The sequence below is a fragment of the Rana temporaria genome, chromosome 7, assembly GCF_905171775.1.
Source record: "Rana temporaria chromosome 7, aRanTem1.1, whole genome shotgun sequence".
Classification (NCBI taxonomy): Eukaryota; Metazoa; Chordata; class Amphibia; order Anura; family Ranidae; genus Rana; species Rana temporaria.
In genome coordinates, this window is record NC_053495.1 from 112,599,929 (window position 1) to 112,824,515 (window position 224,587).

Consider the following 224,587-nt stretch of genomic DNA (forward strand, 5'->3'; position numbering starts at 1 on the left):
AATTTGTTAATGAGTTTATTAATTGATTTAGAGAATGCTTTAGAGGTGGGGGAAACCTTGCTCCTGTCTAGGGCAGGGTGTGCAGCTAGGTTGAAATCTCCACCTAAAATGACATGGGGGGCTTGGAGTCTATCTAGTGTGTCGAAGAATTTGGAGAAGAAAGTTGTTTGTGCGTCGTTTGGAGCATAAACCGATGCAATTGTGATTGCTCTGTTGTTGATGGTGCCCTTGAGAATAATGAAACGGCTATCTGGATCCTTAAAAACGTGTTGAATGTCAGACAACCGAGTTTTTAATAAATATCGCTACACCTCTGGTTTTATTAGTGAAGGTTGTGTAGTAGTGTTGATTATATGACCTATTAAAGAAGGTGGGGTGTTTAGAAGTGGCAAAATGGGTTTCCTGAAGTAGGATAATGTCCGCTCCTAGTCTTTTGTAATGTTGGAATGCTTTTTTCCTTTTGTGGGGGGAGTTAAAACCTTGTGTGTTATGGGATACAATTCTAAGACCCATGGAAAATTATTACAGGAAATATCAACTGAAAACATATCTTCGTTGTATACAACCATGGGGGAAGGCCACAGTCCCAGCCGAGCCCAAAGATGGACTCCATCAGGAGTGCGGCCCATTGCCCCGAGTATATCGAAAACCACCTAGAACAATCAAGGACACTGATGAGCAAAGTACCATATAGAGAACTGAAGCAACAATAGCAATATAATGCAAGGAGATATATGTCTTGTAAATAGTAAATCATGTTGAACAAAAAATAGTTTTTGCAAGCCTCTAAAGGGCGTATCATAGATCTATTGAGAAACTTACAACATATGGGGACAGAAAAGGTTCTGTCACTAAAACAAATGCCAAAAAGGAACATAAGGAAGGACAAAAAGTCCTTATCCCAACAGCCAAAACGGGGGACACCCCATAGCGGGATGGGGTATCAGCCGGGTGTAGCTGTAGGGGTGGGGTCAATCTAGCGGTGGCGGATGCGTCGGGCATTTTGATATCTTGTGATTAGTGCCATATGATTAAACTATAAGTGTTATAAAGGGGGTGCCTAGTACATCATCTTATGTTAAAGAAAATGGAGTATAAGTTTCATAAAATATAGTTGCATTAGAACAAGGGAAACATACTAAGACTCAGCTCAAAAGTCACAATAAATTCTCAGGTAACCTTAGCAACGCTTCTGCCAATGAATATATACAACAACCAGACCTGAGGTGGAGATTATAAATTTCTGTCTCTATGTGGATTCAAACAGCTTAAACAAGCTGAATACAAATCTGAGGAACCATCAGAGGAGACAGTCGGTATGCTGGAAGATATATCTGATGAACTTCAATTGTCTCTTGTGAACAGCGCCATCTGGTGGGAAAAAAAAAACTTCAAAACAACAGGCAACTAAAAAAGAGGCAAAAAAACATGAATCGGCCTCCGTCCTTAGGCTCTAAATTGTTGGAAGGTACCATGACCATTGTAGTCCAAGGCGCCATTATTGCAGGGAGAGAAGAAAACTTCTCTGGGTCCCCAGGTCATATCTGAAAGAAGTAGTGGAGCATATTGTTGAGGGTTTGGGTGTGATAGGGAGGTGGAGTTGAGGGGCTAAGGCCATCAGATCCAATTATATGAACAGTTCTTTGCTCCCCATCATGTCGAGTACCTGTATAGGTGTCTATGTTCTTTCACCCTCATATGGAACCGTGTAGTCCAAACAAAATGGGTTTGAAAAGTTCCCAGGGGGATAGGTGCTGTGCTGGAAACAGCGTCTGAGAAATCAAAAAATCAAGGAATCAAAAATGACTCATGTGAGCGGCGCTATCAAAATGTAGATTTAGATGTTGAGTATTGCATCATACATGGTAGAGTTAGAAGCGTTGGTTCTGCAGGGAATGGATTAATCTTCTTTGATCCCTCGTACTGCGTCTGGAAGACGGGGTGGACCATATTGGGGAGGACCTGGGTGTAGTAGGAGGGCGTATTTGAGGTTCTTGAGCCAGAAGGCCCAATTTTATGAGCAGCTCTTTACCCTCAATCACATTGTATACTGTGTATGTGGATCCGTTATGTGGGATCGTCAATTTAAATGGAAATACCCATCTATACTTGATTCTGGCCGCCTGCAATACGTTTGTAACCTCCTTCATCCTGCGCCTCCTATCCAGGGTAGCAGGGGATATGTCTGGGTATATTTGAATCCTCTTACCCTCCATTGTAAGGTTAGGTGTATTCCTAGAGGCGCGCATAATGTCTTCTTTTACCAGAAAGTCTCTCATATGCATGATGATGTCTCTGGGGGGGTTGTCAGAAGGGGTTTTAGGACGGAGCGCCCTATGTATCCTGTCACATGAGAAGGCAGATGGGGGTCTATCTGGCAGGAGGCCATGGAAAAACCTTGTGACTGCAGGCATTAGGTCTATGACTGTTTCAGGGACTCCGCGCAGCCTAATGTTATGGCGGCGGTTTCTGTTGTCAAGGTCCTCGACCTGCGCCTGCATAAACGCAAAGTTGTCGGCCAGATTTTCAAAATCTTTTCTAAGGTCGTTGTGGGCTAGGTAAAGCTCATCATGCTTTGTCTCTAGTAAGTCTGTACGGTTTCCAATATTAGCTATCTCCTGCGACAGGGCTGCTGTTGAGCTATGAACCTCCTTTTCTATTTTATCAACCAGCTTGTTGAAAATGTTGGTCAGACTGTCATCCAGGTCTGCCTTGGATAGCGGGGTCTCGTACTCACTGTTCTGATGTGCAGATGGGTCCGGTGAGGGAGAGGAATCCCCGCAGGCTTGTGCCTGTATTCCCACGTGCTGTCCGGCACCATCTTGGGACACCTTGCTGTGTCTTTGCTCCATGTCAATGAGGAAGTTCGTTAGGCAGTGGCTAGAGCGCCGATTCCCCTTCTTCCTCGCTGATGGCATGCACCGAGTGTTCCCTCAGGGATATTGCGTGAAATCGCCGCTGAAAAAGCTGTTTAGCCCTGGGTAATCCGCCCGATGGGTCCGAGACCGACGGAGCTTGGCTCAGGCGAGTCTTCCCAGCATCGCGCCGCGCATGCGCCCTCAACATTTTTTATTATGTGAACCCATTTACAAAATGAAAAGCCTTCTGTGAATGGACAGTGGAAGGGAGGCACAGGCAGAGCTGCTGCTGTGTGAGAAGATAAATAAAAAGGTGGTACTCTTGCTCTGTCAGCTAGAACTTGGTAACTTAAATAGGCAATCTACTGCGGCAGTTCAGCTGATCCGTAGCAGATAAATGGGAAGTGTAAAAATGCTGTAAGATGACTAGTAAAAAATACCTAAGTGACTAAATATCTTCAATTTAAAGTGCAAATAACATTAATGTGCAAATGATCCACAAATAAAATGATGAAACGGAGGACTCACAAACATGATAAATAAATATAGAGTGAATTGAGCAAAAAAAAGGCAAATAGTCAAAACAGTGCAATATAATAAACAGTGCAAAATGATAAATGTCCAGCCTAGGTCAGCCTAGACTCAAAAAATAAAAAAATAAAAAGTGAAAATGCATATGTAGCAAGGTGTTACCATTGCATACATCTTAACAGACTGCAATTTGTGTTGAATAGACATTTGGCTCCCTTCAGGCCCCGTTTATGCTAGACTATTAAAGCTTGTTTGGTTTGGTTATTCATGGATAAGGCGTTATGGGCATTGTGGTATCAGAGACAAAGACCATACTGACGTGGGCAGAACTGAGACTACATTACACACAAGTCCGCTGTACTGCCAAAATGCAATGCGCCACGCACAGCCTGATGGGAGGACTTATTTAGGGCAAGCGCGGACTCTGCCCGCTCTCTCAGGATGCCACCTTCCAGCCAGCAGGAGGCCTGCGTTGAGGCCTGCTGTAAGTGCGACTAGGTCTGAGAAGCCTGGGCCTACCCTTGGAGAGGACGGATTGCCTAGACTGATCACATCGGAGTCACCTCTTCACCAGTATCCAGTGAGCGGCCGTGCGGAGGACCAGGGGCCCCACGCTACAGAAAGACTGATTGGAAGGTTCCAGACTGAGGAAAACCAGCAAAGCGAGGCCTCATGTGGTGAGCGGGCACTTGCCCATCAACATAGTTAACTGACTCGTAGGAGTGTGGCTTCCATAGAATTCATTTGTACTTGTTGGCGTCTGCAGCACCGCAAGTAGGGACACATGGCCTTCTGAGAGCGAAATGCCTTTTCAGGAAACTAGCACTCAGTTTACCTCTGCCCATTGAACATAAAGTGTTTTCTTTCTTCCACCCTGTTTATTGAAATACAAATATATAAGTGCACCAAGTGAGCTTGCCGAAGATTTACTGGCTCTTAAAGGAACAGCTAGCCGTTTCCTATTTCCGCAGGGGGTTACTACAGAACACGCATCAGTTGAACTGTCCACTAGGGGGAGCCATACAGTTGGGAGTCTGTGTCTGATATGACTGTTTACTTCACATTGTGCTTTTTGCTGTTTTTATGTGAGACCTGGTGGAGAGGTGCCCCAGTGCTGGCATTTTTGCATTGAGAGATTCCTCCACCATACTCTCATTCAGGTCAAGTTATTTGGATCTGATTACAGGGATATTCTGAGCCAGCTGTATTCCATTGATTCTCACAGGGAGTTGTATGTATTCAATGTTCTTTGCATAACCGTTATTTTATTCTTCTGCCAAGTAAACATTTTACCACTGGTTAAGCCATATCTCGTGTGGAACTCTGTCTGTAGCAGCTGTGTGGCAGGTGAACAACACCGAGGTTACAATATTTGATTACATTAATTTCTGTGGTATCATTGTGGACTCCTATAGCCATTCGGGGTCCACAATCACATTATTGTCCATTTGTGCCAAGGGGGATCAAGCCAAATTATGGGGGCGTTGAAAGGCAAAGTGCAGGCCCAAATCTAAACCAACAGCTTTGGGGGTAGTAGTGCTACACATAAGTGAATCTAAAGTTGATGAATAAGTGGTGATTCCCTTCACTAGGGAGGAACCGAACACCCCCCGGTTCGGTTCGCATCCGGAACATGTGAACGGACCGCAAGTTTGCGCGAACATTCGAACACCATTAAAGTCTATGGGACTCGAACGTGAGAAATCAAAAGTGCGAATTTTAAAGGCTAATGTGCAAGTTATTGTCCTAAAAAGGGTTTGGGGACCCGGGTCCTGCCCCAGGGGACATGTATGAATGCAAAAAAGTTTTAAAAACTGAAGTTTTTTCGGGAGCAGTGATTTTAATGATGCTTAAAGTGAAAAAATAAAAATGAAATATTCCTTTAAATATCATACCTGGGGGTGTCTATAGTATGCCTGTAAAGCACATGTTTCCTGTGTTTAGAACAGTCCCTGCACAAAATGAAATTTCTAAAGGAATAAAAGTCATTTAAAACTGCTTGTGGCTGTAATGTAATGTTGGGTCCCAGCAATATGGATGCAAATTATTGAGAAAAACAGCTCCCCAGCCCATTACCATGCCCTTTGGGTCTTGTATGGATATTAAGGGGAACCCTGCACCCAGATAAAAAAAGAAAAGACGTGGGGGCCCTAGGCCCTGTATACTTTGAAAAGCAGTATACAGGCGGTCCAAACAAGACAGGGACTGTAGGTTTGTTCTTAAGTTGAATCTGTTTGTAATTTGGAACAGGTACATTTTGTAAGTCTATTTTTAAGATTTTTGGATAACATAGGGAAGGGTTATCACCCCTGTAACATTTGTTTTGCTGTCTGTGCCCCTGTTCAGAAGATTTCACTTCACTTTCTGTCCCAATGACAATTGGATCTAGAAAATTTGGGGTTTTTAGGGAAACAAGGATTGGTGATAAAGCATCAGTGGAGACACTTTTTTTCCCATATTAACTCTTACATTAGAGAATTTCCCTTCCTAGGGGTAGATTTCCTCTCACTTCCTGTTGTCTCCCTCCATTTGCAAGTAGGAGTCGTTTGTAAGTCTGATGTTTGAAAGTAGGGGATCGCTTGTATATACTATACGGCCTGCCCTATATACTCTGCAAAAATGTGGGCCTTAGATGTTGGTGGTACCAGAATACTGTAAACCATTACAGTTACTCTTGGTGGGCGCTGGAACGGGCCCTGCTGTGAAATATTATATCAAGAATTGTAATTACATGTGCCTGTTGAACAGGGGTAGAAAAATTGGATCTTAGGCAGTGGTGGTGGTGCCACAACACTGCAATCCCTCACAGATATTCTAGTTGAGCGCAGGAACAAGCCCTGCTGCAAAATATTACAGCAAAAATTGTAATTACACACTCCTGTTAAACAGGGGCAGAAAAATTGGGCTTTAGGCACTGGTGGTGGTACCCAGAAGCAAAAATATTCTTAGAAGCTATCAACATGAACATTGAGGAGGAATAGGATAGTCACTCAGCATCAGCATAGGCAGTCTTCAAGGGATCTCACATTCATAAAAAAATTAATCAGTTACATCAGCATCAGGTGCTTGGTAGCTGGTGATCCAAGACTGATTGATTTTTATGAAGGTGAGCCGATCAACTGACTTGGTTACAAAGCCTCCAGCAGCACTGAATGATAGAACGCTGGATGCAGGATAGGCCAGTAGCTCAATTGCATACTGTGCGAGCTCTGGCCAATGATCCATCCTCAAGACCCAGTAAGCCAGTGGATTTTCGGTTGGAAAGGTCTCCAAGTCTGATCTTGCCCCTAGGTATTCCTGAACCATGTAAATCAGACGCTGGCAATGGTTGCTGGAATTAATCAGTCCTTGGGGCTGCGGACTAAAAAATTGTCTGAAAGCATTGGTTAGACGGCCACTTTTTCCACCGCTCCTTCTGTGACTGACCGAAGCCTCAGCAACACGTTGTTCAGGAGGACCAGGAAATTGTAACCTCCCAGGCTCTGGAAACGCATTGCACAAACCTTTCTGCAAGGCCTCCCGAAGATGTTTAATCCTCTGCTCCCTCTGCAAAGGCTGGATAAGTTCCGCAACCTTACCCTTGTAACGTTGTTTAAGAATGGTTGCCAGCCAGTAGTGATCCCTCTCTTTGATACCACGAATCTGAGGGTCCTTTCGCAGGCTTTGCATGATCAGGGAGGCCATGCAGTGTAGGTTTGCTGAGTCCTCTGGGTCACTAAAGGTGACATGATCCGCAGCCACCTCCTCCCAGCCACGTACAAGTACATGGGTTTCTGGGGACTGAAAACAATCCCTTGAAGACTGCTGCTGGTGCTGAGTGCTAGGCTCCACATCCATGCTGACACAATCCTCACCCTCCTCCTCCTTTGTGAGCCCCGGGCCCGCAGGAATACTGTCTGGATAAAGGGGGCCTTGAGAGGTAAGGAAGTCCTCCTCTTCCTTCCTCCCTCTGTTCTGCCTCAAGTGCCCTGTCCATTATTCCATGCAGCGTGTGCTCCAACAGGAAAACAAATGGGACAGTATCACTGATGCATGCACTGTCACTGCTCACCATCCTTGTGGCCTCCTCAAATGGTGACAAGACAGTGTATGCATCCTTGATCAGTAGCCACTGACGTGGCGAAAAAAGCCAAGCTCCCCTGACCCTGTCCTGGTGCCATACTCGCACAGGTACTCATCGATGGCCCTCTGCTGCGTGTGCAGCCGCTGCAGCATTGCCAACGTGGATTTCCACCTGGTGGGCATGTCACAGATGTGATCTGCTGCACACGTCTCAAAAAAGGCCCACACCAAAAAACTTTTGAAAAAACGCACAGAGTCAGCAGCACCCTGCACATGCGGAGCTCTTCAGTGTGATGCAGTCGGTTGGCTTCCCTTAAGCTGGCCCCTGGAGGGCATCCTGCCTCATTGGAGATGTGCCTCCTACTCCTCCTCTCTTCTATCAGGCACCCACACAGAGTCAGTGACCTCATCATCCCCTCCCTCCTCACCACTGGAGCAAACCTGGCAGTATGCTGCAGCTGGGGGAACATGACTGCCAGTTTCTTGTCCTTGGGCACCCCCTCTCTCTGGGCTCACGATACTGCCTTCATCCTCAACCTGGGTACCATCATCGGAGCCTCCAAAACGCTGCGCATCCTCCTGCAGAATGTACCCAACACTGTGGTCAAACAGTTCGGAGGACTCAGGGCATGATGGAGTGACTTATGACATTGAGCCGATGGAAGAGGCCACTTTGGCAGCTGCATTGGCAGACAAAGTACTTTGAGCCTTGGTGACAGAGGACGAGGAGGATGAGGACGGCTTGGTCATTCACTCTACCAACTCTTCTGCATGTTGTGGCTCAACACGGCCAGCTCCCGAAAAAAAAGGACAAGCGTGCCCCACGACCAGGGCCAGATTTCCCACAAGGCCACCAAGGCCAGGCCTCGGGGTGGCAGGGCGCCTCGGGGCGGCAGCAGCATGGAGTCCCCAGATGCCCGGAACATACAGTTAAGGGCGGTAAGTTGTTTTCTAGCAGGATTAAATGTAGTGTGGGGAAATTGGCTCGCTCGTTAACAAGTGATTGTGGCGATGTCACCCCCCATACCTCTCTCTGCTGGCTCTGTCTTCGGGACTCCGTCCTCCCCCCGGCCGCCGAGTCTGTCTCCTGTCCCTGCCGCCGATGTACACAGTGAGAGGGGAGAGCTGTGCTTTTCCCATCTCAGCTGTGACAGGAGTTCAAGCACAGTGCTAGGACTCCTGTTTTGGGGGTGACAGGGTCAATAAAGAGAACCTGTCACCTCCAATTGCTATCACACAGGGAATTGTTTTCTCCCATGTGTAAGTACGTGTCCACGACCAGCACTGTTGGCTGTAGACACAGAGCCTGCTTGCCCTCTTTTAGTGGCCTGTGAGCATCTGCTCTCCTTGGTGGCCTTCCAGACATACTGTACAATTAGATTAGCAAAACACCTCCTGAAGTTTGCTAGAAACAGTACATCAGGAATGGCCTACAGTCAGGTATAGGCTTGGCTGGATTAGAATGCAGTGGATATATTTGTAGGAGACTGTGTATATACATATTTTATGCACTGCAGATCACTGAGTCGCCTGCCTGAAAGTGTCTTTGAACACATACACCAGGAATGGCCTACAGTCAGGTATAGGCTTGGCTAGACTAGAATGCAGTGAAGATATATATATATATACAGTGTGTATGTGTGTGTGTGTGTGTGTGTGTGTGTGTGTGTGTGTGTGTGTATGTATGTGTGTATATATATATATATATATATATATATACATACACAAACACAAGCCTGTGTATATATATGTAGCACTACCCTCGAAGGAGCTGCTAAATATTTCGGGCGGCATGTTACCTCTATCTTCTCGCTGTCCAGGGTAACAAAAGAGAGTTCAATGTCCACACTTTACACTTCTTTTTCTAAGATTTATTTGCAGAACTTGGTAAAAAATGAAGAAATTGTTGGAGGGGTGGAAGTGTAAATGGGTAGATAGGTTCAGGTGCATAATCTCAATTAGGAAACACTCCTGCTTCCAGCAAACAGTTCTCTTCGCCACTTTAGCCAGAGTGGGTATTGCTCACCCGGATAGGTCCCTCTCACTGGCCTAGCAGCCGGAATGGTGCACAGAATAAAGTACAGTCTCTGCCACAGACCTTCCTTTGAGGAGAAACTTTTGGTCCAGAATCCCCTGACACAGGATTCAGCACCCAGATCTCTTTAGATTAACTTCTGTATAACTCAGCCCTGACAGGCGATCACCATCAAGCCTCTCAGTATATGGTGCATCCTTCGATGAAGTCTCCGGGCTTCTCCCAAGATACCAGCTTCAGGATAGGTCCTTCCCTGGCTTCCTTCATCAAGCGGCTTCTTCCCTCCAGGACAGACAGCACAGGATCACCTTGAAAGAGCAGACCCAGTCTGACTACTGGGCCTACTAAATTAAACCACAACCCCGGACCAACGAAGTCCCGGAGCCAGGATTCAGGAGCACACACCCCCGGGCCAAACGGGCCACGAGGCATATGGAACGTCAGACCGACGACCTCGGTACATGTTCATTAACCTATGTATCAGGTTAATGAAGGAAGGTTTTTTCTATTGCATCGGCTGTACCACCAGTTCCACCAGTTCAGGGACAAACTTTTTACCATTTTTCTCCCCCGATGCAGCCCGGTGACCAATAACCCATTATTTCCATTGTAGGGAAGGTATTCATACCGAGATAGGCCCAACCCGTTCCACACCACATACTATACTGTATTCCTTCCAATATTCCGACCTTTAAGAACTTGAGACCCCTGCCATAAATGCTCATCAGCGAAGCCTCACACGCGTGCAGCCCGCCACAGCCTCAAGGCCCGCTAAAGTCCCTCCTGGAGGCCCAGAAACCACATATCTATACCCACCGCTGACAAGTGCACTCCGTCACCCCTCAAATACAGCCCATTGTCTCCCTCCAACTCCCCATGGTAAACAACTAGCCCCTCATTGTGGAAAACAAACTTGGCCACCGCTTTATTGACCTTGATCCTGGCCTTGTTGATCTGATCCACGGACCGGGCTCCCCGCCAAGCTGCCCGACCAATTATATCTGACCAGTCTAGGACAGTGACTGGAAAGGCAGACCTCAAGTGGAGAAAATCCCACTTGATGTCACAAATAAGCTCTCTGAAAGCTCTAATACTGAGGTCATTACCACCCACATGCAGTAGCAGCACATCGGGAGGCCTGTCTATCCTGACGTACTGCTGAATTCACGGTTACACCCGGGACCACAGCATACCGGGGATACCAATCCACCAAACCACTGCCTCATTGCTGGGAAACCCTGACTGCCTACCTTTCCGTTCTAACCAGTGCCCTCTTGGCCCCCCAGTGAACATACAAGTGACCCAGAATCCATATCAAACACACCCGGTCTGAAAAAGCACAAGAAAACAAAGAAAAACCATATATACCCCCTCCACACATACAGACCCTGGCAGTTAACCCACCCACCCAGCAAGGCCACAACAACAAAAACATATAACACTAGACAAAAGCTGCTTCCCTTTTCTAACCTGAGAATAAACTCAGCTAAAGAGCCCCCCCCAACCTTAACCCCCCTGGCGGTATTCCCGAGTCTGACTCGGGGTTAGATTTCTGTGCTGCGATCAGTAACCCCGAGTCAGACTCGGGCGCGCCTCGCTGGATCCACAGACAGTGTTTACTTACCTTGTCCCTGGATCCAGCGATGCCACTGCGCTGTGTGAGCGAGCGGGACCCCGTTCGATTCACACAGCGTCCTCCTGTGCTGCCGATCTCCGTTCCCTGCGACGTTACGACGCACGGGAGCGGAGAACGGCGCCAAATTCAAAAACGTAAACAAACACATTACATACAGTATACTGTAATCTTATAGATTACAGTACTGTATGTAAAAAAATACACACCCTCCTTGTCCCTAGTGGTCTGCCCAGTGCCCTACATGTCATTTTATATAATAAAAACTGTTCTTTCTCCCTGCAAACTGTAGATTGTCCATAGCAACCAAAAGTGTCCCTTTATGTCAAAAATGGTTTTAGATCAGCTAGAAAACAGCGATAATAAATTATAATCACTTGCAGAATTGTGCGATAGCGATTTGTGGGGAAATTCGTCATGAAAAAAATAAATAATGACAGCAACAATTCTGCAACTGAGCAAATTTCAGTGATTTTGAGTTGATTACATTATTGAATATTTTTTATTTGAATTATATTATTATTTGTTATAATTATTTATTATATTATAATTTATAATTTTGTTTTTTAAAAAAAATTCATACCCGGGATCCCTACAATACTCTTGTTTGGTCAGATTTAAGTGAGTTATTCCTAAAAATTACAGGCCTACAGTATAAAACGCCAAATTTCCTTGCAAATAATGGTACCGCTTTCAGCACCTTTTTTCTGAATGAATCATACCGCCAGGGAGGTTAAAGAAGATGAGGACGTACATACAAGCAAAAGCGTTGAGAATCTCAACGACCAATCCACTGTAAGAGCTGGTCGCTTAAACCCAAACGCGCCGCCTCTGTGGCCACCCCAATCCTGAAAGGATGTGAGGGATATTCCCCTTGTGAAAAACCTCTTGTCACCAAACATTTCCAGAACACAGACACAAACTGGTACTGTGACAACCCTGACCCACTCTCGTAGATTAGGAAAGGCCCAGCAGGCCACACCAACAACCAAGCCCTTACCTTGACGAGGCGACAGACCTGCCACTCCATCATCAGGTCGGTATCAATGATGATCCCCAAGAACTTCAACTCCGTAGTGGGCCCCTCCGTTTTATCCTGTGCCAATGGCATGTTGTAATGTGGCCAACAAAATGAGAAAAGACCAATCCTCCTGGAGGGCCTAATACCAAAAAATCATCCAGATTTACAAAATGGATCCAAGGCCTGCAAGTCCCTGATGACCCATTCAAGAAAATAAGTGAACATCTCAAAATTGCAACAGGAAAAGGCGCAACCCATCGGCAGGCACTGGTCAACAAAGTATTTCCCTTACCAATGGCAACCCAACAGGCAGACACTGTCCTGGTGGACCAGTAACAGGCGAAAAAGATGATTCGACATCAATCTTGGTCATAAGAGCCCCCTGACCAAACTTTTGAACCCACCGCACTGCCTCATAAATCGATATGTATGAGACAGTACATAGGAAGGGATCGATTGCATCATTCACCGACCGCCCTTTCCAATGGGAAAGGTGGTGGATAAGGTGAAACTGGTTCGGTTCCCTCTTGGGGACCACCCCCCAGGGCCGTATTTAATATGGTTTGGGCCCTGGGCAAACATTTTTTTTGTGGCCCCCATCCAGCTTATTTTGGGCCTGGCTGGTTCACACGTATGTATTTTGGCGGCCCTCATTTATGCAGGCACAGCAGCCCATTGATTTGAATGGGCTGCCATGCCTTCGTTTCCTGCAGAAAAAAGGTGCATTCAGCATTTTAAAAATACAGTTGCCTTGAAATCCATTCTGCTTTTGCACCATGCTACTTACCTGCAGTTCTTGCACACACAAACGCACTGTGTTTTTAAAAGCGTGACCTAAATGTCTAAAAATGCAGCAAGTTTGACAGTGCGGGAACTGCAGATAAGTCACAGCAGACAGCAGAATGGACAGACAGTGCTGTATTCCAGTGCTTGATGGGCATAGGTGTGCCGTGTGCGCAGTCTATTACATGAGGCATGCGCTTTTCTTTGCAGGAAACGCAGGCATGGCGGCTCATTCAAATGAATGGGCTGCTGTGCCTGCGCAAATGTGGGCCGCCAAAACACATACATGTGAACCAGCCAGGCCCAAAATAAGCCCATCAAGCAGTTAAATACAGACAGTAATGCCATGTGCTCTGAGGCCTTACTCAGCCTGGACTGCAGGTCTGGTCTGTGATTTAAAGAGTTCCTCTATTTTAAGCATGGCATGGGGTCCCATGGTGCTAAAGCAGAATGGACAGACGGTGCTGTGACCCCATGCCATGCCATGTGTAAAATAGAGGAACTTTTTAAAACACTGACCAGACCTGCAGTGAATCATCAAATATTATAAAGACTTTGGGCACACTCTACAGAAAACTTCTATTTACAATATAGATTAGCAAACAGTGACATACCTTGAGGAGCAGGACATGAAGAAGTCAGCCTCGGGAAGAGCAAACTGGGGATGTTATAAAATCATATTCTAATTCACTTTTATATACAAGCAGCACCCAGTGGCAGGAAGGGAGAAGTGCACGTCTAAAGGGAAGCCAGGGGTGCAGTATTGTCACTGGCTGCGTGCCGCTGATTTTTAGCCTGATTTGTGGGCAGCACAGGGGCTTAACGGGCGACAGGGCCGCCATCAGGAATTATGGGGCCCCTTACACAGCTTCAGGCATGGGCCCCCTGGAGCAGAGAACCTGGGGGGGGTGCTGCCGCTTGAAATTGAGAACCGGGGGGACTGCCGCAAATTTAGAAGCGGGGGGCCCTTTGCAAAAAAAAGAAAAAGAAAAATATATATAAAAAAAGGGGTGTAGCCATCCGGGGCCCTGGGGATCTCTAGGCCCTTTATTAAAAAGAAAAAAAGAAATAAAAAATATATATAAAAAATTCTGGCTATGGGACAGGAAGTGTGAAATGACCAGCATTTTTCCACACTGGTTAAATGCAGGTCACTCATTTTCTATGTGCCCCATTTACACTGTAATGTTGGTGTGATGTGGAAATATGCAGAGTGTCTGCATTTTTGTGCACCACACTGGGTGGCACCCCATGTTGCTGCACAGCAGCACAACACACGAAAAAAATAAAAATAACAAGCAGTGTGAAAAGCTGAAATGCACATCACACTGCTCCCTCCCAGAACTTTACCCCCCCAAAAAATAGAAAATAAAATAAAGAATGTTCTTTAGCAAGGAACATACATTTCACAGTAATAACTCTGCAACCAAAATTAGTCTGTGCTGCAAAATGCCTCCAGCGTTGCTCCTGTTTCTTTTTTCCGGAGGGTGCCATTTTGCTAAAGCCCAGAGCCTCAGAGCAGCAGTAAATCTTTAGTCTGTCAGCAGATTGGCCTCTACATGTTCGGTGCAGTGCCAAACAAATAGAGAGCAACTGAGCATGTGCAGAGTAGGGTGAGACAGTGTATTATTGGATTTCAAACAGTTTAAAACACCATAACCTTGATGTAAGGCACAGGAAAAAATATACAACAAAAGTGTACCGCTGGATGATGGACAACATGCAACCATATAATCCAATTAGTAGTGAAAAAAGTTATAAAACACAGAATAAAAAGTTTGCAGCAGTAAACAGTGAATCAATAGAGTTCACAAATAAAAAACTCCTCAAGAGAAAAAAAGTCCAATAAATTCATGTAGACCTCCAATAATGTAGGACATGTGAAAAAGATCCAATGCGTGATGGGACCCGCCACCAAGAGAAAAAGTGAAAGCTTACCGACTAGCCAGTGACCGCCCTTCTCAGGGGGGTCAAAACAGGCTCAGCAGAATGATGGTCCTCACTGGAACTTTAAGGAATCGTCCCTACTCCAATCGTTCACAGATGTCACTAGAAGTGCTCGGGCTCTACACAATCTTCTTTCCTGATCACAGAGCTGATTGCATGTCAGATCTCCCTACTAAGAATTTCATGTATCTTTATCACCCATTTAGAGAACTTGCACTTTCTGTGAACCATTCACAAAATACAACGTATTCTGTGAATGGACAGGGGAGAGTGGACAGGACAGCTTGTGTGTAAATTGTAAATAGCAGGCATTGATTCAGGAGGTGGCATATAACTCCTGAAATATAACTATTTGTAAACTAACAAAAAGTCATACTATAGGCGCTCAATGAAAGTCTAAATTATAAATAACAGACTGATCTAGGAGGTGGCATACACTTCCTGAGAATTAAGGGCCAGATTCACGTAGTTGCGCGGCGGCGTAACGTATCTCATTTACATTACACCGCCGCAAGTTTTACGGGCAAGTGCTTGATTCACAAAGCACTTGCCTGTAAACTTGCGGCGGCGTAGCGTAAATCCGGCGCAAGCCCGCCTAATTCAAATGGGGCATGTATCATTTAAATTAGGCGCGTTCCCGCGCCGAACGTACTACGCATGCCTCGTTTTCAAATTTCCCGCCGCGCTTTGCGCGAGATGACGTTGCCCCGATGTAATTTTTTGAACGGCGACGTGCGTTACGTCCTTTCGTATTCCCGGACGACTTACGCCAAAAAAAAATTTGAAATTCGACGCGGGAACGACGGCCATACTTTAACATGGCCTGTCTATTTTTACACCACCTAAATAGCAGCCGTAACTTTGCGACGGGAAAAGCCGACTAGCGACGACGTAAGAGAATGCGACAAACGCGCGTACCTTCGTGGATCGCCGTAAACAGCTAATTTGCATACCCGACGCGGAAAACGACGCGAACTCCACCCAGCGGGGGCCAAAGAATTACAGCTACGATCCGAAGGCGTACGAAGCCGTACGCCTGTCGGATCGATACCAAAAGCCGACGTATCTTGGTTTGAGAATGGGAATGAATACAGAAATAACAATGAGACCAGTTTTAAAGGTTAATAAAATGTTTTATTAATTTATTAAATTTTAATATGGTGTAAGTGGCCGTAGCTCTATAATTGTTGGTATATTTTCTAGAATTACTTTACTACCAAGATACTACTTTACAGTACTTTTATAACATACCAATTACTACATTACTTTAGTCCAGCCATAAAAGCTCGAACTAACTATTACATACCTTACAAGAACATCCCCACACGCCGGGCCTTAACTAAAGGCCCGGCACCCCCACCCCGGCCACGGCCAACTCAACACATGACTGCAAATCCAAATTGAACAGATCCAGGGCCACATCCGACAAGTGAACGTTGTCAGGCGGATAAAAACCCGGAAGACCACCCTCCATATCCACATGCCGAAAGGAAAGACCTCCCACTGCCAGCATAAATTTCGCCACTGCCCTATTAACCTTTTTCTTAACCTTTTCCATGAACAGTAGTTCAGGAGATAACAACCATGAAAATCTAGTAATAATTTCGGAGAAAACAAGGACTGTATTAGGTAGGACCAAATGTAACTGGTACAAATCGTCCTTAATCCTGTTAATTAAATCCAAAGTCCTATAACGACCCAAATCGTTACCCCCTAAATGAAAAATGATCACCCTAGGATGAGGCCATGCCGAATACATTCGGTTCAAAGCAGGGCGCAAGTCGAACCAAGACATTCCACGCCTGCCGTACCAACAAACAAAAAACTGGTCCCTATCTAAACCTAAATTACTACCATATGAACTTACCGAAGCACGATGTTGAGCCCAAAATATGTATGAATGGCCCAAAATCCAAGCAGCTTGGCAAGAAGCAGCTGCAACATATTAGAAACAAATAGTTGCAACATATTAGAAAAAACACATATTAGGTCTAACATATGACTTAAAACAGTTGGAAATCCACCCACCCAGATCCTGGATCGCAGCATCGGACAGACTAAGCTTAAAAGCTTCAGTAGCCGCACGGATCCGGAAAGAGTGACTAGTAACACGCAAATGGCCGAGGTTCAACTTGACCAAACATTTATGCAGCACAGCTGAAAATTGAAACTGGGTAAGCGGAAGTCCATTAATATGTATAAACAAACTAGACCCAACAGCAGGACGAACTGAACAATAAGCAGCCATAAATTGACACGCACATATAGTATTATCGCCAACTGCTGAGATTACGACCAGCCTACCTTCCCCCAACTGATCCGTCTTACTACATCTCACCAAAATACGAACACTATCACCGCATAACTCAACATCCAAAAAGCAAAGACCAGCACCTGTACTAGCTGATCTAGGTAACAGTTCAGAAATTCTAAAAGCACCAAAAAAACACACACTGAAGGACGCCTTGAAAAGTCCAGCTTCATAAACAGAGGAACATACCACATCCGTTACCAAAATCAAGGCCCTCAACAGCTCTACAGTAACCGGAACACGCAGCTACAAACGTACTCTTTCGATACCCCTTCAGTACCTGTTTAACCGAAAAAAAAACTACTAAACGCAGGCAGACCACGCCACTTAACAAAAAAAGAAATACCAGCCAGAATTTTAACCACATGAGAATATGAATAGCCTGAACACATCAACTGATCCAGAAAGGCAAGGACCAAATTTTCATCATATTCCCCAGGAAGATGCCCGGTAGAGAACAAAAAATATCCCCAACTATTCCACGCGGCATTGTAATTCGCCCACGTGGAAGGGGCCAAGGAGTTACTAACCGCCTCCTGAACCTTCTTCAAACGATGGACCAAAGATGAGGCGGGCACTGAACACCTTGAAGATCCGCATCCGGCACCAAAGTTCTGAAACGCTCCTGTTGGGACCGGGACAACGCATCAGCAATATGGTTAATGTGACCCGGAACATACTTAGCCTTAACCCAAATATTCAAAAGAAGACATTTAAACACAATTTGACGTAACACAGCAATAACAGGGTGAGACTTAGAAGACAAACAATTTATGGCGAAAACCACACCCTTATTGTCGTAATGAAAAAGCAACCTGGAGTTCCTAAAATAATCGCCCCACAATTCCAACGCAACCAGAATAGGAAAGATTTCTAAAAACACAATATTAGCCGTCAAACCTCTCTCCACCCAATCAACCAGCCATTTAGAAGCTGACCAATGCCCATCTCAAAAGACACTGTAACCGAAAGACCCCGAAGCATCCGTAAAAAGGGAGAGCGCAGACACCTCGCAGAACGGGGCTTGCCAAAAACAGCAACCATTAAAAGACACCAGAAAACAATCCCAGACCTTCAAATCCTCTCTTAAATCCGACGAAATCCTTATATAATGCCGAGGGTCTTTCACTCCAGCCAAAGCCCTATACAAACGCTTGGAAAAAACCCTCCCAACAGCAATCACCCTAGTCGCGAAAGCCAACAGACCTAACAATTTTTGCAACGTACGCAATGTAACCTTAGGCCTACTCAAAACCAAAGAAACCAAAAACCTCATACGATCAATTTTTTCCGGAGGCAGGCGGAACTCCATCTTCTGAGTATCTATAGTGATACCTAGATACTCCAGCGACGTAGTAGACCAGAAAGATTTCTCCTCAGCCAGAGGCACACCAAATTTCCTACAAAGCACTCTGAATGACGCAAATAAAAACAAACATTCGGCCGAAGAAGCTCCTATAAAAAGAAAGTCGTCCAGATAGTGCGCCAACGTAACCGAACCCGAGACAAGGGAAACTGACCACTCCAAAAAGGAAGAAAAAAACCTCGAAATAACAACACGATACGAAACAACCCATCGGCAGACAACGATCAAAATAAAATCCACCATCAAAGCAAAACCCAAGAGAATTAAAAGCAGAGGGATGGATGGGCAGCAGCCGAAATGCCGCCTTAATATCTGCCTTGGACAAATAAGCCGAACCACCAACCGAACGGATCAAAAGGATAACGTCATCGAAGGTACTGTAAGACACTGAACAAACATCTGGGTCAATATCGTCATTCAACGACCCACCATCCGGAAACGACAGATGATGTATCAGCCGGAAACTTCTACCGTCCTTCTTAGGTATAATACCCAACAGGGAGACCCTAAAATTTTTAAAAGGGGGAGAAGAAAAAGGGCCCGACACTCTACCAGCCACAATTTCCTTGTCAACCTTACACCTAACAACATCTTTAAACCTGTTAACCGAGGGCAAATTACCAACCACCGTACACCCATCCCCAGAGAACGAGGGCAGTAAGAAACCTGACTGAAATCCCTCAATTAGCAGGACCGCAACCCTGACGCTGAGGCCACATGTGGAGGTACGGCAACATTTCTGCCAGCTTCACTGGAGTTACCGCCTTTACGAAAAATGTCCCTGGGGGGTGGTTGTACGTTCAACTGCATTTTATTAAAACACCTAGAAGCAGGGTGCCCGCCTGAACAATTAGCACATTCGTGCTTGAAACGGCACGTCTGAGGCCATTTTGCATTGTCCCTCATTAAAACTAAAGCAGAGACCTTTGCGAAAAGGCCCCGTTTGAACAGAAGGGGACAGCAGCAAATTGAGCCACAACCCAACATCTTTGGTACCCCATTGCAAAGTACTGTGTACTGCCAATTTTTGCCTAAACGATTCATCATAGTAAAACCATGATAAACCTGGGAAATTTTTGTACGCCTCTAAAATTATTTACACATGATGGAACATTTTTGAACAAATATCTGGATGTTTCTCACCCATGACACCAGCATATATACAAAATGCCTGGAGCCAATTATTAAAAGAGCGCGGCATAGACTTACGACGATCCTCAATTGTCTTGTCCGGCTCCCTCTTCATTGACCTGTCTTCAGCTGCCGGCAGGAGGGACAACAAGTCTACATAATCCCCTTTCCATATTTTAGACTTAATTGTTGATGACAAATGAAAGCCCAAAGGGGACATCTCACAAGCCATCGCTTCTCTCAAACAATATTCAGGCACATTAGCAGGCTCCTTTTCAGCCAAGCGCGGATTAATATGAACCGCAGCATCAGGAACAGTGTGCAGAACACTGACCCGTCCCCGCAGGCGCCATAGCAACCCCCGGCAATGAATTATATGCAATCAATCTTTGCAACTGTCCCAACATCAATGAAAACCTTGAAATTAAATCAGACAAAGTAGCAGCATTTTGCGACTCACCTCCCACGCTATGAATAGGAGTTGTCTCACTAGTTACCACGGGAATTAGACAGGTCGCAGGCGCAGAAACAGGTATCTGAGGAGCACTAGGACCTGCAGGAGAAAACTGGTCAGATACATTCGAGAAAACAGCAGCTGAATGCAAGCCACAAACATTACGACAAATAGCCTCACTCAGAGTCCCCTGGATTGGAGCCCTGGATCTTGAGGTAGCTGGCTGAGAAGGAGCCTTCTTATTCCTCTTGTTAGCAGCAGGCGGTGACGGAGAGTAGCAAGTAGTCTTCTGTGTTCTCTTACCCGGCCCTCTACCTCTCCTAACGTTGCTGTCATCAGCCGGGACCGACGCCTCCTCCGCCGCGTCATGCGCGTCATGTGACGCAGTAACACCTGCCCCCGGACAAGGCGGAGCACTTCGCCCAATACAGTCAATAGGGGGATGAATAACACCGGACACCGGAGGCGGGACTTGGGCAGGAAGGGACAGGGAGGAAGGTAGCACATTACAGCTCGCTTCCTGAATAGCTGAAGACGGCGAGGATAATGACAGGCAATGCTGAATCCATTAGTCCCCGCCAGGCGCCGCGGCCCGATCCATCAGCTGACGCAGTAGGAATTCCATCACAGCGAACGAGGGGACGTGTCTTTGATCTGTCACCGCCGCTCAACTGAAGAATTTCCTGGCGATCACTCTTATTTATAGCTTCACCATCACCAACTGTCAACATGCTCGTGCTTCGGTAAGTAACCAATCATATTTCTATAAAGATAATTTTTTTTTTTTATATACTAACATTACTAACTAAATTGTAATTCTGTCTCCTTCCCATATTGATGGGAAACTAATTGTTTCCCCTCTCCCATTCCAAATCAAGATACGACACGGAAAATTTGAAAGTACGCCGGAGTATCAGCAGATACTCCGGCGTACTTTTTCTGTGAATCTGGCCCTAAGTATCTGCAATCTAGCCATTTGATGGGTGTATGAGGAATTAGGACACCATTATGTTACCTGCCATGGATGCTGGTGGCCATCTTGGGAGAGCATGTGTTCTCCAGAAATTTGGATGGCAATCTTTGAGACAGAGGGTTTATATAACGCTTCTGCTGTGTTATTTTGGTGGGCCCGCAGTGTGGGAAGTTTCAGGTAGGAGCAAAGACCTGCTTGTGAGAGAGAGGAAGGCCTAGCATTAGGTTTTTGTTGTGTAGGGATAGTTTAACTGCTTCCGGACCGCCCACCAGACATTTACTGCGGCAGGGCGGCCGACTGCACAAAATAATGTATCTGTATGTTGTTTCCGCCTCAGGGTCTGGGGCGCACGCGTGCTGCTGGTGACCCGCTTCTGCTGTGATTGGACACACCGGGAGCGGGGCAGAGAAGGACACCATGGGGGGAGGGGTGATGATGTGAAGGGGGGCAAAAGAGGACACTGCTGTGAGGTTGCATGGGGGCAGAGAAGGACATTACTGTGGAGGTGGAGAGGAGGGCACTGCTGTGGGGAGTGGAGGAAGGCAGGGGAGGACACTACTGTAGGGAGGGGGTGGATGGGGGCAAAGAGGACACTGCTGTAGGGGGGGTGATGTGAAGGGGGGGCAAAGAAGGACACTGTTGTTCTGATACAAACAGGGTCAGAGGACACTACTATACAGGGGGGAGGGGGGGTTGCGGACACTGTGAGGTAGGGGATGTGAAGGGAGGTTGAGGACACTGCTGTGAATGAAGGCAGTTGTTATGTGAAGGGGGGTTTAGAAGACTACTGTGAAGGAATGGGGGGTTGATGTGAATGGGGGTTGAAAACAGTACTGTGAAGTGGGGACTGTGATGTAAAGGTGGGATTGCGATATGCAGGGGGGACTGGGACACTGATGTAAGAATGCAATTGAGATATGAGCACAGGGGGGCTGTGATGTGAAGGATCTGAGTCATCGCATAAACACTCAGTTTTGTTCTGGGAATGGGACAGAAAGTTCTCATTCCACTGCCGGAACACAGCACTGAATACTGTATGTGCAACGAGCCAGAACCGCAGGGGAACACGTGAGGTGCACGGTGGGCCGATGAGAGACAGCAATAATACAGTTCATCGGTTTACTCACGGTTAGCAGAAAGCCTCCCTGGTCCGGTCGCACAGTGAAAGGGAAGACAGCACGAAATCCTCCGGGGCACGCTCTGCGATAGGGAAACGCCAGCCAAGATGGTGGTTGAGGTGCCCATGATGACAGGGGTGTTTAGCGTGCTTGTGGCGGCTGGGTCCCTTGATGATATTTGTCGTGACGCCAGTACCGTTAATGGTGGTACAACCAGTTGTAGTAGCAATGTTGAAGAATGAGGTAGACAGTGGTAAGATACAACTCACACTTTTACTGTGGCTGGTTTTGGTTGCAGTACAAACATCCAGTTAGAATACAGTCTCTGGGTAAATAGAGGAATTTTGCTGATCCACTGCTAATAGGCTTTAGTAGTCCTGGACTAAGGCTGTGGTTTAGTATAATGCTTACTTGTTCCTGGTCTCTTTTGAATCCAGTGACATGGGTGAGGTTGCCGGTGGCTAAGAAATCCTTCACCTTTATACTCAAAGGTCTTTGCTGCCGCTTGATGGCTGTTACCCTTTGATTTGAGCAGTTCCAATTTGTCCCTTCTCTGGACTGACCTTCTCTCTCACCTTCACATTCTGCTTTCTCTCTGCACACTGCTTCCTGTACTGAACAACTGACCACAGATAAGCCTGAGCTGGGATAGATATCCCAGAGTGATGCTATCCCCATCTTGTGGTGGGAAGTATGAAGCACACTTGACCAGCCTATGAACAGGGATACCACAGGTATAGCAATGCAAAATGACATGCAATATAGCAATGACAAAGAAGTAATACTTTTGCAGTTCCCACATGTCCTGAGTGGGACGCTGCATATGTAGCTCAAGCAACATACAGCGCATATGGTGCTGAGAGCCACTGCGTCTTTTAGTTGAGTAAATAGTTCACTTTGACCAATTATACTTCTATAAAAGTAGATCAGCTTTAGGCCTCATGCATACTGGACATTTTTGCAGCTGCTCCTAGGAGAGTCAGGTGTTTTTTTTTTTTCCCCTTTCCTCTACGCTCCCTTGTATGTTAGCCTATGTATTTATGCACACATAGGCTTTACGCAGCATTTAGAGGCAGAAAACCCCCACTGCCAGTGCACCCAGGAGCAGCAGAGTTTTGCCAGAAACAAACTACGCTTGTAAACGGGTGTTATCGCATCTAAACACGTGTAAACGATAGGCTTGTTTAGAGCTTGAAAGTTAATTCACTTCAATGGCCAGAATAAGTGCCAAAGTGCTTGATGTCTGTAAACCTGCCTAAACGCACCTTAACACGTTACACACTTTTACAAGCGTTGGGCGTTTTTCTGCCAAAATGCTATTGCCAGGAGAAAAGGCTTTTAGGAGAGTTTGCAAAATGTCCTCTGTGCATGAGGCCTAAAAAGCAACAAATATACTGGTCCATTATAATTGTACATGGCAAGAAAAAAAAAGACTCTCTCTGCTTTTATTTGAATGAAGAAACTCCGGGAAGGCAGCCACTTCCTGAAAGCCATGCTCGGTGCTTTCTGTATGTGACTTTCACTTTCAGTTTGTTGCAGCGTCGTGCAATGTAAAATGCCTCGGGACATTTGTACAAAAACCTAGAGGGAAAGTTAGTCAGCATGGAGGTAAGTTTCTCTGCAATAGGCTTCCTTTTCATAACCAGGCTGCCAAAGATCATAGTTGTTAGTAAGGCTAAGACTAAGGCCCCGTACTCACGACCAAACATGTCTGCTGAAACTGGTCCGCAGACCAGTTTCAGCAGACATGTTTGGCCGTGTGTTGGCCCGAGCGGACCATTTTGGGACGGATCGGACAGGTTTCCAGCGGACAACTGTTTCCCGGACTTGTTTTAAAACAGTCCGCTGGAAACCTGTCCGCCCGGACATGTACGGTCGTCTGTACAGACCTACCGTACATGTCCTGCCGCCCGCATCCCTCGCATGCGTCGAATGACTTCGACGCATGCGTGGAAGCATATTTAAGGCGGCCCGCCCACGTCGCCGCGTCATTGTCGCGGCGACACCGCGTCATCGACGCGGCGACACCGCGGACACGCCCCGCGTAATGTTTACGCGCGGGCTTCTGTTCGATGGTGTGTATAGCCATCGAACAGAAGTCCCCGGGCAGTCCCCGGCCAGACATGTCCGATGGAAACGGTCTGCAGACCGTTTTCATCGGACATGTCCTGCCGTGAGTACAAGGCCTAAGAGGTACTGAGACAGTTTGTTTAAAAACGATTTATTTACTTAAGGTGATACTAAGCAGAGAAGCAATATTTGTCATAATTAATTTACATAAATTTCGTACCAGGCTTGGTATAGAATAGATTGTGGGCAAAACCCCCACATTGTTATTTTTTAAACTCTGTCCCAGCCATCCCCCTTACATTGACTTGTGAGCCAAGAATCCCTGGCTGACAGCTGAATGAGCCAGGCAGGGGTGAGTCACTGGTTGTTAGGATGTCAGTGGGCGCTAGCTCCATGGCAACCAGTATCCTTAAGCAGGAGCTGTCACATTTAGCAGCGGTAGTATTTAAATCATAAAAAATAAAAAATAAAGTCAGCGGCTACAAATACTGCTGAATTTTGGGAATGGACCTGTAGCCTTGTGGGACCTGTGACATGTTGCAGGTGTTTCATCTGATTAAGCGACCCATCAGAAAGTGTTGTTCCGTCGCCGCTATCTTGGTACACCCCGCACTCCTCCATAGTAAGGATACACTGAGAAGGGGGTAAGCAGACATCTTGTTACACCCACCAGAGTTTTGCATTTTACACTTTTTTTTAACAGTAAACTGAGTTTATATAGTGAAATACAGTACTTAGAACTCTGTGCAAACGTTTACATGTTGAATTTTAAACGCAGAAAACTTCTGTCAGATTGTCAAACCTGTAAGATCAGCATGATTGGCGCAGCTTTTAAAATTCAACATGTAAACAGTAAGACAGAGTTCTAAGTACTGTATTTCACTATATATACACTCAGTTTACTGTTAAAAAAACATGTAGAATGCAAAACTCCGGTGGGTGTAACAAGATGTCTGCTTACCCCCTTCTCAATGTATCCTTACTATGGAGGAGTGCGGGGTGTAGCAAGATGGCGGTGACAAAACGTCACTTCCGTTACACTTTCTGAAGGGGTCACCTAATCTGATGAAACACCGACAGGGTGTGACAGAACTTTGGTGGGGGGGGGGTGGGGGGGGGGGAGAACATAAAGGAGAACTTTGCTTTTTAGGCAAAGTTCTGCTATTAGACTCAGACTATGGAAAATTCTCATTACATATGAAATATTTAGACTTTAGCATTGCTTTAACCCCTTAAAGTGGAACTAAAGTCTGCAATGTTTACCTGATGCTGGTGTTTGGCAATCTTGATTGGCAGGTGCAGGATGCATGTTCAGACGCTGTGCCGGAATGTAAACTGAGCTGTACTTGGGCAGCTCAATGTACCGTACATTTTAAATGTAGCGGCATCCCCAACCTCCAAAGACCCAATGATGACCTCCAGAGTCAGGGAGAGCTGACATCCTTCCTTGTAGAGTGGGTTACTAGGCATGGTGGGTGTAATGCAAAATGGATGCGAACAAAAGATATTTATTGTCTCTTAACAAGAACTGGGGGAGAGGGGGTTAGGGCCAGGACACCCTTAGGCAGATGCAATGGTAATTAGCAGACTCTGAGACAAAATAGGCAGACAGCTATTTCAGGTTGAGGGCCTCCCATCCGGGTGCAGACATTGTATTTGTAGAACTGCTGTCTCCCATGGCAACTGAACTTGTAACAGTCAATAGAGGTCTTTACACGTTACAGTAACCCAGAATGGATCTTCTTTCACATCTCACATTATACCACTGTAGATCTTCACTCACTGAGCTCCCAGTCTCTCGCTAGACTTCCAGATCCCAGTCATCACTGGATCCCCTGAGCTCTTCCACAGCTAACCCACTGTATACTCCTTGAGTCACCCCCGCTAACTTGCTGGGTCCTTGGCTTGGTTCTTGCTGGAGCTTTCCCACTTCTTCACTGTCCCTAGCTGGAGAGAAGACTGCTCTGGTACTTCAAGCTTCCTCAATGTAGCCTCTGATAATAGGAGGGATGGTCCCTTAGTGGCGACTGCTTCCCATTTACCTCTGGCAATATCTGGTTCCCCATCCGGCTGAACCTCTGCAACTCGGTTAGACTCCAAGCCTGAAGTCCCAACCCTGCGCTGCTTCTCCTGCTCCTGGATAGGCCTCAGGTAGCCTAGCAGCCAGGTGTTCCCAGGATGGGACTCAGGCTTCAGGCCTAGCAACCTGGGACTTTACAACACACATCCATCCAGACAGATGTCCAGGTGGCACAGAACAGCAATCGCCTGACTCCACCCAAAAAATGAGGCTCTCCCAGCAGGCCAAGGGGCTAAATAAACCCCAGCCAATTGGCTGAGACAACCCATCTACTCATTCAGGTAGAGTTAGGCCGACTTATCAGTAGATAAGTCGACCTAACTCAGAATCTACGCCGACTTATGTTTAAGCGTATGCTCAGAGATACGCTTAAACATATCTAAGATAGGACGGCTTGCGCCGTCCTATTTTAGATTGCAATATTTTGGATGGCCGCTAGGTGGCGCTTCCATTGCGGTCGGCGTAGAATATGTAAATGAGTTGATACGCCGATTCACGAAGGTACGCCCGGCCGCCGCAGTCGATTTACGCCATTTCCGTAAGGCATTAGCAGGCCTAAAGTTATTCCATCTATTAGGTGGAATAACAATGTTAAAGTATGGCCGCCGTTCCCGCCGCAAGATTCGAATTTTTACGTCGTTTGCGTAAGTCGTCCGCGAATCGGGATTTCCGTTGTTTACGTCCACGTCGAAATCAATATGCCCGTGCGGCCGCAATGCACACTGGGAAATGTAGGCGCCCGGCGCATGCGCAGTTAAAAAAAAACATAAAAAACGTGAGGTCAAGCCTCATTACCATCAAACACGCCCCCCTCCAAGACATTTGAATTTGGCACGATTACGCCAGGCCACTTTAGGCTACGCCGCCGTATATTAGCAGGCAAGTACATTGAGAATCATGTACTTGCCTAGCTAACTTACGGCGGCGTAGCCTAAACAGGCTAAGCTACGCCGCCGCAAGTTTAGGCACTTCTCTCTGAATCTACCTAATAGTCTGACTTCGCTATGCCCTTGTCAATCCAATGTCACTGGCAACAGTGCCACCCAGTGACAGAAGAGAGAAGTGCAGCAAACCCAGATTTAGGCAAAAGTTACAGGATCTTGTCACCAGGATCCTGCGATGTTCCCCTGCTGTGTGTGAAGGCTGTGTCCTCCACCCGATGCTCTGTGTGCTGCGCTTTGTTCCCTACGAGTGTCGCAGCGGCAAATTCAAAAAGTAAACAAAACATAACACATACAGTACACTGTAATCTTACAGATTACATTACTGTATCAAATCATTTCACATCTTTTTCTTTTTCCCTAGTGCTTTGTCCAGTGCCCTGCATGCATATATATATTGTTCTTTCTGCCTGGAAACTTCAGATTGTCCATGGCAACCAAAAAGTGTCCCTTTAAGTTAAAAGTGGTTTTAGACCAGCTAGAAAACGGCGATAGTAAATTAAAACACTTGCAGAATTGAGCAATAGTGAAATGTGAGGAAATTCATTTTATTATTATTATTATTATTTTGTTTATAATTATTTATAGTTATTTATTATATTTCTGATTTTGATTTTTAAACTTTATCATACCCGGGATGTCTACTAGACTCTTGTTTGGACATATTTAAGTGTGATATTACTAAGAATTACAGGCCTACAATATAAAACGCCAAATTTCTTTAAGACACTAAAATCGGACATAATTATACCGCCAGGGAGGATAACCACTTGCTGAACGCTGCACGAACATTTACGTCCGGAGAAAGGCACGGACAGGCAAATGGATGCTGCTTTTTGGCGCTGAGCCCCACAATGCCCGCGGCGTGTGGGGGTTGTCATGGTTCCTGCATGCCCCGAGCTACACCTACATGGCAGCTGGATTCTCTCCCCTCCTGCTGTGATGTTTTCCTGTACACAGAGGAGGAGGAGGCACACCGCGCTGCATGAATGGCATCCTCTGTCAGGATAGAAGATCGGACAAGTTAAAATGCACGTAACCCTTGCACTGCTGACCCATCATTTTCAACTTCAACTGAAATTTAAAATTTGGCTTTCATGTTCTGTTCTTCAAGTTTGCCAGGTGGTAGAATTGTTGCTGTGCGAAGACTTACCCTTGCATGTCCCCAATCACCAGCAATAGATTTTATTTTATTTCTCATAGCAAGCATCCTGGCAGTGTTTCCAGAGCTGGAGAAGAGAGCTAGCTCTTGGGGTTTTTGAAAAAAGAATGTGCACTTCCCTCCAAATGTACAGTGCAGTGCTTAGTGCCTAGGGGCAATTGCCACATTTTGTCTCCACCTTTGGGAAGGTCTGTGGCAGAGACTTTAACCTAAAGTTCCGAGTGACACGCTGGCTGTTAGGCTGGTGAGAGAGGCCTATCCAGATGCACTATACCCACTCTGGCTAAAGTGGTGAAGAGATTTATCATTGGGAGCAGAACTGTTTCCACGCCAGTTAACCCTGAATCCTGAAGTTTAGAAGTTGGGAGTATGCCTATGCTTAGTGCTGGACCCCATACGTTACTGCCAGCTGATAGTTTCAGCATTAACCGCTTGAGGCCCGCGCTATAGCCAAATGACGGCTTCAGCGTGGACCTGAAAATCCAGGAGGACGTCATTTGACGTCTGCCCCTTTGCTCGTTCCCCGCGCGCGCTCCCGAGCGCGCAGCAGGGAAATTCTGTGCTGGCCGTGTCCCTTGGACACAGCCAATCGCAGTGAATGGCCAATCAGAGTGGCCGTTTGCTATGCGATCTGTGCGGCCAATGAGAGATGATCTCAAATGTAAACATATGAGATCAACTCTCATTGCCGCCTCTCCCTCCTCACACACAGACAGCGCGTGAGGAGGGAGAAGATCTGTGAGAAGATCTTTGAGTGTTACAGACCGTGTTACAGTGATACACAAGACTACAGTGCCCATACAGTGCCATCCCAGTGCCCATAGTGCTAACCTGTGCAGTGCCCACCTGTGCCACCTCATCAGTGCCACCTGTGCCGCCAATCAGTGCCCACCTGTGCCGTCAATCAGTGCCCACCTGTGCCGCCAATCAGTGCCCACCCAGTGCCATCCCAGTGCCCATACAGTGCCCATAGGGATCTGTGTCCACCTGTGCTAATCTGTGCAGTGCCCACCTGTGCCACCTCATCAGTGCCCACCTGTGCCGCCAATCAGTGCCCACCTGTGCCACCAATCAGTGTCCACCTGTGCCGCCAATCAGTGCCCATCTGTGCCACCTCATCAGTGCCACCTCAGTGCCCACCTGTGCCAATCAGTGCCCACCTGTGCCACCAATCAGTGTCCACCTGTGCCGCCAATCAGTGCCCACCTGTGCCGCCAATCAGTGCCCACCTAGTGCCATCCCAGTGCCCATAGGGATCTGTGTCCATCTGTGCTAATCTGCGCAGTGCCCACCTGTGCCACCTCATCAGTGCCCACCTGTGCCGCCAATCAGTGCCCACCTGTGCCGCCAATCAGTGCCCACCTGTGCCGCCAATCAATGCCCATCTGTGCCACCTCATCAGTGCCACCTCAGTGCCCACCTGTGCCAATCAGTGCCCACCTGTGCCGCCTCATCAGTGCACAGCTGTGCAATTAGTTAGATGTGCAATTTATGCTCCTAAAACCCCTGATGGCGCTCCCTGCATGTTGGGCCTCTATATGTGGCCAGGCAGTGAAAAAGTCTCACACATGGGGTATCGTTCTACTCAGGAGGAGTAGCAGAATGTATTTTGGGGTGTCATTTGTGGTATGCACATGCCATGTGAGAGAAATAAGCTATTACAATGACAATTTTGAGAACATTTTTAAATAAAAAATAAAAATCTTAATTTTGCAAAGTATTGTGGGGAAAAAATACAACTTCTAATAACTCACCATGCCTCTTAATAAATACCTTGGAATGTCTACTTTCCAAAAGGGGGTTATTTGGGGGGCATTTGTACTTTCCTGGCTTGTTAGGGTCTCAAGAAATGAGATAGGCCCTCAGTACATCAGATGTGATCAGATGTGATAATTTTTTATGATTATGATTTGCACTATAGCTTGAAGACTCTAAGACTTTCACACAGACCAAATAATTTCCAAAAATTGTAGGTTATTTTTACCAAAGACATGTAGCAGTATAAATTGTGGCCAAAATTTATGAAGAAAAATTTATAATTTGCTAAATGTTATCACAGAAACTAAGAAAAACATTTTTGTTGACCCCAAAAAATGACCCAAAAAAAATTTGAACATGCTTCAATTTTTTATGTCGTTTTTCAAAATGTTGTTTTTTGTGTCATAAAAAATTATCGTGTGTGGGCTAAAACAACGTTTTTAAACCCGCGCATGCTCCAAAGCAAGTTATGACGCGAGCTTGAATGGAACAGAGTGCTGTCGTACGTGTTGTACGTAACCGCGCTTTGCAAGAGCATTTTCAGAAAACGATGGTGTGTAGGCAACGTCGTTTTTTAAAATGAGAAAAAACGACCGTGTATGAGAGCGCTGAAAGCTGAAAATTGCTCTGGGCAGGAGGGGTGTTTAAGTGCCCAGTAAGCAAGTGGTTAAAGTCCACCAGATCTGCCAGAGCTGCTGAGTCCTGGTGCCATTTAAAAACTGCTCTGGAATGGATTTCCATATTATACTAAATTTAGACATGTGCAGAACCAGGGCTTTTTTTCAGCAGGAACGTGGGGGAACGCAGTTCCGGCACCTCCCAAACTGAATGTTTGTAATGGAAAGAGGTTCTGGGGTGTGCTGGAGAGTCTATTGATGCTGGCTGCTGGGGGATCTATTGTTGCTGGAGGGGATCTATTTTGTGAAGGAAGGGAGTCTATTGTTGCTGGGGAGTTCTTCTGTTGCTTGTGGGGGATCTACCATTGCTCGGGGGGGGGGGTCGGTCATTGCTAGGAGGGATGTACTGTTGAGGGAGGGTTTTTTGTTGCTGGCTGCTGGAGGGTCTATTGATGCTGGCTACTGGGGAATCTATTGTTGCTGGAGGGAACTATTTTTGAAGAGGGATCTATTGTTGCTGGGGGTGGGTCTTATGTTGCAGGAGTCAATCATTGTTGGGAGGGATCTGCTGGCTGCTGGAAGGTCTATTGATGATGGCTGTTGGGAGTCCATTGTTGCTGGGATGGATCTATTGTTGCTAGAGCTATTTTACTGCCTTTCTTGTTATCATTAACAAATTCGATACAAAATACTTAGCACCACAAAATGATACTTGTTTCTGTATTGGCATTGGGAGATTGGTGGAACCAAGGAACGGTGCTCGGAGGTGGGTAGGGGGTGGAGTCAAGGGTGACTTGGAAGGGAGGAGTTCCTGCACCTATTCTCCAAAAAAAAAGCCCTGTGCAGAACACTACTTGATATAGAAACTCTGAAGATTTTGGATTCTATTATTTCATATGCAGCATCTCTGCAGGAGAAATAAATTGGTATTCAGATGTAATAGTGCTGTATAACCTATTATGATTTAAAATATTTAATCCATAAATACAGTAAAAAACAAAACAAAAAAAAAAACACATGTTTATGATGTTTCTCATTTACAGATACAAACGGTACTGCTCAAAAGTTTTTTATTCTCCTGTGTATGGTCTTACATTGATATTCACGGTGAAGACCGAATTGATCCCTTTGATATGCTGCATTATGATGCTGCTTCACAGAAAATGAAAATGTCAAAGGTAATATAATGCAAACAGTAATGAAAATGTCATAACCTGTACACTTTCCAACCTAGGCCCTTTATAGCGATTCTCTTTTGCCAGTTGCTACTACAGATCAGCATAGCAAATGCGAAATGCAAATTGTTTTTTTTCTGCACATCATTAACCTGTAATTATTTAAAACACTTTCCCAGAACTTGACGCGATCCTATCAGGGGGTTAAAAAAAATGATAACAGCATTGTCCTGTGAAGAAAACAGTTTGATACATACTTGTCTAACAGCTTGTTTACTGAAACTTCACTTTGTAGCAGAGCTCCTAACACTGATCCTATCTCATACTGCCTGGTGTGTTGAAGAGATTGTCCACTGCTGGCCACTGTGGTTCCTTCCTACAATCCCTAATTCACTAATGTGTCCTGAAGTGACTACCCGGATAGCAAATCTTAAAATGACTTGCTAAGCTATTGCTAGACTTGCCAGGCTTCACAAGTTTGTTGCACAATTGCAGCAAGTCCGCAATTGCATGACTCCAGATCAACTTTCTTTGGAAACATGTCTGCTGCAAGTTCTTGTTCACTTATGTTGTGCAATAGTCATCCCACCACAGGGGTCACTGTGGCTGAATTTTCATGCTGTAGACTAGCAGAGCTCTTCCTGTAGTCTTACCACTTCAACTTTGCTCTTGCTAGAGACTTGACACGCAAATTTGCTACAAATTGGAAAAGTGTCGCCTAGAACTTGTGCTTCAAGCATAGGTGTGCGCAGCCTATGGCATTAGGGTGTGCACCCCAAAGCTCAAATACACGTGTGTTTGTATATATAGCAGTATGGCAATGGACAGTGTCAGTAGGGCAGAGATTGATGTCAGTAGTTTATTTGTATTATTTGTTTATTTTTTTTTTAAAAAAATCTTTATTATTTGTTATTTTTTTTACAATTATTAAGGAGCCCCATTGGGGGGCTTTGGTGAAATATCAGGGGGCTAAATAGACCCCTGATGACTCACTTCTGAGACAGAGAAAGAGTGGAGGACAGAGATTCCCCAGTCCCTTTCTCTGCAGCCAAGCAGCAGGGGGAATCTGTTCAGCACAGGGTGATTAGGGTGTGCCCAGGCACACCCTGTGCGCACACCTATGGCTTCAAGTGCTCTGCAAGTGTACAACTTGCCAGTGAAAATGTGCAGCAAGTTAACAGACTTACAATTCAACACTGCTACAAAATTGTGGCAAGTTATCCTTGCTATCTGGGTAGGGGTCAGTGGGAGAAACCACAGTGACTAATATACACCAGAGGTGTTGAGTAGGATGGGTTCTGGGAGCTCTGCTATAGTCAAGCATCTGCAAACAGGCCTCTGGACAGGAAAGTATAAAATTGTTTCATTTGCAAGACAAAGGGGGTTATTTACGAAAGGCAAATCCACTTTGCACTACAAGTGCACTTGAAAGTGCGCTTGGAGGTGCAGTCGCTGTAGCTTGCACATGATTGGATAATAAAATCAGCAGAGCTTCCCCTCATTTTAGATCTACCCCCAGATTTACAGCGACTGCACTTTCAGTGCAATTTCAAGTGCACTTTGCACTTGTAGTGCCAAGTGGATTTGCCATTCGTAAATAACCCCCAGAAGGCTGATGTTAACTTTGTAACCCCAGACATGGTCACTATAAGGAATGGAATTACAGAGCAGGTAAACTATGGGGCCCAAGGAAAACTCCAAGCCCACTTACCGACCAGCCCATGAACAACCAAATTAACCTGTCTAACAGTATGCGTTACAAACAGGGGTTTAGTCTGCACAAATACATGTGTAAGCTACAAGCCCAGCTAGGGTTGCCACCTTTTCTTCAAGCCAAACCCGAACACTTCAGAGTGTAACAGCAATTTCTTTTCATAGTATGGATAAACTATGCATAGATGTTGTTATTAAATAAAATCTCTACTCATATGAAGTTAATCACACAAGCAATCTGAGTCTGCAGAGTTCTCCCTTTACATCTGAGTCCGCAGGGTTCCCCCTTTACATCTGAGTCCGCAGGGTTCCCCCTTTACATCTGAGTCCGCAGGGCTCCCCCTTTACATCTGAGTCCACAGAGTTCTCCCTTTACATCTGAGACCGCAGAGTTCCCCCTTTACATCTGAGTCCGCAGAGTTCCCCCTTTACATCTGAGTCCGCAGAGTTCCCCCTTTACATCTGAGACCGCAGAGTTCCCCCTTTACATCTGAGTCCGCAGAGTTCCCCCTTTACATCTGAGTCCGCAGAGTTCCCCCTTTACATCTGAGTCCGCAGAGTTCCCCCTTTACATCTGAGTCCGCAGAGTTCCCCCTTTACATCTGAGTCCGCAGAGTTCCCCCTTTACATCTGAGTCCGCAGAGTTCCCCCTTTACATCTGAGTCCGCAGAGTTCCCCCTTTACATCTGAGTCCGCAGAGTTCCCCCTTTACATCTGAGTCCGCAGAGTTCCCCCTTTACATCTGAGTCCGCAGAGTTCCCCCTTTACATCTGAGTCCGCAGAGTTCCCCCTTTACATCTGAGCCTGCAGAGTTCCCCCTTTACATCTGAGTCCGCAGAGTTCTCCCTTTACATCTGAGACCGCAGAGTTCCCCCTTTACATCTGAGTCCGCAGAGTTCTCCCTTTGCATCTGAGTCCGCAGAGTTCCCCCTTTGCATCTGAGTCCGCAGAGTTCCCCCTTTGCATCTGAGTCCGCAGAGTTCCCCCTTTGCATCTGAGTCCGCAGAGTTCCCCCTTTGCATCTGAGGCCGCAGGGCTCCCCCTTTGCATCTGAGTCCGTAGAGTTCTCCCTTTACATCTGAGTCCGCAGGGTTCCCCCTTTACATCTGAGTCCGCAGGGTTCCCCCTTTACATCTGAGTCCGCAGAGTTCCCCCTTTACATCTGAGTCCGCAGGGCTCCCCCTTTACATCTGAGTCCGCAGGGCTCCCCCTTTACATCTGAGTCCGCAGGGTTCCCCCTTTACATCTGAGTCCACAGGGCTCCCCCTTTACATCTGAGTCCACAGAGTTCCCCCTTTAAATCTGAGTCCACAGAGTTCCCTTTTATTGTAAGGGGGGACTCTGATGTAAGGGAAAACTCTGGGGACTCTGATATAAGGGAAAACTCTGGGACTCTGATGTAAGGGAAAACTCTGGGACTCTGATGTAAGGGAAAACTCTGGGGACTCTGATGTAAGGGATGCTCAGGTGTATGGCGAGGTCTCTGGTGTAAAGGGGAGCTCTGATGTAATGAGTGCTCTGAGAACCCTGATTTACCTTAACATACTTATTTAGAGGCAGGAGAGAGAAGGGGGAGGGGGGAGACTTACTCCAGTCTGAATAATGTGTCCGGGTCTCAGACAGTCTGAAACCCGGACGCATGAGTCCAAACCCGAACTGTCCGGGTGAATCCCGAACAGGTGGCAACCCTAAGCCCAGCCAAGGCACCCTGGTCTCTGTAGTCCTATCACTAGCTTATGAGTGACTCCACAATGGAAGCACATGCATTCTGATGGATAGATGGAGGGCAGATGGACTGAAGATAGAACACCCCTTCTTAAAGGTACAGGGGCATGCTGAACACCCAGCACATAGCACAATGGCTGCAAAGGTGTCAGTGTGTTGCTTGACCAATATAACAGTAATACAAAATGTGTTTTTACAGCATGTGCTTCCATTGTGGAGTCACTCATAAGCTAGTGATAGGACTACAGATACCAGGGTGCTTTGGCAGGGCATGTAGCTTGGAATGTATTTGCAAATGTGTGCAGACTAAACCCCTGTTTTTAACGCATATTGTTAATTTGGTTGTCCGTGGGCTAGTCGGTAAGTGATATGTTGCCTTCCAATGCTACTTACTGCAATGCCTAGCTATAGGCGGGGGCAGTGGCTTGCTTTTTTGTAAAACTATGGGGCTCATTTTTAACAGAGGACAGATATTGCTACTATCTGCTTGATATCAGGAATACCTGCTCTTCACACACATCTAACTCATCAGTATCTATTTCACCAGTGAGATGTGCACTACAGCACACACAACACAACATCCATAACACAAATTAGATTTGTCCCCAGCAGACACACCTCACTGTCTAGCATCCTTGCTACTAGTGACATCTGTCCCAAAGCACACATAACTTATTTTCCAGTACCTATGTCCATACCTCCCAACTTTCTGAAACTGGAATGAGGGACACCTATTAGCAAAGTAAGTAGGCATAGGGGACACACCCTTCCACGCCCCCTTAAAGGATAGTTGTACAAAAAAAAATGATTGGTTAAACCCACAAGGGCTTTATAACCACTACAATTCCTTTATATTGACTTTTGGAATTTACAGATTTAGAAATTGGATGAAAGGTTTAGCACCGAGAAACACTTTTTGAAAGATAAATACTGCATTCTATATACAACTATGAAGATCAGACCAAAATGAGGGACAAATAAGGGGAAAAGAGGGACTTTTTCCAAATCAAGGACAGTCCCTCAAAATCAGGGACAGTTTGGAGCTATGTATGTCACCACTAACATATGCACTCCAGAACACACAACTCAATCCCCAGTTTCCATGTTATAATTGATATCCATACTCCAGCAAACATATCTCACTACCCAGTGCCCATTTTATTAGTGAGACCACCCCTGAGCACATATAGCTCAACTTCCCAGTGTCCATGTTACCACTAAGATCGACATTCCAGAACACATAGCTCATTCCCCAGTATCCATGTTACCACTAAGATCGACATTCCAGAACACATAGCTCATTCCCCAGTATCCATGTTACCCCTAAGATCTACATTCCAGAACACATAGCTCATTCCCTAGTATCCATGTCACCCATGTTACCCCTAAGATCTACATTCCAGAACACATCGCTCATTCCCCAGTATCCATGTCACCCATGTTACCCCTAAGATCTACATTCCAGAACACATCGCTCATTCCCCAGTATCCATGTCACCCATGTTACCCCTAAGATCTACATTCCAGAACACATAGCTCATTCCCCAGTATCCATGTCACCCATGTTACCCCTAAGATCTACATTCCAGAACACATAGCTCATTCCCCAGTATCCATGTCACCCATGTTACCCCTAAGATCTACATTCCAGAACACATAGCTCATTCCCCAGTATCCATGTCACCCATGTTACCCCTAAGATCTACATTCCAGAACACATAGCTCATTCCCCAGTATCCATGTCACCCATGTTACCCCTAAGATCTACATTCCAGAACACATAGCTCATTCCCCAGTATCCATGTCACCCATGTTACCCCTAAGATCTACATTCCAGAACACATAGCTCATTCCCCAGTATCCATGTCACCCATGTTACCCCTAAGATCTACATTCCAGAACACATAGCTCATTCCCCCAGTATCCATGTCACCCATGTTAGCCCTAAGATCTACACTCCAGAACACATCGCTCATTCCCCAGTATTCATGTTACCTCTCATCTCAAGCCTCATACACACGATCAGTCCATCCGATGAGAACGGTCTGAAGGACCGTTGTCATAGGTTAACCGATGAAGCTGACTGATGGTCCGTCGTGCCTACACACCATCAGTTAAAAAAACGATCGTGTCAGAACGCGGTGACGTAAAACACAACGACGTGCTTAAAAAAAACGAAGTTCAATGCTTCCAAGCATGCGTCGACTTGATTCTGAGCATGCGCGGGTTTTTAACCAATGCTTTTGCATACTAACGATCGGTTTTGACCTGTCCATCGGTAAAATTTTAAAGCAAGTTCCTATTTTTTTAACCGAAGGTTAAATAACCTATGGGGCCCACACATGATAGGTTTTGACCGATGAAAACAGTCCTTCAGACCGTTGTCCTCTGGCTATCCTATCGTGTGTACGAGGCCTAAGATCTACATTCCAGAGCACATAGCTTATTCCCCAGTATCCATGTCACCCATGTTACCCCTAAGATCTACACTCCAGAACACATAACTCATTGCCCAGTATCCATGTCACCCCTAAGATCTGCATTCCCAAACATAATGACACTTCCCATCTTCAAATGTAACTGTACTGTATACAGAAGTGTGACATCTAATCTCTGTGCTGGGGTGAGCGGAAAAAATTAAAAACTGAGGCGCTCGTCTCTGTACTAACTATGTGATGTTAATACAGTGAACTTTCCGCTGAGCTACTGTGTTCTGATAGGAGGACTGCCCCCCTCCCAGAACACACCAGTCAGGACTCGCAGCCATTGGCTGTGAGCGCTGAACAGAAGCTGATCGGCAGATTTTATGTGGCATGCCCTTTCTTCAGAAGTTCGGACGATATTCGGGTCTGTGTGTACCAGGCTTAATTTTCAAAACTTAGCTATACTTTATATAGGCTTCACTTTATATAGCTTCTGGAAAAAAGGACCCCAAAATATTGAATATTTAAAATTTTGCATACATTACCTGACACTAACCTTATTTTTTTTCTATAAAGCAAAGAGAGATAACTGCAGTATTAGAGCAATACTTAAAGAGCACTTTGGAGAATTTTGAAAAACCTGGTGAGGTAAGTTTGCACCATTGATATGTAGGAAATTTATATATTGTTATAGTTAAGTGTAAAAATCAGCAATCCAAACTGTAAGCAAACTTGCCCTGCCACGAACTTTGCCTTAGGGTAGCTTTTTTTCAACCAGGGTGCCTTGGCAAAATGCCTAGAAATTGGCCAAAAATTGTATACAAGCCAGCGGGGTGGATCAAGCCTGTAAAGCCACAGGTTTTCATTGTGCACAATTGCAACCTTCTAGCCGCCAGTGTCCTAACAACCAATTGCATCCTTGGTTAATAAGGATAATGTTGGGTACCTGCACAGCATCCTTGTTTGTTCCTCCCCTGCCCCTCTCCATCAGCACTGGGGTGACATTAGCTGAGTGGGGGAGAGAAACTGAGGGAGAAGAGAAACATTGGAATATTAACCAGTGCCAGTGTTTGCTTTTAGAAGAATAAATCACCTAGTCCTACACATGTGCATGTTGCTGCATTATGTAAAACTATTGGTTTAATAGAAAAAAATAAAACTATTTGTTTCGTTTTTTACATTTTAGAATGGGGTGCAGAATTTTAAAGGGTGCCTTGATTGAAAGAAGGTTGAGAAACGCTGCCCTTCACAAATATGGATACATACTTAATTATACAACTACACTTGCAATATAAAAAAGGGTGAGATAAGCGCTACACACTGTGGTGAAACTGATACCACCACAACTGCCTAACAATTTAGAAACTGCTATATCTCATGAAAAATCACATAACTTGAATGAATAACTAATAAAACAATCAATAACAGGTGCAACAATTAATAAAGTGCAAAACAGTGAGCTAACACAGGTGATCCAATAATAGCAAAGGAGTGTGCAAAGTCCTAAATGGGAGAAATGTCCTTCAATCGGGGAAACCGATAGTGGGCATCAATGGGTACTGACAAGTGATGGCTGTAAAGGATCACAGTACAAATGAAGAGATATCCAACACTAGTCTACCAAAACTCTCACCTTAATATAATGAAATACAGGCATGTAGCATGGGTGTAAGCGTGTCCGGGGATGGGTACTAGTGTTGAGCAGAATACGCCATATTCGATTTCGCGATATATCTCGAATATATAGTCGAATATTCGAGATATATTCGCTAAATTTGAATATTCGTGATATTTTATCGAAATGAAATGATTGCGAATTTTCGCTATTGCGAATGCGAAAATAATTGCGAATTTTCGATAACTGCGGTAGGAGCACTCTGATTGGCTCAGAATATTCTTGATATTTTTTCGAAATTTCGCAAAATGCGAATGCGATATTTACTGCGCAATTTCGACAAATGCTGTAGGAGCACTCTGATTGGCTCAGAATATTCGTGATATTTTACAATACAAAATAATTGCGAATATTCGGCAAATGCGGAAGGAGCACTCTGATTGGCTCAGAATATTCTTGATATTTTACAATACAAAATAATTGCGAATATTCGGCAAATGCGGAAGGAGCACTCTGATTGGCTCAGAATATTCTTGATATTTTACAATACAAAATAATTGCGAATATTCGGCAAATGCGGAAGGAGCACTCTGATTGGCTCAGAATATTCTTGATATTTTACAATAGAAAATAAAAAGTGTTTTGCATTGGTGGTGATTCTTTACTCTATCCATCTGTCACAGCCGTTTGTCAATCAAACACCTTGAAGATTGAACACGTTCATGCTGCATGCTTTGGACTTTTTTTCACTTCACATATCAAAGACATTTTTATGAAAGATTATTTTTCTTTGGGACTATATTTCTTTATATATTTGTTTCACTGTGTATTTCACAAGTTATTTGCGCTTGCTTATTTTATAATTTGCCCACATGTCTTGTCACTAGACATATTTTTTATTCTTGTAGAGCGACTCCATTTTCTGTCTTGTATTAATTTATGTTGTATAACATTTTTGAGTTGCTGCTGTATTCTCCCCTTTTTTTAAGGTATGCGCAATTTTTTCCTTCTTACAAAAAAAAATAATATCAAACATACAAATATTCATAACAGAAACATACACAAAGCCCCCCCCTTTTGCATCAGAGACAATCAGAGTTCTCCTACCACAGTTATCGAAAATTCGCAATCATTTTCGCATTCGCATTAGCGAAAATTCGCAATTTTTTTTTTTTCAATTCGGCAACATAAAAGGATCGCCTCAGCTTAGCTACTCGACCCAGGGTCTCTAATCATACCAGCAATGCTTTTAGACGTCGATAGGATGTGATCTGTTTTAAAAATAAAATTGAAAAAATGCGAATATTCGGAATTGCGAATATTCACCGCGAAATTCGAAATATATCGCGAATACTCGAATATGCCATATTCGAGCCGAATATTCGCAATACGAATATTCGTGAGCAACACTAATGGGTACCAGGATGCTTCCCAATGTGTCCTCTGTGATGAGCTCTTGCCGCTATGGCTAATTCTGATCCCAGAGTGTGTGGCAGATCTAAAAGCTCAATGCTCAGTAAGCATGTGGGAGAAAGAAAAAGGATGCTCCGATAGTGAAGTACTGCTAAAATAGTGGGGTGTTTATTAAATGATAAAAGTGGACTCGTACATGAAAGAGATATAACAATAGAAAAATAGGTTGTGGGACGCAGCGTGTCAGCGCTGTCTTACTGTTGTTCAGGTGGCTTCTGGCTAGCGGTGGTGTCACGTGATCCCGGATCCCTACGGCGTTGCGTCACGTACCTCGTGACTTCATCAGTCCCCTCTTATGTGGAAGGCTTTAAGTAGGCAGAGCTGACGAGCGGATCATCAACAGGTGGATCACTGTGGAGAGATGGGAGCTGCCAATTAGCTGACAGCTGAGCTGCCAGCACAGAGAAGAAAGGGCTCCCGGACACCCACAAGCGATGCATGATCTCCCAGGTGCGCCTGTCACTCAGCAACAGACAGAGCAGCCAGAGTGGCCGAATAGAGTACGTCTGCTTGGGCTGCTCTGTCTTCTGTCTGAGTGAAAGGCGCATGTGGCATTCCAAAGTATGAGGGCAGCCTGCAGTAATGTGAACAGGTAGTGGGAAGGGAGCCTATAATTGGGACGTCTGGCGGGAAGTTGAATTGCTCTTTGGAGCTGAGACTTCTTTATATGTGATTAGAAATATGAAGGTGAAGAAACAGCGTAGCCGCTGCCTGCAGCCTAAAGGAGTGCGGAGTGTGGCTGGACACCGCCCAGCTGAAGAAGAGGTCACATCAGGTCTGGTCACATTCTCAGCTTGTGTGTGTGTGCGCGCATGTCTGTGGGGGTTTAAGGACTCTATGTGCATCAGTGGTCCTATCTAGACCTGCTGTTATCTGATGGATTGTAGAGCAAAGCACACCTAGATAGTGTGAAGGTCTGAGCATCCTTATGGAGGTGACAAGTTTTCTCCAACACTTGGGAACCCCTCTGTACAGCTCTTCTGTGACAGACAATGGTTGTACAATGCAGTAATACAGGAAATGTTCCATTATGTACCATAAGCCCCACAACCATTTTGCTGTCATGGGCTTGATGGAAAAAGCTGCACCTCCACTTAACCCTTAGGCCCCTTTCACATGTGCGGACCGTATGTCCGCATTTTCTTCCATCCGTTGCGGATGAAAACGGGACATACATTGGTCCCCATGTGATTGCGGGTGTCAGCGGATGACCGTCCGCTGACACCCGTAATCACCCGCCTCCACAATGATCCGATTGTTCGGACGGAAGAAAATCCTATTTTTCTTCCGTCTGGCGGATCGGATCGGGTGATCACGGACATATGGTGCGTGTTCATCTGATCCCCCATAGGGGAGAGTGGAGGAAAGACAGGGCAGTCCCTGCACAGTGTGCGGGGACCGCCCTGTCAGCCGACGGCTCAGCAGGGATTTTACGGAGGATCCCCGCTAAGCAAAGCGGACACAGGGAGGCGGATCATTACTGATCCGCCCGTGTGAAAGGGCCCTTACAGTCTCATGTATGGAAATGCTGGGGCTGCAGCAGATATGTGAATGAAGGGTGACCTAGATATCATTACATTTCCACTGGCTTGTAGCAAATACTCAGGATCCATAACCCCAAATGTGCTGGCATGTGTCCCTCACAGACTTCTCAAGTCTCCCGAGAGTCACAGGAGTCTCCCGCATTTGACTGCAGGCTCCCAGACACTATTGCTTATGGGGGCACTGGTCAAGGTGGAGGGGCCAGGACCGCCGGTGGAGGACCCAAGAAGAAGAAGATTAGGGCTGCTCTGTGCAAAATCACTGCACAGAGTAGGTAAGTATAACATTTTTGTTCAAAAAAAATAAAGATAAAAAAATAAAGCCGAAACTTTAATACCACTTTAAAGAGTTCAAAATCAGTGGTCTGACTATCCAGTGTGCTTCCAGCACAGGGTATTTTAACTCTTGTTGCATCTCATAGTACATAAATTAAAGAAGGAGGGTGTGACCAAAAGTTGCCCTGTATGAAAGCCTGAGCTCTTGGCTCTTCACCAGCCCACAGCTCTGCGACCTTTTATGGGGATTTCTATGTCTTGTATATGGGTGGCGCCAGGAGAATCCGCCAGGAGAACCCGCTCCTCAGAAGCCTGAGGATCCTCCCAGCTCCTCTGTGACCTTTTGGGAGTATTTCTCGCCGCACCGCCAGGCTCCCAGTCTCCAGACATCCATGGAGCCCGGCTATGGGACAGGAAGTGAAGGGCAATCTTTCCAATGGGACACAAATGGCAAAGAAAAATCTGACAGGGGTTATAACCCTCCATAACCCTCCCTTATTCAATCCAAAGTGGAAAAAAATACGTAACCTCCATCATGGGTGTCCACTCATAATACACATCAATAATTCGGCCATATCTTCTTATTTTACTAGCCTACTGCTGATGAAGATGCCCAGTATCATGCTGAAATTACTGTTAGCAGCCAGACTCTGAGAGACTTCCTGAAATGTATTAATAAAGAGATTGATTGTGATCCAACCATATTGGAGAAGCATCTTCAAAATATTCACTTTAGACTCAAGACTGATGATGACAACAACTCTGAAGACACCTTCCCCATGTTTTTTGACAGATTTCTAGAGGTAGTGTACAATTTTTTTTATAACATAAATATATATGAAATACATGGCATGTCAAAATATGAATAGGTGTCAGTATGTTGTGCCTTGTTCTGTTTTGGTGCTAAGTATCGGGTTTAAGAACTTGAGTTAGCACCTCATAGGCGCTAATCAGATTAGCATGAACCTAATTGGTATGTAGGGAAGAATATCTTCAGTTCTAAGCGTAGGCATATCACCATCTGCTCTCAGTTATACTTTTCAGGATGATTGCATACCACAGCCTGCATTTTGCAGCTCATTCATAAAAAGCAGATCTAAACCCTATGGGCTCATTTACATGTGCTCTAGCCCTTGCCGCCCCTCTGAAAAGCGTTTGACGATCTTTTGTTTGACAATAAACAGTTCATATATGAAACATGATTCCTAGAGCTAACCCTAAGCACTAGGGGCCAGATTCTCGTAGATCCGCGTATCTTTGCGCGGGCGTAACATATCCGATTTACATTACGCCTCCGCAACTTAGAAGGGCAAGTGCTGTATTCTCAAAGCACTTGCTCCGTAAGTTGCGGCGGCGTAAGCCCGTCTAATTCAAATTTGGAACAGGGGGGCGTGTTTTATGTTAATAACTTGTGACCCAACGTGATTGACGTTTTTCACGAACGGCGCATACGCCGTCCGTGGAAATCTCCCAGTGTGCATTGCTCCTAATACGCCGCAAGGACATATTGGTTTTGACGTGAACGTAAATTACGTCCAGCCCCATTCACGGACGAATTACGCAAACGACATAAAAAATTCAAAATTTGACTCGGGAAAGACGGCCATACTTAACATTGGTACGCAAGCACTTACGCCACCATATAGCAGGGGTAACTTTACGCCGGGAAAAGCCTAACGTAAACGGCATATCTGTACTGCGCCGGCCGGGCGTACGTTCGTGAATTCGCGTATCTAGCTGATTTACATATTTCTAAGCGTAAATCAGCGTACACGCCCCTAGCGGCCATCGTAAATATGCAGTTACGATCCGACGGCGTAAGAGACTTACGCCAGTCGGATCTAAGGGAAGTCTATGCGTAACTGATTCTAAGAATCAGGCGCACAGATACGACCGGCCAGAGTCAGAGATACGACGGCATATCTGGAGATACGCCGTCGTATCTCTTTTGAGAATCTGGCCCTTTGTTAGCTAAAGAGACAGTGCTCTTGTTCCCTTTTGGCTTTTCATTAAAAAACGACTCTACTGCATGCGAAAAGCAGCTAAAAGTTCTGCTTCAGGGGTGCTCAACCTGTGGCCCTCCAGCTGTTGCAGAACTACAAGTCCCATTAGGCTGTCAGTCACAACCATGACTCCCAAATGGGACTTGTAGTTTTGCAACAGCTGGAGGGCCACAGGTTGAGCACCCCTGCTTACATGCTGGTTGTGAAAAATACTACCTACTACACAAAAAAGAAAAAAAATATAAACTTTTTGTTTGTAATCCTGACCACAATAAATTGCACTGTACATTAACTGTAACCTGACATGTACAGTTTGCAGATGAGTAGAGCATTTACGGTGCCTGACCGAGACTACACCTATTACTAGAAATATTCCAAGCTCAGAAATCTCCCTTCTTGGGAAATATAGCCCCAGCCTGTACACAGCGGGGTATATCTGTATCTGGAAAGCAGTGAATGTGACATTTTTATCTTCATGGCCCATGTGTTTTGGATTTACGGTGATTGATTTCCTGCACTGAATGTTTGGTGAATGACACATCCACTAATTTATAAATACGTCCCATTTTCAGTGAGAATTGTAATGTTTTTCTATCTGAATGATTTTTTTGATTATATGTTGTAGTTGGGAATAAGGGGCCAGATTCACAGCGGAGATACGACGGAGTATCTCAGATACTCCGTCGTATCTCTCAGAGTATCTATGCGACTGATTCATAGAATCAGTTATGCATAGATAGCCCTTAGATCCGACAGGTGTAATTGTTTTACACTGTCGGATCTTGGGATGCAGTACCGCGGCCGCCGCTGGGTGGAGTTCGCTTCGTATTCCAGCGTCGGGTATGCAAATTAGCAGTTACGGCGATCTATGATGGATTTTCGCGTTCGGTACGTCGTCGCTAGTATAGTTTCCCGTCGCAATTTTAGGCGTCGTTTGACCTGCCCTAACTTTAGACAGCACACGTATGTGCTGTTTAAAGTATGGCCGTCGTTCCCGCGTCAAAATAAAAAAAAAATGTTGTCTTGCGTAAAACGTCCGGGAATACGAAAGTACGCTACGCACGTCCCACGTCATCGCCGTTCGAAAAAATTACGTCACTTCGCGCAAAGCACGGCGGGAATTTCGAAACGGAGCATGCGCAATAGGTCCGGCGCGGGAGCGCGCCTAATTTAAATGGCACTCGCCCATTGGAATTACGCGGGCTTACGCCGGAGGCTGCCAGCATAGGTTTTCATCGCAAGTGCTTTGTGAATCAGGCACTTGCGATGAAAACTTGCGGCGGTGTAACGTATCTACGATACGTTACGCCGCCGCACTTCTACGTGAATCTGGCCCTTAGTACTCCTAAAACCTTCACAGTCTGAGCAGTCTACCAATGATGAGAGGTATTTGTAGTGTCATCGCCGGGTACTTTCCAGGTAGTGTCCCTTTTGTCTGGACAAATGGCGGAGCACCTTTTTTATAATGCATTTATTACTTTGCTCTAGGTTGCCATTTTCTTATTTACAATTGTCGGCTTCTTGGATCTAGTGAAGGATTTTACTACCGTAAGTACTTAACAAACCAAGACAAGTATTTATGTATGTAGGTATATACCTTTAAAATGTATATTTATCTTGGCATATCTTTTTTTTTTCATTCAAGTTTAAGTTTATTTTCAGAAAAAATAAATCAGTACAATGTAATGAACATCAATTAAAATTATTACATTGTGGCATACAGTCAAAAACAACAAGGTACATTTAGTTCATTTCCTGCCCTTCCATTCCACATTGAAACAAAGTACCATTAAAACGTAAAAGAAATTGTGAATAACAAAAAAGAATAAATATATTGAAGAAAACAAAATCCAACCCAATTGTCCTCCCCAACCTCCAGAGATACTATAATCCGTATAATCCAATCCAGACCCATGAAATTTAAAAAAATATAATAGATTGTTTGTTTAGATCTATAAGGAGGATAGATGCCTAGGGTAAACTCCACCCCCCGACACCCCTAATGGGATCACTCTGTGCCCTAAGAGGCAGAATAACCCCTATCATCCCCCCTCTCTTTTAATAGATAATAAGAATAACCCGATAACAAGAGGACAACTTCAAAACCATCCTCCATATAACATACCTGAGAGGGTTTAAGAAACCATTACAATTAGGTTCAATCAAACCATTTTAAAATAAAATGTAACATATGGGAAGAATAATAAAGAATATAAATTATTCTTGTCAAAATAAAGGAAAAGAACAATATATGTATGCAAAACTTGTTCCTTATTCATATAATAAAAAAAATAATAAGAGAGAAAGAGAAATAATAATAGAGAAAAAAAAAGACAGCATAATAAAAGAAAGAAAGATAGAGAAAGAGAAAGGAGTTGGAGAAGAGATAAAAGAAGGACAAAGAGCCTACCTGTCAAAAGTGCACATCAGTCCAAAGCGAAAGCTAATACTAAATCCGCAAGGTATATGAGATTCCCATAAATTTCAACCAAGGCTCCCATATTTCATTGAACTGGGTAAGTTTATCCATCATGGAGCCAATTCTTTTTTCTTGTTCCATTATCCATGTGACTTTTCTTTTCATACTTAGTATAGAAACCGATGGTTTCTTCCAGGCAGCTGCTATAGTAATTCTAGCACCTGTCAGGAAAAATAATATCAGTTTTCTGGTAACCTTTTGAACCTGAGGTATGAATCCATTCAGCAAAGCAATCGCCGGGGACTGATGTAAATTACAACCCGTGACCCGTCTAATAATATGGAATACCTTGTTCCAGTATCCACGTATCCTTGGACATTCCCACCATGTGTGTATCATAGAGCCCACCCCATGGCATCCTCTAAAGCACAGAGGTGAGGAGGAGGGATAAATAGATGCCAATTTTAGAGGAACAAGATACCACCTGGTAAATATTTTCACATTTGCCTCCATAAGAGGCACACTCATAAAGCCTTTAATAGATCTAATAAAGTTTCCACACCAATCTTTCAAGTCCCATTCATCATGAAGTTCCCTCTCCCAAGCTAGCATATGAGGTAATTTATTATTATTTGTCGCAAGTGATTTATATATAACCGAAATAAGTCCCCTTCTCTCCGAAGCTTGATCACATTTATGCTCATATGGAGATAGACGTCCAGATACAATTTTGTCTGTCCAAAGTTTCTGAGCATAATCGTATATTTGAGAAAATCTCAATTTCTCAGAGGAAGGAAGATTAAAATTATCCACAAAATATTGTTCAGAAAGGGGACCTAAATGTGAAAAAAAACGCCCAATACGGTACACCCCCTTGTCACGCCACCATTTAAATGATTCGATATCAACATTAGAGGTAAAGATCGGATCTTGAAAAATATCAGCCAAAGGTCGACCCTTCGAGATTATGGAAGGATTATTCCTAAGTGAATCCCAGAGAACTAAAGCCTGTGAAAGAGCCGGGGACAGAATAGAAGGTCTACGTTTGGGGATACACCACAATAAACTTTCTAACGAATACGCTGGGGATGCCTGTTCTTCTATATTAACCCATTCAGGACGATCCTTTTTGATGTATACGTCTGATAGTTGGGCCAATCTAGCAGCTTGGTAATACCACCACACATTTGGAACTCCCAGACCCCCCTGTTCAGGGAGATTAAAAAGACAACGTGAAGAAACACGCGGACCCTTTTTGTTCCAGATAAATTTGGTAATTTTACCCTGAAAGGACTTCAAATGATTTTTTTTTATCGGTATAGGTAGTGAGCGAAAAATATATAGAAGTCTGGGGAGAAGGGTCATCTTAACCGAATTAATCCTGCCTATCCAGCCTATGTTCTGAGTACCCCAGTCGCACAAATCCTTTTCAAGTTTCTTATACATAGGAGGGTAATTAGCTAAATATAAAGACTCGAAATTCGGAGTCAGATTAATACCCAAATATTTAATAGATGAATTGTTCCAGCTGAATTTATATTCATTTTTCAGTAAGGATACCATAGTTTCAGGCAGCGATACATTAAGGGCTCTAGATTTGGCCATATTGACTTTAAGCCCTGAAACTTATGAGAAATTGTCCAGCAAAGAGTAGATTGCAGGTAAAGAGGAGGTTGGTGAGGTTATGAATAGTAACAGGTCATCTGCAAATAACGCACATTTATGATCTTTTTGCGTACAGTTAACCCCCCTGATATTCGAGTTACTTCGAATAGCTATTGCCAAAGATTCTATCACGATCGCGAATATCAGGGGAGACAAGGGACATCCCTGCCTCGTACCTCTTTTTATTTTAATAGATTCTGAAAATATACCTTGTAATCGTATTTTAGCCTCAGGAGAAGAATAAAGTGCAGATAAAATGCCCATAATTCTGGAACCAAATCCCCATCTCCTCAGTACTGCAAACATATATGGCCAAGAAACTGAGTCAAAGGCCTTCTGAAGGTCTAATGAAAGAAGCATACCCTCTTGCTTATGTTCCCCAGTCCATCTAGATTGCATTATAGAAATTAGATCGACAGCCCTCCTTATCTGGTCTGGACCTTGCCTCCCGGGAATAAAACCGACTTGATCCTTATGAATATATTGACCTATGAAAGATGACAATCTATTGGCCATTATTTTAGTCAAAATTTTAAGGTCATTGTTTATAAGGGATATTGGTCTATAATTCTCAACTTGACTGTGGTCCTTGTCAGGTTTCGGGATTACCGAAATATATGCCATATTGAGTTGTTTACCTATAGGGTTACCATCCGTTAAGTAATTATAAAACTGTGCGAGATAGGGCGTCAGGACAACTGAAAATGTTTTGTAGTAAGGAGAAGAAAAACCATCCGGACCGGGAGCCTTATCCGTTTTCAAATTATTGATCACCATCTGAACTTCCTCGGCCAATATGGGAGCCTCCAATACCCCTCTATGTATCTCTGTCAATTTAGGAAGATCTAAGCCATCAAGAAACTTCTCCACTTTATCAGATGCATAGTCGCCATCAAAAGCGTAAAGTTTGGAATAAAAGTTTTGAAAGGCTGTCATTATCCGCCGAGGGTTCAGAGTAAATGAACCATTTGCTTGTCTAATTTTGGGTAGAATCCTTGATCTAAATCTAGGGGACAATTTATTCGCCAGCATCGGGCCTATCCTATCTTTTAACCGGTAAAATCTAGCACCAGTCCATTTCATAGCCTCATCTGCCCTTACTGTAAGCGCTAGATTCAATGCAGTTCTAGCTGAATCAAGTTTGGAAGTAGGAAATTCAGAAGGATCTAATTTATGTTTTCTACTCAAGTCCACATATGTCTCTTCAAGTTTTTCCACCTCTAACTTCCTCATTCTTTTTACTCTAGATGCAATCTGTATAATTTTGCCCCTAACAGTCACCTTATGAGCAGCCCATAAAGTTTCTGGGGACATTTCTTCTGTATCATTAAAATCAAAATATTCTTTTATAGCTTGTTCAATTTCTGCTACTAAAACAGGATCCTTTAAAATTGACTGTTTAAGTGTCCAATGAGACACTCTTTGGGTAGAATTCTCTTTTCTTAAAGATAACAGAACCATAGAATGGTCTGACCAAGAGACATCCACAATAGTAGATTTTATAGCTGAAGGGACGTGACGATTGGAAAGCAATATATGGTCTATTCGTGAATATGATTGGTGGGGATTAGAAAAGTGAGTGAAATCTTTAGTTTTACTATTCAATTCCCTCCATATATCAGTCAAACTAGATTGGTGAAGCATACGCGCCACCTGTGTACTAGCTTTAGTTGGTCTAATCATTTTAGCATTATGTTGTTTAGATTTATCTAATCCCGAATCAAAGGCTAAGTTGGAATCTCCACCCATAATGATGATACCCTCCATAAAAGGTTGGAGAACATCAAACATCTGATAAAAGAATCCCTTTTGTCCCCTATTAGGTGCATAATACGAGACAAAAGTATACAGATTTCCTTCCAGGGTTCCCTTTACCAAGACAAATCTACCCTCCGGGTCCGCGTATTCCTTAATCAAGTCAAAATTGCAGAATTTAGAAAATAAGACGGCTACCCCTTTAGTCTTATTTTCTGCTTTAGACAGGTAAAACACCGGAAAATGTGCATGCAAAAAAGAGGGGGCGTACCGTTTTGGGAAGTGTGTCTCTTGTAGGAAAACCACATCGACATGAAGGGACTTGTAGGCTTGTAGGGCCTTTCGCCTTTTAATTGGAGAATTCAACCCCTGAGTGTTGTGTGAAACAACACGAAGGGGTGTAGAAGGGTTATTTGAACCAGCCATGAGTCGTGATCAGTACCATAGACGGGTTGCATAACGATGGCTGTGTACACAATCCAGTAAAACCACTAATTGGCAGGTAGGCTGACATGGTAAATAAGGTAGGAGAGAAAGAAAAGGTATAAAAGTAGAAGATGAAGAAATAAAAACAAAAACATAAACAATATAGTAAACTGTAGGATAACAGAAGGTCAAACCATGACCCAGAATGAAGGGAGAGTATATCCTCCCTCCCCTCATTCAAACACATGACCTTAGAACAGCCCATATAAAGGGCTAGGTACCTACTCCCTAGGACGACCAAATGTCGACCCAAGAAGCAAGCTGAGGCCCAATGCCCCACCGCCGGCCGCCGACGACGGTTAAATAATCATAAATTAAATTCTTGTGTAAGAAGAAATCGACCCAAAAAGGCATAGTAAATATAACAAATATTAACATGAATTTTCCCAGATTGGCACAAATAAAAAATAAAAAAAACACACATTCCAACCCCTCCCTTAACCCTTCAAAATATATAATCATATGCTAAAAAAAAAAAAATGGAAAATTATATATTAATCAATAAATCTAAGTTTATATATATTTAAAAAAATATCAAAAAATCCATGTTCCCTGGGAAAATGCAGACAAAAAATGTTTTGGTGAAACCATTTCTACCAATCGTAAGAGGAAAAAAATAAAATAAAATTTGACGACCACACGAAGGAAAAAAAAAGAATGCAAAGAAATGTATCTCAACTTCAGGTAGCAAAGTCATTCTTAACCTTCCTGTGCTTGACTCTGTTCCAGGTAGAAGAATTCGGGCTAATAGGGGTTTGTCTTTTGGCCGAATTTTGCTGGGTAGGCGTAGTATCCATGTCCGGTTCGACAAAAATAATCTTCAGATCCAATAATAGTCTTTCACCCTCCTGAAAATTGTGAACTACATAATGTCTGCCATTATATGAAAATTTCAGTGCGAACGGAAAGGCCCATTTATACCTGATGTCCTTTTTCAAGAGGGCAGACAATAAAGGTTTCATCTCTCTTCTCCTCTGTATTGTGTACGGGGAAATATCAGAAAATATTTGGATGGTTGCGCCCTGGTATTGTAATTGCTCATGTTGTCGAGATTTTTTCATTATTTCTTCCTTGACAGAATAATAATGAGGTTTGACTACCACATCCCTCGGTAAGCCATCCTTTCTCAATGGTCCTAGGGACCTATGTGCACGGTCCAATTCCAATTTGTGAGTTGGAATAGACGGAATCAGAACTTTAATAATGTCCTGTATTGCCGCATGAACATCAACAACGGATTCAGGCAATCCCCTGACCCTGAAATTGTCCCTCCTTGATCTGTTCTCAAGATTTTCGATCCTAGCCTGAGCAGCTTCCAGCTGTTCTTGCAGAAATAACAAATGGTCAGCATTCTGATCAATTCTGGCAATATTGATATCCAGTTTGTGTTCAATAGTTTCAATCCTGTTTCCAAGACATTGAAAGTCAGCCCTAATGTCTCTAGTGATTCTCTCAGCATTCTGTGCCAGTCCCCTGTCCAGCATTTCAGATATTCTGTTAAACAAATCAGTGACATTGAAGGAAACATCACGAGCCTGTTCAGCATTAGTATGCACATTAACAGGGTTCTGTGAGGGAATCTCTGCAGGAATTATATGTCCAACATTACTAGGAATCACTCCTTCCTTCAGTGCAGTGGAATACAGAATAGGAGATGTGTCAGAACAAGATGCCTGAGGTAAAGATGCAGCCAGCAAAGGAGATAAAACTTGCCTGTCAGATGTGGAGGCCTCTGTTGTTTCCAGTGTGTGTATCTGAGGTACGGCGGCCATTTTGATGAGAGTCTTTTTCATAACAGATCCTTTATTAATATTCCTGCCTTTCCTGTGATATTTGCCTGTCATGGACCGGTTTTCTACTGAACTATCCACCCGCTGGTGTCAATCCAACTCCCTCAGCAGGTCTAATAGCCTGGTAATTACCGTATAATGGCCGTCTATGAGGAGAGTCACCGCTCCTATGGCCTGTCTCCTATCAGGCTCTTAAACTTGTATCCTGTCAGTATCAATTGAGATGTCTGGTACGGTTCGAATCACCAAAGATTCCACTATCCGCGGATGACGTTTTCACGGGTGTATAGGATCCAAATCTCCGGTTATCGTCGTCAAACGGCTAGCGGTGAGCAGAGCTCCGTTCCTAAGCTGCCATCTTAGGAGCTCCAGGGGGCGTGGCCCATCTTGGCATATCTTAACCACTTGCTTACTGGGCACTTACAATTTTCAGCTTTCAGCACTGACACATTTTGAATGACAATTGCGGTCATACAACACTATACCCAAATTATATTTTTAGCATTTTTTCCCACAAATAGAGATTTATTTTGGTGGTATTTGATCACCTCTGCGATTTTTCTATTTTGTTAAAAAAAAAAAGACAGAATTTAAAAATAAATATATATTTTTTCTATTTTGTTATAAAATTTTGCAAATTTTGGTAATTTTTCTCCTTCATTGATGTACGCTGATGAGGCTGTACTGATAGGCACTGATGGGCTGCACTGATAGGCACCGATGGGCTGCACTGATAGGGCGGCACTGGCGGGCACTGATAGGCAGCACTAAGAGGTGGCACTGATGGGCATTGATAGGTGGCACTAGTGGGCACTGATAGGTGGCACTGATAGCTGGCAGTAATGGGCACTGATGGGTGGCAGTAATGGGCACTGATTGGCACCACTGGTGGGCATTTATAGGTGGTACTTGTGGGAATTGATAGGTGGCACTCATGGGCATTGATAGGGGGCACTGTGGGCATTGCAGGTGGAAATCGCAGGGGGTACTAACTACCTCCTTCCTCCTCGGGACCGATGTCCCTTGCACATGAGCCAGTGATCGGAACTAACTTCATCTGAGCAGCAAAAAACAAAAATGCTACTTAACCACTTAAGCACCCCTTCACGCCGATATACGTTGGCAGAATGGCACGGCTGGGCACAATCACGTACCTGTACGTGTCTCCTTAAGCCCAGCCGTGGGGTCTCGGCGCACTCGTGACCTGGTCCGAAGCTCCGTGACCGCGGACCCGATCGCCGCCGGTGTCCCGCGATCGGTCACCGGAGCTGAAGAACGGGGAGAGGTGTGTGTGTAAACACACCTTCCCTGTTCTTCACTGTGGCAGTGTCATTGATCGTCTGTTCCCTGATATAGGGAAAGACGATCAATGACGTCACACGTCCAACCCTGCCCCCCTACAGTTAGAAACACATATAAGGTCACACTTAACCTCTGCAGTGCCCCCTAGTGGATAACTCCTAAACTGCAATTGTCATTTTCACAGTAAACTGTGCATTTTTATAGCACTTTTTGCTGTGAAAATTACAATGGTCCCAAAAATGGGTCAAAATTGTCCCATGTGTCCGCCATAATGTCGCAGTCACGGAAAAAAAAAAATTGCTAATCGCCGCCATTTGTAGTAAAAAAAAATATATTAATAAAAATGCAATAAAACTATCCCCTATTTTGTAAACGCTATAAATTTTGCGCAAACCAATCGATAAACGCTTATTGCGTTTTTTGTTTTTTTTTACCAAAAATATGTAGAAGAATACGTATCGGCCTAAACTGAGGGAGATTTATATATATATATATATATATATTTTGGGGGGATATTTATTATAGCAAAAAGTAAAAAATATAGAATTTTTTCAAAATTGTCGCTCTATTTTTGTTCATAGCGCAAAAAATAAAAACCACAGAGGTGATCAAATACCACCAAAAGAAAGCTCTATTTGTGGGAAAAAAAGGACACCAATTTTGTTTGGGAGCCACGTCGCACGACCATGCAATTGTCAGTTAAAGTGATGCAGTGCCGAATCCCAAAAAGGGGCAAGGTCCTTAACCTGCATAATGGTCCGGGTCTTAAGTGGTTAATTGATTTTTAATATTCAAAGCAAACTCACCCATCCATCAGTGTCTCCATGCTTTATTTTGTTGAGAAATCGCTTTGAAAAACACCCCTTAGCATTTCTGGCTGTGGCCATCTTGAGTAATGGCAGATGATTAATGTAACATTTCTTTTCTGGACTCCACCTGCCCTTAGCTCAGGCATGCAGACAGGAGAGGGTGTGCTTAGCTGAGAAATACCCTCCTCCCCTACTGAAGACTCCTGGAATGTATGACATCATTTGTCTGGGCATTGAAACCAGGAAATAACTGAAGAAATGAAAAAAAATGTTTAAAGCATAAAAATATGATATACTTTCCTATCCATTTACTAATGCTAGCAGCATTAAGAATAAAAATAGTCAATGTTGATTAAGAGAGTGCAGTTCTGATTTAAACTTGGTTACTGTACAATGAAAGAAGTGTTGATACTAGGGTGCCCACGTGTCCCGGATTGCCCGGGACAGTCCCGCAATTAGCAGGTCTGTCCTGGGTCCCAGGCACCTTCATTCCGGGACAATAGAGAGTCCCGGAATGGAATTGACAGAGTGAGCAAACCCTGCAGTAGCGCTGGCGCTCGCTCTGTCTCCAGCTCCACCTGAGACTCTGGTCACTTGTTGCTAGGGTAAGGTGACCAGATTTTTTAAATGAAATCCAGGGACATATTTTTTCTTTACTAGTAATGGCAACAATCAGCGACTCTCTGCCCATCGCCGCCCGCCTCACAGCCTGTCAAGTCTTACTCTTCGGACCCCGGCTACTACTGGGTGGGGAGCGGAGGAAGATCACTCTGCCAGGGAAGGCAAGGAGATAGGCAGGTGGCTGGCCGGGATTTGAGCCAAGGCAGAATAACATGTGGGCGGAGCTGAATGGGCATGCGCCCGAAACTATTTCCTCCGCTCAGCACATGATCATCAGAAAGGGGCACAGATAATGGAAAAAATACAACCCCCCTATGCTAGTAGGCACGGCGGAGCGGGGTGTGTAATTCAATTTTTTTTTATTTTAATTCTGCACTGACTTTCTTTGAAATTGCCCCTGCCCCCTATTAATCCCAATCTGGGGACAAAAACAGGGACAGACTTGGTCCGGGGACAGTGTCCTCAATCAGGGGACTGTCCCCTGAAACTGGGGATGTCTGGTCACCCTATGCTAGGGCCGCCTGGCATCTAACAACCAGTGACCTCATCACAGCCCGACTCTCCCCAGCATGCAAAGCGGAGGAGGAGTTTGTTAACTTTCCTCCTCCGCGCCTAACGCTCTCCAGACTCCGCCATGCTAACTCTGCAGGGGAAGCCCCACAGACAATAATCCAGCGGCTCAGACACACTGGATTACTGTCTGCCGAGGAGAGGATGTGACAACTCCAGTGGAGAGCAGGGGCGGGGCTGTGTCTCTGACAGGATGGACACGGCTGCCTGGGCTTTGCAGTGAGGACCAGGGCCTCATAGGCTTGCCCTTCCTCCTCTGTGACTGCTGTCCCTGGACTGGAAGTGGCAGGGAGTGCAGCGATGCAGTGCAGGAGGACACTGCAATCACTTCCTTGGCTAAGTTGGCTGGCAGCTCACACTGTGCCTGTGTAGAGGAGTCGGGAGTGACTGATGGAACAGCAGCAGTAGTCGAGTCAAGAGGGAGATCTCCTGTCACAGCTTCTTCTGCTCCCAGAACAGGGAATTGAATGCCTTGAGCCCTTCATCCAGATTACAATGCTGTATGAAGTTTCCCAGGTGAGTGTCTCTGCTATACACTGTACACATCTGATATACAAGGTCCAGAGGATTGCACATTTAAGCCATACAGTACACTTGTATTATATTGCTTTGTGAGTGTAGCCATGTGCCAAGTGTTGTTACTTGTTATCCATAGCAGCCAATCAAACTGTACCTTACATTGTCATCAGCTACATCTGATGGGCTTCTGTACTTGTGCATATAATCATTGCTTATTACTGTATATTCTGCATTGCTGTTTATTAAATGAGGCCTTTTGGTGTTTGTAACTTTGCCAGGTTATGTGACTGAATGCATTCTAAATGCCTACCATTCTTGTAATATGCTTGCTGCTTAGCAGAATGAGGGGAGCAGCTGTGTAAAGTAACCAGTCAGCTTCTAGCCTCAGCTTGTTTAGTTAAAGCGGATGTGCCACTAAAACAATATATTAAAAGCTAGCAGCTACAAATACTGCAGCTGCTGACTTTTAATATAAGGACACTTACCTGTCCTGGAGTCCAGCGGTGATCGCAGCAGAGGATGAGCCGATCGCTCGTCACCCTGCTGCTCCCCCCTCCATCCACGGTGAGGGAACCAGGAAGTGAAGCGCTGCGGCTTCACTGCCCGGTTCCCTACGGCGCATGCGCGAGTCGCGCTGCGCCCGCCGATTGGCTCACACGCTGTGTGCTGGGAGCCGAGTGTTCCCAGCACACAACGGGCGACAGACGGGATGTGACGGAATGCCCGTCTTTCGCCCGTAGCCGGAAGTGGGTGCAAATACCTGTCTTTAGACAGGTGTCTGCACCCCCCTCCCCCCTGAAAGGTGTCAAATGTGACACCGGAGGGGGGGAGGGTTCCGATCAGCGGGACTCCACTTTAGGGTGGAGGACCGCTTTAAGCTTTGGAACTGAAAGCTAGAAACTGATTGGTTGCCATGCACAGCTGCTCCAGTCTTAGTAAACTCCCTTTAATGTATGTAATCAGTGGCGGTGCGTCCATAAAGAGCGCACAGGCGCCACCCCCTCTCTCCTGCCATCCCTCTATCACCAATAGATAGATTCATGCATTGCATGAATCTATCTATTGTCACCACTGCCACCCCCTATTCAGGCGTCTGGCCCCTTTTCGGGCATCGGGAGCCAGAATTACAGTGGCAGGGTATTTTTTTGAAGCACCTGATTAGAGCCATAGGCTTTAATAGGCATAAAAAAAGTGACATGCGAGCGCCATTGATGGGCACAGTGGCTGGCAATTGATGGGCACAGTGGCTGACGTTTGATGGGCACAGTGGCTGCAGTTTGATGGGCACAGTGGCTGCAGTTTGATGGGCACAGTGGCTGCAGTTTGATGGGCACAGTGGCTGACGTTTGATGGGCACAGTGGCTGCAGTTTGATGGGCACAGTGGCTGCAGTTTGATGGGTACAGTGGCTGACGTTTGATGGGCACAGTGGCGGCAATTGATGCTTTTTTTTTTTGTTTTCTGAAGGGGGAAGTCTGTACTGAGGGAGGGGAGTCTATACTTGGTGGGGGGGGTCTTTACTGAGGGGGTATATACTTTAGTGGAGGGGGGTCCGTACTGAGGGAGGGGGGTCTATAGTTAGTAGAGGGGGGTCCGTACCGAGGGAGGGGGGTCCGTGCTGAGGGAAGGGGGTCTATAGTTAGTAGAGGGGGGTCCGTACTGAGGGAGGGGGGTCTATACTGAGGGAAGGGGGGTCTATAGTTAGTAGAGGGGGGTCCATACTGAGGGAGGGGGGTCTATACTGAGGGAAGGGGGTCTATAGTTAGTAGAGGGGGTCCGCACTGATGGAAAGGGGTCTATAGTTAGTAGAGGGGGGTCCGTACTGAGGGAAGGGGGTCTATAGTTTGTAGAAGGGGCCGCCATACTGAGGGAGTCTATTATTACAATGTAATAATAAAAATACATTCCAAGCATTGTATTGGGACGATATAAGTGCCAAAAACACCAATTCCAACCCGACAAATCGCTCGCCATCAAAATCCCGTCAACCCCGAAACTACATTCAACACCCCCCCCCCCCCCCATCCCTGACAAAATTGTCCCTGAATGGCAGTTTGGAAATGTGGTCACCCTAGTTGATACCCTTTATTTGACCAGAACAGTTAGTTCCTAAACACTTTGGGTGGCATTCAGAATACAGCCTTATGCCGCGTACAGATGATCGGAAATTCCGACAACAAAACCGTGCATTTTTTTGAGACGGATGTTGGCTCAAGCTTGTTTTGCATACACATGGTCGCACAAATGTTGTCAGAAATTCCAAACGCCAAGAACGCGGTCACGTACAAGACATACGATGGCACTATTAAAGGGAAGGTCAATACTAGTCGTGTTAGTAGAAGTTTGGTGAGAGACGATTCACGATTTTCAGGCTCGTGCTTTTCAATCCGTAACAGCGTGACGAATGTGCTATCTCCATTACGAACGCTAGTTTTACCAGACCGAGCGCTTTCGTCTCGTACTTGATTCAGATCATGCATGGAATTTTGTGTGTAGGAATTGTCCACACACGATCAGAATTTACGAGAACGGATTTTGTTGTCGGAAAATAAGATAGATAAGGTGGGGTGGGGTAGGATGGGATAGGATAGGGTGGGGTGAGATGGGGTGGGATGGGATGGGGTGATATAGGGTAGGGTGGGATGGGATAGGGTAGGGTGGGGAGGGATGGGGTAGGATGGGGTGGGATGGGATGTGGTGTGATGGGGTGAGATGGAGTGAGATAGGGTCAGTGAGTACAAGTACCAATACTTTACGGTGCGATTTTCATCAATACAAAATAAATAAGCGCAAATCACACTGCAAAGAATCATATGCGATTTGAACAGGAATTCAGGGTGATTTATGTCTAAATCACATGTGATTTCTCCCATTGCTCCTGTGTGTGTGTGCGCATATAGAAAGGGAAGAGCGCCATCTAGTGGGCAGTTTCTTAAAAATGTTAGAACGCACATTAAGACTAGGGTTGAGCGAACCCGAACTGTAAAGTTCGGGTTCAGTACAGACTTTTTTTTTTTTTGTACCCGGACCCGAACCCGAACAATTTGTTGTAAGTTCGGGTTCGGGTCCGGTGTTCGGCAATGTAATGGCAGGCTGCAGGGCAGCCAATCACCATTTGTTTTACTCCTGTGACCTAGAAGCCATCACAGCCATGCCTACTAATGGCATGGCTGTGATTGGCCAGTGAAGCATGTGACCCAGCATGTGACCCAGACCCTATATAAGCTAGAGGCACATAGCACAGCTTGTCACTATAGGGTAGGGAAAGGCTGCTGCTGATCTGAGGGAGAGAATTAGATAGGAGTCAGACTGTCCTGCTACAGAAATCATATTACACCAGCGCTGCATATGTTCCTGTGAGATACTCTGCATTAGATACTTTAGGGAAAGGTTCCTGATTGTTCTTATAGGAAGAGAAATATATAGGAGTCAGTCCTGCTTCACAAATCAAATTGCAGCAGCACTGCATATGTTCCTGTAAGATACTCTGCATATTGCAGCAGCACTGCAATTATGACTATTTGAGATCATCAATAGCAGCACACTCCTTTTTCACCCCAGCCATTCTCCTTCAAGGTATACAACCTCCTGTTCCACAAGACAGCATTATCCTCCCATGGGCAAATGCATAGTTATTTCCCGATCCACATTTATTTGCAGTACTTGCCATGCTCTTACCGACATTTTGCTGCCATTTGCAGCACTCTAGCCCTTTCCATTAGTTTTTTAGAGACATTTTAGTAGTCAAAAGTCCGGGTCCCCATTAACTTCAATGGGGTTTGGGTTCGGGGTCAAGTTCGGGTCAAGTTCGGGTCCCGAACCCGGACTTTTTTCCGAAGTTCTGTCGAACCCGAACATCCAGGTGTCCGCTCAACTCTAATTAAGACCCTTTCACACTGAAATCGTTTTCAGGCGCTTTAGCGCTAAAAACAGCGCCTGAAAATGGCCTTAAAACTGGCCATTCATTTGAACGGATGCTTTCACACTGGGGTGGTGCGCTTGAGGGGCGGTAGAAAAAGTCCTGGAAGCAGCATCTTTGAGGCGTGTTTGGAGCACTGTAAAAAGCGCTCCAAAAACGCCCCTGCCCTTAAAAGCAGTTTGAAAGCGCCGCAAAACAGGCATTTTTTTTTAACCATTTCAGCCTTGGGTGGTTTAACCCACTTCCTGACCAGGCCATTTTTTTGCGATACATCACTGCGTTACATTAACTGACAATTGCGAAGTCATGAAACGATGTACCCACATAAAATGTACCGTATTTATCGGCGTATACCGCGCACTTTTTTGCCCTGAAAATCAGGGCAAAATCATGGGTGCGCGGTATACGCCGATACCCGCTTTCCCGCGTCGAGTTTTGAATACTGCGCCGACATATACCGAGCGCAGTACACTCGGGTATAGTCGGGCAGTCTCGGCTCTTTCCGCGCTTACGTCCTGGACGTACAGGACGTCAGTGCGGGTAGCTCGAGCATTGCCGACAATACACGAGTGTACTGCGCTCTGTATATGTCGGCGCAGTATTCAAACTCGGCGCGGGAAACGAGCGGGGAGGACGCCGCAGAAGGACGCCGGACCCGCCGCTGAAGGACACCCGAAGCCGCAGAAGGACGCCGGACCCGACGAGGCCGTCGATGGACGCCGCGCAAGACACCAAAACTGTAAGTACAAAAATAACTTTTTTTCCACAGGATTGGGGGTCACTTTAGGGGTGCGCGGTATACGCAGGAACGCGTTATACCGCGATAAATACGGTATGTCCTTTTTTTTCCCACAAATAGAGCTTTTTTTGGGATGGTATTTGAGCACTTCTGCGGTTTATATATTTTTCGCTATAAACAAAAAAAAGAATTACATTTTGAAAAAAATATATTTTTTTTTTACTTTCTGCTTTTAAAACATACCCAATAAAAAAAAAAAAAAATTCTTCATAAATTTAGGCCAATATGTATTCTGCTATATCTTTTTGGTAAAAAAAAATATATATTGATTGGTTTGTGCAAAAGTTATAGCGTCTACAAAATAGGGGAAAGATTTATGGCATTTTTATTATTATTATTATTTTTTTAACTAGTAACGGTGGTGATCAGCGGTTTTTAGCGGGACTGCGACATTGCGGTGGACAGATCGGGGCACCTACGGCGATTTGCGCAGCCGAGCCAACCTGCCGCAGTATAACTGCAGCTGCTGGTCAGCAAGAGGTTAAGGTCACGTTGTCATGTGACCTTAAAAACGCGACCCGTTAGCGCCTGGAAAGCAACGCTAAAACACTGCTAAAGCACCACAAAAAAAAAAGTGCTTCGGTGTGAAAGGGGTCTAAAGGCTAAGCTTACTTTTTTTTTTTTACTAAAATGAAGCTCTGCACCAATATACCATCTAATGTACTTCTATTGCGTAAAAATACAAGTGTTCTTTGATTTTGAAAACAAGGCCTTTTTTTGTATTCCCGGTGTCCTGTACAATACTTGAACAAACCATGCTGTCCAGACAAGGTAGCAGTAAGGCCTCTTGTACACTGCTGCTCCTAGTTTAGGAGTTTTGGGCATTTTTTTTGCCAAAGCCCCTGGAATCAAAAAAAAAAAAAACGATGTATCCATTTACACATAGGCGTTTATCAGAGTTTAGAAGCAGCAGAGTTTAGGGGAAGTTAAACGTCCCTCTCCTGAACGCAGAAGAATCGCTTCCAGAAGAGGAACGTTTCGGCAAATGTTGCGATACCGCCTTTTTGCCACAATTAGCATTTTTCTGCTGCCGGGAGAGTTTTAGGGGTGGCCAAAGTAAATGTTGCCTAATCCCGCGTACACATGGTCGGAATTTCAGATGAAAAAAGTCAGACGGAATTTTTTCATCGGATATTCCGACTGTGTGCATGCCCCATCGGACTATTTCCGTTAGAAAGAGAACATGTTCTCTTTTTTTCCGATGGAAATTCTGATCGTCTGTATGGAATTCCGACCTAGAAAAAAACATGCATGCTTGCAAACAATTTGACGCATGCTCGGAAGCATTGAACTTCATTTTTCTAGGCTCATCGTTGTGTTGTACGTCACCGCAGCGGCGTTGCTATGGGTGTGCGGGCCCCCCCCCCCGGTGACACCTGCCAGAGGGGTGACACCAGGGGCCAGGACTAGGCGGGGGCAAGAGCAATGCTCCAGTCTCGGGCGCAGTGTGATAGCGAGGGGAGCGCCAGTGTGCTACTACAGTGTGTGTCAGCATTTGCCGACATCTCCTGCGGGGTGTCCCCGGGTCTCCAGTGCAGTGATGGCTGACACTTTAGCAGCTCCTATCTGTCCCAGCCGGCTGCATGTTAGCAGTGTCAGAGAACCGGGAGATCTCCTTCCCAGGTTCCTCCTCTGCTTTGGCATGTCTTCTGATGGGACAGGAGGAGGAGCCTGGGAAGGAGATCTCCCGGCGCTCTGACACTGCTAACATGCAGCCGGGATAGATAGGAGCTGCTAAAGTGTCAGCCATCGATCACTGAGGACCCGGTAACTGATAACCGGTAAGTCTGGGCTGGGGGCAGGGATTCAAGCCTGTCCGAAGCCTTGTTTTGAAGCAAGTGTAAACTAGCCATCAATGTGTGTTGAAGCTGGAGCAAGTGCAAATGACTCCATACCGTTTTTATACATTTATGTTAAACTTTTATCCCAAAAGGAAAAAGCACAATTTTCTGTAACTGCTTTTGAAGTGTTTTCTGGAGTTTGGCTTTAATTTGTTAGTTGTTTGTAAGTCCACCTTAATCTGCTAGTCTAAGGCTGGCCATACATTATGCAATTTTCTTGCCCTCAACCATGTATTGAGGATAAGAAAATCACGAAATTCCCCAATTAAACAGTCAGTGTTAATAGGGGAAACCTGCGTGCTACGCTATTGTTTTCCAAAAAGCATATGTTCATTATTACATTTCTTGGAAGCTGCTCTCCGATGGCAATGGGCCTATAAATAGAATAGAAATTTGTGGGAATTTTCTTACATGCAATGTAATTGTCATACCTCTTCATATCCATCCAGTGCATAGTAAATGACCCAACTTTTTACGGTTTGTTCACAAGTTAGCTTACTTTGGCATAGTAATTAATTTTCAACAGTAATTAACCTTTTGGCACTAATGTAATTACCACAGCCGAAACACTGCTAAAACTGTTATTTCTTGTGCAGACATGCTTCAGAGAAATGCAGAAATGCTTCAAGAAGATTTTCCACAGAGAACAAAACCTGCAAATACAGCAAATGCCCCCGAATGTAGAAGACCTGAATTTAAGTTTTGGTGTTCAGGAGGTACCTATTGCACACGTTAATGATGAAGGACCAGGACAAGAACCTAATCAAGAACAATCCAGTGTAAGTATTGTCATCTGGTCAAGTAAATACCTTAGGCCTCGTACACACGGACGGACTGTCCGCTGATGTCTGCCGGACCGTTTTCAGCGGACATGTCCGCTCGGAGATTTCTGTCTGATGGTTGTACACACCATCAGACAGAAATCCGCGCGGACACGATACGCGGTGACGTGGCCGCGCCGTCGCCACGGCGACATGCGCGGCCCTGGAAGGTCAATGCTTCCACGCATGCGTCGAATCACTTTGACGCATGCAAGGGCTTTCGGGCGAGTGGACATGTCCAGTGAGTCTGTACAGACGACCGAACATGTCCGACGGACAGGCTTCCAGCGGACATGTTTCTTAGCATGCTAAGAAACATTTGTCCGCTGGAAACCTGTCCGATCCGCCGGAAAATTGTCCGGTCGGACGTACAGACGACCGAACATGTCCGCTGAAACTGGTCTGCGGACCAGTTTCAGCGGACATGTTCGGTCGTGTGTACGGGGCCTTACACATATTTGTAAGGCAACAAGAATACTTTAACATAGTATTTTTATCAGTCTTTCTCACCTATTTTACAGCTAAGGAACCCTTAACGTTTTCAGGTCTCAGATGATCCTCGCTAATAATGATTACATTTGTTGTTAGTAGGAGAAGAGCTCTCTTAAAGAGGAAGTAAACATTGCATACTAGCCCATTATGTTCCACTTACCTGCAAAGGAAGCCCACGATGTCCTCGCTGGTGGCTGCATCCATCTTCAGCCCGGAGTCATGTGACATGTGCGTGGCCCTATAGAAACGGCACTATTGTGTCCTTTTCTAAGTGCGCATACGCCAATGACGTTGGCGCAAGTGTATATGGTGAAATGATAAAAAAATGCAATACGGTGCCAAAACTAACTAAAACGATAATCACAGCAAGTGCAGCTCCAAAAATGTGTAATTAACTAATAAACAGTGAAAGACGCGGGACACGCAAAATGCATAAAGATCTGACACAGCACGCCTATACACTGGAGCTGTGTGTTTGTAAGTTTCCAACAGCTTAGATGCATGCCGGGGCCACTTTGCTTCTAATGAAAAATCCATCCGCTGCCTCCTTTCAAAGACCCTCAAGAGCCATTAAAAGTACTCCATTCGAAATGTAGCATGAATCAAAGCCTAGCATAGGGCACATCGGAGTGTTTGGATGTAAAACAGATACCTATATTCCAAGTAAAAAGCGATCCAAGCAGGAGAACAGAGACATAGAGGGTATTCTAGTAGGCTACAGCGAGCAAAAAAAGGGTTTCAGAATCCTACACCCAAAGACAGACAAAGTGACAATAAGCCATAGTGTTTTATTTTTTTGATACAAGCCCATCACCAGAAACACAGATCCCTGAAAGATGTGAAGTGAATATGCCAAGCAAACCAGAAGAAAAGATCGACCAAAGCGAACCTGTGCAGAAGTCAAAACAAGAGGCTGAACTCCTAATGCCTAAATCAAGTTCCCCACCAGATCCTGCTGAACTGCCTGAAGTCAGAAGATCCACTTGGACTACAAAGGGGTTACAACCCTGCAAACTGACATCCACTGTCAAAACACACAGCATACTTGAACCAACATCCTGGCAAGACATGCCAAAATGTAAAGCCAATAAACAGAGAAAGGTAGCAAAAGAAGAATTAAAGTCATTTCAAGAAAATAAAATCTGGATACTCACAGATCTCCCTCCTAACCGCAAAACTATAGGAAGTAAGTGGACTTTCAAAGGAAAGTCAGACACAGAAGGGAATATCCACAAATGCAAACCAGAATAGTTGCCAAGGGTTACTCCCAGAAATTTGGTGAAGATTACCATGAAACATTCGCTCCCGTCGTAAAACACACCACCATCAGAGCACTTATTAGCATTGCAGCCAGGAAGGGCATTCAAGTCAAACACTTAGACTTAAAACTGCTTTCCCATATGCTTTCCTATATGGAGACATTAAGGAGACATTAAGGAAGACCTCTACATGGACGAACCACCAGGGTTTGAGGAAGGAGACAACCTTGGGTGTAAACTTCAGAAGAGCATCTACAGTCTTATAGAATCTGCAAGGATGTGGAATGAGAACGTGAACAAAGTACTTACCAGAGAGGGATTCTCAAGAAGTAAAGCAGACCCCTGTTTCTACTCCAGGAATCAAGAAGACAGATGGATATACATCCTTATCTATGTCAATGACATTCTATCCTGTTTGAACAAGAAGGGGCTTACAATCAGTTCACAAGCTGAAAGAAAATGTTAAAATCGAAGAGCTAGGGAACATTGGCTACTATGTGGGAATCCAAAGAGAGATGAAAATGGAAGTTATCTTCTCAACCAATCTTAGTAAATCTCCGAAATCTTGGAACAATTCCATATGCAAGATGCAAAGGAAGTGAAAACTCGTATGGAACCAGGCTATGAAACGAGCAATGAAGAACAAAACGTGCTACTCAACAATGACAGGTATCACAGAGCAAATCGGTAAGCTGCTATATGTTGCCACTGTGACAAGACCAGACATAGCCGCAGCAGTGGGCATACTATGAAGAAAAGTTGCAGCTCCCTGTCAGCGTGATTGGGACGCAGTAAAAAGAGTGATGCAGTACCTCAAAGGACCAATTCAAATTAAGTTACGGTTACCAGCAACATCCGATTCAAAACTGGTTGAATATGTGGATGCTAATTGGGCCGGTGACTGCACAGACTGCAAATCCACAAGTGGATTAATCTTCAAGTATGGGGAAGGAACCATAAGTTGGTCTAGTTGAAATCAAACAACTGGCACTATATCCTCAACTGAAACAGAGTACATTACAGCAGCACACTTGTGTCAAGAAGCAATATGGATTCCTCAACTTTTTGTGGACATTAGGATAGATATGTCAAAACCAATTCCCCTTTTTGAAGACAACCAGGGATGTACAGTATAAAGCTTATGCAATCAGAAAGGGTCAATCCTAGGACCAAACACATCCTTGTCAAGTATAGCCTACTGAGGTACAATCAAGAGCAAGGTGTTATTGACATTCAATACTGCCCATCAGAGATGACTGCCGATGCACTCACCAAGCCTTTATTGAAGGAACTTTATAGTTCTTTCCAGAAGAAGCTGAATATAATTTGACAAAGCGCATGCTGTTAAGAAGGGGTGTTGGAAGTACAACAGCGTGTAATGTAAAGTACTGTGAACTATATACTGAATGCATTATATCCATCTATCCAGCAGGTGGCACTGCAGGTTTATAGTGTGTATTCTATGGTAATGTAATAACAGGATGTACCGTCTATCCAAGTTCAGTGCACTTGTTTGTATTCAGTTCCTGTTTCTCATGCTGTAAGAAATTCATTGCTAATCCTCCATAAAAGCAAAGCTATTGCTGCAAACTAGAAGCTTCCACAGCATGATTTCAATACGCTGCACAACAATATTGACTATTCAAGAACTGATCTATTAACTTAAATTGTTATGGCACTCATTTTAATGATTTTTATTTGCCATTTCCTACAAAATGACACCTGCATAGAATTTACTGCATTGCAATATACTCCATGTTTGACAGTGCTGTTTGGTCCAGTTATATGCTCCTTCATATGGGTAAGTAATGTGTATTTCTTTTGACCTCCAGCTACAAATGGAGCAACTGGTGAGCAAAAGAAAGCAAGTATATTCTGGGGGCATATGGGGAATTAAAGTGGTTGTAAACCCACTACAAATAAAACCCTGCTAGACAAAGGCATAATGAGCTAGTATGCATAGCATGCGCAGGACCTGCCGGTAACCGCACGTCAGCTGAAGCAATGGCACGAACGAGCCGTTGCTTCTGTGTGCATGTACCGATGACGTCGGCACATCCTGATACTGGGGACATCTTCAAAACCAGCTACCCGGGTTTAAGAGATATCCAGGGTAGTTACAGGCAAGTCTTATTATAGGCTTACCTGTAGTAAAAAGTGTATTGTAAGGGTTTACAACCACTTTAAAAAAGACCAGTTAGGGCAAAGTGATATGTTTTATAATAGTCAAAACTATCCCCCCCCCCCCCCCCTGTTAATCACCTTCCCCTCACTCCCCTATCACTTTGTCCCTCCATCAGAGCTGGACAGTTAATGTTGTTGTCCTCCTTCTCCTCATTTGACAGTATTTGGGTGTCAAAACACTGCATCCTAGAAGGAGGTCATATGCTCCTCGCACCCAGAAGCACTGGTTATTTGATGAGAGCAACAAAGTGAAGGAAGAGCATGACAATGGTATTAACAGGTGTAGGGTTGTTCATACAAGAAAACCCTTTGTTTTGCCTTAAATGGGCACATTCTCTTTAAAGCAGACCTGAAGCTTTGACTTAAATGGTCAAATTTCAGGAATGCTTTAAATGCGGAGCCATCCAGAATTTGAGGAGCCAAGACAACACCTTCTGGCAGTGTGGAAGGATAGAGTACGAGCCATGAATTTAACATTGGAAACTCCATTTAAATACTCAGGGCTCTAGTGTGGTACATCAAAATGAGGCCATCCTGGAAAAACCCAAAGAGAAATTGATAGGACTGTGCCCTACATCTGCTGCAATTTAGAGAGACAGAAGCTTGAATTTCTTCCTAGTACATGATTTCTGATAAGGCACTATACTACCTTATTAGGTGAATGAAATCTCAGTGGGTGAGACCGCTTTTAATTTTTACTGATGAACAAGAATCAGCCACATTAATCGGCTTGCATTTTATGTACATGGATAAATCTAGTATGTACAGTAAAACCTTGGATTGCAAGCATAATTAGTTCCGGAAGCATGCTTGTAATCCAAATCACCTTTCCCATAAGAAATAATGGAAACTCAAATGATTAGTTCCACAACTATTTATTCATAAGTCCTTTAGTCTATAGTTCATATAAAAAAGATTATAGCAATGTGATAAGTTGTGTAACCATAAAATGTCCATCTACAAATGGCAGCCTCCCCAAGGGGATTAGAAGCAAGGACCTACAGAGTATAAAATTGAAGAGAGGCGCCTCTAAGTGTAGCAATATGGTTACATTTAATAAAGGTACAACATTTAGCAACTCACATGGTTGATGATTAAGAGGCAAATCTAAGTACGTAGGCATCTGGGGTAAAGCGGTCCACATAGACCGTCCTCACCACTAGCTCTCACTGCTGTCAATCTGCAATCGTGACCGGGAAGACTTCCCTGAAGTAAATCGATCTGAAAGCGAGGCTTGAACCGCTCGTTGAAGGGACGACATCAATGAATGGCGGTGAGGAGAATGGTCTATGTGGACAGCTTTACCCCGGATGCCTGCATACTTAGATGTGCCTGTTTTAATCATCAACCATGTGATTTTCTAAATGTTGTAACTTCATTAAATGTAACCATGTTGCTACACTTAGGCCCCTTTCACATTGGGACGTTTTTCATGCGGTACAGCGCTAAAAATAGCGCTGCTATACCGCAAGAAAAATCATGCCCTGTACTCTTCAATGTGAAAGCCTGAAGGCTTTCACATTGAAGCGATGCGCTAGCAGGAACGCTCCAAAAGTCCTGCTAGCCGCATCTTTACCGCGGTATAGGAGCGGTGTGTTCACCGCTCCTATACCGCGCCTTCCCATTGAAATCAATGGGAAAGCGCGATAATACCACCGCAACGCAGGCGGTATTAACCCTTTTTCAGCCGCTAGCGGGGGTTAAAACCTCACCGCTAGCGCCCGAATATCGCGGTAAACGCGATGGTATAGCCGCGCTACAAATAGCGCGGCTATACCATCACCGCGGCTGACGCTTCAGTGTGAAGCCAGCCTTAGAGTCGGTTCACACTGGGGAGACACGACTTCCAGCGCGACTTTCAGAGGCAACTCCAACACGACTTGTGCAGGGCGATCTGGGGCGATTTACAACACGACTTGAAGTCGTCTCCAGGACAGGAGACTTTCCAGTGGCCAATCAAACAACAATCAGCTCTAGGGGAGGGAGGGGGAGGGAGAGGTTTGCCTGAGAAATGTATGTTATCTTCCTGGAAAGTCGCTTCAGTTAAGACAGTGATCAGACTTGGAGGCGACTTCCACTGAAATCAATGGGTACAAATCACCTACAAGTCGGATTGAAGTAGTACAGGAACCTTTTCTGAAGTCGGAGCGACTTGAGTAGTGTGTATTAACACCGCTCCCATTCACTTACATTGTTTTTCTCTACAGCGCGAATTGGGACGACTTGAGGCGACCTCAAGTCGGATCCCAAGTCGTCCCAGTGTGAACCGACTCTTAGAGGTGCCTCTCTATTTTATACTCAGTTGTGACATAACGCTACTCTTATATCAACACATCGCTTGTATAGTGAAATCAAAATGTATTTAAAAATGTTGCTTGTCTTGCAAAACGCTCTCAAACCAAGTTACTCTCAAACCAAAGTTTTACTGTATTTGTTTTTTCATAACATTTTATCCCTGGCTACTATCCACCTACCGGTAATTGCAGTTTTTAAATGATGTTCGCAACACTCATAATATGGCGATAAAGCTTTCGTCCAAACTGTATTATTATTGAAAGTGCTTAAGGTTTATTTAAACTTTTAAGTCTTTAATTTCACTTTTTCCTTATTTCACAAATAGGGCCAGTCCCCTGAAAGACCCCAAAGAAGACCAAAATCCAATACTGATGGTTTTAAAAACTCAGAAAACGATAAACAGCAGCTACTGAAGCAACAAAAAGGACCCAAAGACTATATAAGTTCTACAAGTACTACAGCTGCCCCTAAGCTTATTGATAATGAGAATGAACAGGAAATGGAGGATCTATCAGATTCTTTTGGAGAAACATTTAACAACGTAGATTCTGGTATAGAGGGGATCTCAGGTTCTCTAAGTTTTGTAGTAATTGAAGAAGATTCCTGAAATAAACTGGTTATAAAAGCATTTATAATAATAATAAAAAAAAAAGTAAGCCCATCTGTCATGCAATGTTATAGAAATACTGACTGAGGGTGTGTTCTGAGTAGGGTTGCCACCTCATCCCTTTAAAAAGGAACACATCTGAATTACACAGGTTCTGTGGCTGATTAAGGTGGTAATTAAACTCACTTGGTGCCTTATCTGCATTAAATTAGCCTCAGAACCTGTGTAATTCAGATGTGTTCCTTTTTAAAGGGATGAGGTGGCAACTCTAGTTCTGAGTGCTCAGGAAATTTGTTTTTCTCCTTTGCCCCTTAAAATGGTTCACAAAGAAAGTATTGTAAGATATATTTATGATACAATTAACACCTCCATTGCATCCAGCCTTCAATCTCTTGCAGATCTAGAGATGTTGCTAGAGTCTTCAGCATGCAACACAAATTTGAATGTATGGGTATTCTCACTCAGTTCCTTTGCTCCAGGCTGCTACGCCACTAGTTCTGTTAAAGCTTGTAGGGGGCGAGGGGGACACAAAGACATTCAACACACCAAAGTGTCCTAGGCTGAAGACTCTAGCAGTTGTGCCTCTAGCTCTGCAATGTAACAACAATGTCTACATAACCCAGGACTCTGCATTCACTATATCTAGTCTTCCACAGTACACAGAACGTGGAAATGCAGTTTTTTTATTAACTATAAACTAAATACCTTTTCTCATCAGCAGTATATAGCAGTCTTGTGACTTCTATCAGTGTCTGGCCGAGCACTGGTTAAAACTTGTAAGAGGAGTTTTCATTGGGATGGGAGGAGGGGGAAGGGTAAAAAGTATTGATTTGCCAGGGGTCACCAAATCCTGGGCTGTTCCTGAAGACCACACTGCTCTCCCAGCCTTTCCTCGGACGCCCAGCTTGGCTGTTCCTGGAGCCCGCGGCTTCCCACTTAGCCTCTTTGCAGCCACCTATTCAGTTCATGGGATGGCTGGGGGGCAGAGACTAGAGGTCGGCTGACTGGTGAGGAATGTGAAGTGATTTCGGCATAGGTGTCACTGCTGCGAGACACCACAAAGTCAGAGACAAAGTGAAGATGGAGACACAGTGGGTAACACTACCTGTGATTATATCTGGTTTTATAATTGGCACCGCAATAATCCTCCATCCTCTCAAAACCCTCTATTTAACCTACTTGGGATGAGGTGCCATATGCTTAAGAGGACCTTCGATCACTAACCCCTCACCAATACCTGTGATTATAGTTGCCATTAAAAGTCCCTGCTACAGTTCCCAGATCAGCAGATGACCTTGATCAAGAGCACCTAAGTTAGCTGATCAGACCTCCTCCCAGCACTGCCACTCATCCCATTCCCCCCCACCAGCACTGCCACTCATCCCAACTCCCCGCCAGCACTGCCATTCATTCCAACTGCCCCCAGCACTGCCACTGATCCCAACTCCCCCCAACACTGCCACTCATTCCAACTCCCCCCAGTAATGCCACTTATCCCAACTACCTCCAGCAATCCCACTCATCCCAATTTTTTTTTTTTTTTTTTTTGGGGCTTTTTCCCCTCTGTCTTTACCTGGTAATCTGCCAAGTAACAAAACTCCTGTATTAGAGTACCTACACTCTGATTGAAGGAGCAACAGAGACAACAGCATTGTTAAAGCAGTATTAACCCCAAAAGAAAAACATTTATTATATTTAATTTACCAATTCAGGTGTGATATTTGTATTAGTTTCCTTTTTTAGGCTTTCTTTCTTCTTTTTGCCATTTCCATTTGGGTTTAAGTGGGGTGCAGAGTGGTGCGGCGGCAGTAATTCACACAGTCAGGTGCAATAATAAACTTGTATTGAAGCAATGCAACAACAGTTCACAACAATCCTGGTGGGAAGACTGCCCAAACAGGTGTATTCACGGTTATAACAATGTCAACTGAGCGGGTTCCAGCCAGAATAACAGCTCCTGTAGAGAGGGGCAAAATGTGGCCTGGCCCTTTTTTTGCCCAATTGGGAAGATGTCCAGAAGAGATTTGCGTTCCCGCCTCAGCCTGAATCTTTCCCTACCACTAGTACTGGCTCTAACAGAAGGGGTACCTTTCCCTGCTTTACCCACTCGCATAAAGCGCACCAAACCCAGGAGCCAGGGCCTTAAATAGGCTCGTCCTGACCCAAGATGGCTGCCAGAGTCACATGGGCAACAGCATCCAACCGGATCTTCCCCATGTGACCCAGGAAACCATAGAGGAACCAGGTTCCTCCTGACTTTCTCTCCAGCTGCAGAGCCGCGGTGGTTGAAAGTCATCTGCAGTGGAAAAAAAAACTGCACTCGCTAACACTCCCCCCCCCCTTTAACAGATGCTGTCTTCGGCATCACAACATGGTAACAATAACTTGCAGAGATAAAGAATCACAATGAACAGGCAGGCAATAAACAAACAACATAATCATAATATCTTGCAGGGCAGCGGCCCCTGGTTAGACCGCAGAGAGCACTGGCTTCCCTGATCCTCAGTAGGGACACTTGGAACAAGTTCCTTAACAAGTAGTGACTCTGGGCCTCAGATGACAAGGGGTCAGATGCGCTTCTGCCTTCACTTCACCTGAACCTGTGGTTAGATCCTTAGATGAGTCAGTAGAGTCTGTGGTACTAAACAGGGTAGGAATGGCCTCCAGTCTCTCGACTCTCGGTGTCAGGCTCTAGATCTTGGGAAGCCGGAGACTCGAGTACGGGGGGGGGGGATTGGCAGCGTCAAATATCTCCTTGTCATCGGTGGGCATCCAGGCCCAGTCAACACACAAGGTCTTAGCGTGTTTCCATGCAGTCTCTTTTTGACAGGTTCGGCCCCCTCAGAGACTAGCTCATAGACTGGGGTAGGTGGGAAAGGCTGCCCCACCTCCCAGGACGGGGTGTGCTCCCACTTGGGTTCCAGCTTGCTTCCGCTAGCGTGCTTGGTGTTCTTGATCAACACCCAATCCCCTGGTCGCAGTGGCAGCTCTTCCATAACATGTTCATTGAGGTAAATCAGTACAGTCTCAAAATGAAAACCCCCCCAAGACATCTCTCCATTAGGTGCTGAAAGGTTCTGGAGATGTTACTGAAGCTGAAGGACACGTGATTAAACGCAAACAGGCCCAGGGGTATAATAAATACAGAATTCACCCTGTCTTGTTCCCATATGGGAACTTGGCAGTAACCACTGGCCAGGTCCAAGGTGCAGACCGTTGACTAGGTCAGAGACCACTGGGCTTGGAGCAACCACCCCTTTAGCTTTTATGGGACTTGAAGTTGTCTGTCCTGCGGGTTGTCCCTTTCTCCGGGAGTCAGTCGTTTAACCCTTCACGCCGACCGAAAATATGCGGCCTCTGCTTTAAGGGGCTGTACCTGGGCAGCTGCATGCATCACCCTGTTACCGTTTTTTAGAGCAAGTGGTTGGCATTCTTGGGATAACAACCAATGAGGCTAGCAGCCGCTGGGCTGTTATCCCAAGGAGTGGAAGAAAACGTTCCCCCCTCCCGCCGCCTTCTGCGGCTCACCCATGCTCTCCCGTCCCACGTGACTCTGGCAACCATTTTGGGTCAGGCCCGAGCGACCAGCCGTCATGTCTGCCGGCTGGCCGGAGACACGAACAAAGCCGGAAATGGCTTTGATCGGGTCTCGTAACCCAGAAGTGATGCCATGACATCACTTCTGGTTTACTGAATACTTAAAGGCCCAAATTAAAAATAATGACAGTGTTCAAAACTGCCAAACTTGGCGTTTTGAATGCTTTTAAGTGCAAAGGAGGGATTTGGGGTCTTATAGACCCCAGATCTCTCCATAAAGAGGACCTGTCACTGTCTATTAATGTCACAAGGGATGTTTACATTCCCTGTGACAGCAATAAAAATGATCAGATTTTTTTTTTTTAAAGAAGACAGAAGTGAATGCATACACAAGTCGCTCCCGCAAATGTAAATGGTGTTTAAACCACACATGTGAGATATCGCTGCAATCGTTAGAGCGAGAGCAATAATTCTAGACAAAACCTCCTCTGTGCCTCTAAACTGCTAACCTGTAGACATTTTTAAAGTGTTGCCTATGGAGATTTTTAAGTACCGTAGTTAGGTATCTATGTACTCGGCGTAACATCATCTTTCACATTATACAAGAAAATTGGGCTAACTTTACTGTTGTTTTTTTATTCATGAAAGTGTCTTTTTACCAAACAAATTGCGTTTAAAAGATGACTTCAAAAATACTGTGTGACATAAAAAATTGCAACGATCGTCATTTTATTCTCTAGGTTCTCTGCTAAACAAATTTTTATATATATATATATATATATATATATATATTGTTTAACTCTTGTGGTAGATGCATTTTCGTGCAGTGAGTCGACACCAAACAGGCATATAACGTTAAGGGCCTGGTAGCTCACGTTTATTAAATGAGGAAAAATAAAACAAAAGTCCACACAGGAATCCCACGCAGGGGTTTAAACAATATTCAGAGACAACTGAAAATACCAGCCCACCTGGCTACTCTTTAACGGCACTGCTGCCACAGGTACTGGTCCCTCAAACCAGCAGCTCCTCCAGACCCACGGTCCTGGATGCACACTGCTCCAAAGCCCTTCAACGCACACAGCGTCTATCCCAACACAGAGACACCAGCTGGCACACACTCCACCTTCCTCTCCACTCTGCTCTCACCAGTCTCTCATTATATTGGTTGTGTGCACCTGGGCACACAACCTGCTGGCTATTCATAATACCTGGACACAGGGTTGGAGATCCCATCCCCCCCAAGTCTCTGCAGGATCTCCAAACTACACAGCCCCATTCGAACTTAGCTTTGAAACAGAGAAAACTGTTTTGGCAGCTTTCTCCAGGTTTTGCTATGCTGTGTAGTTCTGCAGTCCACTGACATGCAGACTCTGTGTCAGTTTTTGCCCCCTTTTTATAGTGACAGGGACTCGCACTATTACAATATATATATATAAAATGTTTGGGGGTCCTAAGTAATTTTCTAGCAAAAAATATGGATTTTAACTTGGAAGCAACAATTGGCTTAGGCATGAAGGAGTTAATGACGGCCTGAATGGGTTTTCAAAAATCAAGACTGTCCACAGTTCTTGGATAGTTGTCCATAACAGTCACACCACCAGCTATCTCGGGACCCCGGAGCAATGGGTTCTCGCCCTTATTGGGTTCAGGTGAGTTCTTCTTAGAGGCTATTACCGCCTGTTTCAAGGCTGAAGAAGGTACCACCCGTTTCAAATATCTTGGTTACTGCCACTGATGCGTCTGCTTGCTCTTGTTTCTGTGTAACCGCATCCATCACTGTATCGTGGAGGGAAGTAGTAGGTTGTGCCCTAACTTTCTCCTGCAGGGCCCTCAGCACTGGACCTGCCTTCCGATCAGTAATGAATTGGTCCCTCAGTATGTGGTCAGAATCTGCAACGTTAGCGCAGCCGCATACATTCTTTTTTCTAGGCGCCTCCGGAGGTTCGACATGGCCACCACATAGTGACCAAGGCTCTCATCCTTCTGCTGTTTGCCCAGGAAGAACCTTCACCACAGCTCTGGCAGAGGTAGCTTCTCCCCAAACTTGCCCTCCAAACGTGACACAATCTTTTCTAGAGGAGCCTGTTTCTCCTCCATCGACGCCATCACTGTGTAGCGGGCCTTGGTCATAAAAGCGTTAAAAGGCAAGCCCACCACCAGCCGGGCGGGACCTGGTACAGGCACGCGGCACTCTCCAGCCTCTCCTCCCACTCTGCAAGAGGAATATAAGAGCCATTGAACTTCTATTTTAGGGCTAAGGTGGATCATCCGCTGCAAAGGAAATACCCTGCTGCCTGCCACCAAGTGTAGGTGGGGTGCGGCGGCAATAAATTCACTCAGTCAGGTGCAATAAATTTGTATAGTAGTAATGCAGCAACGGTTCACAACAATCCCAGTGGATAGACTGCCCAACCATGTGCTCTCACAGTTACAGCAACAAGAACAGAGCGGGTCCCAGCCCAAATGAAAGTATCTGTAGAGAGGGGCAGAATGCAGCCTGGCCGTTTCGGGTCCAATGGGGAAAATATCTAGAAGAGGTGCGACTATACTTTCCCTCCTCGTCAGGAACCTTTCGCTACCGCTAGTACTGTACTAGTACCTAATAGACGGGAAACCTTTCCCTGCAATACCCACTCACATAAAGTGCACCAAACCTGGGAGCTAGGGCATTAGGGCTCTGCCTGACCCAAAATGGCTGCCAGAGTCACATGGGGCAACAGCATCCAATCGGATCACTTCCCCAATGACCCAGAAAACCATAGAGGAACCAAGTTCCTCCTGACTTCCTCTCCTGTCCAGAGCCGCTGCGGTTGAACCCCACCTGCAGTAAAAAAAATAAACTGGGCCTGCCTACATGGTATTCCAACTAGCAAGTCTGTTTTTCAAAAACATAAAGAAGAAGTAGGGCCAAAGCTTTTTTGCCACTACTTCTGCTATAGATCACAAAAGTGCAGTCCGTTCTGCGCTCCTGTGACCTGTTTTCAGCTGTCAGGAGGCTAAATTTCACTGTCAGTTGACATCACTCAGTTAGTCCAGGCGCTGGATCAATTCCGACCTTATAGTCAGGATCCAAGCAGAATCCTGGACTGGCCACTGACTCAGCCTCTTAGCGGTCTGCTGGGAGACTGAGCCAGCCGATTTCTCTTCTCCCCAGCCCAGCTCTCCGGTGAGAGCTGGAGGGGCAGAGCAGAAAGCTGGTGACTGACAGTTGACGCTCTCAGCTCAGAGAACTGGTGTTTGATCGCTCTGAGTGTAGAGGAGATGGGGACATATGTAGCATCAGATCAATGCTGAATACACTTATAACTGCTACATCTGTAGGAGAACTTTTTTTTTTTTTTTAAACAGACTTACTGGCCAGTTTTCCTGGTGAAAATAAAAGAAAGAAAGACTAAAAAAGAGAACTAATACAGCCATCACATCTAAGAATTGTGAGCTACAATATAATAAATGTGTTATATCGCTTTTACCACTTCAGCCCCGGAAGATTTGGCTCCTTAATGACCAGGCCATTTTTTGCGATACGGCACTGCGATGCTTTAACTGACAATTGTGCGGTCGTGCGACGCTGTACCCAAACAAAATTGATGTCCTTTTTCCCCCCACAAATAGAGCTTTCTTTTGGTGTTATTTGATCACCTCTGCTGTTTTTATTTTTTTGCGCTATAAACAAAAGAGTAATGGCAGCAATCTGCGATTTTTATCAGGTCTGCAATATTGCGAAGGACAGATCGGGCACTTTTGACAAATTTTTAGGACCATTGACAATTATACAGCCATGAAGTGCTATGAAAATGCACTGATTACTGTATAAATGTCACTGGCAGGGAAGAAGTTAACACTAGGAGGCGAGCAAGGGGTTAACTGTGTTCCCTAGGTGTGTTCTAACTGTAGGGGGATTGGAGTGACTAGGGGAAGAGAGAGATCGGTGTTCATACGTTGTATAAACACACAATCTATCTCCTCTCCCCTGAGAGAACCGGGGGACATCGGCTCCGTGTACATGCTGCGGGCGCACGCGTGCCCACTGCACATATACTGCGGCAGGGAGGACCGGTTGTGTGAAACAACGTATCTGTACGTTGTTCACGCTCCCTGGTCTGGGACACACGTGCGCCGCTGGCAACCCACTACCGCTGTGATTGGACACAGCAGAAGCCAATCAGTGGATCCCCACGATCATTCGGGGGAATTACAGAACGGCAGTCTGCCTATGTAAACAAGGCAGACCGTTATTCTGTCAGAGGAAGATAGAGATCTGTGATTCCAAAAAATCAGGAACACCGATCTCTCTGTTTGTCTAGTGTCAGCATCCCCCCTCCCCACATTTAGAAAACACACATAGGGAACATATTTAACCCTTAGATTGCCCCCGATGTTAACCCTTTCCCTGCCAGTGTCATTTATACAGTGTCAGTGCATTTTTTTAGCACTAGTCACTGTATTGGTGTCACTGGTCCCCAAAAAGTGTCACTTAGTGACCAATTTGTTTGCTGCAATGTCACAGTCCTCCTAAAAATCGCTGATCTCCGCCATTACTAGTAAAAATTTTAATAAAGTCCCTAAATCTTTTCCATAGTTTGTAGACATGATGCCTTTTGCACAAACCAATCAATGTACTCTAATTGTTTTTTTTTTTGCCAAAAATATGTAGTAGAATACAAATTGGCCTAAACTGATGAAGAAATTAGGATTTTTCATATATTTTTATTGGATATGTTTCATAGCAGAATGTAAAATGTATTTTATTTTTTTTCAAAATTGTTGCTTTTTTTTTGTTTATACCGCAAAATATAAGACTGCAGAGGTGATCAAATACCACCAAAAGAAAACTCTATTTGTGGGAGAAAGCAGGGAGATTTCTGCAGCATATTTGGCAAGTACAGAATCACAGTATATATAAAATAGGGCTGTGGAAATTAACTATTAATTCATCGATTAATCATTTTTTGATTGATCAAAATTATTTTGATTGGTACTCACCTCTCCGCCGGCTTCCGGGCCTTCAGGGAGTTCCGTCGGAGATCCGGTGACATCACGGACACCGGCAAGGCTTGCCGTGTCCATCTGAAGGGCTCCTTTGCTGTGCCTTCATATCTGCATGCCGGCGGGACCTTACTATCTGCCACACGCAAGGGCTGTTAGGCCCCATGCACACGAGACGCTGCTAAACTCGAGTTCAGAGGCATATGGGCATTTTTTTAAACTGCCCCTGAACACATTTAATGTTATCCTATGTGTCCATGCACACAATCACGTTTTTTGGCGTTTTAAAGCAGTTAGGTTTATGTCCGTTTTTTCAGACGCAAAATTTTGGGTTCAAAAGCGTTTTATTTTTGCGTTTTAAACTTTGGGAGGGTCTACAATGTCTTTGAGATAAGCGCTGACAGCCGCAAATGCGGTAAAACGCTGCTAATCGCGGCAAAACGCTGCGCAATTCGCGGCAAAAACTGGCGTTTTAAACGCCGGTTTTTGCATTTGAAAACGTGAGTTTAGAGGTGTTTGTAATTGCTTTTCGTGTGTATGGGGCCTTACACTTCCATCTATCAACCTGGGATTCTACAGCCATCCACTGGGAGTTGTGATAGTTCCCTTCAAGGGACATCTACATGCCAACGGACTGATGTTAACCTCTCCTCATCTGGATTCAGCAGTGGCATCGTTGTACACATTTTTATACCATTATCATACTTAGCTACATGTTTTTATGACTGCTTTTGCTACCGTTTGGTATTACTCGCACCATTTTTACAGTTTATGTAGCTACATTGATTTTATCTCCAATGCAATATTTATTTTGTTACCTACTTGAAGACTATAAAAGTTTTAATGCTATTCCCATCGAGCGCTGCCTTTGTGTATTTTTTGTATCCTGCTATCCATTTTTCCAGTGGTTGGTAGCTGCACTGGGAATCAGCCTGCAAGAAGGAGATCAGCTGAAAAATATGGAGGGTTGGGACTTTAAATGAGATGCGATTATAGCAGTATGCGATTAAGTATATATATGGAAAATATAAAAATTGTTTCCATAATGACTGCTATAATCGCATCTCATTTAAAGTCCCAACCCTCCATTTTTTACAGAAGGAGATCAGCTAAAAGTAGCTGGATCTGTATGTGCATTATAATTAATCGAAATTAGTCGATTAATCGATTAAAAAAAAAAACGATTAATCGAACACAAAAATTTTGATCAGTAACAGCCCTAATATAAAATAATATGCAAAGGGGTTGAAAGGAAGCTTTAGAATGGCAAAGATGTTTTTATTACAAATTATGTAAGCAGACTGCAGTTCCTCTTTAACCACTTCAGCCCCGGGAGATTTGGCTGCTCAATGACCAGGCCATTTTTTGCGATACGGCTTTGCGTCGCTTTATCTGACAATTGCGTGGTCGCGCGACGCTGTACCCAAACAAAATTGACATCCTTTTTTTCCCAGAAATAGGGCTTTCTTTTGGTGGTATTTGATCATCTCTGTGTTTTTTTTTTTTTTTTTGCGCTATAAATAGAAGAAAAGCAACCATTTTGAAAAAAACAAACACTATCTTTTACTTTTTGCTATAATAAATATCCCAATTGTTTTTCAAAAAAACTTTTTTTCCTCAGTTTAGGTCAATATATATTCCTCTACATATTTCTGGTAAAAAAATAAAATCGCAATAAGCATATATTGATTGGTTTGCGCAAAAGTTATAGTGTATACAAAATAAGGGAAAGATGTATGGCATTTTTATTATTTTTACTAGTAATGGCGGCGATCTGCAATTTTTATCAGGACTGCGATATTGCTGCGGACAGATCGGACACTTTTGACATGATTAGTGCTTTTAAAAATGCACTGATTACTGTATAAATTTTACTGGCAGGGAAAGAGTTAACACTAGGGGGAGATCAAGAGGTTAAATGTGTTCCCTAGGTGTGTTCTAACTGTAGGGGGGATGGGGGTGACTAGGGGAAGAGAGAGATCGGTGTTCATACATTGTATGAACACACGATCAATCTTCTCTCCCCTGAGAGAAGCGTCATCTGTGTGTTTACACACACAGATCACGATTCTCGCTCTGTCACAAGCGATCGCAGGTGCCTGTGGTCATCACGCCCAGTGTGAAAAAAGGAGTAAGGCACGTGATCTAACGCATGGATTAAAATGATACAGTTTATTCTTAAACAAAGTAGATAAATAAAAGGAATCTACTACGTATTCATAGAAACTAGGTTACAAAGTGTTCATTTAAAATTAATTGTGCCCATGCATGGGCAAATGCTCAATCAGGGCCGATCCTCCCTATAGGCTCACTATGCAAGCCGCTTAGGGCCCCGCAAAGCTGCGAAGGGCCCCCAAAGTACTAGAGGTCCCGCCTGGTGAGAAGTCATTTTCGCCCCCTCACCCCGCTTCTAAACTCGCTGGCTGAGTTATTTCCGACAGCAGAACACCCCCTCCCCCCGCTTCTCAACTTTCTTTAATGTGACATGTCACTGTCGTCAGCGCCCCCCCCCCCCCCCATTCTCATTTTTAATGTGCCATGTCATTTTGCTTAGGGCCCCAGGGAGGTCAGGATCGGCACTGTGCTCAATGGTAGCCTACCATTGAGCATTATGGGCACAATTTATTTTAAATGAACACTTTGTAACCTAGCTTCTATGAATAGTAATTTCCATTTATTTATTTATCTACTTTGTTTAACCACTTGTCTACCGCCTGCCGTCATATGAAGGCGGGATGAAGACCCTCTCGTTCTGGGAGGACGTCATATGACGTCCTCGCCTTCCCGAGCCACTAGAGGGCACGCAACTGCCGCATCACTGGGAACCCGATGCATGTGCCCGGCGGCCACGATGTCGGCCAGACACCCGCAATTGCCCAGTAACTGAGCAGGACCGTGGATCTGTGTGTGTAAACACAGAGATCCACATCCTGTCAGGGAGAGGAGGCCGATGGTGTGTCCCTTGTACATAGGGACACAGATCGGTCACCCCCCCCAGTCAGTCCCCTCCCCCCACAGTAAGAATCAATCCCCAGGGAACACATTAACCCCTTGATCACCCCCTAGTGTCAAGCCCTTCCCTGCCAGTCATATTTTTTACAGCAATCAATGCATTTTTATAGCATGGATTGCTGTATAATTGTGAACGGGCCCAAAAATGTGTCAAAAGTGTCCGATGTGTCCGCAATAGGGGTGTAACGGATCAGAAAACTCACGGATCGGATCGATCCTCGGATCAGGAGTCACGGATCGGATCATTTTTCGGATCAGCAAAAAAAAATACTAAACTTGTTACACCCAACAGAGTTTTAGATTCAGTTATTTTCAACACAAACGGAGCTTAAATACAGAATATGTAAATCTGACGGACTGTTTACATGTTACATTTTAAAATCTGCAGCAAACCTTACATGCGTGCTAATGTGACAGAACACCTCCGATTTTCACATTAAGTTAAATATTAATATCAGAGAAGTTCTGTCACATTAGCAAGCATGTAAGGTGCCATTAAACGCAGCTATTCACAAAAAAAACTATTTGTTTTTTTACCAAAAAACATTTATCAGAGTACATATTGGCCTAAATATATGAGCGACACAGTACCGTATCGCAAAAAAATGCTCTGGTCAGGAAGGGGGGGGGTAAATCTTCAGAGGCTGAAGTGGTTAAACAGGGACCTGGACAATGCCATACAGTGTGTGTGAAGCAAAGGAACGGTGTACTGTGACATGCTGTGTATACAGTGGGGGAAGTGTCTCAGTGTAGCACACACACAGACAGTAGCGATGTACAAGCACACACTGACAGGTTAAGCCCTCTCCACCCCTCCTAAGGACTCTCATGATCCCCTCACAGCCCGGTGTGATTGTTTCAGCACGGCATTCCAAGCAGGCAGGTTAGGGAGAGGAGAAAGTGAGTGAGAGGAAGTAACAAGCTGAACACACACTGCTGGCTTAGTTTCTCACCTCTCTATACAGTGCACTTGTTCCCGATCCCTCACCTAACATTATCTTATCTGCAGAGCAGAGGCTGGCCGTTCCCCCTTCCAGACACTTACAGATTACTGTGTAATCACGGGTGAGTCGGTGACATCCATCGCTTCTGTCGGAGCAGCCAGGGGAATTCAGTCCCATGCTGTGAAGGGTCACTGGCAAGCACACGCTCTCCACTGGGCTGGAGCAAGATGGCCGCCAGCTCCGGAGCTAGGCCGAAGCCGGGGACTTTCCTACGGCCGAGGCTCCGGAGCAATCCGCGGATCGTGTGGTGTGCCGATCCGAACGGGGTGGCCCGTTCGGATCACGGATCGGTGACGATCCGTTACACCCCTAGTCCGCAATATCGCAGTCACAATAAAAATCGCAGATCGCCGGCCATTACTAGTAAAAAATAAATAACTAATAAAAATGACATAAATCTATCCTCTATTTTTTAGCCGCTATAACTTTTGCTCAAACCAATCAATATACGCTTATTGCGATTTTTTTTTTTACCAAAAATATGTAGAAGAATACGCATCGGCCTAAACTGAGGAAAAAAAATTGTTTTTGTTTTTTTACAAAAATTGGATATTTATTATAGCAAAAAGTAAAAAATATTGTGATTTTTTTCAAACTTGTCCTTCTTTTCTTTATAGCGCAATAAATAAAAACCGCAGAGGTGATAAAATACCACCAAAAGAAAGTTCTATTTGTGGGGAAAAAAAATGATAAACATTTAATTTGGGTACAGCGGTGCATGACCACGCAATTGTGTTTCAAAATGTGACAGCGCTAAAAAATGGCCTGGGCAGGAAGAGGGTGAAAGTGCCCTGTAGGCAAGGGGTTAAGAATAAACTGTATAATTTTTATCCATGCGTTAGATCACGCGCCTTTCTCCTCTTCTCTCACTTGGCTCTCTTCGGACCATCCCTGGTCAGTTTAGGCAGCGGGATACGCATGGTTCTTCCACAACCTACCATTAGGGTGACCACGTGTCCCGGATTTCCCGGGACAGTGCCGCATTTTGCAGGTCTGTCCCGGGCACATTCACTCCAGGACAATACAGTGTCCCGGAATGAAACTGACACAGACAAACCCCCCCCCTGGCCAATCTGATGCCCCCAAAAAAGGCCGCCACATCACCGCTTTACTCACTGACAGTACTTATCCTGGCCGGGAAGGCCTGGAGGAGCACAATCCCCGCCCCCTGCTTGTGATTGGAGCAATCATAAATCCCGCCTCTTGTGCCCAATCACTGTGCTGTGATTTGTTACAGCACAAGCTGATTTTTGGAAAGGGAAGGTGTCCCTGAATGGTAGTTTGGAAATGTGGTCACCCTACCTACCATCCGAAATGACTTCCACTTTACATTAACCGGTTGCCGCCCGCCGCATGTACATGTACGTCCACAGAATGGCACGTACAGGCATATGGGCGTACATGTACGTCCCCGCCTTTCCGCGGGTCGGGGGTCCGATCGGGACCCCCCCCCGGTACATGCGGCGGTCGGAAACCCGCGGGGAGCGATCCGGGACGAGGGCGCGGCTATTTGTTTCTAGCCGCCCCCTCGCGATCGCTCCCCGGAGCTGAAGAACGGGGAGAGCCGTATGTAAACACAGCTTCCCCGTGCTTCACTGTGGCGGCTGCATCGATCGAGTCATCCCTTTTATAGGGAGACTCGATCGATGACGTCAGTCCTACAGCCACACCCCCCTATAGTTGTAAACACACACTAGGTGAACCCTAACTCCTTCAGCGCCCCCTGTGGTTAACTCCCAAACTGCAACTGTCATTTTCATAATAAACAATGCAATTTAAATGCATTTTTTGCTGTTAAAATGACAATGGTCCCAAAAATGTGTCAAAATTGTCCGAAGTGTCCGCCATAATGTCGCAGTCACAAAAAAAACGCTGATCGCCGCCATTAGTAGTAAAAAAAAAAAATTAATAAAAATGCAATAAAAATATCCCCTATTTTGTAAACGCTATAAATTTTGCGCAAACCAATCGATAAACGCTTATTGTGATTTTTTTTACCAAAAATAGGTAGAATACGTATCGGCCTAAACTGAGGGGAAAAAAAATGATATATGTTTTTGGGGGATATTTATTATAGCAAAAAGTAAAAAATATTGAATTTTTTCTAAATTGTCGCTCTATTTTTGTTTATAGCGCAAAAAATAAAAACCGCAGAGGTGATCTAATACCACCAAAAGAAAGCTCTATTTGTGGGGAAAAAAGGACGCCAATTTTGTTTGGGAGCCACGTCGCACGACCGCGCAATTGTCTGTTAAAGCGACGCAGTGCCGAATCGCAAAACCTGGCTTGGGCATTTAGCTGCCTAAAGGTCCGGGGCTTAACCTGATTTTTAAAATGAAATCCGGGGACATATTTTATTTTTTTACTAGTAATGGTGGCAATCAGCATCTCTCCCTGTTGCGGCCCACCTCACAGCCTGTCAAGTCTCACTCTCCGGCCCCCCGGCTACTACTGGGTGGGGTGCGGAGGAAGATCCCTCCGCCAGGGAAGGCAAGGGGATAGGCCGGGACTTGAGCCAAGGCAGAAGAACATGCGAGAGCTGAATGGACATGCACCCGAAATTAAAGAAATATTCCCTCCGCTCCGACCAGCACATGATCATCAGAAAGGGGCACAGATAGAAAAATACCCCCCCTTAAGCTAGTAGGAGTGGTGGAGTGGAGGTGTGCAATTCAGATGTTTTTTTCTTTTTTAATTCTGCACTGACTGTCTTTGAAATTGCTACAGCCCCTGTTCAAATCCAATCCGGGGACAAAACCGGGGACAGACTTGGTCTGGGGACAGTGTCCTCAATCCGGGGACTGTCCCCTGAAACTGGGGATGTCTGGTCACCCTACTTTACATCAATACCGCCTGCACAAGCGCAGGAAAAATTCTTTTTCTGGTCATCGCATTCCCCGGGCAATCGCACTGACTCCGTGTACACGCTGCGGGGGGGCGCGCACGCGCCCTTAGTGGCCAAGAGGCAAAGCGACGCAAGGTAACCTTGTTTCGCCCAGCCGTGCCATTCTGCCACAGTAAAACTGCGGCGGCTGTTTGGCAAGTGGTTAAGGGGGTAAATCCTTCAGGGGCTGAAGTGGTTAAACGATAGGGGTATACTTATGAACTATAAAGGAAGCGTGATGGATAATGTCTCTTGCTTAGCCCAGATGAACAACGATATTACGTCATTTCCAGTAATATCGGTAAAGCATGTTTACTGGGAATGGCCACAAAGATCAGCGTGACAACATTGTGCCATGCCTTAGCTTTGTTATATGCAATGTTTGTTTTTCTACTATGTAGCGTCGATCGCGGCACCGGAGGAACTGTCACTCTCAGTGTAGCTGCATATACTTTTGCTTTGCAGTCATGTGATCTATGAGGCGGCGGTCCCAGAATGAGGATTGGCTGTTGGTGGGTCAGGTGATGTGTGGAGAGGCGTGAGAGTCTTGGCTTCCCGGAAGAAGAGAATAGATGCCGAGAGAGGACTCGAGTGTAACTAGGCGGTTACCTTGGTGCAGGTACAGTCAGTGTTGTACAGTGTGGTTTATGATGTCACAGCAGATAAGGGTCACACGTTTGTGGTAGTAATATAAACTTTACACGGCTCCTATCACATGGCGAGTGGCCGGTCACCGGTGTGCTGAACATTCCCCAGTCTAATGCTCGGGTTGTACTGGCACTGCTATGGGAAAGTCCTGTCACAGCCGTTCTGCTGTCACAGCCGTTTTTACACACGTGTTAAAAAATAAAAAGTAGTGCCAATGGGTAATGTCACATAATATTAGTGCACCGGGTTATCGGGCACCATTTTTTCATTTTTTTTATGTCTTTTTGTAGTAAATGCAGTTAATATGTAACAGTTAATTTTATGTATTGTACAAATACAATATAGTACCCAATTTCATGGTAAAAAATGAAAGACAATTCTCACTAACTAGATACCCAGCATGTCACCAACTAGATACCCAGCATGTCACCAACTAGATACCCAGCATGTCACCAACTAGATACCCAGCATGTCACCAACTAGATACCCAGCATGTCACCCCTACAATGACTTCCACCCGTGAAATGGCAACAAACTTTGATCCTCTAAATTTTTCCATCGGTGACACTTTGAAAGCCTCTGTAGGTCATCACTGTAGAGGTAACTATTAATAACGGGCCCAGAATTACTGCGCTCGCTCTGGCGTGCACTGCGATATTTACCATACGCTATATTACTAAAAGTATTAGGGCACATGAACTTTAACCACATCAATACTGGGCACTTTCACCCCCTTCCTTCCCAGACCAATTTTCAGCTTTCAGCGCACTTTTCAATGACAATTGCGCGGTCATGCTACGCTGTACCCAAATGAATTTTTTATAATTTTGTTTGCACAAATAGAGCTTTCTTTTGGTGGTATTTATTTATGACTCCGTTTTTTATTTTTTGCAAAAAAAGAGCGGAAATTTGGGAAAAATATAAATATTTTCTTTCTATTTTAAAAGAAATCCAATAAAATGTAATTTTGTCATAAATTTAAGCCAGGGTGTATTCTGCTACATGTTTTTGGTAAAAAAAATCCTGTTGAGTGTATAATAATTGGTTTGTGTGATCACAGACAGATGTACGCAGATGATCATGTACAGATGTGCGCAGGTGATCACGGACATATGTGTGCAGATGATCATTGGGACATGTGATTTTACTGTTACATATGTGGGGGACAGGTGTTTTTTTACTATGTGGGGACATGTGTGTTTTACATTGTGGGGACACTAGGCTGGTGATCAGTGAGTAAAAAACAGCTCATGCTCACTAGCCGGGCTGCAGTGATCCCTCTCCTATCCTCACCGACAACTTCTGTGTGAGGAGAGCCTATTGCCTAGCAACCGGCTCTGTGTTTACATCACATGACGGCTGTGATTGGACACAGCCGTCATGTGATCAGGAAGGCCAATCGCAGTGCCCTCCTGCTGATCTGAGGTGCACCGTGTCCGGGTGACACAAGTGCACTCAGAAGGAGAGAGCGCCCAACCGGCCGTATATATATATATATATATATATATACCGTGGCCGGGTGGGAAGTAGTTAATGGCATCCCAGTCTTAGACCATAGGGTTCAATACTGAGTTGGCCCCGCCCTTTGCAGCTATAACAGCTTCAACTCTTCTGGGAAGGCCATCCACAAGGTTTAGGAGTGTGTCTATGGGAATGTTTGACCATTCTTCCAGAAGGGCATTTGTGAGATCAGCTACCGATGTGGACGAGAAGGCCTGGCTCGCAGACTGAAGAATAGGTATTAATATCTAGTATACTTGTATCTCAAGGGCGTTTCTGAATGAATAACATTCATAGTCAGGTTGACTTGAAAACAAAGTGTGAGGTTAATGTCACACAGGTGGCATCATAAATGCAATGAATAAATAGTAACAGTTTAGTTGAGTGTAGGTAGAAATATATAAAATAGAATAGATGGTGCTTATGAAAGCATGTGTGCTGCTTCCAAACTCCATATTGTCTTGTCCCAAGTGAAGAAGAAGCAGGAAATTCTGGTAAAATTCTTCTTGTCAGACTTTGTGTAAATATGTCAGTGTTATCTCTCCAAGTGGGTGAGAGTGAGTGCGTGTGTGTTCGTGTCAGTGCGTTGTGCAAGTGTGTTCACCCATCTGAAAGCATAGGCTTATCTATACATATGAACGTTCAGGCCGAAACAACTAATCGATTATGAAATTAATCGATTACAATTTTCATAATGGGGTTAAAAAAACTAAAATTAGCCCTTTATAGTACAAAAAAGCAAATCACTACTGTAAATATTACTTTCTTTATCGTACATCACGGGACACAGAGCGGCATTCATTACTATATGGGTTATATGGAGTACCTTCAGGTGTAGACACTGGCAATCTCAAACAGGAAATGCCCCTCCCTATATAACCCCCTCCCATAGGAGGAGTACCTCAGTTTTTCCGCCAGTGTCTTAGGTGTTAGTCATGGTTTAGCTTGCCTCCACATCCTTGGGATTAGGTGAGCTAACCGGTTCTGTCCAAAAAAGCCTCAGCGCTAAAGTGGTCAGTAACCGGACCCCAAACCCTTGGGGTATAGCCCATAATGCTTTTCTTTTTAGAGAGCTGGACCCTGGGCCCAGAACTTAGAAACCTTTGGGTGCCTAATGTTTCTGTTGCCAGAGTGCTATATGGGCCCAGGACAGTGGATCCTTCATAGGAACCCAGGGCCTGAAGGTCTAGACATCCCCACCGAGATGGGGGAAGATTGGGCCTCTTGCTTGGCAAAGTCCTGCGGCATGGAGCAGGTAAGTGAGGGGAAAACTTGCGGAACTTGGTTCTTAGCAGGTTTTTTCTGGGGGGTCACAGGGGACATGCCTAAAGTTATGCACTGCATCTGGCAAACTAGTCACATATCATAAAGATAGGATGGCTCTATATGTATTATTCCCCATAAGATGTGACCTCCCTTGTAGTGTTGGAAAAGCATTGAGTGGGGCCTGTGTGATATAAAAGTATATGTGTGTGTCAGAGAGCTGTGCTTACCTGCAAGCCTCCAGGCGATGCTCCATTCAGTCTTCCTCCTCACGGCCTGCAAAGCAGGCAAAACGCTGACCTCCTCATGGTTCCAGGCTGCAGGCTGCAGTTTGCTGGAGCAGAGAGGTCCCTTCCTCCCAACCCCACCCCCCCCTGTCGGGAGGGGCATTTCCTGTTTGAGATTGCTGGGGGGGAAGGGCGGGTCAGTGGCTAAGGAAGGGGCGGCCCTTCCTTGTTTGTTCCATATAGCTCATTCAATACTTTGGAACTGAGGAGGAAAGACCAGAACGGCAAGCACGGGGCGCCGAGGACACACAGTGGCCAGAAAGAATATTGCAGTCTTCAGAAAGACTGTTTTCAAGCCTAGGAATAGGCTGTTTCTTTTCCATCTCATAGTTTTTCTTGCAATACTACTCAGGGGGACAGAATGTTTTTTCTTTCCTAGATTTGAAAAAAAAAAAAAAAAAAAAGTGTCATCTAGGGGAGAGGAAGCATTTTTTTATCCCCCAAACAGGTGTTTGGGCATTTAACTATTTATAAGTCCCAGGTACCAATAAGTAGCAGGTGTACCTCGGTATTGTACCATGGCATCAAAAAACAAGGGTACAAGAGGTGGGGATTCCCCCAGAGAGTCTGAGGTCTCGGACAAAGCTATGCCGCTGCTTTCCCCACAGGGAGCCTTGGGGCCATCGGGATCTGGGGCTGGAGCTGACGCGGGTCAGTCCAACCCTAAGATGGTCACGGAGGAGGTATTACTCACCTCTTTAAAAGAGATGCAGAAAAGCATGGGTAAAATGATAGCCGCAGCTATGCGGGGCAGTAAGCGGAATAGATCTCCGTCGCCCGAGCGCGGACCCTCAGAAGAGGAGGTCCTTTCCTCAGGGGAATTGGACGACCTCTTGGACAAGGACCAAGTAGGTTCAGGGATCGAGGATCCGGATACAGAGGAGTCTGGGGCAGTCTCCCTGAGGGAGAGCTGGTGGATTCAAGGATTGTCGGACTTGGTCCATAGGGCATTCAACTTGCCAGTACCAGATCTCCAGGTATCGACGGTTTCAGCTTTGGGCTCACTGAGGGCGCCTCAAAGCAATGCTGTGTTTCCGATCCATCCTCTATTAGAGGGAGTTTTGTTCCAAGATTGGAACAAGCCAGATAAGATCTTCTTACCACCTAAGAAGTTCTCTGTCCTATATCCTATGGAAGAAAAATTTTCCAAAAGATGGGCTACTCCTGCAGTGGACGCAGCCATCTCATGTGTTAACAAATCGTTAACATGCCCTGTAGAAAACATACAGGTGTTCAAGGATCCAGTTGATAAGCGCTTGGAAGCACTACTTAAGAACTCCTTCACTACTGCAGGGGCAGTAGTACAGCCAGCTGTGGCTGCGATTGGGGTCGCTCAAGCATTATCGGATCAATTTAAGCAGATGCTTAAACTTATTCCTGCCCAGCAGGCAGAAGAATTTTCGGATGTCCCTAAGGCCATATGTTTTACGGTAGACGCAATCAAGGATTCTATCCAGCAAGCGTCACGTTTATCGTTATCCCTTATCCATATGAGAAGACTCTTATGGTTAAAAAGCTGGGAGGCTGAGCCCCCATGCAAGAAGCTCCTGGTAGGGTTCCCCTTCCATGGAGGACGACTCTTCGGAGAAGACCTAGATAAATACATTCAGACCATTTCAAACGGCAAGAGTACTCTCTTGCCAACTAAGAAGAAGGTTCAGGGGCCTGCGTTTAAACGACAGTATTCCCCTGGGCAGGGGCCCTCTAATGCCAAGCAGTATCGACGGCCTCCTGCAAAAGCAAACTTCGGCTTCAACAGCAAATCACAAGGACAGGCTGTTAGAGGCAAAAGGCAGTGGTTTCGCAAACCAGCAAAACCAGCCCCCAAGCCAACCTTATGAAGGGGCGCCCCCCACCCACGAAGGTGGGGGGAAGGCTGCGACTCTTTTCAGAGATTTGGGAAGCCAGCATTCCCGACGAGTGGGTACGGTCTTCCGTGGCCACAGGCTACAAATTAGATTTCCTAAGGTTTCCTCCTCCTCATTTCCAGAAGTCGAGGATTCCAAACGATCCGGAAAAGGGAGCCGCATTAAGATCGGCATTAGATCATCTACTTTCCCAGGAAGTAATAGTAGAGGTACCAGTCCTGGAACAGGGGCTGGGTTTCTACTCCAACCTATTCATCATCCCAAAATCCAATGGAGATGTCAGGCCAATTTTGGACCTAAAGATGGTAAATGCATATCTAAAGATCCGCTCATTTCGGATGGAATCCGTGCGGTCAGCAGCTGCCACACTCCAGAAGGACGACTTCATGGCGTCCATAGACATAAAGGATGCCTACCTTCATGTTCCAATTTATCAGCCACATCAAAGATATCTACGCTTCATGGTGGCTTCGCGTCACTTCCAATTCGTGGCGCTTCCCTTCGGGTTGGCTACGGCCCCCCGGGTGTTCACGAAGGTCCTAGCTCCGATCCTAGCCAAGCTAAGGATCCAAGGGGTCACGATCCTAGCATACCTGGACGACCTCCTAGTCATAGACCACTCGTCTCCCGGCTTGGAGCGAGCAGTGGCCCTCACGGTCCAATACCTCGAGAGGTTCGGCTGGGTCCTAAATCGAGAAAAGTCAGCTTTCCAGCCCACAAGGCAGTTGGAATATCTCGGCATGAGATTAGACACAGAACAACAAGGAGTGTTCCTACCTCTGAGGAAGGTAAAAGCCATCAAGGAATTAATCCTACTGGTTCTAAGCACTCGCATCCTACAGGCAGCCATCCTGTCAGCATGGAGCAGAAGGCCACAGGCCTTGGATATCCCGTTGCCGCTCTTATCAAGAGTCCGACAAAGTCTGTGTTGGTGGTTAGACCCTCAGAATCTACTGAAGGGGAAGTCTTTCAGCCCAGTGGCTTGGAAGATAGTGACCACAGATGCCAGCCTGACGGGCTGGGGAGCAATTTTGGATGGTTGCACTCGCCAAGGTACTTGGGCAAAGCCAGAGAAGCAGTTGCCCATCAACATCTTGGAGCTCAGAGCTGCTCGACTAGCCCTCAGGGCTTGGACGTCAAAATTGCAGGGGTTCCCGGTGAGAATTCAATCAGACAATGCCACGGCCGTGGCATACATAAATCACCAAGGGGGAACCAGGAGTCAAGCCGCTCAGAGAGAGGTGAGCTTGATTCTCCTATGGGCAGAGGCGCATGTGCCCTGCATATCGGCAATATTCATTCCAGGAGTGGACAACTTTCAGGCGGACTTCTTAAGCCGCCAGACTCTATGGCCGGGGGAATGGTCTCTGCATCCACAAGTCTTTCAAGCACTCTGCCAAAGATGGGGAGTGCCGGACGTGGATATCATGGCATCGAGACTCAACAAGAAACTAGACAGGTTCATATCCCGCTCAAGGGATCCGATGGCCTGCGGAACCGATGCGTTGGTTTGCCCTTGGCATCAGTTCAAACTTCTTTATGCGTTTCCCCCGCTCCAGTTACTACCCCGCCTGCTGCGCAGGATCCGGGTGGAACACATACCAGTCATCCTGGTAGCTCCAGCATGGCCCAGAAGGGCATGGTACTCACTCATCCTAAAGATGGTAGTGGGAGACCCTTGGACTCTTCCTCTACGGCCAGACCTGCTATCACAAGGTCCGATCCTCCACCCTGCCTTACGGCATCTAAATTTGACGGCCTGGAAGCTGAATCCCTGATTCTCAGGGGTAGAGGTCTGTCTCAGAAAGTAGTCTCTACCCTAATCAGAGCCAGGAAACCGGTCTCTAGGGTGATTTATTACAGGGTCTGGAAGGCCTATGTAGGCTGGTGTGAGTCCAAGCGATGGCTTTCTCGCAAATTTACCATCGATAGAGTATTAAGTTTTCTCCAGCTAGGAGTGGATAAAGGATTGGCATTAAGCACAATCAAAGGACAGATTTCTGCTCTGTCAGTGTGGTTTCAGCGGCCGCTGGCCACCCACTCGCTGGTTAAGACCTTCCTTCAAGGGGTCTTACGTATTAGACCTCCAGTTAAATCCCCGCTTTGTCCGTGGGATTTAAATCTTGTTCTGTCAAGTTTACAGAAACAACCGTTTGAGCCGTTGGCTGAAATTCCTTTGGTTCTACTGACAAGGAAGTTAGTATTTTTGGTTGCCATAGTTTCCGCAAGAAGAGTTTCGGAGCTAGCGGCCTTATCCTGTAAGGAACCATATCTTGTTTTTCATAAGGACAGGGTCGTTCTCCGCCCTCATCCTTCCTTCCTACCGAAGGTCATATCCAGTTTTCATTTGAACCAGGATTTGGTATTACCATCCTTCTTCCCTAAACCTACTTCCAGAAAGGAAGGGTTGCTGCATACCTTGGATATTGTCAGGGCCATGAAGGCCTATCTTAAAGCTACAAAGAAGATCCGGAAAACAGATGTGCTGTTCATTCTACCGGATGGGCCCAAGAAGGGGCAGGCAGCTGCAAAGTCCACCATTTCTAGGTGGATTAAGCAATTAATCACTCAGGCCTACGGCTTGAAAGGGTTGCCTCCTCCAGTATCATTAAAGGCTCATTCTACTAGAGCCATGGGCGCCTCCTGGGCAGCACACCACCAGATCTCTATGGCTCAAGTTTGCAAGGCGGCAACCTGGTCTTCTGTCCACACGTTTACAAAATTCTACAAGTTGGACGTAAGAAGGAATACTGATACTGCCTTCGGGCAGGCAGTGCTGCAGGCTGCAGTTTGAGACCCTCGGATTCCGGGGGCTCCTCTTTTTTGAGTTAAATTTAAAATTTAAAATTATTTTTCTCAACTAAGTTGGATTTATTATGATTTGAGTATATCTCTAAATTAAATCCTTTTGTCTTGGAGATGTTCTCCCTCCCCTCATTGTAAGCATTGCTTTGAGACATCCCATATAGTAATGAATGCCGCTCTGTGTCCCGTGATGTACGATAAAGAAAAAGAGATTTTTAATACAGCTTACCTGTAAAATCTTTTTCTTGGAGTACATCACGGGACACAGAGCTCCCACCCCTCTTTTTTGAGGACCATTTTGGGAGGCATACTGCTTGCTACAAAACTGAGGTACTCCTCCTATGGGAGGGGGTTATATAGGGAGGGGCATTTCCTGTTTGAGATTGCCAGTGTCTACACCTGAAGGTACTCCATATAACCCATATAGTAATGAATGCCGCTCTGTGTCCCGTGATGTACTCCAAGAAAAAGATTTTACAGGTAAGCTGTATTAAAAATCTCTTTTTCACTGTCCCACAGTAAAAAAATTAACCCCTTACAGTAGCGATTATTTGCTCTTTTTGTACTTTTATTTTTGTTTTTTTTGGTTTTTGGTGCTTTTTGCAGAAACGCACTACAGTTAATTTACATGTTTTCCTATGGGACACGTTCACATCCATGATTTTTTTCAGCTTCTGCGTATTTGGAAAGGGAAGGACTTTTTAACGCAAAATGGTGCTATTTTGTTTTTTTTGGTTCAATATACTTCAATGGAGAAGCTGCAGAAAAGCATGTAATGTGTTTTTGCCGCAATTTGTGTTTTGTAATCTGCCCAACAACAAATTGGCCCAAAGAAATGTAAAAATGCAAATATTTTTTTTTTTTAAAGGCTATTATCCGATTTAATCGAAACAATAATCGCCCAACTAATCGATTATGAAAATAATCGTTAGTTGCAGCACTAATGAACGTCATCACCAAACAGAAACTTAGACCCTTGTATGGCACACATTAATTTCTGCTAACTCAGCAATATGTTATACCAAACGAAAGTATTCGCTCAGAGAGTCATATGGAGTTTGATTGACAAGCCCACATGTAACGCTCTAAACTTAAAGTAATGTGCTGATAATGTCTTAACCAAACATCAACTATATGAACTTATATTACCAACTATAATTTCAATAAAGTAACTATATACTAATACATATTAATATGATTTAAGACTTCACTAAACTAACTTAACAAGATATAAACAAATCTATTATTTATCTCACTATGTAAATACTGGTCTATTCTTATCTAACTCATGACACTCTACACCAGGGGTCTCAAACTTAAATTGCCTGAAGGCCACATGACAAGTTTTCAAATCCCACGGGGGCCGCATGCAAACTTTCAAAACTTCAAAAACAAACTATACCAGCAATAATATACTATACTATGCCCAGCACTGGTGTCAGTAATTGCATTAATAACTCCATAATTACCCCCCCCCCCCACACTGCACAAATAGCCCCGCACTCCATAATTACACCCAAAATTCCATAATCCCCCCCCCCCCACACTGCACAAATCTTCCCCACACTGCACAATTGCCCCCCACACTCCATAAAATACTCCCTGCTCACTCACCTCTCCTGGCAGACAGGATCGTCTGCCTGAGTCCTCTCCTCCTGGCTTTCACAGAGGCCTTGTGACAGGGCACCCAGAGAACACACACAGAGGTAGCAGCAGGACCCTGGATCGGGTCTCTGATCGATAATCAGTGCATGGTGGGCGAAGCGATGGGCGGATCCTTCCTCCGTGCCTTCCTCCATTCTGTTCTCTCTCTGGGCTGCAGCAGCGTGCAGTGGAGAGAACAGAGAAGATGGAAAGGCAACGCAGTTAGGCGCCTCCCCCTCTGCGGAGCATGAGCAGTAAAAAAAAAAAGTCCAGGATCGGCCTTGCCTGCAGGCCATTTTTTACCAGTCCGCGAGCCGGTACTTTGAGACCCCTGCTCTACACCAAGATTTATTATGATTAATCATAAAACCAAATATATTTTGCAAGCTTGCCATGAATAAAATAGAACACCTATAAGTGCCGAATTATGAATTTGAAATAATATTCTAACACAGTCTCCGCTCTAATTCATACCAAAGGTGTTCTATCGGGTTGAGGTCAGGACTCTGTGCAGGCCAGTCAAGTTCCTCCACCCCAAACTTGCTCATTATTATTATTATTATTATTATACAGGATTTATATAGCGCCAACAGTTTGCGCAGCGCTTTACATCAGGGACCTCATCCAGGTCTTTATGGACCTTTCTTTGTGCACTGGTCCAAATCATTGGGTGAAGGTGGGATTATGATGTGGGGTCTTTTTTCAGGCGTTGGACTTGGCCCCTTAGTTCCGTTGAATAGAACTCTTAAAGCTTCAGCATACCAAGACATTTTAAACATCTTCATGCTCACAACTTTGTGGGGACGGCCCCTTCCTGTTCCAATATGACTGTGCACAAACAAGGTCCATAAAGACATGGATGAGCAAGTTTTTAAGGTGAAGGAACTTGACTGTCATGCACAGAGTTCTGACCTCAACCCGATAGAACACCTTTGGGATGAATTGAGACTGCGAGACAGGACTTCTTGTCCAACATCAGTGCCTAACCTCACAAATGCGCCTCTGTAAGAATGGTCAAACATTCCCATAGACACACTCGAAAAACTAAACCTCGTGGACAGCCTTCCCAAAATAGTTGAAGCTGCTATAGCTGCAAAGGGTGGACCAACTCAATATTGAACCCTACACACGATCGGTTTTGCCGACAACAAAGGTGTAATGGCAGGATTTTGTCGGAAAATTCGACTGTTTTGTATTCTCCATCAGACAATTGTTGTTGGATTTTCTGACAAATGTTTTATAGCGTGCTTTAAAATTTTTCGACAACAAATGTGTGCTGTCGGATTAGCCAATCGTGTGTGTGTGTACAAGTCCGTCTGAAATAAAAATCCAAAGTACAAACACGCATGCTCGGAAGCAATGCTAATCATAACGCAACATTAGCAGAAATTGCCCAAAGGCACTAAAGAGCAGAAAAACCACATAGTTTAGTTTTGTTGGCTGACAAAGTTTTGCCGTCTGTATGTAGAAGAAGTTCACAGCCAACGCCCTTCGGACAAAATTCCACAGATTTGTTCAATGGAAATCCGATCGTGTGTATGAGGCTTAAGTCTGTGATGCCATTAAAGGTCATGTGCGTGTAAAGGCAGGTGTTCCAATACTTTTGACAATATAGTGTAACACAATTGATGCTTTTGTGCGTCAGACTCAAAGCCCCTGCCATTTGTGTTCATGTTTGTATGTGGGAGGTGGCCCAAAAAATATTTTTGAGTTGGTTATATAGTTTTTGACATAACTTTGATTTTTGCCTTTTTTTTTTTTTGTATTTTTTTTGCACAAAACTTAATTTTTTCACATAGAAGACAAAAAGTTCCCATCTGTGATTCCCCCCCCCCCTTTTTTTCCCTCTTCTTCTTTAACCACTTTAGCTCCTGATAAAGATTGTGATATTGCGGCGAACAAATTTCACACTTTTTTTGGGGACCCGTGACCATAATACAGTGATTACTACTCACTTAATGCTAAAAATATCCACTGTCACTGTACTAATGGCACTGGCTGGGAAGGGGTTAACAGGGGCGATGAAAGGGTTAAATGTGTGCCTAGCTAGTGTTTTCGTGTAGTGGGGGAGGGGCTTTTACCAGGGGAAGGCATGGATCCATGACCCTGCTTTGCAGGAACACAGGATCCATGCGTTCCTTACTGAAAGAACGGAAATCTGCCTTGTATACATAGGCAGACTGCCATTCTGTGTGCTGGCGGGAAACGGGCCCGCTACCCGGAAGTGCAGGATCACGTGTGTGTGTGTGTGTGCGTGTACCTGCGCAGCGTGGCTGCTCTGTAGCAGTAAAACTGCTATAGAGAGATCAGCAACTGGTTAATGAGACATCAAGGCCCTCCAATTAAGCTAATGGAGCACAGATCACACTTTATTATCTTCTTCCCCAGCTACAGTGGCTGGGGAAAGTGACGGCTGGTCCTCAAAGGCTTCATGTACACATAGCCTCTTATGACCGCCAGCCTTGGGGAAAATGCAACGCAGCAGATCCTAAAAGCCTATGTGTACACAGACACATAGGCTTTTATGGAGTTGAGTTTAGTTGCTTTGGCAAAAAACGCACCAAAATCTGTAGTGTAAATGGAGCCTTACATGGGTTCTTAGTTGGTGGAGGCTGCTAAGAATGTATGTAACCCCCCCCCCCCCCCCACGCTTTTTAGCAGATGTCAGGGGCAACAAAAGGGTTAACAAGAACCTCTCACTACATTGAATATTGCCTTTTGCTTTTAAAGTGGCCCTGTCTTCATTTTACATCAATCATTTGGGAAAAGCTCAAGAGTGATTGGATACTAGTTCCAACCATTCTGAGCTATCCCACCAGGAAGGTGTCACTGTGACCACCAATCATAAGCGGCCAAGGCATTCCCCTCCCCACTTGTATACGAATGGCTGCAGGTGGGGAATGTCTCAGCCGCATATGATTGGTGGTTCACAGAGACCTCTTCCTGGTGGGCAGGAGGGTTCGAACTAGTACTTTTTATCAAGCGTGTTGATATGTAGTTTTTTTGTCCTGTTATTTTTACCCCGAAATGTATTTCATGTTTTGGGATGGTGTCCAGTGCGTATTTTTTCTTCATCAAAAATGCACGGACAGTAGATTATATGGGTTTCAATGGCATAGTTCACACCAGCGCAATGCAAAATTAGAACATTGCATTTTTACTGTACTGGAACACGGCAAATTGCACCAGAACGCATTACAGCAAAATTAAAACCTTAAAAACATTAAAAAAAGAAGAGGGCAAAGCACGCTAGAACATACTAAAAATGCATCAAAAACATGCATGCAGAAACGCATTAAGAGTGAGTTTTTGTGGTGTGAACTGTAAGCAAAAAGGCATCCGCAATGCATCCAGAAAAAGATTTTGTGGCATGAACTGGCTCTTAATGTGGAGGACCTGTAGATTTTTAGAAAAAAAAGTGGTAGTTGCAATTTTTTTGTATTTGCACACTCCCCCCCCCCCTTTTTTTTTTTCAGTAAAAAATACACTAAAAGTAAAGTTAGTGAACACAACATAATTCCCATTTTTTGGGGAATTTGATGCAAAATATATCAAGACTAAGTACAACTAAGGACAAAACACTTTTTTTTGGATGGGGTGGAGAGAGATTAGAATGCTTGTTAGATTTATTTTCAGTCTATGTCCCCATGAGGGAGATTCATTCTCTCTATTTGTCCCGCTTACCATTATTATTAAGGCCCGTACACACGATCGGATTTTCCAACAACAAATATTTGATGGCAGGGTTTTGTCGGAAAAACTGATCGTTTGTATGCTCCATCGGACAATTGTTGTCGGATTTTCCGACAACAAATTTTGGATAGCGTGCTTTAAATCTAAATAGGGAAGGTAGTGCTGCGCTAGTGGGTGGTGGATAGGTAAGTGTATGGACAGGTGGGGGAAGGGAATAAGATTGGTATAGCTGAAAATGAGAGCAGTATAACCAAAAATAGCATAAACAAAGAATAATCAGTGAACAATACTGGTGCAAATCATATAACTCCACACATTTCTCTTTGTGTGATAAATACACAAAAAAAAAAAAGAAGTAATGAATAGTGCAAAAAATTATATATAACACAACACCTAAATAACTGTGATGGGTAACAATATTAAACAGGTGATAAAAGGTCCTTGAACAAGGCTTAAGCTGTGTCAGCAAAAATATAAATATATATATATATATATATATATATATATATATATATATATATATATATATATATATATATATATATATATATATATATATAATCATTTGAAAGTCCAAAAAAAGAAAAAAGTGCTGGTGTAGGTCCGCAGTGTGAGGTTATAAGTGGGTAGATATCCAGTGATCCTTTTAAGATGAATAAGGATGTCCCCTTACCTTACTGCTGTAAGGTAACAGCATATAGATCCAACCACTTTAAATGGTTAACCAGATGGGCTCTGATCCAGGAACGACAGGTCCTCGTTGGAAGTCTCGTCCCAGACTAATCAGTATCTCGCCCCAAAGAAATAAAGCATCGATAGTGTGATATCGTTTAAAATTTTAATTCTCGTAACTTAATAAACAAGGGTACTCACATTGTTAAAAATACAATTAGGCATATAAAGCAGAAGGGGGGGGGCAGTCTGTCGCCAACGTCACCTCCGATACCTCTCAGTGAGACCACTGAGAGGTATCGGAGGTGACGTTGGCGACAGACTGCCCCCCCCCTTCTGCTTTATATGCCTAATTGTATTTTTAACAATGTGAGTACCCTTGTTTATTAAGTTACGAGAATTAAAATTTTAAACGATATCACACTATCGATGCTTTATTTCTTTGGGGCGAGATACTGATTAGTCTGGGATGAGACTTCCAACGAGGACCTGTCGTTCCTGGATCAGAGCCCATCTGGTTAACCATTTAAAGTGGTTGGATCTATATGCTGTTACCTTACAGCAGTAAGGTAAGGGGACATCCTTATTCATCTTAAAAGGATCACTGGATATCTACCCACTTATAACCTCACACTGCGGACCTACACCAGCACTTTTTTCTTTTTTTGGACTTTCAAATGATTATATATATATATATATATATATATATATATATATATATATATATATATATATATATATATATATATATATATATATATATATATATATATATATATATATATATATATATATATATATATATATATATATATATATATATATATATATATATATATATTTGCTGACACAGCTTAAGCCTTGTTCAAGGACCTTTTATCACCTGTTTAATATTGTTACCCATCACAGTTATTTAGGTGTTGTGTTATATATAATTTTTTGCACTATTCATTACTTCTTTTTTTTTTTTGTGTATTTATCACACAAAGAGAAATGTGTGGAGTTATATGATTTGCACCAGTATTGTTCACTGATTATTCTTTGTTTATGCTATTTTTGGTTATACTGCTCTCATTTTCAGCTATACCAATCTTATTCCCTTCCCCCACCTGTCCATACACTTACCTATCCACCACCCACTAGCGCAGCACTACCTTCCCTATTTACAATTACGTATGGTTTGATACACCTTCCAGTGCCGCAGCTGTACCCTCACCCCTCCCCCCCCTCCCTCCTTGTTTTCTCCCCTGATAAGCGCGGTAATATTCACCTTTTTCAGTGCTTTAAATCTGTCCGACAACAAATGTGTCTTGTCGGCTTATCCGATCGTGTGTACACAAGTTCGTCGGAATAAAATCCAAAGTACAAACACGCATGCTCCGAACCAATGCTAACCATAGCACAATATTAGCAGAAGTTTGCCCAAAGGGTGGCGCTAAAAAACTGAAAAAAAACACGTAGTTTCGTGAATGTTGGCTGAAAAAGTTCTGCCGTCTGTAACAAGTTCACGGCCAACGCCCTTCAGATAAAATTCCAGGGATTTGTCCAATGGAAATCCGATCATGTGTACGAGGCTTAAGACATGTGCAATTCATTTCAGTCCGAATCCAAATTGGGAGGCATATTATTGGTTATTATTTTTGGGCCCTGGTTCATGTGAATGCATTTGCATTTAGATTTTTTACATTTATTAAAAGTTGTGCAAGATCTTTGTTCTGCTTCTTTTTTTTTTTTGTCTAACTGCATGTGCACTTTCTTTATGCTCTTTGTGCTCAGGTGGTGGCAGGTGTGTGCTCAGAACTAGGCAATGGTGAATAGGTGCAGTACTGGGGTTAGGAAACAGTAGGTACTTTACCAGAGGTAGGATCGTGAACATTGAGGAGGACAGCAATGAGGGTAAAAGAGCATGCTCACTTAAAGTGTAAAGCTAATGGATGCAAGGGCACGCTTTTCTTTTTTTATATACAAGACATGACTGTATGATGTGCCACTTTTTTTTGTAGTAAACTCACTGCTAGGGAGAAAAGTAATTGTTCCGAATATCTTCCATTTGTAAATTTTCTGTTTATTTCACCAGGTCTTAAAGATGCATTTGTTCCTGCTTCTCTCCTTTTTCCTGGTAACCTGCTATGGGGAATACCAAGATGATGACTGGATTGATCCCAGAGACATGCTGAATTTTGATGCAGCTGCTGGCAGAATGAAGCCCCATAAACAGGTATGTCTGGTCACCAATGTAGTAGATTGACACTAAGTACTAAGTAGTAATCTACCAAGTCTTTTTTTTTTTTTTTTTTTTATTATATTTTTTAGTTTTCATTGTTGTCTGAAGACAGACCAATGTTTGCCCCAGGCACCACATCATTTTCAGTTGACTTTTTTTTTTTAGATATAGTAGAGAAGGTTAAAACTCCTCCCAGGATATTGCTATCTGTCCCATAGAGATTTCCCTTTGCTTTTTGCCCTGGAGACACAACAGAAAATAAGGGGATATCTTCCCAGGAGAGTTTTTACACGTTTTCCTTTTGTAGGACCTTTATTTGCTGCTTGCTCTGGTCACAATACAACATTTCTTTATTTCACTCATTCTGTTTTGGTGAAATTGATGTGCAGGGCAAAAACAAATGGCGATTTTCTCCAGTGGGTACTTGACAAATATAAACTTGACAAAGGGACAGCTTGACAAGGGTAGATATGAATAAACTCCCACCCATGCACAGCAGTGATGTCATCTGAGCCCAGACAGTGAAAACCAGTTTAAGATGTCAGCGACTGGTGAGGGAGCTGCCGGACACTGCAGCACTGGAGTGGAGGTGAGTATAGTTCCACTTTAAGGGTGTCAATAAGGTTCTAGCAGGAGGGAAGTTCAAGGATAACATTAGTAGGTTATATAGTGTGTGTGTGTGTGTGTGTGTGTGTGTATATATGTATATATATATATATATATATTCAGGTCTTGACAAATTTGCTTAGAATCTAGGAGCCAACTGAAAAAGTTAGGAGCCAGTTTTTTAAATCGGCTGCCCAGCACTGCATATCTGGGCTGTTGGGAAATAAGAACCCACCCCACCCCGTGCCGGCCACCCAAGCCCCCCCCCCCCCCTTCACTAGCCATTCTACATTATTTCTCTTCTAGGCAGTACCAGTGGGGAATCTGCTGGAGATTTCACCCAGGGCAAAGAATTTGTTTGGCCCCCCCCCCCCCCCCCGTTATGGGTCAAGTAAAGGCAGGAAAGTGAGAAACTCCCCAGGCCATAGCTGTTGAGTCAGCTGTCTGTTCCCTCCTCCATGCTCCTCTGTCCCCTGTACTCCTGTCCCCCGCGCTGCTCTGGCCCCCCATATGCTCGGCCATCGAGGCTTCTCTGGTCCCCCATATGCTCACCCCCCCCCCCCATGCTGCTCTGGCCATCCATATGCTCACCCCCCCCATGCTGCTCTGGCCATCCATATGCTCACCCCCCCATGCTGCTCTGATCCTCCATATGCTCACCCCCCCATGCTGCTCTCGTCCTCCATATGCTCACCCCCCCCTCCATGCTGCTCTCGTCCTCCATATGCTTCCCCCCCCCCTCCATGCTGCTCTCGTCCTCCATATGTTCCCTCCCCCCCCATGCTGCTCTCCTCCATATGCTTCCCCCCCCCATGCTGCTCTCCTCCATATGCTTCCCCCCCCCCCATGCTGCTCTCGTCCTCTATATGCTCCCCCCCCCCCACGCTGCTCTGGTCCCCTCTCACCTCTCCCTGGCTTTCCTTGGTTAAGCAGCGCAACTGAATGACATGCTCCTCGGGAGTCGGGAGCTCAGACGATCCGGAAGGAGGGCTCAGGGCAGCCGCACACAGCTGTGATATAAGCTTCCTCGTCACCCGTTCTACTGCTATTTCCTTCCCCCGCTCTACATCTAGACTCTCCATGGCAGCAGACAGGATGGAGAGCGGGGGAAGGAAATAGCAGTAGAACGGGTGACAAGGAAGCTGATATCACAGCTTTGTGCGGCTGCCCTGAGCCCTCCTTCCGGATCATATGAGCTTCTCGGTGCCGACTCCCGAGGAGCATGTCATTCAGTCGCGCTGCTTCACTAAGCCAGGTAGAGGTGAGCGCTGGGGGGGGGGGGGACAGAGGAGCGGAGGTGACCAGAGCAGCATGGGGGGGTCGCTCTGCTTAACTAAGACAGGGAGATGTGAGCGCTGGGGGGGGACAGCGGAGGGGACCAGAGCAGCATGGGGGGGGGTCGCCCTGCTTAACTAAGACAGGGAGAGGTGAGCGCTGGGGGGGAACAGAGGAGCGGAGGGGACCAGTACATGCCTGCCCAGCTGTCAAACTGGGAAGATGATGTCGGAAGTTGGCAGGCAGCCAGAGCAAGCTGATCATCACAGGACCATCTACCAGAGGGTGCTGATTCGTAAAAAGCGACGGTCTCAATTTTGGCTAGCACAGGCTGAAGTCCGAATACCTACAGTGGGGCCACGTCCCAGCTGCTGCGGTGTAGCCCAGGCGCCAGGACTCAATTTCCAGTCACCATGGCGACCTGGCGCCTGGGTTTTGTCGAGCCCTGATATATATATATATATATAGTGGATGCCTGCTAACTGGCGCTGCCATGATGGATCTGAAATGACAGGTGCTCTTTAAAGTGGAGGGCCACCCTAAAAAAAAATAGCCAAATACATGTAGAACTCTAATGGACAGATGGCTACGGATCGGATAGAACAATTGGAATGTCTAAGGGGGAGGGGCAGGGTGGGAGGTATCTTGGATTATAAGTTTGCCCAATGAGTTTGCAAGGTCAGCACATAGATACCAGTCCAAAAGCAGAAGGATTTCATGTGTAGAGAAATTTCTTCTGGTGAGAGAGCGTTTAATGTGATGACGCCATCTAACAATAAAATGCTTTAAAGACTTACAATTTTGATGATGGTGTCCAATTTTTCTGTGAGAACTAGGGCTTGAAGCATTTGTTTCACTGATGCAATCTGAGGCTGAGTGGGGTGTATCCAAGCTTGCATGATGGCTCTGCGAGCCACCAAGAGGCAGATGTGGGCCCACTGAGGTAAATGATCGTGGCAGGAAATGGACAGTGAGCCAGGCAGAGTGCCACCACTGAAGAGACATAACAAAGGGTCCTTGGGTAAAGTTATCTGCTGGATCTGGTCAATAAACTGTCAAACCTGGCCCAAAAAATTGGAGATCCTTTGGCAAGTCCATAGTCTATGGAAGAGAGATGGTCTGGGGGTGGTGCACCAGGGGCAGGATGGTAGAGAAGGATCTGCTGTACTGTGGCGATACGGAATATATGCTCGATGAGCAATTTTGAATTGAGTTTCTCTCTAAGTTTCGCAGACTATTAGAGAGCAGATTTTTTATTAGCCTGCTAAAATCTTTGCTGGTGCCTCCTGGTTGTCAAGGATGGATGACCAGGGGTTGAAAGGGACTATACGATGCTTGGAAGCCTGATGAACAATGAGGTTGGAGTAAATCTCCGAAATAGAGTAATGACCTCTGGTTAGCAGGATATCAATAAAGGACTGTTGACATGGGTTTTGACGTGGGGATAAGCATGATTTGAGATAGCTTGTTAACTGGTAGTGGTAGAATACCTGGGAGGGTGGTATGGAATAATGCATGATTAGCACCATAATGGGTCTGATAGTTTCTTGGGCGGGTTGGAAACATTGGAGACAGACTTTAGGCCGGCAGAGGACCATTGGATGAAGACTTGCAATCTGTGGAAGGGGGGAACATTGGGTTGCCTAGTATAGGTAAGTGGTGAGAGATGGTGGATGGTAGACCCAGGAGTCTCCGCACCTCTCTCCAAGCTATAAGGGTGTCTTTGATTAATAAACTAGATCTTAGGAGAGGCGGTAAGCAGCGCAATTTAGAGTGGAGAGCGGCCTGGAGGTTCAACAGAGACACCAGGGCTCCCTCCAGCATGTAGTTGGCATACCGGGAGCTTTCAGACAGCCAATCAAGTCCCTGCCTTAATAAACATGAAAGATTATAGAATCTAATATTGGGTAGACCTACCCCACCCTCACCCTTCGGGAGACAAAGTTTTTGGAGCTCAATTCTAGGTTTTCTGGCACACCAGAGAAAAGCGAGCAGGGCTGAGTGTATTTTTTGGACATCGGTGTGCTTAAGCAATAAAGGGAGAGTCTGCAGGGGGTATAGTAACCTAGCAAATTACACCATTTTGAAGAGATGGCATCTCCCAAAAAGCGAGAGGGGGGAGGGGCCGCCCATGCTTCCAACTCCTGTACAATTCTAGTTATAACTGGAGGATAATTGAAGCCGTATAGTGAAGATGGTTCCTTACCAAGACGTAATTCAAGGTAGGTAATATGTTGTTTAACCACTAGGAACGGGGATGAGTCAGTCCATGCTCTGGACAGCCGTGGCTTAAGTGGTAAAATTTTGCTTTTTTCTGCAAGCCAGAGCAGATCTGGAAGGTCGCAAACCAATCTTGAAGGTAAGCAATATCTGAGGTAGGGTTAGTATAGAAGAGGAGAATATCGTTGGCAAAAAGAGCTGATCTGAAAGTTTGATTGCCCATCGTGACGCCGCTGACCCCCAGACGGAGAGTTTAGGATTCTAGAGAGCAGTTCTATGGCAATGTTAGAAAGTAAGGGGGCAGCTTTGACATGTGCCTTTAGTGAGTGGAATGTCAGGGGACATAAAGTCAGAAGTGACAAGACGTGCAGTCGGGGACATGTACATCTTTTGAAGAAAGTTTAGGATTGGGCCTGACATGCCGAAGGCTCTCATGACCATAAACAGCCAAGAAAAGCTGATGTTATCGAAAGCCTTCTCGGCATCAAGTGATATTATAGCTGTGTTGACATCCGGATGTGTCTTGGCAAACTCGAGGACCAGAAGAACTTTCCGAATATTGAGGGTGGCTGAACGGCCTGAAACGAAGCCTGATTGAGCCTGGTGAAGAATCGACGATCTTGGAAATAATTTTTGCATCGACATTGATGAGGGATATGAGCCTATAGGATCCTGGAAGACGGGGATCTTTTTCCTTTTTGGAAGAAAGTTTGATGCCTGCCTGGAAGCCAGAGGGCATAAATGGGCCTTCCGCCCATATCGCCTTATAGACATGGCCCAGGGTTTCGGCAATGAAGTCGATTGTTAATTTGTAAAATTCGGCGAATAATTCATCGGGGCCAGGAGCTTTCCCTGTGGAGAGAAATTTAATAGTGGAGCATATGTCCTCGGAAGTGATGGAAGCATTTAAAGTTTCAATCTGATCAGCAGATAGGGTGGGCAGATTAGTTCCCGTGAGTAATTTTGATGCCACTTTAGTATCTATAGGGTCTTCCGAATAGAGGGAAGTAGTGTATAGTAGTTGGTGAGGAGGGAGCTGATCTCAGAAGGCGCAGTAACGGTGTTTCCGTTAGGGGCACGTAGGGCTCGAATATGAGTCGGAGGATGGTGGCCAGAGCATAGTTTTTCTAAAAGCTTGTCTGCCTTGTTGCCATGCCGATGGTAAAGAGCAGAATATGATTGCCTGGTGAGCTCCTGTTGCGCAGACCAGTGGTCAAAGGCGCGTTTAAATGCTTGCCAGGCATGCGTATGGGCTGGGGTGCGGGATACAGTCAGGGCCCGGTGGGCTAGACGAAGGCATTCGCTGCCTCTTGAGTATTGTAGACGAGTTTGTTTTTTTGTATTAAGAAGTGTAAGAGATGATGCTCCCTCTGAGAGAGACTTTTCCTGCCTCCCAAAACAAATTGGGGGAAGAAAGATGGGCTCTGTTGTTTTTGACAAGTTCAGCCCAGGCAACACGCAGGGCAGTTTTGAAATATTCGTTATTCACCAAGAAAAAGTGAATGTGCCAAGTACTCGCGCCACAAGGGGATGTGAGTCCTGAGACCTGGCTGCTGAGAGAGCGTGGTGGGAGCCGGAGGGGCCGCGTGTGTGTCCGCATTTGGCGGAGGGAGTGGGTGCCATGTTGGCTGCGGCTTGTGCTGTGTCCCCTGTGTTCAGCCATGGAGCTGGAGTCGGCCAAGCCGCGGATCGCTCCATGAATTGGTCCATGGGGGTTCCCCTGGTGAAAGAGAGGCTGAGGAGGGGGTTACCTCAGAGGCTGTGCAGCTTATAGACTGGTTATGGAGAAGCGCAGTGGGAGCTGATGTCTCCTAGCTCCTCTCCATGCAGCCAGAATCTTTAATATGTGCAAACAAAATGAAGGTTTCCTATTTAGAATAAGCTATCAGGTTAGTAAAACAGAGATATCAGAACTGATTCGATCATACAGTTTGTAGTGTACATAGATTTGCAAAACCATGGGATAAAGGAATATTCCTAAACTTTCTTTTATCTCATGGTTACTGTAAAATTGTGTGAATGCATCAATACAGTGCATGTTATCTCGGCTTGCAGAGCTTGAATTCATTGAATGAGTTTTCAAAAAATGTAAATATTGCAGAATATACAGCCTCATGCTACATAACTAAGCTCCATTTCATGCTGAATAAACTAAATTATTAATGTATCTTAAATAGAAAACTATCTTTACATAGATTTTTTTTTCTTTACTCCAAAAGCATTTTTTTTTTTATATCATTGATTTATATACACCCTGGTCTTAACTGTGATGAAAATGCAGCTCTTATTTCCTGCGCATTTTGCAGAAATTGTAAATGTTTTTTTTATTTAAGATAATTTGGTTGTTTTAAACTGCCACACCTGACAAAGACCTTTATCTTTATGTACAGTTGTTGAGCAGATGCAAATTGTATTTCTTAGAGGCCAAGTTTACTTTTAGTAAAAACCGGTCTTGCAGCGTAACATATTACATGTTACACCCAAAGTACGGGCGTAAACCATTACTAAAGGTGAACTTATCCTTCAAATACAGCCACAGAAATCCTGACATATAAGGCAAATGGCTCTCTTTGCAGTGCACAAAAAAGTAATAGTTCAGTCCACTATTGGATAAATATCCTGTACTGTATGTTTCTTTTATTTGATTCAAAGAAAAGTAGTTGGTGTATGTAAAGGCAAAATAATGGCAATAAATGATCCAATGCTTACAAATGTTCTGGTAAGAACTGTCTAACATGGCAGTTCCCCTCACTTTGGGGAGATTTCTGTGATGTCTCCGTGATATGAGGCGGAGGAAAATCTCCCCAGCAGGACACGGACAAAAAAATAGCCTGATTTATGTTTTTTATTTGTTTCGTTTTTTTTATTTTTTTCGTTAAACTTGCGTTAACATACACTTTAAATCTCAAAGGGAGACGGTAAACACACAGTTGAAATACAAATATGTAAGCTGTTTTGCTTGTCAAAGGATTTGTAATTCTGACTTGGAATTAAATATTAAATGTGTACCTGTGCTCAGGTCTTGGACCTCTCTGCAAACAACACTGCACTTGAGCTCAAGGACTTATTCACACAAGTTGCAGTTACTGTGTTTTTCCATGCAGGACAATGGTTTTCTGTGCGTGTCATGTTCAGACCAGAACGTAGTGTCACACTGCCTTCCAGAGCGGTCTGATATTATCCAACATCTATACAAAATATTGCACCACTTCTGCTTTGTTCGGGAATTGTTACTACACAGAAACGCAGCGCACCATGCTTCTGTGCAGTGATATGAATGAAGTGTCTGTACTAAATACATTTTAAAGACTGCCCATCACATGTACCCCCCCCCCCCCCCCCTCACTGCTTTCCATCCCAAAACACTGTCATGGGCAGCAGCGATTTGGGCTGCAGGTCATTGTGAACGGTCCCTTAATTTGGCGGGACCCAACCCAGCATATGAATAGACAATGAAGAAGTAGAGACGCACAGATGTGGTCGTACCTTGGCTCTTCCCCTGCTGAAAATATGCTCACCAATACAAACCCCATACACGCTATTAGATTTTATGCAGATTTTTGTCTTCAGATTCACCAAAACCATATAATATGAGGTCAAAACTTAAGAGTTTCATTTTGTACACAATCAGACAGGCCCTTGCACTACATGGTTTTGGTAAATCTGAAGCCAAAAATCTGCAGAATCTAAAGGTCCGTAAACTCGATCGGATTTTCGGACAACATTTGTGTGATGGCAGGGTTTTTGTCGGATAATCCGACTGTCTGTATGTTCCATCGGACAATTGTTGTCGGAATTTCCAACAACAAATGTTTTATAGCATGCTCTCAAATTTTCCGACAACAAATGTGTGCCATCGGATTATTCAATCGTGTGTACACAAATCCGTCTGAATAAAATCCAAAGTACAAACACGCATGCTCCGAACCAATGCTAACCATAAGACAACATTAGCAGAAGTTGTCCAAAGGGTGGAGCTAAAGAGCTGAAAAACCACATTGTTTTGTGTATGTTGGCTGAAAAAGTTCTGCCATCTGTATGCATACCAAGTTCATGGCCAACGGCCTTCGCACAAAATTCTACGTATTTGTCTGTCTGATGGAAATCCGATCGTGTTTGAGGCTTTATAGTGTGTATTGGGTCTTAGACTGAGAACAGTGCGCAAAACGTTAGTTTGTTTTACTGAGACCGAACCAACCCTCTTCCAGTCTTAATCCTGCCTTTAAATATTTACAGGAGGCCAATCTCCTGTATAATTCAAGTGTTTGTTTATGGTAGTTTTAACAGGTTCACTATATGAGTATAGTTCCTCTTCAAGTACATGGTAACATTGTCATGGGTGCTTTGCTTATTGTGGTAATTTTTTCTCTTTTAGTACCACACAGGAAAGACTGCTCTGAATGAAGATTCTAATGAACAAGCTCAAGGCTCTTGCCAGTCAGATCACTTGGATTGTAAGACTGACGCTAATAATTGGAAGCAAAAGGCAAGTGTTGTATCATGTGCTTAATATTTTGTATATACTGTAGCTACATGTATAAAGGCTGGCCGAAGGTGTTTGTAGGAGGAGTCTGCTGAGTACATAAGCCTCCTCCTCTGTCGGGTCCTGTGTTGGCGCCATTTCAGGTTTCAAGGTTGCCGTGGCACGTCACGTCGGACCTCCTTACAGAGCGGCGGTCGGCCGCAGCAATGGTGTAGGTTCCTCTTTGTGGGGCCTCTCTTTCATCCCCGTGTCCCATCCAGCTTGTGGGGGCTGCCTTGCCCGTCCTCCCGGTCATCTCCGTGTCCCATCCAGCTTGTGGGGGCGGCCCGGCCTACCTTTCATCCCGTGTTCCGTCCTGTTCGTTTGCGCCGCCTGCTTCTCCCGGCGCTCGGGGGGGGGGGCGTTTGGGCATCCATCCTCCACTATCCCCAGGGCTCCAGCTGTACACCCACCTATCTCCGCCGGGCTCCCGCCGTGTGCGATCACCAGCGGGGGAGAGCGAGAGCCCGCCTTCCTCCTCGGTCTTTTTTCCGACGGACGTGCTAAGCCTGTGTTCCTGCCATCCATGCACTGAATCCGACTCCATCCTTACCTTGGAGTGCCATCCTGCTCAGAAAACTTCTTCCTCCTGTCCGGGGGGCTGCCCCGGTCCTCCCGATGACTGACTGGAAAGCGTGGCTCGGCGAAGAAGGTGGCGAGTTATTCGGCCCGGTTCCCGCTGCCGACCACGCGTGCGGCGGCCATCTTGCTGCCTTCGCCACCTTCCCCAGCCTTGGTGGCGGTACAGACGGAGTCCTGGATGGCAGACCTCGAGTCGCTGGACCTGGAGGGGTCGCAGATGGAGGCGAGGGAACCGCCAGGGATGCTGGAGGGCCGATCCACCGCCGCGATCCTGGCGGCCATTGCGGACAGCAAGTCCTCCGTGGAGGGTAAGATTGACACCCTGGCCATAGAATGTGGGCTGATTAGACAGGACATGGACAAATTCAGGGGCCGCCTGTCTGAAGCAGAGCAACGCATATCCATAGTAAAGATAGGTGGCCTCCACCACTCACTTGGTTGGTGAACTGCAGCAGCAGGTCAGGGTCCTGATGGCCCATTCTGAAGACGCTGAAAATCGCCTTCGCCGCAATAATGTTCAGGTGGTCAGACTCCCCGAGGGTGCAGAGGGCGCTAACCCGGTGGAGTTTGCGGAATCCTTCTTTAAAGAACTCCTCGGCCTGCGGAACCTGTCCCCTGTTTATGTGGTGGAGCGCGCTCACAGGGTGCCCACCGGCAGGAGGCACGCAGGCGCATGGCCACGTGCGTTCCTGATCCGCCTGCTGAATTTCAGGGATCGGGACATGATCCTGGCTGAGGCCCGCAAGCACCCTGAGCTGAAGCATGAAAATACGGTGATTCACCTATATCCTGACTTCTCCCAGGAGCTGCAGAAGGGGAGGCGCTCCTTTACAGATGTCTGTCGTCGCTTGAGAGAAAAAGGCCTGGTGTATAGCATGCTTTATCCTAGCCGCCTGAAGGCGATTCATAGGGGATCTGCAAAATTTTTTGATTCTCCGGTGGAAGCGGTGGATTGGCTCGATTCGCTGGCCTAGAGGTCTGCTGGGGTCGTGGGTTGAGGAAGCGGTGTGGTCGACCTAGGGAGAGAAGTTACTTACCTCTTCGAGATGTCCTTGCTGGGAGCAGTGGTTCCTTGCTGCAGTGTTTGATTACTGTACTCCGGTTGCACTTTGATGCTGAACTTCATGGATGAATGCTGGCTGGACTATTCTGCGTGGTCAACCATCTGTTGCTGACAGGAGCAACAGGTACTGTTAAGCACGGATTGAAATTTCTACGTGTCTCCCTGAAACCCCCCTGAATTTTTTTTATTTTTTTTTCTCTTTTGCAGTGAATGGACTTTTGAGACGTTCCACATCTGCCTTCTAGTTTTTGCGTACAAAGTTTCTCCAGCGGTGGTTCCGTTTTTTAGTTTGGTTCGCCTGGAGTAAACAGGGCGTTGGGATTTTTGTAATGTTCTTACTTTTTACCTTTTTGTTGTTGTTGTTTTTTTTTTCCTGACATGTTTTTTTGCCTTTCCCCTGTTTTTCTATCTGAGACATTGACTTTTTGCCTTCACCCTTTTTCTGCTTTGGGGCCTCGCTCCATGTGTGTGTGCAATGTGCAGTGCTTTTCATGACATGCTCTTTTGAAATACTGTACTATGTTATCCAGTGGCTCTCTGTGTCCAGTCTCCTCTCCCCTGGTCAGCTTGGTCTGCATGCTCCTCCCATTGGTATATTACCTTCCCCCAACCTAATAAATGATATTAAGCTTGTATCGTGGAATGTCCATGGTTTAAATTCGAAGTACAAACGCTCTTTAGTTCTGCAATATCTTAAATCCCTGAACCCGCATATTGTTCTCCTACAAGAGACCCACCTTGTGGGTAGTAAAACTCTTTCCCTAAATAGGAACTGGATACAGAGAGCAGTGCACTCCACTCACTCCTCATATGCCAGGGGTGTGGTCATCCTGCTACACAAGAAACTGCAATGTAATATAGAACATGTTGTGACGGACCCTCACGGGAGGTATGCTATTGTAGTTCTCACTGTTTGACTCTCAGCTGTTGGCTATAGCAAATATTTACATCCCTCCCCCCTTTAACAAGGAGGTGTTATATCTAATTTTAGAGAAAATTGCCATCTTCGGACCACTAAAGTTGTTGGTGGCTGGGGATTTTAACAATATACTAGACTATGGGCTGGATGCTTCTAACCCGAATCGGGTGCGGAATCTGGACCTCAGACATTGGGCGGATGTGGCGGCTTTGGAGGAGGTGTGGCGGTGGAAACATCCTGGTGAGAGAGGTTACTCCTATCTTTCCCACGTCAGCTCCTCCTCCCGTATTGATCTAGCCTTTGCGAATCCGGCCCTCCTGCCGCAGGTGACAGATGTCGGTTACTTGGCCGGGGGACTTTCGGATCACACTCCCTTGCAAGTGACACTGTGCCGCCCTGGGGGGGGGGGGGAGGTGGTCGGAGGCTACACCCGGGGTGGGTGGACGAACCGTCGGTTGAACCACTGGTCTCTGGACATATAGCGGAGTATTGGGAGGTGAATGATGGCTCTGCAGGTGGACACATGGTGTGGGATGCGTTCAAGGCGTCCACCCGGGGAGTGTATATTGCAGCTATTAAGGCCGCCAGGATTGAGAAGAATTCCGAGTCAGAGGCGCTCCAAGTTCATGAGTTTCAGTGTGAGAATGCTCATGCTGAGGTGCCCTCTACCTCTACACTTAGAGAGTTACGGATGGCTAGACAGGCTTTCTTGGTTCACCTACAATCTCTTACGCAATGCACGTTTAAATGTAAGGCGGAAGACCTGTTTGAGAGAGGGGACAAGAATGGGAAACTGCTGGCTTACTTGGCAGCAGATGCTAGATCCCATGTGACGTTCCATGCATATACACGGCAGGGGGAACTCTGGTGAGGGACAGGGAAGGTATTCTGCAGACTTTTGTGTCCTACTACTCTGACCTCTATGCGGTTATCCCACAGTATGACAGCCAGGTTCTGACGGACCTGCTGGACTCCTTTCAGATCCCGGTGTTGCCTGGGGAGGCAGTGGAGCTCTTGGAGGCTTCTTTTTCTCCTAAGGCTATTGCCTCCTTCCCAAATGGTAAGGCACCGGGTCCTGACGGGATCCCAGCAGAGTGGTATAAGACCTACTCGGATGTGGTGTCTCACAGACTACTGAACCTTTATAAAGAATCTTTGGAGATAGGAAGTATGCCCCCTTTGTGGTACGAGGCTCACGTGGTCTTGCTCCCCAAGCCCGAGAAGGACCCCCTTTATTGTTCCTCCTATAGGCCCATTGCATTGTTGAACATGGACCTTAAAATATTGACCAAGATGGTAGCTAACAGGTTGATGTCCTGTTTAGACCACCTGATATCTCCTTACCAGAAGGGTTCATGCCTAAGAAGGCTACTGATATCAACATTTGCAGGGTATGCACACACACGCAAATTGATGGGGAAATATCCCACAGGGGGGCCCTGGTGTTTTTCGATCTTGAAAAGGCGTTTGACTCCATTAATTGGGGCTATATGGCTCAGGTACTGGAGCGTATGGGCTTCGGTCCTTTGTTCCTCAAATGGATATCATTGCTTTATGATAGCCCGGTAGCGGCAATTCGTCTGAATGGCGAGGTTTCGGACGCTTTTCCGGTATTCAGAGGCACCAGGCAGGGCTGTTCCTTGTCACCGGGCCTATTTGCCCTGGTAATGGAACCCCTGGCAATTACGTTGAGATCCTCGCCCCTAATTCGGGGAATCAAGGTGGGCACTTTGAGTCAGTGACTGTTTATGCGGATGACCTGGTTCTGTTTCTTGGGGATACTGGTCCTTCCCTGCATGCCGCACTCTCACTGATGAGCAAATTTACTGAGGTCTCCGGTCTCAAAGTCAACTGGACCAAATCCCAAATCCTCCCACTCTGTTCTCATGTGTCACCTGGTCAGGCTGACCCTTCCAACCCTTTACAGTGGGTGACCCAGATTAGGTACTTGGGGTTGCAGATTACGAACTCAGTGTCTGACTTAATCAACCTCAATGTGTCCCCATTGTTAAACACTGTCTCTAAGAAATTAAACTCCTGGAAAAATCTCCCCCTGTCCCTCATTGGTAGGGTCAACCTTATTAAAATGAAGATCCTTCCTCTCCTGCTTTTTACACTTAGGAACTCCCCGGTATGGATACCAAAGTCAATTTTTAGGGCCATAGATAGTATGATCTCCTCCTCCTTGTGGCAGGGTAGTCTCCCACGCCTCAAGTTGGCCATCCTTCAGCAGCCATGGGGGAGGGGGGTTTGGCGGTGCCTAACTTTTACAAGTATTTCCTGGCCGGCCAGTTGACGGTTGCGCACCGTTGGCTGACCTCTGCTCCGAATGATGCTGTGGTGTCGTTGGAAGCTGCCTGTGTGGGCTCCTATGAGGCACTCTCCTACTTAGTCTATAGAGGTCCAAAGGCCCCAGTACCCCTTAACGCCTTCCATGAGGTATCTAGCCTTTATCAAGACCTTTTTCAGGAGACTACCAAGTTGCTGTCGCCTTGCAGACGTGCTTGGGAATCAGTGACCTCGGGACTGGACAGGGACGACGTCTGGGGGGCGGCCTTTCAGGCCCTGGTTTCTACAAGGGACAGACTTATACATTACAAGTTTCTACATAGGATATACCTGACCCCCGCCAGACTAGCCAGAATGTTAGGAGGTCAGGGATCTGCTTGCTGGCGGTGGTCCATGCCCTCTGCCAATTTTATGCATGTTTTTTGGGAATGCCCCCAGGTCAAAGCATACTGGCGGGCGGTGGTGGATTGCATTCGGTCGGTCACTACTATCTCAATTCCCATGACTGTGGAGGTGTGTTTGTTGCATCTGGTTGAACCCTTGGCTACGACTAGGGCTATAAGGACTCTTCTCATTCTTTTGCTCTTCTATGCCAAGAAAATAAATATCCTTTCTTGGAAAAGCCCCTCAGTCCCGACAGTGACAGCCTGGAAGGTATTAGTCAACAGAGCCATCCCATTTTACAAAGCTACTTACTTAAATAGAGGGGCGATGACCAAGTTTGATAAGGTATGGGGGGGGTGGGGATTGATGGCCTCCGTGGATACGGTGTCAGATTAGGCTAAGTTGGTGGAGGAGTTGATTGTCCAACAGCTGCAGTGGTCGGGGAATTCTTTGGAGGGGATGATGGAATACTAACCTACATGCTTCAGGGTGATTGTTCACTTTGGTAGGGGTACTTGTTGTAGTCTATTATTGCGGATGGGCCCCTTGGGAGGGAGTGAGGCCATGCGTTCCTTTGCTTGGCACTGGAGTTGGGAGTAGGCAAAAAGGTTCTACTTATATTGTATAGGGGGGACCAGTTATGCTCTGACCTCATTTCATTCCTGTTCATCCCATTCCGTTCGGCTGATGTAGACAATGTCCAATGCAAGCATTTCTGCCCCCCCCCTTCTTCCTCCCCCCCTTTAATTTTTTTTATCTTTTTGTTGTGTTCTGTTTTTGTACACCGGTCTCTGTGTTCTGACCGGTCACTGTTGGTCACGCTTGTGGCCTGTTATTGTATACGTGTCTTGAAAATTCAATAAAAATAATTTTACAAAAAAAGATTCAATCCATCAGGCCTCTCACCTTACGCTCCTATTGGTGCACATGCGTAGACTCCTATGGTTAAAGAATTGGTCAGCCGAGACTCCTTGTAAGAAACTCCTGGCTGGATTTCCGTTCCATGGGGAACGATTGTTTGGGAATGATTTTGGCAAGTATATCCAAAGAATTTCCAATGGAAAAAGTACTCGGTTACCAGTTAAAGAAGGACTAGGTGTCCTTCTTTCAAACGATCTTCCTCCCCAGTTTCGGGGACATCGACCTCTAAGCAGTTCTGACGGCCAACCTGGTCAGGGCCTGGAGGGAAGACGCAGGGTCACAAGAAACCCAGGGGACGAAAGCTGACTAAACCAGCCCCCAAGTCTACCTTATGAAGATACGCCCCCACTCGGTCGGGCTTCAATTATTCTCAGCGACTTGGCGGAAGGAGATTCAGGACAGTTGGGTCCTCTCCACGGTGTTGCTAGGGTACAAGTTGGAGTTACCAGATTTTCTTCCACCTCGTTTTCTGAAGTCAAGTGTTTCCCAAGGATCCAATAAAGAGAAGCTCTTTCTGGCCTTGAATCAACTATTTTTTAAAGAGGTGATCATAGAGGTTCCGGCAGAGGAACACGGCTTTTATTCAAACCTCCTCACAGTACCAAAGCCAAACGGGGACGTCGGGCCTATTCTGGACCACGAACTGATTATGGTGCTGCTCCATCTCTAATCGCAAGAGCTTCTGATGATCGGGAAATATAGGAATGTGCAGATATGCGTCTTTGATGTCGATTGACACCAGCAGCTCTCCTCCTTGCAGGGTGGAGGCCACCGACCGAATTGACTCCATGCGAAAGGAGTGAATATTCAGGAATCGATTTAGACCTTTGAGGTCCAGGATAGGCCTGGACCTCAAAGGTCTAAATCGGCTGGCCACTGCACCTCGAGTGTTCACAAAAGTTCTGGCCACACTTTTGACCAGACTACGAGCTCAGGGGGTGTCAATGGCGTACTTGGATGATTTACTGTTGGTAGATCAGCCAGTGGTCAGCCTAAACCAGGCTGTACGCAGTACGGTCAAGTATCTAGAATCTTTAGGTTGGTTTCTCAACCAGTAAAAAGGTTGGAATGTATGGGTCTGGTCTAGATACAGACCGGAATAAAAAATTTTTTTTGCCCCAAGCAAAGGTCTCTTCCCTAAGAGAACTAATCCAGGTGGTCAGAACGGAAAAAGATCCCTCTGTTCGCCTATGCATGCGGCTATTGGGCAAGAGGCCTCATTCAAAGCCGCTCCTTATGCCCAATTTAATTTGAGGTTGTTGCAAAGTGCCACCCTCTTTGGGTGGAACAAAAGGATTCAAGCCTTGGATTTTCCAATGTCTCTGACCCCGGAAGTACGTCGGAGCCTATGTTGGTGGTTGGTACCCCAAAAATCTGCTAAAAGGTAAATTCTTCATTCCAGTCACCTGGAAAGTGGTGACAACAGACACCAGTCTTCTGGGTTGGGGAGCAGTCATAGGGAGACTGTCTATCCAGGTAAAATGGTCTGTTTTCGAGAAGACATTACCCATCAACATCCTAGAAATTCGGGTGGCTCGCTTGGCCCTGGGGGCCTGGACGTCTGAACTACAGGGATGTCCTATCAGGATTCAATCAGACAACGCCACAGCAGTGGCTTATATCAATCACCAAGGGGGCACCAAAGGTCACGCTGCCCAGAGGGGAGTGAACCAGATCCTGGTCTGGGCGTAAAAGCACGTTCCTTGCATATCTGCAATCTTCATTCTGGGAATAGAGAATTGACAGGCGGACTTCTTAAGTTGGCAACAGCTGTTCCCAGGGGAATGGTTTCTTCATCCTGACATCTTTCTAGCCATATGCCAAAGGTGGGGGATTCCCGACATGGATCTCTTGACATCCAGGTTCAACAAGAAGGTGAACAACTTTGTGGGACCCTCTCGCTTACGGAACGGATGCGCTGATAACTCCTTGGGATCGGTTTTCTCTGATCTATGCTTTTTCCCCCCATGCAACTATTACCACGACTACTTTGCAGAATCGGGGTGGAGAAAAAGACGGTGATTCGTGTAGCCCCAGCATGGCCCAGAAGGTCCTGGTACGCAGAAATTATAAGGATGTCCATGGGGGATCCATCGACCTTTCCACTTCGTCCAGACCTACTCTCTCAAGGCCCGATAATCAATTTTTCCTTACAAACTCTAAATTTAATGGTTTGGCTATTTAAATCCCACATTCTAAAGAATGGGGGACTCTCTAGTTCGGTAGTATCTACCCTAATTAGTGCAATAAAACCGGCTTCTAGGATTATTTATTATAGAGTCTGGAAGGCATACGTGTCTTGGTGTGAAGCTAAAGGTTGGTCCTCGTAAGTATGTCATAGGCAGAATCCTGGACTTTCTACAACTGAGTGTAGACATGAAGCTGGCCTTGAGTACTATCAAGGGTCAGATTTCGGCCTTGTGGATATTGTTCCAAAGGCCACTAGCTACGCGCTTTTTGTACAAGGGGTTACACGGATCAATCCATGGGTTAAATCCCCTTTGTGTCCATGGGACTTGAATTTGGTCCTATTGGCTTTGCAGAAGCAGCCCTTTGAGCCTTTACTCCATGTTCCCTTAGTCCTTTTGACTAGAAAATTGGCCTTTCTAATAGCCATATCCTTGGCTAGAAGGGTATTGGAAATAGCTGCTCTTTCCTGTAAAGAGCCATATTTAATTATTCATAAGGATAGAGAGGTTTTATGACCTCATCCGACCTTTCTTCATAAGGTGGCATCAAGTTTTTATTTGAACCAAGATGTGGTTCTTCCTTTATTTTTTCCAGAACCTAGTTCTGCGGAAGAGAAGTCATTACATTCCTTGGATGTAGTGAGAGCAGTTAAGATTTATCTTAAGGCTACTGCTCAGATTTAAAAAAAAAAACTGAGGTTTTGTTTGTTCTGCCAGAAGGACCCAGGAAGGGTCAGGCAGCATCAAAATCTACTATTTCAAAGTGGATTTGCCAGGTTATTTATTGTTCAAGCTTATGGTTTAGGGAAAGACCCCTCCGTTTTAAGGTTTAAACGCACTCTACAAAAGCAGTTGGTGCTTCTTGGGCAGTGCATCACCAAGCCTCCATGGCTCAGATCTGTAAAGCTGCAACCTGGTCTTCAGTCCACACATTCACTACATTTTATCAGTTGTATGTAGGAAGAAATTGGGATATCACTTTTGGGCACAGTGTGCTGCTGGCTGCAGTATAGGTCCTCACGTCTGATGGCGCCCTGCTTTACGTTGATGTGTCTCCCCTCATTGGGCTTTGCTTTGGAACATCCGACATAGTTATTACTATGCCGCTCTGTGTCCCGTGATGTACGAAAAAGAAAATAGAATTTTTATAACAGCTTACGTGTTATAAAATCACGGGACACAGAGCTCCCGCCCCTCTTTTTGGGGTTATTTATTGCTTTGCTACAAAACTGAGGTACTCCCGGTATGGGAGGCGTTATGTAGGGTAGGGGGACTTCCTGTCTTGGGTGTGCCAGTGTCCATCACCTGAAGGTAGGCATATAACCCACATAGTTATTTCTATGCCGCTCTGTGTCCCGTAAAGTACTCCAAGAAAAGGATTTTACAGGTAGGCTGTTATAAAAATCCTATTTATTACTTTTTTTTTTTTTTTAATCCTTTTTGTAAGAATATAATGTAAGTGGGAGGTGAAGATAATACAGTGGAAAAATACAATCCAGTGGAAGCACACAAAGTTGTATAGCAAAATGCTGTAAGCTTGTGGTCCTTTTTCTAGGACTTCCTTTCACAAGGGTATTAAACCCAAAACCAAACATTTACTATATTGCAGCTCACCAATTCTTAGATGTGTTGGCTGCATTCGTTTTCTTTTGGAGGTTTTATTCTATCTTCATCTGGTGATCCAGTCTGTTTTTCAAAAGAACAAGATGTTCTGCAGATAATGCAGTTTACAGAGATCAGACAAATCTATTCGTACATCAAACACTCAACCCTTCCCCCCCCCCCCCCCCAAGACTGATCGTGCTGCTATCCAAAGGTGCCCTCTGTGCTCCTTCATCCAGATTGGGGGCACTCTAATACAGGAGGTGGTGAAAACAGAGGGAAAAGGCCTAAATTAAAGAAAATGGATGCAGGCACTACATCTAATAGTAATCTAACATTTTTGGGTTTAAAATCACTTTAATTCCTGCTATAAGCTTCAAAGACCATAGACTTCTGAGATGTCGTAAGCCAGTGAAATGTAGTTGTTGTTTTAACGTGGTCTCCTCTTTCTTGCATTCAGGTTTTTTTTTTTTTCCTAAAAGTGCCAGATTGGTCACTATGGTTTGACCATATCTGCTTCTGTTTTAATTCTCTGTTTTTGGAAGTGTGTTTGCTGCGAGGCCAGCTCTAGCCATAACATAATTTTTGGGCATAGTGGAGAAGAACCTGTTCTGGAAATTTCATAGATGGACAACTTCTATTCTCATATTGATTTCTGGCTCCAAATTAATAACTGCTGCAGTAGGGAGCAGATGCATAACTGTTCTGTTTTATTCTGCGCAATTTAATTTTTTTTTTTTTTTTTTTTTTTTTTTTTTATACACATGATTACGTAGGTATCACATTCATATTACAATTGTACTTTTTATGGTAACAAGGGGCGTAACATAGGCAGGCTAAATTCTAATCAGGACCCGAAAGAATGCAAACATGTAACCAAAACATTAGGGGCGTAACATAGGCAGGCTAAATTCTAATCAGGACCCGAAAGAATGCAAACATGTAATCAAAACATTATTCGTGCTGTGTGCACAATGAGTGCTGTGTGCAATACATAGGCAGAGCAGACAAAATAGAATACAGTTTTATACAGAATCTACAAACTTCCTTTTACACTACTTGATGAATATAAGAGCAAGAATCAAGGGGAAATTTCCCCAAAAATGGCACAGCAATAGAAGCATTTTAATGGGATGGGGTTAGAACTTGTACTTTGTCCCGATTGAGAAGATTCCTCTAGCTGCTTGTCGCAGTGATCTCTGCCAGGCCAGGAAAATCTACCAAAGAAAACACGGATAGTATTTTTAAAACATTAACGTTTTTTTCTTCTTCAAAGCAGACCTCTCCTACATAGAACATCCTGTGAAATTTATTTTTAGGTATTTGAATTTTGTGTGCATTATTAAAGCTGAACTCTATTTACATGTACAAGGCTCACATATTTGCAGGTTGGTAATTATTAAATCTGAACTCCAGGTATCATCTTGATTACAAACTTAATTTGGTCCAGCTTTGGAACAATGCAGTGGGGAAGTCATTCGGCACAGGATCCAGATGATTGCTGCTCTTGTTGTAGTGCTGACTACTACAGTGATTGTCAGCTTCCCCAAGAGTCCCTTGCATATAAAATATGCATATTTGTATTGCCCCAAGTATGCAATACAAATCATACCTGCAGTTTAGCATTAAATGGGATAAATGTTTGTGTGGTGTGTTTTGTTTTGTTTTTTACACAAGCAGGGTATGCACCTGAATTCTACTTTGAATTGGCATTTTAAAGTCTACTGCATGGTCTGTGCAGCAGAACCCAGAATGGGGGAGGGAGAAGCAACATAAGGATCCAATCAGTGGTGCTGCAGTGCAAGGAGAATACTGACAGCAGGAGAGAACAGAGTGACAGATGAGCATCATCAGTGTGCATCTTCTTTTTCGTTGTCCAGTCACAGGGGAGTGGACCTGTAAGTGGAGGTGAAGCTGCAGCAGAGAAAGATTAAGCCTCCCCCCCCCCCCCCTTTTGCTAAACCGGCCAATGCCATGGGGCAAATCTGCGTAAAACTCAGGACTGCATGAACCAAAATACAATATTTTTGACAGTTAAAGCAACTCTCATATACAGTTAGTGGAAAAGGGCAAAAAGAAACTGCGCTAGGATAACTAGAAATAATGATGGCCTGAAGCTCTACAGAGGTAAGCAGCAACTAACCTGAAAACATAACAGTGTAAAGAAGTGAGAAAAATATATATAGTTGCGCTACTATCAAAGGAAACCTTTGCGAAGAAGGTGACTATAAATGTGAAAGTTGCATGGATGAACATGAATCATGAATTAAATTAAATGCCTGTTTACATATACAATACACAAACGTAAAATTAACAAATCATGAAATAGGCTATAGTGTAGACCTATATGCAAAAACCAAATGAGGATCAAAGATTGTTGTGAACAAAACATGAACTATGAGCCCTGCATTGGGCTAAAACCTAAAAACACGGCAAGTTAACCACTTAACCCCCGAGCCATATTGCTGGTCAAAGACCAGAGTACTTTTTGCGATTCGGCACTGCGTCGTTTTAACTGACAATTGCGCGGTCGTGCGACGTGGCTCCCAAACAAAATTGACCTCCTTTTTTCCCCACAAATAGAGCTTTCTTTTGGTGGTATTTGATCACCTCTGCGGTTTTTAGTTTTTGCGCTATAAACAAAAATAGAGCGACAAATTTGAAAAAAATGAATATTTTTTTACTTTTTGCTGTAATAAATATCCCCCCGGGCACGCGCATGGGAGTCGGGGGCGCGCGTGCCCCTAGTTGCCTGCGAGAGAGCCGACGTAGAGCATTCTACGGCGGCAGGTCGGCAAGTAGTTAAAAAGGAAAAAAAAAGTCCATATGATTACAATATAAGGAAGCACCCAGTGATGATCAAATTGACAGCTGCTCTTTCTTCTCAAAATCCGCAACTTTAAGTGAATTCCACCACCCTAGTGTAGGTAAAACTGCTTACCAGAGCCAAAGGTCCCTTGTGATATAGGACCAGGACCAGCATAAGTGTTAGACCCAGCAGACACGACTGAACACTGCATCTATAGCGATGATACGATGTGATGATGCGACAAGCTCCTCATTCGACAAACTCCAAAACCAGCATGAGTGTTAAACCCAGCAGACACGACCGAGCACAGCATCCATAGCGATGATACGATGTGATGATACGACAAACTCCTCAGCATAAACGTCAATTGGTATGGTATCATACAAAGAAAGCAGATGCCTCGATAGTGTAAAACCAATGACTTTTATTAAAATATAAAACAAACCGTAAAAAACTCACATTTCGTAAGTGTAAAAACAGCCTTAAACCTGTAGTGCCGGCCGGACGCAAACAGGAAAACCCGTCCATATGGGAAACCGAGCAGATGAGGGTGATGACGTCAGCAAGCCGCTCGTTCCGCCCAAAACGAGCGGCTTGCTGGACATCATCACTTGGTGCTTCCTTATATTGTAATCCATATGGACTTTTTTTTTCCTTTTTAACTCACCGTGTTTTTAGGTTTTAGCCCAATGCAGGGCTCATAGTTCATGTTTTGTTCACAACGATCTATGATCCTCATTTGGTTTTTGCATATAGGTCTACACTATGGCCTATTTCATGATTTTTTAATTTTACGTTTGTGTATTGTTTATGTAAACAGGCATTTTATTTAATTCATGATTCATGTTCATCCATGTAACTTTCACATTTATGGTCACCTTCTTCGCAAAGGTTTCCTTTGATATTAGCGCAACTATATATATTTTTCTCATATACAGTTAGTATTTAGCTGTTTGCATGTTGGTCAGCGTTAATGATTTTTGCTGAAGCAGAAAACAATGATTATCAGTTAAATACTGTAATTGTCTGGAATAAAACCAGACTGGTTTCCCTCTAGCAACCCTTCCACAGTGCAGGCTTCATAATGAAGGAAGAAATCTGTTTAGTTGTTATAAGCAATTCAAACCACTGTTAAAGTGGATGTAAACCCTCACATGTACCCAGTAAAGTGAACAGCCTCAGAAGATGCACAGAGATGAAACGCATCTCCCTACATCATTTTTAAATGTAACTCTGCTGTCTTCAGCTTCTTTAGAATTCACACATGTGTTAGAATTTATTTTTTCTCATTTAGATGTAGGTGTGTAGTCGGGGCTTACACTGTGTGGCAGCTGATTGGAGGAAAGGCACCCCCCCCCCACATAGGCAGAAGAACAAAGATACTTTGCTGTGACAAGACAAGCTCTCTGCTAATCTATTTATAGCACCCACTTGCGTCTCAGAACTTGTCAGAAGTTATTCTGCTGATTACAGAAAATGAAACCGCAGAAAGACAAGGGACTCAAAGCTCTGGAGAGTAAAGTAAACACCAAAGATAGATGTGCCCAGCTCAAATTTCAAGAAATCGGGTTTACATCCACTTTAATTTAGACTAAAAATATGGGTTCCTTGTTGGTAAGTTTGGTCTGAGTTTTGTTTCTTGTGTATCCCTATGAACCAAATTTAACTGTTATATTTTTGTCTACAGGATGGCATAGAAGATTTTTCTGAAAAAGAGGTAACTGAAATGAAAGATGAGGCTATGTACCAGGAGTGTAAAGAGAATGTGGATACTCTGAAAAAAGAGGTAAAGATATTCTCATGCATGGAGCTAAAACACATCTAACCTCAATCAAAGTCTCCATAACATCAATAAAGTGATTGTAAAGTTTTTTTTTTTTCTCTAAGAATAACAAACTTATTATACTTACCTTCTCTGTGTAGAGGTTTTGCGCAGCCCAGATCCTCCTCTTCTCTGTCCCTCTTTGACTCTCCTGGCCCCTACTACCTGTTGAGTGTCCCCACAGCAAGCAGCTTGCTTTGGGGGCACCCAAGCCGAATCACAGCTCCGTGTGTCCATTTAGACACGGACCCCCGTTTTGGCCCTGCCCCCTCTTGCTCCTGATTGGCTGATTAACTTTGACGGCAGTGGGAGCGAATGGCGCCGCTGCTGTGTCTCAGCCAATCTGGAGGAGGGTCCCGGATGGCTGAGGCACTCGTAAACATAGCTGGAGAGAGATGGGGCTCAGGTAAGTATTAGGGTGTGCTGGGATGGCTGCTGCACACAGAAGTTTTTTTTTTAACTTAAAAAGGTTGTAAACCCCCGAGAAGGGGGAAAAAACAAACAAACATGTAAGACAAAGGCATGTTGAGCTAGTATGCATCGCATACTAGCTCATTATGGAATACTTACCTTAGAACAAAGCCCTCCAGCAGCGCTCACACATTGCTGATACGGCTGACATCTTCCCCAGTGTTCCTTCCGGGTATGCGGGCTCTGGTGCTGTGAGTGGCCAAAGCCGCGATGACGTCACTCCCGCACATGCGTGGGGAAGTCACCAGCACAGGCTCTGAAGAAACGGCATGGGCGGCTGTTCCTTCAGAGCGCATGCGCTGATGATGTAATCGGTGGCGTATACAGTAAATATATATATATTTACAGTACCTACAGGTAAGCCTTATTTTAGGCTTGTCTATAGGTACAAACGCTACCGGGAGGTTTACTTCCGCTTCATTGCATAGAATGCATTTACAACCACTTTAAGGTGTATGTAAACCCAAAATCTATTACATTTGAAATGATGCCTCACTGTATACAGTTTTCTTAAAGCATAACTTTACCCATAACAACTTGATAAAAACAAAAATAATGGTCCTTACTAAGGAACATGCATTCCTCATTAATAATTGTGCTAAATTGCATTGCTCCTGTTTCTTCTTGCCAGAAGCTGCCATTTTGCTGCAGCCCAGAGCCCTTAGGCAGCAGTAAAAATAGAGAGCAACTGAGCATGTGCAGAGCAGGGTGAGATAGTGTATTACTGGATTTTAAACAGTATAGGCACTTATTTGTAATGTTTTACACAGATGGCAAGACTGTTTTGTAAAGTGAAGCAATACCTTTTTTCACTTCTAGGGTTTAGTGGGGGGGGGGGGTCAGTGGCTGTAGTGAGGGTGTCAGAGGCACACTGGAACAGGGCGTGCTACGCTCTCGGAGCTTCAGCTCATTCTACTGCGGCTGAAAAATGTCTACAGTACTTGTGAGGCACTTTGCATACACTCGTGGGTATTTCCATTCTTGCGAGGGTACTTAAAGTGAGTGTACTTAAAGCGGGGTATGCCTGTAGGCTGTTTAGTGGATTGTATGGTAACCACTTTAGCGCATCCGTGTTGCACTTGAATAAACGCCTCAGATCTGTCATAACTACAAAGCCACCACAGACAGCTTGGTGGGTATGACAGATCTGAGTATTTTGCACTATTCATTCAATACTGGGGGTGCCAGGTAAGGCCAGTCCTGGTCTGTTTGCCCTTTGTAATTTGTTTGAACCTGTAACAGCCCCTTGGTGATAATAAACCAGATGTACTGGAAGGTTATGGGGGACTCAGGACAGAGTAGGATTTTTCACTAAGGAATCAGCACAAGGAACACCTCTCACTGTCTATTATATCTCTTGTACTGATATTTCTGTGAGTAATTTTGCTTGTTTTGTCTAGGGGTGAACACAGCCTATAGTCACCCAATCCTTCAAACTTTGGGAAAATGGTGCTTCCCCAGAGTCCACAGGACTAATGGATGGTTACAGACGCCTTCACATCCAGAGCCGGTCTATAGGCGTGATGACATCAGGAACAGTCCACCGCACAAAACCGCTGGACCAAAGCCCCACTGCATGATGAAAAAAAAAATACCCAGAGTTTATGCTTGAAGCTTGTAGCTCTAAAACTCTCAACAAGCCTAATACCATTAATTTCAATGGCCCCTGTTCACAAATGAGCGTTTTGTCAGCTGAAGCAAAACGCCTGTCACTCAGAAGTACATGAGCTTCTTTTTGGCAAATTACAAGCATTTTTGGCCCCATAGACTTAAATAGAACGCCTGACTTGAGCATTTTGTCACTCGTTTTCTGCCCAAACAGCAGCTCTCCACCCTCAATTTCCTCTCCTTCTCCCCCTAGTGGTTTCTATTTGATAAACAAAAACACGTGAAACTGTAAATCACATGTAATATTCTTGTAAAAAGATGCCTGAAAAACATCAGTAATTGGCTATGCTCAGGTGTGATTAGAGCCTTAAGATAACACATATGGTTCTATTGTCATTGGAGCTCCTGCCTGGTGTCATTTCTTCATCTATTCTACTTCACTAACATTACACATGCCTAATGTTTTTTTAATAATGTAGACTAGATATTAAAGCTCATACAAATGCCCTTTCCAGACTGATTCTCTTTAGGAAATGTCAGTTGAAGCTGAAGTTCCACTCCAAAATGGAAGCTCCATATATTTGCCTCCTCCCCCTCAACTGTGCCACATTTGGCACCTTTTGGAGGGAAAGGGGGAGGCGCAGGTACCTGTTCTTGACACTACCCACTTCCTGGAGACCCCGCCGCAGGAAGTTCGGCCCCCTCCTCCTTTCCCCTCTACTGGGCCATTCAGAAAGTGCAGAGTGCTTGGTGCATGCACTGTAGGGAACCAGGCGAAAAGGCTTCACTTCCGGTATCCCTTACAAGGAAAGGCGTCGGCAGCACCGGCGAGCCGATGGACAGATTAGATTGGGGTGCAGACATTGTGAGCTCCCTGGATAGGCAAGTGTCCTAATATTAAAAGTCAGCAGCCACAGTATTTGTAGCTAAAGACTTTTTATTTTTATTTTATTTTTTTGCAGGGGGGCTGGAGCTCCACTTTAACTTCTTTTTATAGGCTTTTCTTACTAGGACTCTGTTATTAAAAGGATCACTTAGTGTTCCAGTCAGTGAAGTTCATTTCTGAATTTTTTTTTTATTTTAGATTGAGGAGTGGCAAAAGAAAGGGGAAATTCCTCAGAATACCTGTAACCCTGTGTTCCGACGTTTTTTAAACAGGATTATAAATGAGGCACGACCTCTTGGACTAGTAAGTATTTTGCATGCATATAATCTTTTTAAACTCAATCTTCATTAGCGATTTAATTTACTAGTTTACAGCTGCTTAACACAATTGTCAGCAATGGTGTATATCTCTTTTTATTAAGTAACAACAATGACCTATGTTGCCTAAGTCTTATGCCTAATACACACGATAAGAATATCGGGCTAACGATTTTCTATTTTTTTTGTTTTTGTTTTTTGGCAAATTTCTTGTACAATTTTTCTTTAGATTTAACAAAATTATATAATATAAGGTCAAACCAAAACACTGTCAATCTGTTTGCACTACATAGTTAAAGGTAAATATAATGAAAACTGAACAAGAAAATTGTATAATGTATGGCCAGCTTAAAAGGGTTGTAAAGGCAGAAGGTTTTTTATTCTATGCATTAAATAAAAAGCCTTCTATGTGCAGCAGCCCCCCTAATACTTACCTGAGCTCCCTCCCTATCCAGCGATGTCCACAAGTCCCTCGGCCGTCCAGGACTCTCCCTCCTGATTGCCTGAGACATAGCAGCGACGCCATTGGCTCCCGCTGCTGTCAATTAAAGTCGGCCAATCAGGAGAGAGAAACTACCAAACTGCAGCTTCATGTCTGAATGGACACATGGAGCTGCAGCTCGGCTCAGGTGCCCCCATAGCAAGCTGCTTGCCATGGGGGCACTCGACAGGAGGGAGGGGCCAGGAGCAGTGGAGAGGGACCCGAGAAGAGGAGGATCCAGTCTGCTCTGCGCAAATCCACTGCACAGAGGAGGTAAGTATAACATGTTTATTATTTATTTCTCATATCGAGAACCAATAGGTTACTAAAGTTGCGGAAATTCTCGTAACACAGAATACCACTTCGGAAGTGAAGTATTGTATTTTTTCGTTTCCGAGCATGCATCGTCTTGGTCACACTTTTTTTTTTTTGTACAAATATTATACTAATTACTTAAAAATCATTAGTTCTGTTAGCGTACGAGAAACATTTTCATGCTTGTCCCTTTGAATATTTTCAAATGACCTGTTGCGATCAGCTCCCAAAAACTGTGTACTAACAAATGGATTATTGGAGGATCTGAATGCTTTTTTTCCCCCATCCGATATTAATGAATATTTAATTAGCAAAGAAGATAAGCTGCACTCTTTCTGTACTCTTCACATAGGGGCGAGTTTATAAGAATTACAGTATAGTCATTTCAGGCCATTTAGTCAGCTTTATAGCTGATCTGTGGTGCATAAAATTCATTGCAAAATACAGCAGTCACCAGATGTACACTTATTGTATTTCATAGCCCACCATAATATTAACATCCTGCGGGAAAAAAAAAACATCTTCTATGGGGCCATTTTCCAGAAGCTGAGCAGACATGGCTGGCACAAGATTTTTTTAAAGGATGTGGTGGGTTGCAGCTGCAGATTTTAAATGGGTATACATCTGAGAATAGCAGGTTACTTTTGGACAATTCACTGTGAAAGGCCATTTATACCTTAAATGTTTTCTTGAATTTTCATGTTCTGCATATACAATATTTAGTATTCAATTTAAGTGTCAATAAAGCACAGCATTGTGAGTGCGTGAGATTCTTGCTTCTTTTATATGGCAGATAATGAATCTTGTAGAGTAAGTTCATTTGCATCCTTTCATTAAACCATCATTCGTTATTTGTAATTAAAGCCCAAGTTTAGTTACATCTTTTAAAAGAAAAAAGCGCAAAGGAAAGTAGATATATTCAATGAGAAGTGTTCCTTGTACTTGTGGCTTCTTGTCTATTTAAAATTTGCAATCCTCTGCCACCCTGCATACCCCCTGCAGCAGTAATCTTCCAGTTCTGGAAGAGTTGATACAACTGTTGAGCCTGGCATAAGCCCTCTTCAAGAGTTCTGCTTATGCCCATCCTTTTCACCCCCTACTCTGTTCATAGAAGCTGTAATATAGCTTCCATCAGTGAAATGGAGTACAGGTGAATGAATAAAAGGTCTCCCTTTTCCATCCATAGAGCTCTTTTCATTGATCGAATCTATTGTACAGCTTCTATGCATGAAGGAGGGGAGTGGAAAGTGTGAGCACAGTCGTAACTCTTGGCGACAAGCCCAGTGACTGTATTAACTCCCACAACACCGGAAGATTACCACTGCTTGGTGTATGGAGGGGGACAGAGGACTGAAGATATCAATAAGACAAGAAGCCACCAGCACAAGGGACATTTCTCAGTGAATATATGGACCATTATTTATGCTGATTTAAAAAAAAATGTACGCTTTAATATTTGGTCTACTTAACACTGATATACATATGAAACCTGGTATATGTATAAGACCTGTAAAATTTACTTACACAGCCAGATGAATCCCAGCCTGAGGTCCATTACGATGCACAGCTGGTACTTACAAAGCAGATGGTTGCAGAATTCCTGAGATTTCTCGAAGATACTAATTGGAATGCTGGTCCTCTTGATGAAGCTTTGGGTGAGACCTTGGTCAGATTCAGACATCACAATGAAGAAGAATGGAGCTGGAAGTTTGAGGACTACCTAGGAATTGATCCTTTCAGTGCATTCATGGTAAGGTGTTTACTAATCTGCTGTGTAATGTGTGATAGTATAACTGTTTAACCACTTCCCGCCCGCCGTATGCAGAATGACGGATGGGAAGTGGTTCTGTTATCCTGACTGGGCGTCATATGGCGTCTAGCAGGATAATATGCCGGCTCGCGCCCGTGGGGGTGCGCACCGCGGCAATCGTGGCTTGTCAGTCTGACACGCCGCATTTCCGATCGTGATGAGAAGCCTCTGTCGGAGGCTTCTTACCACGTGATCAGCTGCGACCAATCACAGCTGATCATGGCGTGAACCAGGAAGTGCTGGTAAAGGGCATTCCTCGGTTCGCACTGACAAAGAGAGCCGATCGGTGGCTCTCCCTGTCAGAGAAAGCGGTCTTTGCTGATAATCAGCACATTGATTATCAGCACAGCCCCCATCAAATGTACTAATAAGCTGCCAATCAGTGCCCAGTCAATGCCCAATCATAACCCCCTGCCAGTGCCCAATAAAGTGCCAATCAGTGGCAATTGGTGTCCAGCAGCAACACCTGTCAGTAACTAATCAGCACCTCATCTTCAGTGCTGTCCATCGGTGCCGCCTGTCAGTGCTGTATATCAGTGCTGCCTAATGGTGCCCATCAATTCTACATATCAGTGCCAACTCATCAGTGCCCATCAGTGAAGGGGCAAACAAAATGTTATGACAGAAACTAAGAAAAAAAAATGTCTATCATACACCACGGGACACAGAGCCTTTAATCATTGCATAGTGGGTTGTATAGTTCACCAGAGGTGATTGGACACTGGCACATTCAATGAAAACAAGGTCCCCTCTATATAACCCCTCCCACAAGGAAAGTACCTCAGTTTTTTCGCCAGTGTCTAAGGTGTTGGTCGCGACTAAGGATGTGCTAAAAAGAAGCTCTACTAGATATCCCTCCGGGGCTCAAAAAGCTTTGCAATCGGATCCATCCAAAAACTCTTATTTCTCTTATCGTCCATGGACGGACACAGCCTTCTCAAGTCTTGACAAGTGGGTTATGTTCCTGTTCACAGGAGAGGACTAGGCAGAAAATATCTAATCCAATCTCAAAAGAACAGAAGGTGTGTGTGTGTGTGTGTGTGTGTGTATATATATATATATATATATATATATATATATATATATATATATATATATATATATATATATATATATATATATATATATATATATTTTTTTTTTCTTACACAGTATCTCACAAAAGTGAGTACACCCCTCAGAGCCGGTTCACACTTAGGCGGCACGACTTCGGGGGCAACTCCGCAAGGCGTCCTGAAGACAACTTCAGAGGCGACCTGCAAAATGACCTCTGTAAAGAAGTTAATGCAGGTCGCCCTGAGCCGCCCCCGAAGTCTTGCAAGAACCTTTTTCTAAGTCGGAGCGACTTGCGTCGCTTCTATTAGAATGGTTCTATTGCATAGAATGGGACGCGACTCATCAGGCGGCTGAGCTGCCTGACGAGTCGCCCCAGTGTGAACCGGCTCTCACATTGTTGTAAATATTTTATTATATCTTTTCATGTGACAACACTGAAGAAATTACACTTTGCTACAATGTAAAGTAGTGAGTGTACAGCTTGTATAACAGTGTAAATTTGCTGTCCCCTCAAAATAACGCAACACCCAAACAATAATGTCTAAACCGCTGGCAACAAAAGTGAGTACACCCCTGAATAAAAATGTCCAAATTGGGCCCAATTAGCCATTTTGTGATTTATTGGTGTTACAAGGTCTCAGGTGTGAATGGGGAGCAGGTGTGTTAAATTTGGTGTTATCACTCTCACTCTCTCATACTGGTCACTGGAAGTTCAACATGGCACCTCATGGCAAAGAACTCTCTGAAAATCTGAAAATAAATTATTATTGCTCATAAAGATGGCCTAGGCTATAAGACGATTGCCAAGACCCTGAAACTGAGCTGCAGCACGTTGGCAAGACCATACAGTGGTTTACCAGGACAGGTTCCACTCAGAACACACCTCGCCATGGTCAACCACAGGAGTTGAGTGCACGTGCTCCGCATCATATCCAGAGGTTGTCTTTGGGAAATAGATGTATGATTGCTGCCATCATTGCTGCAGAGGTTGAAGGGGTGGGGGGTCAGCCTCTGTGCTCAGACCATACTGCATCAAATTTGGTCTGCATGGCTGTCATACCAGAAAGAAGCCTCTGCTGAAGACAATCAGACTAAGGACATGTCCTGTGGTCTCATGAGACAAAGATAAAATGATTTGGTTTAGATGATGTCAAGCGTGTGTGGCGGCAACCAGGGGAGGAGTACAAAGACAAGACTGTCTTGCCTGCAGTCAAGCATTGTGGTGGGAGTGTCATGGTCTGGGGCTGCATGAGTGCTGCTGGCACTGGGGAACTACAGTTAATTGGGGGAACCATGAATGCCAATGTGTACTGTGACTTACTGAAGCAGAGCTTGATCCCCCTCTGCTGCATCCTAGGTTTTGTCCATTTCAATTGTTGAGGGATAAAATTTACTGGGGTTATGCCAGGTAGACAGGCAAAAGACAATGTCACAAAAACTCTCAACTTAATTCATACAGCTTCCTGGCGAAACATTGAGGGCCTTCTCTTGTCTGCAGAGAAGGCCTTCAGTGGGGTGGCCTGGGACTTCATGCTGGAAACTTGTACACATGTGGGCCTGTACTCACACATGCTAGCTTTGATTTCTGCCCTCAACAAGAACCCTTCTGCTAAATTGAAGGTTAATGGGTCCTTGTCTGAAAGTGAAATTACATCTAATGGCACCAGGCAGGGTTGGCCACTCTCACCTGTTCTGTTCATCCTCTCACTGGAGCTATTCATCAGGAGGGTGAATGCCAAAGCAGACATCGAGGGCTTTAGGGTTTTGGACAGAGAGTTTAAAATGGCAGCTTATGCAGACGACCTGCTATTTTTCCTGACAAACCCACACACTACAATCCCCAATGTTTTACAGGGGATTATGGCTAGGTTTCCAATCTTAAAATATACTATTCTAAATCCAAAGCCCTAAACATTACCTTGTAAAAGATGTGAACCGCGCTAACCCAAATAATAATAATGAAATGCAGCTAAATACAGAGATCCAGCGCACACATCACAGGTGTGATGAATCAAACCCACAATCTAATGTGAAGCATGAAAATGGTGATAATAAAATGAGTAAATGGTGCTGCAATTAAATGATAGTACAAATAAAGAACTAAATATAATGTGAAAGAAAAATGTGTATAATGCGCAACCTAAAGTCACATGACTATGCGACTATTGATAATTGGTGTAATATAATTAAACTGTGAACCACAGTGTTTACTATAAGTGAAATAGTTAACCACAAACACCTGACATGTGAAACAATCCTGAAGGATCACATAAATCAATACAAATAAAAATAAAAATCAAAAAAGGAAAAAAAAGTCCAAATAAATGTGACAAAAAAAGTGCAAAAAAGCTAGGAGATAAAGTCCGTGATGGATGCACTGCTCTGTCAGCTGGATTGCAGATATTTCATTACAAATCTTCAAGAAACTTGACACTTTTCCTATATATGTATAAGGTGGCCGCTTACCGCAACTCAGATGAAAATGGGCTAATCACAAAGCAAATGGATCCTCTGGCTCCAACCTCTCCACAAAGTTTTCACCCTTAAGGATTGATCACCGGGATCCTGCAGCCCTGGATGTCCACTCACCTCTCAATAGAGGGATTTCTCAGTAAGCAATAAATGTAATGTTGCAAAAAAAGCTTCATGGTGTAGTAGAAAAGAACTTGCTCTTTTATTGCTGAGCAGGTAACTTGGCATAAAAAGTTACAAAAACAAATTCAAGGAAACAAACAAGCGAACACACTCTGTCAGTGCCTTGGCTCACACCTGACTGTCAGGTGTATGTAATGTCTAAGTTCTCAGCTCCACCCGACGCAGCGCTTCTCCGTAAGAGGCATATACTGGGAAAGGAGGCTCCTTTCACACCTTTTAATGAACAATCCAGACTTCCTTCCAGGCTTGGAGAATAGTTTTTTTTAGAATCCTCCAATCTGGACAAACCGCTTCTGGCTGGAATCTCCTTTCATTTCGGAAAGGTCAAAGAGCTTTCCGCTTTGAAAAAGTATAACAACCTTGCACATTTACCCCTATGGACTTTCAGGTTCAAAGTTATATCACCAGCAGACTTCGGAAAAACAACTTTATTAGGCCTTTAAAGCAGGAGTTCACCCATAAATGGTTTTTTACCCTTAGATGGATGCTCATTTAGTCTAGGGGAATGGGCTAGTTGTTTTAAAATCCGAGCAGTACTTACCGTTGTAGAGGGCGATCTTCTCCGCCACTTCCGGGTATGGGTCTTGGGGACTGGGCGTTCCTTCTTGATTGACAGTCTTCCGACAGGCTTCAGAAAGGCTTCCGACGGTCGCATCCATCGCGTCACGAGTAGCCGAAAGAAGCCGAACGTCGGTGTGGCTCTATACTGCGCCTGCGCATCGACGTTCGGCTACTTTCGGAAAATCGTGACGCGATGGATGCGACCGTCGGAAGCCTTTCGGAAGCCTGACGGAAGACTGTCAATCAAGACGGAACGCCCAGTCCCGCAGCCCATACCCGGAAGTGGCGGAGAAGATCGCTCTCTAAAAAGGTAAGTACAGCTTTGATTTTAAAACAACTAGCCGATTCCCCTAGACTAAATGAGCATCCATCTAAGGGTAAAAATAGCAATTTACCGGTGAACCTCCGCTTTAACTGAGCTGGAATCGGTTAGCTTAGTGGGTGAACAGGTTGATCGAGGGACTTCTGTCTCCTACACCCGGATTCAGAAACCTGACCTAAATTTGGAAAGGTAGAGAATGAGCTGGTCACCTGCTCTGCAAATGGACATAACAGAGAAGCAATGGAAGAAAGCCTGCATACTGTCTCATAAATGCTCTTTGTGTACCAAAACCCATGGAACGGCATACGAATTATTAACTCACGGTACATTACTCAGTCGAAGCTTCATAAGTGTACCTGCAATGCTCTGATGCCTGCTGGCACTGCCAGAGTGGTGACGGTACACTGTTGCACATTTGGCGGCAGTGCCCTTTGATCACCCCCTTCTGAAATAGAGTCCGGGAGATAATCATCCAAATAACATCTGGTCCTTGACACTGCTCTGTGCTTGCTTCATATCTCGAGCTTCCAACTCAAAGTATAAGAACTCTAACAAAACATCTTTTGAATGCAGCCAGATCTCTTCTACCTGTGTTTTGGAAATACTCCAGGCCCCCATCAATACAGGATTGGTTACATAAAGTCTAAGACATATGTGACATGGAAGAGACATTAGCCCAGTCTTGTGATGGGGTTGAAGGATTCCACAAAACCTGATCCCCTTGGTTCATTTTCAAGTTCTCTTTTAAGAGTTTGTTTAAAATAAAAATATCCCAGACCTGAAACACTTGGTCTGAATGACCTGCGGCCTACTCATTTTGTGATGTAAAATTCCAAATGTTCGGTAACTCTGTAATTTCTCATTAACTTGATGGTTTTTAGAGCTTAAACGGTACATAGCTAGAATAAGAATCTCACTGCATATATACACTTTACTTTTTTCCTTGCCTTCGCTTCTGCTTCTTCTTGCATTCACCTATACTTATGCTCTCTAGTATATTCTTCTTCTTCTTTTTTTTTTTTTTTTTTTTTTTTTTTTCAGAAAGTAGTTTTATTTGGTTTTTCATAGCATCACATACACTTTGTACAAGAAAATGTTTAAGAAAACAGGAGACAATATACAGACCAGAATTTTACACATACCTGCACCAGGTCAATAGTATATAAAAGTGTCACAGTATATGAACGTCAAAAAATATATGAAAGAAGGCATATCCAGTTATTTAAAATGGGAAATAAACGTGTGTGTTTTTTTTTTTAGGGATCATTAACCAATAGCCCTTCTGTACCAAAGAAAATAGGAAAGGAAAAATTAGAAAAATAAAATCTAAACCGAACAGAAACATATACAACATAGGAAATATAACAGTAATCTATATCCGGTCCCAGAGCCCTGGGAGCGTGTAACACCCAATCAATTCGCCCGGCCCACCACAGTCTGCTTTCTCACTGTAGGAGCTATACAACTACCAATTTGATCAGTTTGATCAGATCCTCCACCAGTTTAACTTGACCCTTAGCCTTGTAGTAATCTGTCTTTGATCAACTGATGGGGTGCCAACCCTGGGATATCTAACCAAGCCTGCCACATTGTGTGGAATTTACGGGGTGCATTTCTGTGCTGATATGTCAGTTTCTCTTAACAGTTTGTTCACCTGGTCAACTGATTGTTGCCTAGTGGGAACCCTGGGAGTAATCCAGAGTTGAGCTATCAGTCGTCTTGCCACATAAAGTAACCGGATGATCGCTGTGTGAGTGGACGGGGTTAGAAGCTCCTCATCCAGGGCACCCAGCAGACACACTACAGGAGTCCTCGGTATGACAAACACTCAGGCAAACACCTGAGAAATCATGTCGAGTATCCCAGTCCAGTAACGAAAGAGCTTGGGACATTTCTAGAACATATGCATGAGGTCTCCATGATCCCTCATGCATTTTGGACAGAGAGGGGTATCTCGAATTCCCCAGTTGTGAAGTCTGGCTAAAGTTCTGTAGGCCCTGTGCAGCAGGTAGAGATGTGACAGTCTGGGAGAGGCTGATACTGAAACCATGGGAGCGGAGGCTAGGCAAAGATTCCATGTCTCCCCATCCATTGGTCCCACATCCTCCTCCCATTTACGCCTACATGGCAGGCCGGCCGGGTCCTGTAGTGCATTGAGGATAATATTGTAGTCTCTAGAAATCATGCCTTTTTTGTCACTTTCCATCAGAATTCCCTGTATTATGGGGTGATCAGTCAGCCTAAGTGGTGTCAGCCTGGATTGTACCTGCAGTGCATGACACAGTTGTAGGTACTTAAAGAAGTTAGTGCGTGGTATACCAAATTCTGCTTGGATTTCCAAAAAGGACTTGAGGACATGACCATTGTACAATTGTGACATGCATTTGAGCCCTGCAGCTTCCCAGTTTCTAAATCCACTAAGTTTATGCAACTCCCTATAATGTATATTACGCCAGATAGGAGTAAGTGTCAGGAAACCTCTAACACCCAGTAGCCGTTTAATGTTGTTCCACCGTGTTTTTAGTAGAATAATGGATGGGGTTTCTCCATCTAAATGTGTATAGCCATGTTTTTAAGGCAACCCATATCGTCAGGGGCATGTCTCCCTTCTCTCCCCTGGCCATGGGCGCAGCTGGTTCCCAAGGGGGCGCCCGGGCCGAAGGGAGCAGATGCTGGGTATATAATGCTGCGCGATAGGGTCGAATACATAAATGTTTTCCTAGCTCCCAAAGATATTCATACTATAGATTAGATTATGTTTCGGAAAGGTACTGTTTGTTATAATGAGAACCAGCCCACCCAATGTTGGGGGTCTGGTTCATGTTTCTTTTGATGTCTGTCTAAAATTCTTTAATAAAACTTTTATTGAACCTAAATGTGTATAGCCAGCCTCCAATCCAAACAATGCCATGGCATCGTGCATTGGAGTGGCCAGGAGTCTGCGTATAGCAGGGATATGCAATTAGTGGACCTCCAGCTGTTGCAAAACTACAAGTCCCATCATGCTTTTGCCTCTGGGTGTCATGCTTGTGGCTGTCAGAGTCCTTCTATGCCTCATGGGAATTGTAGTTCTGCAACAGCTGGAGGTCCGCTAATTGCATATCCCTGGCGTATAGGGTCTGAGGTGTCCACCAACCCCCAACCGCCCAGCTGTTGTAGCTGGGAGGCAAGGAAGTAGGCCCTGGCATGGGAGACTGCCAATCCTCCCTCATCATTGTTATATTGTAAAGTGGAAAGTCTAATCCTAGCTGTTTTTTTTTTTTTTTGCGCCAAATCAATTCCCTAAATTGGGAGTCTTTTCTATCGAACCAGTGACGGGGAATCCAAACCGGGGAATTATGGCATATATATATATATATATATATATATATATATATATATATATATATATATATATATATATATATATATAATCAGTACAGACCAAAAGTTTGGACACACCTTCTCATTCAAAGAGTTTTCTTTATTTTCATGACTATGAAAATTGTAGATTCACACTGAAGGCATCAAAACTATAAATTAACACATGTGGAATTATACATAACAAAAAAAGTGTGAAACAACTGAAAATATATTTCATATTCTAGGTTCTTCAAAGTAGCCACCTTTTGCTTTGATTACTGCTTGGCACACTCTTGGCATTCTCTTGATGAGCTTCAAGAGGGAGTTACCTGGCGCAGCACCCCATCACTCTCCTTCTTGGTGAAATAGCCCTTACACAGCCTGGAGGTGTGTTTGGGGTCATTGTCCTGTTGAAAAATAAATGATGGTCCAACTAAACGCAAACCGGATGGAATAGCATGCCACTGCAAGATGCTGTGGTAGCCATGCTGGTTCTATATGCCTTCAATTTTGATTAAATCCCCAAAAGTGTCACCAGCAAAGCATCCCCACACCATCACACCTCCTCCTCTATGCTTCACGGTGGGAACCAGGCATGTAGAGTCCACCCGTTCACCTTTTCTGCGTCGCACAAAGACACAGGGGTTGGAACCAAAGATCTCAAGTTTGGACTCATCAGACCAAAGCACAGATTTCCACTGGTCTAATGTCTATTCCTTGTGTTCTTTAGCCCAAACAAGTCTCTTCTGCTTGTTGCCTTTCTTTAGCAGTGGTTTCCTAGCAGATATTCTACCATGAAGGCCTGATTCACACAGTCTCCTCTTAACAGTTCTAGAGATGTGTCTGCTGCAAAAGGTGGCTACTTTGAAGAACCTACAATATGAAATATATTTTCAGTTGTTTCACACTTTTTTGTTATGTATAATTCCACATGTGTTAATTTATAGTTTTGATGCCTTCAGTGTGAATCTACAATTTTCATAGTCATGAAAATAAAGAAAACTCTTTGAATGAGAAGGTGTGTCCAAACTTTTGGTCTGTACTGTGTGTGTGTGTGTGTGTGTGTGTGTGTGTGTGTGTGTGTGTGTGTGTATGTATGTGTGTGTGTGTGTGTGTGTGTGTGTGTGTGTGTGTGTGTGTGTGTGTATATATATATATATATATATATAAGGCAATTTACCCCAGGCACTGCATATGTCCTAAAATTTAGCAAGTAGGGGGGGTAAGATTAAGAGGTATAAATTGGGAGACATCTGGGGACACCTGTACACCCAGATAACGGAAAGAAGAAACCTTTATCATCGATGCGCATTTGGGTAGGGGAGCTGTCAGCGGTTCTAATGGCATTAGTACTGACTTATTCCAGTTAATGGAGAAGCCGGACAGTGCACCAAAGGCCTTAATAAGATTCATAACTGTAACCAAAGAGCCCTGCGTGTCGCCTAGGTACAGCAGGGTATCATCAGCGTATAATATTACATTCCTTCCCGTGCCACGCCGGAACCCCATGATCTCACTATCCCCCCCCCTTATTCGCTCTGCGAGTGGTGCCAGGGCAAACAGCAGGGGGGAAAGTGGGCACCCCTGTCTGGTGCCCCTGAACAGTGGAAATGGCTCCGACAGCTCCCCATTAACCCTAATTCTGGCCGAGGGTTGAGCATATAGTAATTTGACCCAGCTAATAAAATTTGCACCTAGACCCATATGCTCTAATATCTTCCACAGGTAAGGCCACTCAACACTGTCAAAGGCCTTCGCTGCATCCAGTGAGAAAATTGCCTGGTTCCCAGGGTTGTCCACAGGGAGCTGTATATTCAATAAAAGTTGCCTAATGTTTTGGGCCGTGGATCTGGTGGGTATGAATCCAGACTGGTCTTTGTGGACCAGTTTTTGGATTACTTGTGACAGCCTCGTTGCCAACACCTTTGCCAATAGCTTGACATTGGTCGTAAGCAAAGAGATGGGTCTATAGGAGTCTGGTGATATAGCCTCCTTACCGGGTTTCAAAAGAACTATTGTGAACTTCATTCTTAGAATCAGGGAGTGTGCCTTTTTTTTTTTAGACCTTCACAAGCATGGGCAATAATGTGTCTGCATATCTTTTTTACACCTTGGACGGGAGGCCATCAGCCCCTGGAGACTTATTATTTTGGGTTTGTTCTAGTCCTGTAGCCAATTCATCCTCTGTTAGTGGGGCATCAAGCATGGCTGCGTCCGAGGCAGACAACTGAGGCAGCTCACATTCCGCTAGAAATCCTGTTATGTCCCTTTCTTCTGCAGGGTGTACCTTGGAGGTATATAAGTCGGCATAAAATGACCTGAAAATTTGTGTCACTGCCAAAGTTTGTGTTTGAGCAACCCCTTGAGTATTGCACAAGGCCGAGACCATTAAGGTGGATCTCTGCGCCCATGCAAGCAAGGCTAACATGTGATTAGTAGATTCTCCCTCTTCAAAATGGGTCTGCTGTAGGAAAAAATCTTTTGTTTTCTGCTAGCTGCAATACCAGTTGACTAGACATGGTCTGCGCCCCTAAGCCACTGTATCTAATATTTAGGGACTCATTAAAGACAGGAATAGTACCACTGGATTGGCGCAGGGCCAATGTGGTGCCCATATTTAAAAAGGGAACAAAGTCTTTACCAAGTAACTATAGACCTTTTAGTTTAACTTCTATAGTTGGGAAGATACTGGAATGTTTAATAAAAGACCACATGGATGAGTTCTTGCTGGAAAAAAACTATTTAAGCAGCAGACAACATGGATTCATGAAAGACAGAAGTTGTCAGACAAACCTGATTTCCTTTTATGAAGAGGTAAGTAAAACCCTGGACAGAGGCGTGGCTGTGGACGTGATATATTTGGATTTTGCAAAAGCGTTCGATACAGTTCCACACACACGGCTCATGTGTAAGGTAAGGTCTACAGGATTGGATATATCAGTTTGTAAATGGATAGAAAACTGGCTGAAAGACAGAATTCAGAGAGTCGTGGTTAATGATTCTTACTCTGAATGGTCCAAGGTTATCAGTGGTGTACCCCAAGGTTCAGTGCTGGGACCCTTACTTTTTTTTTTTTTTTCCACTTCAGACTCTACCTCATAGAGTGCATATTTTATGCTCATGTTCTGCGTTCCAGCCCATTGCATCTCTGATTTGGTTTCGCATCATTAGTGTCGCTTTTCTGTATGTGGGTTTTTTTTTTGTTTTTTTTTTTCCCCTTTCTTTTTTTTTTTTTTTTTTTTTTTTATATGCTATTTGTAACATACACCTATATGAGTATACTATATATGCGGATATGTTACTCTATCTGCTTGGAGCGTAACAGAAAGAGGGAGACATCCAAAATATATCCTTCCAAATTTTTTTTCTCATTTGGAATGTTTGCGAAAGACAACCATTTATTTTTATTTTAGCCATAGGGGACTGATAGAGGGTATCCACCCAGTTCATCATCCCCTGGCCAAACCCCATGTCCTTTAGGGTAGAAAGCATAAGTCCCCAGTCTACCCTGTCAAACGCTTTCTCTGCGTCTATCGACAGGAGTAGACCTGGGGATCCCATTGCCCTCAATCTCCGGATTATCAAAAGTGTTCTTACTCCGTTGTCTCTCCCCTCTCGCCCCTGAACAAAAAACGTCTGATCTGGGTGTACCAATTTAGTCATTACCTGCTTAACTCTCCCGGCCAATACCCTTGCGAATAGTTTTATGTCAGTATTAAGCAAGGATATCGGTCGGTAGCCCGAGCAGCTCCCGCTGTCCTTACCTTCTTTTGGGATGACAGTGATGGTTGCCTCGGAGGCCTCCTTACTTAGTTTGTATTTTTTCCCTAGGCCATTAAAATACTGGCATATCCTTGGTAGTAGTATCTCCTTACATTTTTTGTAATACATTACTGTAAAGCCATCTGGGCCTGGGCTTTTGCCTGAGGCTGAACTTGCTAATGCTAGTTTGATTTCGTTTTCCGTGATTGGTCTATCTATCTCCTCAGCCTCTAGTTGACTAATTTTTGAAAGTCTTACCTCTTTTAAAAAAGTTGCGATCTTATTTTCTTTCTCTCCTTTCTGCCAGTTCTTTTGTTTTACTGAGTATAGTTTTTCGTAGTATAATCTGAATGTTTCGGCGATATCTTTTGTTGTATGTAATACCTCCCCTTTTTCGTTTTTAATTTTGTCGATATAATTCCTTGATTTTTTTTTTTTCACCATCCGTGCCAGATGTTTGCTTGTTTTATTTCCCCACCTGTATCTCTCCCTTGCTATTAAGTTGAGTTCCTTTCTTGTTTCTTGATCTATGAGATCTTTAAGTTCGTTTCGTTTATTGACTAGGGCCAAGTATAGATCTTGTTGCTTTCCATCTTTCTTATGCTTTTGCTCTAAGTTGAAAATCTCGTCTATTAGTTTTACTTTTTTACTAATCGCTTCCTTTTTCTCCTTGCTCCTTCCGAGATCAAAACCCCTCTAATCACTGCCTTGTGGGCGTCCCATAGGGTTGCTGCCGAGATTTCCTCTGTCTCATTTATCTTAAAATATTCTTCTAGTTCTTTTTTAACCCTAGTTATACTTTTCTCCTCGATCAGTAGTTCTTCATTTGATCTCCAGTTTTGGTAGGGCCTTTGATTGCATCCGATGTTTATCGATATACTAATGGGCGCATGGTCAGAGATCGTCATGGGTTCTATTCTCGTCTCGACCACGTCCTCCAGTATTCTATGGTCAACCAAGATGTGGTCGATTTGAGAATAGCTGCCATGTACCTGGGAAAAAAAAGTGTAGTCTCGCTGGTTTGGGTTAAAGATCCTCCATGTGTCTACTAACTGACTTCTATGTAAACTTTCTTTAACTTTTCTTAATTGTGTACCCTGCGTTTCTGATGTTTGATGTGACTTATCAACTTTCGGATCCATGCCGAAATTTAGGTCTCCTCCTATTATCTTTCCCCTACTACAATCTTTTAATTTCCCCAATATTCCCAAAAAGTATTTCATCGGGGAAGTGTTAGGCGCATACACGCTTGCAAGGGTATACTCTTCCTCCTCCAACTTCCCTCTCAGGAAGAGGAATCTCCCTTCCGGATCTGTTAGTCTATCTGTTAGTACAAATCTAATCCCTTTAGCTAACCCGATTGCTACTCCTCTGGCCCTCTTGGAGATGGTGTCCCCATAAAACCAGGTAGGGAAGTCAGGTGAGTATATTCTTGTATTTGATCCTAATGTAAGATGGGTTTCTTGTAGGAAAGCGATATCTGTCCTATAGTATTTTAATTCCTTTAACATCTTGTGTCTCTTAGAAGGGCTATTTAGACCCTTTACATTATATGAGAGGCATTTAATTACTGGCATCTTCGTGATTTATAATATTTCCTTCCATCATCCCTAAGGCTGGGTCTACAATTTTCCTTTCTATTAGTTACGCTCTCTTCTGGTTGTCTGGGTGAGACGGGGTATCGACCTTCCCTCCCCCCTCTCCCCCCCTCTAACCCTTCCCCCCCCCTTCTCCCCTCCTCCCACTTCCCCAATTGGCCTATAAAAGGCCCCTGAACCAACTACCATGTCTTGTCTTGATTTTCCTCCCCCTCCCCTATCTTTTGGATAGAGGGGGTGGAGGGTCGGTTACACTTATCTCCCCCCTATCCCCCGGGAGCCCTCTCGGGTCCCGAAGGCAGAAAGGGGGAGAATAAAAAAAAAAAAAAAAAAAGGAACAAAGCCAGACCAAGGGAACCATCCGGAAAAAACGGAAAGGGCCTGAAAAAATATGTTGTACCGAAAGACCGACCAGGCTGGAAAGAAAGGGAGAGAGTGGGGGGGGTCTCTAAATAGCCCCCTCTCTCACTCCACTCCTCCCCTCAACTCCAGCCTGGGAGATCGGGCACCCGAATGTCCAGTTTCCTGCAAAACTCGTTTAAATCCTCGGGGAATCTCAGTGTTGCAGATCTTCCCTCTCTTGTCCCAATTAAACAGGCGGGGAACCCCCAGGTGTATTTGATATTCAAATCTATCATCTGTTTCAGGAGTGGTTTTAACAGCCATCTTCTTGCCAAAGTTTCAGGGGCCACGTCAGTGAAGATCTGAAGATTCACCCCTTCAAAAACTAATGGGGGATGTCCCCTCAGCTTCTTCCAGATTTCTTCCCTGTCTTCATAATATCGGAACCTTATTATAACATCTCTGATTCGCTCTGGGGACGTTCTTTTCGGGTTTCCAACTCGGTGTACCCTTTCGATCATAATTGGGTTATCTGCCGGTCTTCCCAATAGTAAATTAAATATCGTCTGTGATATTATCCTGAGGTCCTCTCCTTTCTTCTCTGGTAATAACCTTATCCTCAGATTTTGTCTCCGGTTTCTGTTCTCCTGGTCTTCCAATTTGTAGAGCGTGTGCCTCTGTTGTAGCTGCATCTGTGCGATCTGGTCTTTTAATAAGTTTAAATCTTGCTCTTGTTTCTCTACTTGTTCCTCTGCTGATTCAAGTCTGGAGAGCATATGGCCGAGGTCGGTCCGCAGATTCTGAATTTCGCCCATTATCGTGTTATCCATTTTTTGCAGCATCTCTGCCATTTCTCCCCTTGAGAGGGGCCGAGCGTCTGACCTTTGTTCCTCCATCTCGCTGTTCTCCAGTCCTCCCACTGAGGACCCTTCGTCTCTTAATTCCAGGGATGTTTCTCTTGAAATTTCGCTCTGGGGCTTCTTATTCTCAGTCTTTTTCGCTTTGTTTACTTGTTGTTGTTGTTTTGTTACCCCCTGGGCTCCAAGAGCTCGTGGGCTTTCTCCTCTAGTCATGAACGGTCTTATTGAACTTGTTGCTATTATATTACTTGGGGTGGTGGGGGGTCCACCCTTTGTGGATCTGCTTGTCATTCTGCTCATGTCAATTATTTTCCTTCTGATTCTCTTCCCCAGCTTGACCTTTTGGTTTCCCGCAGGAAAACAGCGGTCTTAATGTAAATGGAGGTAGCCCGTATGGAATACTGGGTACAATCCCCCTGGAAGTTTTGTAGTGTAGTTTTTTCCTTTTTTTCCCCCTTTCAATGTATTATCCCCTTTTAGGCAGGGTATCTAATGATCTTATAGTCCTAAGCAGGGTTTCCAAGCAATTTTCCAGATTTATTTCCCCTTTTATTGTTTCCTTTATATTTGGACTTCATCTTAATCCTTGATCTCCCCCTTTCTCATAGGGCCAATCCTCTGTTTCATATGATTAAATAGTGGTTTTAGAATGTCCCCCGGTCTAATTCCTAGGGGGAATGGTAGACACCTCAGCTAGGAGGGTAAGTTTTGCACGTGTTCCCCTGTTCGACATTCACTATAGGGGTTTTAACAAGAGAGATAGGAAGAGATTTTAAATTTTTCTTCCCTTTACCACCTTTTTTCGGATTGGTTTTTAAAAAAGGAAAAAAAAAAAAAAAGGAAAAATATGGACTCCCGGGAGGGGGGGGGGGTCTCGCCCCAAGGGGGGGGGCTCCTAGGTCTCTCTGGAAGAGGGATATTTATGAAAGTCCTTCAGTCCGCAGCAACCTGAGGTGTGCTAAAAGATGTCTCCCACTTTAAAATGATATGGTATGATATATGATATATGATATAGGGCAATAGGGACAAAATATGTTGATAAAAAGTTTGCAGGTTTGCCTGTTCTACCCTTTTTCAGCTATGGTTTTGTCTGTCTTTATGTTTAGGGCAGGCGTCTGTTACCAGTTATAATTCCCAGTTCCCTCCATAGTTTAAATCCTCCTATTAACAAATGGGGGATTTCTCTCTCCCCCCCTCCAACTTTACAGGTTGAATATCCCCAGTGTAATTAACGACCGTGTCTTATCCCTATTTAGGCACAACTTCTCATACAAGGAGAGAAAAAATAGGGGAACATGCAACATGTAAAACACCATTGATTTTCCCCGCAACAAGCCCGGAATGTCTCTCCTTAGGCATAAAAATCTCCAGAGATCAAATGCTTACAGCCCCTTCAAATCTCCAAATCTCCAATTCTTCCTAAAACATATTTGGTCACAGTTCAAGGATCAGAGAATATACCTCATGTCTCTTGGGTCCGTTAGGGGAGGTGCTGGCGTTTTTACCGGAGCTCAGCTTAATACTGCTGGCTCACCATACTCACGTCCTGGGTCTGGTGTGCAGCTTAGCTGGGGGGGGTGTAATCAGCGGGTGCCGTCCTCCCTGAGCATCCGCTGTCCTTCTCGGTCTGCAGCTCTGTCTCCTAGTGCAGCGGCGGGCTACGGTACAGCTCGGGGTGGCAGCCCACAGTTCCCTGCTCTCAGTGCGGCGGGATTACACGTTCCCGACAGCTCCCCGGAGTCCCGACCGGACCGCTGTGTAGCATCAACGAGTGCCCGGGGGGACGTCGCCACCTCTCCTGCTTCAATCCGTCCTTCCTCCCGACTCTCCCATAGCTCTTCCTCCTCACCCGAGAGCGTGATGCGTCCTCACGTCCTTACGTGCGCGCGCACGTCATCATGAGCTGAGTGGTACAGGACCATGCCTCTGGGGACCCTTACTTTTCAATATATTTATAAATGATATTGGGTCTGAGATCAAAAGTAACATTTCTGTCTTTGCAGATGACACCAAGCTATGCAGTGGAATAACGTCCTTGCAGGATGTCTCCAATTTACAAGCCGACCTCAATGCTGTGTCCAATTGGGCGACTAAGTGGCAGATGAGGTTTAATGTAGATAAATGTAAAGTTATGCACTTGGGGGCTAAGAATATGAATGCATCATACATACTAGGGGGAGTACAACTGGGGGGATCTGTAGTGGAGAAGGATCTGGGGGGTTTAGTTGATCATAAGCTCAATAATGGCATGCAATGCCAAGCTGCGGTTTCCAAAGCGAGCAAAGTCCTTTCTTGTATTAAGAGAGGTATGGACTCCAGAGACAGAGATATAATTTTGCCCCTGTACAAATCATTAGTAAGACCTCATCTGGAATATGCAGTTCAGTTTTGGGCACCAGTTCTCAAAAAGGACATCGGAGAACTGGAGAAAGTGCAGAGAAGGGCAACCAAACTGATAAGAGGCATGGAGGAGCTCAGCTATGAGGAAAGATTAGAGGAACTGAATTTATTCACTCTTGAGAAGAGGAGAATAAGGGGGGATATGATCAACATGTACAAATATATAAGAGGTCCATACAGTGAACTTGGTGTTGAGTTATTCACTTTACGGTCAACACTGAGGACAAGGGGGCACTCTTTACGTCTAGAGGAAAAGAGATTTCACCTCCAAATACGGAAAGGTTTTTTCACAGTAAGAGCTGTGAAAATGTGGAACAGACTCCCTCCAGAGGTGGTTCTGGCCAGCTCAGTAGATTGCTTTAAGAAAGGCCTGGATTCTTTCCTAAATGTACAGAATATAACTGAGTACTAAGATTTGTAGGTAAAGTTGATCCAGGGTAAATCCGATTGCCTCTCGGGGGATCAGGAAGGAATTTTTTCCCCTGCTGTAGCAAATTGGATCATGCTCTGCTGGGGTTTTTTGCCTTCCTCTGGATCAACTGTGGGTATGGAGTTGGGTGTATTGGATTTTACTGTGTTTTTTATTTTGTTTTTTTATTTTTTGTGGTTGAACTGGATGGACTTGTGTCTTTTTTCAACGTGACTAACTATGTGACTATGTAACCAAGCTCTTTTCGTGGATTAGCTATATAGGCAGCCTCGGATTCCCTGAGTGTCCTACAGACCTCCCCCTCCCAAGCTTTCATATTTTGTTTTTATTCTATTGATCGTGGTAATAAATTGACCTCGTCAGAAAATTAATAGAGATTTATAAAAAAATAAATTGACCTCACAAAAATGCCTTTGGCAGTATACCAGACAACTCGTAACTGGGCCGAGTCTAGATTGACCTGCAGTAATGATTTTAAGTGCTCTCTGATCGGGTCGGGATTCGGGAATAGAGAGAACCGGAACGGATTAAGTTTCCAGCTTTTGGTTTTGGCAATAGTAGGCAGCAAAATCGTAACCCATAGGGAGGAGTGATCCGATACATGTCTGTCCCTGTACCCAGAGTCAACAATCCTCATTCTTGTGCTGGACGTTGCTGTCTGGCAACTTTTAAGTGCTCTGTCTTCTCGATCCAACCATTGTGCAGCCGCTGTGGGACAATCGAAGAAGTGTTCCTCTCTTATGGCAGTTACTCGGAGATGAGCAGGGTATGGCATTGTGTATTGTAAGTTAAGCTCCCTGAGCCTTTTCTTAACATCTATGAATGTAGCTCGTCTTTTTTGCAATTCAGCTCTGAGAAATCGGGGAACAGTGATATTTTGGAGTTATCGATCGCCATTTTTCCGGACATGGCCCTGACCTTGGAGAGAATCTCATCCCTGTCTTTATAATTGAGGAGCATCGACAGAAAGGGTCTGGGATGGTTACATGGTGGTAGAGGGCGGGAGGGCACCCTGTGAGCCCTTTCAACAGCAAAGAGTAGTGAAAAGGCCACTTTACCGAATGTGGCAGTAAGCCATTGGTCTATGAAGTCCACAGGGTTTTTACCCTCGGCTCGCTCAGGTATGCCTGGGGTGTGAATATTATTGTGCCTCCTTGAGATTTGAATTAAAGTTCACATCATATGACTTTAATTATGTATGCACTCTCTAATTCTTCAATGAGCGCTTTAAAGTGTTTGTTAACCCATATAACACAAACCATGCCAGACCCTCTTTTGGACCCTTGCATTCCACACTGCATTAGTCTTTTATAAAAAAAAAACAAGAGGTGTAAATACTGATTTAAAACCATATTCAGGCCGGTCACATGACTCGCGGTTGCTGTATACATCCAAATATATGGCTTCTGCAAGAGACGCAAAAATCTCCCTCTGACGTCAGCCAGGGAGGTCACATGACCTCTCAGCCTCTCCTGCAGTAGCCCTGGAGACCGGCCGAGAGTCACGTGACCGGCCTGAAGATCGCTCTAAATTGGTATTTACAACGCTTGTTTTTATAAAAGCCTAATGCAATGTGCTATGCCAGGCTATGATAGAGCGGCTGGCAGGGACCATTTGGAAATTTTTATTTTACTAATAGCGGCGGAGGGTGGCGACGGAGACACACAGAGCTGACAGGCAGAGAGAAGGGGTGAGAGTACTGGTAAGTAGTATTACTCTTCTTTATAAGGCTACTTTTGCTTTATTTTATAGTGACCGGATTACTTTAGTGGCCAGAAAATTATATAAAAAATTGGTAAATTTACTTCCAATATTTTCTTTGATAATATGCAGATATCCCGTGTGTTAGGATATTTGCTTGATGAGGGTAAAGTACATTCTAAATGTATTAAATAGATTATACTAAGAGCCTATCATAGAACTTTAATTTTTAATGTGTTCTTTTGCAGATTTCCTTAAGTCTTCTTTGCATTGTGATGGTAGTAGCCACAGAACTATGGACCCATGTCGGCTGGTTTACGCAGATAAGGAGACTGTTCGCTCTGTGTTTTTTGGTTAGCATTGCCTGGAACTGGATGTTTTTGTACAGGGTAAGTTTTTAAAGGCAATTGGCAAAAATCACATACACCTCACGGATTAGGAAGCGGTCTATGTTGATTTGGAAAACTGCACTAGAAGTGCTAGAATAAAAGGAAAAGCTGCAAAACCAAGTTGCAGCTTGTTCAATTGGGAGCTGTGATTAACATGTAAACAATTGGTACAGAAAAACCATGGAAAGAAAAATAAATCACGCTGACCCCCTAACTGTGTGGTAAATAATAATTTGAAAAATGAAATCACCAAAATTATAAATATACCAAAAGCAGGCTAGTGATGAACTAGTATATGACTAGTAACATAAATAATAAAAAACTGATATATAACCAGTGACATAAATACATCAATTACCGTATTTACAACTGTCTCATGACAATTAATTAAATTGTTTATATAGTTGTGACCAATGGATATAAAAGTCCCTAAATAATACAGTCCATGAGTGCTTAATATTCGTGAACGACAAATGAACACCAGTGCTCGGTGCAAAAAAGTCCATAGGCTGATAAATGAATGTGTCCAAAAATGTGACGAATCCTCCACCAATCAGCAGAAATTAGCTTGCCATGATCCCTTATGACAGAGGAACACTGCAGGCATGTAATCAAGATTCTCACTCAAGGAAGCAGCTCAAACAAATCCAATCTTTAAGCAGTAACTCTCATCCAATAGTAGACATGGATCATCAACAGATATACCCCGATAATTTAAAATTGTATCTCCCTCATACGTAACTTCTAAAAAATGAATCACATCCAGTCAGACTTATACATCTGTTCAGGCTGGTTCAACACGGCAGTACCGTTACTGCCCACGAGGTGTCGCTTTACCTTTAGGGTAAATACTGTCCCTTATGTATATTGGGTTTACTCACATAATGGTTTATGTAATGGGAAAAACACGCATCAGTGGTTTTTAACAACAAAATTAGAATATCTGCAGGTGGTTGGTAATTCGCACCATTGTCTTTAAAGACAGGGCAGATGGAGAAAATTTTGTGCCAAACTCTGGCGATATGCCACTTAATTGTTTTCAGTATGGACCTATTATGCAGTCTGTTCAGTCGGGCGCCATGTTGGAGCCGGCTCTGCATACTACGGCGCATGTCTGTGAGGTGGTTGTGACCCGGAGCGAGGCTTGGTTTTGCTTATGTCTTGTATAAATAGAGGTGACGCAGTGCGCCGCCCGTGCCCCTGGACGAAGTTATTACGAAACGGACGTATCGCAGAGCGGCGTACTGACGTCAACTCGAGCTCCATATGATTCCCCAGTAGAGGGCGTGTGTCTGTGTTTTGTGTACTGGCCGACACACCAGACTTTAAGGCCTATTTTTCCTGCAACATTGTAAGTTCATTACCAACCTTCTTAATAAATGTTTTATACATTTAATGCACTATGTGGAGCTATCATTGTCTTTTACATATCGGGTATATCTGTTGATGATCCATGTCTACTATTGGATGACAGTTACTGCTTAAATATCGGATTTGTTTGAGCTGCTTTCTGGAGTGAGAATCTTGATTACATGCATTCAGTGATCCTCTGTCATAAGGGATCATGGCAAGCTGGTTAGAAGTAATTTCTGCTGATTGGTGGAGGGTTCATCACATTTTTGGACACGTTAATTTATCAGCCTATGGACTTTTTTGCACTGAGCACTGGTGTTCATCATTTGTCATTCACTAATATTAAAGCGGAGTTCCACCCAAAAGTGGAACTTCCGCTTAATTCACTCCTCGCCCCCTTACATGCCACATTTGGCATGTAATTTTTTTGGGGGGGGGAGTGGGGGCTTCAGGAGGAGTGGGCCTTCCTGTCCAACTTCCTCTTTCTGCCGAGGGGCTGCTAAGGCGAATAGTCTAATCGCCTTTTTGCAGCCCCTCCCTGTAGGCGATCGCCTGGGACACATGCAGTGGCGTCTCCAGCTTTCATATTTAGGGGGGGCACATGGGGGGACAGGGACAAAAGTAGGGGGGCAACTATAAAATGCAATTATTTTTATATATATATATATATATATATATATATATATAATATCCTGGGGCCCTTTATTACGATTCCACTATGGGCCCTTTCACATGTTCTGCAGTGAGCTCCCTTCTTACTATACTGGGGCCCCCCAGGGTGGCAGAAAACAAGAGATATATGTCACCAGCACACCAAGAAAATATAAGGGTCCAAAGCAGTGGGAGAACTATCAGGGTTTCAAAGGTTGTCTTGCCACCGGGCCCTGGTGTTCTGCCACAGTGGGGATCCCCAGCTGTCCTGTCCCTGCTATTTACAGAGCTGGTCTGGCGTCTGTCTCCTTGGCAGCGGCGGCAGTCTATTAGAACCTAGAGCTGGTGACATTATGGGTGCATGCAGGGGAAGGCTGGCACTATTGGTTATAGAGAGCCGAGCCCCCAGCTGGTCACCTAGCAGCAGTAATGCTGTATAACCTTCTCTGTTGACATGCTGATCGGCATGTGATGCTCCCAGTCAGATCTAATAAACACAGTATTTATTAGCATCAAGAGTACAACCACATAAATATAATCAACCATATGATCAGCAGCCATGTGGGCTCTATGCCTGTAAAGTGTGGGCTTTGATCAATAAAATCACTGATATTTATGACTAGGATTTGACTAAGAGCATCACCTGGATTGCATCCCAATCAGCATGTCAGAGAAGGGTCCACTGCTGCTAAGCAACCTACAGGGAGCTCAACAGTCTACAACCAATAGAGATGGGCTCGGGTGTGTTTGAAATCCCACATGCCCGATCACGCCAGGAAGCCGACACTCCACAGTGCTAATCAATGTATGGGCTGCCTAAGAGCTAAGACCAGCCATAGACAGTTTTAAATCTCAGCTGGTTCAGCAGAAACTGGCTGAGATTTGAACCATTAATGAGCAGATTCTCTTATGATTATCACTAGTGGTTGCTGTATAGTCACTAGTGATAATCACTGTTTGTCGGGAGAATATAATTGCTGGGCAGGAGGGATATTCCCGTCACCACTGTCTGTTGATGGGGGAATCATGGAAGTTTCTTTCCTGCAATCTGTGGATGCAGGAAAGAAATTTGCACCATATATTATCTGCCTAACTGAAAGTGAAAGTAAATTGTGAATGTTTTGAAAGAACAGGAGAGGGGGAGGGAGACAGATCGGGGGGGACAGAAGGGATGGAGATAATGAAGTTCAGTGATTACAGTGTACTGCAGTCTGCAGTGCACACACTTAAACACGGCCCAGGCTAGAATATCTGGTTGTGTGAGCGCTCGCATTATGCAGTGTCGGCGAGCACAGGGAGGGGGAGGAATCCCCCGCAGAGCTGACTGGGGACGCTCTCCCTCTCGGGGAGCAAAATACAAAAATGCCAATGGGGGGGCACATGGTGGGGCACAGCATGATGTTGGGGGGGTCAGGGCCCCCTCTGGCCCCCCCCTAGGGACGCCTCTGGACACATGACAGGTCCCAGGCGATCGCCTGTCCAATTGGATGGTGCAGCGCCACTCGCGCATGCGCAGTGACGCTCGCGCATGCGCAGTGGGAGCCCGGCCGTGAAGCCGAAAGCTGTCACGGCCGGGTGCCCACACTTGGAATGAAGACCCCGGCCAGAGAGGGGGGGAGAGAAGCGGAGCCCCGGCCGGCGCGCCGCTGGAACGTGGAGCAGGTGAGTGTATGTTTATTAAAAGCCAGCAGCTACACTTTTTGTAGCTGCTGACTTTTTATAAACATAAAAAATGACTGGAACACCCCTTTTAAGCACTTATGGACTGTATTATTTAGGGACTTTTATATCCATTAGTCATAACTATATAATCAATTTAATTGTCATGAGACAGTTGTAATTACGGTAATTGATGTATTTATGTCACTGGTTATATATCAGTTTATTATTATTTATGTTACTAGTCATATACTAGTTCATCACTAGCTTGCTTTTGGTATATTTATAATTTTGGTGATTTAATTTTTCAAATTATTATTTACCACACGGTTAGGGGGATTTATTTTTCTTTCCAGTCTATGTTGATAGTTCACATAATCTAGGGGTTTCAGCTCCCTTTGATATCCACTGGGAAATGGACTGGAATCTGTAGAAAATAGAAGAAAGGAGAGTGCACAGCCGCCTTGTGTAATAACATTTAATAGGGAACATTAGGATCTCATTCCAGGGAGGGGTTTGGGTTCCCCATATAGTGCGGCTTGGTAGAGGAGGGGTGTGACCTGAAGGAGGCCGCGCACCTCCGAAGCATGTTTTCCTAGCAACTCTCCTGGTAGACGGTTTGCTTGTCACTTCCTTGTGATTGACATCACGCGCAGTGCCGGCTGGTCCAGGTGCAGGAGCCGCTCCCAGAGCTGTTCAGTGGGACCTTGAAGCTGGGACTCTCTGACCCTCATCCCTTGCTTGTTTCCCACACTATCGGGTGATATCTCAAGGGACAGGTCGTGAGAAGAGGCCTAATTGTGTGCATCATGTGAACACCAAGTCTTCCGCTGTGAGTGCAACCTTATTAGTTTTTATGTTCCCTATTAAAGCAGTTCTCCACCCTATAGTGGAACTTCCGCTCATCGGAACCCTCCCCCCTCCAGTGTCACATTTGACACCTTTCAGGGGGGAGGGGGGTGCAGATACCTGTCAGACAGGTATTTGCACCCACTTCTGGGAGTCTTCTCTGCAGGGACTCTGCGGGTAGTACGTCACTTCCCGCCCCCGCCCGTTGTGTTGTGGGAAACACTCGGCTTCCAGAACACAACGGGAACCAGTGAGGACGGCGATGCGTGATTCGCGCATGTGCCATAGGGAATCGGGCAGTGAAGCCGGATGGCGGTGGGGGCAGCAGAGTGACTAGCGATCGCTCGTCTTCCGCTGCAGACATTGCTGGACTCCAGGACAGGTAAGTGCCCTAATATTAAAAGTCAGCAGCTGCAGTATTTGTAGCTGCTGGCTTTTAATATTTTTTTTCAGGTGGAGATCTGCTTTAAATGTTATTACACTAGGGCAGCTGTGTGCTCTCCTTTCTTCTTCTATTTTCTAAAGTTTTTAAAGGCGACCCTTAGAACGGTGAAAATTGGGAGTGAGATGGGCATAATATGTATACGAGAGGTGTAGAGGTCATGATGGTAGGTAGTATGTGCAGGAGATGAGTGCAGAGGGTATAGTTGTGGGCAGTCTGTACAGGAGAAGAATGTGGAGAGTATGACAGTGGGCACTATGTGCAGGAGAGGCAAGGGGAAAGTGTGACGGGGCAGTATGTGCAAGACACGAGTGTGTAGGGTGTGATAGTGGGCAATATGTGGAAAAAAATAAGAACTCCTGCGCTGCTTACACTAGTCCAAAATAACAAACTCCCGCTGCATCTGTCAGAGGAGGAAAGGAGAAAGTCGGCTGGTCGTGTGATCGCGATCTCGGCTCTGAAATTAGGTATTTGCAGCATTTATTTTTAAAAATCATACACAGAGTGGGACACTACAATAGGAGGCAGTGCTGATGGTGCATACAGGTTAGAGTGGCTTAACAACCATTTTAAATGCGCAATCTTAGAATCCATAGGTAAACTAATATGAGCAATATAATTTAATCAAATCAATTGGAGAGGTCCAGTGCGGAAATTGCTTCGGACATCTCCAAAGCATTTGTATCGGCATACCCACATTGCTCATACACCTGGGACAATTAAGAGATGGTGCACACCCTCACAGGCTCTCGTCACACCTCAAAAGGACCCTGGCACTATTAGAGGTCAAAAAAGCAGAATAAAGATCCCCAATGAGATCCTCCTTTGTCAGTGTTGCAGATGCACCCATCGTTACCACTGTAGATGGGACTCAACTTCAAGGGAACAGTGCCAGATTGCACCTGCAGGGTGTGACGGAGCTGCAAATATTGACAAAGTGATTGTTTTAGGTAACTGAAATTGTTCTAAAAGAGACTGAAAGGGAAGTAAAATATCATTATTGATTAACTGATAAATAAAGAGAATGTCGGCATGTTTTCAGATCTCGAATCCCACCAGTTTAGAGAATTTGGAAATTTTTCCAAATCGGGGCATACTGAGTACATCCAGAATATTCAGTGATTGTTTGGATACTCAGCCAAAGCTTGTGAATAAGCACAAGCATAGGGAATTGCCACCAGTTGTGAAAGTGCCCATTATACGGCCGCGTTGTGGAAGATGGGCAATAAGCTATCTCTGAATCGGGTTCCCTAAATTTAGGGAACCCCACTCCTCTAAGTGTTGAAGTTGGGCAGTAACATAGTTTGACATTAGGGACTGCCATACCATATCCATCCTTCAGCAGCTGCAGTATCGTCAATCTTATTTGGGGCTGCTTTTGCATCCAAATAAGTGAATCAATTTTCTTTTGAACATCCCTTGTATTATCCAAATTGAAGAACTTGCAACAATTAAGGCATCCACATCATTTTATTAATGCCCTACCTACCACTGATAGGGGCAGTTTACACCACGTTTTAGAAGTCTTCCTCATCTTCAGTAAGCATGGCTAAATATTAAGAAATACGTAGTCCTGTATTATATGAGAGACCTGTGCCACATTTAGCACCTTTTCAGGGGGCGGGGGGACAAGGAACCTGTCTTTCTCGGGTATGCTTTACCCACTTCTGGGAACCTCAGCCACAGGTATTTGCATCATTGCTGGGGCTCCCTCCTCCTCCCTTGTTTTTCCCCTGCTGCCTGGGGTAGTAGGAGAAGGGAGCGGAGCCTCACCCATGCACAATAGAATTCCCAGTGTGAAGCCATAAGGCTACACTGTCAGGTTTCCTTACTCGCAATGGAGGCGGCATGCATCCGACAGCTGATGGAAACATCGCTGGACTCCAGGACAGGTAAGCGTCTGAATATTAATAGTCAGCAGCTGCATTATGTGCAGCTGCTGGTTTAATTTTTGCAGCAGTGGGCAGACCTCCACTTTAAGTTGCAATATTGTCTGTTGTTTAACTTTGATATTGGTTATTGGGGTGTAATTGATTGAATTTGACATGCAAATATCTTCGTGTTGATTTTCTATAAATACTCATGTATTTGTTTTTTGTCAGGATGCATTTGCCGAACGACAGGCGACATTAGCAAAAATAGGAAATGAGAACAGCTGTGGCAAGAAGATGACTTGGTCGGAAAATTTGTTTGGTGAGATAATCGGCTATACAGTATAAAATAAGGAATTTCTTTTGACTGGTAGAGTTTGCATTCGTGTTTAACCACTTAAACACCAGGCCAATTCTGACGCTTCTTGCATACAGTGAAGAAAAAAATTATTTGATTCCCTGCTGATTTTGTATGTTTGCCCCATGACAAAGAGATACACAGTATATTATTTTAATGGTAGGTTTATTTTAATGGTGAGAGACAACAAACAAAATCCAGAAAAACTAATTTCAATAAAGTTATAAATTGATTTGCATTTTACAATTAGTTTTACCAGTTCCAGGGACAACTATCCTATCCATATCCTGATGACTATATTGTAAAACAAAAAAATGGGAGGAAACTTTCTTTCCCCTACAGTAAATAGGACTTTTACGGATATGAGATCGTCACGGAGGTGAGCACAAAGACAAAACTGATTTAGAATGTTATTTTTATTATAAAAACATATAGATGTGTGAATAGCGTATGGCACAAAGCCAATAATGATACTTGTTCCCAACATGAGCATGGAAATGTTCTTAAAGGGTCACTAAAGGAATTATTTTTTTTAGCTAAATAGCTTCCTTTACCTTACTGCAGTCCTGGTTTCATGTCCTCATTGTTCGTTTTTGCTTTGATGTTGCTGTAATTCCTCTCTGTTCTGGACACTTCCTGGTTTTCTGTTTCCTGATCACCACAGTACTGGGAGATTTCTCACTGTGGTGACTAATCAAGGAGGTGCGATTACTGTGTGTCTAAAGCTCCTCAGCACCAATCCAGTTTCGTTTTGCAAAACCTTCACTGCCCTCTATTGGCTCTCTGGCTCTGTACATCGGAGAACCAGGAAACCGCAAAAACGAAACAAAACTGTAGGTACATTATATGATTTGTTTTTTAATCATTTTTAAAAGGAATCAGTTAACTATTATGTCTCTATATCCGGTTAACAGTCATTTCAGAAAAAAAAATGTTTTCCTTTAGTGACCCTTTAACCACTTCCTTACTGGGCACGTATACCCCTTCCTGACCAGGTGAAATTTCAGCTTCTGGCACTGCGTCGATTTAACTGACAATTGCGTGGTCGTGCGATGTGGCTCCCAAACAAAATTGGCGTCCTTTTTTCCCCACAAATAGAGCTTTCTTTTGGTGGTATTTGATCACCTCTGCGGTTTTTATTTTTTTCGCCATAAACAAAAAAAGAGCGAAAATTTTGAAAAAAAGTCAATATTTTTTACTTGTTACTATAATAAATATCCCATTTAAAAAGAAAAAAAAAAAAAACATTTTTTTCTCAGTTTAGGCCGATACGAATTCTTCTACATATTTTTGGTAAAAAAAAAAAAAATTGCAATAAGCGACTGGTTTGCACAAAAGTTATAGCGCTTACAAAATAGGGGACAGAATTATTATTCATTTTTATTATTAATTTTTTTTACTAGTAATGGCGGCGATCTGCGATTTTTATCTCGCGTGCCCTCTAGTGGCCTGGAAGAGCGGAGGACGCATATATGCGTCCTGTTAGAGATTTAGAACCACCCTGCGGCCGCACATATTCGTACGGCCGTCGGGAAGTGGTTAAGCATAGAGTAATCAAACATCTTTTTCTCAGATCTAGTTCTCCTCTTCTTCAGGGAAACTCAATATGCATTGATTGAATCAGATTCTGGCTGTATGTCATTTCTAGCATGAAAAGAGACCGGACCAACGCCCGACCATGTAGTCTGAAGTGTCAGAACCTAGGAATCGGTCTGACAGACAATGGATCATACCTTAGGTGGAATCAGGCGGGTACCTTTCACATATCATACCCTTACCCAGTGTCACCAAACGTCACTGGAATGGAATCCAATGTCTGTCAGACCGAGTCCTAGGTTCTGACACTTTAGACATTTTAAGTCAATTTGGTCTTTGTGCTCACCTTGTGACAATTTCATATTTTTAAAAGTCCTGTTTACTGCATGGGAACGAATGTTTGCTCACATTTTTTGGTTTTACACTTGATTTGCATTTAAATGAGTGAAATAAGTATTTGACCCCTTCACAAAACGTGGCTTGGTTCTTGGTGGCAGAACGCTTGTCAGAGGTCAGACCTTTTTTGTAGTTGGCCACCAGTTTTGCACACCTCTCTGGAGGGATTTTCTCCCACACCTTTTTGCAGATCCTCTCTAAAGTTTTGAGGCTGATGTTTGGTAACTCAAACCTTCAGCTCCCTCCTACATATTTTCTATGGGATTAAGGTTTGGAGACTGGCTAGGCGACTCGAGGACCTTAATGTGCTTCTTCTTGAGCCACTCCTTTGCTGCCTTGGCTGTGTGTTTTGCATCATCGTCCTGCTGGAATACCCATCCACCACCCATTTTCCATGCCCTTGCTGAGGGAAGGAGGTTCTCACCCAAGATTTGACGGTACATGGCCCCGTCCATTGTTCCTTTTGATGCAGGGAAATTGTGCTGACTCCTTGGTAGAAAAGGAACAAACACGGCGAGTAGAGTTGATGCCAAAGAGCTTGATTTTGATCTCATCTGACCACAACATTTTCACCCAGTCATCCTCTGAATCAAATTACACAGCACAGGCATGCTGTTATGCATGCATTAAGGGAACAGGATCAATTTATTTTTTGGGTTACAAACACTTAAAGGGGTTGTAAAGGTTTGTTTTTTATAGGTTACTTTAGGCTAGTGCATTGTTGGTTCACTTACCTTTTCTTTCGATTTCCCTTCTAAATGTTTTTTTTCTTTGTTTTCTTTGTCTGAATTTCTCACTTCCTGTTCCTCCTCAGTAAGGTGTTCAGTAAGCTGTTCTTAATGACTTTCCACCACTCGGATGATGGTGGAAAGCTTACCGGGGAGAAACAGGAAGTGAGAAATTCAAACAAAGAAAAAAAACATTTAGAAGGGAAATTGAAGGAAAAGGTAAGTGAACCAACAATGCACTAGCTTAAAGGAACCTATTTAGAAAATAAAAGACAAACCTTTACAATCCCTTTCTTTTATAATAAGCATCCTTTACCTGCAGACATTCCTCTTCTCACTTCCTTGTTCGTTTTTGCTCAGAAGTTGCTCTATTTCTTCTCTGTTCTGTTCACTTCCTGCTAGTCTGATGTTACTCACCACCGTGAAGGGAGGCTTTACTGCGGTGGTCAGTGACATGCTCGCCCCCTCCTGAGAACTACATCTGTGTGGCAGGATGCTCTCTACGTGTTAGAGACTTCAAGGCGATGTGAATTACTAGGCGTGCCGCAATGCATACTGGGAAATGTAGTTCTTACATGAACGAGCGCCGCAAACCAGGAAGTGAATGAGAGAACAGAAACTAGAACACCGGAGGTGATAAAGATGAAGGAGTTTAATAGGGATTTACTTGTTTTTTAACAGAATCATTACACTATTCTGTCTGTCTACCTTGCTGACATTAATTTTAGGCAAAAAAATCTCCAAAGGCAACACATTAGCCTTTACAGGTTATCAGTTTAGAGTTACACAGGACATATGGTGCTAGAATTATTGCTCTCACTAGAATGTTCGCAGCGATACATCACATGTGGGGTGTGACCAGCATTTACATATGTGGGCGTGACCTATATGTTTGCCTTTGCTAGCAGTAGGGGACAGGGGCACTTTAACCACTTCAGCCCTTAATGACCAGGTAAAGTTTCGCGATACGGCACTGCGTCGCTTTAACTGATCAATTGCGCAGTCGTGCTACTCTGTACCCAAACAAAATGATTTTATTTCCCACAAATAGAGCTTTCTTTTGGTGGTATTTGATTTTTGATTTAGGGCCTTTTTTTTTTTTTTTTTCGGGATTACGGCGGACAAATCTGACCCTAAGTGACACTTTTTGCTGACCAGTGACACCAATACTGTTATAAGTGCTATGAAAATGCACTGTTACTGTATAAATGACACTGACAGGGAAGGGGTTAACACTAGTGGGCAATCAAAGGGTTAAGCGTTTCCTAGGGAGGTGTTTTTAACTATCAGGGGGACCGACTGACTAGGAGTAGAGAGATCGTTGTTCCTGATCATTAGGAACAGCTGATCTCTCTCTCTTCCCCTGTCTGAACAGGGATTTGCCTTTTTTTTACAAAGGCAGAATCCTGTTCTGCCTCTTTCCTGCGATTGCGGGTGGCTGGCAGACGGGCGCCCACAGTACCACATGCACAGATCGACGTCTGTTTGTGCAGCCGAGCCGCCTTACTGCAGTATATATTCGGAAGGCGGTTGGCAAGTGGTTAAAAAAAAAAAAAAGTAATAATATTTTTTTTTACACTGTATCTCTATTTTGCCTTTTAATCTTTTTTATTGCTATCAGAAGGGATAAACAACATCCCCTGTGATAGCATGGGCCATGACAGATCCTCTTTATGGAGACATCTGGGGTATATTAACCACTTAACGACCGCCCACTGTATATATACGTCCTCTTTTTAAAGATGGATATCTCTGTAACGGCAGCAGCTGCTGCCACAACTAAGGTATCCATCTTTACAGTGGGCGGCCGTGTAAACGATAACGGCGGTCTCCGCGGCGGATTCGCCGCGAGATCGCCGTTATCGGTGGCGGGAGAGGGCCCCTCCCGCCGCTCTTCCGCGCCCTCCGCGGCGGAGGAGATCGGATGCTGCTGCCTGGTGTGTAAGGACTTGAGTGAGGGCAAGATGGCCCCCACCCATCCTTATAGCTTTGCTGGGCGGAAGTGACGTCAAAACGTCAGTCCCGCCCAGCCTCTTAAAGAGACAATTTTTTTGTTGTCAATTTTTTAAATGACAAATTTTCCTTTTTTTTTTTTTTTCTTGCATTTAAGTCTAAATATGAGATCTGAGGTCTTTTTGACCCCAGATCTCATATTTAAGAGAACCTGTCATGCTTTTTTTCTATTACAAGGGATGTTTACATTCCTTGTAATAGGAATAAAAGTGCAAATTTTTTTTTTATTTTTTTTTATTTCAGTGTAAAAAATATCAATAAAAATAAATAAGAAAACAAAAAATTATTTTTTTTAAAAGCGCCCCGTCCCGACGAGCTCGCGGGCAGAAGCGAACGCATACGCGAGTAGCGCCCGCATATGAAAACGGTATTCAAACCACACAAGTGAGGTATCGCCGTGATCATTAGAGCGAGAGCAATAATTATAGCCCTAGAGCTACTCTGTAGCTCAAAAAATGCAACCTATAGAATTAAACGTCGCCTATCGAGATTTTTAAGGGTAAAAGTTTGACGTCATGCCACGAGCGGGCGCAATTTTAAAGCGTGACATGTTGGGTATCATTTTACTCGGCGTAACATTATCTTTCACAATATATAAAAAAATTGGGCCAAATTTATTGTTGTCTTATTTTTTAATTAAAAAAAGTGAATTTTTTCCAAAAAAAAGTGCGCTTGTAAGACCGCTGCGCAAATACGGTGTTACAAAATGTATTGCGATGACGGTCATTTTATTCTCTAGGGTGTTAGAAAAAAAATATATATAATGTTTGGGGGTTTTAAGTAATTTTCTAGCAAAAAAAACTGTTTTAGTCTTGTAAACACCGAATCTGAAAAACACCTTCTGTCCTTAAGTGGTTAAACTCCAGATCTATCCACTGCCTTCCAAAGCATCTGATCAAACCAAGATTGATTTGATCAGATGCTTGTTCAAGCCGATGGTGGCTTTTTTACATTAGACTAAAACCAGAAGTGCCCAAATCCTTGCCTCTTTATGACTTCACACAGTGGAAGGAACAATATTCGTTCCTCCCACTGTGTCCCAAGAACTGGATTTCGCCGTTCGCACAGGAGAGCCTGGTGAAGGCAGCAGTGGGAGGGGGGGGGGGGGGGTTGGTCCCCTTCCTCCTCTTGTAAACGTAATCCAGTGGTTCCTTAGCCACTAGGATTACTTTTATTTTGAAGACAAACGCCAGCCTTAAAAAATTATAGCTCAATCATTACTACAGCTGCAGAGATGACCAAGATATCACCCTTCCTATCCAGCAATGTATCGGTACTTTGCTGTTTGGCAAGTGGTTAACCACTTTCCGTCCGTGCTATAGCCAAAAGACTGCATGGGCTTACTTTGGCGAGAAGCTGTCATAAGATGTCCTCCGGTGATCCCGCAGCCCACGCCCCCCCTGCAGCACGCAGGTTGCACGCTCTGTTATCGCTTAGTCCTTTGGACTCTGCTGATCACACATCGTGGTAAAGGGCCAATCACAGCAGCCCTTTACCACTTGATCAGCTGTGTCCAATGATAGCTGATCACGGATGTCAACACAAGGTAGTTATCAGCTTTTCTTTGCGAGAGAAGAGAGCTGATAACTGGCTTGTGTGAAAGGAACATCGCGGCACTGATAATCGCGGCACTGATAATCGCGGCACTGATAATCGCGGCACTGATAATCACGGCACTGATAATCGCGGCACTGATAATCGCGGCACTGATAATCGGGGGAAACTGATTATCGGGGCACTGATTATCAGTGCAGTCTCAACAGTGCCCACCATAGCTGCCAATCGGTGCCGCTGATCAGTAAAGGAGAAAAATTTAATTGTTTGCAAAATTTATAACAAATTATGAAAATATATATATATTTTTTCAATATTTTTGCGTTTGTTTAGCAAAAACTAAATAAACCCAGTGGTAATTTAAATACCACCAAAATAATGCTGTCATTCAAATTGTCACAGCACCGAAAGCTGAAAATTGGCCTGGGCAGGAAGGGGGTAAAAGTACCCTGTCGACAAGTGGTTAAATGCCCTTTTTTTTTTGTCTACAGTCAAACTGTGTGTCTCTCTTTTCAATGCAGTTACAAGCATACTGTATAGTAAAAGTTGCCATTGATATTAGATGTCAAGTCAACTCCCCCCACAGTCAGGGTGAGGCAATCTAATGCCAATTAGGCACTTTCTGATGCTGCCAGCAGAGATTTTTTAGGGGTGAAGCAATCAGACAGGTTAAAAAGCCTTGTCCAATTAATGTTGTTTTTTCCCCTTAAAGGGTCACTAAAGGAAAAAAAAATGTTTTGCTGAAATGACTGTTTACAGGGTATAGAGACATAAAAGTTAACTGATTCCTTGTAAAAATGATTAAAAATAGATTAAATTCAATCATATAATGTGCCTCTAGTTTCACTTTCGGTTTTAAACTGGTTTCATGTTTGTGTGAAGTAAAGAGACCCACAGAACAAAAACAAACAAATCCAGGGCAGTGTTTTGTTTTTAAAATGAATCTGATTGGTTCTGAGGAGTTTTAGACACACAGTAATGACAGCTTAGACCACCGTGAAAAGCTCCCAGTATGATGGTTATAAGGAGCCAGACAAGCAGGAAGTGTGGAGATCACAGCAGAATTACAGCTACTTCAAAGCAAAAACGAACAATGAGGACATGAAACCAGGACTGCAGTAAGGTAAAGGAAGCTATTTAGCTAAAAAAAAAAATCCTTTAAGCATGTGTTTTGGATGATTCCTGCTGAAATTTAAGCTGTGGTTAGCCATGTTGGCTTCACCTGGCACTTTAGATGTTTCAGTTGAAGTTTGTTGAGCTGGGTGGAGCCAAGCTGTGACTGAGTCCAAACAGATGCAGTTTCTTTTCGGGTACTCGGTTATTGTGGCTGTCTGAATACAACAACCAGCAGTGCAGAGTCCTCCACCCATGCAGTTTGCCTTGTATAGGGAATCTGCAACACTCCATATGCTAGAATGTAACAGTTGCACTGGGTGACTATTTGTTTTAACGGTAATGCTGGACCTCTAGATGCCTAAAAGTGGTCAGATTATGCCTGCGCATCTAATGTCTATGGTGTTCTTAACAAATGTCCCACAAGACTTGACCTATAGCTGAAAAGTTTCTTTAGCAGAATTACCGTTTAAAAATTCTCTTGTTTCCCTAAGATGTTATTGTCTATTCTGTTTTTTGTTTAAAATTCTTTTGATCTTTTAAAGACTGGTGGAAAAGTTCTTCATCTTTCCAGAATGATCCATGTGAGGAGTATTTTAAAGCTTTAATGGTAAACCCAATACTTCTGGTCCCACCAACCAAAGTAAGCTTTGATTTTTGCTGTTCTATGTCTTCCGTTATTATTTGTAACTTTAGACTAAGGGCTCATTCAGACATGTGCTGCCTTCCGGCATGCATGAGCGAATTTGTTTGTGTCTGCATCTGCCCTAAGCTGCAGAAACCTATGGAAATGTATGCAGACGCAGCGACTGCATGTGCACAGCTGCATGCCGGAGAGGGTGCGTGGACCTGAATGCACAGTGTGTGCATGACAGGTGCCAGGGCCTGTCTGAAAAAGCCCTAAATATTCATATTTATGCCTTAGTTTTATTAAAAGGGGGAAATATAACTATACTTAAGAACCCAGGACCATTTTAAATTATGATTTTTTTTAAAGTGTACATCTGGTGAAACCAATTAACTCCTGCGCTGATAAATAAAGCAATTAATTATACAATGTCAGCCTATTGGCAAGGCAGGGGGAGCAGCTGCAGATCGGGACAAAAAGAGAGAGACTTTTCATAACAAGCAGGTAATCACCCACGTGTTCATATAATTTTGGCAGCTCTCGCTCTCTGTCCCGATCTGCAGCTGCTCCCGCCCCCTGCCTTGCTAATAAGCTGACATCGGCAGGTTGGGAGACCTGAGAGAATACACACAGGCTGCTAAATACCCCGTGGTCTGTGACGGGACTTGCCTCCTGTTGAGACATTAGAGAGTACACACAGGCTGCAGGGAAGGCAGAGATTAACGTGTACAGGGCATGTAAATAGTGTATAATAGTGACAGAAACTAGTTTGGAAGAGGACCCTCTGCCCACATCCCTGATTAAAGTGCAAAATTGGATGGGATCCTCTTATGGGACTTTGAAAGGCAGAGAGTCTGATTAAACCATTAAAAATATTTATTTGAATAAAGTTCAAATTATTTCATAGTAAAATGAAAATGGATGTAGATTTGTACAACACATAAAACATAGAGCAACAAAAAATTGGTTACAGTAATGCAAGACACAAAACCACTTGACTTTGTCTTGATATATGGAACAGGACAGGAAGGTGCAGACGCGTTTCAAGGTGAAAAAACTCTTCATCAGGGGCTAGTGGTAAATTACATATATCATTTAGAAAAACAGAAATAAATATAAACAGTTGCATTACAAGAATAATATAGATACATTTGCATGTGCAGGAAATTATTCAATAAACACACTGTTGGAATAAATGATCACATGCTAACCATATGTTGCTTGAGAAGTTCATCATAACATCCATTAAAAAGACAAGAATGAGAATTTACTGCACGCACACAGAGCGCCACAACCCAACATAAAGGGCGCCACACAACCGAAAAACAATCCACAGACCTAATGGCTTCCTATATCATCTGAGTGCCCAAAAGAGAAAAAAAAGAGCCAGTTGGTAAAGGCTAGAGTAGATCTACAAATATAGATCTAACATCTGCATAGGAAATTTAAAGTATGATTATTGTATACATAGATTATGAGTATATAGAAGCAGAAGATCTAATCTCTATGGGACACATGTGAAACTAAAGTGTGAGTGGATACCAGAGCGCACTGTGACATATGAAGGCCAAGCTTAATCTAGAGAGAAATTAAATTAAAAACATATATTACTATGAGTCATCACCTAGATTGCACAACATTGGATTCTCTGGTGAATCCCGCCTAGTGTGGTTGCCAGGAAATCTATCCAAATATTAGGGCAGATTAAAAACATGAGAATACACATCATTATCCCTGATGAATTATCGGGGAAATATTGTGCCTGCAATAACCGCAAAAAGATTGAAACAATATCCACAAGTACCAAAAAGCAAGGGAGGCTCATAGATTGTTGTTAATACCTGAGACCTGAGTGCGCAGTAAAAGGCAGTCCACTCAGTCCTGATGGCAGCATGGGGATGAACATCCCAGCATCTATCTTATATGGTGCTGTTAATTATTAACACCGATCAGCTGATCTTTACTTTAGGGAAAGAGAAGGCTGGACGGAGGCGGCGCCCTCCGAGTCCCCGGCGCGCAGGCCCGCTCCCTAACCCATCAGATTTCCCAAAGACGTAGAGGGAACGAGATAGGAGGTGGGGAACCGGGGTCAGCGGCTCGCAGCGCAGCGGTTACCATGGGGAGGTAAACACCTCGATCATGAGTAGCCATATACATAGAGGCCTATAGCGCTGCCCCCAAGAAAAAAGGGGAAGGGGTGGACAGCGCAGAGGCCCCGTGCTGCGAATGAAGGGTCAATTGCACAAGGAGCACGCCCACCTAGCAGAGGATAAGTCGATCACTCCAAAGCCAGCGGCAGAAACAGACACACAACTATCTAATAAATAACACCATATACAGAAAGGGAAGCACACGGAACATAGACGTCTTAATACATTATTGCCTAGATTGAATTTTAAGAATATATACATTAAAGGTGTTTGAAGAAAACATATTACAAAGCTGTAAGATAGTGACACATACTAGGACATACCAATCCAGGTCCAGCATGTCACAGATAATAATAATGAGAGAAAATAATTAACTGACCAACACTCTTCTAAGGCCCCGTACACGAGAGGATCGATCCGCTGGAATTGATCCGCGGACCGGCTCCAGCGGATAGATCCCCTGGTGTGTACGATCCAGCGGATCTGTTTCCGCTGATTTTTGTCCCCGGGGATGAATTTCCAGCGGATCAAAATTTCTTGACATGCTAAGAAATCGATCTGCTGGAATCCAGTCCAACGGATTGATCCGCTGGTCTGTACAGACTCACTGGATCAATCCGTCCGAAACCGTTTCCGCGGATAAATCCTCTCGTGTGTACCCGGTCTAACAGTAATTCATAAAAAAGGGGGCAGAGAAGAAAAACGCATCAAACAGATCAATCTAAACATCAGTCCACACAGTCTCTCAGTGAGATGTATCGCAGGAAGAATGTGTGCACATACTGCCTAAATTAAAGCAGCAAGATCCACGTCAATGGGCTCCCATTCAGATCCCCCTGATATAAATCCCTCCAAAAAAAGTCTGAAAGAGATAGTTTTGTTTTCAACCGGGGGGCTGGGTTTGCGTGGAGGCGAAAGATCCACCTCTGCTCGACCTGCAGCAGGATCTTGTTTCAATCACCGCCACGCAGGCCCGAATGGACCCGATCAAGAATCAAAAATGAGATCTTGCGAAATTTTCCTGCATGTATGGCCAAAACGTGTCTGCCCAAAGGTAGTCTCGGTATGCTTGTTTCCAAATTTTTTGACTCGTCGTAGCCATATAAAAGCAGGCACAGTTGCACATAAGCAAATAGACCACACTGGAGGTGCGACAATTCGCATAGTGCTTAGGAGCATACCTCTCACCGTTGGGCAACACTACATTGGACTAAACATTGATAAATTGACAGTATGAACAACCACCACGCTTAAACGTTCCAGGTCGTTTGCAGGGGTCTCAATTACCCCCACCTCCTGTATATTCGCTCATCACCAATTGGTCCCTCAAACACTTAGCCCGTTTAACAGTAAAGGAGGGATGGTCCTGTACGAAAGGGCCAATGGTTGGATCCAGTTTAAGGACATGCCAGTATTTCTCAATGATGTTTTTTATCCTATTGTGTTGATTTAGAAAATTTGGTAATTATTCGTATTGGATTCATTTTGTTCTTCTTCTTGGCAGACATAGGATTGTAGATGAGCTCATGTCTTGTTTTGGAACATGCTCTTTTTAAATGCCTTCCTTTTAAACAGGTTTTTGAATACCCACGCGTCAGGAGTATGTCCCTCAAAGAAGCAGCCTCTTGTGAAGACTGTATCCTCAGAACAGTTTCTCCTGACGCGTAGGTATTGGCTGTAGTGGATAAAACGAATAAGTTGTTTGGGATGGAAGCTACTGGCATGTAGGATTGAATTACCTGATGTAGGTTTACGACACAGGGAGCTAGTTAGCAGTCCATTGAAGTCTTTTTGGATAGTGACACCAGGAAGGTGATGGATCTCTCATGGGAAGCCATAGTGAATGTTAAATTGAACTCATTGGTGTTAAATTCACCTAGGAAGCAATGCAGCTCCTCAGATAGCCCATCCCATACCAACATCACATCATCGATATAACGATGCCATACAACCACCTTGTCAATGTATGGACGCAGGTGATTGGATAGTGATAACATGCGTTCCCATTCCCCCAGGTACAGGTTGGCATACGATGGGGCACATGAATTCCCCATCGCAACCCCCTGTACCTGGAGGAAGGATGCACCATTTAACGCAAAATAATTATGGTTCAATATGAAATCCAAGGCATCAACGAGAAACTGGTTCTTTTTTTTTTTTTTTAAAACGGCTGTTTTGGGAGATCACATGCTGGATGCATGTGAGTCCCTTGTCATGAGGTATTGAACTACATAATGCCTCTACATCCAATGCCACAAGAATGAAAGTGGGAGGGACACTTTTTTGTTGCTCTATGTTTTATGTGTTGTACAAATCTACATCCATTTTCATTTTACTATGAAATTATTTTAACTTTATTCAAATAAATATTTTTTGCTATTATTAATGGTTTAATCAGACTAAGAGGTTCCCATCCAATTTTGCCGTGCATGTAAATGGGCCCTGTGCAGGGAGTACCGTGATGGGGGGGGGCATGACTGCAGGAAGCACTGTGATGGGGGGACGTCTGCCTTTCTATGCAATATCGCAGACCAATTTTTATTGATGTTTTGTAGATACTAATAAATCATTTATACATTTGTATTAACTGAATATAGTCCATCACTTGCCAACAGTAACCTCTTTTCTGGGGTAAGCCTATTTCTTCAGGGCTTTCACCCAGGTTCTTTTTGTATTTTGACTAGTAGTTTTGGTTACGGCAAACACCCCCTTATTTGGGGGAGCGTCTTCTCAGAATAGTAAATACCTCACATCATTTGGTTGTCATATGGGACACTTCCCCCCTTTTTTGTTTTCTTTCCCATAGGGCACCCCACCCCCGAGCCCTGAAAAAAGTGGCTACACCTAAAAGCGGTCCCTGGTGCCTAAAAGGTTGAGATCTGCTACTCTAAAGTAAACAGATTTCAGTTTCCAGGAGGCACAGGTGGCATGGATCTGACAGATACCCACTCCACAAGCACAGAGTAGAGAGCTGAGTGTAATCTGAATCCTGAGTGGACACTTCACCCTCCATCCCCCCTCCCCAATCCCTCTGCACATCCTCACTGTGAATCATACACAGCGGCAGTTCAGTGAGGCTGCCAATGACCTGCTGTGTGCTAAAGTGAGTGAATGAGAAACTTAAAGCGCAACACATGAAAACAGAATCGCCTCTGGGGGAACATCACCATAGATTGTCTGGTGTCAAGTAGTAACACATGCAGATTGCAGAGTGACCAGGATCCACACTAGGTGCTATAAATTGAGGCAAGTACACTTTATATAATATAGTATATGTTTTGTTCATTTTCAATTTCAACAGTTTACAACCACTTTAAAGCTGCCCTCTAGATTTTTTTTTTTAAAAGACTACCCTTGCAGTGGCCTAGGAAACATTGGTGTAGGATAGTTTTACCCATAGCAGACACTGTAAGCTCATCTTGGTGTGTAATTAAAGCAGGTAATATATTGGACTTGTTGATTATAATTTTTTTTTTATATTTTATCTCTCCAGGCTTTTGCTGTCACTTTCACCAACTTCATAACAGAACCCTTAAAGCATATTGGGAAAGGGCTGGGAGAGTTCTTTCATGCTTTGTTAGCAGAGATGCCCTTGTTTTACCAGCCATTCGTATTAATTATTATAGCAGCTCTTTTTCTGGTGAGTGTGGTAATTTGTTTTCTAATTTAAGGGGTGTATTTGTGTCTTCCTTTATCCGGCAGAGGGATCTGATGGTATTGGCTATCATGCAGTTGTGTGCGCTCTTTAAAGCGGAGCTCCACCCTAAAGTGGAACTCCCGCTGATCGGAACCCTCCCCCCCTCCGGTGTCACATTTGAGACCTTTCAGGGGGGAGGGGAGTGCAGATACCTGTCTAAAGACAGGTATTTGCACCCACTTCCGGCCACAGACTGCAGGCAGGACGTCACCTCCCGTCCCCCTGTTGTGTTCTGGGAACACTCGGCTCCCAGCGGGAGCCAGTCAGCAGGCGCAGCGCGACTCGTGCATGCGCTGTAGGGAACCGGGCCATGAAGCCGGAGCGCTTCACTTCCTGGTTCCCTCCCTCACCTCACCGAGGATGGCGGGGGGGGGGGCAGCAGAGTGATGAGCGATCGCTCGTCTTCTGCTGTGGACGGCGCTGGACTCCAGGACAGGTAAGTGTCCTGATATTAAAAGTCAGCAGCTGCAGTATTTAATGTTTTTCAGCGGAGCTCTGCTTTAACCACTTTACCCCCAAGCCTGTTTTTCAGATTTGGCGTTTACAAGACTAAAACTTTTTTTTTTGCTAGAAAATTACTTAAAACACCCAAAAATTATATATATTTTTTTTCTAACACCCTAGAGAATAAAATGGCGGTCATTGCAATACTTTTTGTCACACCGTATTTGCGCAGCGGTCTTACAAGCGCACTTTTTTTGGAAAAACTTGCTTTTTTTAATTAAAAAATAAGACAACAATAAATTTGGCCCAATTTTTTTAAATATTGTGAAAGATAATGTTACGCCGAGTAAAATGATACCCAACATGTCACGCTTAAAAATTGCGCCCGCTCGTGGCATGGCGTCAAACTTTTACCCATAAAAATCTCGATAGGCGACGTTTAAAAAATTCTATAGGTTTCATTTTTTGAGCTACAGAGTAGGTCTAGGGCTATAATTATTGCTCTCGCTCTAATGATCACGGCGATACCTCACTTGTGTGGTTTGAATACCGTTTTCATATGCGGGCGCTACTCGCATATGCGTTCGCTTCTGCGCGCGAGCTCGTCGGGGCGCTTTAAAAAAATTTTTTTTTTGGTTTTTTTATTTATTATTATTGATTTTATATTTTTTTTTACACTGAAATAAAAAAAAATGTATCACTTTTATTCCTATTACAAGGAATGTAAACATCCCTTGTAATAGAAAAAAGCATGACAGGTCCTCTTAAATATGAGATCTGGGGTCAAAAAGACCTCACATCTCATATTTAGACTTAAATGCAAGAAAAAAAAAATGGAAAATTTGTCATTTAAAAAAATGACAACAAAAAAATTGACTCTTTAAGACGCTGGGCGGGACTGACGTTTTGACGTCACTTCCGCCCAGTAAAGCTATGAGGACGGGTGGGGGCCATCTTGCTCTCACTCGCGTCCTCACTGACTAGGAAGCAGCACCCGATCGCCTCCGTCGCTACCGACAGCTCCGGTAAGCGGCGGAGGGCGCGGCGAATCCGCCGCGGAGACCGCCGTTATCGTTTGCCGGACCATCCACTGAAAAGATGGATACCTCGTTGTGGCAGCAGCTGCTGCCGTTGCCGAGATATCCATCTTTAAAAAGAGGACGTACATATACAGTGGGTAGTCGGTAACCGGTTAAGAAGGCCATTAATGGCTGGACAGTTTTTTTTTAGTTTTTTTTGTTGTTTTTTTACTAAAGGCAAATCTCCTTTGCACTACAAGTGCACTTGGAAGTGCAGTCAATGTAGATCTGAAAAGGACATGGAAGGAAAATAAAAAAATGGATGATAAAATCAGCAAAGCTTCCCCTCGATTTAGATCTTGCCCTTAGATCTACAGCAAATGTAACTTCCAAGTGCACTTGTGGTGCAGAGTGGATTTGCAATAACTGATCGGGGATCTTGGATTCGATCCCTAGCAACAGCATAGTCATAAAGTCTGCTAGCATACCTGGGGCCAAGGTAGAGTTTTAAAACACCTTTGTGTTGCAGCACTGGGGAGTCTAGAAGTAAGAGGTACATTTGCTTTGACAGAATAAGCAGTGGAAGAGCATCTTTTTTAACCACTACAGCTCTGTAAAAATGTACCCTCTTCATGACAAGGCCATTTTTTGCTATTTAGCACTGCTCTAGTTTAACTGGTAATTTTGTAGTCGTGCAACTCTGCAACAAAATTTATATAATTTTGTTTCACACAAATAGAACTTTCTTTTGGTGGTATTTGATTACCACTGGGGTTTTATTTTTTTGCAATATAAACAAAAAACAAACATTTTGGATACATTTTTTTTTGTTACAAAACCTAGCCAATGAAAATGTTAATCAAATTTCTTCATACTTTTGGCCAAATTATATTCTGCTATATGTCTTTGATTAAAAAAAAAAAAATTCCAATAAGTGTATATTGATTGGTTTGCATGAAAGTTATAGCACCTGCAAACAATGGTGTGTGTATATTTGCTTTTTTTTATATTTACTACTAATAGCAGTGATCAGGGACTTATAATGGGCGGTGCACAATCTGACACTGGGGAGAACTGACTACCTGCCACTGACATTATTAGTGACATTAATAGAGTGATAATACTATACACTGTCACTGTACTAATGACACTGGCTGAGGAGGGATTAACCTCTAGGGCGATCAAGGGGTTAAATGTGTGCCTAACTACATGTAAGCACTGTGCTGCTTTTACTAATCTAATTTGCAGGGATGAGAAACGTGGAGATTGTTCTTTCTGTGCAGAGCTGTGTGCTGTGATTGTACACAGTCGATTACCAGGTCCCGGCCATAAATCATGGCCCAGGACTTGCTGACAGGATCCTGCTGTGTACACTCACAGCAGGTGTCGTGGGGGGTGGGGGGGGGGGGCGTGCTCCTGGAAGCAGGTAGCGACATACAGGCATGTTTCTTTGCCTGTGCAGCCTGCCTGTCCACAGTACATTGCAGGCCGGCTGTCCGCAAGTGGTTACATTTATTATCCATAGTAATAGGAGAGGATGGCCACACACTAAAGTAAGGAAATTCCGAAAAGCTTTATTGAAGTAAAGTCCACATTAAAACCATCGCAGCAACAGGATCTGCAGGAGATGCATCCCACTCCAAATTTAGTTCATTGGGTGGATCCATGTCTGGAGGTGAAATATCCAATAGATCCCTCTCCTGCATAGGAGGCAGAACACTTCCACCCACCTCTCTTTGGGGCTCATACCTTCTCGGTTATTTGTATAGATACAACAGACATGTCTCCAGCATGACATTGATTAAAATGTCAAGCGACATTATTAAAATGTTGTTTTTGAATATTATAAAGATGATCACAAAGGTGATCTCTGAGACGCCTAGTAGTTCTCCCCAAGTACTGAATTTGGCAAAACATACAGGTAAACAAAGATGGGAGTATAGCCTCAAGTAAAAAATCATAATAGAAATAAAAACGTACCATCATCCAGATATATTAGAAAAACAAAGAGGGGGGGTGGGTGCTAAGGGATAGTTGCTGAGGCCAAGCCTAAAGCATACCCACCCAATTTGTATGTGGACTATCTCGGTACTGATAAAGCACAATAAACCTTGTTAAATAAAAAGTATAAAAAAGGTGTTTTATTACAATAAAATTTTTATTGTAATAAAATACCTTTTTTATACTTTTTATGTAACAATGTTTATTGTGCTTTATCAGTACCGGCATAGTCCACATACCAATTGGGTGGGTATGCTTTAGGCTTGGCCTCAGCAACTATCCCTTCGTACCCCCCCCCCTCTCTTTATTTTTCCAAAACATACAGGTAATCACGCAACTATCATACCGGGAATTATAACAAAAAAAGAATCAATCTTAGTTTTTGCCTTTTTTAGTGGAATGTATAATTTTACCCGCCAAAACATGGGGAAACAAAGATAGCCAAGAGAGCCACATCAATATGTTACCTTTAAAATGTAGCCAAGTGGTGGACTAACGGTATTGAAAAAGCTTGAGTACAGTAAATTGCCTAACATAGGCACTCTCCTAGATACAATATTGACACCATCTGTAAGCATATCTGCACAAGTCTAGTCATTAAAATAGGCAAATATCTGTCTACAATTTTTACAATCTGATTAAACTCAAAGCTATCAGCTGCAGAGAATGTAAATGTATTTTTCATATTAGACCGCTTATACCAGACTGAGCCTGCAATAAACAGTTACCTGATGATGGTTTCCTATATAAGCCTGTGGACACCCTACCATGATTCCCTAACATCCAAAAGTGAGACCGTACATTTCATTATTAATGAGGTAAACAAAAAATGTATCTAAATCGTGCATAAATCCTATCTACCACAAAAATCGAATTGTCGATGTAGTGAAAGTAGATTACAAATCATGGAAATCGATGGGATGCATCACTCTCCACATTTTTTAATGCTCCTACTTTCACGGTCAAATTATCCCATTGTGTATGAATACCCAATCACACCTTTATAGCTAGATTGGTGAGGTATCATTCGATCACTTTTTAAAAAATTCCAATCTCAGGAATGCATTAACTGGGAAAAACTCCATCTGGGTCTTGAATGCGTCAGCTTTTGATTGTTTTTGCCCTGATTTGACTGAAAACCGAAACCCCCTTCATCGGCCAGATGCAGATCCTCCAGATCTTTAACCTTACAGTGTTGACTAAATATGAACCTAGTGTAATTGCTCTCCTCAACTGGTTCTAGATCAAGTGTGGTTGTATTTAACTGATCGCGCTCTCAGCTTTGTTATGGTATGACTAAGCGCATGCTGGCGTGAAATGTGAAAAACATTAACACATCTCCTTCAGATCCGGTTGCTGTGATGTTTTTATTGTGGACTTTACTTCAATAAAGCTTTTTAGATTTTTTTTTATTACCTTACTTCAGTGTGCAGCCACCCTCTCATTTTACTGCAGTTATCTTGGTTGAAAGCCGGGCAGGCATTTCTTGTAAGGACTTTTGAACTGGGTATCCTGTTGACCAATCTAGAGCGCTGCTTTACTTCATTATTCAGTGATTCTTACCGAAGAGAAGACGCCACATGATATGCTAAATTTACTAGCCAAAGCACTCAGGAGCCTTATTAACAAGGTCAAAGAAAGGGGGCACAGAAAATGCATTTTTGGCTATAATAATGCATTCAACTTTTTATTTGAGACTGAATTTAAAGTTTTAGTACAATTGAATTTTATGGGCATGCTTTGCCTTTTAACACTTTATGCTTCCATATTAATAACCATTATATTTACAGGTATTTTGTTACGGGGTTGGCACAAATGTGCATCATATGAATCTGTTACCGAGAAATCGTTATGAAGAAAGAGAGAGACTGCTTCCTCCAAATCCCCAGAGAGAGAGATATGATCGGTCTATTGAAGGTGGGAATGATCGCGTCTACAATAATCCACAGCCAATCCAACCACGCAATGTTGACAATAACAGAGATGTTAGAAATAGTAGACCAGAGGCCCTGCCCCCTGTGGATTGCACAGATTTCAGTAATAGCCAGCCAAAGGTAATATGTTGTTCTCCTTTAATAGACTTGGTGTGTAGGTCCGGGTTTCTCATTCGGCAATCCAAACAAATGCTCATCATCCACATATCCATTGCTACCCCTCTAGACTAACCTAAATGGTCTTCTTTACTGTACTGTATGTCCTCATCCTCTCGCACCCATTTTTTTCTGCTTTCAGCACAATAACTTCAGGGAACACGTTCACTTGCAACCTAATATATTCCACCTGCTTTCATATACTATTGTAACAAGATAATCAATGTTATTCACTTTACTTGTAGACCCCTTTCACACTGAGTCGCTTTTCAGGCGCTATAACGCTAAAAATGCGCCCTGAAAGAGCCGCTCCTTTCGCTCCAGTGTGAAAGCCTGAGGACTTTCACTCTGGAGCGGTGCGCTGGCAGGGCGGTAAAAAAAGTCCTGCTAGCCGCATCTTTGAGGTGCTGTAGGAGCCATGTATGCACCGCTTCTAAAGCGCCTCTGCCCATTGAAATCAATAGGCAGTGTCGGCAAATCGATTTGCAGGCGATTTTAACCCCTTTTTGGCTGCTAGCGGGGGTTAAAAGCGCCCCGCTAGCGGCTGTAGAGCGTTGCAAAAATGACGGTGAAGAGCCTCTAAAAATAGCGGTGCTTTACTGCCGACACCCCTACAGCGCCAGTGTGAAAGGGCTCAAAGTGTTCATAAAGTTTTGTCTGATTAGTGTATGTTAAAAGCTGGTGTCCCCACTATACCCTTATGTGTATATTTGTTGACTCTGCACTCTGCCCCAGTCTCTTTCCACAGTCTCATCTGCATCATTGCTACAATTGCAATATGGCTGCTGTCTTTGAGTGTCTGTTATTCTGTGCTCCATATTCTATATGCTTTTATTTTATACGGTATGTTCTAAATGGGGAAAACTAACAATTGAGTAAGACATGGACTTTTTAGGCACCCAATAAGGCAGAGTTTGACAAATTTGCTTGGAATCTAGGAGCCAGCTAAAAAAGTTAGAAGCCAGGAACGCGCCCCGTCCCGCCGAGCTCGTGTGCAGAAGCGAACGCATACGTGAGTAGCACCCGCATATTAAAGCAGTGTTCAAACCACACAAGTGAGGTATCGCCGCAATACCTATACCTATACCTCCTTTGTAACTTAAAACATGCAACCTGTAGAATATTTTTAAACATTGCCTATTTTAAAGGGTAAAAGTTTGTCGCCATTCCACGAGCGGATGCAATTTTTAAGCGTGACATGTTGGGTATCAATTTACTCGGTGTAACATTATCTTTCACAATATAAAAAATATAGATTATTTATCTTCCGTTCATGGACGGACACAGCAGCCTTTGACCTTGGGGGTTATATCCACTTCCTTCAGAAGCAAAGCAGAAACAAAGCACTTTATATGTTAATAACACTTTCTTTATCGTACATCACGGGACACAGAGCGGCATTCATTACTATATGGGTTATATGGAGTACCTTCAGGTGTAGACACTGGCAATCTCAAACAGGAAATGCCCCTCCCTATATAACCCCCTCCCATAGGAGGAGTACCTCAGTTTTTCCGCCAGTGTCTTAGGTGTTAGTCATGGTTTAGCTTGCCTCCACATCCTTGGGATTAGGTGAGCTAACCGGTTCTGTCCAAAAAAGCCTCAGCGCTAAAGTGGTCAGTAACCGGACCCCAAACCCTTGGGGTATAGCCCATAATGCTTTTCTTTTTAGAGAGCTGGACCCTGGGCCCAGAACTTAGAAACCTTTGGGTGCCTAATGTTTCTGTTGCCAGAGTGCTATATGGGCCCAGGACAGTGGATCCTTCATAGGAACCCAGGGCCTGAAGGTCTAGACATCCCCACCGAGATGGGGGAAGATTGGGCCTCTTGCTTGGCAAAGTCCTGCGGCATGGAGCAGGTAAGTGAGGGGAAAAACTTGCGGAACTTGGTTCTTAGCAGGTTTTTTCTGGGGGGTCACAGGGGACATGCCTAAAGTTATGCACTGCATCTGGCAAACTAGTCACATATCATAAAGATAGGATGGCTCTATATGTATTATTCCCCATAAGATGTGACCTCCCTTGTAGTGTTGGAAAAGCATTGAGTGGGGCCTGTGTGATATAAAAGTATATGTGTGTGTCAGAGAGCTGTGCTTACCTGCAAGCCTCCAGGCGATGCTCCATTCAGTCTTCCTCCTCACGGCCTGCAAAGCAGGCAAAACGCCGACCTCCTCATGGTTCCAGGCTGCAGGCTGCAGTTTGCTGGAGCAGAGAGGTCCCTTCCTCCCAACCCCACCCCCCCCCTGTCGGGAGGGGCATTTCCTGTTTGAGATTGCTGGGGGGGAAGGGCGGGTCAGTGGCTTAAGGAAGGGGCGGCCCTTCCTTGTTTGTTCCATATAGCTCATTCAATACTTTGGAACTGAGGAGGAAAGACCAGAACGGCAAGCACGGGGCGCCGAGGACACACAGTGGCCAGAAAGAATATTGCAGTCTTCAGAAAGACTGTTTTCAAGCCTAGGAATAGGCTGTTTCTTTTCCATCTCATAGTTTTTCTTGCAATACTACTCAGGGGGACAGAATGTTTTTTCTTTCCTAGATTTGAAAAAAAAAAAAAAAAAAAAAAGATTTTTTTTTGGAAAAAAAAAAAAAAAAGTGTCATCTAGGGGAGAGGAAGCATTTTTTATCCCCCAAACAGGTGTTTGGGCATTTAACTGTTTATAAGTCCCAGGTACCAATAAGTAGCAGGTGTACCTCGGTATTGTACCATGGCATCAAAAAACAAGGGTACAAGAGGTGGGGATTCCCCCAGAGAGTCTGAGGTCTCGGACAATGCTATGCCGCTGCTTTCCCCACAGGGAGCCTTGGGGCCATCGGGATCTGGGGCTGGAGCTGACGCGGGTCAGTCCAACCCTAAGATGGTCACGGAGGAGGTATTACTCACCTCTTTAAAAGAGATGCAGAAAAGCATGGGTAAAATGATAGCCGCAGCTATGCGGGGCAGTAAGCGGAATAGATCTCCGTCGCCCGAGCGCGGACCCTCAGAAGAGGAGGTCCTTTCCTCAGGGGAATTGGACGACCTCTTGGACAAGGACCAAGTAGGTTCAGGGATCGAAGATCCGGATACAGAGGAGTCTGGGGCAGTCTCCCTGAGGGAGAGCTGGTGGATTCAAGGATTGTCGGACTTGGTCCATAGGGCATTCAACTTGCCAGTACCAGATCTCCAGGTATCGACGGTTTCAGCTTTGGGCTCACTGAGCGCCTCAAAGCAATGCTGTGTTTCCGATCCATCCTCTATTAGAGGGAGTTTTGTTCCAAGATTGGAACAAGCCAGATAAGATCTTCTTACCACCTAAGAAGTTCTCTGTCCTATATCCTATGGAAGAAAAATTTTCCAAAAGATGGGCTACTCCTGCAGTGGACGCAGCCATCTCATGTGTTAACAAATCGTTAACATGCCCTGTAGAAAACATACAGGTGTTCAAGGATCCAGTTGATAAGCGCTTGGAAGCACTACTTAAGAACTCCTTCACTACTGCAGGGGCAGTAGTACAGCCAGCTGTGGCTGCGATTGGGGTCGCTCAAGCATTATCGGATCAATTTAAGCAGATGCTTAAACTTATTCCTGCCCAGCAGGCAGAAGAATTTTCGGATGTCCCTAAGGCCATATGTTTTACGGTAGACGCAATCAAGGATTCTATCCAGCAAGCGTCACGTTTATCGTTATCCCTTATCCATATGAGAAGACTCTTATGGTTAAAAAGCTGGGAGGCTGAGCCCCCATGCAAGAAGCTCCTGGTAGGGTTCCCCTTCCATGGAGGACGACTCTTCGGAGAAGACCTAGATAAATACATTCAGACCATTTCAAACGGCAAGAGTACTCTCTTGCCAACTAAGAAGAAGGTTCAGGGGCCTGCGTTTAAACGACAGTATTCCCCTGGGCAGGGGCCCTCTAATGCCAAGCAGTATCGACGGCCTCCTGCAAAAGCAAACTTCGGCTTCAACAGCAAATCACAAGGACAGGCTGTTAGAGGCAAAAGGCAGTGGTTTCGCAAACCAGCAAAACCAGCCCCCAAGCCAACCTTATGAAGGGGCGCCCCCACCCACGAAGGTGGGGGGAAGGCTGCGACTCTTTTCAGAGATTTGGGAAGCCAGCATTCCCGACGAGTGGGTACGGTCTTCCGTGGCCACAGGCTACAAATTAGATTTCCTAAGGTTTCCTCCTCCTCATTTCCAGGAGTCGAGGATTCCAAACGATCCGCCTCGGATTCCGGCCAGTCCTGGAACAGGGGCTGGGTTTCTACTCCAACCTATTCATCATCCCCAATGGAGATGTCAGGCCAATTTTGGACCTAAAGATGGTAAATGCATATCTAAAGATCCGCTCATTTCGGATGGAATCCGTGCGGTCAGCAGCTGCCACACTCCAGAAGGACGACTTCATGGCGTCCATAGACATAAAGGATGCCTACCTTCATGTTCCAATTTATCAGCCACATCAAAGATATCTACGCTTCATGGTGGCTTCGCGTCACTTCCAATTCGTGGCGCTTCCCTTCGGGTTGGCTACGGCCCCCCGGGTGTTCACGAAGGTCCTAGCTCCGATCCTAGCCAAGCTAAGGATCCAAGGGGTCACGATCCTAGCATACCTGGACGACCTCCTAGTCATAGACCACTCGTCTCCCGGCTTGGAGCGAGCAGTGGCCCTCACGGTCCAATACCTCGAGAGGTTCGGCTGGGTCCTAAATCGAGAAAAGTCAGCTTTCCAGCCCACAAGGCAGTTGGAATATCTCGGCATGAGATTAGACACAGAACAACAAGGAGTGTTCCTACCTCTGAGGAAGGTAAAAGCCATCAAGGAATTAATCCTACTGGTTCTAAGCAAGAAAGAACCGACTATTCGCCTATGTATGAGGTTACTAGGCAAGATGGTGGCCACGTTCGAGGCGGTACCATACGCCCAGAGCCACACTCGCATCCTACAGGCAGCCATCCTGTCAGCATGGAGCAGAAGGCCACAGGCCTTGGATATCCCGTTGCCGCTCTTATCAAGAGTCCGACAAAGTCTGTGTTGGTGGTTAGACCCTCAGAATCTACTGAAGGGGAAGTCTTTCAGCCCAGTGGCTTGGAAGATAGTGACCACAGACGCCAGCCTGACGGGCTGGGGAGCAATTTTGGATGGTTGCACTCGCCAAGGTACTTGGGCAAAGCCAGAGAAGCAGTTGCCCATCAACATCTTGGAGCTCAGAGCTGCTCGACTAGCCCTCAGGGCTTGGACGTCAAAATTGCAGGGGTTCCCGGTGAGAATTCAATCAGACAATGCCACGGCCGTGGCATACATAAATCACCAAGGGGGAACCAGGAGTCAAGCCGCTCAGAGAGAGGTGAGCTTGATTCTCCTATGGGCAGAGGCGCATGTGCCCTGCATATCGGCAATATTCATTCCAGGAGTGGACAACTTTCAGGCGGACTTCTTAAGCCGCCAGACTCTATGGCCGGGGGAATGGTCTCTGCATCCACTAGTCTTTCAAGCACTCTGCCAAAGATGGGGAGTGCCGGACGTGGATATCATGGCATCGAGACTCAACAAGAAACTAGACAGGTTCATATCCCGCTGAAGGGATCCGATGGCCTGCGGAACCGATGCGTTGGTTTGCCCTTGGCATCAGTTCAAACTTCTTTATGCGTTTCCCCCGCTCCAGTTACTACCCCGCCTGCTGCGCAGGATCCGGGTGGAACACATACCAGTCATCCTGGTAGCTCCAGCATGGCCCAGAAGGGCATGGTACTCACTCATCCTAAAGATGGTAGTGGGAGACCCTTGGACTCTTCCTCTACGGCCAGACCTGCTATCGCAAGGTCCGATCCTCCACCCTGCCTTACGGCATCTAAATTTGACGGCCTGGAAGCTGAATCCCTGATTCTCAGGGGTAGAGGTCTGTCTCAGAAAGTAGTCTCTACCCTAATCAGAGCCAGGAAACCGGTCTCTAGGGTGATTTATTACAGGGTCTGGAAGGCCTATGTAGGCTGGTGTGAGTCCAAGCGATGGCTTTTCTCGCAAATTTACCATCGATAGAGTATTAAGTTTTCTCCAGCTAGGAGTGGATAAAGGATTGGCATTAAGCACAATCAAAGGACAGATTTCTGCTCTGTCAGTGTGGTTTCAGCGGCCGCTGGCCACCCACTCGCTGGTTAAGACCTTCCTTCAAGGGGTCTTACGTATTAGACCTCCAGTTAAATCCCCGCTTTGTCCGTGGGATTTAAATCTTGTTCTGTCAAGTTTACAGAAACAACCGTTTGAGCCGTTGGCTGAAATTCCTTTGGTTCTACTGACAAGGAAGTTAGTATTTTTGGTTGCCATAGTTTCCGCAAGAAGAGTTTCGGAGCTAGCGGCCTTATCCTGTAAGGAACCATATCTTGTTTTTCATAAGGACAGGGTCGTTCTCCGCCCTCATCCTTCCTTCCTACCGAAGGTCATATCCAGTTTTCATTTGAACCAGGATTTGGTATTACCATCCTTCTTCCCTAAACCTACTTCCAGAAAGGAAGGGTTGCTGCATACCTTGGATATTGTCAGGGCCATGAAGGCCTATCTTAAAGCTACAAAGAAGATCCGGAAAACAGATGTGCTGTTCATTCTACCGGAGGGGCCCAAGAAGGGGCAGGCAGCTGCAAAGTCCACCATTTCTAGGTGGATTAAGCAATTAATCACTCAGGCCTACGGCTTGAAAGGGTTGCCTCCTCCAGTATCATTAAAGGCTCATTCTACTAGAGCCATGGGCGCCTCCTGGGCAGCACACCACCAGATCTCTATGGCTCAAGTTTGCAAGGCGGCAACCCGGTCTTCTGTCCACACGTTTACAAAATTCTACAAGTTGGACGTAAGAAGGAATACTGATACTGCCTTCGGGCAGGCAGTGCTGCAGGCTGCAGTTTGAGACCCTCGGATTCCGGGGGCTCCTCTTTTTTGAGTTAAATTTAAAATTTAAAATTATTTTTCTCAACCAAGTTGGATTTATTATGATTTGAGTATATCTCTAAATTAAATCCTTTTGTCTTGGAGATGTTCTCCCTCCCCTCATTGTAAGCATTGCTTTGGGACATCCCATATAGTAATGAATGCCGCTCTGTGTCCCGTGATGTACGATAAAGAAAAAGAGATTTTTAATACAGCTTACCTGTAAAATCTTTTTCTTGGAGTACATCACGGGACACAGAGCTCCCACCCCTCTTTTTTGAGGACCATTTTGGGAGGCATACTGCTTGCTACAAAACTGAGGTACTCCTCCTATGGGAGGGGGTTATATAGGGAGGGGCATTTCCTGTTTGAGATTGCCAGTGTCTACACCTGAAGGTACTCCATATAACCCATATAGTAATGAATGCCGCTCTGTGTCCCGTGATGTACTCCAAGAAAAAGATTTTACAGGTAAGCTGTATTAAAAATCTCTTTTTTCTCCGTGCAGATCCTCCCAGGGGACGTGGTTCCCCGGGTATAACCCACACTCTCCCTCAGCAGCCCCAGTTTTCTTTCTGCCTAATGTCAGGAGAGGACAGGCACTCTGGAGTCCCTGTACTCTGGAGATTTTTTGCGTTTTTTTCCCGCTTTTTATTGTTTTATTCCTGCATTTTTGAATCCTGGGATTCTTCTATCAACTGCCGACTGGGTGACAGGCTGGGTCTTGACTCTTGTAGTCCCCCCATGTTCGGCCATCGAGCATGTGCCGGCCCTCAGCTCAGCTCTGGGTCGTCCACGACGGGCCCCATTGCTCCAGGGGCGGCCGGGAAACTACATGTTCCAGGACACACATATGACCGGTCTCTATGGCCTTGTCACAGTGCCGTTAGTGGACGTTGGTTCTGTCTGGGATACCTCCAGCCGGTGGTCGCAGGATGGGTAAGTAGTGGCCCCTTGCCCTGGCAAGGTGGTATGGCTGGTGTTTTCCCTGGGGAGGTCTACTGAGGGTCTGCCCTGCTTTCCTCTCTCCCTTTCCTCTCCCTCCTTCCCCATAGTGGGTAGTGGCTGTGAGGGGGGGCCTCCTGGGGTCTCTTATTGCCACCGGGGTCCGTGTGTATGCGTGGGGCTGTGTTTTTTTACTGTGCAGGTGTTGCTGTGTGCTGCGTCACTGGGGGTATTTTAAACTGCGCAACGGCCGCCATTTTGCCGTGGTCATGGTTTACCTAGCTCAGCGGCCATTTTCTTGTAGCCCGCTGGTGTTTTTTTCCCTCAAACGGCAGCCATCTTGGATTTCTCTTGGCCTCGTGTGGCTGTTTTAGCGCTGCAAAAGACCGCAAATCTTTTTTTTTTTTTCAGCTCACGCTGCACCGGGTGGGGTGGTGAGTTCCCTGGGGGCCTCTACTTCTGTTTTTAGCAGCCAGGAGGTGACCGGTGGGTGGTTCTGCCTTGCAGTACCGGGTGACACAGCGGTGGGGCATTATGGAGCCTGAACTTGGTACTTCTGCCCCAAACATGCCTGAGTTAACCCTTGATGCCCTTACCCCTGCCACATCTGTTGAGGCAATGTTGGCTGTTCTGGAGGCGTTTCTCGCCAGGTTTGAAGCGGCTAGTGGCCAGAAGGGGGGTAAAAAGCGCCCCTCCCTGAGCCTGCTTCTGGGGATGTCTCTGAATCAGGCCCTGCTATTGCGTCTGGCTCTGGTTCTGTCATGTCAGAGGATGCGGGCTTAACCCACGCGGACAGTGAGGATGACTCTGCTTCAGGGTCAGTTGCTGATAAAGAATTTGTTGGGGCTCTTATATCTGCGGTGCGTGATACTCAGAAACTTGAGGATCTGGCAGAGGCACCAGATGTGCCAGTCCCTTTTGGGTTCCGCAAACCGCCGCACACCACAAGAGTGTTTCCTTGTGTTTCTTATTTGGACAAATTATTGTACAAGGAATGGGATACGCCGCAAAAAGTTTTTGCTGTTCCAAAATACTTTGCGACCCGTTATCCCTTTGAGGAGGATTTTTTGAAAAAATACGTCTCTCCTCGTCAGTGGACCCTCCCGTGTCCAGATTGAGCAAAGCCACCACATTGCCTGTGGAAGGGGCTCCTGCCTTTAACCACTTCCATACAGGGCATTAATATACCCTTCCTGCCCAGACCAATTTTCAGCTTTCAGTGCTCTCACACTTTGAATGACAATTACTCAGTCATGCTACATTGTATCCAAACAAATTTTTTATCATTTTGTTCTCACAAACAGAGCTTTCTTTTGGTGGTATTTAATCGCCGTTGGGTTTTTTATTTTTTTCAATATAAGCAAAAAAAGAGAGAACATTTGGAAAAAAAAACACTTTTTTTTAGTTTCAATCTTAAATTTTTGCAAAGATATAATTTTTCTTCAGAAATTTGGGCCAAAATGTATACCGCTACATATTTTTGGTAAACATAACCCAAATTAGTGGATATTATTTGGTCTCTGTGAAAGTTATAGAGTCTACAAGCTATGGTGCAAATCATTGAAAAATTATCACAGCTGATGTACTGTCATCCTATCATTTCTTGAGACCCTAACAAGCCAAGAAAGTACAAATACCCCCCAAATTACCCCTTTTTGGAAAGTAGACATTCCAAGGTATTTAGTAAGAGGCATGGTGAATTTTTTGAAGTTGTAATTTTTTCCCACAATTCTTGGGAATTTTTTTTTTTTTTACACAAAATTGTCATAATAACAAGTTAGTTCTCTCACACAGCACATGCATACTTACAATGACACCCCAAATTACATTGTGCTGCTCCTCCTGAGTATGGCGATACCACATGTGTGGGACTTTTACACAGCATAGCCACATACAGAGGCCGAACATTGAAGTAGCACCTTCAGGCGTTCTAGGAGCATAAATTACACATCTAATCTCTCAACTACCTGTTACACTTTTGAAGGCCCTGGAGCACCAGGACAATGGAAACGCCCACAAAATGACCCCATTTTGGAAAGCTAACACCCCAACGTATAATCTATGAGGTATAATTAGTCTTTTGAACGGTTCATTTTTTTTCCAGAAGTTTTTGGAAAATGTGGGAAAAAAATGAACACTTTTTTTTTTTTTTTTTTACACAAAGTTGTCCATTTATAAGATATTTCTAACACATAGCATGTACATAGCAACAATTACACCCCAAAATACATTCTGCTGCTCCTCCTGAGTATGGCGATACCACATTTGTGAGACTTTTACACAGCCTGGCCACATACAGAAGTCCAACATCCAAGTAGCACCTCCAGGCGTTCTAGGAGCATAAATTACACACACAAATTCCTGCCAACCTAAGACGTTGTTGAAGGTCCTTCATATTTCTAACCCATAGCATGTACTGTACATACCAATTATAAACCAAAATACATTCTTCTGAGTAAAGAGTAAAAAAAAGATTACCTGCTGTCTTAGTAGTGCAGTGGTCCACAGAGTAGAGCATCGGACCGGGTAGCAGGCAGATGTGGTCAGCAGCAGCGAAAGGATCGTCTATGCAGCAGGCAGGAATACTGTCCATAGTACATGCAGCAGGCAGAGATATGGTCAGTGCAGCCAAAATATTGGTCCAGGCAGCAGGCAGTTTAGGGCCTCCGTCAGGAAAGAATGGGGACAGGGGTAGAGGCTTCTCCCACCCAAATTGCTTTCAAGCCTCCGTCGCATTGAGAGATAGGGCTGCAGCATTTTATCGTTTAGATCCACCCCCCCCCCCCCATGTACTTATTATATTCGTTGATGCAGCAAGGCTTTTGAACGGTACGGCGTCTCCTGTGAATTTCCACTGAGGTGTCATTGTGGATAGTCGACATCATGTAAACGTCTTTCTTATCCATCCACTTCACGACCAAAACTTCTTCGTTCCTCAGGCTTGCCGATTCCCCCCTTTGTAGGCATGTGGTGACTAAACTCTGTGGGAAGCCTTTCCTGTTTTTACGTGCAGTACCACAGGCCAAAGTTTTATTCAGGAATAGGTGGCGAAAAAGGGGCAGACTGGTGTAGTAATTGTCCACGTATATGTGATACCCCTTTTGGAAGAGTGGGAATGCCAACTCCCATACAATTTTCACGCTTATTCCCATATACAATGGACACTCAGGGGGCTGGAATTGGGAGTCTTTGCCTTCGTACACACGAAAGGCATTCACATAGCCGAAGGAGCTTTCGCAGAGCTTGTTTAGCTTCAAGCCGTACCTCGCTCTCTTACTGGGAATATACTGTTTTATTCCCAGCCGGCCAGTGAAATGGACCAGGGATTCGTCCACAGAGATGTTCTGTTCCGGGATGTAAAGTTCAGCAAACTTCTCATTGAAAAAATCTATTAGGGGGCGAATTTTATATAATCTATCAAAGTCCGTATGATTTCGGGGGGGGGCACTGCGAGTTGTCACAGAAATGCAGGAACCGTATGATCTTGTAATAGCGGGACCTGGACATCGTAGCTGAAAAAATTGGCATATGAAGGATGGGCTTTTTAGACCAATACGAATGAAGTTCATTTTTTTTGAAAGCCCCATATTCAGCGTAAGGCCTAAAAACAATCTCATATCCTCCATTGTTAGGGGTCTCCATTCAAACGGGCGGGCATAGTATGAGTTGGGGTTGTTTTGTATGTACTGACTGGCAAAAAGATTTGTTTGGTCTATGATGGTTTGAAGTAACTCATTAGGGAAAAATAAATTTAAAAATCGATTTCAGAGAAACCTTCGGTGTTGGCCTGCACACCTGGCTGTGCTGTGAAAGGGGGGATTGTGGCTGACCCTGTACTAGAAGGCAGCCACAACGGGTTGGCCAAGCCATCCGGTAGATGGGTTTGGGCCCTTCTTCCTCGGCGTGGAATTCCAGAGCTTGTACTGGGCCTTTCCTCCTGGGGTCTAGCGCCGTTAGCATTTGCTGATTGGCCACTGGGATGTCTGGCGCTGCTGGTAGCTGCCTGGGGTTCAGACCCTGGTCTTTTTGGACGGACTACTTCCTCCTCCGATTCGGATGTACTGATTTCAGGGGGCTCGTATTCCGAACCTGAATTGAAAGTGGACTCGGCACTGTTATGGGGCGGTGAGAGCTCCCCGCTGCTCTCATCGCTCTGGGTTAGAATTTTGAATGCCTCTTCTGTGGTGAATAATTTTCTGGACATGGTGGCTGTATGACAGGGCTGCACGATAGGGACTAATTGGCTGTACGTCAGCTAGAAATTGGCTGCTGGGCTCACGGGACAGGTACTCCTGATGGAGGTGACAGGTACTCCTGATGGAGCTCACGGGACAGGTACTCTTGATGGGGGTGACAGGTACTCGGGTATTTCTGATGGAGGTGACAGGTACTTCTGATGGGGGTGACAGGTGCTCCTGATGGGGGTGACGGGTACTCCTTTTTTATGGGGGCGACAGGTACTCCGGTACTCCTGATGGAGGTGACAATTACCCTTGATGGGGGTGACGGGTACTCAGGTACCCCTGATGGAGGTGCCAGGTACTCTTGATGGGGGCGACGGGTACTCAGGTACTCCTGATGGAGGCGACGGGTACTCAGGTACTCCTGATGGAGGCGACAAGTACTCCTGATGGGGGCGACAGGTACTGAGGTACTCCTGATGGGGGTGACGGGTACTTGGGTACTCTTGATGGGGGGTGATAGGTACTCTTGATGGGGGGTGACGGGTACTCTTGATGGGGGGGGTGACAGGTACTTGGGTACTTTTGGTGGGGGGGTGACAGGTACTCTTTATTCGGGGGCGGGGGGCAATCTGGACACGATACTGACACTGTAAACTGTAACTCACTGTTTCTGATTTCTCCTTCTCACACAGGATCGGTGTGTGAGGAGGAGAGCCCAGAGACAGCCGTTACAGTGCTGTTTGTTTACAATTGTGACCGGCTGTGATTGGACACAGCCGGCCACGTGGTAAAGAGCCAAATTTCATTGGCTCTTTACCCAGATCGGGACTAGGCTATGTCCAGGGGACGAGCCTCGTGCCCGATTACCGCAGTGCGCGCGCCCGACCGCCGAGATGCACGCGCCCGGGGCCGCGTGCGCCTCCTTCATAGGGAAGTGACCGGCTGTGATTGGAAACAGCCGGTCACGTGGTAAAAGCTTCTTTTTTTTTTTTTGTGTCGTGATCGGGGACGGGCTGTCTCCGAGTGACTCGCCGCGTCACCGATCTCCGCTCTGCGTGCTGCCAGGAGCCCGGATCGTAAAGGGGTTCCTGCCGCCGTCGTTTTCCAATGACGCGGTAAGGAAGTGGTTAAGGACCCCGCAGATAGGAGAGTGGAGGCTGTGGCCCGCTTCATGTTCACAGTATTGTGTTCGGCTGTGAGACCGGTTTTGGCTGGGACTTTGGTGTCGCAGACGCTGACCGAACGGGCAAATGCTTTTGCTGCAGGAGCTGGAGGCACAGGATGCTTCCGAGACCTGTAAGGACCTGGCCGAACAATTGATTCAGGGTCTGAAGTTCGTCTGTGAGTCGGTCCTGCATACACTTCCCTTGCTTTCTAGGGCCTCCGCCTATGCGGTGGTACTGCGCCGCTTTGTGTGGCTGAAATGCTGGTCTGCGGACCAGTCTTCAAAGAAGCCCTTGGTGGATTTGCCCTTTAAGGGTGAACGGCTTTTCGGGGCATCCCTGGATGACATCATTAAGGATGCCACGGGGTGGTAAGAGCAAGCTGCTCCCACAGTCTGGGAAGGGCAAGAAGCCTCACCGTAAGCAAGGATCCTCCTTTACTACTCCCAAGCGATTTTTTCGTGCGGCGGGAAAAAGTTTGCAAGGTGCTAAGACCCCCGCTGGGGGGCAGAAGCGCACCTGGTACCGCAAGCCCAACAAGCCTGCGGACAAGCCTTCTTCCGCATGAAGGTCTGCCCCCGCCCTTGTCTCGGGTGGGGGGCCGGCTTCGCGAATTCGCGGCTCGGTGGAGGTCTCTTCTTTCCGACCGTTGGGTTTGGGAAGTAGTTTCCTCGGGGTACAAGATGGTTTCTCTCTTGTCCGCCAAACAGAGATTTTTTCCTTCCAATCTCCAGCTTCCTCCGGATCACCGGAAGGCTCTGGCAAAGGCTGTCCAGGACCTACTGGACAGGGGAGTGATTGTGCCAGTTCCCTCGGAACGCTTTCAGGGGTTTTACTCCAATCTGTTTGTAGTCCCCAAGAAGGAAGGGGTCTGTCCAATCCTGGACCTCAAGGTCCTCAATTGTTTTGTCAAGGTGCAAACATTCAGGATGGAGTCGATACGCTCGGTAATAGCAGCGCTCCATCAGGGGGACTTTCTGGCTTCCTTGGACATCATGGACGCGTACCTACATGTTCCCATATGCACAAAGCACTAGCGGTTTCTGCGCTTTGCGGTCAGGGAGGACCATTTTCAATTTGTGGCCCTCCCGTTCGGCTTGGTGTCGGCACCACAGGTTTTCACCAAGGTGCTTGCCCCGATACCAACCCTGCTGAGACAGCGAGGGATCGCTATCGTGGGGTACCTGGACGACCTTCTCCTGCGAGCTTCTTCAGGCTCAGAATTAGAAGAGGACATGTCTATCACATGTCAGACTCTCCAAGAGTTCGGCTTGCTTCTGAATGTCCAAGAGTCAGTGTTGGTTCCGTCTCAGAGACTGGAATACCTGGATTCCGCGGAGGCGAGAGTTTTTCTCCCAACAGAGAAACTTCAGACACTGCAATCTGCGGTGCAGCAGTTATCGACCCAGAAGTGGTCATCTCTTCGATTCTGCATGAGGGTTCTGGATCTGATGGTGGCCTCTTTCGAGGCGGTTCCGTATGCCCAATTCCACACAAGGGAGCTACAGAAGGAAATTCTGTCACGTTGGGACAAGCTCCCGTCATCTCTGGATTACCAGATTCAGTTGAGTCAACTGGTCAAGGCCTCCCTTGTGTGGTGGCTGACGTCTCCGGTGCTTCGGACCGGCAAGTCGCTTCTGCCGTGCCATTGGACAGTGGTCACGGTGGATGCCAGCCTCTCCGGTTGGGGGGCGTTTGGGGCACCCAGTCAGCCCAGGGACGCTGGACTCAGGTGGAGTCCCGCCTTCCAATCAATATACTGGAGCTCCGAGCAATCAAGCTGTGCCTTGCCAGGTGGTCCCGGGATCTGCAGGGCCGACCGGTCAGGATCCAGTCCGACAACGCCACGGCCGTGGTGTGCGTCAATTATCAGGGAGGCACACGGAGTTCAGCTGCAGCGACGGAGGTCGCGCACATCCTTCGGTGGGCCGAAAGGTCCGTTCCGGCTGTCGGCGGTGTACATTCCGGGAGTACAGAATTGGCAAGCCGACTTCCTAAGTCGCCAAACACTAGACCAAGGAGAGTGGTCACTTCACCCGGAGGTGTTTCAGAGTCTGTGCCGAAAGTGGGGCACTCCAGACGTGGACCTTCTACGTCCCGTCTCAATTGGAAGGTGCCACGGTTCGTGGCCAGGTCAAAGGACCCGTGGGCGGACGCATCAGACGCGTTGGTGGCGCCTTGGGGTCACTATCGCCTAATTTACGCCTTCCCTCCTCTGGAGCTTCTTCCTCGCCTGCTGCGCAGAGTGGAAGCCGAAGGTGTTACAGGCGGCAGTTTAAGGTTGGAGTTCCTCCGTTGAGTAACTCCGTTTTTTTTTTTGGGGTGTTCGCTTGGTTTGCTGTGTTGTTTTCCCACCCCTCTAATTTTTTGACACTGCTTGGGGACGTCCCTAAGGTCAAAGGCTGCTGTGTTTGTCCATGAACGGAAGAGAAAATCGGATTTTTGTACTCACCGTAAAATCCATTTCTCTGAGTTCATGGACGGACACAGCACCCACCCCTCCTTTGTTTGTACTGCTTGTTACGAACTGGGGCTGCTGAGGCAGGGTGTGGGTTATACCCGGGGAACCACGCCCCCTGGGAGGAGCTGCACTGAGGAAAGTGTTGTTAACACTTAAAGTGCTTTGTTTTTGCCTAACTCTCCTGAAGGAAGCGGATATAACCCCTAAGGTCAAAGGCTGCTGTGTCCGTCCATGAACTCAGAGAAATGGATTTTACGGTGAGTACAAAAATCCTATTTTTTTAATAGCTTACCTGTAAAATCCTTTTCTTGGAGTACACCACGGGACACAGAGCCTCTATTCATTACATAATGGGTTGTATAGGTCACCAGAGGTGATTGGACACTGGCACAACCAATGAAGACAAGTTCCCCTCTATATATCCCCTCCCCTAAGGGAAGTATTTCAGTTTTTGTAGCAAAGCAGTAAGGTTCCCATAAGAAGGGGGGGGGCCTCTGTGTACTCCAAGAAAAGGATTTTACAGGTAAGCTGTTATTGAAAATCCTATTTTCTTTATCGTACACCACGGGACACAGAGCCTCTATTCATTACATAGTGGGACGTCCCAGAGCAATGCTCGATGAGGGGTGGGAGACACAAATCAAGCAGGCCGCTAACGGACAAGAAGCCCTATAATGCTGCCTGCAGCATGCTACGCCCAAAAGCGGAATCCTCATGTCCCTTTATATCTATTTGATAGAATTTGGTAAATGTATGGACTGAAGACCAAGTTGCAGCTTTACAGATCTGAGCCATCGAAACCTGGTGATGCACTGCCCATGAAGCACTCATTGCCCTGGTTGAGTGCGCCTCAACAGAAAAAGGAGGAATCTTATTCCTTAACCGCTTAAGCCCCGGACCATTATACAGGTAAAGGACCTGGCCCCTTTTTGCGATTCAGCACTGCGCCGCTTTAACTGACAATTTCGCGGTCATGTGACGTGGCTCCCAAACAAAATTGGTGTCCTTTTTTTCCCACAAATAGAGCTTTCTTTTGGTGGTATTTGATCACCTCTGCGGTTTTGATTTTTTGCGCTATAAACAAAAATAGAGCTACAATATAAAAAAAAATGCACTATTTTTTACTTTTTGCTATAATAAATATCCCCAAAAATATATAAAAAAAAGTTTTTTTCCTCCGTTTAGGCCGATATGTATTCTTCTACATATTTTTGGTAAAAAAAATCGCAATAAGCGTTTGGTTTGCGCAAAAGTTATAGCGATTACAAAATAGGGGATAGTTTTATGCCATTTTTATAATTTTTTTTTTACTAGTAATGGCGGCGATCAGAGATTTTTTTTTTCATGACTGCGACATTATGGCGGACACATCGACACTTTTGACACATTTTTGGGGCCATTGTCATTTTCACAGCGAAAAGTGCTATAAAAATGCACTGTTACTGTGAAAATTACAATGGCAGTGAAAGGGTTAACCACTAGGGGCGCTAAAGGTGTTAAGTGTGTGTTTCTTACTGTAGGGGGACGTGGCTGGACATGTGATGTCACTGATCGTCGGGAACAGACGATCAGTGACAAGCCACAGAGAAGAACGGGGGAAAGTTTGTTCACACTCACCTCTCCCCGTTCAGCTCTTGTGACCTGATCACGGGACGCCGGCGACGATCGGGTCCCGTGGGCGTGGTCACGGAGCTCAGGACTAAGTCGAGAGCACGCCGCTGGGCTCTTAAAAGCGATGTACCTGTACATGCTTGTGCCCAGCCATGCCCTTCTGCCGACGTATATCAGTGTGAAGGGGTCCTTAAGTGGTTAAACCATAAGCTTGAATAATTACTTGTCGAATCCACCGAGTAATGGTGGATTTTGATGGCGCTTGCCCTTCCTGGGACCATCTGGCACAATAAACAAAACATCTGTTTTACGTATCTGAGCAGTTACCTGCAGATAAACTTTCATTGCTCTCACTACATCTAGAGAGTGCAATAACTTTTCCCCCGCTGTCCGCGGTTCAGGAAAAAGGGAAGGCAAAACAATGTCTTGATTTAAATGAAATGCCGACACCACCTTTGGAAGAAAGGTAGGATGGGGGCGTAGTACAATTTTGTCTATGACAAATTAAATAAGGCTCTTTACACAAAAGAGCTGCTAACTCTGATACTTTTCTAGCAGAAGAGATAGCAATCAAACAGGCAAATTTTTTGCTTAAAAGAATCAAAGGAATATGGCGGGTAGGTTCAAAAGGTTGCTTTTGCAAGACTGATAATACCAAGCTCAAATCCCAGGGACATGAGGGAGACTTGACTGGCGGATTTATCCGCAGTACTCCCTGAATGAATGCCCGGACTAGGGAATGAGATGCCAGCGGTCTCTGAAAAAAGACTGATAGAGACAATATTTGACCCTTGATGGTACTCAGGGCTAATTTCATATCCACTCCTAATTGGCAAAAGGCGTGAATTCTACTTATGGCATACTTTTGAGGATTCCACCCTCTGGATTCACCAGGAAACATACGCCTTTCAGACTCTGTAGTAGATAAGCCTGGAGGCTGGCTTTCTAGCATTAATGAGTGCAGAAGGAACTGGACCCGAGAGCCCTCGTTTCTTCAAAATGTAGGTCTCCTTGGCCAGACTGTCAAACTGAGCTTTTGTAAGGAAGGGTGGAACACTGGACCCTGTAACAGGAGGTCGTGACGTAGTGGAAGTACCCAAAGTCTTTCTACCGCCATCTTTACGATCTCGGCATACCAGGGCCTCCTGGGCCAATTTGGGGCCACTAGGAGTACTGGTATTCCCTCCTCCTTGATCCTGCACAGCAATCTCTGTAAGAGAGGGATCGGGGGGAATGCATAGATCAGTGAGAACTTATTCCAAGGAATTATGAGAGCATCCGTTCCGTAGGCCAGCGGATCTGTTGTCCTGGACACAAAATTGTCCAACTTCCTGTTGAGCCTGGAAGCTAGCAGGTCTACATCCGTGGGTCCCCCAACTCTGGCATATTGCCTGAAAGACATCGGGGTGGAGAGACCACTCTCCTGGTGACAGCTGCTGGCTACTTAGATAGTCCGCTTGCCAGCTTTCTACCCCTAGAATGAAGATTGCAGAGAGACGAGGAACATGCTTTTCTGCCCATGTCAAAATCTGATTCACCTCTATCTGAGCATCCCGACTCCTGGTACCTCCTTGGTGATTGCTATAAGCTACCGCAGTAGCATTGTCGGACTGAATCTGAACAGGTTCTGTGTCCAGGTTCTGAGAGCCAAGTATACTGCCTGAATCTTCAGTATGTCAATGGACAGGCTCTCTTCAGTTTTGGCCCAGGAACCCTGGGCTGAAGCTTCTTCAAACACTGCTCCCCAGCCCAACAGGCTGGCATCAGTAGACACCACCTTCCAGGTGACTGGGATAAAGGACCTTCCTTTCTGTAGGTTTTCAGTTCTTAACCACCAACTGAAGCTTTGGCGCACCTGTGGAGACAGGCGCATGGGTAAATCCAGAGCTTGACCTTTCCTGTATCAGGCAGCTAGAATACTGCCCTGCAGTGGTCTTGAATGAAACTGGGCGTAAGGAACAGCGAAGGAGACCACCATCTTTCCTAATAGCCTCATGCAGAGGCAAATCGATGGTCCCTTCTTCGCCTTGACCTTGTGGATCAATTCTCTTAGAGACTCGATCTTTGGCTCTGGCAGGAATACCCTGCTTTGGACTGTGTCTAGGATCATGCCCAAATACTCTACCCTTAGGGTTTGTAGAGAGGATTTCTGTAGATTTATGATCCATCCTAAATTCTCCAGGTATTTTACTGTATTGAACACTGCATGATCTAATCCTGCCACTGACTGATCTATCACAAATAGATTGTCTAGATAGGCCGTCACTGCTAAGCCCCGTGCCCTCAATCTTGCCAACAGAGGGGCCAGAAGTTTTGTAAATACTTGGGCGCGGTTGCCAAACCAAAGGGCAGATCCACAAACTGGAAGTGACAATGTTTTACCGCGAACCTTAGGAACTTTTGGTGAGCGGGATGGATAGGCACATGTAAATATGCGTCCTTGATGTCTATAGTCTCCATTCGAAATTGGCGAATGTTTAGGTACTGATTCAGAGATCTTAGATCTAGGATGGGTCTGACGTCTCCATTTGGTTTTGGAACCACAAAGAGGTTTGAGTAAAAACCTAAACCGTGTTCCTTTTAGGGGTACTTCCACAATTACATCTTGGGACATCAAGTGATCCAATTTTTTTAAGAAGGACTTTCTCTTTAATGGATCTTTGGAGAGCCTTGAACTTCAGAACCGGTAAGGTGGGATCTCTCAAAATTCCAGTTTGTACCCCAGGGATACTGCAGAAACTACCCACTTGTCCTGGATCTCTGTCTGCCATGCCGATGAAAACTGCCGAAGCCTTCCCCCAACTCAGCCGAGCGGGGGCGCCTCTCCATAAAGAGGCTTTGGGGTTTTGCATGTTAGCTTTTGAACACCACGGCTTCTTGTTCTTCTGGGCCTGGTTTTCTTTTGCGGCTGGCTGAAAATGCCATCGCCACTGACTGGAGGCAGATCTTCTAGGAGCCGGGGAGAGTGAACGTTTAAAACAAGGACACTTCTTCTCTGGCAATATGGTAGTTTTACCGCTTGATATCTTTTGGATACATTTTTCCAAGTCATCCCCAAAGAGGCGTTAGCCATGGAAGGGGAAACTGGCCAAAAGTCTTTTGCATGTTGCTTCCGCTGACCAATGCTTTAGCCAAAGAATTTGCGCATATGCAGAAGCTGGAGTGTAAGGCGAGATGCCTGTTAAATAGAATCTCTAATGGCATCCACTGTGAAACACAAGGCCCTAGGCATATTCTCCCAAAATGTTATCTGCTCCGAAGGCAGATCTTTCTGCCCCTGTTTCACCTGATCCTTTAAGACTTGACACATACCAACTGCCGCCACAGCAGGTTGGGTTACTGCGCCCGCCTGGAAAAAGGAAGACTTAAGTTAAGATTTCAACTTTTTCTCAGAAGGATCTTTAAATGCCTGGGCATTGTCCACTGGACAAGTTAGGCTTTTATTTACACAAGAGATAACTGCATCCACAGAAGGCAGACTCCACTTCTTGGTAAACTTCTCCTCCATAGAATAAAGAACTTCAAACTTCCTAGGAGAAGAAAAAAAGCTTATCTGGGTGTTTCCAGTCTGCGTAAATCAGATTCTCCAATAAAAGATGAATCGGAAAGGCACAAAGCAGCCTGTGGGGATTTTAATGAACCCAGGGAGGAGACGGGTGATTCAGTCAACTCTGAAGAGGGTAACTTGAATGCAGAGCGTACTGCTTTAGCATAACATTGCACCTGCAATTGCAGCACCTGGGAAGCAGAAAAAGGTTCTTCTGATATCCCCGATCCCTCTGATTCTTCATCCCCTGATGGGGCTACACCATCCACATCCTCCTCATCCTCATATTTTTCTGAAAGGAGATATAAAACCGGAGGAGATCTGCTTCGCTTTTTGTCCTTTTGTGAGGACTTTGCGATTAACGCAGCGATTCTCCCTTCCAAGTTGTCTAGGGCTGCCGTCAAAATGTCCTCAGTGACATATGCAGGCATAGTCACCACAGAAGAGTGCTACTGCTACTCCTGATAGAGGCAATGGCTCATCCTGTATAGGTGTATCAGTATCACAGGAGAGGAAGGTACCGAGCAGGCACGCTAGAGCCTCCTATGTCAGGCGGCAGTGATTTTTTGTCTTTCTTAGTCCCTGAATTTCTTCTCTGGGAAGACATTTTACCAAGCAAAGCCAAGGTACCAAAAATGCATATACTACTGTGCTAGTTTAGAAAATGACATAAAGTATGCAACTAATAACACACAGTTTCATGCTAGAGTAGGTGTCTAATTTGGGAGTGCTCAGCCAACCACATAGAGATCTTGCGTGCCCTTACACTGCTGTGTCCCATCAAGGAAAGCTCTAGGCTTGTGAGGCTCCTTTATCACCTCCTGCCTGTTCAATTGCAGAGGAATAGACTGCCCGCTTACATGCACGCTCACGGGCCCGCCCCCCCCTCATTGTCGTACAGCATAAAGCACGCCCCCGCGACCTAGGGGATTATGGCGGCGGTCTGACATGAGGAAGATCCCTGCCTGAGAGGAGGGAAGAGACAGCCGTCCATGGCAGAGCTACTGCAGCGGAAGGAGTGTGCTGTCTGAAGGAACAGACACTGCTCTGGAGCCAGGTGAGTGGAACTCAGCTCTTTACTCCCTCTAGTGGTGGCCAGAAAAGACACCTACTCAAAAATAGAAAAGGTCCTTAAACTTTCCTGGCTTATCTTATCCCTGCCGCAGGTTTTATGCCAAGCAGAACCAATCTTTACCCATCACGGCAGGTATGTGTGCCAACCTTCAGGGATATGGGTTCCTACTTAAAGGAAGCCTCTTCCCTGGGCCTTGTAAAAGACTCTGCCAGGACTTTTAGCGTATAGTAGCGAAAGTGCTGGACCCTAGAGCCCAGTCCTCCGAAGAGAGACATTACAGGCGACATCACGAGGCCCAGATACCATCCAGTTTTGGTGTAAAATTTTAGGCATCTTGGATGGACCCAAAAGTGTAGCTCTTTTACCCCCAGAGGGCTTCTTTGGCAGAGCTCCCTTCAGCACATTCTAATCGTGTCCAACACCTTAAACACTGGTGAAAAAACTGAGGTACTTCCCTTGGGGGAGGGGTTATATAGAGGGGAACTTGTCTTCATTGGTTGTGCCAGTGTCCAATCACCTCTGGTTACCTATACAACCCACTTTGTAATGAATGTCCCGTGGTGTATGATAAAGAAAAATTGGGATAACTTTACTGTTTTATTTTTTTATTAAAAAAAACGTATTTTTTCCCAAAAAAGTGCGCTTGTAAGACAGCTGCAAAAATACGGTGTATACAGAAAGTATTGCAATGACCAGCATTTTATTCTCTAGGGTGTTGGAATAAAAAAATGTATATAATGTTTGGGAGTTTTAAATAAAGGGAAGGAGATAGACAGGCAGGGGAAGCTCCATTAGCATTGCTGGTTGTCTTGTCATACCAAAGGCCAACACAAGAGGGCGCCAGATTCCAGAAGGAAGCAAATGACTGCAGAAGGCCGCAAAGCCGCAGCCTCAATTACCGGTCGGCATGGCCCAACGCGATCACACCAGGGGGGTGCGCATGGAAACGGGATCGCCAATTATGGTCGCAAATGCGACCTGGCGCCCAGGGTTTGAGCCCTGCAATTAGGTAAAATATAATTTTTTTATTAAACTACATAATAATAGATAAAAACCATTGATATACACACAATATAAAATATGTCAGAGTATCATGCAGTCCAGTGCAGTTTTTTTTCTGCATCAAAAACGCATGGAAGGTAGGTTATATGGTTTTCTATGGCATAGTTCACACCAGTGCTTTCAGTTCCAGAAAAAAAGTAGAACATGCTGCATTTTACCTGCACTGGAACGTACCAGAATGCACCTAAATGCACCAAAAACGCACTGGAACACAATTGTCATTATTTAAGGTTAAGAAAAAAGTGGGGTTGAAAAAAGCACTGGACTGCATCAAAAACGTACCAAAAACGTGCATGTAAAAAAGCACCTGGAACGCATCTGAATTGCGTTTTCTATGGTGTGAACTGGCCCTTAAATAGTGTAAATTCGTAAAACACTCTTTAATATCATAAGAAGGGATAAGGGCTCTTTCACACGGGGCGGACCGTTTTTCGGGCTCCGCTTTGCTCAGCAGGGATCGCTCTGTCGATCCCCACTGAGCCGGCAGATGACAGGTCGGTCTCTGTACACTGTGCAGGGACCTACCTGTCAGAGTGCCGCTCTCCCCTATCGGATCGGATGACAACGGACTGTAGAGTTCGTTGTCACCAGATGGATGGAAAATAGGGTTTTCCTCTCTCACACTTTGGTGGATCGGACAGGGTCGGATGTCGGCGTGCATGTCACCGCTGACATCCGTGACTCCATAGAGGAGCACGGAGCGCCCGTTCAGGTCCGCCTAAAAAACTGGCACGCGGACCTGAACGGTCCGCCCGTGTGAAAGAGCTCCAAGTGTACTCGCATTCAGTAAAAGGATAACAAGCATAAAAAATGTATCCAAGGAAGATAATCGATGCATGGAAGTCGATAAGTTTGTGTACACAGAAGAAACATTTATTTGTTTATTTAAATTGTAATTTTTGTCAGTGCGTTTTTATTCCTATTCGCACATAAGCTATCCATGAGGCTCACTTTTGTTTATATTTTTATATATATATAATATATATATATATATATATATATATATATATATATATATATATATATATATATATATATATATATATATATATATATATATATATATATATATATATATATATATATATATATATATATATATATATATATATATATATAAATATATAAATAATTTATTTTTTATTTTTTTAACAGGTCTTACTGAAATATTACTGTATTTTGCAAACCCCACATAAGAGTATGTAAACACAACATTTACATTTCCTGATGTGTGTTTGCTCTACCATGTATTTATTTAAAAAGGAACCTGTGTGAAATCCATGATACTCCTGCCAACCCCTCTGCTTTTCTATTAAAAACTGACCACACTAAGCAGGAGAAGACATTGTGGTCAGTTCTCTAGCTGTGCTGGGAACTCAACCTGCTCTCCAATGATCAGAATTGTTCTGACCCCCCACCCTGCGCAGCTTTTCACTGGGAAGATCAGTGTGCTGCTGTATCTCCCACCTAAGCTCGTATGAAGCTGAGAACAGGGAATGTGATCACTTGTAAAAAAAAAAGGCAAACAAAGTGTTTATAGTGTCTGTGTTGTGTATTTTTTTTATATATATATATATATATATATGTATGTATCTTATACACAAATGTTTTGCCTTTATTTTCTATTTTAAATTGGGTGGTTTTTCAAGGTGAAGGTTTACAAACACTTTAAACCATATTTATTTTTAGTTTATAGAATCCATCTCTGCTAGTGAGCAACCACAAAGGAAACAATTGGCTCTAGAAAGAGGAATCGATGGCCAACATATAAGGGATGAGTCTTCTGGACAACTGCAGGAAAAAGATGATTCTTTAGACCAGAGACCTCCAAGTCAACCGCCAGTAAAGGAACTTCTGGAAGAGAGCCCTCTTGGATCCCAGGATCAGTGGGAAGAATCTATAAAAGACAACAAACCTCTTGATAAAATATCAAATATTCACCAAGATTTCTCTGGCAGTCATGCTGAAAGTAAAGAAAATCAGTTACCAGATGGGGAAACAGAAAACAAAGTAAGTGCCTTCATCTGTCTTATTATACATACTGTATGTAGTTATATATATACTGCAAGAAGGATCTCTATCTAAGGTTACTTTCACACCTGGGCATTGTGTTTTTTAGGCTTTTTATTTAAGGGCATTTTTGTTGGCGTATACAAGCATTTTAGAAGCGCAATGCAAGCATTTTACAATTTGTATTCAAGCCTCAGGCATTTTTGTTTTAGCCAATGCAAAGCACTGGAGGAAGGAGACCAGTTCTCACAGGCTCGAAAATGCCTCAAATACAGTACATCTGCAAAAACTTCTGAATTTGGTCCTTTGTAGGTGTTCCAATTGAAAGCCCCCCTCTTGGGACACTTGGGAGTTTGAGCTTGCAGGGTCAGGTGACCAGACCAAACTGGGCTAACAATTACTAAGTATACACGTCTTTTTTTTACATGGGTTAGGCAGGATAGGTAGCAGGAGGGGATATAAACATTTATAAGCATAGGTGGGCCTTATTGATGGCACAGAGGAGGAAGGATACCATTTTTATTGCCAAGTTTTCCTCAATGTGGATATGCATATTAGACCCTATAACACATCTGTCTGCTTTTACCCTTTGTCTGTTACTTATAATTAATGTGACCCTAAAATCATTTATGTTGCAAAGTAACATAGCCACTTTAGACAGTGCCTGCTCCTATGTTGACAACTCCACCCATCTCCCTGATCTGTGATGCCTCCTTGCTATAGAAACACAGGCTTTCTGGAAGTCTCTTTGCATTGGGGTCTCTAGACCATCCATTTCTCTTGTGACTGTTTGGACCTGACGATAAGTCAGTCCATACACCAACCATCTTATTGTGAGAGGGCAGGGCGAGTATGCAGGTACCTAAAATTGTGGGTTTTAAAAGGCTTTTTATCAGTGGATCAGGAAAGTCATAACCGCTTTTTCACTTCTCTTATTTTGTACTGGTTGCAGATTTCTTTTAGATTGTTGTGATTGCAGCTTGTCGATGTAATGCAGTGAAAACCTTTATGAATCTTAATTTTTATAGAGCCAGTCCACTGGAAAAGTCAAAGAAAGAAAAGAATCTACAGAGGAAGAAAATGGTCAGCTGCTAATAAAAAGAGATGGACCCCAAGACCAAGTCGGAAACAGTCACCTAATTGTGGAAGATATATATACAGATCCTGAGGAACAGGCAGAATCTCTCAGTTTTGTGGTAATTGAAAAAGAAAGGTTACAAGATTAGATGTCGGTAAAGCAAACAATGACATCATGAGAGCAAAACACTGTGACACCAAAAAATCAAGATTCTAATATGGTTAAGTAGCACTTGGTGAAGGAATAAATGGCTTGAACCTTGGGTTTCTTTCAGTTCACAGGTCCACTTGCTGAACTATTTTTTATGTGGCTCTTTCTAGCCATAACCTGGAATGTTTCATATTAAAGCGGATTTTTTTTTGTGCTACAGACCACAGGGTAATCTCTGTAAATGGAACACCAACATCTGTGTAATCCTGAGTTTCCAACCCATGATGTGTTTATAGCAGATACTAGATGAAATTATCCAGTTAAAATAGCCATCCGATGTGTAACCTCTGCATTCTGTCCCCCTTCTGGTAACTGATGGAGAGTCCCGCTTCTTTGACTGGCAGTTGGGTGGTGCACTATTTTTTATTGATTTTTTATTCATTAAAAATGTGTTTTATCTGAGCTGTGCAGTGTGATCTGTTTCTGCCACTTTCAGCCAGAAAAACCTTACCATAGGTTTTCATATTTTTTATTTTTTTTAAATCTAGTAACTTTTATTGAAACAAAAGCACAAGGCATTACAATGTACAGGTAGTCGGGCACCCAGCCTTCAATAGCGAGAAGGTTATTATCTTTAATCTATTACACAATAGAAGTCTTGTGCAAAATAATTAAAATTCCTATTTTGTTTTAAGATTTTTGTACTTTAATCTATGTTTGCTCACATAAATATCAATGCACATGTAATATTTAGCGTTTTGTAAAACATTTATTTTGAAAAAGCTGAAAATACAGATTACAATTTGGTTTTAAAGTTAATATAAGGGCCCAAAAGTCTATTCAGATTGTATACTTCAAGATTGTTAGTAGATATAAAGAAGATCATACATAAGACTGCACTGTGTATGGTCAGCTTTAGCTGGAATTGTATCTATCTGCTAAGTAATTTATGAAGCTGGCCATACAAGTTACAATTTGTGCAATGTCTACTAAATTTACCAACGACCCTGACTTGATATACATTTCATGAGTTTTTGTTCGATCTTGCACAACCAAGTTGCTGGCAAGTCTGAATTGGATTTCTGTGTGTGTGTGTCTAATCACATAATAAGTTCTTTTGCCACTTTTTTTATCCTCTTTTGCCACAACTACTTTACTTTTTTATTATAAGATATTTTTGTACTTAGAATGTAATGTATTTAGCTAGCATAAAGCACAAAGAAATTTTAAGTTTTAATATATGGGATTGAAGATATTAAAATAGGCTTATATAAAAGAACTGCAAGAGCTTAAGAGTTTAAAATTGTAGTTCATGCTTGCCTTAGCACTGTTGGTTGCTAGACCAGGAGCCCATCATCACACACCAGTTGCCACACTACCAACACGTTGTTTAAATGGTAACAATCGGCATAACAGTATTGGGACCCCATGGATTGTGTGCATGTAGGCAGGAAAAGGCTAGGAGGAGTTTAGCAGTACTAAGATGCTAAAAAGACGGTTGAGGAAAAGACCATGAACAGGCTTTTTAATAAAAATGTTTTTATGATACACAGTACTGGGGAACAGAGGAGAGAGACATTGGGTTGAATTGATCAAAGTTGGAGCAGACAGCATTTAGAGCAGACGTGCATAGTAACCAATCAACTTCTGTCTTCAACTTGCTTAGTTAAAGGGCACGGCTGTCCATAGATGGGTCTTTTTTTTTTTTTCTTTTCGGTCAGCCAACAAGCTGATAGAAAATAAAATTAAAGGATTCCTTCATCCACACAAGTCAAGGAGAAAGGAATCCTCCCAAATATGCTTATGCATTCTGACAGCGGGGACTCCTCCAATGTCTGAATACACTAATTGGCGCTGCAGCCGATTGCCTGTTGCCGATAATTGAATGAAAATTTCCCAACATTCTGATCAACTTCTGTCAAGGGGCACGGCCATAGATGGATCGAAATTCGACCAGTCACTGCTGAACCGACTGAATTTTGATTAATCTATCGCCAGTTTGTCACCTTTTCATAAAAATTGTACAAACTCCAAATGTCCCAGCCACCCCTTCAGACCCCACTGGACATGGCAGCCTCATTGCCACATACCGCTAATGTAGGAGCCTGTACACCACAATACACACACCCGGAATAAGTATCCATCCAGCATGGCAACCCGGAGGCGTTCTGTACGCAGTTGGTTTACAGAATGCTAGGGGTGCAACGGATCGCCACTGATCCGTGATCTGAACGGGTCAACATCCACGGATTGAGCCCATAGGAAAGGCCGCGGCTTCGGCCTAGCATCTTGGTACAACCAGCGGTGGCCTAGGTGAGCTTCCCAGAGCGGCACTGACTAGAGAGATGTGGACATTACAGTGTGGAAGATGTGGACATTACAGTGGGGAAGATGGGGGAGATGTGGACATTACAGTGGGGGAGATGGGGGGAGATGTGGACATTATAATGGGGGAGATGAGGGGGGATGTGGACATTACAGTGGGGGGAGATGACGTGGACATTACAGTGGGGGGAGATGTGGATATTACAGTGGGGACTATATATGGTGGTGATCTGAAAAATGATCCGATCCGTGGCTCTGATCCGAGGAACGATTCGAACCATGAGTTTTTTGATCCGTTGCACCCCTACAGAATGCCCCCAGAAATTGATGATCTGGTTTTTCTTTTTTTTTTTCTTTTTTCAGCTCCCCTCCGCCAGTACATTGTATTCTGACTGCAGGACTCTCCATTGTTGGATTACACTGATCAGTGGCTGAGGTTTTCCAACATTCCCGTTTGACAGGAGCCAATCTAACCATCGACTTTTATTGAACAGGATTGGCTACACATGGATTGAAATTTGATCCACTTTAAGCCCTGTCATCTGTACCCAGTCTTGCCACAAAGAGTTAATCCAGCTCTGAGCAATCCTCTTGTCGTGTTTTTTTTTTTTACTGAGATAAAAAAACGACACATGGAGAAATCTGTGCTGCTACTTCCCACACTGCTGTGACTGACATCTGCTTTCCTTATCTCATGTACTAGCACAGGAAGGAGTGTATATGACGGGGCCATGAGCGTGGGCTCTTTCTGCTAAGCGCGCGCTCTCCTTCACTCTATAGGCCTGAACAAGGGGAGTGTAGAGGTAGGTGGGGAGTCTGGTGACATCACGACTCCACCCACCAAGCGCTGGAAAATAGCCCGTCAACCGATTCCGCAGTTTTGCAGTGATCTTAATGCAGAAGGGGGTGACGATTAAAATGTAGGGATGCATGCAGGAGGCATGTATATACATATAGATCACTAGTATGCCATTACTTTGTAAAGGATGAGTGTGGGTTTATGTTCGCTTTAAATGAAGTTGTAAGCTGCAATGAAATCGCACATCAAAATCGCACTGATCTGGTGTGAACCAGGGCTAAGTCAGGTTTTAAGCCTCCTCTTCAATAAAAATTGAATTTATTGTGAGATACTCCCAAAGGGTTAATCACTTTTATCCACTTCATTACGGGGCACTTAAACCCCCTTCGTGCCCAGACCAATTTTCAGCTTTCAGCGCTGACGCATTTTGAATGACAATTGCACGGTCATACAACACTGTACCCAAATTATATTTTTATCATTTTTTTCCCACAAATAGAGCTTTCTTTTGGTGGTATTTGATCACCTCTACGATTTTTATTTTTTGCGCTATAAACATAAAAAAACTGAATTTTTAAAAACACAATATTTTTTACTTTTTGTTATAATAATATCCCAATTAAAAAAAAAAAAATTCCCTCGGTTTAGGCTGCTACGTATTCTTCTACATATTTTTGTTTAAAAAAAAATCACAATAAGCGTATATTGATTGGTTTGCGCAAAAGTTATAGCGCCTACAAAATAGGGGATAGATTCATGATTTTTTTTTTTTTTTTTTGTCAGGCCTGCGATATTGCGGCGGACGTATCGGACACTTTTGACACAATTTTGGGACCATTCACATTTATACAGCGATCAGTGCTATAAAATGCACTAATTTCTGTATAAATGTGACTGGCAGTGAAGGGGTTAACACTAGGGGATGAGGAAGGGGTTAAATGTATTCCCTCATTGTGTTCTTACTGTGTGGGGGGAGGGGACTGACTGGGGGAGGTGACCGATGCTGTGTCCCTATGTACAAGAGACACAGATCGGTCTCCTCTCTCCCTGACAGCACGTGGATCTCTGTGTTTACACACAGAGCTCCACGTCCCTGCTGTCACCGACGATCGCGGGTGTCTGGCGGACATCACGGCCGCCAGGCACTCGCATCGGCTCCCGAGCGATGCACCGGGCACGTTGTTTCCCCGCTGCGCGCCCCCGGGGAATCACAACAACAGGACGTCTAAAGACGTCCACTCGGCACTTGAGAACCGCGCTGTGGACGTCTATATAGCGCGGCCATTTAGTGGTTAAAGGGATGCAGAGACTGCAACTTTCCCATTAGAACCCTGAAAGTGCATCATCTGAGTAAAAGAAATTAGTCACTGTGCACAGGACATTGGTCAACACAAAGCTATTCCTTCAAAGCAGAAGCGGATAGGAATCTGCAATAAAATTTGTTAAAATCCATGCAATGTTTATTGATCACCCAAAGGGGATTGATTTTTTTCTCAAAAGTGGAGTTACACTTTGAGCTTTGAAAATGAAAGATAGAAGCTGATTGGTTGCCAAGCATGGCTGCACCAGTTTAAATAAATTCCCTTCATCAAAATCATCTTGGGGGTACATTAATATTAGTAAGATATATTTATCTAAATGGTATCGCCTCCTTCTAATTTAAAGTGACACTAAATATATATATAAATTATATAGATGTGTGTGTGTGTGTGTGTGTGTGTGTGTGTGTATATGTGTGTGTATGTATGTATGTATATATATATATGTATGTGTGTGTGTGTATATGTGTGTGTATGTATGTATATATATATATATATATATATATATATATATATATATATATACTCTTCCTGTACATGGGACGCTGTTTAACCTCTCCTGAACGATTTAACTTGACAGCTAGAATCCGACTTTTAAAAACGGCTGTTTAGCACATTTAAATGCCACGTTTTACCGTATTTGCATTTAGGAGCATTTAAAAATAAATATATATTAATTTTTTTTGTTAAAATTAAAAACTTCTGTAAACGAAATGCTGCTAAACATGAGTTACCGCGTTTAGTAGCGTTTACAAGCTGTTCAAGGCATTTGGCGTTTCAAATGCCTCTAAACATCAGTCCTGAATGCATATTTTGGCGTTCCAAAAAATGCTTCTAAACTCAACTGCCTAGAAACGACCCTGTGTACATGTACTGATAAGATAACATAGAGGAGAGTCCAGGGGCAGCTGAAAAAAATGCCCAACTGATCCTAAACGTTCGTTTACCAGCAACAGTGTACATGAGGCCTAATATTAAAAAAATATATATAATTTTTTTTACATCAATCATTCCAATATATAAAGTATATCATGGCACTTTTTATGCTTAGAAACGTCTCTTACCATGGTTGTCGGCTTCTTTTTTGTCCTATGCACTCCACTAATGCACCTCACTGCTACTAGTGTAGTGCCATTATTTCTGGTCCCATGCTCTGCTCGGTGTACTATAATTCCCAAAGGGCTGAATGTGTCTGCACATAATTGTGTAGTCCATCTCAGGGGTGGGCAGGAAAAGGTGTTTGTTCACATACACAAGATGGGCATGGAGAAAAGACATAGTCAACCGCCTAGAAGAAGGCTGAGAATAGTAGAAAAAAGCTTTTATTTAAAAAAAAAAGACTTGTGTGCTGCTAAATGTATTATCTGTGTGTGCAAAATAAAAACATGTATACAGAGTAATACAATAAAAACTATATTTTGTGCGATATTACTGTGACTAGTGTCTATTTTGTAACTGCTGCCACCACTCTTGGTGTGCTCCCATACTGACCACAATTAGCGTAAATAAATAAATGGTGCGCTGTCCCTTTTAAAATGAAATTGGACTCAAACAAATCCAACAACCATCAAAAGACACACTTCTCCAGTGCTCCTATAACCAACAATATTTCCATGCTATATGAAATACAATATGATCAAGTAAATTAAATACAAACAATAACAGTAAATAATATGTTAAATTCCAGTGATTTTACCCAAAAAGACGTATATGTTCCTTCACCAGGCACACGGTTCAAAGTGTTTATTGCCGTGTCACCAATCTTCGCAGAAATCTGGTGTTTTAATCACCAGTGCTGCCACTCTACCTCTTAGTGAAATGCCTGCTCACCTTTTTATATTGGACCTAAATTGCATAAGTCATTTGCACTTTATAGAGTGATCTGTGCGATTTACCCCTCCAGCTCTTAGCCGCTACTTTTGCAGGGTCCCTTTTAAGAGACCTATCCTTACTGTCTCAGATATAGTTCTAGCGCAAAAAGTAATGGAAAGATACTCAGCGCACCCTGTGTAAATATTAAAACAATTTGTATTGCTTCTCACTATGCACGTACATAAATAAAATCTCTATAAGCAGATGCCATCCAAAAAATTTAGTCTCTCATTGAACTTCCGGCTTGCCTATGACCGGAAATTACGTCACCGGCTCTGCCCGGCGCATTGTGTCACACCATCACGTCACTTTTTTTTTAGGAGCTCCATGATGCCAGCCGCATTTGTTTAGCGGTTCCTATAGCTACCCATTCCCACCACTGTAATTGCTAAACGGCTTCAAGACAAAACTGAATAAAAAGGATCAATGCTAAAACCATAAGGAAGAATGTTCTGCACTTTTGACCAAAATTATGGCAACTTCAATCTGTAATACAAAAAAAAAAAAATATATATATATATAATATAATTTCGGCCTACTCCTGTTGGGCAGGCGCTGCTTTAAATTTAGAGGGGGTCTGAGTGTTGGTTGACGCAGACACGTGTAATTTTGGCCAAATTCAGCCTCTGTTCCAGTCATGGCTGTGCTGGGAGTGACCACCATTGTTCGCCTGGGGGTGTTATTACCATCCCAGGCCAAGGGTGGCAGCAGCAGAGTCAGGGTGTATTGGGTGTCCCCCTCGGCAGCCAATCATTGGGGGTGGTCATCCTGCTGTGCATGCTGGGGAGGGGTACTTAAGGGACAGACACCATTGGACTGGGGTCGTCGGTCTGCCATCCCACCACCTAGTGGCCTGCCTGGTCAGGGGTGCGTGCTCCTGAAATCCTGGCTCCAGGACCACGTTGGTCCGGGGCTGTGATCTGTCTAAGTAGGCCCAGCAGTCAGACTGGGTCTATGCTTTAAGGTGATCCTGTGCTGTCTGTCCTGGAGGGAAGAAGCCACTTGATGAAGGAAGACAGGGGAGGACCTATCCTGGAGAGGACCATGCCAAAGGCTGGTATCTTGGGAGGCCTGGAAACTTCATCGAAGGATGCACCATACACTGAGAGGCTGGATGAAAATCGCCGGTCAGATCTGAGTTCTACAGAAGTTAATCTGGAGAGATCCGGGTGCTGAATCCTGTGTCTCGGGATTCTGGACCAAAAGTGTCTCCTCATAAAGGAAGGTCTGTGGCAGAGACTGTACTATATTACGTGCGCCATTCTGGCTGCTAGGCCAGTGAGAGGGACCTATCCGGGTGAGCAATACCCACTCTGGCTAGAGTGGCGACGAGAACTGTTTGCTGGAAGCAGGAGTGTTTCCTAATTGAGATTATGCACCTGAACCTATCTACCTATTTACCCTTCCACCCCTTCAACCACTTTTTCTTTCCTTACCAAGTTCCGCAAATAAATCTTAGAAAAAGAAGTGTAAAGTGTGGACATTGAACTTTTTCAACTCTCTTCTACTACCCTGGACAGCGAGAAGATAGAGGTAACATGCCACCCAAAATGCTCAGCAGCTCCTGCGGGGGTAGTGCTCTACATATATATAAATATATATATCCTTGTAAAGAATTGTGTAGATTAAGCGAAAATACTCAGGATAAAAACAAAATTCTCTACAAAGGAGTAAAATATATACATTAATTATACTACCCCATTAAAATTAACTAAAATATGTTTCTTTTTGTGTTTAAAAAATGAAAAAAAATCACTAAAACGAAGTATAATACTATGGGACTAAACCTGTTTTGAACTGATTGCCTTTATTATTTAGATCAGGCATGTCCAAAGTCTGGCCCGCAGCCCGTGTTCTGGTTTCATACGCCCCCCCAGGTAATTTGGAGAGATAAATATATATCTCTCTTGTGGCCCCCACCGAATCCCAGAGCGCTGCGTTGGGGGGCCACAAAATATATAAATACCGTATTTATCATTCCTCAGAGGGGGTGGGTTGAGTGGCATCTGATTACATACAGGAGAATCTCCTGTTTACTCGGCTGCCTCTGAAATAGGAAGTCCTGTCTCCTGGGCTGGCATTGGATGACTGTTCTGCCTATCATCGGTGGCGGGACTTTGTATTAAAGAGGCTGCCGAGTAAACAGGAGATTCTCCTGTATGTAATCTGTTGGCGCTTCTCCTGTCTCCTCCAAGGCTGCAGATGGGCATGGATCAGGCTGCACTGATGGCAATGGTGAGGCTGCATTCATGACAATGGTGAGGCTGCAGATGGGCACTGATTAGGCTGCATTGATGGGCACTGACCCTTATTTTGCTTCACAGTTCTTTGTTTAAAATGTAATTTTTTCCCCAAAAAAGTGTCAAAAGTGTCCGATCTGTCCACTGCAATGTTGCAGTCCCAATATAAATTGCAGATTGTCACCATTCCTAGTAAAAAAAATAATAAAAATGCCATAAAAATATTCCCTATTTTGTAGACGCGATGACTTTTGCGCAAACCAATCAATATACGCTTATTGCGATTTTTTTTTTACCAAAAATATGTTTAATCAGTGTAATCCAACAATGGAGAGTCCTTTGAATATATATCGGCTAAACTGAGGAAGAATTTTGTTTGGGGATATTATAGCAAAAAGTACAAAATATTGTGGTTTTTTTTTTTTTTTTTTTCAAAATTTTCACACTTTTCGTTTATAGCCCAAAAAAATAAAAACCCAGAGGTAATCAAATAACACCAAAATAAAGCTCTATTTGTGGGGAAAAAAGGACATACATTTTTTTTTTGTGTGCTATGTCGCACAACCGCGCAATTGTCAGTTAAAGCGACAGTGCCGCATCGCAAAAAATGGCCTGCTCAGGAAGGGGGCAAAACCTTTCAAGGCTGAAGTGGTTAATTTGCATTTAATTTTAATGGTTTAAAGAATGTCGGACAAAATGGTCAGCCCTCACGCATGTTCATTTCAAATCTGGCCCTCTTTGAAAAAAGTTTGGACACCCATTCCTGTGGTGAAATTACTAACTGCATTAAGTAAAAATTATTAATCGTGGATTAAACAATTTGCATCAAATTCTATATCATGTCCTTTAGGATAGGGGGTCTGCATTTCAAAAATCCATTTGGATTTGGCATTGGGTTAACTCAAAGTGATTGTAAAGTCTTGTTTTTTCTTTCCTATAAAAATAACAAATATGTTATACTTGCCTGCTGTGTTGCAGTGGATTTGCACAGAGCAGCCCAGATCCTTCATCTTGGGTCCCTCTTCGTGATCCTGGCCCCTCCCTCCTGTTCAGTGCCCCCACAGCATGCAGCTTGCTATTGGGGCACCCAAGCCGAGTCACAGCTCCCAGTGTCCATTCAGACACGGAGCCCCAGCTCCACCCCCTCTCTCACCTGATTGGCTAGCTGACTTTGCCAGCAGCAGTCAATGATGCTCCTGCTGTGTCTCAGCCAATAAGGAGGGAGAATCTCATACGGCTGAGACATTGGTGGACTGAGGGACCTCAGATAAGTATTAGGGGGCTGCTGCGCACACAAGTTTTTTTATCTTAATGCATTAAATGCATTAAAATTCTGACTTTATATCCCCGTTATTGATTTTATTGTTTCTTCGCTAGTGGGGTTTAATTATCTTTATTCTCCAAAACTTTAAGGAGGCTGGATTTTTTTCCATGGACTTGTGCAAAATGTTTGTATACACTGTGTTTTTTGTAGGCGTTTGTAATGTGTTCTCGTATGCGTTCTCATAAGAGTCTTTTTGTTCGACCTATGTATTGTAAATTGCATGAACATTGAAGAGCATATACTACTCATTTGGTACAGCATGAAATTAAGTTATGGAAATGGAATTCCTTTCCAGTGGTAGTGGAATTTTCTTGCATATTTTTTCACGCATAGCATCTTTTGCACGCATAGCACCCACACTAAGAGACACATTAGTGCAGAATGTTCTTGACCCCCCACCCCTTAAAAATAATATTTGCTTTCTTTGATGGGAAAGGATTTTACCCATGCAAAAGATGCTATGCATGCAAAAATATGAAAAATGAAAAACAAGAAGTCTTCAAGTCCCCTATAACTAGAAAGGAATACCATATTCATGACTTAATTTAATGCCGTACCAAAGGAGTAGTATATGGTCTTCAATGCTCATGCAATTTACAATATATAGGTCGAACAAAAATACCCTATGTAAACGCATACACCATATTTAAAATATGTGGAACAGCTATAAGAAACAGTGTATACAATTCCATGGAAAAAATCCAGCCTCTCTAAAGTTTTGGGGAATCTAGACGTTTAAACCCCACTGGCGAGGAAGAAATTCAATAATTAAAGAGAACTTCCAGTAATTTTTGTGTTTGTTAAAAGTCAGAAGCTACACGAACTGCTGACTTTTAATAAACAGATACTCGCCTGTTCCAGGATCCAGCGCTGTGGTCACCTGAGCCACTGGCATCTCAACTGTGGGCACCCAGCTGTGACAGCTTGTGGCTTCATAGCCGAGTGCCCACTGCACATTGTGAATGATCCAGCAGATGACTATGGGGGAGGGGGAGAGGAGAACCTCCACTCGGATCACGTAGGCAATCCGAGCAGAAGTGGGAGCGAGTTCCTGTCAAAACCAGGTGCCCACTCCTCCACCAAAGAAAAAAAAAGATCCCACATTAGGGGAAGGGGGGGGGGGGGGGTTAAAGCAGAAGTTCTCCTTTTGGGTGGTACTCTACTTTAAGTTAAGCCAATGTGAGTACTAATGGATTTTGAAATGCAGAACCTATATTGAATTTGATGTTAATGGTTTCATCTCTGATTATTAATAATTTTTTTACTTAAAGCGCAGTTCCACCCAAAAATGGAACTTCCGCCTTCGAAATCATCCCCCCCCCCCCTTCGGTGTCGCATTTGGCACCTTTCAGGGGGGAGCAGATACCTGTTTAGTACAGGTATTTAATCCCAGTTCCGGGCATAGATAGCCGCGGGTGGCTCGGCTATCTACACCACTTCCGGCGCCTCCTCTGTCCCCCCTGCTGTCTTCTGGGATACACACAGGTCCCAGAAGACAGCAGGGACCAGTGGGATCATGCAGCACAATTTGCGCATGCACAGTAGGGAACCCGCAAGGCTTCCCTTCCTGATTACCCTACTGAAGATGGCAGTAGCAGCAGTACCTGAAAGCCAAGGAACAGGTCGGCTTTGGGTGCCGACATCACGGGCCTCTTGGACAGGTAAGTGTCCGTATTTTAATAGTCAGCAGCTGCAGTATTTGTAGCTGCTGACTTTAAAAAAATGGCGGAACTCTGCTTTAATACTGTTGGAAATTTCACCACAAGAGGGGGTCTTATCACTGTCTAAATAATGAAGGCACTCTGTTCAATACAGGTTTAGTCCCATAGTATTATACTTGGTTTTAATGATTTCTTTTTATTAAAAAAAAATATTATAGTTTATTTTAATGGGGAAGTATAGTTATATATATATATATATATATATATATATATATATATATATATATATATATATATATATATATATATATATATATATATATTATTTTACTCCTTTTGTAAAAGGGAATTTTGTTTTTATCATGAGGATATTCACTTAGTCTACACATTTCTTTACACTTATTTAGCAAAGATGCAGTTTCCAGTATATACAAACACAAAAAAAAGATAGACAATACAACCACAAGCTTCCGATAGTCATGACTGGCGAACGATATAGGAAATCTGGGTCAGCAACATGTATAGACTGAGTAAAATAGAGCATTCATTATCCTAGCCAAAAGTAGGTCCAGTCCGTGAAAGGGTGTGAGCAAGGCCTAACACATTAAAGTAAAAATTAGGTAAAATGTTATTTTATTTTTCATTCTTTGAGAGTGTATGAGGTAAAGCTGCTTGATTAGAGCAATATGCCTCTAACATTTACTACAGAGGAAGTCACGTGGAGGTGGAAGAGAGCCACAAAAATGATGCAACTGCAAGGCCCTCAGAATCTACCAGGGCCTGTAATGTGGGCAGGGCTGGACTGGGACAACAATTTGGCCCTGGACTTCATCCAGACTGGCCCACTTTGACAGGTCTCTCCCATGGCGGCCGGACAACTCCCACACCCCCCCCCCCCCCCCCGCCACCCAAACCCCCTCTCCCCCTTTACTAGTTACTAGCCCTTCTACTTTATTAGATACTGGTACTCTTATAGGCAGTTCCAGTGGGGAAGCTAGACATTATTTCCCCCTGGGCAAAGAATCAGTTTGGTGCCCCCCCCCTTATGGGACAAGATTAGGCAGAAGTGAGAAACTCCCAGGCCATAGCTGTTGAGTCAGCTATCTGTCCCCTTTCCCATGCTTCTCTGTTCCCCCCAGGTAAGTGATGCGGGAAGGGAGAGACAGAGGAGCGGAGGGGGGCAGTGGTCTGCTGTCACTGAAGCCGGCCCACTGAGCCATCGGCCCACTGGGAAACGCCCTGTAGTCCTAATGGCCAGTCCATCCCTGAATGTGGGTCAGGAGCACACTACTAGAAAGTGAGAGGCCTGATAGAATTGATTAGTGCAAAAAAAGTCTCATACCGAAGAACTGGGGGTAGCCTAAAATGGGGAAAATCGGAGAGGTGGCGGGAGATGATGCAATGGTGGAGAAAAGTAAGGAACATGTGCGTACCCCAGGTCCTGTCAAAGGTGTGAGCTTTCAGAGAGCAGGGTAAGTCGCCATAGCACCATGGTATTAAACATAGCGATATCTGTCTTGGGGCCAAAGCTTAATGTCCGTGTGGCGGGACCAGTTGATGAGCCTACCCATGTGAGAAAAGCAGCTTGATAGTATTTTTTTGTAATGGTCAGACCTCTAAATTGTTTAGGCAAAATTAACAGACAACAGGATATCTGTGGACGTTTATGTGCCCATATAGTCAGTGAAAAGAGAATTTGTTTAAAATAATGAGAAGGAATGGCAATAGGTAAGACCTAGAAAAGGTATAAAAATGTTGGCAATATGCTCATTTTGAGAATGTTGCAGTGTCCAAACCATGAATGTATTCCATGGTGCCATGACTCCAGTTAGGTACAGACCTTACACAGTAGTGGGGATAAAGTTGAGATCAAAAGTGCAGGTTCAACAGTCAGGGTCGTAAGTTCCTAAATATTCCAGAGCTGAAGTCCATTTAATTTTTAAACTGAGTCGGAAATTTTGGGGTAATGACTGCAATATCGACCCCCCCCCCCCCTCCATCACTTCAGATATGGTGAAATTGATCTGGAGTTTAGACAGGGCCCCATAAAGATCCAATTTCCAAAGGAGATTAGGAAGGGAACTTGAGGGATTGGACAAGGAAAAGAGCAAGTCATCAGCAAAAGCCGACACTCTGTGCTGAGAGTCTCCAATACGTAGGCCCATAATGTCGAGGTTCAAATGGATTCTGCAAAGGAATGTCTCACATGTTAGAGCAAAGAGAAGGGGCGATAAGGGACATCCTTGTCTGGTTCAATTTACAATTGGGAAGAGTTCAGAGAGGACCCTATTCGCTTTTACCAGTGCGGTTAGTGAAGAGTATATGCTTAAAATCCATTGAAGCATATGGTCTCCGATCCCAACGTAATGCAAAACCGTGACCATAAACTGCCAGTTTACCCAGTCAAAAGCTTTTTTGGCATCTGTTCCCAAAAACACACACATAGTATGAGTCTGGTTGGCAACATGGATCAGATTCATGACTTTGATAGTATTGCCCTGGGTCTCAAGAGTTGGGATGAACCTGACTTTATCTAGATGGACCAACTGGGGGAAATACTGTTGGAAGTGTGAAGACAAAATCTTGGTAAACAGCTTTTTTTTTTTTTTTTTTTGCATATTTGTCACACTTAAAAATTTATTATTGCACAAAGATAACCCTAGTAAATATAAAATGCAGTTTTTAAATGATGGTTTTATTTATTAAGGCAAAAAAAGCTGTCCAAACCTGCCTGGCTTTATGTGGAAAAGTTATTGCCCACTAAACCTAATAACTGGTTGTGCCACCCTTGGCGGCAACAACTGCAATCAAGCGTTATGCGATAACTGACAATGAGTCTTTCACATTGCTGTGGAGCAATTTTGGCCCGCTCTTCTTTGCAGAATTGTTTTAATTCAACCACATTGGAGGGTTTTCCAGCATGAGTAGCCTGTGTAAGGTCATAATACAGCATCTCAATTGGATTTAAGTCTGGGCTTTGACTAGGCAACTCCAAAACTGAAATTTTGCTTTGTTTGAACCATTTGGAGGTGGACTTGCTTTTGGGTTTCGGATCATTGTGCTGCTAAATAACCTAAGTGCGCTTGAGCTTAATGTCATGAACCGATGGCCGGACGTTCTCCCTTAGGATTTTCTGGTAGAGCTCAGAATTCATGGTTTCATCAAAAGTAAGGGCCCTTTTACACGGGGCGGATCAGTAATGATCCGCCTCCGTGTGTCCGTCAGCTCAGCGGGGATCCTCCGTAAAATCCCTGCTGAGCCGTCAGCTGACAGGGCGGTCCCCGCACACTGTGCAGGGACCGCCCTGTCTTTTCTCCGCTCTCCCCTATGGGGGGATCGGATGAACATGGACCGCGTGTCTGTGTTTATCCAATCCGATCTGCAGATGGAAGAAAAAATAGGATTTTCTTCCATCCGCAAAATCGGAGCTTTGCGAAGGCGGATGATTACGGGTGTCAGCGGATGTTCATCCGCTGATACCCGCAATCACATAGGGACCAATGTATGTCCCGTTTTCATCCGCAAACGGATGGATGAAAATGCGGACATACGGTCCGCACATGTGAAAGGGACCTAAAAGCAGCCCCAGACCATCACACTACCACCATCATGTCTGACTGTTGGTATGATGTTCCTTTTATGAAATGCTGTATTAGTTTTATGCCAGATGTAATGGGATGCACACCTTCCGAAAAGTACAATTTTTGCCTCATTAGTACATAGAATATTTACCTAAAAGTCTTGGATAATCGAGATGTTTTTTGGTAAATGTGAGATTAACCTTTGTGTTCTTTTTGGTCACCAGTGGCATTGGCCTTGGAACTCTCCCATGGATGCCATTTTTGCCCATTCTTTTTCTTATTGAGGCAAATGAGGCCTGCAGTTCTTTAGATGTTGTTCTGGGTTCTTTTAGGACCTCCTAGATGAGTCGTCATCATGCTCTTGGAGTAATTTTTGTAGGCCGCCCACTCCAGGGAAGGTTCACCACTGTTCCAAGTTATCTCCATTTGTGGATAATAGCTCTCCCCGTGCTTCACTGGAGTTTCAAAGCCTTAGAAATGGTATTGAAACCCTTCCTAGACCGATACATGTACATTACTTTGTTTCTAATCTGTTCTTGATTTTTTTTTAGATTGTGGCATGATGTGTGGCTTTTTGTGTTCTTTAGCATGCTTCACTTTGTCAGACAGCTTCTATTTATGTGATTTCTTGATTCAACAGGTCTGGCAGTAATTAGGCCTAGGTGTGGCAAGTGAAATTTAACTCGGCTTTCCAAAAAAAAATGTGGTTAATCACAGTTCATTCATGATTCAGCATTGTAGGCAATTACTTTTTCACATAGGGCCAGGCAGGTTTGAACAGATTTTTTCCCTTAATAAATGAAATAATAATTTAAAAACAGCATCTTGGAATTACTTGTGTTATTTTTGTGTAATATTAAAATTAGTTTGATGATCTGAATCATTTAAGTGTGAGAAATATGCAAAATAATAAAAAAACAGGAAGGGGCAAATACTTTTTCACAGCACTGTGTGTGATCCTGCATGTCTGGTAATCAGAGCGGATCAGCGGTCTGGCAGGCTTGATGTCTGCTGATTCCCACTGATCATTGTGTACAGAAGGCAGATCACCGTTCTAACAGTATGGAAGACATTGATCCTGTGTCCCTGCAAAGGGGTAGGGATCTCTGAATTCCCTTAGTAAAAGCACCTCCCTCACAGTGAGAAAACACTGGTTAGAAACACATTTAACCCTTTGATCGCCCCTGATGGTAACCCCTTCCCAGCCAGTGTCATTACTACACTAATTGTCAGATTTGTACGCCGCAATATCACAGTCCCGCTATAAGTTGCTGATTGCCGCCATTACTATTAAAAAAAAAAAATATGTCCCGCACTTTATTTAATAAAATGGCATACAAAGCTTATAATATTGAAGAGTAAAGCCATCAAGTCCTGTCAACATGACTGTTTTGGTTGCGCTCACCGCATTCTGAAGTTCTTCCAAAGTAATAGGGACAGGCCCAGACTGGGACAAAAAATAGGCCCGGGCGTTTTAGACTGAGCAGCCCGGGTGGGGCAGTTAATGATGGGATGTGGGGTTCAGATCCTATTGAAATTGATGCTAGTGTATTACACCTTTGGCCGGGTTAATCCTAATTTATGTGAGGAACTGCTGCGCATAAAGGTGATGCAGGTTTAGGCTAATTGAATAGCTGCTAATATAAATTAACATTCACTGATAACACAATGAATTAAATTAATAATACAGTAAAACCTTAGATTGAGAGAATAATTTGTTCCAGAAACATGCTTGTAATCCAAAGCACTTGTATATCAAAGCGAATTTCCCCATAAGAAATAATGGAAACTCAAATGATTAGTTCCACAACCATTCATTCATATGTCCTTCAGTTTATTGTCCATATAAAAAGACTGACCAGGTTGTGTAACTTATAAAATGTCCATCCACAAATGGAAGCCTCCACAAGGGGATTAGAAGCAAAATCCAGCAGGATATAAAATAAAAATGCAACAATCCTGCGAGCCACCACTTCTATCAGCTAAGGTATAGAAATAAAGCTGCTAGCATGAAACACGTCTCATAAATCGTGCCAAAGACTAAATAAAATGAACAAAACGCAGCGCTAATGAAATGATAGTGCACACACCACTCTACAAAGTAAGGGGCATATGTGTCCGGTAAGTGATGTAGATATGTGCAAACAAATAGTAAATATATATATATATATATATATATATAAATAATGATTAAAAAAAAATTGCATCAAAAAAATCGCATTACACTAAGATGCATACGTGCATAAACATGCATAATAAATAATAGTGGTGAACAGTCCAATCCTTAAAAATGACACACAAGTCCATATAAAAGTATTCCAAGGTGCTTTAGTGTGGATAAAAAAAATGAATGAAAAATTCCACAGTGCTTTAGTGCATTTAATCAGTAGCAGCAATCCCAGGGTGATGTATAATACAGTTCATACAACAACACACTGCCCAGTGAGTGATCCAAAAGTCATGCCAAGGGAAGGTGCTCCCCTATGGTAATGGACGCTCACCTTAGAGTGTGCGACCTTGCAACTAAGCTTGGTCTGTGCACGCTTATGAACCACATCTGGGTTCTAATGGATAATCCTGGGTTCCTGGTTCCTTGGCAGGCAGCTCCAGATCAAATATAAGAAAAAAACCCGGATAATGCAAAGTAACTTTTTAACAATATTTATTTAATTAAAAAGAGAGATCCCTTGCCCGGTGCTCACATACTGCAGGTGCAACAGTTTCTCCACTTGTAGCGAGATGTACAGATCGGGATATGGTAATCAGTCCTCAGCCTCACACAGACTCTCCTGCCGTCCTGTCCCCTCCCCTATGCGTGACGATTCAGGGGGAAATTTTCATGCGATTTTTTTTTTTATGTGATTTTTTTTTTAATCATTATTTATATACATTTACTTGTACTATTTGTTTGCACATACCTACATCACTTACCGGACACATATCCCCCTTACTTTGTATAGTGGTGTGTGCACTATCATTTCATTAGCGCTGACAGGGCAGGACTTAGGGTGGTGGGGGCCCCTGGGCTTGAGTGTTGAAGGGGCCCCCTGGAGCCGAGAATTGGGGGGGGGTCGAAGTTGTTGAGGGGGGGGGCGAATTGAAGTTGTTGAGCGGGGGGGAGCGCATTAAAGTTGTTGAGCGGGGGGGGGATTTTGCAGTTGTTGAGGGGGGGAGTGCCTCTCACCTGTGCCAACAGCCGGGGCCACAGACTGTCATTAGCCCGGCTGTCGGCTTTTTTCCCTTCAGCAGCCACAGTCCTCCCCACACCGCTCCGGTTCCTCCTGCTTCCGTGCTGCCTCCTCTTGCAGTGCGGGAAAATTAACCCTTTTGCGGGACTGCGGGAAGAAGCTGTCTGTGCGGGAAAGTCCCACAGAATCCGTGCGTGTTGGGAGGTATGCGCAGGGCCGCCATCAGGAATTTTGGGGCCCCTTGCACAGCTTAAGGCATGGGCCCCCTGAAGCAGAGAACCTAGGGGGGGTGGGGGTGCTGCCGCCTGAAATTGAGAAGCGTGGGGGCTGCCGCAAATTGAGAAGCGGGGGGGCCTTTACAAAAAAAAGAAGAAATAAAGAAGAAAACAAATATATATATATATATATATATATATATATATATATATATATATATATATATATGTATATACAGTGAGGGAAAATAAGTATTTGAACACCCTGCTATTTTGCAAGTTCTCCCACTTGGAAATCATGGAGGGGTCTGAAATTGTCATCTTAGGTGCATGTCCACTGTGAGAGACATAATCCCCAAAAAAAATTCCAGAAATCACAATTTATGATTTTTTAACTATTTATTTGTATGATACAGCTGCAAATAAGTATTTGAACACCTGTCTATCAGCTAGAATTCTGACCCTCAAAGACCTGTTAGTCTGCCTTTAAAATGTCCACCTCCACTCCATTTATTATCCTAAATTAGATGCACCTGTTTGAGGTCATTAGCTGCATAAAGACACCTGTCCACTCCATACAATCAGTAAGAATCCAACTACTAACATGGCCAAGACCAAAGAGCTGTCCAAAGACACTAGAGACAAAATTGTACACCTCCACAAGGCTGGAAAGGGCTACGGGGAAATTGCCAAGCAGCTTGGTGAAAAAAGGTCCACTGTTGGAGCAATCATTAGAAAATGGAAGAAGCTAAACATGACTGTCAATCTCCCTCGGACTGGGGCTCCATGCAAAATCTCACCTCGTGGGGTCTCAATGATCCTAAGAAAGGTGAGAAATCAGCCCAGGACTACACGGGAGGAGCTGGTCAATGACCTGAAAAGAGCTGGGACCACCGTTTCCAAGGTTACTGTTGGTAATACACTAAGACGTCATGGTTTGAAATCATGCATGGCACGGAAGGTTCCCCTGCTTAAACCAGCACATGTCAAGGCCCGTCTTAAGTTTGCCAATGACCATTTGGATGATCCAGAGGAGTCATGGGAGAAAGTCATGTGGTCAGATGAGACCAAAATAGAACTTTTTGGTCATAATTCCACTAACCGTGTTTGGAGGAAGAAGAATGATGAGTACCATCCCAAGAACACCATCCCTACTGTGAAGCATGGGGGTGGTAGCATCATGCTTTGGGGGTGTTTTTCTGCACATGGGACAGGGCGACTGCACTGTATTAAGGAGAGGATGACCGGGGCCATGTATTGCGAGATTTTGGGCAACAACCTCCTTCCCTCAGTTAGAGCTTTGAAGATGGGTCGAGGCTGGGTCTTCCAACATGACAATGACCCGAAGCACACAGCCAGGATAATCAAGGAGTGGCTTTGTAAGAAGCATATCAAGGTTCTGGTGTGGCCTAGCCAGTCTCCAGACCTAAACCCAATAGAGAATCTTTGGAGGGAGCTCAAACTCCGTGTTTCTCAGAGACAGCCCAGAAACCTGACTGATCTAGAGAAGATCTGTGTGGAGGAGTGGGCCAAAATCCCTCCTCCAGTGTGTGCAAACCTGGTGAAAAACTACAAGAAACGTTTGATCTCTGTAATTGCAAACAAAGGCTACTGTACCAAATATTAACATTGATTTTCTCAGGTGTTCAAATACTTATTTGCAGCTGTATCATACAAATAAATAGTTAAAAAAAATCATACATTGTGATTTCTGGATTTCTTTTTTTTTATTATGTCTCTCACAGTGGACATGCACCTACGATAACAATTTCAGACCCCTCCATGATTTCCAAGTGGGAGAACTTGCAAAATAGCAGGGTGTTCAAATACTTATTTTCATCACTG

General features: G+C 44.4%; 2 protein-coding genes across 5 annotated transcripts; both read left to right on the forward strand.

Annotated features, from left to right (window-relative positions):
• The first annotated feature begins 23,708 nt into the window (after window positions 1–23,708).
• LOC120945568 lies at window positions 23,709–70,978 on the forward strand. 3 transcript variants are annotated; one of them, XM_040359830.1, is made up of 7 exons: window positions 23,710–23,831; window positions 31,895–32,029; window positions 38,464–38,535; window positions 43,386–43,595; window positions 46,284–46,343; window positions 63,886–64,068; window positions 70,666–70,978. In XM_040359830.1, the coding sequence occupies exons 1-7, from the start codon at window positions 23,826–23,828 to the stop codon at window positions 70,945–70,947; spliced, it is 948 nt and encodes a 315-aa protein (XP_040215764.1). In that variant the 5' UTR covers window positions 23,710–23,825; the 3' UTR covers window positions 70,948–70,978. The 3 variants fall into 3 exon arrangements, with proteins under 3 accessions (XP_040215766.1, XP_040215764.1, XP_040215765.1); XM_040359831.1 differs by having other exon boundaries at window positions 63,907–64,068; XM_040359832.1 differs by lacking the exon at window positions 46,284–46,343 and having other exon boundaries at window positions 23,709–23,831; window positions 63,907–64,068.
• Window positions 70,979–86,885: 15,907 nt separating this feature from the next.
• On the forward strand, window positions 86,886–204,965 carry CLCC1 (chloride channel CLIC like 1). 2 transcript variants are annotated; one of them, XM_040359833.1, is made up of 13 exons: window positions 86,886–86,992; window positions 102,831–102,971; window positions 111,454–111,564; window positions 126,046–126,144; window positions 129,344–129,448; window positions 131,787–132,008; window positions 151,346–151,486; window positions 158,543–158,633; window positions 166,555–166,652; window positions 172,281–172,427; window positions 177,739–178,002; window positions 202,670–202,990; window positions 204,019–204,965. In XM_040359833.1, the coding sequence occupies exons 2-13, from the start codon at window positions 102,840–102,842 to the stop codon at window positions 204,214–204,216; spliced, it is 1,929 nt and encodes a 642-aa protein (XP_040215767.1). In that variant the 5' UTR covers window positions 86,886–86,992; window positions 102,831–102,839; the 3' UTR covers window positions 204,217–204,965. The 2 variants fall into 2 exon arrangements, with proteins under 2 accessions (XP_040215767.1, XP_040215768.1); XM_040359834.1 differs by lacking the exon at window positions 131,787–132,008.
• Window positions 204,966–224,587: the final 19,622 nt, after the last annotated feature.

Excerpts from the sequence above, each read along its gene's own strand:
- LOC120945568 (XM_040359830.1), top strand. Across the intron at positions 32,030-38,463 it reads AGAAAATGAAAATGTCAAAG|CAAAGAGAGATAACTGCAGT; the intron begins GTAATATAATGC and ends TTTTCTATAAAG. Across the intron at positions 43,596-46,283 it reads TTTTTGACAGATTTCTAGAG|GTTGCCATTTTCTTATTTAC; the intron begins GTAGTGTACAAT and ends ACTTTGCTCTAG.
- CLCC1 (XM_040359833.1), top strand. The coding sequence starts at position 102,840 with ATGCATTTGTTCCTGCTTCTCTCCTTTTTCCTGGTAACCTGCTATGGG. Across the intron at positions 102,972-111,453 it reads GAATGAAGCCCCATAAACAG|TACCACACAGGAAAGACTGC; the intron begins GTATGTCTGGTC and ends TTTCTCTTTTAG. Across the intron at positions 132,009-151,345 it reads ATCCTTTCAGTGCATTCATG|ATTTCCTTAAGTCTTCTTTG; the intron begins GTAAGGTGTTTA and ends GTTCTTTTGCAG.